Raw genomic sequence first — 204,106 nt, forward strand, 5'->3', positions numbered from 1 at the left:
ATTGACGCTGGTTTGGCTTCACAACGCTGTTATGAAAGTTTCTCTGGTATAACATGGGTGATGTTAGCATAGCAACCGAAGCTAAACTGACTACTTGCTATTGCTATCCTATTGTGGCATAAACCGTTTTCTACAGGCACATTTTACCGGCGTATTTTTATTATGATTCTACTTGTGATAGTCGGACACGACAACCTGTGCAGCCCATGTATTGATTCCATCCGATAGCTGCTATAATACAAAACAACACGTCTGCCTCTCTCCACAATGATCAATAACAGTGAACGGATGGTCAAAGTAAGGTACAAATTAACAGAATCACACGAAGCCTGGTTAGTGTGGCCTGACTTTATAAAGTGTGTTTATAAGCACTACTGCTTGTAGGCAGGCATGACAGTCGACCCATGTTCAGGGGAGGAGGGTTTAGTTTCCTGCACGCCTCGACGTAAGAGAGACGTAAGCGACGCCACCTCTTAGCTCCGAAGCTCTTGCCTCTAGACCGACAATCTTTGGAGCTGGAAGTGAACCCGATTCCGGAGCTAAGAGCCGGCGCCGCTGCGGTGTGAACAGGAAAAACCGGCGCTTTTCAGGCTCCAGCTCCGAGCCGGAGCTGAAAAAGCGCTGGTGTGAAAGGGGCACCAGAGAGGGTTATTTGGTTATTATTTATTTCATAAATAGTGTTATTTATTTCATTAATAGTGTTATTATTTATTTTCTGACTTTTTTTTCTGTGAAGATCCCGGAAAGGGTTATTAATATTTGGTTATGTGTGGCTTTCTAGAAAACAATAAATGTTTACGTTTAGACACCCATGCGATCGTCACACTTTTTCTGTTACAAACTGACCCGGCCCCCATCAGAGAAGGGAAAAGTTATGTGGCCCTCACAGGAAAAAGTTTGGGGACCCCTGGTTTAAAGCCAACTACAGAGATACACCGCTGCTTTAAAGTAGTCCATGCAAACGCTACATGTCCTTCAAAGTCCTCATGTTTAGCTTCAAACAGGAATACCAACAGCCTGAGGAGTAGGGTTTACTTTACCCAAGACGAAAGAGTCGGACACTTTAGGAGCGGCAGGTTGGCCAATGAGAGACACCGCGTTTACCAACCCTACACCTTTCTTCTAATTCCACCTGTGGCAGCCTAAGGAGCTGTCTCTCCCCTAGCTGATAGATCTCCATCAAAAAGGCTTCTGGCCTCTCCAATGAAGCAGCCATTTTGTCCTCTCTTCTCAAGGTAACATCTGCGCTGAATGCCATGAATTCCAGAATACACAAGAGGAAATGTATTTCAAAAATAAAACTGTAAATACTAAACACAAAAAGTAAGATCATGACATGCTGGGCTAGTTTATTCATGAGTCATAGCTTTTTCATTGTCTATATACTTTCTGAAGGTATGATGAACTCTAGATAGTACATTCCCCTCAGAGCCACAGTGCTTAGGGGGAACGGCTCATTGTGGCTGTTCCCAGTCCTACACATGACAGTCACACGATGTAGTATATTCCCTAGTAGTTAGTGGCTAATTAGGGTCCTAGCACCAAGTGTTTTCCTGCAGATCATTATTATTTCGACCAGCTACCAGTTCCGATACAAAAAACCCTCAAGAACCCGTAAGGTCTGCCTACTTAGATGTTTTGCAAATTAGCATAATGCGAAAACATTAAAATATTTACCTACATTCCCATTTTGAGTCCATCAACACCAAAATTGTTATCCAGCATCGGCGGAGGGTCATACACATTATCAGAGGATATGAGCATGATCAGTCGAAAAATATGGCCGCCATTAATCAAAACGTCTTGGCCAAAAACACCACACATTTATAACTAAAGAACGGATGGACAGAATTTTACGAAAATTGATACACATACTCTGGGGGTGAGTATACATTGAGAATTAAAGTGTTGCAATGACTGACGAATGTGGGCGTGGTTTCTAACTTTTTTTTTTATTGCGATGAGCTACTAACGCAGAACTTGAGACACATGTCACAGCCCAGGACCTTTTTGAGAATGTAAAATAGCTCAGTAGCGCCCCCTATTTTGTGGTAGTCGCATATAGTATTTATTGGCTTCCAGTAGCCCCGCCCCCCCCAGAAGTCGGTCATTTTGAACAATTTGCATTTTTCATTTATTTTAAGCACACTTTTACTAACTCGGAAATGATCGGAAAAATTCAAATTCAGGAGAAGTTAAGCGCATATCCAATTTGATGCTAAATTGCAACAAAAAAAGGAATGGTTGATCATTCGGGAAGGTTGTAAGCTAACGTAGAATGTTTCATTTTTGATGATTTTTATGTGACAAGTTAAACACATTTAACTTGTCACATAAATTACTCCACACTACTCAATGTATGTGTATGTATAGTATGTTGGATATTCACGAAATGCTGTATACACATTGCTCTTATGATTGCGAACATATTTCAAATATGCTTTGATTTGCCCCGCCCACCCGGAAGTTGGAAATATTGAGACATTTTCATTTTTCACTGTGGCTGGTCCCAGGCCCACACATAGCAGTCTCACTGTATTGTATTTTCCACTCAAAGACAACATTTCAATCGACCGCATGTTTATTTATTTTTTGCTGAATTTGTGTTTAAACAATGAAATAATGATAAACTGTAGTTAACGGAAATAATATATATTGTTGATTGATTATCAACAAAGACTTTTACACTTCTATACGTGCCCTATGTTATTTTAAATGCATTTGTTACATTTACAAAATGAGGGGTTAGAGTTTGTTCAGATGAAAAATGAAATACAATCCTATCCACCATAATTAACCAATTAATTAGCAGATCATTATTATTTCGACCAGCTACCACTTCCGATACAAAAAAGCCTCAAGAAAGAAGATGTTTTGCAAATTAGCATAATGTGAAATATTTACCTACATTTCAATTTTGAGTCCATCAACACCGAAATTGGTATACAGCATTGGCGGAAGGTCATACACATTATCATAGGAAATCATTATGATCAGTCAAAGAATATGGCCGCCATTAATCAAAACATTTTCGCCAAAAACACCACACATTTATAACTCAAGAACGGATGGACAGAATTTTACGAAAATGGCAGGTTGATGGCATTAAAAGAAAACATACAAGATCACAGAAGCACAGAAAAACCCACAACAGTTTCACTATATAGTACATTCCCTTCAAAGCCACAGTTCTTCGGGGAATGGCTCACTGTGGCTGGTCCCAGGCCGACACATAGCGGTCTCGTGTATTGTATTTTCCCCTCAAAGACACCATTTCAATTGATCGTAATGTTTTTTGCTGCATTTGTGTTTAACCTGTCGAGCCCTGAGCCTGTTTTTCAGGTCTCAGGCTCGAAAATGACTTTCCCAGAACAAATGACCATATCTTCTAAAAGGTTTAAATTAATAATCTGTTTTCTCAAAGTAATGATAAACCTGTGAGTTGGATGTAGAAGAGTCAGAATCAATATAGATGTTTCTTATTTTAAAGAAAATTCAGATTGAACATAGTAAAAAACTGTAAATTATAGTGTCCGTCCAAAAATTATTTTTTACTTATAGTGAAAACTACCCTTGGTAAGACTAAAAGCTTTAGGAATCCAAAGTACAACATATAATAAGTACCCTGTATCAAGATTGATGCAAAACAAGTGACATTTGACCTTTTTAGAGAGATTTAGCAAAAAAGAAAATACTTTTGGGGTCATTGGGGTGGATTTTCCATATCTCTGGCTCCCCTTTGTCGATTTTGACGAATGGAATCTCTTTCTGACCGTTAGAGCCAATAGAATCGAAGGGGGGTTTCCCCACACACAGACATGGTAAAACAAAAAGGTGGGGGCTTTGTGCTTGCAGTTTTGCTCCAGAGTGAAGCTATCTCTAGCTCTGACATCTGGAAACCGAAAAGCAGGTTTATTGCTCATGGATTATCAGAAATCATTTCAAAGGGACACAGGCACATTGGATTAACCTATCGATTAACTTCAGCAGCGTTTTTATCGTTTTAATGCCATTGAAGACCACTTTTTACCAGACTACGACACAGGTAAGCCATGTTAGCGTTTTTACCTACCTAGCACCACATGTTTTGATGTCTGTTTTTGTTTATAAAGGAGCGAGTTCGTATCATTGAGTGATAATGTCTGTACCCATCAATTCTGTGTCATCTCACGATCAGACCGATGGGTTGGATGGGCAGAATAGATAAGTAATAAGGTTTTATGAGTGAGTTTCGGTGCAGTAAATCTGTTAGCATTTTTAGCTCGTTGCTAATTCAGAGGCTAAGCGTTAGCATTGTGGTTTAAAAAAAAAAAATACAAATAAATGATCAGTTAGATGAGTTTCTTCCCGTTACATGGATATAAAACATTCATAGTTTATTAAATGAACATGCCCTCAGACTGCAAGATGTTGCGGGAGGGCCCCGGTACCGGGGTCTCTCGGGCTTAACAGGTTAAACAATGAAACAATGATAAACTGTAGTATACGGTAATAATATATATTGTTGAATGATTATCAACAAAGAGTTTTACACTTATATGCACTATGTTATTTTAAAAGCATTTATTACATTTACAAAATGAGTGGTCAGAATTTGCTCAGGAAATCTGCAACATCATACATGTATAAGGACTGTTTAAAATGAAATATATAAAATATCATTCACCATAATTAACCGTGCATAAACCCCCCAAATTAAACACAAAATCAGATTCATCCGTTTCTTCTTGTGGTTGAGAATTTTTCAACCTTGTTCCATCCATCCATCCATCTTCTCCCGCTTATCCGTGGTCGGGTCTCGGGGGTCTCGTTCCAGCAGAGAGCCCCACACGTTCCTTTCCCCTCATCAACCAGCTCTGACTGGGGGATCCCAAGGCGCTCCCAGGCCAGCGAAGAGATATAATCCCTCCACCTGGTCCTAGGTCTACCCCTTGGTCTCTTCCCAGCTGGACGTGCCTGGAACACCTCCCTAGGGAGGCGCCCAGGTGGCATCCTAACTAGGTGCCCGAACCTCAACTGGCTCCTTTCGACGCGAAGGAGGAGCGGCTCAACTCCGAGTCCCTCCCTGATGCTTCTCACCTTATCCCTAAGGGAGACACCAGCCACCCTGCGGAGAAAACCCATCTCGACCGCTTGTATCCGCGATCTCGTTCAACCTTGTTTTTGTCTTAAATTCCCCCGAATGCAGGAATTGCACCACAGGAGTGCATCACTGTTTTTATTTAGTGTTGTCCTTGTTTTCTTGTGTAGCATTAATGGACTACACCTTCATGTTGTGCAACCCTGTAATGAAGGATTACAATAAATGATCCTTTATTATTTATGGAACCATTTGGTGATGTATTGTAATTGGTTGGCTTGGTTAAAGTCATCTCTTATTTTGATTGAATTCAGCTGGGATATTGTCCAGCCCAGTTTACTGTTTGACATTTTTTTATGTTTGTACTTTGGTTTCACTTCCTCCCAACATCCTAAACTCTTCCCTCAGCCTCCTCCTCTATTACAGTGAACTCACCAGGGTGGTCCTAACTAACATCAGCTGTGATCCTGTACAGACTGAACTCTCTGGGCAGCAGGGAGGAAGTTTCTGGAACAGGAGGAGACTCTTCCTCCTACAGAGGAACCAGAGACACTGAGGAACCAGAGCTGAACCAGAACCCAAACCCAGCATAGAGAGGTTCAGTGAATGTGGTTCTGAAGGTGTGGAGGTGGGTCAGTGAGTCAGAGGAGACTCTGTAGAAGGAGAGAGAGCCATCAGGATGATCCAGATATACTGCTACTCTACCAGAGGAGGAGGAAGAGGAGGAGGAGGAGGAGGAGGAGGAGGATGAGGAGGAGGAGGAGGTGTGCGTTACTGCCTTATTGTGACAGACAGAGTAACGACCATCAGAGCAGATCAGACTCCAGGACTGATCATTCCCTCCAAACAAACAGTCTTTACTCTTTCCTTTCCTGCTGATTCCTCTGTAAGTCACCGATATATGAACTTCTCCTCTCCTCTCGACCTCCCAGTAACAGCGACCAGTCAGAGCTTCTCTGCACATCAGCTGAGGATAGTAATCAAACCTCTCTGGATGATCAGGATATGGCTGCTTCTCCTCCACACGTGTCACCTTCCTGTTGTCCTCAGACAGTTTGAGGTTCCTGTGAGCTGTGTTTGTGTCGAGTGAGAGTTCAGAGGAATCTGAGGAGAGGAACAGCAGCAGTTATTCATCTATCAGCTGTTCATTTATTGACACTTTGATGATGAAGGTTACATTTGAAGATGGTGGCTGCTTTGTTTTCATGAATCAAATTAAACCACACTCACACTTCCTCAGACCGGGTCTCAGCCATCGGACTCCAGCAGGCTCCATCCTGAAAGAGGGGGGGGGGGGGGGGGGGGGGGGTGTGACATCTCTCATTCACAGAATTCACATCTGATAGTTCATCATTGTTTTTAACACCCATTTAGCGCTTAATAAAATAGGAGAAGTACTTCAGAACCAATTCAGATACAGGAGTGAGTGTAGATCACGTCCAACAGGAGTGGGATGATCTCTGCTGTAGGTTTATGTTGTAGGATGGACCTTGATCTTTTAACCTGTTAAACCCTGAGCCTGTTTTTCGGGTCTCATGGTCGAAAATGACTTTCCCAGAACAAATGACCATATCTTCTAAAAGGGTTAAATTAATAATCTTTTTCTCAAAGTAATGATAAACCTGTGAGCTGGATGTAGAAAAGTCAGATTCAATATAGATGTTTTTTATTTGAAAGACAATTCAGATTGAACATGGTAAAAAACTGTAAATTGTTACGATCACGTGGAAAAGGTAGGACCCAAAAGCAGACTACAAAAAGGTAAAAGGTCTATAAACAAAAAGTGAGCTTTATTTAAAAAAAAACGATCAGCAAAAAAACATGGCAAGGATAGTACACAGGTAACACGAGGAAGATAACATACCCAAAAACGATCGTGACCAACATGAAGGGAGACAGGAAAAACAAACAATGAACCGACAGGGAAAGACAAGACTAAATACAGAGAGGGGTAATCACGGGACAAGAAACAGCTTGGTAAAGGAGGGAGAAACACAAGGGCAACAGGTGAACACAATGAGACAATCAGACACACCAGGGAAACTAACGACAGGAAGGCAAACACAGCAAAATAAAACCAAAACTTAACACACAAAACTCAAATCCTGACAGTAAATGATTGTGTCCGTCCAAAAATTATTCTTTACTTATAGTGAAAACTAACCTTGGATGAGGGTAAGGTAGACTAAAAGCTTTAGCAATCCAAAGTACAACATATAATAAGAACCCTGTATCAAGATTGATGCAAAACAAGTGACATTTGACCTTTTTAGAGAGATTTAGCAAAACAAACTCCACCTCTGGGGTCATTTGGGTGGAAATGGCCGTTTTTACCATTTCTCTGGAACCCATTGGTCGATTTTGGTGATTGACATCTCTTTCTGACCGTTAGTGCCAATAGAATCGAAGGGGAATTTCCCCATACGCACACATGGTAAAAAAAAAGCAGGGGCTTTGCGCATCCAGGTTTGCACCAGAGTCAACCTATCTCTAGCTCTGACATCTGGAAACGGAAAAGCAGGTTTATTGCTTATGGATTATCAGAAATCATTCAAAGGGACACAGACACATTGGATTAACCTATGGATTAACTTCAGCATCGTTTTTATTGTTGTAATGCCATTGAAGACAACTTTTGACCGGACTACGACACAAGGTAGGCCATGTTAGTGTTTTTAGCTACCTAGCGTCACATGTTTTGATGTCTGTTCTTGTTAATAGCTTTGCGAGTTCTTATCATGGAGTGATGATGTCTGTACCGATCGATTCTGTGTCATCTCACGATACAAATCGATGGGTTGGACGTGCAGCTACGATAAGTAATAAGGGTGTTATGAGTGAGTTTCTGTGCAACACCCCGTTAGCATTTTTCGCTCGTGGCTAATTCATAGGCACAGCACTAGCTTTGTGGTTTAAAAAAAAAAAAGATCAGTTAGCTGAGTTTCTTCCCGTTACATGGATATACAACATTCATAGTTTATTGAATATTAAGAAGCCCTCAGATGCTGTTTCCTGCAGATGACGTTTTCCCCCCGGTGTCGGGGGTGCGGTGTAGAAGAGGTTAAGCAACCATTCAACCACAACATCAAGATGTTGAGCATCCTGCTGGCCAAGTAGCTCCCCTGAATATATTGTAACATTTGGTCACAAAATTAAAATGAGCATTGAAATCGAGGTCAGAATCTAAAATGATAAAGATTTCTTCCTTGTTGTCGTGTCTTTCTGCAAACACAGATCTGCTGCCTGTGTCCTCAGTACCCTTCAGTTGTATTGTCTTGTCCCATTTGATCAAGTTTGGGTCTTTGTGACTATTTTGAAAACTATAATTTACATAAATACATATATACGTTTTTAATCATTAGGGCGGCTGTGGCGCAGTGATCCTCAGATCACCAGTTTGAAACCCGCCTCGACCAACACTGCAGTTGACAGGCCGTTGTGTCCTTGGGCAAGACACTTCATCCTAATTTGCTCCTGTGAGTATTTTCCACAGTATTCACGGTTACATGTCTGATATGTGTAATATGTAATGTAAAGCGCTTTGAGCATTCGTAAAAGTGCTCTAATAAATGTAATGAATTATTATAATACCTGAGAGTGTCCAGTCTCCAGAGAGGATCCTCCAGTCCAGCAGACAGCAGCTTCTCTCCGGAGTCTCCTGGATGATTGTATCTCAGGTCCAGCTCTCTCAGATGGGAGGGGTTGGATCTCAAAGCTGAAGCCAGAGAAACACAGCCTTCCTCTGAGACCAGACAGCCTGACAGCCTGAACACAAACAAAACAACATACATCACATAATCTGAGGTTACTGTGAGCACTGGAGGGTTAGTTCAGAAGTGGGGTAACATTAACATGATAACTACTTTCCTAGTCACAACCAAATACCCACTAATCTCTTTCAACAATCTGACAATATTACTAGTAGCTTTTAGATTTCTTTGATATTTAAAGATCCCACAATGGTGAACAAAAAAAATAACATATGTTCATGGAATGAATTGGCAACAACATTAACTTGACAGGTTGGATAGCAGATAAGAAAATACAATATTGTGCAGTATGTGTATCAAATTGTGTAAATCCCAATCTAAGTAGCCTTGTTGATGAATCCTGACCTGAGAGTCTCCAGAGTACAGTGTGGACTCTCCAGTCCAGCAGACAGCAGCTTCACTCCTGAATCCTGCAGGTCGTTGTTACTCAGGTCCAGATCTCTCAGACTAGAGGACTGGGAGCTGAGGACTGAGGACAGAGCTGCACAGCTTCTCTCTGACAGCTTACAGACACTCAGTCTGAAGGGACAATGAAATATACATAAAACTCTGCATTTATCCTTTCCTTATAATGTATTTAAAAATCAAACATAATGGTCAGAAAACCACATATAGGAGAAACAAAGTGTGACCTTTGGGCTGTCGTATTTATTACGTAACCCCCTAAACACCATTATTTCTACTGATCGAGATCATTTTGATTAGTTGGATTTAAAGCAAATTTTATAATACAATTGTAAAAATGTAAAGTGAATAAGATGTTGAGATAAAGTGTTTTCTTGGGCAAAACAGATGAAAAGCTAAATAAAATTATATTAGGAAAAGGAAAGAGCAAGAAAACAACTTCACTTTACGTAGCCATGATGACAATTATGTCTTACCTTTGCTGTTTTGTGAGCAAAAGTTCTGTTCAAGGGCATAAAAACGGTTAATCCAATATCTCTGTGTAACTTTAAAATGATTACTGATAATCCATCATTACAATTATGAATAATAAACACAAGAAACGGATTTTGATGGTTAGCTGACCGGAGCTTCCGGTTTAGAAGGTGCGCACGCAGCGTCTCGTTTTAACTGAATAATGGTCATGTTTACATGGATTTATGAACTGCCCTAATTACCGCCCCCTTCCAGAGACACACTCATACCTGCTTGGTATGACATACAAAAAGTTACATTAAACAATAAATACAAATAAATTACAATAAAATGACTGTTGTTTAATCTTCACATCATGTCTATAATTTTGAGCGCCAAATTATTGAAAAGTATCGATAAGAGTATCGAAAAATACCGGTATCGATAAGCAGTATCGGTGTCGATAAAATCCTAACGATACCCATCCCTAGTAACGTGTAATTGTAAAGCGCTTTGAGCACCTGGAAAAGCGCTATAATAAAAATGTAATTAATTATTGTACTTGCCTACTTCCCCCATGGGCTACATCAGCCCAACATATACATATTTATTCAATACGTAACTTAATATGTTGATCAATCCTGACCTGAGAGTCTCCAGAGTACAGTGTGGACTCTCCAGTCCAGTAGACAGCAGCTTCACTCCTGAATCCTGCAGGTCGTTGTTACTCAGGTCCAGCTCTCTCAGACTAGAGGACTGGGAGCTGAGGACTGAGGACAGAGCTTCACAGCTTCTCTCTGACAGCTTACAGCCACTCAGTCTGATAAAGGAAAACAATCAGCAAGAACAAATCTGCATTTATCGTCACAAAGCTATAAATATGGGACAGAACAGAATAATCCAAGGTCCATCGCCATTATAAGATACTTGTCTGATCCGATTTTTCTAACTAACCACAATCATTTTTGCACAGTTCTTGGATTTAAAGTCACATTTTAGAAAATGTGGCAAAACTTAAAGGTGAAAACTTAAATGTGAAAGTTAAGTCTTTTCATCAAAGGCAGAACAATATTAGTCTAAAATATGTCAATCTCAGGATCTAAAAGGTGACAAAACATAACTAGTTAAATATATTTGGGTAGAGAAGAATCCTGACCTGAGAGTCTCCAGAGTACAGTGTGGACTCTCCAGTCCAGCAGACAGCAGCTTCACTCCTGAATCCTGCAGGTCGTTGTTACTCAGGTCCAGATCTCTCAGACTAGAGGACTGGGAGCTGAGGACTGAGGACAGAGCTTCACAGCTTCTCTCTGACAGCTTACAGCCACTCAGTCTGATAAAGGAGGACCAAGCAATATGTTAAAATTGATGAGCAGAACATGTAAATTACATTGCATTACATTGCATTTAGCTGACGCTTTTATCCAAAGCGACTTACAATAAGTTCGACCAACAAAAATACAAATTTGAAGAAAACAGATCATGATATGAACGTTCCTGTACTTACAGAGTCTTCCTGGAGGCTTTGACCACTGGCAGCAGCCTCAGAAGAGCCTCCTCTGAAGCACAGTATTTCTTCAGGTCAAACACGTCCAGATCTTCTCCTGATGACAGTAAGATGAAGACCAGAGCTGACCACTGAGCAGGAGACAGATTATCTGTGGAGAGACTTCCTGAACTCAGGGACTGTTGGATCTGCTCCACTAGAGAACGATCATTCAGTTCATTCAGACAGTGGAACAGGTTGATGCTTCTCTCTGGAGAGGGAGCCTCATTAAACTTCTTCTTGATGTACCGGACTGATTTCTTGTTGGTCTCCGAACCAATTCCTGTTTCTGTCAGCAGGCCTCGTAGGAGTTTCTGATTGGTCTGCAGTGAAAGACCCAGGAGGAACCGGAGGAACAAGTCCAGGTGCCCGTTTGGACTCTGTAAGGCCTGGTCCACAGCACTCTGGTAGAGATGTGAGAGTTTAGGTTTGTCTCTGAAGGCTTTAGGCAGCCTGGAGGTTGTTGGTTCTTCTGACAGCAGGTTGACTCCAGAGGTGATGAAGGTCAGATGGACATGAAGAGCAGCCAGAAACTCCTGAACGCTCAGATGGACGAAGCAGAACACCTTGTCCTGGTACAGTCCTCTCTCCTCTCTAAAGACCTGTGTGAACACTCCTGAGTACACTGAGGCTGCTCTGATATCGATGCCACAGTCTGTCAGGTCGGACTCATAGAAGATCAGGTTGCCTTTCTGCAGCTGCTCAAAAGCCAGTTTCCCCAGAGACTCCATCATCTTCCTGCTCTCTGGACTCCAGTGTGGATCTGTCTCAGCTCCTCCATCATACTTGATGTTCTTCACTTTGGACTGAACCACCAGGAAGTGGATGTACATCTCAGTCAGGGTCTTGGGCAGCTCTCCTCCCTCTCTGGTTTTCAACACCTCCTCCAGAACTGTAGCAGAGATCCAGCAGAAGACTGGGATGTGGCACATGATGTGGAGGCTTCGTGAGCTCTTGATGTGGGAGATGATGGTGCCGGCCTGCTCCTGATCTCTGAATCTCTTCCTGAAGTACTCCTCCTTCTGTGGGTCATTGAACCCTCGGACCTCTGTCACCATGTCCACACACTCAGGAGGGATCTGATTGGCTGCTGCAGGTCGTGTGGTTATCCAGAGGCGAGCAGAGGGAAGCAGCTTCCCCCTGATGAGGTTTGTCAGCAGCACATTCACTGAGGTGGATTCTGTGACATCAGTCAGGATCTCAGTGTTGAGGAAGTCCAGAGGAAGTCGACACTCATCCAGACCGTCAAAGATGAACACGACCGGGAACTGATCGAACCTGCAGATTCCTGCGTCTCTGGTTTCAGAGAAGAAGTGATGAACAAGTTCCACCAAGCTGTACTTGTTCTCTCTCACCACATTCAGTTCTCTGAAGGTGAATGGAAATGTGAACAGGATGTCCTGGTTGGCTTTGCCTTCAGCCCAGTCCAGAGTGAACTTCTGTGTTAAGACTGTTTTCCCAATGCCAGCCACTCCCTTTGTCAGCACTGCTCTGATTGGTGCATCTCTTCCAGGTGAGGCTTTAAAGAGGTCTTCTTGTCTGATGGTTGTTTCTGGTCTGTCTGCTTTCCTGGATGCTGATTCAATCTGTCTGACCTCATGTTCAGCATTGACCTCTGCAGACCCCCCCTCTGTGATGTAGAGCTCTGTGTAGATCTGATTCAGAAGGGTTGGGTTTCCTGCTTTAGCAATGCCCTCAAACACACACTGGAACCTCTTCTTCAGGTTAGACTTCAGTTTACGCTGACACACTCCAGAACGACTTCCTGAATGAACACACAACAAAGCAGATCAATAAGTCAAAGGAATCCTTAAAGAATGAAGATCTGAATATACTTTGTTCCATCTCTTGAGACTTTAGTCAACATTTATCCAGCTTGTTAAATCTCTATAGAAACCCTCTTACTGCTCTGCAGACGGTCAGCCAGCTCCTCCTGCTTCATGCTCCTCAGGAAGTGCAGAGAGATGTTCAGAAATGCCTCTCTGCTGCTCCTCCTCTGCTCTTCATCATCACCATCCAACACCTCCTCATCCTCCCTCTGGCTCTCTAAGCATTCTGGGTAATCTGAACTCAGAGCCTTCTGGATCTTCTTCAGCTCGTTCTTCACAAAAGTGACGATGTTGTCCTCCAGCAGCTGGAACAGAATACATGAACAACACAATCAAACTACCTTGCTACCCTTTTCCCTCAACCTATCCTAAGGGAGTGCATGTATGTAGACACGTTAGTTTAGCTGCTATAGGCTTGGACTGTTGGGGGGGGCACCTTACTCCGTCTTTCTGGCTGTTTGTACCTGTGTACTCTCATGTTCCGAATAACCCAGCTTCCCCCAAATCTCTTTTTTGTTTCCATATATACGCCGGGATCCTGAGTCGAGGCTGATCCTGTTGCTGCGATCCTGCCAGACTCTCACCATACTACTTCCCTGATGGCTCCCACAAGATTGTTGAAATCCTCGTGGATTCATCTTCCTATTATACACACATGCATTTCCAAACATTTGGACTACCTATGTTGTAAATGTATTATCTTTTCAATTTACACACGGCATCTATTGCACGTCTGTCCGTCCTGGGAGAGGGATCCCTCCTCTGTTGCTCTCCCTGAGGTTTCTCCCATGTTCCCTTTAAACTGTGGGTTTTCTCCGGAAGTCTTTCCTTGTACGATGTGAGGGTCTAAGGACAGAGGGTCTAAGGACAGAGGGTCTAAGGACAGAGGGTCTAAGGACAGAGGGTGTCGTATTGTCATACTGATATTCTGTACAAACTGTGAAGTCCACTGAGACAAATGTAACATTTGTGATATTGGGCTATAAATAAATATATAACATAATAAATATATGACATTGATTGATTGAACTAAAATAAATGAACATCAGATCCATGTTGGACGCACTGACAATTGACGGAGGATGAAACAGAATCTGATTACGTTATTCGAATGCACCTGAAACAGAAATGTTTTCTACCCACGGTTTCTCTTTGTTACATGGTGGGGAAGGGGAGCCATGATTGGCAGAAATAGCTCAGTCCCTTTGGACTTGGTTTGGGAATCAAAGTCGCAGTTCAAGCCACCAAATAAGGAGTGCAGAATGTACACAGAGACGTGCCAGTTTGTCTCTTGGGCACTGCCAAGATACCCTTGAGCAAAGCACCACACCCCAACACTTCTAAACCAAATAGAAAAAAGAACAATATATTGGACGTCTTGGCCACTGACAGCTCAGTGGTTGCCGGTGGTTCAAGTATGCTGGTTCAACTCCAGAGGCCGCTAAAAATTCAAGGTCATCCTCTCTGTCTTGATCTAAAAAGTGCACCATAGAAATGATTGGACAGAACAGATGTGAAGTAGCTGTAGTTCATGTACAGACCATAAATGTGGAGTCCAGCTGAGTCTGATGCTGCTGGGCAGACTGACCTCTGGGAACCTCTGAGCTCTGCTGGTCCTCTCTGTGAGGAATCATGAAGAGATAACTCACATTATGTTTCAACATAGACTTTTCATACAGAGACACACAGAGCAGATAGTAATATATGTCAGGATACATCATCATCAAAACCAGATGCTAACAACACTGATTAAAGACCAATTCTGTATCTGACTGACAATCAATCAGCAAGCTCTCCAGTTTCTATTAATAGTTTTAAATACTTACACCGGGTCATAAGAACGGCTTCCATCTTTGAAGTCAATCATACGAGCTTTAGACCGATCACTCTTCAGGGACACACAGCTGGGTCCAGGAGACTCTGCTCTCTGCTGCTTGGAGCTAATAGAAAGACAATAATGTACAGAAGCAACAAGATGATATCTCTGCTTTCAGTGTTTTCGGACAGTTAAAGACCCTTGATCTCACAACTAGTCCCGAGATCTCTGCAACTAAACCCTAGACCACTGCAGCTACCTCCCAGAGATCAGCAGTAGTGCCTGAAACTCTCCAACTAATACCTAAATCCCTGCAGCAATTACGAACACCTCTCTGCAAACATTGGCTCCTTTAAAAAAAAACGTTGACTATAAAAACACCTTGTCATTGAGTTAATATTAACAGAGTAGAAATAATCCTCCTCTCTATCAGAGCACTTTGACCAACAGAGGCCTCAATACATATGAAATATGAGCCTTCGTAAGATGAGAGAAGTATCAACGTTGTGAGTCAATGTTCAGGAGAAAAAGTAGGACAACAAGTCTACCTGCAATGGTATAGAAGGCTTCTTTTATCGAGCCTGTCTGACACGTTAAACTCTGGCTTCAGAGTGAACCCACCTCGGTAGACCCTCCCTCAGCTTCAATAAGAAGTCTCTGTTCTTCAGTAACAACATGTTTTCTACTGCTGCTGATATAATGAAGTCACATGACGTCCACTTACTCTGTCTGTGAAGGTCGGCCTTTAAAACATATTGGGTCAGCTATAGACCGGTTACTCTTCATGGACACACAGCTGGGTCCAGGTCCAGGTCCAGGTCCATGCTGCTGCTCTGGGCTTCAACACACACACACACACACAGAGTTTTGAGTGTGAATAATGCCTGCTGAGCTCTGGAGAAGAGGACAGTCAGAGGTCTTCATCTCACCTCTGAGCTTTGGTGAGGCGTTCAGGGTCCCCACTCAGAGCGGGTTCAGTGTCCTCACAGGGATTCATAGCAGAGCTCACACCTTCACACACACAACCACCTGCTGGAGAACCACACATTATCTCATCAGGACACAGAGAGTTCTCACACAGAAACACATTTCAAACAGTCAACACAGGAAACCTAGTGTTTCGAATGTAAAGCAGAAGTTTGTTAGGATAAAAATAATTAAAGCTGCACGCAGCGATCATCGGGCCCTCGCACATCCACGCTGGTTGGGATACTTCCAGAATCCCTGTCCACTCAGCAGCGCCATGACAGCTGGAGACCGGCCGCAAGGATGAACATTACGTATTGCATGGAGGTGACGTTTTGTCTTGCACAACCTCCGGTGTCCTCTATGTGGCGCTAAAGAAGAAGTGCTTAACAAACAGTATATTTCTCTTTCTCACGTGTAGACCACACATCGTAATCTTCATGTAAATCTGATGATGTTCGTAATATGAGGCTGACTTCATCTAGCCAGTAGGTGGCGCTATGACTCATCTGTAAAAGTCTTAGGTTGCGTTCGGATAGTTTAAAAATTAGCTCCTAAGTTTTAACCCTATCTCCTATTCCTTGACCTCTGAGTGAAAGGTCACAGGGTTAAGGGGTAGTGGATAGGAGAATTCAAAAGGACTTAGGAGAAGAGACTGCGGTACTTTAATCATGACACTGCACACACTTAAGCAGTTATCAAATTATAAACAAAAATGTTATTAACTTACAAATGATATATAAACAATTGATCTACGTAATTACACATCCGAAAAGGGGTTGGAAGAAGTCTACACTTATGTAATCCCACCCCTTCTCCCAGATTCAAATGATTCACTTATTTTCAGTGTGATAAGGTGAACGTGTTTTGCAAAGTGTTCATGGGACCAAACTGTGTCGGGTTATACAGTGGGAAGGGAGTGAAGAATCGGTTTGAAAATAGTTCGGACTGGTTCGTCGAGATGTAATTATGTTCACTTTGTTGGATGTTTGAAATGTGCAGACAGCATTTAGAAGTAGAGAGCGGTCATGTGTTGATGATGTGTGTTTTTCTATTATTATTTAACAAATATAAATCAGTGTCTGTTTAGTGTTGTGTATTTCTTCTGGGTTTTACCGTGAGTTTAAAGAGTTTGTGATGCATTTTAGTGAGCGATCGTTCTGTGCCTCCTTTCTCCGGATGGTCTTTGTCTCTGCAGCTGATTGGACGACACCTGTTTTCAATTCAGCTGATAAGCCATGATTAGTAAAGGCTCACCTGCCTGGGTGAAGCCTCGCGGTTTGTATCAGAGGCATGACACAACGGTTGCGTTCGGATAGTTTAAAAATCAGCTCCTAAGTTCTAACCCTATCTCCTATTCCTTGACCTCTGAGTGAAAGGTCACGGGGTTAAGGGATAGTGGATAGGAGAATTCAAAAGGACTTAGGAGAAGAGACTGCGGTACTTTAGAGAATCGACTGCACTTTCACTATCCGACGTGTTTCTGATGCGCCAGCGGACGTCCTGAATGAGCGTCTGCTGCTGTGGGGAAACTATGGAAACTACAGTTCTCTATACAGCGGACTACAACATGGATGTTCAATAAGAACGAGGGACTCCTGTGAACTCATCTAGAGACTCTGTGCTCTGACGCTGTTGCTTTATGCTTTATGAACGGGGACAACAGAGAAACAGATTCTTCAGGACCAAAGCTGGAATTGAAATAAAAAAGGAAAGTGAAGCTTCTGCTCGTCCCCCTCTCCCTCCGGTCCACATGAATACAAATGATCCCAATACGTATGATTGATGAAAAGATCTTAAATCAATACAGATGTATTTATTATAAACGTTAGTCCTTAACATCTATCACTGTGTATATCACCATTCAAACATCTTTTAAAAGTGGAACAAACCACACAGCTCAGTGAAGACTGTGAGATGTTGACTTTATTTGATCATTTCAGTAAAAACTAACGTTCATATTTCTCTCTTTGATTATAATACTGATGAACGTTCAGAACAAAGCACTTTGGCAACTTACCACATACGTTTTAAAAAAGCTTAATAAGCACCGTAACTTTCATGATATCATTTCTCCGTCATAATCGGTTGTTTCCGTGAACGGCCGACTGTTGTGTGACGTCAAATGCTGCGGCTGCAATGCATTGTGGGCCAGCATTTTCTCCTCTCCTTTCGGTTAGGGAGGTCCAGTGGTTCCTAAGCTAAAGGAGGTTATCAAGGAAGTTTGAAACCTCCTTTCCTTTCATTTGGAGAATTGGAACGGCACTTATCATGGCTGCCACTGAGGGACTTCCGGGTCATTTCACTCCGTTAGGAAGGTTCCTAAGCTAAATGTTACGATTATTGTGTTATGTCACGTTTTCTATGTCTTATTTTGGGTGTTTTGTAGTGATGTTACGTATTGCGCCGAGGCTTCGGAGCGTGTGTCGAGTAATCCCCGAAGTTTTTTGTGAAGCATGTATCGAGGCTTGTATCGTTTTGGGCCAGTGACGTCATCGATGACAAACGAAGCCTCGCTGCCTGTCGATACCACGTGACTGCTTCACGAAGTGATTCAGATCGGTTGAACCGTTGAACCACAACGCTCATAATACCCATGGATGTATAATAAGAACGATATTACCCCTCCTGTACCCGGGCCCGCTGGTGACACGATGGAATTAAAAGAGCTCAAAACCTCACCTATATAGAGGTCGGAACATGTCATAAGTATAAATAGATACAAGCATAAATAAATGTAGGAAAAAAAACATGAATGAATAAATACAGGAATAAATATGTTACAGTGTTTTCAGGGAGATTCAGCTTGTGTGCTGCGGCTCAGCTGGAAAGCAGTTGACTCACGATCACAGGGTTCCTGGTTCAATGACTCGTCAATACGTCTTTTTTGTTGTTTATAAAAGCTACAGCTAAATTAGATAATGTAGTTAATAAATGTATTCTTTGATATGGTTTAGCCTTTCTCAGGCTACAACATGGTTATGTTTATTAATATTAGTAAGGAATACAAATCCCTCTTTGCAATGTTTACCAGCCTCCTTAGGCTTTTCAATCACAATCATTCAACTGGAATAAATACACTATTGTTAACATGAAGATATGATTTAATGTTCGTTGTTTAGAGTTATTCTAAGGCTTTACTCATTGGGAACTTGGTATGAGATGGAGCACACTGTTGAGATGTCCAATCTGCCTGTTTTACACACTTTGACCAACAGGGGGTTTGTGTTCAAATGAAGCCCATGATGAAGCCTCATGAGATGAACCCTTTTGCGAACCAATTGGCTGGAAAGCTTCAAAGCTTCATAAGGCTTCATCTCGCCATCACTAGTGTTTTGCTGTTCTCCCTGTCGTGTTTTCCTCCGTGTTTATTGTCTGGTCCTTTTCCCTGTGTTTTTCCTCCTGTCGTTAGTTTCCCTGGTGTGTCTAGTTGTCTGATTGTGTTCACCTGTGGCCCTTGTGTTTCTCCTCCCCTGCCCGGCTGTTTCTCGTCTTGTGATTACCCCTCCCTGTATTTAGTCTGTTCTCTTCCTGTGTTCAGTGTCGGTTTGTCTTGTGGTTTGGCTTGTCCTCGGTGAGTGGTGTGTTCTGTCTTTGTTAGTATAGCCTTGAAATAAAGGAATTTTCACGTTAATCTGCATTTGGGTCCTACCTGCTTCACACATCGTAACACTAAATGGACTATTCGACTGCAGCCTTAGTCTGGGACTCTGATCGACCAGAAGGAATTGGGAGCAGGTTGGTGACTTTACTCTCAAGTTATAACCACGTATAACAAGCTTTTAATCACTTTTGAAGTGTGTGGTCATAAGAAGGTGCTGACCAAATTTGAAGTCGCTCGGATTATATCTCTAGGAGGAGTTTGTTAAAGTATGGGGCCTGACAAATTGCCAAAATAGACACTTAAAATCACTAAATTCAAAATGCCCAACTTATGGTTGGTCTAAGACAATAGCAACGGTAGACTTCTTCTTCTCACTCCCAACCCGTCACATGTTGACGGTCGGTCAGGGCCCCTCCCCGTCACTCTATTACGGACAGGGTACCCCTTGTGAGTCAGTTTTCAATGGGCAGGGCCAGAGCCATATAATAGAAGAGTTACGACATCTCCGTTCACTCCAATGGACCATTTTTTTTACAGCAATGGCGGATCGTGGAGATCTTAGGCTAGCAGCGCAGCAGAGTTGCAGCATAATAGACCGTTCGTGATGGACTTTTAAAGGTAAGAAGACGTTTAAAGATTTATATTGCGGATATTATCAGAACATCTGAATCAAATTAACTACACGTGTATTAAAGGATGTAAGGAAAATGTCTGTCTTATGGACAGAGTTAACATGGGACTTTTCCTTCAAATGTACTGAGGTCCGCACAATGGAAATGTGATGTCAACTACCAATGCAAAATCCCTGCCACCGGCTAGACACATTTTATATGTCTGAGGGTAAAATAATCATCATTCTGTATATAAATATGTTTGTCAATATCATGGACATCTCCTGCTAAATTGAGGTCCACGAAGCTGACACAAGATACCCGCAGATAAGCACTCATCTCGGACTAAAATCCTCAATGCATAGCAGTTTTAATGGCATGCCCCCATATTTTTTTGTTATTCAGTGTTATCAGGGGCACGAACTTCTGACCGGTGTTCCCTCTTGGTTTAGTCCGTGGGGGAGTGCTTAAGTGTGGGTACACAGGTTTGCCTGGTGCACAAGGTTATGGATGTGGGGGTCTTGCTGGTGCTCAAGTGCCCATATACATCACCCCATATTCACATAACTTTTACCCGCCTTAAGAGACACTATTTTGGGATACAATTTATCTATTTTCACCCGTTCACCTGGTTCTTCCTACAGTTAAGTTAGCCTTTTTCTGACTCTGGATGAATGGAATGTGATGTTAACTTCCAATGCAAAGTGCCTGCCACGGACATGACATCACCCCATATTCACATAACTTTTACCTGCCTTAAGAGACACTATTTTGGGATACAATTTATCCATTTTCACCCTTTTCTGTGCTGGAAGGAGCTCTCTGGGTCACATCCTGCCGCTGCTGCTGCTGCTGCTGCGGCTGCTCTCTCTCCCTCCCTGTATTCACAGTACTTTTACCCAGCTTTCACACACTCATTCCGGGGTAAGAAAGCCATGTGCATCACCCTGGATCTCTGCCTGTGAGTGTGGGACCCTGCTTACAGCAGTGAACCTGTTGCCACATTTGGTCGTGTCCATTTCATGTACATTTGGTCATGTCCATTTCATGTACATTTAATGGGTAGTCAAATGTGGATGAAATGGACACAATTCCCGGAGGTTCCTAGCCGAATTTGGGGGCTCATATGTGGCCTGCCATGCGCCCCCACCCGTGGAAAGCAAAAAAAAGTAAATAAAACGGTCAATTATATCTTAAAATAATCAAAAAATTATCGAAAAAATGGCTAAGTGCCAACGGAGGAGGGGCTGCAAAAAGCTCAAGTCTTCGGCGCTTCCGGCGGAAGCCCCGGAGACATTTGTACTACCCCGTTGCCTTTTTCAACGGAGAGGGGAATACTGACCTCCCTTCCTCCGTCGAAAAAATTAATTCATCTTTTCCAAGCTACCATCTGCACGAAATCGGAAACCCGGTTTTTGAGAGCACTTAGAAAAAAACGGCCTATTTCTCATGATGGGGAAATCATGGAGGAATGCATCCGCTGCATGAGCACTTTGGATCGGATACAATTGTTGCCTGGAGGACCTCCAATCATGGTTCTTACCAAACTTTAAGTTTTTGAACTGGCCTCTGGAGGAATTCAAGGGGAGTTGCCACGGAATAATGAGGCACTATTTTCGGATACATTTGATCAATTTTCACCCTTTTCCATGGTTCTTCCAAAAGTTAACTTGTACTTTTTCTGACTCTGGAGGAATGTAAGGAGAGTTGTCAGGGGACTCTACCCACCTTATGGAACACTATTTTGGGGTACTTTTTTTTTTCCATTTTCACCCCTTTTCTCTGGTTCTCCAAAAAGTAAAGTCAGACTTTTTTCCTGATATCTCACTGATCGAATGGCAAACGCGACCCGCCATCGGAGGGCCTCCGCTGGCCCGGCCTCGTGCCGGTGCTCTGGCGGTCGGTTCCTCCGAACTGCGGGTTTGACTCTGATGGCCGGGAGGGTGTGCTGCGTGGGGGTAACCCTGCGTGTCTCTTCCCTCCCGGGCTGCCCGATATGAAGCGTGACCGAGACGAACCGTCAGACTCAGGGGTCCCACCACGGGTCCCGCGGCGGGATGGCGGTTCCGGGCTGGAACCTACGCCGCGGTGCGCCCGGCAAACACTGTAGTTTCTCGAACCCTCCACTGTTGCTTAGCGGCCTTTGTCGGCTGCAGCATTCAGTAATCAGCCTCGCTCCGGGCACCGGTTCCCCCGGGGACCAACGTTCGGTGGCTTCACATGATATAGGGTCGACCCTACTTCATCACAGGCTACCTGTATGATCCTGCGTAACAACCATATATGCTTGTCTGACCTGCCATCGGAGGGCCTCCGCCGGCCCGGCCTCGTGCCGGTGCTCTGGCGGTCGGTTCCTCCGAACTGCGGGGTCTACTCTGATGGCCGGGAGGGTGTGCTGCATGGGGGTAACCCTGCGTGTCTCTTCCCTCCCGGGCCGCCCGATATGAAGCGTGACCGAGACGAACCCTCTGACTCAGGGGTCCCACCACGGGTCCCGTGGCGGGATGCTTGTCACATATGCTTGTCTGAAAAGAGTGAACTGCCTGGTCCTGCCCTGGTGTTCCTCTAGTGTCCATCCGTCAGCTGTGCTATCAGCAAATTTGACCCGCCATCGGAGGGCCTCCGCCGGCCCGGCCTCGTGCCGGTGCTCTGGCGGTCGGTTCCTCCGAACTGCGGGTTCTACTCTGATGGCCCGGAGGGTGTGCTGCGTGGGGGTAACCCTGCGTGTCTCTTCCTTCCCGGGCCGCCCGATATGAAGCGTGACCGAGACGAACCCTCTGACTCAGGGGGTCCCACCACGGGTGGTGCCTTGAAGAAGGCCGACTATGGATGCCGATGGGCGGACTATAAAGCACCGCAAAATACACCTTTAACTATTACCAGGGCCATGAGAACGTCCTCCACAGGAGGGTGGGTGGTGCTGCTGTGAATAAGCCCGACTATGGATGCCGATGGGCGGACTATAAAGCACCGCAAAATACACCACCTTTAAGGTTCCCAGGGGCACGAGTTTCTTGAGGGTGTGATCATCTGGGTTTAGTCCGTGGGGGAGTGCTTAAGTCCGGGGGCCCGGGGTCTCACGGTGCGAGGTTATGGAGGTTATTCGAAATTCTCGAAAAAACGGCTAAGTGCCAACGGAGGAGGGGCTGCAAAAAGCTCAAGTCTTCGCCGCTTCCGGCGGAAGCCCCGGAGACATTTGCACTACCCCGTTGCATTTTTCAACGGAGAGGGGAATACTGACCTCCCTTCCTCCGTCGAAAAAATGCATTCATCTTTTCCAAGCTACCATCTGCACGAAATTGGAAACCCGGTTTTTGAGAGCACTTAGAAAAAAACGGCCTATTTCACATGATGGGGAAATCATGGAGGAATGCATCCGCTGCATGAGCACTTTGGATCGGATACAATTGTTGCCTGGAGGACCCCCAATCATGGTTCTTACAAAACTTTAAGTTTTTGAACTGGTCTCTGGAGGAATTCAAGGGGAGTTGTCACGGAATAATGAGACACTATTTTCGGATACATTTTTTCCATTTTCACCCCTTTCCTCTGGTTCTCCCAAAATATAACAGAGTATTTCCTGCCTCTGGAGGAATGTAAGGATAGTTGTCAGGGGACTCTACCCGCATTATGATGCACTATTTTTGGATACTTTTTTCACTTTCATGCATCTTTCCATGGATGACTTATTGTATTTATTTTAACCTTTTGGTCAATTTCACCCAGTTTTGGCTCCCGCCTTGCCTGGAGGATAGGACCGAGAGATGACAGGGATCTCTGCCCGCCTAACGAGTGCCTAAATGGGACACCTTTCGCACGATGATGCAAATGGAAAACACAATGTTTTGAAAATAAACTGGAGAGATTTGACATGGGGTCTTTCTAGTTCGCTGAGTGCAACTTTCTTCTTTTCACCTTTCCTTCTTTTGTCGCCCCCGGTTCTATACATTCTACTGGTGACACTTCCTGGTACCGAAATGCTCATGCATACAAATAGGATGGCGATCGGTTGTCCTATCTGTAAGAGTTCCTACCGCGCCCTGAGCAAGCACCTGCAGAGGAACCATAGTGTGCGTAATTTAGTTGAAAGAAAAATTCTGCTGTTGTTGGCGAAAGGACAGACAAACATTAGGCTCCATCCCTGCACCATTGCAGGATGCGAGTGCGTCGGGACAAGGCTGGACCGCCACTTGGACAGAGACCATGTTGAGCTGTCCCGGGAGGAAATATATGTGGTTGTAACTAAACTAAAAATGACAGTGGCAACGAAGGAGCTTCATGAACTCAGATTGACAAACCCCACAGTAGCAATGATTACCTCTTGGGATGTGGACACTGTGGGTGATGAGGTCCTGTCACAACCTCCACCCTTGTCCCCAGTGATTGAATGTGACAACCCGGACTGTAAGGAATGGAGGATGGAGTCAAACACAATGAGGGCTCAGAGGGACAGATATGCTGCTGAGGTGAAATCCCTGCGCTGCATGCTGCAGCAGAGGATAAAACGTAAGCAACAGAGGAGGAACCAGAGGGCCGAGGACATGCTTGGGTTCGATGAAGAGGATGGGGAGGAACAAGAGCGGGTGTTTCTAAGGAAACGACCCCGAACAGAATCAACACCAAAGAGGCTGTCCAAGTCCAAAGGTCCCTCCTGCAGGAAGTCCCCCATTGCTTCTCACACACCTGTATCCAGCTCCTCAGAACCTGCATCCATAGATACCGAGGCCTGGTCATCCTCCCCTCCCATACATTCCCCCTGGTTCAGCGGCAGGGGCCGGGGGAATATAATGCGGGACATAACATTCCCACGCATCATGGAGAAGTATCTGCAAGGCTACCGGGACCATTATGAGGGCATCGACCCAACAGTGAGGCTCCAAGAAAACGCAGTCTCCAAAATAAGCAGAGTGAAATCATTCCTAAGCTTCATGGCACACGGTTTCAATCGCCTGTCTGACTGGCTCTTTCTGAGGGATCTGAAGAGGATACGTGGGTGGTCCCGGAGCCTGATAAAGTCAAGCCTACAGGTCACGACCTCTGACTTCTATATCAAAAATATATCACACTTTCTCAAGTACATGGAGGAAACACCATGCAAGGGGAGCAGGCTCAACCACAACGACATGATTTTAATCACACGGGAAGTTGCTGCCATCCTGAAGTCCCTGAGAAAGAAGGTGGTTATCCACCAGATGCAGGTGAAGCGGGACAAGATGGAAGGTCTGCCAAGCCATAAAGACATCATGGCATGTTTGACTGCGGCCAAAACTCGCATTCCCTCAGCTCCTGGACGTGATGACCAGCAATCCGACTACCGCAACCCGGATACTGCTGTATGGGTACATGACCCTCAATTGGAGCTGCATTTATGGGCACCGTCCGGGGGTCTACTCCAACATGACCAACGCCGAGGTCCGAAAGGCGGAGACAACTGGCACTGCCTTTGGCTACCTCATCCACGTGAGTGAGCTATTAAAAAATGTGTTTATTCTGGCAGTGATAAACATGTTGTGCATGATTGATACTTGTATTGACGCTCTCTAACTCTGTCATAACAGGTAAGCAACCACAAGACGGCCAACGCGTTCGGGGAAGCGCAGCTGTACCTCACCATAGAAGAATTTGGATGGATGAAGAGGTGGCTGGAAATCAAGGGGACGCTGACCGGCACCAACAACCGCTACTTCCTCTGCACAGCGGGGAAGAACCCCTCGAGGAACCTTGCCTCCTTCCTGAGGTTGGCATGGGCTGATGTGGGACTAAAAGGTCCCATTAACTTCACCGACCTCCGCACAGTCCACGCAGATAATGCGAAGATGTTTCAGAACATAGGCAACCGCCAAAGAGTGAGTGATTTCATGTGTCACAACACTGCAACTGCAGACAAATGTTATGCCAAGAATCCTTCTTTGAAGGAGGCTGCGGACATACGGCTGCTCTTCACAGAGTCACTGCAAGCAGCGGCGGCAGCAGCAGCATCAGGGGGGAGTGAAGACAATTTGGGGGACATTGACATCGACAGTGACAGTGACAGCTCTGGAGAGGAGCATAGCCCCACTCCCTACCAAGACTCCCCTGATACCGAGACGTCAGATGAAGACTTCAACGCTTGGAGAGCGGCGAAGAGGGAACAGTCAATGGCCGAACACAGTCCCTCAGACACGGGTGAAGAGAGGGTGCCAGACTCTGCACCAACTTCACCCGATACAGACAATGTTGCCAGTGACCAACTTGTAAATATGCAATGTTTTGTTGTACTCAGTCCCCTTGTGCTGGATGAGTGAATAATGTTATAAAGTGTCAATGTATATATATTTCTGTAAATAAAGTTTGTTAAAATTACTTTTGTCCTCTTTTTTAAAACCCACTATGGGTGTTTCCCCTTTAAGATCCCCAGGAGCACTGAGGTTCTGGTGGTGTGCATGAAGGGGTTTAGTCCGAGTGAGGAGTGCTCAAGTGTTGGAGGATGTGTAAGGCAGAGGAGGGTAAAAAAAAGTTAAAGTGTGAACCTCCAGCAAGGCAGGTGGTGCTGTGAAGAAGGCCGAATATGGATGCCGATGGGCGGACGATAAAGCACCGCAAACTCCACCACCTTTAAGTGTTTACGAGAGGGCCATGAGAACATCCTCCACAGGAGGGTGGGTGGTGCTGCTGTGAATAAGGCCGACTATGGATGCCGATGTGCGGACGGTAAAACACCGCAAAATACACCACCTCAGGATGCCCAGGGCCATGAGAACATCCTGCACAGGAGGGTGGGGGATGCTGTGAATAAGGCCGACTATGGATGCCGATGGGCGGACGATAAAGCACCGCAAACTCCACCCCCCTTTTAGGTTACCAGGGGCACGAGGTTCTTGAGGGTGTTATCATCTGGGTTTAGGCCGTGAGGTGGTTTTCCCGGTGTATTTAATGGCAGTCTGACATATCCTGTGTCCTCATGTCAGGGAGAGATGCTGGAGGTGCTTAGTCCGTCATTTGGGGCTCTTGGAGCGGCCACAGAGAGGTGCTTTTCCCGGTGTATTTCATGGAAGTCTGACATAGACTATTTTCTCATCTCAGGGAGCAATGCTGGAGGTCTGTAGTCCGTCATTTGGGGCTCTTGGAACGGCCACAGAGAGGTGCTTTTCCCGGTGTATTTCATGGAAGTCTGACATATCCTGTGTCCTGTGAAATAGCCTGTTTGCCCATGTCAAATCTAGCTATTAATTGATCACTTTTAATATGAATCTCTGTTTGACATATGTTCAGAGTGTGCTATTAATTCAGAAATAGCACATTCTGAATGACCCAGTGTACATATCGTTGTGTACCTCTGTGTCACAGCCCGCTGCTGCTCTCCCTCCCTGTATTCACAGCACTTTTACCCAGCATTCACACACTCATTCCTGGGTAAGAAAGCCATGTGCATCACCCTGGATCTCTGCCTGTGACTATGGGACCCTGCTTACAGCAGTGACTCTGTTGTACATTTCATGAGTAGTCAAATGTAGATGAAATGGACAGGTTTCAAGCTTCTTTCCTGGGTTACATAGTGCTGTGAAGCAGCCTGTCCTCATGCCCGAATTTGGGTGCTGAAAGGCGGACTGCCAAACCTCCATGTCGACCCCCAGCAGCTGTGGGTTCTGCAGGGGTCCCTGTCAGGCTGTCTCCCCCTCTCCAGCACCTGCGAGCTCTCCGGGGCTGGAGGTCCGAGTTTGGGTGCTGAAAGTCGGACTGCCAAACCTCCATGTCGACCCGGGCTCCTGGAGAGGCCTCAGGGCCGAGTTTGGGTGCTGAAAAACCGATTTTTAGCACTCTTTTCCCCACAGAAATTAGTTTAAATCACCGTTAAACACTTATTTGCAATGTCTATTTCATGGACACCACTATGTATTAATGTCCGTGATATGGACATATTATTGTGTACACGCCACGGCCAATGATGTCCGCTCAGTGGACATTACGCCCTCTGGTGCGGGGAAAGCTCGTCCGTCTACGGTTCTTTTTCCACGTGGAAGGTCTCTGCACTGGCTATCCATGTAGCACCCCAGATTATTTTTATTTTGCTCCGGGGCGGAACTGCATGTCTGTACATTTGGCGTACCGCGACCGGTAGTTAATGTCCATACGGGGTACGCATATATCCCTAAGGTATGTTAGTGGATTATCCCTTAAATCAGTATATTTAACGTTTACAGATAACAGATTAGGCTAGGATACCGGATAAAGTTAGCAACACACGTTAACCCACGAACAGCCTATTAATCCGTTCTCCTAATTGTTATTTCCTCCAACGTTGTGGAATTAGAGAAAAGGGGCTTCTTAACGTGCTTTTATCCGGGGGTGGAGGGTGTTACATATGAGTTGAATATAACATTGGGGCGTGTGATTGTAGTGGGTGGAGGTGGTGAAATGAGGATATCCATCTTGGAGTTCAAGCTAGTGTAATATAGTTAACGTTACACAATAATAAGGAAGAGAGCTATTTTTGTGATACATCGCTAGTGATATGGATTTAGAGTGGATATTTGAGACTTCCAAACAGTAAACAAAAACATAACTTATGGGTGAGTGTTTTTAGCAGAGCCATATCATGTCCTTGTGATTCTGTTGATTATTACCTGTCTGTATTATGTTGCAGCTCAGCTGATTTTGGATTGATGGCAAAGGGAGAGCGACTTAAGTGAGAGTGAAAACACATGGTACGTTTCAAATAGGTCAACAATTTCCCATCCTATAGGTTGCTAGATGTATCTAACCCTTTCTCCTGTCTCCCTCTCTCAGCACAAGAACGCCAGGGGGATTCAATGGAGCCTGAAGACCTGCAACGAGACCCTCACCCTGAGCCTGAGTCTCAACTCCCAGAGCTTTGCAAGCCTCTCCCTGTTCCTTATTTTGATTCAACAGACATTAAGCTTCCCAATGGTGTGATCTTCGTTTTGTGAAAAATATGATTAGGCCTACCTCACATATGTTGTTGCTGTTGTTGTCTTTTGTGATAGTTAAATTGCTCCTGCTGACTTGAGCCAGACATTCTTTCCTCCTCTCTGTGTCAGTGGGGAGGCCTACATTCATACTCCTTTCTCTGAGAGATTGGAGCATCCCCAGGCAGCACAGCAAACCATGGGGGACACTATATGCCAGGACAACACGGAGGAAAAGGCACAGACAAACTGCATGATATGCTATTCAATGTTTATTGAATTCCATTTATTTACTGTCAGTTGACAATCATTGATAGACACCTGTGGGTCTCCTGTCCTTTCTGAAAGTCATAAAGATGACATTACTCATTTAGATTACTTATGTCCTCAATTACCAGGGGATTACTGAAACCACCATGAATTAAAGAAATGGTAGAAATTAATCTTATCTGAATTTTGAAGCCTTCCTTCCCTCCCTCTAAATATATCAAACATTAGGAAGTAATGCTCCTGACTACCATTCAAGTTTAAGAAGATAATATTTGTTTGAAACAATTCAAAGCAATAAACAACAGCAACAGGCTCTTTAACCAAGGCAACGTTAGCCTAACATGTATATGTTAACAGGTAAGATAGTGTCACGATTCTTGTGTTGTGTCAGGTTTTTAGTTTTGTGTGTCTGGTAATGGGTGTTTTGCTGTTCTCCTTGTCATGTTTTCCTCCCTGTCATGTTTTCCTCCCTGTGTATTGTCTGGTCGTTTTTCCCTGTGTTGTCCTGTCTGTCGTTAGTTTCCCTTGTGTGTCTAATTTCCTGATTGTTTTCACCTGTCACCCCTTCTGTGTCTCCTGTGCCAATCAGCGTCAGTCCCACCCCTGATTATTCCTTCCTGTGTCTTGTTACCCTATGTTTAAATTCCCCTGTCTCCCAGTGTTCAGTGTCAGTTCGTTTTTGTCTATGGTCAGGTCTATGCTCCTTGTCTTTTGCCTTGGTCAGGTTTATGCTGTTTTTTAAATCGTGAAAAGTTTTGTTCCTCACCACCGTGAGCGATTTTCTTTTGTTCTCATTTTGTCATCTCATCCTGAGATTAGTTAGTGACCATTTTTTGCTGTATTTTGGAAAATAAAGTATCCTACCAATACTTTACCTCTGTCTCCAGGGTCGTGCAATTGGGTCCTACCTCCTAAGTGCCTGAGTTTCTAACAGAACGAACTGACCATTATGGACCCAGCCGACCCAAGAACACTTCACTCCGCTCTGTCAGCACACGGCGTGAAAGTGTTTCACCACGAGGAACAGCTGGGTATGGCCACCCAGAGAATACAAGAGCTGAGAGGACGCCAGGCAGAGATTCAGGAAGACATCTCTACACAGCTACAACAGCTGGCTGAAAAGATGAATCGTTTGATCCCTCACCTGCGGACTGCTCCAGTGCCGGCCCCAGCAGCTATGGTTCCGGCTTCACTACCGGCCCCAGTAGCCATGGTCCCGACTCCAGTTTCGGCTCCAGTACTGGCTCTTTGGCCGATGCCAGCTTCCTGTGCCCTGTCGGCTTACCGACCGTCTCAAGTCTCCTCTCGAGTCCCCTGTCAAGTTCCTTCTCAATTCCCCTCTCGAGTTCCCTGTCAAGGTCTTTTTCAAATTCCCTCTCCAGTCATCTCTCGAGTTCCCTTTCAAGTCATCTCTCAAGTCTCCACTCAAGTCACCTCTCAAGTCTCCTCTTAAGTCACCTCTCAAGTCTCCTCTCAAGTCACCTCTCAAGTTCCCTCTCGAGTCCCCTGTCAAGTTCCCTCTCGAGTCCCCTGTCAAGTTCCCTCTCCAGTCCCCTCTCGAGTTCCCTTTCAAGTCACCTCTCGAGTTCCCTCTCAAGTGACCTCTCAAGTCTCCTCTCGAGTTCCCTCTCAAGTCACCTCTCAAGTCTCCTCTCGAGTTCCCTCTCAAGTCACCTCTCAAGTCTCCTCTCGAGTTCTCTCTCAAGTCCCTACCCTATGTCCTGTGCCGTTGGAGGCCCGACGACTACTGTTCTGCCGGGGGTCCTGCCAACCCTATGCCCTGCGCCGTTGGAGGCCCCGCCGACTACTCTTCTGCCGGGGGTCCTGTCAATCCTATGTTCTGTGCCGTTCGAGACCCCGCCGACTACTCTTCTGCCGGGGGTCCTGCCAATCCTATGTTCTGTGCCGTTGGAGACCCCGGCGACTACTCCTCTGCCGGGGGTCCTGCCAACCCTATGCCCTGCGCCGTTGGAGGCCCCGCCGACTACTCTTCTGCCGGGGGTCCTGCCAATCCTATGTTCTGTGCCGTTGGAGACCCCGCCGACTACTCTTCTGCCGGGGGTCCTGCCAATCCTATGTTCTGTACCGTTGGAGATCCCGCCGACTACTCTTCTGCCGGGGGTCCTGCCAGCTCCATGTCCTGTTCCGTTGGGGGTCCCGCCGAGACCTGCTGCGCCGAGTTTCTTGCCTGTTTCCTGTTTCGGGTCCGATCGACACCAGCCCTTGCTCCGTCGTGGGTCCCACTGACACCAGCTCCTGCCCGTCCTTGTGCCCGGCCTCCTGAGTTCCCAGCGGCTTTCGCCCTTGAGCCCGGTCTCCTGAGTTCCCTAGCCGAGGACTTCACCATGAACTCTGCCTTGCCCCCGGGCCGTCCGCTCGAGAACTCCATCATGGTCTCTGCCTTGCCCCTGGGCCGGCCGCCCGAGGACTCCATTATGGACTCTGCCTTGCCCCCGGGCCGTCCGCCCGAGAGATCCATTATGGACTCTGCCTTGCCCCCGGGCCGTCCGCCCGAGAAATCCATCATGGACTCTGCCTTGCCCCTGGGTCGTCCGCCCGAGACACCCATCATGGACTCGGCCTTGCCCCTGGTTCGTCCGCCCGAGACACCCATCATGGACTCTGCCTTGCCCCTGGGTCGTCCGCCCGAGACACCCATCATGGACTGTGCTTTGCCTCTGGGTTGTCGTCCCGGACCCGTCCTCCGGACCCGTCCTCCGGACCCCCTCCACCCACCCTATTTTGGATTTTTTTTGTACATCTGGAAGCCGTCCCTTGAGGGGGGGGGTTCTGTCACGATTCTTGTGTTGTGTCACGTTTTTAGTTTTGTGTGTCTGATAGTGGGTGTTTTGCTGTTCTCCTTGTCATGTCCCTGTGTATTGTCTGGTCATTTTTCCCTGTGTTTTCCTGTCTGTCGTTAGTTTCCCTGGTGTGTCTAATTTCCTGATTGTTTTCACCTGTCATCCCTTCTGTGTCTCCTGTGCTAATCAGCGTCAGTCCCGCCCCTGATTATTCCCACCTGTGTCTAGTTACCCTGTGTTTAAATTCCCCTGTCTCCCAGTGTTCAGTGTCAGTTCGTTTTTGTCTATGGTCATGGTCAGGTCTATGCTCCTTGTCTTTTGCTTTGGTCAGGTTTATGCTCTTTTGTAAAACATGAAAAGTGTTGTTCCTCACCACGTGAGCGATTTTCTTTTTGTTCTCATTTTGTCATCTCATCCTGAGATTAGTTAGTGACCCTTTTTTGCTGTATTTTGGAAAATAAAGTATCCTACCAATACTTTACCTCTGTCTCCCAGGTCGTGCAATTGGGTCCTACCTCCTAAGTGCCTGAGTTTCTAACAGATAGCTGTTCACACTATGTATATTTTCTGCTATTTTATTTCTATTTGAGATGTTTACATTTTCGTTTGTTTAATTCTAGTCTTTTAACTGTCTTATGCCTTGTCTTTTGCTGCTGCAAAGCAAACATTTCCCAAATTGGTATCAATAAAGTACTTATTTTATCTTAATCCTCAAATATTAGCAAATTTAACTTTTTCAAATATTGATGTAACTCCATACACATCGATATGTTGTATAAATATTGCAAATAAAAACCTTTATTCACTACTTATTACCAAAAGTCGTAGTTCTATCTCCGGTAATCATGCATTCAAATGTCCCACCACGAACTTACGGGGAAGTATTGACTTCGTTTTGTCGTAACTCTTCTCTCTATATGGTGCTGGGCAGGGCGTCCCATTGACTTGCATATAGAGCTCCCTGAACGTTGGTAATAGAGGAGTTGGGATCGCGGCGAAATGCTCTCCGCAGATCCATTCTCACAGCGTTTATCAACCTTTTTCTTACTCAATATCAAGCCACACTTATTGTTTTGTACTTCTTTATTTTAATTGAATAATGTAGGACTTTTGTTGCCATCAGTTATGGGGAGAGTAGGGGCTCAGAATACTGAAATCTGTATGGTTTCATTGTTTTTTCCTTCTAATTTTGTATTATTTTCTAAACCACACTGTTATTTACTCAATAACACATACTTATCCTTGTGTTTATTTGTTTGATTAATAAACACAAGTTGGAGTCCGTTAGGACCGAGGGTCGGAGCAGCTCATAGTAGTTGCTTTAGAGAATTTTACACCCGGAAGTAAGTATTCTCTCCGCTTTGCTTGACAAACCCCGTGATAGTATTATTATTATTTTTTTTAAATGTTTTCGGATTTCACATCAACAGGAAGTCTGGTTAACTAAAATGTCCGTGCGGAACAATACCCCAACCCATAGATCCGTGGGTGAATAAGTCATAATTCATTCATAACATTATGTCAGTGTGCATCTAGACCGGGTGACGACATTACCTATTGACGCAGCAACCACTGTAAGTTATATTCTTGTTTAATTAGACATCTCTGTTTCATTTATTCTACTCTGTATAATTGTTCTGTAGTTATTGTAGCTAAAACGGCGCTTTTGAGAGATTTTAAATCTCAGATCTGCTCAAGTGAACCTGTTACACAGGTCTCAGTGGGGCACTCAACCCTGCATTACAATATAGGCAAGGCCACTCTGCTGTCGCCCATCAGCTGTAGAGAGTTAACTAATTAGAGGGGCGAGGCCCCACAGCTGTGAGAACTCAGCAATCAGGCGTCCATTTTAGGTAGCTCTTTCCTGGAGCGTCAGCTTCAGCGTCAGACAGGCAAAGACTGACAAAGACATTGGAGTCCTGCGGGAGTAAGACTGACAAAGACATTGGAGTCCTGCGGGAGTCACGAGGGTGGCAAAGAGGAGGCAAATCCTCCTCTGATTAAGCTAATTACCGCTGGTGTTTTTTAAAATTTTATTTGGTTGTTTAGCCCCTCATGCTATAATCATGTGTATTTTCTCCATTCCTGTTCATGTGTCTTCTCGCAATTATCACTGGCCCTGTGTATCTCCTAATCGCTATAACCGGCCTGATCTCATATTCTCAAGGAACTGCACTACTTCTAACCTCTCTGTAAACCCACTCCACACATCCGATCACTTCTTCATTTCATTCTCTCTACCCCTTTCCAAACAAAACAAACTAATCTCTTCTCATCCTGCACCTGTCCGCCGTAACCTTCGTTCCCTCTCCCCCTCTACCTTTGCCTCATCGGTGCTCTCAGCCCTCCCTTCCTCTGACTCGTTCCAACTCCTGCCTCAAACTCTGCTGCAGAAACTCTCCTCTCTACTCTCTCATCCTCTCTGGACTCTCTCTGTCCTCTCACATCTCGGCAGGCTCGTCAGTCCCCTCCTGCTCCCTGGCTAAATGATGCACTGCGTGCTAATAGAACCACCCTTAGGACAGCAGAGCGGAAACGGTGGAAATCCAAACACCGTGACGACCTCCTAACCTATCAGGCTCTCCTCTCCTCTTTCTCTGCTTCGATCTCTCAGGCAAAAAGCACTTTCTTTCAAGATAAGATCCAATCTTCCTATTCCAGTCCCAAAAAACTATTTTCCATCTTCTCCTCCCTCTTGGACCCCCCAAAGCCCCTTCCCCCTCCTCCCTCCTGGACCCCCCCAAAGCCCCTCCCTCCTCCTCACTTCTGTCAAGCGACTTTGTTAACCACTTTGAAAAAAAGGTTGATGATATTCGCTCTTCTTTTTCTGACTCACCTTTACTCACCGCTGGGTCACCAGACCTTCCTTCCACCAACACACTAACCTCCTTTTCCCCTCTCTCTCCAAGTGAGGTTCTTACCCTCATTACCTCTGCCCGCCCTACCACCTGTCCTCTGGACCCCATCCCTTCAAACCTCCTTCAGACTATCGCTCCTGATATTCTACCGTTTCTCACCCATTTCATCAACACTTCTCTAACTTCTGGTCACTTTCCAAACAGTCTCAAGGAGGCAAGAGTAAACCCTCTCCTAAAGAAACCCACTCTCAACCCGTCTGATGTTATAAACTACAGGCCTGTCTCTCTCCTCCCGTTCCTGTCTAAATCACTTGAACGCGCTGTCTTTAAACAACTCTCCTGTTATCTCAATCAGAACAACCTTCTGGATCCGCACCAGTCTGGTTTCAAGGCAGGTCACTCCACAGAAACTGCTCTCATTGCTGTCACTGAGGAACTGCACACTGCCAAAACTGCATCCCTCTCCTCTGTCATCATCCTGTTGGACCTGTCTGCTGCATTCGACACGGTGAATCATCAGATCCTCCTTCGCACTCTCCAAAAACTTGGAGTTTCAGGCTCTGCACTTTCCCTCCTCACCTCATACCTCAAAGACCGTACCTACAGGGTAACTTGGAGAGGGTCCGAGTCCGACCCTTGTCAATTAACTACAGGGGTCCCTCAGGAATCTGTTCTTGGTCACACCCAATTAATTCTGTCCTTTCCCCGCTCAGAGACCCAGGTCGTCGCACGCATCTCTGCTTGTCTAGCTGACATCTCTCAGTGGATGTCTGCTCATCACCTCATGCTCAAACCTTGACAAGACTGAACTGCTTCTCCTTCCAGGAAAAGATTGTCCCACTCTTGACCTGACAATCAACATCGGCACCTCTGTTGTTTCCCCGACTCAGACTGCAAGGAATCTGGGTGTGATCCTATATAACAAACTGTCCTTCACTGCAAACATTGCTGCTACAACCCGTTGCTGCAGATACACGCTTTACAACATCAGGAGGATACGTCCCCAGCTGACCCAGAAAGCCACGCAGGTTCTGGTCCAGGCTCTCGTCACCTCACGCTTAGACTACTGCAACTCCCTCCTGGCTGGTCTACCTGCATGTGCCATCCGACCTCTGCAGCTCATCCAGAATGCAGCGGCTCGTCTGGTCTTCAACCTTCCCACATTTTCCCACACCACTCCGCTCCTCCACTCCCTTCACTGGCTTCCGGTAACTGCTAGAATCCACTTCACGACACTGGTACTTGCATACCATGCTGCGAATGGATCTGGCCCTTCCTACATCCAGGACATGGTTAAACTGTACACCCCAGCGCGTGCACTACGCTCTGCATCGGCCAAACGACTTGCTGCACCCTCGCTGCGAGGGGGACCCAAGTTCCCATCAGCAGAAACACGTGAGTTTGCTATCCTGGCTCCAAGATGGTGGAATGAGCTCCCCATTGACATCAGGACAGCAGATAGCTTACACACCTTCCAGACTGAAAACTCATCTCTTTCGACTCCACTTCGAGCGATATAACTATTAACAAAGCACTTATATACTAATAAAGGACTGGCTTATCTAAAGCCAGTTGAGTAGCACTTGAAATGTTTGGCTCTATGAAACCTGATGTACTTATATGATTCTGTTTTCTTCAAGGTTGTGTCTTCCTGGTCGAATGTACTTATTGTAAGTCGCTTTGGATAAAAGCGTCAGCTAAATGCAATGTAATGTAATGTTTATGGTGCACTATTGAAATAACCGTAGATTGCTCAATTTTAAACCAATTTTCAAACGGTTTGGTTCGTTATAAACATCGAAGATGTAGTTATGATACTGCATACTAGGGCTGCACGATATTGAAAAAAACTGACATTGCGGTTTTTTTGTTCCCCTGCGATATATATTGCGTTTTTTTTAACCTGTTAAACCCCAAGGTCCCGGCAGGTACTTTACTTTTTTTTTCACGACACTGTGTCTCAGGGGATCTTAATATTTAAGAACCTATTAATGTGTTGTACCAGATTAACGGGAAGAATCTCAGCTAACTGACGATACAAACCATTTTTACCAAAAGAAAACACGAGTCTCATAAGAAGCATCTAAATGACCCGAGCAAAAAATGCTAACGGACTTTGGCACAGAACTCAAGATAAAAGTACCCTTATTACTTATCGTAGCTGCACATACAAGATATCCGATTAAAGCTGAGGTTCCACAGATTATTTAGGTATATAGTATCATCACTGAGTGATCCGAACTCGCGACAGGGGAAGCAAACACAGACATCACAACACGTACCTTTACGGAGCTTCTAGGGGAGATCGTCTCACAGTAGCTGTCAATCTGATCAAAAGACGTGTTCAATGGCATTAAAACGAGAAAAAACGCGGCTGAATCGGTTAATCCATAGGTTTTTAACGTCTCTGTATAAAACAATTATTTCATTTATGATCCATAATTTCATTTTTATGTAAAAATCGCGGAGCAAATGTTAGCTACTAATGGTAGCTACCAGAGTGGCTGCTGCTTCCGGTCTTGGCTATGCAGCAGTCTCACTCACACGCAGGTTACCAAATAAGGAGTGAGAGTGACGCGTAGCCAAAACCGGAAGCTGCATACACTCTGGTAGCTACCATTAGCAGCTAACTTTTGTGCTCCGATTTTTACATACAAATGGAATTATGGATTATAAACAATTGCTTCAAAGCCACAGATACATTATCAACCTATGGATCAACCGATTCAGCCGCGTTGTTTCTCGTTTTAATGCCATTGAACACGTCTTTTGATCAGATTGACAGCTACGGTGCAGGGGCGGTTCTAGGGGGGTTGGGTGGGGGGCCAGTGCCCCCTAACACTGACCTGTGGCCCCCCTGTGGCCCCCCTAACAATGACATTTTTTTTTTTTTTTTTTTTAAATGTATATTTTCTGGTACTCAGTTTGCCAAAAACCGCAGGATTTTGTTGCTGTAATGTGAGATTGTGCAGACACCCTTATGTAAAGTAGAGATGTAACTGTTAATTGCCTTTATTTTTATATAAATATGGTGTTAGTGCAAACATTGCACTATAACTTAAGCTGAAGCTAACAGTAATAACTATAAGATCTATCTGAAATAAATAAGTGTACTGAAACAAATACCAATAACTGTATTGCATTGTTTTCTTATGCTTATTACTACATACTGTCTAGTTCTAGTTTTTTTTTCAACATGTCTTGTTGTCTCCTGTATCACAGCCATGATAATAACGTTTATAATAAACCCAACCGTTTGTAAATCAGTCAAGATTTCAGCGAGTTAAGAGTATTTTTGTGCAGATCACTCACCTCACAACAGCTGTAGCAGTAGTTGTTGACTGTGGCAAGATGGCCGCCGGTGAGCTACGCTGGCGACTCCCCCTTCAGCCGTCTAGTGGTTATATTAGGGCTGTCAAACGATTACACATTTTAATCAGATTAATCACAGCTTACAAATTAATTAATTATGATTAATCACCATTCGAACTATGTCCAAAATATGTCATTTCTTTATGTATATTGTTGTGGTAATGGAAAGATAAATGAAAGAAGGCGGATATATCCATTTAACATGTTTATTGTAACATTTTTCTGTGTGTCAAAATGAAAGAGAGATCCTATCAATCATTAGAGACATTATCAAAGATGTTCTATTGAGAAGACGATCAGTGTGACAAAAGTTTTCAAAACCGTTTCTGGTCTTCGGTATTTCCAGACAAGTGGCTACTGAAATCAATCTGACTAACTACTGTCTGTGCAATTTACTCCGCGCGAGTTGGCAGACTTTATTTTTGCTTACTTTAACATCATTTTTCATGGTGGGGCTAAGCCATTTATTGGTATGGGTGTAGCCTATGGTGGGATGTATGGGGGGGGGGGCATTCTGCACATGCGTTAAATGCGTTAAATATTTTTAATGCAATTAATTCAAAAAATTCATTACCGTCGTTAACGCGATAATTTTGACAGCATTAGTTTATATATATCTATGATTTTGTGCGTCTGCTGCTGTGGGGAAACTATGGAAACTACAGTTCTCTATACAGCGGACTACAACATGGATGTTCAATAAGAACGAGGGACTACTGTAAACTCATCTAGAGACTCTGTGCTCTGATGCTGCTGCTTTATGCTTTATGAACGTGGACAACAGAGAAACAGATTCTTCAGGACCAAAGCTGGAATTGAAATAAAAAAGGAAAGTTAAACTTATGCTCGTCACCCTCTCCCTCCGGTCCACATTAATACAAATGATCCCAATACGTATGATTGATGAAAAGATCTTAAATCAATACAGATGTATTTATTATAAACGTTAGTCCTTAACATCTATCACTGTGTATATCACCATTCAAACATCTTTTAAAAGTTGAACAAACCCCACACAGCTCAGTAGAGACAGTGAAATGTTAATAATAATAATAATAATAATAGCTTCGATTTCTATAGCGCCTTTCAGGGGACCCAAGGTCGCTTCACAAGTAATAGTGCAAAGACAAACATAACAAAACAAAAGACAGACAAACAGAACAACAGATCGATTTAGGGGCCGAAAGCCTTGGCAAACAGATGGGACTTGAGGGCCCTTTTGAAGGCTTCAAGTGTGGGGATGTTGCGTATCTCCGCAGGGAGAGCGTTCCAGAGGGTGGGGGCTGCCACACTGAAGGCTCTGTCCCCGTAGGTTCGCAGTTTGGTGCGGGGGGTGGTAAGCAGGCCAGAGTCTGAGGACCGTTGACTTTATTTGATAATTTCAGTAAAAACTAACGTTCATATTTCTCTTTTTGATTATAATACTGATGAAGGTTCAGAACAAAGCACTTTGGCAACTTACCACATACGTTTTAAAATGCTTAATAAGCACCGTAACTTTCATGATATCATTTCTCCGTCATAATCGGTTGTGTCCGTGAACGGCCGACTGTTGTGTGACGTCAAATGCTGCGGCTGCAAGGCATTGTGGGGCAGCATTTTCTCCTCTCCTTTCGGTTAGGGAGGTCCAGTGGTTCCTAAGCTAAAGGAGGTTGTAAAGGAAGTTTGAAACCTCCTTTCCTTTCATTTGGAGAATGGGAACGGCACTTATCATGGCTGCCACTGAGGTACTTCCGGGTCATTTCACTCGGTTAGGAAGGTTCCTAAGCTAAATGGACTATTCGACTTCAGCCCAGGTATACTCGACATTGAGAAATGGCCAGAGTCTCTCAGGTGTTTAAATCGCAGCAGGTTCAGGGTCAGCTTCTTCCCCAGGGCTGTTACCCTGCTGAACTCTGCCCGCTGATAGACTCAAGCCCATACCCACCACCCACCTGTTTATATATTTTACTGTCAATGCCGTTTACACTGTATATATTCATCTGTTTATAGCCTATTTATAATTATTCTATTAATATAAAATTCCATGTATAATTATTCTCATTATGTAGACTCCTGCACTGCTATTTTGCACTTCTGGTCAGATGCCTAAACTTACATTTCGTCACTAGTACATGTACTATGTAATGACAATAAAGTTGAATCTGAATCTGAATCTAAATGCGATTATTCATTGACTTTGAAAACATCCATTTATTGGAGAGAAAACTATTTGAACAGTATGTTTTTAACAGTTGAAACCCTTAACTTTAAGTATAATTCAACTGAAAAAATCCCAAAAAAAAAGAAAAGTAATAATAATCATAAAAAAATAATCGTTTTATTTCGATTACGTTGTTTTCGTAATCGTTGCAAGCCATAATCATAATCACGATTAAAATTCGATTACAATACGATTAATTGAGCAGCCCGAATGGATACATCTCAACACCCATATGAAACAGAACTGTAAACAGATTTACTATTTCTTTATGGATATTTTACAAATCACTCCCCTTTCAAGACCGAAATGTCTACATGCAGAAGATGGCATATTTTTACATGAATATTCCAGCCAATCTCTGTTTTGAAACCATGAGCTGCAAAATGAGCCCCCACTGTACAGGCGAGTTGGGTACTTTTTTAAATATACCTGGGCAGGCTCTGTTTTGCCGAGGTCCTCTGGCACTTGCGGGCCGCTGAGGGGTGGCGGTGTTTGGGGCAACGAAGACGGCTGCTCCGCCTCCGTGGGCGAGGCGGGCAAAAGCCGGCGAGTCGGGAGGGAGGGAGGACGTTAGTGTCCACGACAGATGCCGCGGGTAACGTAATGTCCCCATGATCTGAACTGTTATTACCTGCAGTAGATGCAGTGTTACTGCTGGCAATAAGGGCTGGTTGTTTTAACCATTTTCTGATGTCCATCATTGACTGCTGTGTAAGCACCTTGCAGATGACGAACGCGCAGCGGCACAGGTCACACGCACCTGACATAATAACGTTACTTACCGTTTAAAAAATCGACCAAATAAATGCAGCAGACAATGTTATTACCACAATTACATATTTATTTTATTTCAACTATATTCTTCTTTTTAATATTATTATTATTACTATTATTATTATTATTATTGTTATTATATATGTAATATATATATTTTTTCACTTTTCATTTTTCAAATGAGGGTGCATAACGACTCAACTGAGGGTCCAATGCACCCTTATGCACCCCCGTAGAACCGGGCCTGGCCTGATGCCTCCCCTCCACATCAGTAGCCCTCCTGACAGACTGACCCCCATCAGCCTGAACTCCTCTTCCTCCTCACAGGGAACTCTTTAAACTAACCTGCTCTCTCTCTGCTCTCACAGCTAGGAGGCCATCTTGTTTCCCAGCTTTAAACAATCACACGTTCATCAACTCAAGCGTTTCTGAGAACACAACAATCAACAACGTCAACCAATCACAGGTCTACTTACTGAACTGTTAGCCGTGAGATTTATCCATGGCGTTGTCTGCTGCATATGCTGACATTTTGTTCACATCTAGTCCAGACATCTCCAGTTTAGATAGCAGCTGATTTGTTATAGCTTCTGACTTCTCGTTGCTATCACTGTAACAATCCAACAGTGCATGTTGCACGCCCTCCTCAAAGTGAACATCTCAGTACAATGGGGAAACACCTGATCGTACCTTTGTTTCACCTTGACTCAGGTGTTGTACTTCAGTACAGCTTTTAGGTACTTTAGTTCACTTCATTACCTGCTACTTTATACTTCTACCATTCTACATCAAGTATTATACTTTTTTCTGCAGTACATTTAAGAAAATGTTACGTAAACGTTTCAGATCTAGATTAATAACAATAAATATAATCACCAAATGATCATGCAATAACTATATATTAAAATATGATTCCTTGGTGAAATTCACGAGGTACTATGTACTGTATACACCATTTATTTAATAAAGAAAAGCTCCTCCTTTACCAGCTGTAATACTAAAGTGAGCAGACAGTCATTAATGAACATTATTAAATAATGTGACATATATTATTATGAACATGTGCAGAATGAGTAGACTACTTTACGTTTTTTTCCAATGTTTAAACTTGTACTTTAGTGAAGTGTTGAAAAGAGGACCTGAAACAGATTATTATCACACTGTGGTTTCACTAATGTTTCAGAAACTAAAGATCTGAGTCCTTCGTCCTCCTCTGAGAGAAACCAGAAACCAGCTGCAGTTCCTCAGAGTGACCACTGGAGGTCCTCCTCCTCCTCCTCCTCCTCCTCCTCCTCCTCCTCCTCCTCCTCCTCCTCCTCCTCCTCCTCCACTTTATCAGATCTGTAAACTAGTTTTCCTTCTTTCCTCTTCTGACTGAAATGAACACAGTTTTTATTTTTTTTATTTTTTACATGTTTGGACTTGAGTTTTTGTCTTGACAGTGAAGACTAAGAAACTAAATGTCTTATCTCAGCTGGTGTTTAACACAGAACGCCTGAAGGGAAGACTACAATGGAGAATTAAAGAGTCTCACACAGTTTCATCAGAAACTACAACCTCACAGTTCCTGTTAAATTTGAGTTTATAGAATATATTCTAATGCCATCAGATACAGATATTTGCTGTAAGTACATTTTGTAACTTTACAGTCTAGTACAAGTACACTTCTTCATTATCAGGACACATGTAACAAGGTGAGAAAACTGCATTAAGACATTTGAACTTCACTGTTTAGACTTTAGATGAGAGTTCCTGAGGGGGGGTCAGGAGGGCGTGTTGATCGACCAATGAAGCGCAGCAGAGTCTCTCAGGTGTTTCAGGAGCAAAGGCCCAGGTGAGCTCTCTGATGGCTGCTGGGTCCTAGTGCCTGCCACCTGCCTCTCCCTCCACATCAGTAGCCCTCCTGACAGACTGACCCCCATCAGCCTGAACTCCTCTTCCTCCTCACAGGGAACTCTTTAAACTAACCTGCTCTCTCTCTGCTCTCACAGCTAGGAGGCCATCTTGTCTCCCAGCTTTAAACAATCACACGTTCATCAACTCAAGCGTTTCTGCGACCACAACAATCAACAACGTCAACCAATCACAGCTCTACTTACTGAACTGTTAGCCGTGAGATTCATCAGTAGCAGCCTCGTCTGACCTTCATCAACTTCAGCGTCTATCAGACGAAGTGAGGAGAAGGCGCTTCCTATCCTGAGTCTGTGTGTGTGTGTGTGTGTGTGTGTGTGTGTTTGTGTGTGTGTATGTATGTGTGTGTGTCCTCACCTCACTATGACAGTTAGCAGTCCGACTTGTTGGACTGAGTCTCAGTCTGTGCTGCGTTCACAGGATCAAATGTGTTTGTGAACAGAATTGTTGGGAAGGGGATTCTTGAGATGATTCCATTCTTGACAGTGACACGCTATCAGGAAACTCTCTGAATCATGCAGCCAATGAGTCCAATCCAACACACTGGATCACTCTGCAACATTTCAAAAAAGTAGTGACTTCCTATGTTTTGATTAAATGCACTGCAGGCTAGAGGAGGAGGTTCCTCTGTTATAGATCTGTCTTGTTTACGTACAGATAACGTGACACTGTCAAGGTTGATATAATCTCGAGATTCCCTGAATGGTCTTGGTCCGAGCTGCTTGACACTACAGTTGCACTAAGTTCTGATAACAGTTGAATATTATTTTAATTATAACATATATTTTAATTTTGATTAACTGCAGACTGTTCATTCATAATCTGATTATCTTTGTAGTACAAAGTGATGAATTTAGAAAACACATTCAAATAATTTTGTATTTATTTCCACAGCCCTCTAACGCACCTCTTTCATAAATAACACACTTGCTCTTCAATAATGTCATATGTTTTATGTTTGTCATTTCTGTTAGGAAAGGACACACCTGAAGGACACAACTGCCACACCGTTTTCTCCGAGGGGCAAGAAGAAAATGAAAAGCTGATATGAGATTAAAGACCAATACAGGACATTCACTAAGAAACTACTCTTTTATTGTGAACACAAAGATCTGCACACTGAATAGTGTGTAGTCAAACAGGACCATCATTTATTTGTGACAGCTGTGCCCAGTATGGGCTCACAGATGCAGTTTGGTGGTTCCTCCATCCGGCCTGGTCCTCCTCCATCAGGCCTGGTCCTCCTCCATCAGGCCTGGTCCTCCTCCCAGGGAAAGACCGCTCCACCTCAGTCCTCTCCAGCCAAACCAACAGACAGGACATCCGTCACGATGAGGTTTCTCCCAAAGTCTCTGCAGCTCCCTGGACACCACACTGTCTCAGTTGATCCACACTGTGAATATGAGAGGGGAACATCTGTGAAATAAATGCTTTAGACCCGGGCTTTTCAAAGTGTGGGAAGGTGGGCCTCCCCTCAGAGAACATAAGAAAAGCCGCGCCCCCCCTCCCAATTATTATTGCTATTTTTATTATTATTAGGGCCCGAGCACGGAGTGCTAGGACCCAACGGTGTCCTAGCACGAAGTGCGAGGAAACCTATTGTTATTCGTGGTATTATTATTATTCCATATTGCAATGCTTATTTTCAGGCCTTTAGGACGCTGAAAAAGTTGTATAATTTTGCACGGGCGCCAGGACCGGTGAAAAATTTGATATTCTGGAGTTAATGGGTTAAATATTCCAACCTGCTCACTCTCCTATGTTGCAAATGTATTATCTTTTCAATTTACACACGGCATCTATTGCACGTCTGTCCGTCCTGGGAGAGGGATCCCTCCTCTGTTGCTCTCCCTGAGGTTTCTCCCATTTTTCCCTTTAAACTGTGGGTTTTCTTCGGAAGTTTTTCCTTATACGATGTGAGGGTCTAAGGACAGAGGGTGTCGTATTGTCATACTGATATTTTGTACAAACTGTAAAGTCCACTGAGACAAATGTAACATTTGTGATATTGGGCTATATAAATAAACATTGATTGATTGATTGATAGCGCCACCTATAAAAATCCCATTTTGCAAAAAAATTCACAAAGTCGCACCGTAACTCCGAATGACCTGAAATTTTGCAAACATATCCGGGTGGACCTGCTCTACAAATAATCCAATTGGAACCCTAAGCTCCGCCTACTTTATGTTTTTAAATTAGCATAATTTTAAAAACAGTTAAATATTCACTTAAATTTCAAATGTTGGTTTTTCAACACCAAACTCAGTATACAGTATCGCCGGAGGGTCAGACACATTCCCCTAGGAGATGAGCATGTTCAAACGATAAATATTTCCGCCATGAATTAAAACGTACTCGCAAAAAGGCAGGGCTTAGAAAGAAATGCTCATAATTCATCAACAATGTATCCAAACATCACAGATTTTGATGGAAACGTTCAGTCTGTCTTGGGAAATAGGCACACCAAAATATTTTCATTTTGGACTATAGGGGGTGCCAAAAACACCACCAATTTATAACTCAAGAGCGGATGGACTAATCTTTTTTTTTTTTTACACATACTCTCGGGGCAACTACGAACTTAGATTCAAAGTGTCGCAACAAATGCAGAATGTGGGCGTGGCCTATACATTTTTTGAAAATTGCGATAGCATAAAATGAGCTTCGGACGCAAAACTTGGGACACACGTCAGAGCCCACGACCTTTTCGAGAATGTAAAAAAAAAAACGTACATTTTCAAAAAAACTGCTCACTAGCGCCCCCTATTGTGTGGTAGTCGCATATAGTTTCTCAGAACTTCACGAATTTTGGCACAGACATTCTTCATGGAATTGCGGACATATTTGTATATACATTCCATTATCCCCGCCCCCCAAAAAGTCGGCCATTTTGAAAAATGTGCATTTTTTATGCATTTTAAGCACATTCGTGCAAACTCCTCCTAGGGGAATGATCGGAAAAATTCCAATCCAGGACACGTTCAGCCCCTATCCAATATGATACTTAATTGAGAACAACATTTTTGATAGCTCAATCGTGGAGGTCGTAAGCTAACAGCGAATACACAATTTTTCACGATTTACATGTCGCAAATTACTCCAAACTACTCGGATATAGTTAATCCGATATTCACGAAACGCTGTATACATATTGCTATTATGATTGCACACATATTTCAAATTGCCTTCCATTAGCCCCGCCCCCCAGAAACTCGGCCATTTTGAAAAATGTGCGGTTTTCAGCCATTTTACGCACGTTTTTGCGAACTCCTCCTAGGGGAATGATCGAAAAAAAATCCAATCCAGGACAAGTTCATTCCATTTCTAATGTGATGCTAAATTGCGAAGGAATAGTTGATCGCTCAAACGAGGACTTCGTAAGCGAACGGAGAACTTTCCATTTTTGACGATTTACATGTCACGAATTACTCCAAATTACTCCAAACTACTCGCGTATACTTTTTCCAATATTCACGAAACGCTGTATACATATTGCTATTATGATTGCACACATATTTAAAATTGCCTTCCATTAGCCCCGCCCCCCAGGAAGTCGGCCATTTAGAAAAATGTGCGTTTTTCATTTATTTTAAGCACATTCTTGCAAACTGCTCCTAGGGGAATGATCGGAAAAATTCAAATCCAGCACAAGTTCAGCCCCTATCCAATATGATGCTAAATTGAGAAGAACATTTTTTATAGCTCAATCGTGGAGGTCGTAAGCTAACAGCGAATACACCATTTATTACGATTTACATGTCACAAATTACTCTAAATGACTCCAAACTACTCGCGTATACTTTTTCCAATATTCACGAAACGCTGTATACATATTGCTATTATGATTGCACACATATTTCAAATTGCCTTCCATTAGCCCCGCCCACCAGAAAGTCGGCCATTTTGAAAAATGGCCGTTTTTCATGCATTTTAAGGACATTTCTGCAAACTCCTCCTAGGGGAATGATCGGAACAATTCCAATCCAGGACAACTTCAGCGCATATCCAATGTCATGCTACATTGAGAAGGAATAGTCCTTCGCTCAAACGGGGAGCTCGTAGGCTAACGGAGAATGTACCATTTTTGACCAATTATATGTCAGATAAGCTACTGAGGCCTGCCTGTTTGCCTGGCACATCAACTCTCACACACACACACACACACACCACACACACACACACACACACACACACACACACACACACACACACACACACACACACACACACACACACACACACACACACACACACACACACACACACACACACACACACACACACACACACACACACACACACACACACACCTACTGTTAGTCCAACAACGCCCTTTGCTGGCAGCATATTCATTACAACAGACACCTATACACTCGCTAACCCTAACCCTAACCCTAATGTTTATTTGTAGATATCTCCTAAAGCCTACAAATAAAGTGTGAAATGTAGGCCTGTTACATTTGTTATTGAACGATATATATTATACACACTGTTCTGCTTTCTGCACTGACCTCAGCAGCTGTTCTCACTGTAACATCACCTAACATCCAGGGGACATGTGATTAGTGAGTAAACAAACGGTAAAGGGCAGAAAGTCTGATGCACATTTGATCATCTCAAATAACTTATAATCACAACGGGAACAGTTTGCAGAGCTGTGCTTCGTTGACAGAAGTCCAGTCATGCGTCACGCCTCTTTTAAACATCACTGTTGGCTGAAATCGTCTCAGGAGAATACTTCAGTGTACCCTCGGTTATAGCTCCTCCAGAGACACTCCTCTCTCCTCTAAATCAGTGTATCCTCGGTTACGGCTCCTACAGACAGCCTACTTGATAATCGATCCTCGACGAGCCTTTAGAGAAATTTGTTTTCCTTCGAGACGGCGCGCCGAAATCCGTTTCCGGGTCGCTGCCGGAGGACCTGGGAGTCTGGGACGCGAAAATTATAGAAATGAGAAACGGCTCATTTCCCAGGACTCGCACGCGTCTGCTTGACGCCGGGACGACCTGCCGCCCTCCCCGACAGGCGCACAGACGCGAGGGCCCGCTCATCACTGCGCGCACAAGTGCGACCGCAGTTTTAATTATTATTATTATTGTTGTTGTTGTTGTTGTTGTTATAATGCAGGGGTATTATGATCCAGTGGAAAGCCTTTACCTGCTGGCCTAGTTAAACCAAAGTGGTTACTTTCTGTTGGCTGGGCAGTGCAGTTTTACACACCGTCTGATTTGACTTTCTTAGGACCCCAAACTGTTTTTTGGGGGCAGACCCCCTCAAAGAAAAATATATATTCACACACGTAAGGTCATCATCTTAACAGTTTGTTGTGCTCATCGAGTCATCCGTGAGCAGAGCATCAAGTTGCCTATAACAGCTGAATGCAGCGATTAGCATGTTGTTCAGCTGAACGCCTCACAGACTGATTCAGATCAAAACTTTAGTGCGTTGTGATTCGATGCTGAGTGCAGCCGCACTGCAGGCTCTGCTCTGTCACTGCAGACCGCACCTCATTCCTTCCGTCTGCTTGGGTCCGAATGCGCCGTCTCGTTCAAATGAAATCGCCGCCCATCACATTTCCTCGTCACGCCCGGGCCGGGGGAGGGGTACAAGGCTCGCGTCTTGTGCTGCGTTCACTTGCACTCGGACATTAGAGACTTTCTCTCATAAATGTCCGATGAGCCACAACTTTTCTTTCAAAACAAAGCTGCCAACTGGGGTGGCAGCTGGGGTGGCAAGGCTATTTTTAGGGTGGCAGTTGCCACCCCATGCCACCCCGGTAGATCCGCCCCTGCTTGACCGGTACTTGCCTTTGATCAAAGTCAATGCGGAAAACCCGCACTCACACAGGTAGGCGGAGGTGAAGGAAATGAGCACTTTTACAGCCTTTAATTTAAAAGAAGAAGAGGCACCTAAAATGAAGATTGTTATTTCAATACATTTAGTTGATTTTGTCTTTTTAATTGACGCTATAGAGACGCTATAGAGACGCTATAGAGACGCTATAGAGACGCTATAGAGACGCTTTAGAGACGCTATAGAGACGCTATAGAGACGCTATAGAGACGCTATAGAGACGCTTTAGAGACGCTATAGAGACGCTATAGAGACGCTATAGAGACGCTTTAGAGACGCTATAGAGACGCTATAGAGACGCTATAGAGATCCTATAGAGACGCTTTAGACGCTATAGAGACGCTTTAGAGACGCTTTAGAGACGCTATAGAGACGCTATAGAGACGCTATAGAGACGCTATAGAGACGCTTTAGAGACGCTATAGAGACGCTTTAGAGACGCTTTAGAGACGCTATAGAGACGCTATAGAGACGCTATAGAGACGCTTTAGAGACGCTTTAGAGACGCTATAGAGACGCTATAGAGACGCTTTAGAGACGCTATAGAGACGCTTTAGAGACGCTATAGAGACGCTATAGAGACGCTATAGAGACGCTATATAGACGCTATATAGACGCTATAGAGACGCTTTAGAGACGCTATAGAGACGCTATAGAGACGCTTTAGAGACGCTATAGAGACGCTATAGAGACGCTATAGAGACACTATAGAGACACTATAGAGACACTATAGAGACATCTCACTATAGAGACACTATAGAGACACTATAGAGACGCTATAGAGACGCTATAGAGATGCTTTAGAGACGCTTTAGAGACGCTATAGAGACGCTTTAGAGACGCAGCCGTAACACGGCGCAGACGGACCCGGTGGATTCTAGGGGTTACACGTGTACGGTTTGTTAGTTCATTCATTTTAAAATTCACAGAAATCTTGCAAACATTAGATTTGAGTGTGGACATGCAGAATGCCCTCCTGTATTCAAAGTGAAAATATGTAATACGTATAGGAATTGCAGCTGTTGGTCAGTTAAGCACAGTTTATAAGACATGGAAGATAATTGTACATGGGATATGCAATGGAAGACTATGGTAGCTATGGTATGCTCACCCATTTAGCACAAGAAAATGAATGTTCTTGATACCGTTCAACAATTAAGAATACATTGTTAAAATGTATTGTTTGCTGTCTCCCTGCAGTTATTGGTGAGCTTTAAAATGTGTCAAAAATGTCTGGTAATCTGTAAATTACCAGCATGACATGAAGTATACTATAATAAATAATTAGTTTTACAGTTACGATACTGATACTGTAACTTAAAATGATAGCATTACAGTTTCTATTTTACAGTTGAAACACTATTACCGTAAACAAAAAAACAGTACTTTTTAAATGGCAGTGTTTTATTTTATAGTTAGAAATACTATTAACTTCAACACAAATACAGCACTTGGAAGTTACTGTGGTTCATTTTACACTGTTACTGTAAATGTAGTTACTTACTGTAATACCAACCCACTCTCTTCAGTCTGCGTACAAATGACACGACTTTACACATTGGAAATGCGTGCAATAGATACGCAGAAGTCCGATTTTGCGTGCATATGATACGCTAACCATTCCCATTGAGATCTGATGCCGAGTTTTGCGTGCATATGATACGCCACGTTTTGTCCGGCGAACACGTGAACACTCCTCTGAGTTAGTTTCTGTTCTGCTTGAAAGCAAGTCCCTGCCTCCTGCAAAGTGTTCAAACAAACGCTTCAACTCGTACCATTTAGAATCTGTGTGTTTGAATCTGGATCTGAAGTTGGCGTGACGTTGAAGTCGTGCTGCTGGACTCGCTGTAGTTCATTTATAGCATCACGTTAGCATTTAGCTTCTGGACGTTAGATTTATGATTAGAAAATGATAAAAGTAGGGTAGACATGTGGAGATGATCCGGCTGAACAAAACGTGCATTTATCAAACAGGTTCATTTTCCACAGACCTTATTTCAAACTATTTTCCTAAATCCTATGGAGAAATCCCGTTGCATTTTTGTCGAGGGATATAGAATTTGTTTTCCCATACAAATATCAATATTAAATAGATGAAGTACTATAATCCAATATAAAGAGCTGTTTCCATTGTGTACAGACACAACATATTCAATTCAGAAAGTGATTTTGAGTGATTAGGTCACATGACCTGGAAGTTATTGAAGCAATATGCTAATATTACCATACACATAATACTAATAAAACATATTTAAAGTATTCAAATGTAATAAAGAGAGGTGTGTTCAACAAATGTATGCTCTATAGTGGATTTGTTTCACATTCACACGATCGGGAAGCTGTCGATTTATTAAAATGAACATCGTTCTTGTGTAATTGAAAAGTCATTTGTTGATGGTCCCTAAGTGAAAGCCTCGTTTTGCGGATAAGATCTCGCCGTCGTAATACAGCCAACTGCAACAGCAGGGGAAACTGACGCAAACCAAGTTAACAGTCACATCTTATCTGGATAAGTGCTGCAAAGTTATAAGGGATACATGTGTGTGTAGTCTTTAATATTAAAAATGATCGCTGGTAGATAGCCACAGAAGTCGGATCACAGTTTACCTGAGAGGATCAGCTCCACAGCTGAAGACTTCTCCACGCTGCTGTCAAACTGTGAGTAGTGTGCTTCACTTGGAGGCTGTCTGAAGGTGTACACAGGTCTCAGATGGACTTGGTATCACATTAAGAACGATGTACAGTAATAAGTCTGGCAAAAATAACTGGTTTAAATGATTTATTCTAGTTTGCAATGTTTTGAACACACATCCCCATCACCTCAAGTGTCTTTTTGTAGTCCTCGCTGTGCGCGTCCGGATATCGGCATCGCAACCACAACCTCACACACTGGTCGTGAATGTGCATCAAAGTGTTCCTATGGAGCCACATATACCAACAGATGTAAAGGTTCATCTTATCTTATATTATCTTATGAATGTAAACGACAGAAGAAACGATCAAAATGTGTATTTCCTGGTTAGTCGACAGGGCGTTTCCTGGACCTGGAAACATTCGGGGCTTAGTTTACAGTGGCGGGCCAGAGATGTTCTTTTGGGGGTGCTGTTGACGTTTCATAGAGGGTGCTCAAACATGTGGGGCTTCCCATTTGGTACCGGGCGCTACAGTGGAATTGTACTGCGGTCAACTCAGCCGTCTCTCAAATGTGCTTGGTCAAATGAGCAGTTCTTCATTTTTGAGTGCGCGATTAATAGCGCCTTTACGGTAATCGCTGAGAAGCGGCACTAACGCAAGAGTAAAACAATGCGTGTTTTTTCTGCTTCATGCGATACAAATTATTTTGAACACGTGAACACTCCTCTGAGTTAGTTTCTGTTCTGCTTGAAAGCAAGTCCCTGCCTCCTGCAAAGTGTTCAAACAAACGCTTCAACTCGTACCATTTAGAATCTGTGTGTTTGAATCTGGATCTGAAGTTGGCGTGACGTTGAAGTCGTGCTGCTGGACTCGCTGTAGTTCATTTATAGCATCACGTTAGCATTTAGCTTCTGGACGTTAGATTTATGATTAGAAAATGATAAAAGTAGGGTAGACATGTGGAGATGATCCGGCTGAACAAAACGTGCATTTATCAAACAGGTTCATTTTCCACAGACCTTATTTCAAACTATTTTCCTAAATCCTATGGAGAAATCCCGTTGCATTTTTGTCGAGGGATATAGAATTTTTTTCCCCATACAAATATCAATATTATCAAATGTGCTTGGTCAAATGAGCAGTTCTTCATTTTTGAGTGCGCGATTAATAGCGCCTTTACGGTAATCGCTGAGAAGCGGCACTAACGCAAGAGTAAAACAATGCGTGTTTTTTCTGCTTCATGCGATACAAATTATTTTGACCATAAATTCTTAAAAAAAACTAACACTGTTTGACTCAGTCCTAGTTTGACTGCTACCAACAATAACATGAAGTACTTGTACTGTCTTTTTTCTGGGTAATACTCTCAAATTCCCCTCCTGAGAACAAAATCATGCCACTTCTGCTATATTTGATGAGATAAAATGATTTTTAGCCATACATTCTTATTAAAAGTGATACTGTTGGACTCAGTACTTGTTAGACTACTACCAAAAGTACAATCAAGTACTTTTACCATGTACTTTTTGAGAAATACCCTGTCAAACTCCCCTCCAGAGTACAATAATGTATGTTTTCTGCCATCTTTGATGAGAGATAAAAGGATTTTTTTGCCTGAAGTTCTCAGTGAGAGTGGTACTGCTGGACAGAGTACTACATGGACTACTGCCACAAGTACAATCAAGTACAATAATGTATGTTTGTATGTATGTAACATACATAATTCGTGACCAAACCGTTTGAGACCCGCTGAGATAACTTAGACTAAAGTGAACTATCTAAACCAGGGGTGGGGAACCTTTTTCCTCTCAAGGGCCATTTCAATGTTTTCAACATCCTCCGAGGGCCGTACAAATGATTGACCTCTGCTTAAAAATACTAAAATCACAGCCCATTCATTTCACCTTTCTTTCATGCTGTGCAAAGAAAAAGCAACCTTTTAATCCAGATATTTTACCATGACTCGCACATGCATTCACGTGCACGGTTGTGGCATGACCACCAAAACAGAAAGATATGGACACAAGATGTGTGCAAATGTATTTAGTTTCCAAAGATTTTTGCACTTTGAGAGCAACATGAAGAGATCTATGGATATATCTCTCAACACCCAGATGAAACAGAACTGTAAGCAGATTTCTTTTTCTTTATGGATATTTTACAAATCACTCTCCTTTCAAACTGTATTCTTGTTTATTAATAACAACTTTTTGTTACCGTCATATAGTATTTTATACCTGTTTACTTTATTCTCTTATGTTTTATAACTATAATGATCATATAAAGATGTGCCTTCACCTCACTGGTTGTAGAAAAAGCTTCTTATATTTGTTAGCATAGCTAGCTAACCAGATGCTAATAACAACAAAGTTATTGACGGTATGATCAGTGTGACAGATGAACAGATCGCCACTGGGCTTTCAACTAAAGACACAGCCACGCAAAAACTGCGGCATGTGTACGGCTCCTTATGGGTACTGCAGTTTTTGGAAGTGCAGGAGCGGAGCGGCGTTCTGGTGCTCTCCGTCAGAACTGCACCCCTGTCAAACGAGACATATACCACGTGATGACACGTTAGGCTTGTGTTGTGTTCAAGGATCCCGACTTTGGCCAGGAAAAACAGGCACTCGCTTGTTTAATTTTTTTGCGGTCTAGATTTCTTTAATTTTTTTCTTTTTTGGGTGTGTTTATAAATGACCTCGAGGGCCGTACCAAATTGTCTCGCGGGCCGTATACGGCCCGGGGGCCACAGGTTCCCCACCCCTGATCTAAACACTCAGAGAGTCCTTTAGCTCACCTGAGCCTCTCAGTCCAACACAGTCTCACTCCCTAACCGTCCAGGAGTGACGCTTGGTCAGGGACCCGTGGCGTGCAGTTGGGACGCGCCGAGGCTCCTTCAGCTTCATAAACGGACGCAAAGAGCTTTCAACTGATTGCAATATATTCCCATCAACGGCGGTATTTGACGCTCATGGAATTCACCGCACCCGTTTATGTTGGCGGCTCTTAAAGGCAATGTGAGCGTCCATTCCCATTGGATAACGGAGAATTGTACAGCCGGAAGTAAGTATTCTCCTTACTGTCGATTGATCTGACCGTGATATCTGCACTACTCATCAACTCAAAAACACCAGGTTATCCTTGTTAATTAAACGACATTGATTGGTTTAAATTGTGTGCAATGCTTTTGTGTTTTTCCCCTTCAATTCTGAGAAACAACTTGTTTTCTCTGAAATGTGGAGCGCCAAAGAGACTACACTACCCACAATCCCCAGCCAGGGGGGGGGCAAGGGGGGGCAGCTGGCCCCCCACTGTAGAGCCTTGCCCCCCCAGCTTCCCCCCTAACTTTTATTTCCCTAAAACTGTACTAAAACAAACCTACACTATTTCCACAAGCTTCTCAAGCAACGAAACAAGCATTACATTAGTTAAAATTGAATCATTTTAAATATCATTTTAGGCCCGTTAAAAACGCAGCTACGGCCCTGCATTAAACTGCGGAGCAGCGTTCACACAGACCGCGGCTCACACCGCTGCAGAGAGGGAGCGAGCTGTCCCAGCACCTATGGATCAGCTTCTCCTGGGAGCATTTCCCTTTCCACTAGTTTTGTTTTACTAAGGACGAGAGCTTGAAACTAAATATTAATAAAACGCTGCCGTTTGAATCGATAGCGTTTAACAGACGGGCGCTGTTTGGGGCGTTACGTTGCAAAATACTACGCAGACAGCGTTAGCTGGGAGATCGATCACTTTGCTAAACTACGCGGTAGCCTACTATTAAATCCACGTAAACTACACATCACAGCCATGAGGCCAGATCAATGAAACCAGGATACATCCTTTACCGTAAAAACTGGATCCAAACTTGATCAATACTTTCTGATGTTATATTTATGATATGCTACATATTAGCTAGGCTACATGGCCCTAACGTGTAAAGTTATACAAGCATTTGTACCAGTGCTTTTCACAAGTAGACTCTTGCAGGCCAGAGTATAGGAGTGATTCAACAACAACACAAAGACATATGTGAGAAGTGAGAGACCAGGAGGGTCAGAGCAGGAGGAAGAGGAGGAGATGAAGAGACCAGGAGGGTCAGAGCAGGAGGAAGAGGAGGAGATGAAGAGACCAGGAGGGTCAGAGCAGGAGGAAGAGGAGGAGATGAAGACATTAGTGAAGAAGAAGAAATATATGTGAGGAATAAAGATGAAGTATCAGAAAGAGGGCCAGAGTCAGGGATCAGGAGGCAGATGAGACTCCAGCTGGACCACATGGTATGTTCTTATTCTCCTTACATATTCCATCACAGCAGCTCAATCTAGCAGCTCTTAGTATTGACTAATATTGATTGAAATGTGTTGCTGCACAGGTCACCTGTAGCTCTCTGAAGAGATGGGTGATGTCATTTGTGTACTTAATTATAATTAAGTACTTACAGTATGCAGAATTCTGAGTATTCTCTGAATCGGGTGCCTTTTGGGTCTTTATATCTTTGAAAAATGAAACCAAAATGTTTGGTCATAACATCTGGTAGTGGACTACTTACATTTTCCCACCTCAGGCACAAAATATAAATAATTACTAGGAATTTCCTTGAAAAAATGTAACAGGGTTGAAGTTTTTGACAAAAAGTAGGCATGAGACCTTGTTTAGCTAAGATATGGCAACACATGGAAGTCAAGGACATTACAACATTGTAATATTTTGCAAAACTATTGTTTATTTTTGTAATAAACAATTATTTACTATTATTAATTCATATAACAGAGTTGAAATGTTGAGCTTGTCAATCTTAATCTGAAAATACAAAAACTGAAATATAGGTAAGAGAAGAAACTGACACTTTTGTGATGTAATTCCCTCAATGCAGATCACACATGGACTGATCCACACATGGACTGATCACACATGGTCTGATCCACACATGGACTGATCACACATGGTCTGATCCACACATGGACTGATCACACATGGTCTGATCCACACATGGACTGATCCACACACGGATTGATCCACACACGGTCTGATCCACACATGGACTGATCACACATGGACTGATCCACACATGGTCTGATCCACACATGGACTGATCCACACATGGACTGATCCACACATGGACTGATCCACACATGGACTGATCCAAACATGGACTGATCCACACATGGTCTGATCCACACATGGACTGATCCACACATGGTCTGATCCACACATGGACTGATCACACATGGACTGATCCACACATGGACTGATCCACACATGGTCTGATCCACACATGGACTGATCCACACACGGACTGATTCATTATTTTAATAGGAGGGTAAATGGTATGGCGTGACGGGGTTGAAACAAACTGAGGGACAATATTGCAATTTCATAGATAATTCAAGTATTTTTTCAGAATTGATTTTTAATCAGTTAAAGTTCACAAGCATATGATTATATTAGCAGCAACATTTTGGGATAATTGGCCATTTTGATTTGTTTAATATTAAATTAATATGTAATAATGCTTAGTGAGGACATGCAAATATGTCTGTCTAAGACAACCAATTTTTTTTAAGACAAAATATATATTTAATTTTACATTGTAATGCAAAACAACCTGTTCCATTAATTCATTGCTTTAAAATACATTTTGTAGTTTCCTTTCATTTAAAATGGTTGAGGTAAGCTTGGGGGACTCAAAGGGCACCCGATTGTTTGTCACCCACGTACTGTCCGCCCTCCTATGCCACCCTGGCATGACCTCTTGCCTCCCCTTTGCCCCCCCATGTAAAATGTGCTAGAACCGCCACTGTCCCCAGCTATTGTTGGCACCCCCTGCCCGCCGCTAGGGGGTGCTGCAGCGCCCTCAGCACCCCCCTTCCCACGCCCATGAGTAAATGTAACACCCTTTTCACCCCGGTTACACTTCTCATTTGCCCTGTGCGATGGGCGCTGTAAGGGATGAAAGCTCACAGCCAAAGTGGGTGTGGGATCGAGCAAGAGAGATAAATGCAATTTATGTAAACAAATATTTCCAAGGCACTCCTTTATAATTATTGGGATAAACAGGTTTGAAATCATTTCAATGTATTGTTTAGAGTTTTGGTGGTCCTGATAATTTATTCCGGTAAATTATTCTGACCTACTAATTGACCTTTCCGAAGTTATTGAGTCTATGTAAGGTTGCTGCTTGGCTCAGATCCACCAACGTCAGCAAGATCTCACCTCTACTAACTTCCCGAAGAACCAAGGTTTCAATTAACTGCTGTTTCAATTCAGACAACTCTTTTTTAATCTGTTTAAGCGATCCCGAAGGATTTTGATATCAGTAAATGGAGTGTGCTCCTACCTAAGTGTGTGTGGCAGGGTGCAATCTCACCTTGGAAGCAGGAGAGGAGGGCACAGGTGTCTTTTAAATTATCCCAGTCCAAAAGGTGGGATCAGTTTATTTGAAGAAAAATAGGTCCAAACTAATACAGGGTTTTTACCTTCTCTCTTACAACATTATAATCATACTAAAAAAAAACCGTGCTGTGATCATGTTCAAATATGAAACTTTAATTCACAGTCTTACATTTATTACCAAAATGTTTTAATTTCAACTGCCCATTTCAGTTGTGACATTTTAAAATTCTCCCGATAGAATTTAGAGGTATTTCCTCGTAAAAAGACCGGTGACAATAAAAAGCGCATTCAACTTTTTCATTTCACCAACTCAATTCACATCAGTTTCATACCGTTTTTTCCGACACAGACGGCGGGTATAACATTTAAAAACCCATACCTATCTGCAATTTCGGAGGGGAGATTTTCCTCACAGATGGCAGTATTTATAATATTCATACACTTTTTCCGACACAGACGGCGGGTATAACATTTAAAAACCCATACCTATCTGCAATTTCGGAGGGGAGATTTTCCTCACAGATGGCAGTATTTATAATATTCATACACACATCTCTCATCAAATCATTCCACTCAGCCAACAACCAATAAATTCGAGAGATATTTACCCCGTCTGGCAGGACCTTACCGAGAGCTATTAACCCAGCTCTCAAGCACACAGCCTACCCGGAGAGAGTCTACCAGGGGTTACCCCCCCTCTCTCTGCTCTCTCAAAAAACCAGTCTCTTTATGCTAAAAAAACTGGATCCTAAACCCAAAAAAACAAACTCCTCCTCTTCACCCAATTCAGTTGAAAACTGCGCATGCGCACTAATGTACAAGGCTAAACATGTCCCGACATGTTCCACAGCTGTTATGGGATAAGAAACCCTTTCATATGAGGTAAAAAGGACATGAACTCTCTTTGGCCTCTAATGTTTCTCCAGTGTGAAGCCCCCCCTCCCTGTGGACTGCTGCCAGAGGAGAGGAAGAAAACTCAACCTAAACAAACCACTTTGTTTTTTTATACTGTAACTATAGAAAAACCTAAAATATGAAGCATTTTCATTGTGGGTTATACAAGAATATAATTGATTATATTTGATTATAACTAACTTTCGTTTTTAAGTATTAAACATACTATGAAAACTCACAACACCCTCTTTTCAAAACGCAAAGTTCTCAAATAGCAACAGAACAAATTGTAAGCATAGATACATATTCAAAAACCGTCAAGAAGCATTCTCATTATGGGTTTATACAAGAATATGATTGATCATGTATGATTTATAATTAACTTTCGTTTTTAAGTATTCACTTCATACCATGATCTCAATTAACTTTCGTTTTAAGTATTCACTTCATATGAAGATCTCAACACCCTCTTTTCAAACGCAAAGTTATCAAATATCAACAGATAAAATCGTAAAAACATACATATTACATCCGTAAAACTCCAAGCATCAATATCATGAAAAGTTCTTCAGTATGTGTAATCAGGACGACCCTTTGATGAACCTGGTGTGAAAAAACACCGAAAACATAGTACCGTACAGGAATGTCCTTGGGCGAGGGGCCCATCTGTTGTAGATTCCTAAATCCATGTTGCTATCTGATGTATATCCTTGACCCTGACCATGGAGGGGTTGCAGTTTTTCGCTGGACGACATCTCCAAACGAAAACCAGATAACTCGGTCGACAGTTGTTATGGATTTTTTAGACCTCGTCAATAATCGCTCATGACTTTGTGACAAGGTCAATGAGTCCCCACACAATGATAGCACAAACGAGGAACCAGAGGCATATGAAACAGCTTAGCTGGCACTCGCTCATGACATCCTGTGTGTGCAGTGTGAGATTAGGTGTATGTGGTGCCAGTGTGGTGCTGGTGGTACTTGTTGTCGTCTTTCGTTGGTGACTAGGACACATCACTTGTTGTCGTCTGTTTCTACCGTCTCTCCTGGCCTGTGACTACGACCTTGCAGTGGCTGGCGTGGACCCACGTGGCTCTCTCGGTGACCTTGACCGCTGTCTGGGTGATGAGAAGCACCTGGTAGGGACCTTGCCAACGGTTGGATTTCCAGCTCTTTCTCCGGAAGTCCTTGACCAGCACGAAGTCACCGGGTTGGAGATGGTGAAGTGGACCAGTGGCAGGGGGTAGGTAGGGTTGCTGCTACCTGGCGTCTGATATCTGACCATGCAGTTATCAGGTAGTCGTCATCCTTTTCTGGGAAATCCACTGCGATCTGAGTGGCTCAGCGGGTAGAGATGCAGCCTGTCCCACAGAGCTGGAAGAATCGTCCTCCTCCTCTGGCGGGGTCATAGGTGACTCAGCCGCTGATCCATTCTGCACCGGTTTTCTGGTTTCAGGAATTGGCTTTACTGGAAACCCTGTGCCTGAAGTAGTTTCGCTGATTCTGTTCAATTCCTCTTGGTAGATTCCAGAGGTACTAATATCATCCATATAGTTATGATCATACACGTATGCGACCTCTGATCCATTAATAATTGTTTCATTTGAAACAATTTCCCCCAGGAATCATTCCAAGGGGTCTGGTACTCTATGTTCCTCTAGAATTTCTATTGACAGCAAGGACATCTTTTTGGCTTGGGCACCCGGGGAGACCTCTGAATCAGATCGCACTTTTCTCTTACGAGTCTCCTCCTTTTCACCGCTTGCCCCTTCCGGTCCTTCTGCACAGGTTTCCTGGGTCCAGGAGTCTACTTGGCCTCACTTGAGGCACTGTGACTGAAGTTTCCCTGCTAGGCAGGTTCAAATCCTCTTGGTAGATTGCTGAGGTATTAATCTCAACAATATAGCTAAAATCAAGTTGAAATCATTTCTCTGATTCATAAAAAGTTGTTTCAGTTAAAATAAAAACTTCCCCAAGGGTTTTCTCAAGAGAGTCGTGTATTCCATATTGCTCTGTAATTTCTATACACAGCAATGTGATTGTTTCTCCTCTTACTCAGTTGGCCTCTAAATGGCAGAAAGCACTGGGCCATAATTTACTCTTATCAGTTTAACGACCTGACAGCCCTACACCTCCATGCTGTGTGAGAACCAGCAAAAAAGAAGGAGAGATGTGCTCAAAAAAATCTAATTTAAATGAATACTCTTTTTAGGGTGTAAGCGTATAACAATTAAAAATAACTGAAAAGAAAACTAATAGTGTAAAGTTAAAAAACAAAAACACAATGAGAAAAATAATATAAAGGTTATTTTCCATTTCCTCTTTGATACTGAGGTATTCTCCATTCAAGCTCTAATGATCCATATACTAATAGACAAAGTTTCGTCTTGCCATCTTTCTTTGCATAATTCACTATAGATTCTAACAGTTCTACTGCTAAATCCTTTGCATTGGAGCTATTGCTTGTTACTCAGATTTAAATTCCCTCTTTTGCTCTATAAAATATCCCTTGGTACAGAATTTTACCAAGACAAATTCTAACTTATTGCGGGAAGATCCCACAAAAAGCCATCCTCTCCTGTGGAAGAAAACACATTAACTGCCACGTGTGTGTTCAAAACATGTCATGTGATGTGAGACTGATAGCATCAATAGTGGATGGGTAGGCCGCAGTCATATTCCTATCTGGATTCGAAACTCAGTTGGCTCGGGTGAACCGGTCCCCTCCTCTGGAGTGAAACTACTTTCCCAGAAATTTGACTTCACTGTATCCAAACCTTCTGATTTAGTTTTAAGCTAACCCTTCTCTGGACTTTGCCCCTTTCTGGTCACCCATACACGATTTCTGAATTTAAACGGAAAAAGTGTGATAGTTAGATATGACCTGACCTTTGCCCTAGGTAGCTTTTCCATACTTATAGGAATATATTCAGCTTTGTCAAATTGATTGGAATGTCCCAATTTGTTTTACAGTTTTTTATACTCCACTCTTTGGCTGCTCTAATGCCTGATACTTCTATGGCAGTGCTTCTCAAAGTGTGGTCCGCGGACCACTGGTGGTCCGTGAGCGCCCCCTAGTGGTCCGTGAGTATATTGGTAACATTTCACATTTGAAATAAATAAATCAATTTAAGTTTTCCGCACTCTCGCGGGAATATCTCCGCAATGGAGTGAGCTTAAGTTTCACTTTCGATTGCATGATATAGCCCAGATAAACACCTTCATCACACATGTTGCCACTTGTTTGTACCATTTTCAGGCGATTTGTAAAAAACGATGTGTTTTTGGATATTTGTGGAGTTAGGTGGTCCGCGAGTGTTTTTTTATTGGTTAAGTGGTCCTTGGTATGAAAAAGTTTGAGAAACACTGTTCTATGGTAAAGACCAGATAGGTGTGATTCCCTTTGTCCTGCAAGGGGGACAACACTTTCTCATTATTAAAGTGAGTGACATTATCCATTCCTATTTTCTCAGTTTTTAGGAAAAATACTTATATGTTCCGCCATTTTAGCAGACACTGTGTTCCAGTTGCTCTGGTCAGATGATAAACATGTTTATGACTCCCTCCATTTATCAAAGGTCACAAGGAAATACTTATTCCCACTGGGAGTGCGGGTCAGAAAAGGACCTGCTATGTCAGCACTAAAAATGGTTAGTGGTTCTTCCTCTATTATTTTAAGATGCTCAGGATGAACTTTCTTAAACCCATCTACCTCTACACATTGAAGACATGTTGACCATGTGTGTTGTAGGTGCAATCGCAGTTTTGGTAAGAGGATTTTATTGTGGAGACAATATTTTCTCATCTGAAATAGGCCCACATGGCCTAAACTGCTGTGTAACTCACGCACAACCTAAGGAGCTTCTTCAGGTGGTACGTGAATGCTTCCACCCTTTTTCCATATTCTAGGGAATATGGCAGTCAGGTGGTTAACTCGTCCCGTGCATTAAGCAAGGTCAAACTTCTCTATTACCCTGATAGTCAAATTATATCTTATATGTATGGCTACGGACATGATTCCATTCTACATGCCTGCCTTTAACTCTGCAATAAGACCCTCAATAGATGGGCATGTGTCAGCGTTTCACCTTTCACATTTTTGAACTGCCTTTGTTCCCAATTATTAAGCTCTTCTTTACCCGCTTTTTAATAATAATCACTATCAGTAATAATACGGATGTGTGCTATTTTTCCTTTTTTAGCAAAAGGAAGTCCCTCAACAAATGGCCTTTTCCTCAGCAGGCTGTACCTGGTATTGCACCCTTTTGCTTGCAAAGTACTTCACCTGAATTAGTTTTCTTTATAAAGGCCCAAGTGGCTGCTTGGTCACCTTTTCGCAAACTCCCCTCTGTAAACAGTGTTATCTGTGGAGTAGCGGTTTTCTGTAAGGGTTTCAATGTTTCCCTTTGTGGCTTACTTCCTGTGGTCCTCTGCACCCCACATCTGGATCAGACATTATCATCTTCCATTTTCTTCATCTACTCATCATTGTTTTTGCTCCCTGAACAGTTTGTTTAGTAGCTTCAGATATTGAAAAATAAAGAGTGTATATGCACATTTTGGTACCTTGAGACATTTCCCTCAGGGCTGGATACATTTTTAATGCAAGTGCAAGATGCTTCTCTTCAGGTGATAATTCTTCCTCTGTTCCTGATCAAGTCATGGACATGAATAACACAGATTTTCTATCACCCTGGTTCCTTATCTCCACATTGTTAGTTTCTGAGAATGGGTTTCAACATACTATTTTGGTTTTTGATATTTGATATTATTGTTCTGGTGTTAAGATAATTTTTTGAATCTCCCTCTTTTCTTAACAACTGGAGCTATGTCTATTTTAGATCCGACTTGGTTAAGAGTTGATTTATTCATTGGTGAGAGGAACACTATTTCCCTTGTGCTGGGGTGGGGGATGGGTAGCTTGCTTTGGGAGAGTTCCTTAAAATCTCCAGATCTTCCTCTGTGCTGAGGCCATAAAACTTTTAATGGTCTTTCGTGGTCTGCTCAAATTTTCTTCCCCTCCAGAGGTCACGCCTGTCTTTGACCCCGTGTGCTGCGTGTTTCTGCAGCACCTCGGGAGCAGAGAAAAGAGGAGACCTTTTTTTCCAAAAGTGCAAGCTCCATTCATGAGCAAAATAGCACCACATTTAACTCTCATTGACTTGTCTTTAAAGCGTTCTTTAAGGCTTAAATTGAGTTTTCTGTTGTGTAACAGAAAATCCCATTCCCAAACAGGGGTCAAAAGTAAATACTTTAGTTGATTTTGGTAAAGTATTTGAGCTTTAGCTTCGCAAAAACTTTCTCATATTAGTTTTGAAGATATTTTTGGGGCTTGATATCTGCTGATAGTTCCCACATAGGTTTTTTCTTAAAAGTACATTCAAAACAACCGGTATTTGTGGGTCATCTGATCACCACATCGCCTTCTGACAGTTTAATAGTCTTTATCATATTATCACACTGTGCTTGCATGCTAGGACCTATTCTCTTTTTCAGAGCTGCTGCTATTTCTCCTGCATGTTTTAGCTTCCTATTAGCAGGGTTTATTAACATGGTTTGTTGATCCAGTTTTAGGATTTTCAATATTTGACATTATTTATTTCCAACATTCCTTTTTCCTGAATATCATGTCTAACAATGTGTTTTTTCTTCTAGGAGTAGTAGATGGGATACTCCTAAATGGCATTTTTTGAGCTTTTATCCCTGTATGGTGGAGATAGGGTCTCAAACATTATACCACCTGCTTGTTGCTCTCTGTCAAACGGTAGTCTGACAGGAAAGTATTTTGGTCGCGGTACGCCCGTGGGTCTGGGCTAAGCTGACCAGGGCGGGCAGAAGCTCCGGATTTTGCTTCTGTGTATCCCCCCTGTGTGGTTGGCTCCGAGTCATTAAAAACTGCGTTCTAACCTCGTCTGCCATTTATTTTTGTTTGTTTGTTTAAAAAAACAACACAAAAATGTATTAAAGGGTTCAAGTTCACTCTTTTATACACATGCAAGTTCCTAGGCTTTACTCTCAACGGGTGATCAGTCCGACTATACCGTCACTTGGTTCTAAGTTCTCTTTCTGGATTCAGTTAGTACATGCGGGTACCTCAGCTAAGAGTTGTATGTACCGAGCTTCGAATTTTTTCAACAGCATAAGGTACCTTTAGACCTATGTTTATCTTTATTAAATCTCCCATTAACTCTTCCCCACGTTATGTTTTAACGCAAAAGTTCAAACCGCAACTCTTTGTCAAGTCCTACCTATAAGTTTCAAAGTAATTGGACAAGTACTGAGCAGTGCTCCTACGGCTGACTTCACTTTAGCCACCTAAACCTGTGTTAAAGGGACCACAGGCTTCTCAATTTGACTAGGGGAAAATGAACCTTCTTTAGCTTCTTTAATCAGACAGCTATATCCGATATAATATAACCCTCAGTCCGGTGCAATAGTATTAACTTAAATTACTACACTTTCAGGTTTAATTATATATATTCTAGGATTTGGGGTAGGTATTTTAACAAGACTTTCAGCCTGTATTTCGCTGATTTGTATTCCTCGACTTTTTTCACTAGGTCGTTTTGGTTCTTGTATTTTGACTCTGTAAAAATATTACTTTTCACAGAGCCCCACGTTGGGCGCCATGTTTAGAGTCGGAGAGGTCCTGATAATTTATTCCGGTAAATTACTCTGACCTACTAATTGACCTTTCCGAAGTTATTGAGTCTATGTAAGTTTGCTGCTTGGCTCAGATCCACCAACGTCAGCAAGATCTCACCTCTACTAACTTCCCGAAGAACCAAGGTTTCAATTAACTGCTGTTTCAATTCAGACAACTCTTTTTTAATCTGTTTAAGCGATCCCGAAGGATTTTGATATCAGTAAATGGAGTGTGCTCCTACCTAAGTGTGTGTGGCAGGGTGCAATCTTACCTTGGAAGCAGGAGAGGAGGGCACAGGTGTCTTTTAAATTATCCCAGTCCAAAAGGTGGGATCAGTTTATTTGAAGAAAAATAGGTCCAAACTAATACAGGGTTTTTACCTTCTCTCTCACAACATTATAATCATACTAACAAAAAACCGTGCTGTGATCATGTTCAAATGAAACTTTAATTCACAGTCTTACATTTATTACCAAAATGTTTTAATTTCAACTGCCCATTTCAGTTGTGACATTTTAAAATTCTCCCGATAGAATTTAGAGGTATTTCCTCGTAAAAAGACCGGTGACAATAAAAAGCGCATTCAACTTTTTGATTTCACCAACTCAATTCACATCAGTTTCATACCGTTTTTTCCGACACAGACGGCGGGTATAACATTTAAAAACCCATACCTATCTGCAATTTCGGAGGGGAGATTTTCCTCACAGATGGCAGTATTTATAATATTCATACACACATCTCTCATCAAATCATTCCACTCAGCCAACAACCAATACATTCGAGAGATATTTACCCCGTCTGGCAGGACCTTACCGAGAGCTATTAACCCAGCTCTCAAGCACACAGCCTACCCGGAGAGAGTCTACCAGGGGTCACCCCCCCTCTCTCTGCTCTCTCAAAAAACCAGTCTCTTTATGCTAAAAAAACTGGATCCTAAACCCAAAAAAACAAACTCCTCCTCTTCACCCAATTCAGTTGAAAACTGCGCATGCGCACTAATGTACAAGGCTAAACATGTCCCGACATGTTCCACAGCTGTTATGGGATAAGACACCCTTTCATATGAGGTAAAAAGGACATGAACTCTCTTTGGCCTCTAATGTTTCTCCAGTGTGAAGCCCCCCCCCCCTCCCTGTGGACTGCTGCCAGAGGAGAGGAAGAAAACTCAACCTAAACAAACCACTTTGTTTTGTTTATACTGTAACTATAGAAAAACCTAAAATATGAAGCATTTTCATTGTGGGTTATACAAGAATATAATTGATTATATTTGATTATAACTAACTTTCGTTTTTAAGTATTAAACATACTATGAAAACTCACAACAGTATACTATAGGACAGTAAACCAAAAATATCGTTTAAAACTTGAGAGATACAAAAATATGTATAAATATCTCGCCGAGGGCAGCAAATTGGTTAGAACGGGCCCTGATGGTGTAGGAAACGGGCTCCGTGTTACAAGACGGGTCGGGGGTTTGGCGGTACAGCTGCAGACTCTCTGCACACACACACACACACACACACACACACACACACACACACACACACACACACACACACACACACACACACACGCCTGCTATTTTAAGGTAAAGTCAACACATATCGACCCTAAATAAAGTCTATATTAAGAACGAGAGATGTTTTAACATATGGCTTAAACAAAAGACAAATGAGCGAGGGTGATGACGTCAGAGCCCCGGACAGCCCCGGCCCAATTTAACCCCTGCGCACAAGTATATCACAAGTTCATCCAAAAACCAGTTAAACTTGCACACCGGCGGAGGCAATGGGGCTCAAGAGGTTAAGCACTTCTTCTTTAGCGCCACATAGAGGACACTGGAGGTTGTTCAATCAGAATCGGAATCGGAATCAGAATTCAATTCAATTCAAAACCTTTATTTATCAGGTAAAATCCCATTGAGATCAATGATCTCTTTTTCAAGGGAGACCTGCAGCAGTAGGTTCCACAAGAAGACATAACAACATAAACAACAGAACAACAAAAGGACATCATACAGCAAAATGTACAGGATTACAATTTACATATTTAACCACAAGTACAGGTACCAACAGCCTCTGATTTTGTAGCATCCAACCGAGCTTTAAAAACATGTAGTGGTACTAGCTTGGTAATTTTCCATTCTTTTTGCAGACTGTTCCAAGTTAGTGGAGCTGCACATCTAAAAGCTCTCTTCCCTAAGACAGTCCTAGCACTTTATTAGTCCCACGGAGGGGACATTTGCGTAGTTACAGCAGGAAAAAAGACAGCGTAATATTACATATGTTAAATATGTGACATGCATTAAAAAAAAAGTACTAAGTTATGATATAATAAAAAGTTACATAATTAAAAATAATACACACCCTGTAACAGTTCTTAGGATTTAGCAGCCAGGTATATATTATACCTGGCCTGATGAGATAATGTGTGGTTCTCCAGCAGGTGGTTGTGTGTGTGAAGGTGTGAGCTCTGCTATGAATCCCTGTGAGGACACTGAACCCGCTCTGAGTGGGGACCCTGAACGCCTCACCAAAGCTCAGAGGTGAGATGAAGACCTCTGACTGTCCTCTTCTCCAGAGCTCAGCAGGCATTATTCACACTCAAAGCTGTGTGTGTGTGTGTGTGTGTGTGTGTGTGTGTGTGTGTGTGTGTGTGTGTGTGTGTGTGTGTGTGTGTGTGGTGTGTGTGTGTGTGTGTGTGTGTGTGTGTGTGTGTGTGTGTGTGTGTGTGTGTGTGTGTGTGTGTGTGTGTGTGTGTGTGTGTGTGTGTGTGTGTGTGTGTGTGTGTGTGTGTGTGTGTGTGTGTGTGTGTGTGTGTGTGTGTGTGTGTGTGTGTGTGTGTGTGTGTGTGTGTGTGTGTGTGTGTGTGTGTGTGTGTGTGTGTGTGTGTGTGTGTGTGTGTGTGTGTGTGTGTGTGTGTTGTGTGTGTGTGTGAAGCCCAGAGCAGCAGCCTGGACCTGGACCCAGCTGTGTGTCCATGAAGAGTGACCGGTCGAGGCGTGAACCAATCTATTTTAAAGGCCGCCCTTCAGAGACAGAGTAAGTGGACTTCATGTGACTTCATTATATCAGCAGCAGTAGAAAACATGTTGTTACTGAAGAACAGAGACTTCTTGTTGAAGCTGAGGGAGGGTCTACCGAGGTGTGTTCAGCCTGAAGTCAGAGTTTAACGTGTCAGAGAGGCTCGATAAAAGAAGCCTTCTATACCATTGCAGGTAGCACATATCAACACCTAATACAGCTCAATCTGTCCATCATTATGGTTCAGTTTCAGACCTTAATGTTCTTGAGTATATTGTTACTGTTAGTGCAATTTATGGCTCACCTACTTTAAATGTTAACACAGAGAGAGATCAGTAAAACACAAACACAGATATGGTTGTGATTCATTATTATTCAGTTGCGCAACAACAATAATAGTGGCCTTTTATTGTGGCCAGCCTAAGGCACACCTGTGCAATAATCATGCTGTCTAATCAGCATCTCGATATGCCACACCTGTGAGGTGGGATGGATTATCTCGGCAAAGGAGAAGTGCTCACTATCACAGATTCTTTCAGATTTGTGAACAATATTTGAGAGAAATGGTTATTTTGTGTTTATAGAAAATGTTTTAGATCTTTGAGTTCATCTCATGAGAAATGGGAGCAAAAATAAAAGTGTTGCGTTTATATTTTTGTTCAGTGTCGAACATTCCAGATGTCGAAAGGTCATTATCTCATGACATCTTTAGGAGTAATTAACTAACAAAGACTTAACTGTCACCTCAGGCCCTCTCTGTACTTCCTCTGACCTTGGCATCAGCTCACTTAAACTTGTATACATCTACTGATAATTAGCAACGAGACCCTAGGCCTCTCTAAATCTGTGTGACCTAACTCAATAACAGACTTGTTATAGCTTACCATGTGACCTTAATGAATAAGCGAGAAATACGCTGTCATGTAAGGAATCTGCCATAACATTACATTTGATGCATTGAAGCTGTAGAGTGAGCAGGTTCCGTTAGGAGGCAATAAGAGAGCATTTAAACACATGATAATAGGAATAGTATTTCAGACCATTGTGACGGTCCAGATTCATAACTGTTTGTTACTCATGTTTCAGGAGGAGGCTGGAGGAACCTGAGCCCAGCTGTGTGTCCATGAAGAGTGACTGGTCTATGGGGGAACCTATTCGCTTCAAAGATGGACGACACTCTGCTGGTCAAAGGTGAGGATTGAAAGTTGATAACCCCTTCATGGTACCTGCTGCTCTGGTTTCAGTTTATATCGACCCAGCTAAGAAAGTGTGGCTCTGTTGAATGTTCTTGGTGAGACACTTCTCTGGTTCCTTTATAATAAAAGCAGCTTTGAGCATTTACAGATGGAGCGCTCCATTTCAGACGCCTCCCCGTGCGGGTCCGTGATCGGCACGGGGTGGGCCCCTGCTGAAAAGGAAAACCCCCCCGCAGGATTTGAAACGCCCCCTTGATAAATACATTTAATTTTAATGAAACCAGCTGCAATGGATCATGGATCCACCAGGGGGAGCCGTGATTAAAAAGCTGCCACACTGGAACCCATGTGAAATAAACAGCTGATCTACAGGTATCTGATATAGCGGATATTTGTTAAGATCCATATGTCACGGATAGGATCATATTCTGTGCTAAATAAGAGACATGTAATCATTTACTAAACATCCCCATGTTTTTATTTAACAAAATCATGTTTAATTCACGTTGGTGTAAGTACAAAAGCATCGCTATGTTTTTAGATCAGGAAATGCATCCAGGCTCAAACAAACGATTTTCAATCATCATCCTCACTATCATTTAATGTATCATATGTTCGCGAGTTGAAATGAATGCACTAAATTTAATCCACGTGAGTTTACAACAACAAAAATAATCGCTTTGTTTTTATATCACATCCGACCGGAGGAAAATGCAGCACGGGTCTCACTACCGATCATCCTAATCCCACGGGCAAACAATAATATGTACAGTGTTAATAGTTTACCGTATTATTAGTATTATTAGTGTCTAATATTACTGGGGATTTCGGAATGGTAGCCTACTGGATTTTGATTTATTGTATCGGCTTCATATCGCAATATATTCCCGAAGTCTGAAATGCAAAAATGTCCCACATTAGGGCAATTCACCCTACATTTAATCATTCATACAAAATCATATTTCGTTTCTGTTTAACGAAATAAATGTGGTTTAATCCACATAATTTACTGTGTTAATTGTTTACTGTAGTATTGTGCACATTACTTTTCACTTTATTGCTTGTTGCACCTGGTTAGAAGCTAAACTGCATTTCGTTGTCTCAGTACCTGCAATATGTGCAATAACAATAAAGTTGAATCTAATCTTGAGCAGGAACAAATGTATTTAGGCTACTTAGTACATATCTGACATAAACGATTAAACACATTTGTGCATTCTTTAAACCGAGTCAAGCCGAGTCCGGAGGTGGCGGCACATTAAAGTGTGCACCTGATTGTTTAACTTGAAGGTGCCTGATGTGAACATTTCCAGAAGAACTCTAGCTTGAATGGCCTTTGTATGTATACAGTAGGCCTACACATAGGCGGCGCGTGAGGCTCAGGTTTGGGAAGGCTAAATAACTTTGTTTTCCATCTTACGCTGCCCGCCTCCGGCGTCTATAGAGAAGAGATCAACTCAGTGAAAGCACCGCCTGCTGACCGATCAGAGCTCAGTGTGCGGAGTTTAAATCTATCAAGTCATATTACAGGAAAAAGGAAATGCAGTTTAAACTGCCGTATGCAGAGAAGACGCCGACGTGTCGCACTTATCATTCATATTACACTGACATCACATCATCAATCAGATCATCGATCTCACATCGATATCACAATATTTCCTTATCTGAGTCAGCTTCTCGAGCCGTATCTGGCCGTGCAACACTTAGTTACATTGTCACATATACTGTATGCAGACGTATTATTTTAAGCAACACATTAAGTTGACGAAACACTCAACTCAAATGTAATAAAGTCAGATCCCCTCGTGTTTTAGATGGGGCAGTATCATAAAACTGTTGTACGCTTTCAAACACTCGGTAGTTTATTTTTTAACGAGTTGTTCTGTATTCTCCTTGCAGGTGCAACTATGTGGCTTGTATCCTGGATTATATGTTTAAGTCATCATGGATGTTTAAAGTTCATATTTGTCTAATATTAGTTTACTTTTCATTAATGAAGTATGACGCTGCGCTGTCAGTACACTTGTCCCTGTTTGTGATTGGTCAAATGTAGCTAACCCCGCCCCTTTCACGTGAACGCGTTCTCAGCTGGAGAGAGAAACCCTGGCTTGATTTACCGAGTTGATAACTAGCGCCGTAGGACCGCTAAGCGAGATCTCGTTTGTTAGGGTTAGTTAAGATAACTCAAGCATATCCAGGGTCTGTTGAACTGGCTTCGTGGTACAGGGCACAGGTGGCTGCATAGCAGCGCTAATGTCAAAGACATTATATTTTTATTTTACCAGGATGCAGTTACACAAATATTTGGGAAGGCTTAGCCTTCATAGCCTCCAGCACTCCAGCCTCCAGCCCCTGGGCCTACAGTATAGCCCAACCATGTACACCTTCCTTTTTTCCCGTCCAAAGTTTGAATTGGATAAAGGTAATGGTTATCGATGGTGCTTTTATAGCCTATTGTATAATAACTGTGTGATTTATATTGCTTTTCAAATGCATATGGCCACCCATTTACACTGCTCTTCCCGTCAAGAATATGAATAGAACTTAGTTAGATCACTTTACATTTCTGCAAATTAATTTTTAATCACACACGTCTCCCCGTCCCGAAAATTATACATAAAATAAAAAGAGGAAACCATTTTCAAGTTCAGTTTTCAACGTTTTATTTAAAATAACTGACATAACACAGACACCATACTGTAGGCCTATCTGCTGCGGAAACCAGGACGAGCTATTTCGGGATCTGTTTTTCGGGGGCTCCTCAGTCTCTCATTTACCCGGCTCCTGATTAGGACACATCCTGGGGATTGTGTTTACAAACATTGACCAGACCGTTCACCAGCCCCCACCCCCCATGTTGCCCATGCTGTCCTGTGTTGCGAACTCTTTGTTTAAAACGAATTGGCCATCGGAATGTGTGGAGGAATTCTCCCAAGGGTCACATTCCACAGCTCTCCCCCCACTCCTGTGATCTCCCATCCCCCAGTCTGTAGGTTTGTGTTTGCATATTGCTATCCCGTAATTCATACTGGTCCTCTGACGCACATACATTCTCCTTACAGTATACATACATAGGCTATATGAGTCCGTGTATCTACGGACCATTGGTTTTTCTTTATTAAACAAGTTAACGGAAGAGCGTCTGAGAGGCGTTTCTGCCCTTTTGCTTGTTACCTTACTAAATGGTCTAATGGTCAGTGGAGCGAGGGGGGGAGGCCCGCGAAACTCGCGGAAGTGATTTCAAAACAAAAAGCACTCGTTTGCTTGGAACAAAGAAAACGGCCAAGACACACATTGAGTCCAGAAAATGAATGTTATTAAGGGCTGTAAATATAATAAGCCTGTGTCTAAAATTGACAACAGGCTTATTATATTTACAGCCCTTAAGATACACGTTTGTGTTTAACAGCTGACCACTACCATGACATACTTTGTTTTAGTAGATTTCGCATGAGAGCAAAATGTATAAATATGAGCATTACATTATATGAATATGAGAACAACATGCATGAATGTGTGAGTGACAATATATGAATGTGTGCATTGAAATATGATAATATGAGAGCAAAATGTATAAATATGTGAGTGTATATATACGTGTGTGAGAGTGAAAATGTATGTATGTAAAAGGAGAATATATGTGTGTGAGAGTGAAAATATGCTGCATTTTGAATGTCCGATAGTCCACAATTTCCACCGGAAATATCAAACATTTAATAAAAGTGAAAAACAATGAACAAGACTTAACGTATTCATCATAATTAATTCTATTTATTTCGTTTGGATGTAGGATTTTTGACTTTGTTTAGAGCAGTGATCTTCTACTATATGAACATTTTGGACCCAAAATCACAACAACAAAAAAACGTAAAAACAGATTGAAAGTTTGATTGAGGTAGCATGGGATTTCATTCTGATAAGGCAAAAGTGTTATTTTAAATATAATACAAATATATATATACACATTATGTACAAAAATCTGTTTTTTCTGTCTTTATCTGTGCCACGCTTCAAAGCGGTTTCTGTCAATACGACACAGAGGGCAACATCACAGGTTCCTCCTCCTCCATGTCAAAAAACAAGCTTAAAGCTTGACTCACGTTCAGAGTTCTCTTCATCATAGTTGAATCTTCAAAACTCTAAATCTATCTAACTATATCTAAATTCTCAATGTTTGTCCGTCACTTTGCTTTAATCGCAGTGTCCCGCCGTCTCTCTTCGTCTCCCGCCGCCTGTCTTCGTATATCTTCGTCTCTCTCATTTCCCGCCGTCCCTCTTCGTCCCTCTTCGTGTCGTTTCGTATCACTCCGTTTACCTGATTACCTCACCCCCTCCCTGGTAAATACATCCCGTTGAGCAGAATCTACAGTTTCCAGTATTTTCCGTTTCGTAAAATGATAAAATACGGCGAAGATATTAAAATATGTGCTTCCATTATTCATACTTCTGAAATATATCTGTATTAACTTTATATCATCGTATGTCCGTGTTTATTGGGTCTTTTTGCATGAAACAAAGACTGGCATATAGTTTCAAGCCAGTACTTTCGACAGAAATACACATATACATCCTGTTGAGCAGGATCTACAGTTTCCAGTATTTTCCGTTTCGTAAAATGATAAAATACGGCGAAGATATTCAAATATGTGCTTCCATTTTTCATACTTTTGAAATGTATTAACTTTATATCATCGTCTCTCCGTGTTTACTGGGTCTCTTTGCATGAAACAAAGACTGGGATATAGTTTCAAGCCAGTACTTTCGACAGAAACACACGGCAATGTTGTCCGGACTGTTGTTATTATGCGGCACAGGTCATGTGATCTGATCACGCCGGCGTGACGGTCGACTCCAAAGGGTTAATATTAAATACATATAAGTATTTTTACAACTTGTATTTAGAAATACTCTGTTGTAATTATTGATGCATAAATGTGTTCATCCATTCAATGTGGCATCTGCTATTGTTGAACTGTTGTGAACGATTCATCTCTTGAATGCTCTTATGCTGACGTCATATCTGTCAATCTGTCAATCACACAGCTGGTTCTAATAAAGGGATCATTGCTGGCTCACTCGGGGAACTCAGTCAGTGTCATGTGAACTACAATGCAAGTGTGTGGCGTCTTTTATTTCTCCGTAGTATTAGTCCAAGGCTATCTAGACCTTTGCTGGTAATGGCTGCTGCGCCAACAGGTTATGGGCCCAGAAAGGATTTTGGAAACCGATGGAATCGTTTGTGCTTTGACGGAGATGAGAAAAACTATGAGTTGTGGGAATCAAAGTTTCTTGGCCACCTGCGTCTACAAGGGCTGAAAAGCACCATATTGAAAGAGCCTGACAGTGGCGGAGGCGAAGAGGACGCAGAAGAAGCCGCGGTAAGAGCTGCAGAAGATGCTGATAAAAATGAAGAAGTCTACGCTGAACTTATTCAATTGTTGGACGATACAAGTTTGTCTCTGGTCATGAGAGATGCAGCGGACGATGGGAGAAAGGCGTTGAAGATTCTGAGGGATCACTACGCAGGTACAGGAAAACCGCGTGTGATCAGCTTGTATACAGAGCTTACGTCTCTCCAGAAATATGCTAATGAAAGCATCACAGACTATATTATACGAGCAGAGACTGCTATCACAGCACTGAGGAATGCAGAAGAGATTTTGAGTGACGGTTTATTGATAGCTATGATTCTGAAGGGGCTGCCAGCGTCATTTAAGCCGTTTTCTATCCACACTACACAAAGTGATGAGAAGATCACCTTCGCCGAGTTCAAGACCAAGTTGAGGAGCTACGAGAGCACTGAGAAGTTCAGTGGGAGCTCAGTTGATGACAGCGTGATGAAAGTAAGAGGCAAAGACTTTGATGTGAAGCTGCTGACCTGTTATACTTGCGGCCAGAAGGGTCACAGGGCCCGCGAGTGCAAGGCTGCTGGTCACGGGGAACAACAGAGACAGTGGTGCCGTTTTTGCAGGAGTTCCACGCACAGAGATGCAAACTGCAGGCGGAGAGGACGACGAGACAACGTAAAACAGGCCATGGACGAAGAGGACCACGACCACCACCACACATTCGCCTTCAAGGCCCGCGAACGACAGGTGGACAGCGACCCGGGCGATGGACTGAAGCAAAGAGGGCTTATGGTCGACACCGGTGCTACATCGCACATAATGACTGACATGAACAAATTCAAAGACTTTGACGAGAGTTTCGAGCCACGAAAACATGTCCTGGAGTTGGCTGATGGAGTGAGGGCCTCTGGCATAGCGCTGAAGAAAGGTGCAGCCAAAGTTAGGCTGAAAGACAATACGGGTCGAGAGGTGGAGACGATGCTGACGGGGGCGCTGTACGTCCCATCCTTTCCCCAAGACATTTTCTCGGTCAAAGCAACGACGACCAATGGAGCCACGGTCGTATTCAAAGAAGGACAGAACAAGCTCATTCACTAGAACGGTACGACATTTGATATTAAGGTGTATGATAGATTGTTTTATTTAAACACAGTTAATGATGAAGATGTTGATGAATGTCATGGGTGTTATGATATCAAAACATGGCACGAAATTCTAGGTCACTGTAACTACGAAGATGTGTTGAAATTGCAAAAAGTCACAGAGGGTATGACAATTAAAGGCAAAACTGATACATCTAATTTGACATGTGAAGTGTGCACAAAAGGGAAATTTGCTCAGAGCAGGAGCAGAGAGCCAGATGAAAGGGCAAAGGCTGCACTGCAGCTTGTACACATAGATTTGTCTGGACCTATAGATCCTACAGCTAAAGATGGGTTCAGATACACATTAGCATTTACTGATGACTATTCAGGAGCAGTTTTTGTTTATTTTTTGAAATCTAAGAGTGACACAGTCAAGGCTACTGAGAAGTACATTGCTGACGTTTCACCTATGGAAAAATCAAATGTATTAGTCCAAGGCTATCTAGACTGGTAATGGCTGCTGCGCCAACAGGTTCTGGGCCCATAACCTGTTGGCGCAGCAGCCATTACCAGCAAAGGTCTAGATAGCCTTGGACTAATACTACGGAGAAATAAAAGACGCCACACACTTGCATTGTAGTTCACATGACACTGACTGAGTTCTCCGAGTGAGCCAGCAATGATCCCTTTATTAGAACCAGCTGTGTGATTGACAGATTGACAGATATGACGTCAGCATAAGAGCATTCAAGAGATGAATCGTTCACAACAGTTCAACACCCCCACTTGATCTTATTCTGACAACCTTTGACATACATTTACACTTTCTTTTCATTTTAACCTTCAACACCAAAAATGAAATACACAAACTTTTCAATCATGCCCTTTGTTACAGGCTTGGTTAAAATATCAGCTACCATTTCTGTAAAAAGCAGCTTTGAGCATTTATAAGGCGTATCAGGTTTTAAAGCTTTAAGCACCATAAACACCAACTTGGCAATAAACCTGTTTCTGAATCTGATGAAGGTTTCTTTAAATAAAGGAATAAGGGTCTCGTTTACCTTCAGTGTTTCTCATCTGAGTTATATTTATTTTAGGGCTGTCAAACGATTACAATTTTTAATCAGATTAATCACAGCTTAAAAATGAATTAATCATGATTAATTAGCATTCGAACTATGTCCAAAATATGCCATTTATGTATATTGTTGGGAATGGAAAGATAAATGAAAGAAGGCGGATATATCCATTTAACACAGTATCTATGTTTATTATAACATTTTTCTGTGTGTCAAAATGAAAGACAACCCACACACCTATCAATCATCAAACCGTGAGGTCTTAATTAATTACGTGTTGATTTCTATCAACGGGGGAGTACTTCAGGAAAGTCGACCCAGGGGGGGGGGCGCTAGTGGAGTATTCGTGACCACAGAGTGTGAACGTTGTGATCAGCTGTTTTAGTGCAGTTCTCCAGTGAAGGGGGGGGGTCTCCCTCCGCAGCCGGTTGGCGTAGTTTTGGCACAGTTCCGTTGTACAGATCGACGTTAACAGCAGCCCTGTCTGTGCACACGGAGACCGACTCTGTCGTCCGGTGATCTAACCGCCTTCTGGAAAAGCTTCACAACTACATCGGTACGCAAATGCGCTTTGTGACACAAGTGACGGTACGCATTTCAGATTACGCACATAACCTGCGTACCAGTTATGTGCACCCCTGTACTACAGCAAAAGTATTCTCCGTCGGGACTTCCTGCAACAACACCACGCCGTTATCAAAGATGTTCTATTGAGAAGACGATCACTACGTGACAAAAGGTTTCAAAACCGTGGCTACTGAAATCAATCTGACTAACTGCTGTCTGTGCAATTTACTCCGCGAGTTGGCAGACTTTATTTTGCTTCCTTTAACATCATTTTTCATGGTGGGGCTAAGCCATTTCTTGGAATGGGTGTAGCCTACCCCAGCCATACCCTGGCGCTGCCACTGGTGGCACGTATGGGACGGGCCATTCTGCACATGCGTTAAATGCATTAAATATTTTAACGCAATTAATTAAAAAAATTAAGTACCGCCGTTAACGCGATAATTTTGACAGCACTAATTTATTCCCTTCCTTATGAACAGTAGTAAAGCTGGAGTTCTGTAATCCTGCAGCTTGCGTCCAAAGGGAGGGAAACTCAACTGTGTGGACGTCTACTCCAGGAGGGTCTACTACGAAGCAGGATGTTCTCTTAGCGGCTAACTTCAGGTTAACTCTGGGTTTCCGGTCCTACGAAGCTGGTTCTCTTCTTAGCGGGCTAGATCTCCATGGTAACTGATGCTGAGCGGCTAACCTGCTCCGGAGCAGGTTAGGTTGCAGGCTAAGAGATCAACTCAGTGAAAGCACCGCCTGCTGACCAATCAGAGCTCAGTGTGAGGAGTTTAAAGCGATCAAGTCATATTACAGGAGAAAGGAAATACAGAAAAGCTGCCGTTGCAGGAAAGACGGCCGGCAACAATCACCGACTGTCTGAACGTGAACATGAATAGAATATCACCTCCATCTTCAGAGCAATCTGACTATTATAACATTAGCGTTAAGAAAGCTTACTGAAATATCTGCCACAACATAAGTAACCGGATCAGAGTCACATTAAGTACAGTCCGCGGCATATCACTTCATAATGTATCATCTCCTGATCTGAGTCAGCTGAGCCGTATCTGGCCGTGCAACACTCACAGTGTCACAGACTGGATGCAGAAGCATTATTTTAAGCAACACATTAAGTTGAGGAAACACTGGAGACAAATGTAATGAAAGTCAGATGGTGTCTTAGATGGGCAGTGATATCATAAAGCTGTTAATGTACGCATTCAAACACTTGTTCTGTTCCCAGCTGTGTTCACCTTGCAGGTGCAGCTCTGTGGCTTTGATCCTGGATCAAGTGTTTAAGTCATGGATGTTTAAAGTTTAACTTCTTCATTTGTCTAATATTATAGTTCACTTTTCATTCAGGAAGTATGACGCTGCGCTGTCAGTGCGCTTCTCCATGTCTGTGATTGGTCGAATGCTCCAGATACCACCCCTCTCATGTGAACATGCACCTAACTAGATAGGACACGGCTGGCTTGAGCGAACGAGTTGATAACCAGCGTCGTAGTACAGTTTAGCGAGAGCGCGTATGTTTTGGATTAGGCCAACCGGCTAACTCAAACATATCCAGGTTAGGTTGAACCGGCTTCGTAGTACAGGCCTCAGCTTATTATCAGCTCTGTGTGAATACATACCTGTGTGTTTGCCATTGCTCCTCGTCAGTTGGAGGTCAATGTTTCCCTGTATTTGCAGCAGTTTTTGATTCTCATTTCTAAAATGTGTAAATGCTTTGTAGTGTTTTGCTCTTCACCTGATGCTCTATTGAACAATTAAACGGCTCATTGATCAAATTAAATTAAATGTAATTGTTAAACCTTAAACAAAGATTACAGTCACTGATTATTTTCATTTTGGTGCGTGGCACTTCGAAGTGATTAGTGTTGCTGATAGTCAAGGATGAGTGATATCACTGCCCTTTAACCTTTGTACCAAATCATGTGTCTTTAAAGCTTTATTTTGAGATTTTAGTTTCAAATGAAAGTTTAGCAAAAAGATCAAACAAATAATATAGAGTAGAGAGTAGATCAATTCTTATTTTATTTTTTACATCTGTGATTTTAGAGTATTCTACAGTACTGTAATACTACATGGTACAGGTGTTTGTCCACCTCTTTAAAATCTAAACTGCTCCACCAGTCTTTCAGAGAATCTGCTCAAAGGTTGTAGGTCAACATTTGAGAGCCTCTCTGAATCAGCCTACCATCACAACCTTTAGAGGCGGGCCAACCACATTATCTCTGACCCCAACCATGATTATGTAATGAGTGAAATCCCAGGTCAGATGAACATGGTGTCTTCAGTGACTGTGTTGTTGTGGTAAATATCTGCTTCTTGTTTCTTGTCTTGATGTTTGTCCTCGTTGACGTTGCTAATGGAGCTGCTGTGATGCCAGAAGCATGTCAGACTTGATCTGATAATAAAGTAGTATCATGTTGTTATATGGTGCTCTGAGCTCTGATCTGACTGTATAAGTGTTAGTGTGATGGAGACTAGGAGAGGTTTTAAGTGTTTGAGGATCATTATGTGCGTATGTTACGGGTCCCAAAAGATATCTGTAGAAAACAGAAATGTGCAGCAGCAAGGATTAGACACAGGATCCGGTTGATCGTCTGGATTGCTTCTGAGGAGGGGGCGGAAGTGTCCCCCCTAAGATAACCCAGGTGTCACCGCTCACCTGCCAAAGGTTCCACCTTGGCGCTACTTATTCTTACTGTTTCTCAAACAGTACAGATAAACCATAAAATGATATGAATGTCATCAAAAATAAATACAGATAAGGTTGAGCTTTTCAAAACAATAAATTCACTGTTTAGCAAAAATAAATAAAAGTAAATACACAAATAATTGTACCATTTTTGGGGTGTACCACACACTCCCCCACAAACAAAAGTGGCTCCTGACACTACTTATTTAAACAGTTGTCATATAAACTCTCAACAATATACAAAACATTTAACCTTGTGGGATACTCCAAAATCTGAATACTAGAACCTTAGGTACCCATGTGTGAGTGTCTATTAACCATTCAATAACAGTAAATAGGATATGTGTATGGTAGGTATGTGGGAGGAATGATGGGTGCGTGTTGAAATGAGTGAAAATATGGCTGTGGATACTGGTGAGTGTAGTCTGTGTCCCTATGGTATCATGACACGTGGCTGGTAGGTCGGTTGACCTAGGGATGTGTATGTGAACATCTGGCCAGGGCGTCGGTCTCTGGTAGGTCTTCTTAGTGCAGGCTGAGTCTCTTGGACATCTCTTTCTTGGTCATCGGACTGACACAGATCTTCTTCATTGTAAGGCTGAGGCTCCCCAGCGCTTGGCACTTGTTCATCTGGTCTCTCTTGTTCTTCCTCAGTAACACTTTCAGATTCAGGCTCAACAGGAGCTGTTTCCTCAACACAAACTTCTATCTGCTCAGGCGGGGTTTGTGTCCCACAGTTAACCCTTAGATGAGGCCTGGCTTGTTCATTTCTTGGCATGCATAGCCTGTCGTGGCCCATTCTTGTGGGATATCTAAAAACTGTGCCTCGTCAACAGGGATCCGCTTCTTGACTCACATGTTAAAAACCATCCAAATAAAGCTCTGTAGGCGCTGATTTCTTTGCCTTCCTCGGCCGATTTATTTGCTTCCATATATTTAAACAAACAAAATGATCAGTGTAACGTGAGGACTGTTGCGATTCCCCGTTCATTGCTGGAGACAATTTCCTCCTCACGCTCAGTCCCACCCCTTCACACAGGTGTGGCTCGCAGTAAATCAAGGTTTTTCTCCAAATATTTAATTCGGTACTAATACATAAATGGAAATATATTAAGATCTAAATTAATAAGAAAATAATACACTCATTGTCAACACAGAATATGGCTCTAACATAGCCAATACCATGGAGCTTCATCTTCATCTGATTCACTTGTGTCATCATCATGTCTTTGTTCAATCGTGTTTGATGGTCTTGTTGTCTTGACGTTTCTCTTTTGTGGTTTGGCTGGTGCGTTTGTGACAACTGGCTCTACAGGTAAGTCATTTACTTGGAGAAACAAGTTTCTGTGGAGAGTGCGGATGCGACCTCCCCCTGTCTCTGGGCTCACCTTATTGACGTGGTTATCACCAAGCTGTTCTCTGATGCCTCTCTGAAGAACCAGCACCTTACCGTGGTAGAGAGGTTTGTGTGCCCTGATGAACCTGGGGGCTGTGTTGTCTGGAACCTTGTGTTCCTGGTAGGATTTCCCATGGCAAATTGGTCTCAGGCAAGGGGCCAGACTAAGATTGGTTCAAAAGACCTCATGAAAGACGACACAAGAAGTGAGGATACCCGGCCCGGAGGAAGCCCGGGGTCCCCTTCTGGAGCCAGGCCCAGAAGGAGGACTCGTCTGCGAGCGTCTGGTGGCCGGGCTTGCCACGGAGCCCGGCCGGGCCCAGCCCGAAAAGGCAACGTGGGCAACACCTCCGCTTCTCCGTCCCGCGGGCCCACCACCTACGGGAAACATCGATGGGGCCGGGTGCGCTGCCAGAAGGGTGGCAGTGAAAGCGGAGGGTCTCGACGGACCAGACCCGGGCGACAGAAGCTGGCTTTGGGGACGTGGAACGTCACCTCTCTGGGGGGGAAGGAGCCGGAGCTTGTGCGGGAGGTGGAGCGTTACCAGTTGGATCTGGTTGGGCTCACCGCTACGCACAGCGTCGGCTCTGGAACCTTACTTCTGGATAGGGGTTGGACTCTATTCTTCTCCGGAGTTGCTCAAGGTGTGAGGCGCCGGGCGGGTGTGGGGATACTCACAAGTCCCCGGTTAGGTGCTTTGTTGTTGGAGTTTACCCCAGTGGACGAGAGGGTCGCCTCCCTACGCCTGCGGGTTATGGGGGGGGAAAACTCTGACTGTTGTGTGTGCTTATGCACCCAACAGCAGTTCAGAGTATACGGCCTTCTTGGAGACCCTGGAAAGAGTCCTGTATGGGGCTCCTGAAGGGGACTCTTTAATCTTGCTGGGAGACTTCAACGCACATGTGGGCGATGATGGAGACACTTGAAGGGGCGTGATTGGGAGGAACGATCCCCCTGATCTGAACCGGAGTGGTGGTTTGTTACTGGACTTCTGTGCTAGTCATGGATTGGCCATAACAAACACCATGTTCGAACATAAGGATGCTCATAAGTGTACGTGGTACCAGAGCACCCTAGGCAGAAGGTCCATAATCGATTTCGTTATCGTATCATCGGACCTGAGGCCGTATGTTTTGGACACTCGGGTAAAGAGAGGGGCGGAGTTGTCAACTGATCACCATCTGGTGGTGAGTTGGGTCGAGTGGCGGGGGAAGCCTCTGGATCAGAGTCCTGCATCGGGTCGGGTACCCGACGGGTGACCCGCAAAAAAGGTGATTCGCGGGTGGTATTTTTTCAAACACTTTTTTCCGGGTTCGGTTCTGGGTAAAACAAAGATGATGCGGGTCGGGTCGCGGGTGTTGCATAATAAATATATTAAAATAATGATAATTTAGTTTAATGTTTAAATCCTCAGACCTCTCCCCCGCGGGACCGCGCATAATCATAACCTCTGCAGCGCATCAATCTGCCGCTGTGCGCGCCACATTCAAAATGGCTGAGCTGAAGCTCTCTAGCGGAGAATACAGCATTTTAAATAACACATCCTCAAGAGCGACATCCAACGTCTGGAGGCTTCTGGTTCCTAGATGGAGAAAATAACCAACATCCCACGCTTTTTGAGACAAATATGCAACTGCATGTGTTAATAATTGCACGTTTTCACTGCTCATATAGGCTATGCGGGTTCGGGTTGGGTTGCGGAACTAATTGGCAATATGTGCGGGTAGCGGGGCGGGTTCGGTATTGCACGTCGCAGGTGCGGGTCTTGAAAATCAGACCTGTGCAGGACTCTGCTCTGGATAGACCTGGTAAGCCCAAACGTGTAGTTCGGGTGAACTGGGAACGTCTGGAGGAGGCCCAAGTTCAGGAGGCCTTCAACTCACACCGCCGGCGGAGCTTTTCGGGCATTCCTGTGGAGGTTGGGGACATTGAACCAGAGTGGTCGGTGTTCAAAGCCTCTATTGTCGAAGCCGCGGCGGGGAGCTGTGGTCTCAAGGTCCTAGGTGCCTCAAGGGGCGGTAACCCTCGAACCTCCTGGTGGACACCGGTGGTCAGGGAAGCCGTCCGACTGAAGAAGGAGGCCTTCAGGGATTTGTTATCCCGGGGGACTCCCGAGGCAGTTGCAAGGTACCGACAGGCCCGAAGGGCAGCAGCCTTATCCGTGGCCGAGGCAAAGCAGCGTGTGTGGGAGAAGTTCGGAGAAGACATGGAGAAGGACTTTCGGGCGGCACCAAAGTTGTTCTGGAAAACTGTCCGACACCTCAGGAGGGGGAAGCAGGGAACCATCCAAGCTGTGTACAGTAAGGATGGGACGTTGTTGACCTCAACTGATGGAGTGTTAGGGCGTTGGAAGGAACACTTTGAGGAACTCCTGAACCCGACAACTCCGCCCTCTATGTTAGAGGCAGAGCTGGAGTATGACGGGGGATCAACACCAATCTACCGGGGGGAGGTCACTGAGGTCGTCAAACAACTCCACAGTGGCAAAGCCCCGGGGTGGATGAGATCCGCCCGGAAATGCTGAAGGCTCTGTGTGTTGAGGGACTGTCATGGTTGACACGTCTCATCAACGTTGCGTGGAAGTCGGAAACAGTACCGAAGGAGTGGCAGACCGGGGTGGTGGTTCCCCTTTTTAAAAAGGGGGATCAGAGGGTGTGTGCCAATTACAGAGGCATCACACTACTCAGCCTCCCCGGGAAAGTTTACTCTAAGGTACTCGAAAGGAGGGTCAGGCCGATTGTCGAACCTCAGATTGAGGAGGAACAATGCGGATTCCGTCCTGGTCGTGGAACGACGGATCAGCTTTTTACTCTCGCAAGGATCCTGGAGGGGGCCTGGGAGTACGCTTATCCGGTCTACATGTGTTTTGTAGACTTGGAGAAGGCGTATGACCGAGTTCCCAGGGAGTTACTGTGGGAGGTGCTGCGGGAGTATGGGGTGAGGGGGTCTCTACTCAGGGCCATCCAATCTCTGTACTCCCAAAGCGAGAGCTGTGTCCGGGTCCTCGGCAGTAAGTCGGACCCATTTCCGGTGAGGGTTGGCCTCCGCCAGGGCTGCGCTTTGTCACCAATCCTGTTTGTAATATACATGGATCGGATTTCGAGGTGTAGTCATGGGGGAGGGGGTCTGCAGTTCGGTGGACTAAGGATTGCACCACTGCTTTTTGCAGATGATGTGGTTCTTATGGCTTCATCGGTCTGCGACCTTCAGCACTCACTGGATCGGTTCGCAACCGAGTGTGAAGCGGCTGGGATGAGGATCAGCACCTCCAAATCTGAGGCCATGGTTCTCAGCAGGAAACCGATGGACTGTCCACTTCAAGTAGGGAATGAGTCCTTACCCCAAGTGAAGGAGTTCAAGTATCTCGGGGTCTTGTTCTCGAGTGAGGGAACAATGGAGCGTGAGATGGGCCGGAGAATCGGAGCAGCGGGAGCGGTACTGCAGTCGCTTTACCGCACCGTTGTGACGAAAAGGGAGCTGAGCCAGAAGGCAAAGCTCTCTGTCTACCGGGCCATTTTCGTTCCTACCCTCACCTATAGTCATGAAGGATGGGTCATGACTGAAAGAACGAGATCGCGGATACAAGCGGCCGAGATGGGTTTTCTCCGCAGGGTGGCTGGTGTCTCCCTTAGGGATAAGGTGAGAAGTTCGGTCATCAGGGAGGGACTCGGAGTTGAGCCGCTCCTCCTTCGCGTCGAAAGGAGCCAGTTGAGGTGGTTCGGGCACCTAGTTAGGATGCCACCTGGGCGCCTCCCTAGGGAGGTGTTCCAGGCACGTCCAGCTGGGAAGAGACCAAGGGGTAGACCTAGGACCAGGTGGAGGGATTATATCTCTTCGCTGGCCTGGGAGCGCCTTGGGATCCCCCAGTCAGAGCTGGTTGATGTCGCCAGGGAAAAGAAAGTTTGGGGCTCTCTGCTGGAACTGCTACCCCGCGACCCGACCACGGATAAGTGGGAGAAGATGGATGGATGGATGGATGGATGTTCTCTGATGACGTAGATTGTCTTTTCCCAATAAGGCTTTAACTTGCAGGGACCTCCTCGTTCAGCGAGATTACGGACAAGGACCCTGGCTGAAGAGTCACACCTCTGTTTTTTCTGTCATAATGTTTGCCTTTAGCACTCGACTTCTGGCTGTTGGTGCTAGCTATCTTATATGCTTCGATCATTTTCTCTGCCCATTTTTCTGCGTAACTTCTGGCTGTGCTTTGTTCGTCTTCTGATACCAACCCGAAAAGTAGGTCAACAGGAAGTCGTGGGTGACAACCATACAACAGATAATGTGGGGAGTAACCCGTCGACTCCTGCTTGGTACAGTTGTATGCATGAATGACATGATGCAGGTGATCTTTCCAGCTCTCTCTCTCTTTCTCGCCCAGTGTTCGGAGCATTTGCAACAGGGTTCGATTAAACCTCTCAGCAGGATTTCCTTGCGGGTGGTGTGGGGAGGTCCTGGAATGGCTCACACCGGAAAACTGAGGGCTCTGAAAAGCTCATTTTCAAACTCCCTTCCCTGATCATGGTGGAGTTTAGCTGGATATCCAAACCGAGGGACAAAGTCATTGAATATTTTGTCAGCAGCCGTCTTGCCTGCCTTGTTTCTTGTGGGGTATGCTTGGGCAAACCTGGTGAAGTGGTCGACAACCACCATAATGTACTCGTACCCTCCACGGCTGGTCTCAAGGTGGAGAAAGTCAATACAGACAAGTTTAAGAGGTGAGCTTGATGTTAGACCCCCCATGGGCGCTCTGTCATGTAAAGCTGGCTTCTTCTGCTTTATACAATGACATTTCCTGGTTATGTATTCTTCAATATCCCTTTTCATAAAAGGCCAATAAAATATTTCTCTTGCAAGGCTCAAGACTCTCTATACCAACATGCTCCATATTGTCGTGCAGGTGAGTGAGGGCTGTCTGCCTATAGGTAGTTGGGAAGACTAGCTTTTTGCGACCAAGCGTCTTCCAATACAGGAGGCCATTTTCCAAGTACAGCCTGCTCCACTCTCTTGAGATTTTCCTGGTCGATTTGTCCAAAGACCCACGTATTTCTTCAGTCATTTCTGTGTTGTTCTCTTTTAACTGCAATATTTTCCCAATGGCAGGATCTTTCCGTTGCTCGCTTACCAGTTCATTGTGGTCGATTACTGGAAAAGGTTCTGTGTGTGTTTGTTGTTGAGATGAGATGTTCAGTGCTGCCACCCATGCAACTTCTCCTCTCAACATGTTCTTCAAAAGACTTAGAGAAGCAGAGGACATCGTCTAGATAAGGGATGCAACACTCATCCCTGAGCTCCTCGAGCATTTCCTCCATGCTTCTTTGAAAGGCTGCTGGTGCGTTTGACAAGCCAAAGGGCATTCTGACCCAATCATATAGACCTCACAGGGTCATGGGCGCCGTAAGGGGGTGAAAAGTTAGGACGATTCTAAGGGCCCGTGACTGACAGGGGCCCCAAATATTTTTAGAATATTAAGAAACATTTTTAAATTAACCTTTCATCAATCATCAATAATTAACATTAATATAACGTCATATTGATGATGTACTCACTAAACTTACGATTCATTTAACTTATTTTCTTCCAAAAGTTAATTATCCAAAGCATCGAACACCCCCCTCTATTTACATGTAATGGTTTGGTCCTGCCTCCAAACGCTGTGCGGCACCGGCACTTTCTAGCAGAGTGAGAGCATGTGAGGAGGGATGCTAGTACTTCCGTGTGAACGATGTCTCAACGACTAACAAAGTCAGGCTTTCAAAAAGAAAAGAAAGGAGAGAAAGACAAGAGAGAGGGACTGCTGCGTTTGACACTGTTGACCACAGCATATTACTAGACCGACTGGAGAACTGGGTGGGACTTTCGGAAACAGTTCTGAATTGGTTTGAATCCTACTTAAAGGACAGAAACAACTTTGTTTCTATAGGTAAATACACATCTAAGTTGACAAATATGACATGTGGGGTTCCTCAAGGCTCCATCTTGGGGCCTCTTCTCTTTAACATCTACATGCTACCACTGGCTCAGATAATGAAGAACAACAAAATAAGTTACCATAGCTATGCAGATGACACACAAATTTACGTAACAATTTCACCAGGAGACTATGCTCCAATTCAAACACTGAGTAAGTGCATTGAACAAATCAATGACTGGATGTGTCAGAACTTTCTCCAATTAAACAAAGATAAAACTGAGGTAATGGTTTTTGGAGCCAAGGCAGAACGTATAAAAGTTAGCGCTGAGCTTCAGTGTGCAATGTTCAAAACAACAGATAAAGCCAGAAATCTAGGTGTAGTCATGGACTCTGACCTGAGTTTCAACAGTCACATTAAAACTGTTACTAAATCAGCCTACTATCACCTAAAGAATATATCTAGGATTAAAAGACTAATGTCACAGCAGGATTTGGAAAAACTTGTCCATGCTTTTATCTTCAGTAGACTCGACTACTGCAATGGTGTCTTCACAGGTCTCACTAAAAAATCTATTAGGAAGCTGCAGCTAATTCAGAACGCTGCTGTTCGAGTCCTCACTAACACTAAGAAAGTGGATCACATCACTCCAGTTCTGAAGTCTTTACACTGGCTTCCTGTGTGTCAAAGAATAGATTTCAAAATACTGCTGCTGGTTTATAAAGCACTGAATGGTTTAGGCCCAAAATACATTTCTGACCTCCTGCTAAATTATGAACCATCCAGATCTCTCAGGTCTTCAGGGACTGGTCAGCTTTCTGTCCCCAGAGTCAGAACTAAACATGGTAAAGCAGCGTTCAGTTATTATGCTCCAAATATCTGGAACAAACTCCCAGAAACCTGCAGGTCCGCTGCAACTCTGACTACTTTTAAATCCAGGCTGAAGACTTTTCTTTTTGTCGCTGCTTTTAATTGAACTATTCATATCTTAGACTGCACTGTAACTTTTATCCATGTACTTTTTCTTTTAATGTTTAATTGCACTGTAACTTTTATCCATGTATTTTTTCTTTTAATGTTTATTTTATTAGCTTTTCTTTTTAATGACTGATTTTAAATGCCATTTTCTTAATCTCTTTCATTTTTTGTAAAGCACTTTGAATTGCCTTGTGTTGGAAAGTGCTATATAAATAAACTTGCCTTGCCTAAAGGGCGACAGTATGTCACCCAGTGTTTCAAAATAAAAGGTGGGTGTGGTCTATGAGTGGTGGAAATTAGTCTGTTAGCTAAGCGTAGTCCATTGTAAATAATAATTGTAATGTTTTGCTGATATTAAGTACTGTTAATATCTTCACAGAAAATGCAGAGGTTTTTCATTTCACTCCTCTTTTAGCTGACATTTAACAAACGCAGGTACATTTTTAGCAGCTATTCATACTCAATCAGTTGTCCCTCCCCCTGGTGCCAGGACCAACAGATCCATCTTTAGGCTCTGCAGCCCTGTCCCCCATAATGCTTTGCAGTCTTGCCATGCTGTCCATTGAAAGCCAGTTGGCTAGAAAGCTGGAGTTCAAGGACTTGATCAGTGACTTTGCCTGTAAGAAGGCTAGACGCTGGGCTCTTGGTGAGTAAGGCTGAGCCAGGGCTCGTAATAACTGTTAAAGGGCAAGGCTATGGTAACGATATTGGATCACTACACACCAGATGCATGATGAGAAAAAGACTGAGGACAGGTGATAGGCTCTGATTTAGCACCATCATCAGGCCTTTTCACTTCCATTTCCGTTTTGTTGTCCGTTTACACTTTAATACCCGCTTATTTTGTAGTTGGTATATTTAATTAAAAAATCTGCTGCTTATGTTATTTTTTTTGTTATAGCATTTTATAAATGATAATATTGGTGTTAATGTTCACTTTATTTTAATTTAAGAGGTCATGTATATTTAAGTTATATTTATTTAGATTTTTGAATGTTCCATTCAAAAATGTTATTAAAAAGGCATGAACTCCATAAAGATGACTATTGAGGTCTATTGTCAGGAATGTTAGTGTTATATCAAATAGTGAATTCTACTGCAGTAGAATTTGCAGTCTGCACAGTGTTATATGTTCACAGCTCAGTGTCAGTAAATATTGTGCAGTTAGTATTGGACTACAAGATAGATGCAAGCCTGTACAGGTAGTTATTTAAAGCATCAATGAGTGGGTTGGGTTCTGGAGGTGTGGTTACAGCATTGTGCTTGATTGGCGTGGCCTGGGCCTGGTGGTGGGGCCCAATGTGATATATTTTCATGGGGCCCAAAATCCCTGGCGGCGCCACTGCTCAGGGTCGTGAAGGCAGTCAGGTGCCTTGAACCCTCGGCAATAAAGCCCTGGTGATATGCCTTGCCCTGGTCTAGAATGGTAAACCAGCTGTAGCCTCCATGCGAGTCAATCAGGTCCTGAATGCGGGGAACCGGATGTTTGTCTGGCACAGTTTTCTTGTTAAGCAGTCGGTAGTCAATGCACAGGCGCAATGACCCATCTTTCTTTCTCACACACACAACAGGTGCAGCATATGGAGACTTAGACTTTACAACCCATCCTTTCACTATCAAATCTTGTATGTACTCTTTTACTTCCTTGTACAGCGGCTTTGGAATTTAAACATACGCCTTCTGAACTGGAATGTCATCTTTGGTCCTTATTGGCATCTGAAGAGAGGGAATACATCCAATGTCACTGCTGTCACGTGCGAAAGCTGCAGACTCCTCATACAGCATATCTTCAACCATCCGTTGCTGTTCCTCAGTGAGGTGACTGCGGTCAACAGATGGTCGCCATGGCGCAGTTGTGGTTGTTGTAGGAGTGGTGACATTGTTTACTTCAGCTTTCACTGTTGTCATCTGTGGTATTTCAACCTCTGGTGTCTCTGTCTTTCCCAACTCAATGACTTTGGCTACGTGTTGAATGGAGCCCAATGTGGTTCTTTTTTGGGAGAACGATTTCATGCTTTGTATGATTGGAAATTCGCACTGCGATAAGTGGCCATTTGCTTTTCCTGATCTCTAAGAGGCCTTCTCCAACACTCAGCTGTTCTAGAGTTGTGTTCTCTTCTGAAGGTTCATATAGGACAACTGGGTCAGATGTGTCAAAGCTAGGCGGTACTCTGCACCTTACATGCATTGTCTTTCCTGCTGGAATACATATGTCATCTCTACCTACTCTGATTGTGGCCATGCTGTGGCTTGGTGTCTCTTGGACCTGAATATAATCAACCATAGCCATTGCCTGTTCTTCTTCCACGCCGAGTGCTCTGCGTAAGAGGCTGATAACCATGTCAAGCTCATTAGTAGAGGACACCTGTCCATTTATGATCTCTCTGAGAACATTTGAGCCTAGTAGAGGTTGAGGGAGGGGAAGTTGACTGATTAGGAAGGGGACCTGTATTGTGAGGTTCGGATTTTCATTTCCTGCGAGGTTGACGGTCATCCCCACCCAGCCATCATATGGGATTTCTTGTCCATTTGCAGCAAACAGATCAAGGGTTTCATCTGGTTCAAGGAGTTCGGCCAGTGGTCGTACTGGTTGATCTGGGATGAATGTCTTCTTCCAGGACCTATCAATGAGGCTTACTTGTAATTCACAGTCAAATAACACTGTTACTGCATAGCCACTGATTAATAATAATAATAATAATAATTCATTTATTTTAAATAGGCGCCTTTCAAGGCTCTCAAGGTTGCCGTACAAACACATAAAAAACAAGATACACAATAGATAACACCAGCATAAGAAACATAAACAAGACAATGCAGTTTATAAATCAATCAAATAACCAAATAAATAAAAACAGAGGATGTGTGATGGATAATGATCAGGGTGGATATGCGAGTGTGAAGAGATATGTTTTGAGGCGTGATTTGAAAATGGGGAGAGAGTCAGTGTTGCGGATGTCAGGTGGGAGGTGTAAGGGAAACTTCTGCAGCAATGGAGAGTCAGGACTCAGAGAGACACGAGGAGAGTTGGAGCTTTGATGTCAAACACTGGTAGTTTATTACAAGGATACGGCCGGAGAATTCATATCACAAGTCACAGCAGCAAAAGGTTCTGACTGCACGGGTGGGTTGTCATGTCAATTCTGATCAGCCTCGCATCTTGGTAGACCTTTTAACTAGTTTACAGAGAGTCAAATCCACATATTGGGGATGGGCGTAAACATCTGGAGAAACAGGAGATGTCTCTCACATCTGTGGAGCTTAGAAAGCCAGTGTTCCCACAGTCGTAAACTCCCCTATCAGGCCATAAAACTTGACACTAAGTGCTGGAGCACATTCCTTAAAGCTGGCGTCACGAACAGGATTTGTTATTAACGTCAACAGGCAATAAGGTTAAATATCTTCGGAGTGAGGAATAATTATTCTTTGACACTTAGGAATAAGGAAGAAATATTCTCTAACAGGAGGGAGTTCCAGAGGCGGGGTGCAGAGCAGCTGAAGGCTCTAGACCCCATGGTGGTTAAACGGAAGGGGGGTTCAGTGAGGTTGAGAGAAGCAGAAGATCTGAGAGTGCGGATGGGTGTGTTGATGTGCAGGAGGTCGGAGAGGTACAGAGGAGTGAGGTTATGGATGGCCTTAAAGGCGAGGAGCAGAATCTTAAAAACTATATGGGATTTGACGGGGAGCCAGTGAAGCTGCTGAAGAACAGGAGTGATGTGGTTAATGGAGGGGGTTCTGGTGATGATGCGGGCGGCAGAGTTCTGAACCAGTTGAAGTCTGTGGATGGATTTGAGAGGGAGACTAAAGAGAAGGGAGTTGCAGTAGTCGATGCGGGTAGTTATTATATGTACAGCACTTTGGCTCGACCAAAAATCGTTTATAAATGTGCTATATAAATAAAACTTGATTTGATTGAAGTGACCAGGGTGTGAACAAGAATGTCGGTGGTCTTAGGGTTAAGGGACGGGCGGAGGCGGTTGATGTTGCGTAGATGGAAATAGGCAGACCGAGTGATATTACTGATGTGAGATTTGAATGAAAATGTGCCATTGAGGATGACACCCATACTCTTAACCTGAGGGGAGGGGGAGACTGAAGAGTTGTCTATTGTAATGGAGAAACTGTCAGGTTTGGTGAGGGAATGCTCCGGTTTTGGGACTAAATTAACATGGGATCACTCCGGTCATTGTACGTACTTCGTCTCACTGGAATATTAACAGTCAGATTGAATACAACATCGACCCAATTTATCCTGTCAATGACGGGAGAGTTTTGAAAGTGACAAAACACTGTTTCACACATTTAAAAACACTTAAACAATGTTTACCCAGGATTCAGGCACCTTCCCTGGCTTGTAAAATGTGGTGATGCGCCCTGGAGGTATCAGACTATTTAATCCAATCCAATCCAATCCAACTTTATTTATATAGCACTTTAAAACCTTCAGACCAAAGTGCTGTACAGAGAGATAAGCTCACACAACATAATATAAATACATTTAAAATACAAGATACAAACACAAAACAAACCAGAATAAACGTAATAATTAAAAAATCAATAACAGCCATATAATAAAAACAATAGACCACTGAAAGCAAATAAAAGCAACAATCTACTTGTTTCTGAATGCCAAGGAGAAGAGGTGGGTTTTAAGACGAGATTTAAAAGCAGTCAGTGTGGGAGCCTGTCTGATGAGCAAGGGCAGGTCGTTCCACAGTTTAGGGGCGGCAGCAGAGAAAGCACGGTCCCCTCTGTGCTTAGACTTTGTTTTTGGCACCCTCATAAGCAACTGATCAGCTGACCTGAGAGTGCGAGTGGGCGTGTAGCTGTGTAACAGCTCAAAGAGGTAGGGCGGGCCAGGCCATTGAGGGCTTTAAAAGTAAATCCTCGAATGAATGGGCAGCCAGTGGAGTGAAGATAAAATGGGGGAAATGTGCTTGTATTTGCGTGTGCCAGTTAGTAGCCGTGCAGCTGCATTTTGCACCATCTGCAGGTGAGCAAGGGAGGATGCACTTATCCCCATATATAGTGCATTACAATAATCCAAGCGGGAGGTGACGAAGGCATGGATTACCGTTTCAAAGAGGTCACTATTTAAAAAAGGCTTTATTTTGGCTAGCTGCCTGAGGTGGAAGAAGCTGTTTTTAACAACTGCCTTGATCTGTCTGTCAATCTTGAGTTCAGGGTCCATCTTTATCCCAAGATTTGTGATGTTTTAAAACATGTATACCCAGGATTCAATCACTTTTCCTGGCTTGTAAAATGTGGTGATGCGCTCTGGAGGTATCAGACTATTTAAAACATGTATACCCAGGATTCAATCACTTTTCCTGGCTTGTAAAGTGCTGTGAAGCAGCCTGTTCTCTGGGTGCAGTCTGGGTGCAAGAGCCATAGGCTGCAAGGAGATCTGTGGGTGCGCTCTGTGGCTCTCACAGCCCGCTTCTCTCTGGCTGCTCTCTCCCTGTATTCACAGCACTTTTCCCCAGCTATCAAACACCTATTGCTGGGTATGAAAGCCTTGTGCATCACCCTTGAGCTCTGCCTAGGTGCCTTTGAGTGTGAGACCCTGCTAACAGCAGTGAACCTGCTGCCAGCATTACAAACATATTAATCAGGGGTTTTAACACTTGTTTCCATGAAAATGATTTGTATTCACTATCATGGGGCTATATAAATCAAATTCCGGGTAATTAGGAGCACAATTGTACCTTTTACTATTTAAAAAAAAAAAAAATTTCAAACTTTATTTTTTTATTGAGTTAAGTTTGTACAAAAAGGAGAGACAAAACAGAAAAATCACATTGTACTTATGGCTTTCTTGGCTTATAACAATGTTGGTAACGATACGTACAAAATCGTAAATAAAATACAAAGAAATAATAAAAAAATAAAAACTGAAATTCAACAGTCATGGTCACAATTGATACACAATATATGAAGTAGTCCCCTAAAAAGCATATGCATATGTCCTAGCCTTTTTCCACAGTGTCATAAACGATCCATTTCTTCCATTTACTCTCAAAGTGATTTACTCTCATTCTAAGTTGGTAAGTCATTTTTTCCATTATATATACCTCTCTCATCCACTGGTCTTTTGTAGGTGGCTCAGCCTTACACCAATTTCTGGTTATTGCTTTCTTGCTTGTTGTTAACAGTATCTTCGTTATATATCTGTCAGTACTAATCACGCATTCATTTATGTTTCCAAGGTATAAAATGGCGCATTCCTTTGGGTATTGAATAACCCAGAATGTCTACAACAGTTGCATGAATATTTTCCCAAAAGGTATTTAGTTTATGGCATTCCCAAAAAACGTGTGTGTGATTTGCCTCTCTACTACCACATAACCGCCAGCATGTTTGTTGTGTACCGGTTTGTTTACTCTTAATTTTAGGAGTTATGAAGAATCTAGTGAGGTTTTTCCATCCAAACTCTCTCCAAGTCCTTGAGCTTGTGGTGGTTTGTAGCGATTGGCACATGTTGAGCCATTCCTCTGTTGTAATTTCAATGCTAAGTTCCTTTTCCCATTTGTCCTTGATGTAAACAGTAGAAGTAGCCCTGCTATCTCTTATGTTTTTGTGTAGAGCTGAAGTTGCGTTGAGTCTGGTCTGATTGTATGTCCGTATCAATATATCAATCACTCCGTTTGAGGATTTTGTTTGTATTTCCTTTATAAAATAGTCTCTCAATTGTAAATATCTAAAAAAGTCACTATTTTCCAATCCGTATTTCTCTTTCAAATCCACAAAACTCATCATACTTCCGTTCTTTGTTACTGTACACATCGCTGTGATCCCTTTTGTCTCCCACTTTTTAAAGTTTTGATCACCTAGGTTTGGTTTAAACCTATTGTCATAGGCAAACCAGCTCAATATTTTTACTTCCCTTTCTAGTTTGTCCTGTTTAATGAAGTCAAACCAAGTATTCAGAGTATGGAGACTTATTGGATCAATTGAGTCCTGTTGTAGTGCCTTAAATGTTTCGACATTACCAATTAGAGACTGGATTGGGATGCCGGAAACCTTCATCTCAATGTCTTTCCACTTTGCACTATAGTCCTTATCACACCACTTAATTACTGAACCTAGTTGTGCTGCATAATAGTAGTCTTTCAGATTTGGTAGTGCCATACCCCCCTTTTCCTTGGCCAATTGTAATGTACAAAATGTAATTTGCGGTTTCTTACCATTCCATATAAATCTAGAGATCATCTTATCCCAAATTTGAAACTTTTCTTTGGGAATTTTAATTGGAAGTGAGTTGAAGAAATATAGCAGTCTAGGGAATATGTTCATTTTAATTACTTCAATTCTTGAGCTTAGGTCTAGTGTCAAGGTTGTCCATCTCTTAATGTCTTTTCCAATCTGTGAGTGGATCTTGTCATAATTTATTTTGTAGAGATGAGTCAGTTGTTTTGTTAGCGTCACCCCAAGATAATTTATAGATTTCGAGTCCCATTTTAATTGGAAGTTGCTCTTAATTTCTTGAGTGGGGGTATAGTTAAAGGCCAAAATCTGTGTTTTATTAATATTCACCTTGTATCCTGAATGGTCACCATATATTTGAATAAGGTTCATCAGTTGGATAAAGCTGCTATTGGGATTTTCGAGATATATTATAGTATCATCCGCAAATAGACTCACTATGTGTTCCTGTCGTTTAATCCTAATTCCCTGCAGCTCTTCACTTTGCCATATAGCCTGTGCTAGAGGTTCAATGTATAGAGCGAAGAGGAGTGGGGACAAACAACATCCCTGACAGGTGCCTCTTTTTAATACTATTCCTTCTGTTAGACTACCATTAATTTTTATTCTAGCTGTGGGATTTTGATAGATAGTTTCAATGCATTTAATTGAGGCCTTATTTAATCCAAAGCGCTCTAGTACTAGATAGAGAAAGTTCCAGTTCACGCTATCAAAAGCCTTTTCAGCATCTAGACTTACCAAAAGAGCACTTGTTTTTTTTGTTTGTATTGAGTTCATAATTTGCAGAGTCCTCCTAATGTTGTCTTGTGTTTGACGGCCCACAATAAAACCAGTTTGATCTTCATCTATTAAATCAGTCATAGATGTCTCATATCTCTTCGCTATAATAGATGTATAAATCTTGTAGTCCACATTGAGAACAGATATGGGTCTGAAGTTGCTACAGTATTCTGTGTCTTTCCTCTCTTTGGGAATACCAGAGATCATGGCCTCCTTCCACGAGGGTGGCAACCGCCCCTCTCTAAGAGTCCAGTTAAAAGACGACGTGATAACGGGAATGAGTTCTTCTTTAAAGGATCGGTACCACTCTGACGGGAAACCATCGCTTCCAGGGGATTTATTAGCCTTAAGTCTGGATATGGCTTTGGCTACTTCTTCTGGTGTTATAGGGGCTGTGAGATTGTTGTTTTGAATCTCTCCAATAGTTGGTAAATCAAGAGAGTTAAGAAATTGTTTCTTTGCTTCGTCATTAGATGAGGGAGGTTGAGCATATAGATTTTCATAGTAATCTTTGAATATGTTTTCTATTTCCATAGCATCAAGCCTCAGTAGTCCTGAGCAAGGATCTGTGATTTTGTGTATTGTATTGATAGTCTGTTGTTTCCTAAGTCGCCTTGCCAGTAGCCTAGTAGCCTTTGGGCCCGCCTCGTAGTAGTCCTGCTTTACAAATCTGAGTTTTTTCTCTACTTCTCCTCTCAGGATTGTGTCTATTTCCCCTTTAATGTTCTTTATTTCCTGAAGCAGTAGAGTCTTGTGAGAAGTTTGATATTTTATTTCAAGGTTTTTTAATTTTTCAACCAAATTAAGACAAGCGGTTCTTTTGAGTTTATTTTGTTGTGCGGTGATAGATATTAATTTTCCACGTATTACGGCCTTTACGGTGTCCCATAGAATGGTCGGGCAAATGTCTTCAGTATGATTTTCCTCTATGCATCTTTTAATTTCCATTCTTATCTGTTCGGTTATTGATTTGTTGTTCATTATGCCTACATTTAATCTCCAGGTAGTGTTTCTCTGTTTGCTATTCAAGTGTACATTCAGGTGAATTGCATTTTGATCTGAAATATCAGCCACCCCAATTTTACAGTCTTTAACCTTATGTAGATCCCAGTTATTAATTAATACATAATCAATTCTAGAGTGAGTTTTGTGTGTGCTGGAGTAGTGTGTATAATCTTTTTCCATCGGATGCAGTTCTCTCCATACATCAAGCATCCCCTGTTCCTTCAAAAATGTGTTAATGAATTTAGCTATATGATTCTTATTTCTTTTTGTGCTTGTTGTGTCTATTTTATGGTCCAGTATCACATTAAAATCACCTGCACATATTACAGTGCCTTCTGATTCTGAAGCTATAGTTGAGAATAGGGATTCATAGAAATGTTTGGTACTCTCTGGAGGAGCGTATACATTGATTAACGTGACCATTTCATTTTCTAACTTTCTTTGCACAATAATGTAACGTCCCTCTTTGTCTTTAATTTCCTTCAAGCATTCAAAATTAGTTCAGTTTTGTATTAATATCGCTACTCCTCTCTTGCTCTTGTCTGTATGTACTATGGAATGTGTTCCTATAGCCACATTTCTTTAGTTTCTCGTGTTCTTCCAGAGATAGGTGTGTTTCCTGTAAAAAGATAATTTGGGCCATTACTTTCCTCATTTTCAGAATGACCTTGTTTCTTTTAATTGGGTAGTTCAGCACATTTACATTCATTGACACCAGTGAGATATTATTACTCATAATATTTGTGTGGGGTAGTATACTCTCTTGTATGACATATCGTAACCATGACTACTAGTAGCTGCTCTGAGAACACTGTGCAGCTCAACAAAAACAACAAAAAACAACAGAATAGTCGAGTAAGAGCCTCTTTTACATCCATGTCCAAATCTTCTATCTCGCTAACTCTCTGTTCGGCTAGCTCAATCCTCGTGGCTTGTGATGCTAGCTCCTTCGTTGTTTCAGTTAGCTTTTGGTTAATGCCTTTTTTAAAGTCTTCAAGTTCTTCCTTCATTTCTTTTTTTAATGTCTTCTTTAAAGGACACAAACTGTGATTTCAGCTCAGTTTTAAAGTTCTGAATTTCCTTTGCAATATCTTTTAGACCTGTACGCAGTACACCCATTGCCTCAGTCTCCATGTGCTCGACATCTACGCAACCCTCTGTGTCCGTCATGTCTTCTCCGTCTGTATTTTCAGGTTGAATTGCTGAGTTTCTTACACTTTTTGGTCTCCGTTGTCTTCCTCCCCTTTTCATTTCTGTTTAACTGGTGTTTATTTCTTTCTAATCTTCGTATTTTGGGGTTTTCATCGAGTGTTGATCGGGAGCTGGTCGTTTATGCTGCCATCTTGGGTTCGGTCCCCACCGGAAGTCGTACCTTTTACTATTTAAATGTATTTGTATTATATATTTTTGGGCTATTAAAGTGACAGGTTCCAGGCCGAATTTGGGAGCTCATAGGCGGCCTGCCATGCGACCCCACCCGTGGAAAGCCGAAAAAAGTAAAGAAAACGGTCAATTATATCTTAAAATAATCAAAAATGAAGTTTAAAAGAGATTCTCGAAAAAACGACAGAGTGCCAACGGAGGAGCGGCTCCAAAAAGCTCAAGTCTTCGGCGCTTCGGGCGGAAGCCCCGGACACTTTTCCACTCCCCGTTGCATTTTACAACGGAGAGGGGAATCGAGACCTCCCCTCCTCCGTCAAAAAAATGTATTCATGTTTTCAAGCTAACCATCCGCAACGAAATCGGAAACCCAGTTTTGAGATGACTCAGAAAAAAAACGGCTGTTTCACATCATGGAGGAATGTGTCCGCTACATGAGTGCTTTGGCTCGGATACAATTGTTGCCTGGAGACCCCCAATCATGGTTCTTAACAAACTTTAAGTTTTTGAACTGGTTTGAATTGGACTCTACCTGCATCTCAGGGGGTGACGAGACCGCGTACATGGAAGAGGTGGAGAAACTGCTAGCGTTGTGCAAAGTAAACAACGTGCAGCTGAACAAGCTGAAAACCCAGGAAATGATCATTGACTTTAGGAGGAAGAAGACCGTCATGCAGCCCCTGTACATTGATGGAGGCTATGTGGAGAGAGTCTCAGTGATCAAATTCCTGGGCGTTCACCTGGCGGAGGACCATCACCACGGCAACCGTCAAGAAGGCACAGCAGAGACTCTACTTCCTGAGAATACTCAGGAATTACCACCTCAGACAGGATCTGCTTGTGTCCTCACCTACTGCATCTGCGTGTGGTTCCTCAGCTGCACAGCCGCAGAGAGGGGTGCGCTCCAAAGAGTCATCAAGTCGGCCCAGAAGATCATCGGTTGCCCCCTCCCCTCCCTGGAGATACTGTACAGATCTCGTTGCCTTAAGAAGGCAGTCAAAATCCTCAAGGACCCACACCACCCGGGTAACGAGCACTTTGTACGGCTGCGCTCAGGCAGGCGCTTCCGTCTTCCCGGACAAACGGACTCAAGTAAAGTTTTTTTTCCCAGGGCCATATGTGCACTAAACGCTGCTAATATTTAAATTATATAAGCCTTCCGTGCAATACGAGGGGAATTGTGCAATTTAATTAATTAATTATTTATTTAAACCATGCGCCCCCACCCGTGGAAAGCCGAAAAAAGTAAAGAAAACGATAAATTATATCTTAAGGCGAGACACGGCAGGCAAAAACATCGTTTTTCAAGTACTGGTCAATTTTGAGATTTTGTGCTATTTTGATTCTATAACATGTTTTCTTTCAGGCTTTTGGAAGGAAAACGTACAAAATACACATTTAAGTGTTTATTTTACTATAGTTTGTCTATTTGCGTCTGTAGATTTCTCCTAAATTCACCAAAAGTTAGCATTCTAACGTAACATAAAGTACCGCGACCGCTGTGTGCACCATGTCAACAGAGATATCGCTGGAAAGCTGTGTCTCTCCTGCTCAATCTCATCAGATCCAAATATGGTCATTTCCTTTGTATCAGCAACCAATTGTGAAAGCACAAAGGGGTCTTAAACCAAGAAACAAAACCTCATTGGCTGGTGTCAATTTCTGACAACGTGATTCGTTCAGATGTGTCACGTGGTGTGCTGAAACACTTCCTGGTTAGCTTTCAGCTAGAAATTGAAATCTCAAAATTGCAAAAGAACTGCGAAAAAAACGTTCACAGAGAAGACGACAACAATTGTCACTTGCACGAAGCAAGGTTATACAAAGAACAAATAACCCCGAACATGAAATACCTTCACGGAGTGCGTCGATGCGCAAGCTGTCATCCAAAGAACAGGAGGGTTTAGCTAGCGCCTCACTGCAATCTTTAAAGGTCGTTTTCTCAAAATGAGTTTTTTCTCCTACTGTGAAGTCAACTTGGAAAATCCTCACAGGAGATCAAGGGGTTAAAAAGTCGGGCTGATTGACAGAGTGGCAGCTGTCTGAAATCAGTCTCTAATTGCTAGTCAGCGTCGCTGCACCTTTAAAAGCAACGCACCTGAAAGAAGGGAGTAATCAAAGCTCGAAAGGGACAAACTAAAGAGCGTGCGTCCAGCAGCAGCAACGAACCAGCAGAATAAACGTCGAAGAAGCAGCACTGGTGCAGCCATAACAAGCTGGAGAAGCGGCCGATGAGAGACGAACTGTGTGTTTAGTTAAGAGTCATACAACTTACCGTTCATGGCGCATGTTAGAACGTGCGTTCTAGTTCAGTGTCATTTGTTTGTTTGATGTCCTCAAGCTAAAGCAACATGATTGTTGATTTAAAAACGAGTGTGTTTTGTTTATTGAGATATGTAGATTGGTAAAAACGGTTTGCATGCTGCGAAGAATTCAGTATTATATTTGCATTTTTAATGAGACTGCATAAGTTAGAAACTGTTTAAAACATAATTCATAAAAATACATTAAGAAAGTAAGAACAATATTCACAAGTGTTAAAAAGTATATGTAAAGCATGTATTTTTTCATTTATTATTTGATGTGAATTGTATTTACAGTAATTATTTTTTATTTTTCATTTACGGTTTTTTACCTTACAACTTACAACCTTACAACTTACAACCTTACAACTTACAACCTAAGCTGTACTGCAACAACAAATACCAAAGTAAAGAAGAACTCAAAAGAAACAAAGTTGTGGTCATTGTACGAGTGAAACCCAGTGAAAACCTCCTATGGACTGTACCATCCCTTTCAAGCGGGGAAAACTGCAAATATACCCAAGTGCTTGACACCTACTCTGAGTTCGAAATTTCAACTTCAGTAGCACTTACATACACCAAACCTTCCAGTTATACTCCTATCAATATTATGAAGGCTTTTACAGAAAGGTTTGTTCATATATCATTCATAGCCTGAATTATACAACATTGTATACCTAAAAACATGGCGAAAATGGATATTTTAGGGCTGTTGACAGTTTTTTCTGATTTATGGAGTGATAAAAAGAGATATCCAATATCCCTTCTGTAAAAGCCTTAGATACTAATATGACTACAAAATTAAACAAGAATTTTGAACCTGGCTTTATCCAAAGTTCAGATTTCGATTCCTGAAATGTGTTAAAATATGTGCATATTTAATGAGATAATGGCAAATTTGCATATTTAAACATTCTATTTCAGAAAACTTGTAATACAAAAAACAATTGGCTTATTGTAAGTAATTAACTGGAGAAATTTCTAGCTGATACCTTTTTAAGTTGAAAAAAATTACCCTATTCACCTGGGGTGTCTCGCCTTAAAATAATCAAAAATGAAGTTTTAAAAAATTCTTGAAAAAACGACAGTGCCAACGGAGGAGGGGCTCCAAAAAGCTCAAGTCTTCGGCGCTTCAGGCGGAAGCCCCGGACACTTTTCCACTCCCCCCGTTGCCTTTACAACGGAGAGGGGAATCGAGACCTCCCCTCCTCCGTCAAAAAAATGTATTCATGTTTTCAAGCTACCATCCGCACGAAATCGGAAACCCAGTTTTTGAGATGACTCAGAAAAAAAAACGGCTGTTTCACATCATGGAGGAATGTGTCCGCTACATGAGTGCTTTGGCTCGGATACAATTGTTGCCTGGAGACCCCCAATCATGGTTCTTACCAAACTTTAAGTTTTTGAACTGGTCTCTGGAGGAATGTAAGGGGAGTTTGATTGGACTCTACCTGCATCTCAGGGGTGACGAGACCGCGTACATGGAAGAGGTGGAGAAACTGCTAGCGTTGTGCAAAGTAAACAACGTGCAGCTGAACAAGCTGAAAACCCAGGAAATGATCATTGACTTTAGGAGGAAGAAGACCGTCATGCAGCCCCTGTACATTGATGGAGGCTATGTGGAGAGAGTCTCAGTGATCAGATTCCTGGGCGTTCACCTGGCGGAGGACCTGTCCTGGAGGACCATCACCACGGCAACCGTCAAGAAGGCACAGCAGAGACTCTACTTCCTGAGAATACTCAGGAATTACCACCTCAGACAGGATCTGCTTGTGTCCTCACCTACTGCATCTGCGTGTGGTTCCTCAGCTGCACAGCCGCAGAGAGGGGTGCGCTCCAAAGAGTCATCATGTCGGCCCAGAAGATCATCGGTTGCCCCCTCCTCTCCCTGGAGATACTGTACAGCTCTCGTTGCCTTAAGAAGGCAGTCAAAATCCTGTAGGACCCACACCACCCGGGTAACGAGCACTTTGTACGACTGCGCTCAGGCAGGCGCTTCCGTCTTCCCGGACAAACAGACTCAAGTTCAGTTTTTTTCCCAGGGCCATATGTGCACTAAACGCTGCTAATATTTAAATTATATAAGCCTTCCGTGCAATACGAGGGGAATCGTGCAATTTAATTATGTATTTAAACCATGCGCGGCCCCCCGTGGAAAGCCGAAAAAAGTAAAGAAAACGATAAATTATATCTTAAGGCGAGACACGGCAGGCAAAAACATCGTTTTTCAAGTACTGGTCAATTTTGAGATTTTGTGCTATTTTGATTCTATAACATGTTTTCTTTCAGGCTTTTGGAAGGAAAACGTACAAAATACACATTTAAGTGTTTATTTTACTATAGTTTGTCTATTTGCGTCTGTAGATTTCTCCTAAATTCACCAAAAGTTATCATTCTAACGTAACATAAAGTACCGCGACCGCTGTGTGCACCATGTCAACAGAGATATCGCTGGAAAGCTGTGTCTCTCCTGCTCAATCTCATCATATCCAAATATGGTCATTTCCTTTGTATCAGCAACCAATTGTGAAAGCACAAAGGGGTCTTAAACCAAGAAACGAAATCTCATTGGCTGGTGTCAATTTCTGACAACGTGATTAGTTCAGTTGCGTCACGTGGTGTGCTGAAACACTTCCTGGTTAGCTTTCAGCTAGAAATTGAAATCTCAAAATTGCAAAAGAACTGCGAAAAAAACGTTCACAGAGAAGACGACAACAATTGTCACTTGCACGAAGCAAGGTTAGACAAAACACAAATGACCCCGAACATGAAATACCTTCACGGAGTGCGTCGATGCGCAAGCTGTCATCCAAAGAACAGGAGGGTTTAGCCAGCGCCTCACTGCAATCTTTAAAGGTCCTTTTCTCAAAATGAGTTTTTTCTCCTACTGTGAAGTCAACTTGGAAAATCCTCACAGGAGATCAAGGGGTTAAAAAGTCGGGCTGATTGACAGAGTGGCAGCTGTCTGAAATCAGTCTCTAATTGCTAGTCAGCGTCGCTGCACCTTTAAAAGCAACGCACCTGAAAGAAGGGAGTAATCAAAGCTCGAAAGGGACAAACTAAAGAGCGTGCGTCCAGCAGCAGCAACGAACCAGCAGAATAAACGTCGAAGAAGCAGCACTGGTGCAGCCATAACAAGCTGGAGAAGCGGCCGGTGAGAGACGAACTGTGTGTTTAGTTAAGTCATACAACTTACCGTTCATGGCGCATGTTAGAACGTGCGTTCTAGTTCAGTGTCATTTGTTTGTTTGATGTCCTCAAGCTAAAGCAACATGATTGTTGATTTAAAAACGATTGTGTTTTGTTTATTGAGATATGTAGATTGGTAAAAACGGTTTGCATGCTGCGAAGAATTCAGTATTATATTTGCATTTTTAATGAGACTGCATAAGTTAGAAACTGTTTAAAACATAATTCATAAAAATACATTAAGAAAGTAAGAACAATATTCACAAGTGTTAAAAAGTATATGTAAAGCATGTATTTGTTCATTTATTATTTGATGTGAATTGTATTTACAGTTATTATTTTTCATTTAAGGTTTTTTACCTTACAACTAACAACCTTACAACTTACAACCTAAGCTGTACTGCAACAACAAATACCAAAGTAAAGAAGAACTCAAAAGAAACAAAGTTGTGGTCATTGTACGAGTGAAACCCAGTGAAAACCTCCTATGGACTGTACCATCCCTTTCAAGCGGGGAAAACTGCAAATATACCCAAGGGCTTGACACCTACTCTGAGTTCGAAATTTCAACTTCAGTAGCACTTACATACACCAAACCTTCCAGTTATATTCCTATCAATATTATGAAGGCTTTTACAGAAAGGTTTGTTCATATATCATTCATAGCCTGAATTATACAACATTGTATACCTAAAAACATGGCGAAAATGGATATTTTAGGGCTGTTGACAGTATTTTCTGATTTATGGAGTGATAAAAAGAGATATCCAAAATCCCTTCTGTAAAAGCCTTAGATACTAATATGACTACAAAATGAAACAAGAGTTTTGAACCTGGCTTTATCCAAAGTTCAGATTTCGATTCCTGAAATGTGTTAAAATATGTGCATATTTAATGAGATAATGGCAAATTTGCATATTTAAACATTCTATTTCAGAAAACTTGTAATACAAAAAACAATTGCCTTATTGTAAGTAATTAACTGGAGAAATTTCTAGCTGATACCTTTAAGTTGATTAAAATTAACCTATTCACCTGGGGTGTCTCGCCTTAAAATAATCAAAAATGAAGTTTTAAAAAATTCTTGAAAAAACGACAGTGCCAACGGAGGAGGGGCTCCAAAAAGCTCAAGTCTTCGGCGCTTCGAGCGGAAGCCCCGGACACTTTTCCACTCCCCCGTTGCCTTTTACAACGGAGAGGGGAATCGAGACCTCCCCTCCTCCGTCAAAAAAATGTATTCATGTTTTCAAGCTACCATCCGCACGAAATCGGAAACCCAGTTTTTGAGAGGACTCAGAAAAAAAACGGCTGTTTCACATCATGGAGGAATGTGTCCGCTACATGAGTGCTTTGGCTCGGATACAATTGTTGCCTGGAGACCCCCAATCATGGTTCTTACCAAACTTTAAGTTTTTGAACTGGTCTCTGGAGGAATGTAAGGGGAGTTTGATTGGACTCTCCCTGCATCTCAGGGGGTGACGAGACCGCGTACATGGAAGAGGTGGAGAAACTGCTAGCGTTGTGCAAAGTAAACAACGTGCAGCTGAACAAGCTGAAAACCCAGGAAATGATCATTGACTTTAGGAGGAAGAAGACCGTCATGCAGCCCCTGTACATTGATGGAGGCTATGTGGAGAGAGTCTCAGTGATCAGATTCCTGGGCGTTCACCTGGCGGAGGACCTGTCCTGGAGGACCATCACCACGGCAACCGTCAAGAAGGCACAGCAGAGACTCTACTTCCTGAGAATACTCAGGAATTACCACCTCAGACAGGATCTGCTTGTGTCCTCACCTACTGCATCTGCGTGTGGTTCCTCAGCTGCACAGCCGCAGAGACGGGTGCGCTCCAAAGAGTCATCAAGTCGGCCCAGAAGATCATCGGTTGCCCCCTCCTCTCCCTGGAGATACTGTACAGCTCTCGTTGCCTTAAGAAGGCAGTCAAAATCCTGTAGGACCCACACCACCCGGGTAACGAGCACTTTGTACGACTGCGCTCAGGCAGGTGCTTCTGTCTTCCAGGACAAACAGACTCAAGTTCAGTTTTTTTCCCAGGGCCATATGTGCACTAAACGCTGCTAATATTTAAATTATATAAGCCTTCCGTGCAATACGAGGGGAATCGTGCAATTTAATTATGTATTTAAACCATGCGCGGCCCCCCGTGGAAAGCCGAAAAAAGTAAAGAAAACGATAAATTATATCTTAAGGCGAGACACGGCAGGCAAAAACATCGTTTTTCAAGTACTGGTCAATTTTGAGATTTTGTGCTATTTTGATTCTATAACATGTTTTCTTTCAGGCTTTTGGAAGGAAAACGTACAAAATACACATTTAAGTGTTTATTTTACTATAGTTTGTCTATTTGCGTCTGTAGATTTCTCCTAAATTCACCAAAAGTTAGCATTCTAACGTAACATAAAGTACCGCGACCGCTGTGTGCACCATGTCAACAGAGATATCGCTGGAAAGCTGTGTCTCTCCTGCTCAATCTCATCAGATCCAAATATGGTCATTTCCTTTGTATCAGCAACCAATTGTGAAAGCACAAAGGGGTCTTAAACCAAGAAACGAAATCTCATTGGCTGGTGTCAATTTCTGACAACGTGATTCGTTCAGTTGCGTCACGTGGTGTGCTGAAACACTTCCTGGTTAGCTTTCAGCTAGAAATTGAAATCTCAAAATTGCAAAAGAACTGCAAAAAAAACGTTCACAGAGAAGACGACAACAATTGTCACTTGCACGAAGCAAGGTTATACAAAAAACAAATAACCCCGAACATGAAATACCTTCACGGAGTGCGTCGATGAGCAAGCTGTCATCCAAAGAACAGGAGGGTTTAGCCAGCAATCTTTAAAGGTCGTTTTCTCAAAATGAGTTTTTTCTCCTACTCTGAGTTCGACATTTTTACTTCAGTAGCACTTATATACACCAAACCTTCCAGTTATATTCCTATCAATATTATGAAGGCTTTTACAGAAAGGTTTGTTCATATATCATTCATAGCCTGAATTATACAACATTGTATACCTAAAAACATGGCGAAAATGGATATTTTAGGGCTGTTGACAGTTTTTTTCTGATTTATGGAGTGATAAAAAGAGATATCCAAAATCCCTTCTGTAAAAGCCTTAGATACTAATATGACTACAAAATGAAACAAGAGTTTTGAACCTGGCTTTATCCAAAGTTCAGATTTCGATTCCTGAAATGTGTTAAAATATGTGCATATTTAATGAGATGATGGCATATTTAAACATTCTATTTCAGAAAACTTGTAATACAAAAAACAATTGCCTTATTGTAAGTAATTAACTGGAGAAATTTCTAGCTGATACCTTTTTAAGTTGAAAAAAATTACCCTATTCACCTGGGGTGTCTCGCCTTAAAATAATCAAAAATGAAGTTTTAAAAAATTCTTGAAAAAACGACAGTGCCAACGGAGGAGGGGCTCCAAAAAGCTCAAGTCTTCGGCGCTTCGGGCGGAAGCCCCGGACACTTTTCCACTCCCCCGTTGCCTTTTACAACGGAGAGGGGAATCGAGACCTCCCCTCCTCCGTCAAAAAAATGTATTCATGTTTTCAAGCTACCATCCGCACGAAATCGGAAACCCAGTTTTTGAGAGGACTCAGAAAAAAAACGGCTGTTTCACATCATGGAGGAATGTGTCCGCTACATGAGTGCTTTGGCTCGGATACAATTGTTGCCTGGAGACCCCCAATCATGGTTCTTACCAAACTTTAAGTTTTTGAACTGGTCTCTGGAGGAATGTAAGGGGAGTTTGATTGGACTCTACCTGCATCTCAGGGGGTTACGAGACCGCGTACATGGAAGAGGTGGAGAAACTGCTAGCGTTGTGCAAAGTAAACAACGTGCAGCTGAACAAGCTGAAAACCCAGGCCATATGTGCACTAAACGCTGCTAATATTTAAATTATATAAGCCTTCCGTGCAATACGAGGGGAATCGTGCAATTTAATTAATTTATTATTTATGTAGATATTCCCTATCATGTCTTTTTTAAGTCCCATTTATTGTTTTTATTGTTTTTATAGTGTCTTGTTGTTTTTATATTGTCTTGTTGTTTTTATATTGTCTTGTTGTTATGTGTTGGCACCTTGAGTCTATTGTAATTTCGTTGTACCTGTACAATGACAAATAAAGGTCTATCTATCTATCTATCTATCTATGCACTATTTTCGGATACATTTGACCACTTTTGGCCCGTTTTCATGGTTCTCCAAAAAGTTAACTCAGACTTTTTCTGACTCTGGAGGAATGTGAGGGGAGTTGTCAGGGGACTCTACCCGTCTTAAGAGACACTATTTTGGGATACAATGTCTCCATTTTCACAGAGCAGCGATACCTCTTCTTCAGGGCCGGTTGATACTCCTGATGTGGGGGTAGGGGCCGTGGACTCAACCTTTTTTCCCCGGTGCACCGTACAAGTTAGACGGCTAATATGGTCCCCGGGCCCCCGCTAATCATGTTTTTATTATGTTTATTATGTATATTGTGTATACTGTTTTTGTTTTTAAATCGTGTGATAATTAAATAAATAAAAAAACATTTATATAACCTTGTAGATTCCCAGGGGTTGATACAGTGCCAGGTATCAGACTATTTAAACAAAGTTTTACCCAGGATTCAGACAGCTTCCCTGGCTTGTAAAATGTGGTGATGCGCCCTGGAGGTATCAGACTATTTTAAACAACTTTTCCCCGCCTTTCAAACACTTATTCCTGGGTTTTAGCCTGTCATTTTGCACGATATGATTTAACATTGAACCAGGTTAAATCATATCGTGCAAAATGACAGGCTAAAACTCTCTTCCAGACATTTAAAAACACTTGCAGTGATGAGCCCTGGTAGTATCAGACTATTTAAAGGGTTACCAGGAGCATGAGAATATCCTCCACAGAAGGGGGGGTGGTGGTGCCGTGAAGAAGGCCGAATATGGATGCTGATGGGCTGACAGAAAAGCACCACAAAATCCACCACCTTTAAGTGTTACCAGGGGCATGAGGTTCTGTAGGGTGTGATCATCTGGGTTTAGTCCGTGGGGGAGTGCTTAAGTCCGGGGGCCCGGGGACTCACAGTGTGCAAGGTTATGGAGGTGTCCATGTCAGGGACACATGCTGGAGGTCATTAGTCCGTCCTTTGGGGCTCTTTGAGGGGCCACAGAGAGGTGCAATTACTGGTCACTCTCCTGGAGGTGTGAAATAACCTAAGTGCCCAAGTAATGGAGTTATGCTGGAGATCGTTAGTCTGTCTTTTGGGGGTCTTGGAAGGGCCACAGAGAGGTGATTTCCCCAGTCTCTGTCTTGGATGTGTGAAATAACCTGAGTCCCCATTTCAGGGACACATGCTGGAGGTCTCTCTCCCGAGAGTGGACGTCCATTGCCTCTAAATAGTGGTAAAATTAGGTCTGTCACTTTGGGTAACCGCACCACTGTCAGACGTCTCCCGAGAGTGGACGTCCATTGTCTCTAAATTGGGTTACGGTGGATTTTGTGCCAATGAGGACAACCTCTGCTTTATTATCGTTAAGTTTGAGAAAGTTAGAGGAAAACCAGGATTTGATGTCCTTTAAGCAGTCAGACAGGGAGGATGGAGGGAGGATGGTGGTTGGTTTGGAGGACAAGTGGAGCTGGGTGTCATCCGCGTAGCAATGAAAGTGGATGTTGTGTTTACGGAAGATATTGCCAAGAGGAAGTAAATAGATGACAAAAAGAAGAGGCCCCAGGACAGAGCCCTGGGGAACACCGGTCGTGACTGGAAGTGGCTGTGATTTGAAGGTTTTGAATTGGATGAACTGAGTGCGGCCAGAGAGGTATGATTTAAACCAGAGGAGGGGTGTGTCAGTGATCCCGATGGAGGTCAGTCTGTCAATGAGGATGCTGTGGGAAATGGTGTCAAAAGCTGCACTAAGATCAAGGAGGATGAGGATAGTTAATAGTCCGGAGTCAGCTGCCATGAGGAGGTCGTTAGTGATTTTCACCAGTGGTGTTTCTGTGCTGTGATGGGGGCGGAAACCAGATTGAAATTGTTCTTACAGGTTATTGTCAGACAAGTGGGTATGGATCTGGGATGCAACAGTTTTTTCCAGGATTTTTTAGAGAAATTGTAGATAGATTGTTGGGGTCTGCACCAGGTTTCTTCAGTATGGGCGTGATGGTGGCTGATTTGAAAAGTGAGGGAACAAGACCAGAGGTGAGGGAGGATTGTATGATGACAGTTATAAGGGAGGACAATGAAGGTAGACAGGCTTTTACCAGGGGGGTAGGAAGAGGGTCTAACTGACAGGTAGATGGCTTGGATTTACTGATGAGGTCAGATATTACAACAGCAGAGGGAAGTGTGAAACTTGAAAGAGAATGAGAGAGAGGGTCGGTGGAAACAAGGAGAGATATACTGCAGATGGTGTTAGGAGTTAGTTGCTGGTGAATGTTTTCTATTTTGTCATTAAAAAATGACATGAGGGAGTTACAGTAGGCAGTTGAATACTGATGAGGTGCAAGAGAGTCCGGTGGTCATAGAATGTTCTTCACTGTAGAGAACAGGACCCTTGTGTTCCCTTCACCAGAGCTGATGAGAACTGCGTAATATGAGGATCTGGCTGTAGAGAGAGTGTCCTTGTAGTGGAGAATGTGGTTATTGTACATTTCTTTGTGAACGACAAGTCCAGTTTTTTTGCAGAGGCGTTCCAATCGACGGCCTTTTGTTTTGAGTTGGCGTAGTTCAGTAGTTTGTAAACCATGGAGCAGAATGAGTAAAGGAAACGGATCAGGTTTTTAAAGGAGCCAGGGTATTGAGCAGTTTATGAAGTTGTTATTGTAATGAGAAACCAGTTCATCAGGCGGGGATGAACAATTTATGCTGGGGAGGTTGTTAATGCCACTGGAGAGTGTAGTTAAATGAATATCCTTTATGTTGCGGAAGGAAATAACACATGACAGATTTGGTTTGGACAGTGTTAAGGTGACAGTAAAGGATATTAATGAGTGATCAGAAATGGGAAGATCAGTTGCAGTACATTTAAGAAGAGTGACACCAGAACAGCAGATCAAGTCCAGAATATGTCCTTTGGAATGAGTCGGAAAATCAATATTTTGCTGTAATCCAAAACTGTCCAGGCAAGATGTGAAGTCCTTTGTGAGAGCATTGTTGACAGTAATCCCTCCCTGAGCTCCTTGAGCATTTCCTCCATGCTTCTTTGAAAGGCTGCTGGTGCGTTTGACAAGCCAAAGGGCATTCTGACCCATTTATATAGACCCCACAGGGTCGTGAAAGCAGTCAGGTGCCTTGAACCCTCGGCAATAAAGCCCTGGTGATATGCCTTGCCCTGGTCTAGAATGGTCATATGTATATTAAAATCTCCCAGCACCATTATGTTAGATGAGAGTGAGCAGAGATGTGTGATGAAAGCAGCACATTTGTGTATGAATTTATTATTAAGCTTAGGTGGACGGTAGACGCTTGCAACTATGGTAGGGATAGGCCCATTGAGTTGTAAGGCAATTGATTCAAATGAGCCGTGAACAGGCACAGATACAGACAAGACTTTCAAACTCTCGCGGTAAATCATCGCGAGACCTCCGGTGGCACAGGGTTGACAGATGTAAACAAACCCAGGAGGAGTAGATTCATTCAGCTGTGAAAAGTCATTAGGTTGTTGCCACGTTTTTGTCAAACTGAGAAAATCAAACTTACGATCAGTCAGGACATCTTGGAGAAAAGGACCCTTGGTCGTAAGAGAACGGATGTTGAATAGTCCAAAGTTGACATCAGTGTGGTCGTGTTTATGTTTAGCGCTAACGTTAGCCGACCTGGCTAAGCTGGCTAAGACAGTGTGATCAACTTTCCGTGCAGAGTTTCTTGGGTGTTGTCGAGTTGAAGACCAGATGGTTTGTATGGGTTTGGAGTCATCGATGTAAAATCTTCGCCGGGAACCACGGTGGATATATTTCCAACGGGGATGACGAGCGATGTCCAGAAAGAGGTGCAATGCCGATGATGTGTCGGGCAGGTGGAATCGTAGTCGGAGGAGCTCAGCAGCTGTGTATTGGAGTGCCGCTGTCGCTAGGTTGAACGACAGGGCATTCCAGATGACCACAGACCACACAAACAGCTCGTTGATCCACAGAGTTGTCGGTGATGTTTGGCTAGAGGATGGGCCTCACGCCGCGGAAGCAGCCAGGTGAGGGGTGGTTGCCCCGACACACAGCAGGTAGGGTTGATGTTAGTCCAAAATACACACACTGCATATACGTACACCGGTTAATTCGATCGTTGGGCAGATACATCCAGATCATATTATAATGGCCAAAGTCATCAAAGTGAGCGATAACCGTTGCATTACATAAAACTAAAAGTAGCTGGAGAGCAGTGGCAGCTAAGTGCACCAGCGTTCGCTCTGTTTGTTGGGATCATAATCCCCCTTTTCACTAAGAAAGCATTTGAGCTGACTTTTGTTACCAATTAGCGGTGCAGTGCGGGTGATATTTTCCGGTGTTACAAGTGTCTCTCTGGAGCAGTTGTCGCTGGATTTCTTGTAATGTTGTTTTTGTTGTGAGTGTTGTTGCTTACATTTGGAGCTTACTGAGTGGGACTGGAGCTGTGAAACGGTCTCTGGGTGTCCCTCAACAGATACCGACTCTCGTTTCCTGGCTGCCTTGTTCTTTTTTGAACAGCCAACTGCACGATGTCCAAGCTCTCCACACACAAAACAATGGTTACAGGCCTCTAAGCCTCGTTGTAAACAGTTAACACAGAGGGGGATTTTACCTTTCCTTGTGAGAGGAAGCTGACCTGATGTGGGAGGAGGTAAAACCCTTGAGTGGGTCGCTTGTATCACTGCTTTTTGCTGGTCCATCAAAGCTGCCATCATCTTTGTTAAGTTCTCCACTTGAGCGCTGAGCTGTTGTATTGTTTGAAGTTCCTTCTTGTTGCTGATCTGCTCTTCACCATCAACCTGAACACTATGTGTATGTGTTGCCTTTGGTCTGGAAGCATTACCTAACCTGCGGTGGTGTTCGTTTTTGTCACTGATTATCTTCATTACTTGACTGACAATTTCCTCATCAGTAACTTGGCTATTTGAGAGAAGGGATTTCAGTTGCTGTCTCATGTCTGTATGTTTGGATCCTAGACCCTGGTAAATAGTATGAAGGAAAACCTCCTGAATGGTTTTTGGGTCGTAGCAAATGTCCGCATTAGCTTGTCTTGACTGGAAGATGATTTTCTGTTTGAGTCCAGTCATGCGATACAGGAACTGCTGGGGTGGTTCTTGGTCATGTTGTTTTGCACACATAAGTTCCTGGAACAGTTCTGTACTGGCCTTATCACCAAGGTGAGACCTGAGGAATCCCCTGAGTTCACTGATTGTTATCTCTTCTTTATTGGTGAGCATGTCTTTGAAAGCACCTGGCTTAATGTCTTTTGAAGCGTCTTTGGGTTCAAGAAAAGCGCTATAGAAATATAATTTATTATTAACAATCCTCAGCACACCTCGGATAACCTCTGTCTCTGTGAAGCCATCTTTGATTCCCTCATCTGTTTGGAGATGTTGCTATATGTTACTTCAGAGTTTTGATCTCCAATCTGTCCGCTATGTACCTTGAATTCTCTACGCTGGAGATAAGGCAAGTCCTTTAAGGAAACCATCTTCTCAGTGTCAGCCTTCTGTGATTTGATGTGATGTGTTGTTGGCTCACCTATGCTCTGGTACTTACTGCGTGCTGTGCTTGCCATATCTTTGTGGTGTTGTAGCTTCTTGCCTAGCTCTTCGTACATTAGCTGGAGCTGCTCTACACTTTAGGTAGTTATGTCTGTGTTAATGTCAGTGGGTGGTTGTGTAAAATTGACTGTGTGTGCAGTACTATGTCTGGCAGTTAACGTGTCACTGTTAGCATGTGAAGATGTAGTGGCATTACTTTCCCTGACAGGTGAAGCTGTGAATGTGTTCTGTTTGTGTGTTACCCCATTTGTGACAAAATCTGCATCAACATTATGGAAGATATTAAACACAAGGTCATATAACATTAGCAATTGACTCATACCTTCATCTTCAGAACTCAGTAGTTCCTCAGACTGCATATAAGTTAAGATATAGTCCACTCAACCTTCTTCATCAGTAGACGTAGTCGTGTGTACCTGAACTGTCTTTTTGCGATTTCTCGGGCAAGCTGTTAGACCTCGATGCCTGAGAGATTGAACAGTTTATTTTTGATGCTCCAAGCGCGTTCTTTGCGTGCTATGGACATGACGTACGATGGCTCGACACAGTAGCAGTGCGGTTCGCTTGGCAGAATGAAGACCCTCCTGGCTCTGTTCTCCCCTCGTGGACACCGATCAGCTGTCGTCACAGACGCAGCCACGTCACCTCACCTTGGCCTCGTAGTTCTGATATCTCAGGATCTGTTCCCCTTGATTTGTGAAGACAGATCCCGGACGAGACCCCACAATGTATTACGGGTCCCAAAAGCTTGGGTACCACAGCAACAATAAAGATATCTGTAGAAAACAGAAAAGTGCAGCAGCAAGGATTAGACACAGGATCCGGTTGATCGTCTGGATTGCTTCTGAGGAGGGGGCGGAAGTGTCCCCCCTAAGATAACCCAGGTGTCAACGCTCACCTGCCAAAGGTTCCACCTTGGCGCTACTTATTCTTACTGTTTCTCAAACAGTACAGATAAACCATAAAATGATATGAATGTCGCCAAAATAAATACATATAAGGTTGATCTTTTCAAAACAATACATTCACTGTTTAGCAAAAATAAATAAAAGTAAATACACAAATAATTGTACAATTTTTGGGGTGTACCACACGTACCTGTCTAGGGACTATAGATAGAAGTGATCTTAATCTGGCATAAATCATCCCTTCTTTGAGATTCATGTATTTATATGCATGGTCCTTGTTTATTAAACACATAATAATATGAACAGTATTTAGGATCATTGTGACAGTCCAGATTCCTAACTGTTTCTTTTTCATGTTTCAGGAGGAGGCTGGAGGAACCTGAGCCCAGCTGTGTGTCCATGAAGAGTGACTGGTCTATGTGGAAACCTATTCACTTCAAAGATGGACGACACTCTGTTGGTCAAAGGTGAGGATTGAAAGTTGATAACCCCCTTCATGGTACCTGCTGCTCTGGTTTCAGTTTGTATTGACCCAGCTAAGAAAGTGTGGCTTGAATTTTCTTGGTGAGACACTTCTCTGGTTCCTTTATAATAAAAGCAGCTTTGAGCATAAGGCGTATCACGTTTTAAAGCTTTAAGCACCATAAACACCATGACAAGCTCCTCGTCTGTGTGAACCAACTTGGCAATAAACCTGTTTCTGAATTATGGATGCCAGAAACTGAACATGATCAAATTCGAAAATCGGACAGCCCTGGCGAATATTAATCGATTATTGAATTGAATGATATCACTGTCCTTTACCTTTGTACCGATTTGTGTGTGTTTAACGGTATACATGTGCATAGCTAAACATGGATATGTTCATACGTATGTTATTTGGGATTCATTTTTATTTGAACAGATCAGCTTTTTTCAGTGGTTGACAAAGAAAAACAAACTCTTTGGGATTAGCAGGAGGAATAAACATTTACTACTACAGGAAGTTACATCAAGGACCTTTACCATGTGTTTGTCTCTGTTTGGACGGAGATAATATGAGTTATTTCTTCATGATTCCTCACAGAGAGGACCAGCAGAGCTCAGAGGTTCCCAGAGGTCAGTCTGCCCAGCAGCATCAGACACAGCTGGACTCCACATTTATGGTCTGTACATGAACTACAGCTACTCTACATCTTTTCTGATCACAACTAATTCCATGATCCAATTGTGATGTCCAGTTCTCTTAGTTTGATTGTGTTGTTCACATCTTCTGTTCCAGCTGCTGGAGGACAACATCATCACTTTTGTGAAGAACGAGCTGAAGAAAATCCAGAAGGCTCTGAGTTCAGATTACCCAGAATGCTTAGAGAGTCAGAGTGAGGATGAGGAGGTGTTGGACGGTGAGGATGAAGAGCAGAGGAGGAGCAGCAGAGAGGCATTTCTGAACATCTCACTGCACTTCCTGAGGAGCATGAAGCAGGAGGAGCTGGCTGACCGTCTGCAGAGCAGTAAGAGGGTTTCTAGAAAGATTTAACAAGCTGGATAAATGTTGACTAATGTCTCAAGAGAGGGAGCAAAGCATAAGAAAAGTCTTGACTCATTGATCTGCTTTGTTGTGTGTTCATTCAGGAAGTCGTTCTGGAGTGTGTCAGCGTAAACTTAAGTCTAACCTGCAGAAGAGGTTCCAGTGTGTGTTTGAGGGCATTGCTAAAGCAGGAAACCCAACCCTTCTGAACCAGATCTACACAGAGCTCTACATCACAGAGGGGGGGGTCTGCAGAGGTCAATGCTGAACATGAGGTCAGACAGATTGAAACAGCATCCAGGAAACCAGACAGACCAGAAACAACCATCAGACAAGAAGACCTCTTTAAAGCCTCACCTGGAAGAGATGCACCAATCAGAGCAGTGCTGACAAAGGGAGTGGCTGGCATTGGGAAAACAGTCTTAACACAGAAGTTCACTCTGGACTGGGCTGAAGGCAAAGCCAACCAGGACATCCAGTTCATATTTCCATTCACCTTCAGAGAGCTGAATGTGGTGAGAGAGAACAAGTACAGCTTGGTGGAACTTGTTCATCACTTCTTCCCTGAAACCAGAGACGCAGGAATCTGCAGGTTTGATCAGTTCCCGGTCGTGTTCATCTTTGACGGTCTGGATGAGTGTCGACTTCCTCTGGACTTCCTCAACACTGAGATCCTGACTGATGTCACAGAGTCCACCTCAGTGGATGTGCTGCTGACAAACCTCATCAGGGGGAAGCTGCTTCCCTCTGCTCGCCTCTGGATAACCACACGACCTGCAGCAGCCAATCAGATCCCTCCTGAGTGTGTGGACATGGTGACAGAGGTCCGAGGGTTCACTGACCCACAGAAGGAGGAGTACTTCAGGAAGAGATTCAGAGATCAGGAGCAGGCCGGCACCATCATCTCCCACATCAAGACCTCACGAAGCCTCCACATCATGTGCCACATCCCAGTCTTCTGCTGGATCTCTGCTTCAGTTCTGGAGGAGGTGTTGAAAACCAGAGAGGGAGGAGAGCTGCCCAAGACCCTGACTGAGATGTACATCCACTTCCTGGTGGTTCAGTCCAAAGTGAAGAACATCAAGTATGATGGAAGAGCTGATACAGATCCACACTGGAGTCCAGAGAGCAGGAAGATGATGGAGGCTCTGGGGAAACTGGCTTTTGAGCAGCTGCAGAAAGGCAACCTGATCTTCTATGAGTCCGACCTGACAGACTGTGGCATCGATATCAGAGCAGCCTCAGTGTACTCAGGAGTGTTCACACAGGTCTTTAGAGAGGAGAGAGGACTGTACCAGGACAAGGTGTTCTGCTTCGTCCATCTGAGCGTTCAGGAGTTTCTGGCTGCTCTTCATGTCCATCTGACCTTCATCACCTCTGGAGTCAACCTGCTGTCAGAAGAACCAACAACATCCCAGCAGTCTAAAGCCTTCAGACCCAAACCTAAACTAACACATCTCTACCAGAGTGCTGTGGACCAGGCCTTACAGAGTCCAAACGGACACCTGGACTTGTTCCTCCGGTTCCTCCTGGGTCTTTCACTGCAGACCAATCAGAAACTCCTACGTGGTCTGCTGACACAGACAGGAAGTAGCTCAGAGACCAACAAGAAAACAGTCCAGTACATCAAGAAGAAGATGGATGAGGATCTGTCTCCAGAGAGAAGCATCAACCTGTTCCACTGTCTGAATGAACTGAATGATCGTTCTCTAGTGGAGCAGATCCAACAGTCCCTGAGTTCAGGAAGTCTCTCCACAGATAATCTGTCTCCTGCTCAGTGGTCAGCTCTGGTCTTCATCTTACTGTCATCAGAAGAAGATCTGGACGTGTTTGACCTGAAGAAATACTCTGCTTCAGAGGAGGCTCTTCTGAGGCTGCTGCCAGTGGTCAAAGCCTCCAGGAACGCTCTGTAAGTACAGAAACATTCATATATCATGGTTTAGATGTTCAGCTCATCATTTTAACATATTGCTTGGTCCTCCTTCATCAGACTGAGTGGCTGTAAGCTGTCAGAGAGAAGCTGTGAAGCTCTGTCCTCAGTCCTCAGCTCCCAGTCCTCTAGTCTGAGAGAGCTGGACCTGAGTAACAACGACCTGCAGGATTCAGGAGTGAAGCTGCTGTCTGCTGGACTGGAGAGTCCACACTGTACTCTGGAGACTCTCAGGTCAGGATTTTTCAGTCTAATGTTGTTAGGCTTTACTTTCACACTTACGTCTTCACCTTTAAGTTTTGCCACATTTAAAAAAATGTGACTTTAAATCCAAGAAGTGTGCAAAAATGATTGTGGTTAGTTAGAAAAATCGGATCAGACAAGTATCTTATGATTGCGATGGACCTTGGTTCATTCTGTTCTGTCCCATATTTATAGGTTTGTCATGATAAATGCAGATTTGTTCTTGCTGATTGTTTTCCTTTAATAGACTGAGTGGCTGTAACCTGTCAGAGAGAAGCTGTGCAGCTCTGTCCTCAGTCCTCAGCTCCCAGTCCTCTAGTCTGAGAGATCTGGACCTGAGTAACAACGACCTGCAGGATTCAGGAGTGAAGCTGCTGTCTGCTGGACTGGAGAGTCCACACTGTACTCTGGAGACTCTCAGGTCAGGATTAGTCAGTCTTCTAAATGGTCTCTTCCCAAATATATTTAGATAGTTATGTCTAGTCAACTTTTAGATCCTGGGAATGAAGCATTTTAGACACATTTTATTCTGCCTCTGATGAATGGACTTTACTTTCACACTTTAGTTTTCACCTTTAAGTTTTGCCACAATTTAAAAATGTGACTTAAAGGCCCTGACACACCAAGCAGTCACCAGAGAACTCACCGACGCCGACTGTTGCGTCTGCGTGTTCTCCTGCGTCTTGGCCATGTGTCGCACTGGAACACACCGCAAAGACTTCAGCCGAGCACGTACGAACTGCGCATGCGTGAGTGGCAATAACTCTCCGTACCAGCAGGCGGCGGTAGTGTGTATTCGTCATTCAAAAGAGGCAACAACCGGAAGACAGAGATGAAGAACAGACTGCGTGATCTAAACAAACAACAAATAGCTTGTGCGTTCCATTTTCACTCCCGTCCATCGAAAACATGTTTCGTGCGGTACTGGAGCTATCAGCCATTGGAGTGTTGCTTGTGGAAGACATTGTCAAGCAACCGTTTTGCTTCTCATGCACTGATTCGCTAGCTGATCAGCCAATCAGAGTGATTTATTTGTCCGACTGCCTGTGGCCGACGCACGGCCGATTCAACATGTTGAATCGGCCATGAAAGGCCAAATAAGGCGTATCACGGCTGACGGTGCGGGACACACCAAATTGAGTTTGGGCGACAGGGCACGCTTCGTCGTCCGACTAACGAAAACGGCCGATTTCGGCCTGGTGTGTCAGGGCCTTTACATGCAGGAATTGTACAAACATTATCGTGGTCAGTTAAAAAAATCGGAACAGACAAGTATCTTATAATTGGGATGGACCTTGGTTCATCCTGTTCTTCCCCATATATATAGCGTTGGGACTGGGATCTTTGGAACGATAAGTACGGATTTCTTCTTGTTGATTATTGTCCCTTCAGACTGAGTGGCTGTGACCTGTCAGAGAGAAGCTGTGAAGCTTTGTCCTCAGTCCCCAGCTCCCAATCCTCTAGTCTGAGAGAGCTGGACCTGAGTAACAACGACCTGCAGGATTCAGGAGTGAAGCTGCTGTCTGCTGGACTGGAGAGTCCACACTGTACTCTGGAGACTCTCAGGTCAGGATTCATCAACATATTAAGTTACCCTCTGAATAAATATGTATATGTTGGGCTGCTGTAGCCCATGGGGGAAGTATGTTTTTCAAAACATGGTATTGAACTGTATGCTAGTCACTTTATTAAAGCTTAAGCTAAAATAACATTCATGATTACTGGATACATTTATATGTTTTCTTTACTCATATATTTGATTTAATAAGCTGTGATTGGCCAATCTTTACAGCCTATAGATTATAATTTACTTTGGCTTTCCATCTGTTTTGCCCAGCAAAACACTTTATCTCAACATCTTATTCACTTTACATTTTTGCAATTTTATTATAACATTTTCTTTAAATCCAACTATTATGCAAAATGATCTCGGTCAGTTGAAATAATGGTGTTTAGGGGATTATGTAATAAATATGACGGACCAAATGTTACACTTTGTTTCTCCTATATGTGGTAAATGCAGAGTTTTTTAAATATATATCTCATTGTCCCTTCAGACTGAGTGTCTGTAACCTGTCAGAGAGAAGCTGTGAAGCTCTGTCCTCAGTCCTCAGCTCCCAGTCCTCTAGTCTGAGAGAGCTGGACCTGAGTAACAACGACCTGCAGGATTCAGGAGTGAAGCTACTGTCTGCTGGACTGGAGAGTCCACACTGTGAACTGAAGACTCTCAGGTCAGAGTTCATCAACATGGCTACTTAAATTGGGATTTACATTAATGGATATACATGTAACCTGCAAAATATTGCATTTTCCTATATGTTATCCAACCTGTCAAGTTTATTTAGTTATGTTATTTTGTGTGTTTGCAGGCTGTCAGGCTGTCTAGTCACAGTGGAAGGCTGTGTTTATCTTGCTCTGAGATCCAACCCCTCCCACCTGAGAGAGCTGGACCTGAGCTACAATCATCCAGGAGACTCAGGAGAGAAGGTGCTGTCTGCTGGACTGGAGGATCCACTCTGGAGACTGGAAACGCTCAGGTATTATAAACTAGTCTGACTCCTCACTCCAGCACTGTATGCTCTGTGTCACCGGTCTGTCCCGTTTCAGTTTCTGCTTGTAAGCAGGCAGCAGCAGCAGTGAGAAGTGGTCTGATTTGCCGAATGGGCGAAGGAGAGTAAGAGCCTTATATCCATGTCGGAAAGTGGAATGAACATGGTCCAGTGTATTTCTGCCGCGCGTCGAGCAGCTGATGTGTTGAAAGTATCTTGGCAGAACTCATATTGGCGGTGTTAAAATCCACTGCAACAATCAAAGCCGCCTCTGGCCACGAAGTCTCTGTCCTGTCAATCACTCCAAACAGCTGAGCGAGTGCTGTGTTGTTGTCAGCGTGAGGCGGAATATACACAGCTGTAATCACAACGGATTCAAATTGTCTTGGCAGAGGAAAAGCCCGGCATGTGATCATGAGGTGCTCTAAATGAGGGGAACAGTCTGAAGAAATAATCCTCACATCTGTGCACCAGTTATTGTTTATCATGATCCACACACCACCTCCCTTACTTTTCCCCGAGTTAACTGTCCGGTCCTGGCGAAATATAGTGAATCCGTCAGGAACAATGGCTGAGTCCGGGATTGAGCCTAGTCTCCGTGAAAATGAACACGTTACAGTTCTTAATGTCCCGTTGAAAAGTAATCCGACTTCTGAGTTCATCTAGTTTGTTTTCAATGGATTGAACATTAGCCAGAAGAATACTCGAAAGACGGGGTTGGTTTTCTCGTTTCCTCAGTCTGACCAGCAGCCCGGGACCCTTGCTTTGTCTTCCTCCTGCGTCTCTCAGGTAGGACAGCAACAGGTAGCCATGGCGAATCTCCATTGTCTGACGGTGGGCTGTTGTCCACAAAGTTTCTGAACTGTAGAAGTTCCTCTCTACTATATTGTATAGCAGAGTTGGTGCGGCGGCTCGCATGCTGCGGACCAGGTTAAAAGCACACGGCAAAAAGTAAATAAACACTGGAAAAATACGAGAAAAAGGCAAAGTTAGAGAGGCGCCAAAGACAATGCAGCCATCTTCACCGGCGCACCTAAAGAGAACTGTAATCATCTTTATTTATCGGCTAACTTAAAACAATATCAGCTGATTAATAACAGGTGCGCTATGTAATATTTTTAGAGAATAACAAAGCTCTGTGTTTGAGATTGATTTCCATGTCTCCATGCTGCTCTAACCCTCCCCCCCTCTTTCAGGATGGAGCCTGCTGGAGTCCGATGGCTGAGACCCGGTCTGAGGAAGTGTGAGTGTGGTTTAATTTGATTCATGAAAACAAAGCAGCCACTATCTTCAAATGTAACCTTCATCATCAAAGTGTCAATAAATGAACAGCTGATAGATTAATAACTGCTGCTGTTCCTCTCCTCAGATTCCTGTGAACTCTCACTCGACACAAACACAGCTCACAGGAACCTCAAACTGTCTGAGGACAACAGGAAGGTGACAGGTGTGGAGGAGAAGCAGCCATATCCTGATCATCCAGAGAGGTTTGATTACTATCCTCAGCTGATGTGCAGAGAAGCTCTGACTGGTCGCTGTTACTGGGAGGTCAAGTGGAGAGGAGAGGTTGATATATCAGTGACTTACAGAGGAATCAGCAGGAAAGGAAACAGACAGGACAGTGTGTTTGGATATAATGATCAGTCCTGGAGTCTGTACTGTTCTGGTGATGGTTACGATGTCATTAACAATAAGACAGTAACACACACCTCCTCCTCTTCTTCCTCCTCCTCCTCCTCTGGTAGAGTAGCAGTGTATCTGGATCATCCTGCTGGCTCTCTCTCCTTCTACAGAGTCTCCTCTGACACACTGATCCACACCTTCAGAACCACATTCACTGAACCTCTCTATGCTGGCTTTGCAGTTTGTTCTGGATCAGTGTCTCTGTGTCCTCTGTAGGAGGAAGAGTCTCCTCCTCTTCCAGAAACTTCCTCCCTGCTGCCCAGATAGTTCAGTCTGTTCAGGATCACAGCTGATGTTAGTTAGTACCACCCTCACTGTAATAGAGGAGGAAGAGGAGGCTGAGGGAAGAGCAAAGGATGCAAAACATATACTGTATCTCTATATTGTGCAGTAAACATATATTTCCCTTCAATACTTTGCTCTACATACAGTAATTACCAAAAATGCAGAATGCACAGCGTCAACCTTTGAAAGCTATATCGAAAAACACGAGTTGAACATTTTAATAAAACATTTTTAAATGTAGACATATTAGAAACAGAATAGAAGCATTTTTATTCACTCTATGATTTTCGAACATCTTCATTATTGTATAACCTGCTGATCCATAACAGTAACACTGAAACCAACTGAGTTTTCTTTTTAATAAATTGTGTTTGTTTGTTAATGAATATAATTCACAAAGCTCCTTCTCCCCATTGAGAACAACGTTTCTCTGCTCTGAGTAAATAGTACCTGAACATCTGCTTTGTTTCTGAGTCTGTAAATCAGTGGATCAAAATGTACAAATCTTTGATGATCATTTAAAAAAAAAGTTTCACTGTTTGTACAAATACAGCAAAAATGTTAAATAAATAAAACTGTAATACAAGATATTAAAATGTAAAGTGATTTTATATTTTTCATTAAAGGTCTGCCTGTACATTTCTGAAGTCTTTCATTATTCACTTTCTTGAATGAAACTTTTATGATACTTACACGTTTAGTGTAAGTATCATAAACAACATCTCAACATATTAACAGCACTTTATGATTTCTGAAGTAAAAATATAACGTTACGCTATAAAGGAACTACAGCACAGGTCACATGACTTCACGTCACCACCGCTAAGCTAAAGGTGGCTATGTTGGGCTATAAGGAACTACAGCACGGTCACATGACTTCACCGTCACCCACCGCTAAGCTAAAGGTGGCTAATGTTGGGCTATAAGGAACTACAGCACGGTCAGATGACTTCACGTCACCCACCAGCTAAGCTAAAGGAGGCTATGTTGGGCTATAAAGGAACTACAGCACGGTCACATGACTTCACGTCACCAGCCGCTAAGCTAAAGGAGGGCTAATGTTGGTCTATAAAGAAACTACAGCACGGCCACATGACTTCACGTCACACACCTGCTAAGCTAAAGGGTGGCTAATGTTGGGCTATAAAGGAACTACAGCACGGTACCATGATGACTTCACGTCACCACCGCTAAGCTAAAGGAGGGCTAATGTTGGGCTATAAGGAACTACAGCACGGCCACATGACTTCACGTCCACCAACCGCTAAGCTAAAGGTGGCTAGTAGTTGGGTCTATAAAGAAACTACAGCAACGGCCACATGACTTCACGTCACCACCGCTAAGCTAAAGGGTGCTAATGTTGATCTATAAAGGAACTACAGCACGGTCACATGACTTCACGTCACCACCGCTAAGCTAAAGGTGGCTAATGTTGGGCTATAAAGGAACTACAGCAGCGGTCCACATGACTTCACGTCACCAACCCGCTAAGCTAAAGGTGGCTAATGTTGGTCTATAAAGAAACTACAGCACGGCACATGACTTCACTCACCACCGCTAAGCTAAAGGTGGCTAATGTTGGGCTATAAGGAACTAAAGCACGGTCACATGACTTCACGTCACCACCGCTAAGCTAAAGGAGGCTAATGTTGGGCTATAAAGGAACTACAGCACGGCCACATGACTTCACGTCACCACCGCTAAGCTAAAGGTGGCTAATGTTGGTCTATAAAGAAACTACAGCACGGCCACATGACTTCACGTCCACCACGCTAAGCTAAAGGTGGGCTAATGTTGGCTATAAAGGAGCTACAGCACGGTCACATGACTTCACGTCACCACCGCTAAGCTAAAGGTGGCTAATGTTGGGCTATAAAGGAACTACAGCACGGTCACATGACTTCACGTCACCACCGCTAAGCTAAAGGTGGCTAATGTTGGGCTATAAAGGAACTACAAGCACGTCACAATCACTTCACGTCACCACCGCTAAGCTAAAGGTGGCTAATGTTGGGCTATAAAGGAACTACAGCACGGTCAGATGACTTCACGTCACCACCGCTAAGCTAAAGGAGGCTAATGTTTGGGCTATAAAGGAACTACAGCACGGTCACATGACTTCACGTCACCACCGCTAAGCTAAAGGAGGCTAATGTTTGGTCTATAAAGAAACTGACAGCACGGCCACATGACTTCACGTCACCACGCGCTAAGCTAAAGGTGGCTAATGTTGGGCTATAAAGGAACTACAGCACGGTCACAATGACTTCACGTCACCACCGCTAAGCTAAAGGTGGCTAATGTTGGGCTATAAAGGAACTACAGCACGGTCACATGACTTCACGTCACCACCGCTAAGCTAAAGGAGGCTAATGTGAGATCAGAACCAGCTGTGCAGAGACTCTCATCTGTACAGTAACCACAGCTGTCAGATAAGTGCAGTAAAAGTACAACATGTACCTCTGGAGATGAGTACAAGTATCAGGTAGCCAACATGGAAGTACTCTTAGTTGAGTAAATGTATGAAGTGTTGGACACTAGTGCTGTAGCGACGCGTCCGACGTGTCCGACTTCAAAAATATCGTCGACGACATATTTCCGCGTCGACGCGTCGCTACACACACGTGGGTCACCCAAAGCAACAAGCGGTTCGCAATCGCACTTCAAACACAATGTAGACTGAAATGGCTACCACCTCCTCCTCACAGGATTGCGCACGAAGACCCCAAACGAAAACATCTCGCCCTAGGTCTTCAAAAGCATGAGAATATTTTAAAGTTAGTCCAAAACGCAAAGATATTTATATTTTATATCTCACTGAGACTGCTGCATAGCCTAGCAGAAGCAGCAGCTAGCTGTGGTGGCTACCATTAGCAGCTAGCATTTGCTCTCCGATTTTTTACATAAAATGGAATTATGGATTATAAATTCAATCATTTTTGTATACATAGACGTTAAAAACCTATGGATTAACCGATTCAGAGCCGCGTTTTTTTCTCATTTTAATGCCATTGAACATGTCTTTTGATCAGATTGACAGCTACGGTGGTGAGACGATCTCCCTAGAAGCTCTGTGAAGGTACGTGTTGTGATGACTGTATTTGCTTCCCCTGTCGCGAGTCCGGATCACTCAGTGATGATACTATATACCTACATAATCTGTGGAGTCTCAGCTTTAATCGGATATATTGTATGTGCAGCTACGATAAGTAATAAGGGTACTTTTATCTTGAGTTCTGTGCCAATGTCCGTTAGCATTTTTTCGCTCAGGGGTCATTTAGATGCTTCTTATGAGACTTGTGTTTTGTTTTGGTAAACATGGTTTGTATCGTCAATTAGCTGAGATTATTTCCGTTAATCTGGTATAACACATTAATAGGTTCTTAAATATTAAGATCCCCTGAGACACAGTATCGTGAAAACATTTTTTTTTACATTACGTTTTTTTTACATTACGTTTTTATGAATTGAACAACAGAAAAATAATCGTTAGATTAGTCGACTAATCGATCAAATAATCGCCCGATTAATCGTTTTCAAAATAATCGTTTCCCCCCCAGCACTATTGGACACGTTGCAGACAGAGACGTTGATGCTGTCAGTGATGAGGATCTGTTCTCAGCTGTGTGCGTAACTCTTTAGTGTCCCCTGGTCTCCCAGCTGTGTGCGTCACTCTTTAGTGTCCCCTGGTCTACCAGCTGTGTGCATCACTCTTTAGTGTCCCCTGGTATCTCAGCTGTGTGCGTCACTCTTTAGTGTCCCCTAGTCTGTTCTCAGCTGTGTGCGTCACTCTTTAGCAGTGGCGAAGCCTGTCTATCGCAACTGGACCTTCTGTAGACACAAACGATTGGCTGATTCTCTGCTCTCATCATGGCCCCTGACATGTAACTCCTGTTTCCCAAGGAAAATCACACAGTGGATCAGACGTTTCAAAATCTCCCGATTTTTGTTCACCTTTTCGTTGTGAATGATCGTTTCTCTACGTCTCTGTTCGTCCAGCTGTAGATCAATCCTTGTGTCTCCAAAAGTCTTCAAGGTGACCGTTGCCTTAAGATGCCCTGCTGTGTTTTGGTGTTTTTGTGCAGCCTTGATTAAACAGCTCAGATTATCGTAGCCTTTCCAATTCCATGCCCCCTTTTCGGTCCCAAAAAGCAAGCACTCCCAGCAGTAGAGCCTTTTGTGACTAACTGAGCCCGTAAGCCACGGGTATCTTTCCCAGTTGCTAGCCTGGAAATGGCGAACATAGCCTTTAGCAACTTGATTCAGCTACAGATTTTCAGGCGTTGGGCGCCCTTTTTTTACAATGTCCGTCTTTTCAGTGAATTGTCGTCTTAAAAAAGGAACCGACAATAATTCCGCAACAACATCTTCTTCACCTGTTGCCATGTCAACGTTAAAACGAATAAAACAGAAAATTAATTGTTACGTCCCATCTATATCCTGTGTCTCGCACCTGTCAGAACTAACGGGCCTTCTAGCATACCCTGCACCGTGGGAAAACTCCGAAAAGAATACGCCCATTGGCTACAAATCATATATGATTGGTTGATCAAACTGTCAGAGTGTTCGCTCTCATTCAGTTCAACGACCAGGGCCTTCTATCAAGGATACAGAATACCCACAGACGCAGAAACAGATCTGATTGGTTGCATTTCTTTTCTAAAATGCGTAGTGCAAGGTCCGAGAAGGACAAACAAATTCACGTAACACTGTTTATTACAGATCAACAACCCAGATAAGATTCTCATTTATTAAATGTATTTACATTTTATTAAATTGTATTTAAATATAATTAAATCGATTCATGTCTTTTTTTTATCTGAGTTATCAGGGTATTCTCTGAATACCTTGAAGGCCCTGACGGTTCGCCACTGCTCTTTAGTGTCCCCTGGTCTCCCAGCTGTGTGCGTCACTCTTTAGTGTCCCCTGGTCTGCTCTCAGCTGTCAGAGTGCAGCAGGGAGCGGCTGGGGTTTGATCTTTAACTACAATATAAAGTCATATAGAGTTGAGCTCTCCTCCACCTAAGACCCTCACTAGAGTTTATACTGTTGCCCAAACCTATATCTGGCAACCGTCAATCGACACGCACATCTTCGTCAGCTGAGACGCACTACACCTTCGGCCAGCCCGGAGAGAAAACTCTGCATGGCTTTGCTAAATGCTAGGTCAATAGCAAACAAGACGTTCCTGTTAAACCGACTTCTTCACCTCTCATGATCTGGATGTAATGTTCCTGACGGAGACCTGGGTCTACACCGGCGAGTATAGTAGCGTTTTCTTGAACTTCTTCCTCCCGACTGTACTTCCTTCAGCTCCCCCCCGTACCACCGGCCGTGGTGGGGGCATAGCTTCAGTGTTTAGAGCTAATCTCCAATGCCGTTTGCTTCACCCAGTAACTAGCTATGCTAGCTTTGAGTTGCAGCTTTTTGAGCTGAACCTGGCCTCACCTATACTCTGCGCAGTCGTGTATCGTCCGCCAAAGTACAATAATGATTTTATAACTGACTTTTCTGACTTTCTGTCCGGGATCATGGTGAAATATGATCGTGTTTTGATCTGCGGAGACTTTAATGTCCATGTGTGCTGCGAGTCCAAACCTCTGGTTAGGGACTTTTTAAACCTCCTCGACTCTTTCGGTCTCATTCAGTCCGTGGCTGGCCCAACACACGATAAAGAACACACCTTAGACTTAGTATTATCGTTTGGATTGTCTGTCTCTGTGGATGAAATCTGTGCAGGAACGCGTATCTCAGACCATTTACCGGTTCTGTTCTTCTTCTTCTTCTTCTCTTCTATGGTGAATCGCTTCCACTTGGAGCATATATCGCCACCTACTGTTGATTTATTAAATGTTCATATTAAATCCTTGTCCTCAAACCAGTGCTTTTGAGGAATTTGAAGATCAGCTTGTTTGCTTCATTTCTTGATTTACTTTCATATGTTGACTTGAAATCCATGTCCTTGACGTTGAGTTGTTCCAGTGCAGTTTTCAGAATGAGTCTTTGCCTTGTATATTCCGGGCAGCTAAAAAATACATGCTGTTGTGGTGACACGTTATTGGACATAATTCACCTTGCTTATTGTGTTGCCACACGGACCCTTTAGTGGGGAACACCTGTAGCTTTAGCTGCCATTCCTGCTAGCTCATCAGGCAGAGCAGTGCATGTGTTAACCTCTCTGAAAGTAATGGATAATAAAGATTGGAACTCCATTCTTAATACACCGCCTCCGACTCTCTTTTCACGGCACTACACTATATTGTCTCTGGTTGTTGGCAACCATCACAATTGCCATTTGGATGTTTCCCAATCAGATGCAGTGATGAGTTTAATCCAGAGTGTCCCAATGTTATCCTGCTGTTAATGCTCTGTTCTCTTCTACTTCTCCCCCAAGTGCTTCCTGTTCCTACTTCCCTTTGTATCTGGTATAAATGTCTTCCTTTGATGTTACTGTCCCATAGTTTTTTGCCATTGTTGCTTGATAACCACTTTTGTAACAGATTTGACTTCTGATCGACTGATGGTACCATAATATCAATCTGCTTTGCTTTCAAACCACATTTTGCCAGTTGATCCACTACCTCATTCCCTCTAATACCCACATGCGCTGGAACCCACACAAAATGAACAACAATTCCCAAATGAACTAACCTAAACATGATGTGTAAAATGTCATGTAAAATATCCTGACGACATTTTGAAGAGAAGTTGTTTATACTCTCCAGAGCTGCACTGGAGTCAGAGCAAATGACCACTCGCATTGGCTGTGTTTCCTCTACCCACTGAAGTGCTAGAGAGATAGCCATCATCTCTACTGTATATACTGCGATGTGATCACTAGTACGCTTTCCCACTTTTACTTTTAATTCAGGAACATAAAATGCACAACTAGTTAGACCATTTTCTGGATTTTTGGATCCATCAGTAAATATCTGTATAAAGTGCCCATATTGTTCATGTAGAACAGTGTTCACGTAAGCCTGCACATTGATTTTGTTTTTCATTGAATGTAACCGTTTCAATAAGGATACAACCATGGTGGAACAGCTGATAACAACACCGTCGGACTAATATTCCATTCTTTAACTTTGAATTCCTTACATATTTCCGAAACACAAACACAAAAACTTTCTTTTTTTATTTTGTTACTTTCCCGACTTGTTTGTACAGTTTGTTTGGTAGGGTGAGTATCTTTATGGCCCTGAAGATTTGCCCAGTAATTAACAATTAACTGTTTTCTCCTCAAATAAATTGGTATTTCTCCGACTTCTACCTGAAGTGCCGACCCTGGTGTAGATCTGACTGCCCCACAGCATGTCCTTAGTGCTTGTGCCTGGACTCTATCTAATTTGTGAAGAGAAGAGTATGCAGCTGAACCAAACACTATGAATCCGTATTCTATGACTGATCTAATTAAGGCTGTGTGTACGTTTCTCAAAGCAGCTTTATCAGCCCCCCACGTAGTGCCTGCCAAGCACCTCATAACATTTAAAACCCTTTTACATTTATCCACTACTTTATCAATGTGCGTACTCCATGTGACTCTCTCGTCCAACCATATTCCCAGAAATGTAAATGTCTTCACTTTCTTTAGTTTTAACCTAACCTCCTTTTCCTCGTAAAAAATAAAGTTTCAGTTTTTTCCACCGACAATCTAAACCCCCATGTCAGAGACCAGCTTTCAATTTCCGTAATGGCTTCCTGAATCTTAGCTACAATATATTTTACATTTCTGCCCCTTTTCCAAATAGATCCATCATCTGCAAAAAGTGACTAACCAATATCAGATCCTACTTGTGTGTATATATCATTTATCATGATAGAAAACAAAAGAGGACTAATTACACTCCCCTGCGGGGTTCCATTTTCAACGTCATGCCTTCGAGAATATGAATTGTCAACTCGGACTCTGATGGCACGGCCAAACAAAAAATCCATAATCCAATTATATACATTACCTCCCAGACCCATAATGTCCAGTTTTATTAATAATCCTTCCTTCCACATCATATCGTAAGCTTTTTCCACATCAAAGAATACAGCTACAACACACTCCTTATTCGCTTGTGCTTTCCTGACTTCAGACTCCAGGCACAGCAGGGGATCTAAAGTACTCCGCCCTCTTCTAAACCCACTCTGATAAGGAGTCATTAGTTCATTTTTCTCAATGTAGTATGTCAGCCTTTCTGTTATCATTCTTTCCATAACTTTACACAAGTGCGATGTCAGAGCTATAGGTCTATAACTGCCTGGACTGGTTGGATCTTTCCCAGGTTTTCTAACAGGAATAATGACAGACTCTTTCCATATTATTGGCAGCTTCCCTTTCTCCCAAATCTTATTGTACATCTCCAGCAGCTTTTCTAATGCAAAATCACTTAATTTGGTCAACATTATATAGCATACATTATCTTTCCCAGGAGCAGTCATTTTACACTTACTTAATGCTCTTCTCACCTCTTGAATAGAAAAAGGTATATTTACAACACTCTGCGACGAATGTCTTTCTTCATATACATTAGGATGTTCATCTAACACTTCCTGCCTCCTGATCTTACCTTCTTCTGTCAAATTTTCCGAAGAATGAACTTTGACAAAATTCTTAGCTAGAATTTCTGCCTTCTCCATCCATAGCACCGGTGGCAGGTTCCCCTCCATTCTCTAACACTGGCAGGTTACTCTGCTGTCTTATTCCCCTCATCTTCTTAACCATTCCCCATACTTTATCTAATGGTGTAGTTCTCCCAATACTTGAACAGAATCCTCTCCAACACTCCCTTTTTGCTCTTTTAACAATGTTCCTTACCTGAGCCTGTGCCTTTTTATATTCTAATAAATTGTGTAATGAAAGTGTCTTTCTTAGCTTTCCAAACAGCCTGATTTTGTTTCGAATTGCATCATTACATTCTTTGTTCCACCACGGTACCATCTTAACACATTTACTAAGTTTACCAGTTTTATTCCCAATAGTTTGATTAGCGCTTTTAATTATATTTGAAGTAAATTGTTCATTTATTTCATCAATACTTCCTGCCATATCAATCTGATCAAATTCTTTATCACACAATTTAGCAAACATCTCCCAATTTGCTTTAGAAAAGGTCCATCTCATGATACCATCTAGCTCAACCACATGACTTATATCAAACTTGATTATAATCGGAAGATGATCACTCCCAATACTGTTATTTGCCAATACTTCCCAACTGCTACCCGAAGCTAATTCACTTGTTACAAGAGTTAGGTCGATCGCAGACTCTGTTCCATCTCTAAAATGGAGTCTTGTACCTTGCCCATTATTTAAACAAACGAATTCCTTTGCCTCCATTAAGTCCTCCACCACCTGTCCGTTGTAATCTGCTGATCTCCCTCCCCACATTGTATTATGTGCATTAAAATCACCATATTATTTCATTTCCTTGGCAAAGACTGTCTAATTCCTCTATTTTGAGTTTATTACATGGATTATAAAAATTCAGGACACTAATTTTCCTTTTATTAATCCAAACTTCTACACCCACTATTTCTAAATCATGACTGTTCTTAAATGTTAGCCTACTATAAGACATTACTTCTCTGATAAAGATTGCACATCCCCCTCCCTGGCCATCATTTCTATCTTGTCTTATAGCAGTATATCCCCCAATTATGAAGTCCAAATGAGTCTTCAGCCATGTTTCTTGAATACAAATAACATCTGGTTTTTCTTTTAACCGATATATATAAGTCTTGAATTCTTGTCCATTTGCAATAAGGCTTCTAGCATTCCACTGCAGAATGAGAAAAACCATTCATCTACTCACTAATCTGTGAATCATCATTATTGGGGGCTAGCATATCATGCATCATTTCAACGGTTATATCCTTTATCCCCAAACATTCACCTGCTGCTTCCACTATTGTTTTCAGTCTTGACCTCTTTTTTGTTTGTTGCAAAGCAACATTCACCACTTTTCCAATAAAGGCCACAAATGTGTACTTATTAACAATCAATGCATCCTCTCCTATCACACATGTATGTGAACACTTTGTGGAGCTTTCCTTTGCCTGTGGGAGTTTGGGAAAATCTTTTGAAGAGAATATACTTGCTGCTACTTTCCTAGCTATGTTTAGTGAAACCTTTTCTGTTGCTTCAGCATATGAGACTTTATTTTGCACTTTGTATCTCTGCACCTCCTTGGCCTTTTTCTGCACTTCGCAGCCCTGATACGCAGCACTATGTTCCCCACCACAGTTACAACATGTCACCTTAGCACCTGCAGCACAACTACCATATTCATGTTCCCCCGCACATGTTGGACACCTGGGCTTAGTTGCTTTGCACTTGTCTGCCACATGCCCAAACCTTTGGCATTTAAAGCACCGCAGAGGTTTAGGGATGAATTCTCTTACTGGAAAGCTCATGCAACCGATCATTATCTTCTGTTGAATTGTTTCTTCAAACTGAAGAAGAACAGACAAACTACCCACTATCTTACCCTGATACCTAGTAGGAAGACGCTTAACTACAGACACTTTCCCCCCTTTAATTTCTTTCTTGAGCTATTCCATGCCGATTTCTATGGGAACTCCACTGATAACTCCAAGTATTTTCCGATTTGCTCCAGGAACATGGCATTTAATTCGAACTTCATTCAGGGTCTTCATTTTCAGTAACTTTTCCTGTTGTTTTGCATTCATCAATTCAATCAACATCCGTCCTTTGCTCAGGAATCTTGCTTGCTTTATCGATCCAATTTCTTTGTGAATTGCTTTAGTCAGGGCCACTGGATGTAGCTTAGCTGCGGCTTGCTCACCAAACTCCACAATCACTTTTCACTCTTCATTCTCAATCTTTTTCTTTACTCTTTCTACTCTCTTCAACTCATTTTGTGAATCAGATTCACTAAGACTGTCACTTGACATGTCTATCTTCTTTCTTGAAGACTTTTTCCTTACTTCATTCCATCCTCCTTCTCCTTCAAATGCACTTTCCATATCCTCCTCTCCAGGACTCAAAGACGCCATTCCACCAGCTGCTCTCAATCTCGTACTCACGTCAACCACACCTGCTCTCCTGGTCTCCTATCCTGGTATATCCTCCCGGTTCTGTTTACAACCTTGATCCTTTTTGTAGGAGTCGAATCACGTGCTCCTGCGCGTTGTCTGCGTTCAATTAACCCCTTGACTGCCTCACAGTTTTCAGATGCTTTTAATACTTATCCGATTTGTAAATTAGAGGTGAACTGTGCTTTTAGTGCGGATGAGCTTATCTCTTTGTTTGATTCGACATGCACACTAATACTGGATTCCGTTGCTCTCTAGACGCTTAGACGCAACAAAGTTCTCTCAGAGCCGTGGCTCAATGATTGTACTCGCGCTTTTAGACGCGCTTGTAGGCGTGCAGAGAGAAAATGGAAAAGGGATAAACTTCATGTCTCCTTAGAAATTCTTCGTGCTTGCCTTTCCGATTATCAGACGGCAGTCAAAGCCAACACAGAGTATATTTCTCTGTTCATCTCCAAAAAAAGCCACAAACCTCAAGTTCTTTTTAATGTCCTCAATTCGATCATTAATCCTTGTGATGTTTCTCCAATTGTGCCATCAACTACTCTCTGCGATACAGTTCTTACATTTTTTATCGAAAAAGTATCTGCTCTTAGGCTAGCCTATACTAGTGCTACCCCAGATCCTGCTCCCTTTCTGTGCCCTGCTGCCCTCGACCACTTTGAGCCTGTATCCCTCTCTTCTCTCTCGAAAATAGTCAAGCACCTGCGGCCGACAAACTGCACCTTAGACAGCATTCCCTCTCGCTTCCTTAGAGATGTTTTTGAATCAGTTGGAGCAAGTGTTTTATTGCTTGTAAACACTTCTCTTAGCTCAGGATGTGTCCCGGCTGCCTTCAAACATGCCGTGGTTAAGCCACTACTTAAAAAGAAAAATCTCGATCCCTCCATTCTCGCAAATTTTAGGCCCATCTCCCAGCTACCTTTTTATCTAAAGCCCTGGAGCGAGTAGTCTACGACCAGCTGCAGTCATTTTTAACCACGGATGGCATCCATGAAATATGTCAGTCTGGGTTTAAACCTATGCATAGCACTGAAACAGCCCTTTGAAGAGTTTTTAATGATCTGCTCTTAGCCGCCGACTCAGGCAGCCCAGCTGTCTTGGTGCTGTTAGATTTAACTGCTGTCTTTGACACTGTGGATCATAGCATCCTGTTGTCACGGCTTGAACAGTCCGCAGGCATCACAGGCTCTGCTCTTGCATGGTTCAGGTCTTATTTGACGGACCGTAGCTTCTCAGTGCAGTTAGGTGCCTTCTCCTCTGCCAAAGCCCCTCTTACCTGTGGGGTTCCCCAAGGCTCGATTCTGGGCCCCATCCTTTTTCTATTGTACATACTGCCCCTAGGTTCAATTCTCACAATACATAATATCCCCTTCCATTGTTACGCTGATGATGTACAGACCTATCTGCCTCTCAATCAAAATGCCAAAAACAATTGAGATGCATTGTGGGACATGTAGTTTATGGGCAACTTGCTTCATTAAATCATCATGTAACCGTATAATAAAAACATATTATATTCTTTGCAAGCTCTTGTGGGGCCACAGAAAATAAAGTCACAGGCCGGATTTGGCCCCCGGGCCTTGAGTTTGACACCCCTGCACTAGATATACACAGCAGCCTGTGAGCAGTATAAACAGTGTGTATTAATACACTAGACACACACAGCAGCCTGAGAGCAGTATAAACAGTGTGTATTAATACACTAGATACACACAGCAGCCTGTGAGCAGTATGAACAGTGTGTATTAATACACTAGATACACACAGCAGCCTGTGAGCAGTATGATCAGTGTGTATTAATTAGGGATGCACGATATTGTTTTTTTGAAACCGATACCGATAACTTCCTGCTTCTCAAGACTGATACCGATAACCGATAATAATATAATATATATATATATATATTAAATGTACCTGTAGTTTTTGCACACCTGGTGGTAAAAAAAAGACTAGTAGTGAGTAAATGACATGAGCATTACTACTATGAACAAAACAAAGCCAAGAACAGTTTTGACTCTTCAAAGTGACCATATTTATTTTCCCAAATAAAGTGCCTTTTCCAAAAGCCTCGTGGATAGGTAAAAGCCCCGGTGCCTTTGCAGCTGGCTTTGGATTCGCCGCTAGTTTAGCAGCGCAGGCGTCTTCGTACGCTTTTAACACACCATCGTAGCGATGGCGATGTTTCAGGTTGGAAGTATTATAGCTCGTTGCCTTTTTCCCTCCTCGTGGAACTTCTGCATTTTTTAATACAAATAGCAAGCGAACTATCTAACTCTGAAACTTTGAAATAGCCCCATACTACCGGCGACATGTTTGTTTACTGTCCTGGCTTCACGGCCGCACACCATTTACGTCACAGCCAGGCACGAGTTAGGGAGCGCTGGATTTGTGAAGAACTCCCCTCTTCCTAAACCACTAATACCACAGTACTGGCAAAACGGGAGGAGCCGAGTGAAAAACAAGCGCCCCTCATCCCAATCGACCCACACCGCAGTATTTGTTCTTTTGTTTTACCCAAAAAATATATTGTATATTATCGGGGCTATTAATACTTGTATCGGGTTTATCGGGATGACGTCATATTTCCTAATATCGGACCGATAATTATCGTGCACCACTAGTATTAATACACTTGATACACACAACAGCCTGTGTGCAGTATGAACAGTGTGTATTAATACACTAGATACACACAGCAGCCTGTGAGCAGTATGAACAGTGTGTATTAATACACTAGATACACACAGCAGCCTGAGAGCAGTATGAACAGTGTGTATTAATACACTAGATACACACAGCAGCCTGTGAGCAGTATGACCAGTGTGTATTAATACACTAGATACACACTGAAGCCTGAGAGCAGTATGAACAGTGTGTATTAATACACTAGATACACACAGCAGCCTGTGAGCAGTATGAACAGTGTGTATTAATACACTAGATACACACAGCAGCCTGTGAGCAGTATGAACAGTGTGTATTAATACACTAGATACACACAGCAGCCTGTGAGCAGTATGAACAGTGTGTATTAATACACTAGATACACACAGCAGCCTGTGAGCAGTATGAACAGTGTGTATTAATACACTAGATACACACAGCAGCCTGTGAGCAGTATGAACAGTGTGTATTAATACACTAGATACACACAGCAGCCTGTGAGCAGTATGAACAGTGTGTATTAATACACTAGATACACACAGCAGCCTGTGAGCAGTATGAACAGTGTGTATTAATACACTAGATACACACAGCAGCCTGAGAGCAGTATGAACAGTGTGTATTAATACACTAGATACACACTGCAGCCTGAGAGCAGTATGAACAGTGTGTATTAATACACTAGATACACACAGCAGCCTGTGAGCAGTATGAACAGTGTGTATTAATACACTAGATACACACAGCAGCCTGTGAGCAGTATGAACAGTGTGTATTAATACACTAGATACACACTGCAGCCTGAGAGCAGTATGAACAGTGTGTATTAATACACTAGATACACACTGCAGCCTGTGAGCAGTATGAACAGTGTGTATTAATACACTAGATACACACTGCAGCCTGAGAGCAGTATGAACAGTGTGTGAGCGATTCTACAATTTAGGGTACATTCCATGTCCATTGATGTCAATTGATGATAATTATAATTATTCTTTCTATTTTCTTCAAAAATATCATATTTTGCCTATTATTGGGAAGCATGTTATAATATCACACAAACATTATCTGCATCCTATGCTTAATTTAGCTTGAAATGTGTCATGATGTTCTTAAATTGACCGTTTTTGCTCTGTCCGTTTTTCAGTTGAGGGTGTCTTGGTTTCAAAATAATGAATAAAAACCATTAAAGTAAATAAAAACTATTATTCATTTATTTCAAAAGTCTAAATACTAAAGATTAATCATATTTTTTAAATTGATTTCCTCCTTTAAATAATTTAAATATCTTAATATATGAATGTCCGCAAAAGTTCTGTCAACTATGTTATAAACAGAACTCCCCCCTTTAACTCAAAAATGGTTTGTCCCAATACCATGTCACCAGCATCACATGATGCCATGTTCCTCTTTGGCAGACATTTTGAACACACTGTGGTGAGTGTCCTCTAATTTTTTACAATATTCTATGTATAATAGCACATTGTCAATGAGTATATTAATTGACCATCAACAATGTTACGTACATTGTTATGGTTTAAAGTTGTTTAATGATTTTAATTCAATAATATGTTCAAATGTGATGTTAACCTGTTCAAGAAAATGACATGTGGTCATCCAGGCAAGGCCTACCATTGAAATGATGGGTCAAAATAGGGAAATTGTCAACTAGGTTACCTGTCAACTGAGTTACTGGGTAACTTAGTTGACAGGTAACCTAGTTGACAATTTGTATGACATGTAGACGTCATTACACAGCATTATCATTCTACATATGTCACAACACACTTTTTGATCCAATTATTTAAAATAGATGTCAGCAGCTGAGAAACAGCGGAGATACAGGGCTCGTCGAGATGCTGATCCTGCAAGAAGGGCAGCATATTTAGAGAAGCAGAGAGAGGCATGGCACAGGTTCAGATCAGAAGGAAAGGTGAAAACAGTGGCAGAGATGAGTGACAGAGATAAAAGAAGCAAGAGGGCCTATTGGAGGAAGGCACAGCAGAGAAGCAGAGAAAGACAGCACAGGCTTGACAACTTAGCTACACCACCAGACAGTCCAGACAGCCAAGTTGAAGTTGTCCATCAACCTCAGGAAACAAGGTAGAAACAGGTTTATGTGTAACAAAGTAGAAGGTTTCCATTCATATGCTGTATGCACATTATCTGTAACGTAATTTATTTTGTTTATTTCAGACAGAAAAAAGCTGGAAGAAAAAAGGCCAGGAGCGAACACTCAAAATTACACAGAGAAATACAAATACTGAAACATTTGCTCGGGAAACAAAAAAAAACAACAGACAAACTACGCAAAAGACTCAAAAGGCGCTGTGCGGTCTCAGAGTCCCCGGCATTAAAAACAAGGCGACTGCTACACGATGTCCCTGTTTCTGGAGAAGTGCGGAGATCATTGCTTGTTCATCATGCCCTCATGGCCAACATCAAGGACGCCTTTGCCACCACCAAAAGGAGAACACACAGGCAGGCAATGTCACAAATTCTAACTGGGAGGATCCTTAAAAAGTATGGATTACAAAAGGAAGTTCGTACAGCACTACACATCTCCAGAAAGAGGAACAAGAATCCTGCTCAAGGCAATATAAAGTACCGAAGCCTATGCTTCCGAATTCAAGACAGCGTCATTGCTTACCTGACGAGGGATGAAAGCAGCCGATTCACAGCAGGCAAGGCACAAACAATCACCAGGCGGAAGATCAAGAAACAGAAGAGGTTTTTAAATGATACCCTGAGAAACCTCCACAGGAAATTTCTCACTGAACATCCTAATTACAATCTCTCTTACTCCTTGTTCTGTCGTATGCGTCCCTTCTGGGTAGTTAACCCAACACTTGCAGACAGACAAACCTGTCTTTGCAAGGTTCATGAGAATCTTTCCTTTCTGGCTGAAAAGCTTCACACTCCCAAGTTAATTAGGAGCGTGGACATGGAAGACCTGACATCATCAATAAGCTGCAATCCAAATTCAAAGGACGGCATGTACAACGAGTGTCCCCACTGCAAAGGACAGGAGTTTGCCATAGCAGCAGAAGTTAACCTTCAGGCAAATGTCGAACTCACTCAGTGGTCAACTGAAACAGTCATCAGAGAAAAGAAAAACAAAGATGGTAAAAAGGACAAGGTCCCCATGAAAATCACTGAGAAGAAGAAAAAGGACATAGTGTCTGCTGGAGATGTTTCAAGGCTAATTGAGACATTTCAAACGGCATACATTTAACATTAAAAGCCAATTCACCCACTACCGTGAATTAAGAAAAAGCATGACCAACCAAGAATGCTTGATTCATGTGGATTTTTCGGAGAATTACTCATGTAAGCTTGCAGCAGAAATCCAGGCAATGCACTTTGCCCCAAACCAGAAGCAAGCAACGCTCCACACAGGAATTCTTCATGTTGGTGGGACAGCAGAGCACATGTGCTTTGGCACAATTTCGGCATCAAAGGAGAAAGGCCCACCTGCCATTTGAGCACATTTGTCCCCCATCCTGGATGAAGTGAAGGCCTCGTATCCTTCTGTCGAGGTGGTGCATTTCTTCAGTGACGGTCCATGCACGCAATACAGACAGAAGGGAAACTTCTTCCTCTTTAGCACAGAGCTGATGAACCGTGGTTTCAAAAGGGGGACATGGAACTTTTTTGAAGCAAGCCATGGGAAGGGTGCTCCAGATGGAGTGGGAGGCCTCCTGAAGCGAACGGCTGACAGGCTTGTTAGTCAAGGTCATGACATCCCTTCAGCAGAACATCTCTACAGTGCTTTGGTCAACAGCGGAACAGTTAGGGTGTTCTACATCGGAGAGAATCTTGTGGATGAAGCCATTAACAAGATGCCAAGTCATCTGCCAGCAGTGCCCTGAACTATGCGTATCCACCAGGTGGTCACAGGGGCACCAGGAGAGATCTTGTATCGAGATGTAAGTTGCCCTTGCACCGCTAGACAAAGTTATGAGTGTCGCTGTGATGACACTCATACTTTTAGTTTTGAGGTTCAGCAAACGACCCCTTCGCTGCCTCAAGCACCTAAAGGCAACAGCAAAGAGAATGAAAGGCTGTGGGGTCCTGATTCAATTGGCCAGTGGTGTGCCCTTAAATATGATGAAGACATTTACCCAGGAGTCATTCAGGAGGTCATGGACACACATGTGCAGGTAAAGTGCATGCACGTATCCGGAGTCAACCGGTTCTTCTGGCCACTGAGAGAGGATGTGCTTTTGTACCCTTTTGAGGACATTTTGAGAGTGATTCCTCCTCCAAAGTCAGTGACCTCACGCCACGTGGAGATTGACAAAGACATCTGGTCTAGTTTCTAAAAAGGTCCAACTGAATGTTGCAATTGAATAGTACTGTTCTGTTGAATATTAATGTTACTGTACTATTCTTTAATATTTCGTTTTTAGGTAAGGCTTCACTTGGACCCCTGTGCTGGTTTGAACCCATTACAAAACCATTACTTTAAAAACTGTTCTTTATTTGTTCCTCTACTGTGGGTTTGATCTTTGTCTGACATACAAGTCACTTTCGATAAAACCGTCAAATTTCTCAATGTAAATGTAAACTATTTAGACTATTCTGTAGGAATTGAATTAGAAATGAATTCTGAATGTCTGAATTAGAAGAACTTGTTCCAACCCTTCACCGGTTACTGATCAGAGGGAATGTTTCATTTGCACCGTGTGATTTTTTGTTTTGCTTGTTAGTACATTTCAAATGTAATGTATTTTGTATGAATTTGGTGTTTCATAATTGAATTAATTGAAAGTTTCAATTGAATTTTGCACTTCTTCCTTGAAATAAACATAGTGCTGATGGTTAATAATGTGTCCAGTCAACTATGTTATTTGCGTCAAATGTGTGACTTTCATTGTCAACTATGTTGCACCTAATTTTTTCATATATAAAATAGTGCTTCTGATATCCATTATAGCATAATGTACATCTACACAGGTTGGAGTTTTACGTGACATCTCTTAAAACTATCAAAATGACCTGTATGGTAGTTTTATAATAGAAAATATCCATATCCTTAATGACAGTGCTGAACATATTACATGTAAAAACAAAACTTTAATACAATTATTTTTGAATCTTTTAAAAATCTTTGGATATATGGTAGAATAGACTCAAGAGCCTTTCAAATTGGATTTTACTTGAAGTGCAGGACTTAATCAAATTATTGTAATGGCATCAAGTTTGTCCGTAACATAGTTGACAAACTGAGTAGTGAAAACATCCTTTCCCTTCAAATAACAAAATAAATAAAAAAGTTTAAGCTTTGCAACTAGTGGATATGTTACACTGAGGAATATACTAACTTGAACCACTGATTGTTCTATTGAGAAAGAACACTTTTTTTTTACAGTTTTGTTGATGTGAAATGTACCCTAAATTATAGAATGACTCGTGTATTAATACACTAGATACACACAGCAGCCTGAGAGCAGTATGAACAGTGTGTATTAATACACTAGATACACACAGCAGCCTGTGAGCAGTATGAACAGTGTGTATTAATACACTAGATACACACAGCAGCCTGAGAGCAGTATGAACAGTGTGTATTAATACACTAGATACACACAGCAGCCTGAGAGCAGTATGAACAGTGTGTATTAATACACTAGATACACACAGCAGCCTGTGAGCAGTATGAACAGTGTGTATTAATACACTAGATACACACAGCAGCCTGAGAGCAGTATAAACAGTGTGTATTAATACACTAGATACACACAGCAGCCTGTGAGCAGTATGAACAGTGTGTATTAATACACTAGATACACACAGCAGCCTGTGAGCAGTATGAACAGTGTGTATTAATACACTAGATATACACAGCAGCCTGTGAGCAGTATGAACAGTGTGTATTAATACACTAGATACACACAGCAGCCTGTGAGCAGTATGAACAGTGTGTATTAATACACTAGATACACACAGCAGCCTGAGAGCAGTATGAACAGTGTGTATTAATACACTAGATACACACAGCAGCCTGAGAGCAGTATGAACAGTGTGTATTAATACACTAGATACACACAGCAGCCTGAGAGCAGTATAAACAGTGTGTATTAATACACTAGATACACACAGCAGCCTGTGAGCAGTATGAACAGTGTGTATTAATACACTAGATACACACAGCAGCCTGTGAGCAGTATGAACAGTGTGTATTAATACACTAGATACACACAGCAGCCTGTGAGCAGTATGAACAGTGTGTATGAATACACTAGAAACACACAGCAGCCTGTGAGCAGTATGAACAGTGTGTATTAATACACTAGATACACACTGCAGCCTGAGAGCAGTATGAACAGTGTGTATTAATACACTAGATACACACAGCAGCCTGTGAGCAGTATGAACAGTGTGTATTAATACACTAGATACACACAGCAGCCTGTGAGCAGTATGAACAGTGTGTATGAATACACTAGAAACACACAGCAGCCTGTGAGCAGTATGAACAGTGTGTATGAATATGCTAAGATATATAAAGTATAAAAACGGTAAGCAGTGCAAGTAGCTATAGTATAAAATATATAGATATTAATCTCATGATGATAAACTTTGTGGAACAATGATGAAAAATGTGAATGAAAGTGGCGACGTAAAAGTGACACAAAACAACAACAAACTTTTGCCGAGCCAATGGGAGAGCTTCATCAGCAGCACGGGGTGAAACCCACCAATGAGCGCTCAGCTCGAGATACCAGCGAGTCCTTTCCCATCAAGCATTTCGCTTCCGCAGCCCGTGGAGAGAAACTGGGGGTGTTTCTCAATGTCGAGGACGCTTCCTTGGTAAGACATGTCTTCCAAGTCAGGTTTATCAGAAGCTAGGCAAGAATCCTTCCTGGCATTCGGAGAACGAAGAATGGAACAGGCTAGCAAGTGTGCAGGTGTGCGTCATATGAGAGGCCCGCCTTAAATTTTCCGCCAAAGATTTTGGAAATTGGTCCGTGCGCAAAGCATTGTGGGGATTTTAAGACCGCGGAGGATACACATGTGCAGCCTCGAAATTTCCCGCAACGAAGGACGCCGGCCTCGGTAGGATTCCAAGCATCCTGGACATTGGAACAGTCCTTCGGCGGGACTCGATGACGTAGCATCCTTGAAATAGTTGCTCTGGAGCAGCCTTCCTCGACATTGAGAAATGTCGAGGAAGGCTGCTGACCAATTGTCAGGGACCAAGCAGTAAGGCAACAGGACACAGGAGTGGTTAAAATAGACTGGGTTTTTTATTTACCCAAAAGTCCACAGAAAACATCATAAATCAATAAGTTCTAATAACTAGGCCTATAAAAGAGGTCAACAGAAAATACCTCAAAGAAACATGGCATCAACTTAACAGGTGTTAACAAACTGACCTGCTACAATGAAAACCAAGGAACCTCCATAGTGGCTCGGCCAAACCAAGTTGAAACCAAGGGATAATTAATAGTAACAGAATACACAAAGGACACTGACAAAACCCAAATCCTCCCCCAATGGACATGGTAACTCAAGAGACAAAGAAAGTAATTCATACAAACAATTTTGTCAGTTAATTTATGTAACCGTAGTCAAAGTTTGACGGTCCGACGTCAGGCCGCTCAGGGAAAATGCAAGTAACTAACTGTACTCGGCTAGCTTATCAAAATGTCTTATTTTGGTCCGACGCGGTTTTGGTCCGACCTCCTCCAGCGTCATAACCCACCGCGTGCGTTTCAGAAGCGGAGCGTCTTGCCTGCCGGCTCGCAGTCTTTGTTGATTTGGGCATATTTCCTGGACAGGCTGCTTTGTGCAGACAAAGTTAATAATAACTGTAATATTCCAGTTATAAACGACATGAATCAAAGAAGTGTTGCTGTATTTTAGTGGTAAAAAAATGCATTCATCATCATAATTGTTCTATATATATAATGTACACAGTGCCTGTAAAGCGGAGGAGAACGCTGGCATTTCTCCTCCTACTTGAAAGACTACGGAGGGATAGGGTCTGCAAAATTATTTTGGGGATGGGCCGGATGCTGTGACCGGTCCACTTCCTGCCCGGCGCTATGCAACACCTCGCGTCCAAAATAGACTTGCATCCTATTTTGAGCGGAGCCCAGCGCCGAGACGCTTCTGGGACGCTTCTAGCCGTAACTCGGCGCGTCTGGTGGAATAGCACCCATTGACTTGAGTGGCCGGGATCGCCGTGATCGCTGTGAACGCTGTAATCGCCGTGATCGCCGTGATCGCCGTGATCGCCGTGATCGCCGTGATCGCCGTGATCGCCGTGATCGCCGTGATCGCCGTGATCGCCGTGATCGCCGTGAACGCCGTGATCGCCGTGATCGCCGTGATCGCCGTGATCGCCGCGGCGCAGCCGTAACACGGCGCAGACGGACCCGGTGGATTCTAGGGGTTACACGTGTACGGTTTGTTAGTTCATTCATTTTAAAATTCACAGAAATCTTGCAAACATTAGATTTGAGTGTGGACATGCAGAATGCCCTCCTGTATTCAAAGTGTTTTCAAATATTGTGTATTATCTAAGAATAGTGATAAAGTATTTGCCAAACAGTTCCTTTTGTTGTGTCTCGTCAAATGTGTTAGTGATGTTTATTATGTGTGTCATTTCATGTTTAGTCAGGTTCTCATGTTATTTCACGTCATGTCAGGTCTGTCTATTCATGTCATTCATCTTTAGTCAAGTCCTGTGTTTCATGTCGTGTCTCGTTTTCCATTTCCTGTTTCAATTTGTACTTACCTCTTGTCTCTCATTTCAGGCCCTGCTACTTCCTCCCTTTGTGTGTTTTCCCGTCATCGTCAGCGTCTGCCCCGCCCCTGATGGTTTCCACCTGTTCCCACTCACCTCGTGTTCAAACAGTCCTGTCTCCTCCTGTCTTGTGTCAGTTCATCTTGTTTGTTTCCATGGATGGTCGTGCCAGGCCTCCGCAAAGAGAGGATCGTTTCCAGTCTTGTTATTTTTGTAGACTTAAGTTTATCTTAAGTTCTCTATTTGCTTAGTTAGGGATTTTCTGTTCATTGACATTAAAAAGAAAATGTTTGTTATATTCAAGACTGTGTCTCTGGGTCGTGCATTTGGGTTCTCCAGGTCGTGACACCTTTTCCACTACAGCACGTCTCTAAAATGGCTTGGCAGAAGAAATGGCTTCATATTTTTTGGGTTGATTCGTTATCGCCACTGTTTTTAAAAATGCAATCTCCATGTTTTTGGATATTAATATCCATTGTTTTATGGATGAAAATATGTAATACGTGTAGGAATTGCAGCTGTTGGTCAGTTAAGCACAGTTTATAAGACATGGAAGATAATTGTACATGGGATATGCAATGGAAGACTATGGTAGCTATGGTATGCTCACCCATTTAGCACAAGAAAATGCATGTTCTTGATACCGTTCAACAATTAAGAATACATTGTTAAAATGTATTGTTTGCTGTCTCCCTGCAGTTATTGGTGAGCTTTAAAATGTGTCAAAAATGTCTGGTAATCTGTAAATTACCAGCATGACATGAAGTATACTATAATAAATAATTAGTTGTACAGTTACGATACTGATACTGTAACTTAAAATGATAGCATTACAGTTTCTATTTTACAGTTGAAACACTATTACCGCAAACAAAAAAACAGTACTTTTTAAATGGCAGTGTTTTATTTTATAGTTAGAAATACTATTAACTTCAACACAAATACAGCACTTGGAAGTTACTGTGGTTCATTTTACACTGTTACTGTAAATGTAGTTACTTACTGTAATACCAACCCACTCTCTTCAGTCTGCGTACAAATGACACGACTTTACACATTGGAAATGCGTGCAATAGATACGCAGAAGTCCGATTTTGCGTGCATATGATACGCTAACCATTCCCATTGAGATCTGATGCCGAGTTTTGCGTGCATATGATACGCCACGTTTTGTCCGGCGAACACGTGAACACTCCTCTGAGTTCGTTTCTGTTCTGCTTGAAAGCAAGTCCCTGCCTCCTGCAAAGTGTTCAAACAAACGCTTCAACTCGTACCATTTAGAATCTGTGTGTTTGAATCTGGATCTGAAGTTGGCGTGACGTTGAAGTCGTGCTGCTGGACTCGGCTGTAGTTCATTTATAGCATCACGTTAGCATTTAGCTTCTGGACGTTAGAGTTATGATTAGAACATTATGAAAGTAGACATGTGGAGATGATCCGGCTGAACAAAACGTGCATTTATAAAACGGGTTCATTTTCCACAGACCTTATTTCAAACTATTTTCCTAAATCCTATGGAGAAATCCCGTTGCATTTTTGTCGAGGGATATATAATTTTTTTTCCCCATACAAATATCAATATTAAATAGATGAAGTACTATAATCCAATATAAAGAGCTGTTTCCATTGTGTACAGACACAACATATTCAATTCAGAAAGTGATTTTGAGTGATTAGGTCACATGACCTGGAAGTTATTGAAGCAATATGCTAATATTACCATACACATAATACTAATAAAACATATTTAAAGTATTCAAATGTAATAAAGAGAGGTGTGTTCAACAAATGTATGCTCTATAGTGGATTTGTTTCACATTCACACGATCGGGAAGCTGTCGATTTATTAAAATGAACATCGTTCTTGTGTAATTGAAAAGTCATGTGTTGATGGTCCCTAAGTGAAAGCCTCGTTTTGCGGATAAGATCTCGCCGTCGTAATACAGCCAACTGCAACAGCAGGGGAAACTGACGCAAACCAAGTTAACAGTCACATCTTATCTGGATAAGTGCTGCAAAGTTATAAGGGATAAATGTGTGTGTAGTCTTTAATATTAAAAATGATCGCTGGTAGATAGCCACAGAAGTCGGATCACAGTTTACCTGAGAGGATCAGCTCCACAGCTGAAGACTTCTCCACGCTGCTGTCAAACTGTGAGTAAACCACGTGTGCTTCACTTGGAGGCTGTCTGAAGGTGTACACAGGTCTCAGATGGACTTGGTATCACATTAAGAACGATGTACAGTAATAAGTCTGGCAAAAATAACTGGTTTAAATGATTTATTCTAGTTTGCAATGTTTTGAACACACATCCCCATCACCTCAAGTGTCTTTTTGTAGTCCTCGCTGTGCGCGTCCGGATATCGGCATCGCAACCACAACCTCACACACTGGTACTGAAAGTGCATCAAAGTGTTCCTATGGAGCCACATATACCAACAGATGTAAAGGTTCATCTTATCTTATATTATCTTATGAATGTAAACGACAGAAGAAACGATCAAAATGTGTATTTCCTGGTTAGTCACAGGGCGTTTCCTGGACCTGGAAACATTCGGGGCTTAGTTTACAGTGGCGGGCCAGAGATGTTCTTTTGGGGGTGCTGTTGACGTTTCATAGAGGGTGCTCAAACATGTGGGGCTTCCCATTTGGTACCGGGCGCTACAGTGGAATTGTACTGCGGTCAACTCAGCCGTCTCTCAAATGTGCTTGGTCAAATGAGCAGTTCTTCATTTTTGAGTGCGCGATTAATAGCGCCTTTACGGTAATCGCTGAGAAGCGGCACTAACGCAAGAGTAAAACAATGCGTGTTTTTTCTGCTTCATGCGATACAAATGATTTTTACCATAAATTCTTTGAAAAACTAACACTGTTTGACTCAGTCCTAGTTGAACTGCTACCAACAATAACATGAAGTACTTGTACTGTCTTTTTTCTGGGTAATACTCTCAAATTCCCCTCCTGAGAACAAAATCATGCCACTTCTGCTATATTTGATGAGATAAAATGATTTTTAAAATTCTTAATAAAAGTGATACTGTTGGACTCAGTACTTGTTAGACTACTACCAAAAGTACAATCAAGTACTAAGCACTTTACAGCCCCGCCCACTTTTAGGGCAACAACGTCATTTACATTAAAAAAAAAAAAAATGTATTTATAGAAGGACCAAGCATTCAAAAACAGTAATCTCAGCAAAGAGAATAGATGCAATATGGATTTGAACGGCGATCAAGCCTGAAGCCACAGAGCTCTTCTGTTACTGTCCTTTGTTCTTAGAGGAAGTTCAGAAACACGTAACTCTGGATTTGTTTTAATGTTTGAGGTGCAATAAACGACACAGCAGCTTTTTTGCATGTTGAAACTATTTTCTGTCTCGCTCATGAGAGGAACAGCTGGATAAATTACAGCCTTGCCTACTGATTTCAAATATGTGCTCTAAAATGATATTTATAAATGACTATTATCATTATTACAAGCAAGACAATAAACGGCAAAGATATGTAGAAAATAAACGTATTTGAGATACGTTCATAAGAAACGTAACGTGGGAGAAAATACGTTTCTAGCTAAGCGTAATTGAGAATGCAGTTTAGTTCTGTGGGAACGTGATTTTTAGGAGACAGGGTTGGACTTTTTTTGTATGAATTTATGTTTCATCCAATCATAGAGCTTGTTGACTTATCATGAGGTTTGTCAAAGCGGATAGGCGTCGTCACAACAATAGCTGGGGATTGTGGGTAGTGTAGTCTCTTTGGCGCCCCACATTTCAGAGAAAACAAGTTGCTTCTCAGAATCGAAGGGGAAAAACACAAAAGCATTAAACACAATTTAAACCTATCAATGTCGTTTAATTATCAAAGGTAATCTGGTGTTTTTGAGTTGATGAGTAGTGCAGATATCACGGTCAGATCAATCGACAGTAAGGAGAATACTTACTTCCGGCTGTACAATTCTCCGTTATCCAATGGGAATGGACGCTCACATTGCCTTTTAAGAGCTGCCGACATCAACGAATGCCGTGCTTCCATGAGCGTCAAATACCGCCGCCGATGGGAATACATTGCAATCAGTTGAAAGCTCTTTGCATCCCTTTATGACGCTGAAGGAGCCTCGGTGTGTCCCAACTGCACGCCACGGGACCCTGACCAAGCGTCGCTCCTGGATGGTTAGGGAGTGAGAGAGTGTTGCTCAGTCTGAAAGGAGAGGACTCTCCTCCAGCTTGTTGTGGAACAAACAGCTCCTTATGTCAGTTAGTGCAGCTAGCTAACCAGATGCTAACAACACGGTTCCTGCCGGTGCGCTCTCTCTCTCTCTGGATGCCTCTGTTGCATTCACTGAACACGGGAAATTACAATGATGAGGTTCACGTAAAGCACGGTTAATGTATTATATTATTGAGGGAGAATTGTCCGGGGCTACAGAATAAACATTCTGGGCTAAATCCCGAATGCGCAGGCCAGGCGACGCCACTGTTAGTCGACAATGGGTCTGCAAAGGCCGCGGCTCCAACACATCTGCCTTAACACACAAGCAGGGGTTAAGTTGGGATCTGATATGTGGGGGGGGGTCTGTGTGGAGGTGCGAGAGGGGGGCAGAGGTCAAGGATCTCATTATTTGACCTTAAGGGATATACACTGTGGCCCTAAAGCAACTGCTCCATTATCTGTATCAAATGCACACATTGATGCCACCAAATGTCACAATAAAATGGAAAGTACTACAAATAAACTGGAATTATTTTACATCTTAAATTATTAATATAAACAAAAAAAGCTTTACAAATATCCAACCTTCAAATTGCTTTTTTAAATCAACACTGCTCTGCACACTTGGTAAAGAACATTTGTGTGGAAATCTCAATTCATTTTTGCTGCGCGAGTATGGCCAAAAGTATGGGAGTACATCTCACTGTGAACTATTTAATCATCACCAAATTCTGTGTTATTATGACCGATCATAACTCAGCTTTATGCAGACATACATTTAGCATGGTGTACAGGGCCGGTTTTTGGCATAGGCGGTCGCCTAGGGCGCCAGATCCGGGAGGGGGGGGGGGGGGATTTGGGGGCGCTGCGCTGGCAGCTCTGGGAGGGAAAAAACATTGTTGACTGTTTGCGCTCATCCTAATTTTCCACCTTGATGTAACAACATTCATAACTAGAGAATGCAATTCCTGGAGAAATTGCTAGTGGGAATGCTTTATGCTGAAATGTAATGTGTCAGAAGAAAGTGAATTGAGATTGAAATGAAACATGAACACTGGGTGCTTGAATGTGAAATGAGAAAATAAAGTGAAAAGGCTTGGAAAAGCAGCAGAATATTTGAACTGCAAACTTTTGAACTAACTTGATGGTGAATGATCTGTCGCCATGGCAACGGCATTTGATGACATCCCATAATACGCTTAGATGCGTTGATGGCTGCATCGTTACCAGACCTGTGAAGTTTTGGGGCGTTTGGAGCAGTTTCACTGAAGTTATGAGAAAACCGTGTTTCATGGTGAGCATTGTGTTGCCATGGCAACAGCATTTGAAGAAATCTTAAAACTGTCAAATAGATGTCTCCACGGCTGGACTGTTAGGACACATGTGAAGTTTGAGCACTTTTTGACCATTTTCATAGGAGTTATAGCGACATCGTGTTTTACAGCGAGGGCTGCGTTGCCATGGCAACAGCTTTTGAGGAAAACTCACTAATGGCACATAGACATGTTGAGGGCTTGACCTTTAACCTCTACCTGAAGTCTGAGCATGTCAGCTGGAGCGATGACATCACGTGTTCCATGACACAGGTGTTTCTAGTTGAGCTAACGAGCTCTGCAGAGATCACAGGGTTCCATTGCTCTGAATGAGAGATGAACCTCTTACATGTGAACGTTTTGTGGAAGAACCGTAACAGATATCTGTGACATTTCAAAACGTGAAGCATGTCAAGGAACTTGAGCATCTGAAGTGTAATGTTTGTGTAGTTTCGGGTTAATAATGTGGCCTTTTTGGCAGTTTAACTAAAGGTGGGCTGCTACCGTGAGGAAATATCTGCCTGAAATTACGTGTGTGTGTGTGTGTGTGTGTGTGTGTGTGTGTGTGTGTGTGTGTGTGTGTGTGTGTGTGTGTGTGTGTGTGTGTGTGTGTGTGTGTGTGTGTGTGTGTGTGTGTGTGTGTGTGTGTGTGTGTGTGTGTGTGTGTGTGTGTGTGTGTGTGTGTGTGTGTGTGTGTGTGTGTGTGTGTGTGTGTGTGTGTGTGTGTGTGTGTGTGTGTGTGTGTGTGTGTGTGTGTGTGTGTGTGTGTGTGTGTGTGTGTGTGTGTGTGTGTGTGTGTTATATAGTCTAACAAAACGTCACCTCCATGCAATACGTAATGTTCATCCTTGCGGCCGGTCTCCAGCTGTCATGGCGCTGCTGAGTGGACAGGGATTCTGGAAGTATCCCAACCAGCGTGGCTGTGCGAGGGCCCGATGATCGCTGCGTGCAGCTTTAATTATTTTTAGGTTTCCTGTGTTGACTGTTTGAAATGTGTTTCTGTGTGAGAACTCTCTGTGTCCTGATGAGATAATGTGTGGTTCTCCAGCAGGTGGTTGTGTGTGTGAAGGTGTGAGCTCTGCTATGAATCCCTGTGAGGACACTGAACCCGCTCTGAGTGGGGACCCTGAACGCCTCACCAAAGCTCAGAGGTGAGATGAAGACCTCTGACTGTCCTCTTCTCCAGAGCTCAGCAGGCATTATTCACACTCAAAACTCTGTGTGTGTGTGTGTGTGTCTGTGTGTGTGTGTTGAAGCCCAGAGCAGCAGCATGGACCTGGACCTGGACCCAGCTGTGTTTCCATGAAGAGTAACCGGTCTATAGCTGACCCAATATGTTTTAAAGGCCGACCTTCAGAGACAGAGTAAGTGGACTTCATGTGACTTCATTATATCAGCAGCAGTAGAAAACATGTTGTTACTGAAGAACAGAGACTTCTTATTGAAGCTGAGGGAGGGTCTACCGAGGTGGGTTCACTCTGAAGCCAGAGTTTAACGTGTCAGACAGGCTCGATAAAAGAAGCCTTCTATACCATTGCAGGTAGACTTGTTGTCCTACTTTTTCTCCTTAACATTGACTCACAACGTTGATACTTCTCTCATCTTACGAAGGCTCATATTTCATATTTATTGAGGCCTCTGTTGGTCAAAGTGCTCTGATAGAGAGGAGGATTATTTCTACTCTGTTAATATTAACTCAATGACAAGGTGTTTTTATAGTCAATGTTTTATTAAAAGGAGCCAATGTTTGCAGAGAGGTGTTCGTAATTGCTGCAGGGATTTAGGTATTAGTTGGAGAGTTTCAGGCACTACTGCTGATCTCTGGGAGGTAGCTGCAGTGGTCTAGGGTTTAGTTGCAGAGATCTCGGGACTAGTTGTGAGATCAAGGGTCTTTAACTGTCCGAAAACACTGAAAGCAGAGATATCATCTTGTTGCTTCTGTACATTATTGTCTTTCTATTAGCTCCAAGCAGCAGAGAGAAGAGTCTCCTGAACCCAGCTGTGTGTCCCTGAAGAGTGATCGGTCCATAGGTCACCTGATTAACTTCAAAGATGGACGTCCTTCCAATCACCCAGTGTAAGTATTTAAAGCCAATGATTTGTTTGCATCTGGTTTTAAATATGATGAATCATGCAGAACACAAATTATGTTGAATCTTTCAAACTTTGAGAACACATTAATCAAATATCAATCTGTCATACCTTTTATTATTTTGTAACAATTTACACACACACACACACACACACAGTATACTGTTACAATGAAGGCTTGATAATCAGCTCACGGCATATAGGTGTAAGCTGTGGTAAAGTGCTATTTTTGGTGGAGAGTTATTTTAGGTGGAGACCTAACATCATATAGGAGGGTCCTCACCTCCTCTAGGACCTCACCTCCTCTAGGTGGGTACGGGGGGCATGCTCCCCCGGGAAGATTTGTTTTTAAATATTGAAGTATTGAAGCATCAATCTGGTGCACTTTGAGAGCAGCATTAAGAGATCTATGGAAACATCTCTCAACACCCATTTTACATTACATTTCATTTAGCTGACGCTTTTATCCAAAGCGACTTACAATGACCAATTACAGGGACATTCTCCCTGGAGTAACTGAGGGCTAAGTACCTTACTCAAGGACACACGAGTGGTGGTGTTCCAGGCGGGATTTGAACTCACAACCTTCCGATCTTCATCCCACCTCACTATCCATTAGACCACCCACTACCCCTATACATTTGAAACAGAACTGTAAACAGATTTACTTTTTCTTTATGGATATTTTACAAATCACTCTCCTTTCAAACTGTATTCTTGTTTTACTGCCATATAGTATTTCATAACTGTTTTCATTTATGCTCTTGTTTTTTTGTAATGATCATATAAACGTGTGCCTCGGAAATACTTATTTACATAAATCGTGACCAAACCGTTTGAGACCCACTGAGATAACTTAGACTAAAGTGAACTATCTAAACACTGAGAGAGTCCTTTACTTCACCTGAGGTTATCTGAGACTCTCAGTCTGACAGGAGAAAGTTCTCCCTCCTTGTTGAAAAAGCTCCTTATATCCGTTAGCTAGCCACCGGTGCGCGCGCTCTCTCTCTCTCGCTCGCGCATGCACACAAAATGGCTCGTGCCACACACACACAGAGAGCAGAGCTTGAATGAAACACAGAGACCCAGAAGTAAGCTACTTGTACTGTAGCATATTACTTTCGAATCAATCATTTTTCAAATTATGAATTTCACACGCATAAAAAAAAAGACATACATTTCTTGGGGGTGCTTAGGGGGTGCTATGGCTATCCTGGGGGGTGCTTCAGCTCCTGGCGCCGCCACTGACACACACACACACACACACACACACACACACACACACACACACACACATCTGTTATCTTTGTAAAACACTGGTCAATATCTGTGAGCTGTTTGGACAGTACAACCAGTTGACTTGGATTTTGGTAAAAACGTTGTTGTGTAACGTTACGGCTAAACATTACTGCCGTTCCTGGAGGATTGGGATCACTCTATCCGCTTGGACTGCGGAGCCTGTGCTCACTTCCCGGAGCTGAAACGCCACCTGTGTTGCGCTTGATTTTGGACTTTGGTGGACTGGGTTCGTGAGCGAAAGCATATGACTGGGCTTGTGTTCCTGTTTACATGATATGTCAAACAACGTCATCTTCGTTCTCGGGAGGACTGAAAGTCCGGACCGGATTCTCACCTCGCTGATCTGGCATTTCTCAACTTCGGCACGACAGAAAAACGCGGACGGGTTTCCTGTGCTGATTTTCAGATTTCTTCAGCAGGCCCTCTCTACCCCCTGACACATGTCGCCCAGCATGTTTCTCCCAACACCTCTTTTTCTCCTATTGACTATTCTCCATCCATATGAGGTGCGTGAAGGGTGTGGAGACCAACATGTGCCTCATCTTGTCTTCCCTAGTGAAGACACAAACTGGGATTCTACTTTGTTTAAGAGCTCCGTAAATTGGAGCATTCTAATCTCCAAGGATCTCATGACTCTACCTTGTCTTTTTAGTCCTTATAACTGTTTTTTTCAATGAACTCATATTCCTATGATGGAAAGAGAGTAATTGTCAAGATCACAGGTACAGATCAGAACCCAAGAGCATGATACAGATACAACCAGTGTTCAGAATGTTCAGTTTAATCGAGTCAGGGACAGGCAGGGTCAAAACTAGGAAATCCAGCAGTCAGGCAAACAAATCCAATTAGGGGGCAGGCAGGAAACTCGAGGTCCGATAACAGGCAGGCAGGGGTCAAAACCGGCAGGACAGGTAAGGCAAAGAATAATGAAACGCTGCAGAATTGGCAAAACACACAAGACAATCTGGCAGAGGACAAGTGAGAGTGAGGTGGTATATATATACTGTGGAGTAAATGAGGGAATGCGTAGCAGGTGAGGGGAAGGGCTGGGGAGACCAGGTGAGGGGAGTGAGCTGATTGCAAGAGCCTGGAGGAAAGCGGGATCTGGAATGACAGGAGAGTTAAGATGTGTCCAACCAAAAAACTATAATAAATGTGTCTAACTTGTGACTGTAATAGGCCTATATAATGAATCTATGCAAACAACAACTTGGGTGAAAAGGAAATGTTTCATTGTTATCCTGCTCCTACTATCAGGAAATGTTCATCCAAACCCTGGACCAGATTTGAATTGTCTACGTACCCCTGATGATTTTAAATTAAGGTCGGGTCTTGTATTATGGTACACATAATGTCAGAAGTCTACTTCCTAAAATGGACCACATGAAAATCTGGGCAAAATCCTCTGATTCTGATGTTCTTGTTTTATCTGAAACTTGGCAAAAAGAAATCTATCACGGACAAAGACATTGCAATTAGGGGTTACGATGTGTTTCGTTGTGACCGTCCCAGAAAAGGTGGTGGTGTTGCAATTTATGTAAAAACAAAATGTCATGCTACCATCCAATCATCTGTGTCTCTCAGCAGACAATTTGAACTACTGGCGCTGAAATTGGAACTTCTTAAGGGTCATTTTATCACTGTTGTAGAGTGCTATAGACCCCCTTCAGCAAGCATTGAGGCTTTATCATCGCTGAGTCATCAGTTATCTTGCTTGGATTTGAATGAGATTTACTTGCTGGAGACTTTAACTGGGACTGGTTGTCCTCTGTCTCCGATAGTTTTGAATCTACCTGTGCTTCTTTTAATCTTACTCAATTTATCAATAGCCCAACTCGTCCTAATCTCAAACACCAAGATGAAACGTCTCTTATCGACTTATTTTTAACAAAATGCGCCTCATGAGTTTTTGGATAATGGTATTTTCGCAAATGATATGAGTGACCATTGCGCTATAGCTACAATCAGGCAAGCTAAGCTTCCAAAAACAAGACCACAAATAGTTTTTAAACGTAATTTTAAACATTTCTGCGAGCAAGCATTTTTTCATGACCTGTGGGATTATGATTGGAACAAGATCTCTCTCATTAGTGATGTTGAACTGGCATGGGATTATTTTCATGAGGCTTTTACTAGAATTATAAACAAACTAGCTCCTTTCTGCAAATTTAGGGTGAAAGGGCTAAAGAATCCCTGGTTGAGACCTCACAGGCAGCTTTCTAAAGGGAAGGGTATTGCCTGGTCAAGGGCCAGAAGATCGAAATCCCAAGTGGATTGGATAGTTTTTAGACTGCTCCGAAATCGTTTCACCTTCCTCGTTAAAAAGGCAAAATCTGAGTACTACACCACTAGTAACTTAAATGATCCAAATAAATTCTGGAAGGTAATACAAAACTAATTTGGAACAGAAACTAAAAATGAATTACCAGCCTGCATTGTTTCAGACTCGCAAACCCTCACTGACAAATCGGCCATTCTCAACGGCTTTCATGAACATTTGATTTCATCTGGTTCTTTGTTTGAGTCCCTACACTCGGGCCCTGGACAGAACGTTGATTCCTCACCACCTCCATCCCATCCCGTGGCTCAGCCATTCAATTTCACTTTGATCAAGGCGATAGAGGTCCATGAAGCATTGCAGAATCTGGATCCACACAAATCGGCAGGTCCGGACAAACTTCCTCCTCATTTTCTTAAATGAGCTGCAGACTTTATGGCTGAGCCGCTGACTTATCTTTTTAATGTATCTCTTTCCAACAATGAGACTCCTAACATATGGAAGTCTGCATGTTCTTCCTTTACTGAAAGGAGGGGATCCCTCACCTGTTAATAATTATAGGCCAATCTCAACATGATGTGTTGTAGCGAAGGTCCTCGAAAAGCTTCTCAGTGAACAACTTAAATTATTCTTGGACACAAATTATATTTTGCCACAGCACCAATCCGGTTTTAGAAAACAACACAGCACAACAACTGCTGCTATTAAAGTGGTGAACAACATAATTGAGGCATTGGACTGCAAACAGTATTGTGAAGCTCTATTTATTGATTTGTCAAAGGCGTCACAGTTGATCATATCATCGGCTTATCTAGGCATACTGTAGGTTGGTTTTTAAATTATTTATCAACGAGAACCCAATGCGTCCAATTCTCTGGGTCCTATTCTTCCTTCCTCCCGAGAGCAAAGGGTGTGCCTCAAGGTTCAATATTAGGAACCATTCTTTTGATCATATATGTAAATAATCTATGTAATAATTTAGCAAATGCTTCTTACCATTTTTATGCAGATGATACCAGGGGCGGACTGGGGGGAAAAGTGGCCCGGGGATTAATTGACAGACAGGCCCACTTAATGCGTGGCATGTATCGGCCGGCCGGCGACGAAAGTATGTTACTTAACAAAAAACCCTGCATTTGATGTTATTTTGGACCATTATTCATATAGTAATCACATTACCTGAGCAGCCCTTGAGTTGCCTAGAGCAAAAATAGTTCCAGCATATATTTAGTGATTTTAATGTTAACAGATCATTGATGCAATAACATTTGGGCCCAATTTGCCTGACTTGACACATGGAATAAAACATGGGCGTAAGAAGCATCCTCAATGTGGGTGAGACAATTTAACAGGGGGTGTGGGCAGGTGGTGGACCTCACCTCCTCTAGGGGGGTCCGGGGGCATGTTCCCAAACGTTGAAGTTAAATGCATCAATCTGGTGCACACACTCCAGGGAGTGGCCGGAACACTTACAAATGTGGGCCGGTAGGATTTAGGCAAAAAATAAAATAAAAAAAACGCACAGCACCGGCCCACCGGGAAAACTCCCGGTATTCCCAATGGCCAGTCCGCCCCTGGATGATACTGTTATTTATTGTTCCTCCCCTTGTATATAGAGCAAAGTCTAGATTTCCTCCAGTCTGCCTTTGATATCATACAAACCCATTTGTATCAACTAAAGTTGGTATTAAATGCAGAAAAATCAAAAGTGAGGATATTTTCGAATGGCAAAAAGTTACCATCTATTCTACCCAAGATGTGTACTGCTCAAGGGACTGACATTGAGAGGGTCACTACTTACAAATATCTGGGATTTCTTATTGACAGTGTTGTGCTAGTTACTGAAAACCAGTAACTAGTTACCATTACTAGTTACTTCATGTTAAAAGTAACTCAGTTACTTTACTAGTTACTCACACCCAAAAGTAATGCGTTACTGTGAAAAGTAACGCTTTCGTTACTTGAAAAAAGGGCTCCCATTAATGCCCTTATAGCCTTCATTTCAGTACTGTTATTGCATTGGAGAATAATACAATCTGTTGATCAACTTGAGATGCATTATATGCAATCTGGATTGCATCGATATTAGCTGGCTTTCCATTTTTGTATATTCTTTCTCCAGGTAGTTGGAAAAAGTTTTCCGTCCCATATGCCGTGTGCCGCCCGGACATGCTATCATGCTAACTAGCTCCCTGAAAGCGGGTGACTCCACTGTAGCAATAGCCTGCATGTGTTCTACAACATACCGTGCAATGGCTTTATCCACTTTTCCCTGGCCAGCAGTCCCTTGGTTAAAATCCAGCCGCTGTTGCTTAGGTGGAGGTGGAGTGGCGTCGGCTGAGTCTCTGTGGTCTTAGCTACTAGCTTCGTCCCAGCATGTTGTTTCTGCAGATGTTTTAAGAGATTTGAATTACTGGTTTGGGCAGTAGAGGATCTTTGACCCGCCAAGACACAACTTACATTTAACTAAAACGTTCTTTTCTTTGTGCTCGACAAAAGTGAAATAGTGAGAATATCTCCAGGTGGAGAAACTAGACTTGAGCTCCGCCGCCTCCATGATAGTCTTGTTAGTAAACAACACAAACATGCCCACAGCCCGTTTCCGCATGTGACACAGGAAGTATCTAAGTACATTTACTCAAGTACTTAAGTACAGTTCTCATCTCTGTTCGCCTATATACAAAAACTAACGGAGTAACTCACCATGTAGTAACGGTAACTGAGTTACTGAATGTAAAAAGTAATGCGTTAGAGTACTACAGTAGTTACTACCAAAAATAACGGCGTTACAGTAACGCGTTACTTGTAACGCGTTAGTCCCAACGCTGCTTATTGAACAGAACTTGTCTTTCAAGTTACACACGGAAAATGTTGTTTCAAAGCAAAAAATAAAATGAGGTTTCTTTTACAGAAATAAATCCTGTTTCTCTTTTCAGACGAGGAAACATTTGATATCTGCAACGTTTTTACCTGTATTAGATTATGGTGACCTGCTAGACATGAACGCCTCTGACCAGTGCCTAAAGAGTCTGGACACTGTGTACCATTGAGCCTTACGATGTATCACTGGATGTGGATATCGAGTACAGCATTGCACTTTATATGCTGCTGCTAATTGGCCATCTTTGTCTGCTCGCAGACTTTCCCATTGGTTGGGTTTTATTTATAAATCTCTGCTTGGGTTGGTTCTCTCCTACATTTGCACATATATGTGTCAAAGAGAAAGTCTGTATGGCCTGCGCTCCCAAGATGTGATTCAGATGCTGGTTCCTACAGTGAGAACAGAACTGGGTGAAACAGCTTTTCAACATGCGGCCCCCACAGCTTGGAACAGAAGGAGCTGAAACTCTCAGATGTAATCACTGTGGGGGAATTCAGGTCCATCCTAAAGGACAGAGGACACAACACCATTGGTAGATGTGAGTGCTCGTATATCCAAAAATTGTTTTACAATTTGCCAGTTTTTTTTATGATTTGTAATAGTTTCTTTTACTTCGCATATTGACTGGCTAATGTGCCGTTTTATTTGTGTTTTACAGCTGTGTTTGTCTGCCTGTCTTGTCTGTGTTTTATCTGTTGTAACTTCGTTCATGCTGCCCTTCATGGCCAGGTCACTCTTGGAAAAGAGATTTTAATCTCAATGAGTCTTTTACCTGGTTAAAAAAAGGATATATATATAATTGAAAACCACCAATCAAACTCAATCTTCTAAATCTGGCACTCTTTTTAGGCTGTGAAATGTTCCATCCCTTCCTCTTCTCAACCAATAGTGCTACTACCCTGCTTTTGCGCCGCTGCAGCTTTTCTGCCCCACTATCACTCCATCATCCACCTGTAGGGTCCGGGGGAAAGTTATTTAATCATCACTCCTCAATGTCCTATGTGAATATATGCAGGGAGCAATGAGGCCGGAGCCTAGGTGCGAAAATCACACTACATGCCTCTGTCAATAAACATTTCAGACATGAGTTTTCTGACTGAAATAAAGTCAACTTTGGCGTTTCTGTCAGTTCCAAGCAGCAGAGAGAAAAGTCTCCTGGACCCAGCTGTGTGTCCCTGAAGAGTGATCGGTCTAAGGGTCATCTGATTGACTTCAAAGATGGAAGCCGTTCTTATGACCTGTTGTAAGTATTTAAAACTATTAATAGAAACTGGAGAGCTTGCTGATTGATTGTCAGTCAGATACAGAATTGGTCTTTAATCAGTGTTGTTAGCATCTGGTTTTGATGATGATGTATCCTGACATATATTACTATCTGCTCTGTGTGTCTCTGTATGAAAAGTCTATGTTGAAACATAATGTGAGTTATCTCTTCATGATTCCTCACAGAGAGGACCAGCAGAGCTCAGAGGTTCCCAGAGGTCAGTCTGCCCAGCAGCAGCAGACTCAGCTGGACTCCACATTTATGGTCAGTACATGAACTACAGCTACTTCACATCTGTTCTGTCCAATCATTTCTATGGTGCACTTTTTAGATCAAGACAGAGAGGATGACCTTGAATTTTTAGCGGCCTCTGGAGTTGAACCAGCATACTTGAGCCACCGGCAACCACTGAGCTGTCGGTGGCCAAGACGTCCAATATATTGTTCTTTTTTCTATTTGGTTTAGAAGTGTTGGGGTGTGGTGCTTTGCTCAAGGGTATCTTGGCAGTGCCCAAGAGACAAACTGGCACGTCTCTGTGTACATTCTGCACTCCTTATTTGGTGGCTTGAACTGCGACTTTGATTCCCAAACCAAGTCCAAAGGGACTGAGCTATTTCTGCCAATCATGGCTCCCCTTCCCCACCATGTAACAAAGAGAAACCGTGGGTAGAAAACATTTCTGTTTCAGGTGCATTCGAATAACGTAATCAGATTCTGTTTCATCCTCCGTCAATTGTCAGTGCGTCCAACATGGATCTGATGTTTGGTGACTTTAGTTTGATTGTGTTGTTCATGTATTCTGTTCCAGCTGCTGGAGGACAACATCATCACTTTTGTGAAGAACGAGCTGAAGAAGATCCAGAAGGCTCTGAGTTCAGATTACCCAGAATGCTTAGAGAGTCAGAGGGAGGATGAGGAGGTGTTGGACGGTGAGGATGAAGAGCAGAGGAGCAGCAGAGAGGCATTTCTGAACATCTCTCTGCACTTCCTAAGGAGCATGAAGCAGGAGGAGCTGGCTGACCGTCTGCAGAGCAGTAAGAGGGTTTCTAGAAAGATTTAACAAGCGGGATAATCAGAAACGTTGCGGTCAGAAACAATGAGACGTGTTCTGGAAGAAATATGGTCTGTGTTTACATTAGCATGCTAACACTCAGAGCTGACCTGTACTGGAGAGAGTGTGTGTGAAGAAGCAGGAAATCAAAAAAGGTACTCAACTTGTAGTAAACCCGCAAGAAGAAAAGTATTTGAGCTCCATACTTTTTCAGAAATAATCCTTGAAGTGGTTTGGAACATGATCTGGAGTTTCATTACGGCAGCATTTAGCTGTATCTGAGCGGAGCAGACAGCTCGTCACAGACCTCACTGTTTGCCTTGCCGTGCTCAAAAGATAGAAAATAAAATAGGGGGCGGGGCCAGCAGCTGCAGTCAAATAATCAGCCATTCTCTAACGGGGCTGAAATAGAGGGATACAGGCTTGGAATTTCGTCATTTTAGGGGCAAGGCCATTTGGCCTTTGGTGTCACACATTTTTTCAGGGCGCAAAGGCCATTGAGGGAAACATTTGGATTTGGAGCTTACAAATAAATAACTTCACTTTCTGATGAGAAAAACACACGAATGACATGGAAAACAAATCACTTTTTTTAATATCAAATCATTCGTGTGTGTGTGTGTGTGTGTGTGTGTGTGTGTGTGTGTGTGTGTGTGTGTGTGTGTGTGTGTGTGTGTGTGTGTGTGTGTGTGTGTGTGTGTGTGTGTGTGTGTGTGTGTGTGTGTGTGGTGTGTGTGTGTGTGTGTGTGTGTGTGTGTGTGGTGTGTGTGTGTGTGTGTGTGTGGTGTGTGTGTGTGTGTGTGTGTGTGTGTGTGTGTGTGTGTGTGTGTGTGTGTGTGTGTGTGTGTGTGTGTGTGTGTGTGTGTGTGTGTGTGTGTGTGTGTGTGTGTGTGTGTGTGTGTGTGTGTGTGTGTGTGTGTGTGATTCGTCTGACGCGTTCTCGCGGTAGCCAATCAGCGGGGAGGATCTCAGCCTGCCGTCAGTGACGTTGAATCAGAAAACCAAAACATTAGCTGTTAGCACTCAGAGCTCACAGCTCCTCATGTCTGTTCAGAAACTAGACAAAAGTTAAACAAGTACAAACCACAGACTGTCTGTGTCATGGAGAGTACAGTCGCTGCTTTATTTCTGTCTTTAGAATATTGTTGTGAGTGAGGATGGAGCAGCTACAGGTTAGTTTACCCTGATCGATCCGATCTCCATTCAGAAAACACGCATTTGAAAAGGTTTTTCACCTGCCGTCTTGTCTGCATCGCACACTTGTCAAAGCATTAATTCATGGTCCGCCATCATCTCCGCCATCATTTTGAAACGTGTATTGCAATTAAATCACGGTAAAATGTGTTAATTTAGTTGTAGTTGGTTTCTACCACAGTATTTACATGGATATAAGCAGGGCTGCACATAACTGGTGCGCAGGTGCGCCTGCGCACCTCCGCCAAAAAAAGAGCACCGGGTCATTTGAAAAAAGGCGCATTTGCGTACCAAAATTGAGAGAGGGAGAAGAGAAAAGAGAGGAGAGAGAAAGATATTTGCGAGTTGCATATGAACTCAGGGTCGGCCCGTAGCACTGGCGTTATAGATGTTCGCCAAGGGCGCCAGATCTGGGGAGTCGCTGCGCTGGCAGCTCTGGGAGGGAAAAAACATTTTTGACCGTTGGGGCTCATCCTAATTTTTGGCCTTGATGTAACAATATTCATAATTAAGTAAATGTAACACCCTTTTCACCCCGGTTACACGTTTCATGTACGATGGGCGCTGTAAGTGATGAAAATGGGGGATGTTGGCTTATCTGGCGCCCGCAGCTCACAGCCAAAGTGCGAGTGAGCGAGGGAAAGAGGGAGGGTGCACCGCCCGGTGTTGTTATTAGAATCTGGTGCTAGCTGCTCTAACGGATATAAGAAGATGTTTCTACAATGATGTGGAGGGAGAGTCCTCTCCAGTCAGACTGAGAGGCTGATAACTACAGCTCAGTGAGGTAAAGGACTCTTGAGTGTTTAGATAGTTCACTTTAGTCTAAGTTCAAACAGTTTGGTCACAATTTATGTAAACACATATTTCCAAGGCACTCCTTTATAATTATTGGGATAAATAGGTTTGAAATAATTCCAATGCATACTATAGGACAGTAACCACACATATCCTTTAAAACTGGAGACATACAAAAAGAAAATGCATTTAAATAAGATATGAATGAACAACACAAATAAAATAAGTTACATTAATTTGTTATTGGCTATGGTAGGTTATTGGTTATGTTCACATACTTATTTGATTACATCCACTTGTCTAAGATGACAACAGAGACTTTCGACCCAAACCCAGCTGTTGACTTGTGGATGCAAGCAGCTAATCACAGACTCAACCAGAGAGAATGAAGTAGGCCTACATCATCAGCGACCATGTCTGACAGAGAGGAAGACAGTGAGGAGAACAGTCAGGAGGGTAGTGATGACAGCTTGCAGGATTACTGGTCGTGCTAATGTTGTCTTGTGTTCACCTCTGCATGTGTGTTCTGTGTTCACCTCTGCATGTGTGTTCTGTGTTCACCTCTGCATGTGTGTTCAGTGCCGTGTGTCTGGCAAATCAAGTCAAGACCCCCTCAAAAGTTACGGTTTATTTCATTTTAAGGATGAGCACCAAGCAACATCTCCAGGTGCTCCTTTGAGAACCAGGGCAAAAAAGTTATGTGCACCCCTGGATATAAGCCACGCCCCCTCCCCAGCACGTCCTGTTATAATGAGAGGAGTAAACACAGCTGACAGCCGCGGTGAAACTCCAGCGATTAGAGCAATGCGAATATTCGCTCTGACGCTTTTAAAGCAACTTTGAGATTTTAACAGTGTGAGGGGCACATTGGCCATGGTGGCCGTAGGACATACAAGTATTTGCGGGGCATCACGGCCAGGCCGAGGGGCAACGACGGCCATGGCCGTCATGGCCGTCGTCAAATTCCTACCCTGGAGGAATATGAGGGATGTTTGTTTGGTATTTTGAGAAAAACACATCATAGACATGTTTGTTTATGTATTTGTATATCTGAGACACATAATATATGCCTAAAAATAGCATCATAGGAGACCTTTAAGGATTCCTTTGACCTACAGATCTGCTTTGTTGTGTGTTCATTCAGGAAGTCGTTCTGGAGTGTGTCAGCGTAAACTTAAGTCTAACCTGAAGGAGAGGTTCCAGTGTGTGTTTGAGGGCATTGCTAAAGCAGGAAACCCAACCCTTCTGAACCAGATCTACACAGAGCTCTACATCACAGAGGGGGGGTCTGCAGAGGTCAATGATGAACATGAGGTCAGACAGATTGAAACAGCATCCAGGAAACCAGACAGACCAGAAACACCCATCAGACAAGAAGACCTCTTTAAAGCCTCACCTGGAAGAGATGCACCAATCAGAGCAGTGCTGACAAAGGGAGTGGCTGGCATTGGGAAAACAGTCTTAACACAGAAGTTCACTCTGGACTGGGCTGAAGGCAAAGCCAACCAGGACATCCAGTTCATATTTCCATTCACCTTCAGAGAGCTGAATGTGGTGAGAGAGAACAAGTACAGCTTGGTGGAACTTGTTCATCACTTCTTCCCTGAAACCAGAGACGCAGGAATCTGCAGGTTCGATCAGTTCTCGGTCGTGTTCATCTTTGACGGTCTGGATGAGTGTCGACTTCCTCTGGACTTCCTCAACACTGAGATCCTGACTGATGTCACAGAGTCCACCTCAGTGAATGTGCTGCTGACAAACCTCATCAGGGGGAAGCTGCTTCCCTCTGCTCGCCTCTGGATAACCACACGACCTGCAGCAGCCAATCAGATCCCTCCTGAGTGTGTGGACATGGTGACAGAGGTCCGAGGGTTCACTGACCCACAGAAGGAGGAGTACTTCAGGAAGAGATTCAGAGATCAGGAGCAGGCCGGCACCATCATCTCCCACATCAAGACCTCACGAAGCCTCCACATCATGTGCCACATCCCAGTCTTCTGCTGGATCTCTGCTACAGTTCTGGAGGAGGTGTTGAAAACCAGAAAGGGAGGAGAGCTGCCCAAGACCCTGACTGAGATGTACATCCACTTCCTGGTGGTTCAGTCCAAAGTGAAGAACATCAAGTATGATGGAGGAGCTGAGACAGATCCACACAGGAGTCCAGAGAGCAGGAAGATGATGGAGGCTCTGGGGAAACTGGCTTTTGAGCAGCTGCTGAAAGGCAACCTGATCTTCTATGAGTCCGACCTGACAGACTGTGGCATCGATATCAGAGCAGCCTCAGTGTACTCAGGAGTGTTCACACAGGTCTTTAGAGAGGAGAGAGGACTGTACCAGGACAAGGTGTTCTGCTTTGTCCATCTGAGCGTTCAGGAGTTTCTGGCTGCTCTTCATGTCCATCTGACCTTCATCACCTCTGGAGTCAACCTGCTGGCAGAAGAACCAACAACATCCCAGCAGTCTAAAGCCTTCAGACCCAAACCTGAACTCACACATCTCTACCAGAGTGCTGTGGACCAGGCCTTACAGAGTCCAAACGGACAGCTGGACTTGTTCCTCCGGTTCCTCCTGGGTCTTTCACTGGAGACCAATCAGAAACTCCTACGAGGTCTGCTGACAGAAACAGGAAGTAGCTCAAAGACCAACAAGAAAACAGTCCAGTACATGAAGAAGAAGATGGATGAGGATCTGTCTCCAGAGAGAAGCATCAACCTGTTCCACTGTCTGAATGAACTGAATGATCGTTCTCTAGTGGAGCAGATCCAACAGTCCCTGAGTTCAGGAAGTCTCTCCACAGATAATCTGTCTCCTGCTCAGTGGTCAGCTCTGGTCTTCATCTTACTGTCATCAGAAGAAGATCTGGACGTGTTTGACCTGAAGAAATACTCTACTTCAGAGGAGGCTCTTCTGAGGCTGCTGCCAGTGGTCAAAGCCTCCAGGAAGGCTCTGTGAGTACAGAAATATTCATACATCATGGTTTAGATGTTCAGCTCATCATTTTAACATATTACGTGTCTTTCCTTCATCAGACTGAGTGACTGTAAGCTGTCAGAGAGAAGCTGTGAAGCTCTGTCCTCAGTCCTCAGCTCCCAGTCCTCTAGTCTGAGAGAGCTGGACCTGAGTAACAACGACCTGCAGGATTCAGGAGTGAAGCTGCTGTCTGCTGGACTGGAGAGTCCACACTGTACTCTGGAGACTCTCAGGTCAGATCAGTTATATTTTCTTAAATTATTTTAAATGTATATCTTTCTCACTCAGTATTCTTCACCACTGCTCTCTCTCTCTCTCTCTCTCTCTCTCTCTCTCTCTCTCTCTCTCTCTCTCTTCGCTCTCTCTCTCTCTCTCTTTCTCTCTCTCTCTCTATCTCTATCTCTCATTCTGCTCGTTTACAACTCCTTCTTTCTCTATCTCTTTTTAATCAGTCAGGTAACCAAAAGCAAAGTCTTCTTTATATTAAACATCAATAAAATACAGTGAGTAAAACACTCATCCTGTTAATCAGACTTTGACTGGAAAAGCAATAATTAATGCCAGTGTGGAGAAGAGACGACAGTATATCATCACATTGGCCCCACAGATGTTAAGCAGTAAACTGTTACTCATTTGCAATAAGGAAAAATGTGCGATAAGGCAGTCATTAATGAAAAAGAACAGCCTGAAGTAATTGTTTTAATGTTTTTCATTATTGTCTCCTCAGACTGAGTGGCTGTGAGCTGTCAGAGAGAAGCTGTGAAGCTCTGTCCTCAGTCCTCAGCTCCCAGTCCTCTAGTCTGAGAGATCTGGACCTGAGTAACAACGACCTGCAGGATTCAGGAGTGAAGCTGCTGTCTGCTGGACTGGAGAGTCCACACTGTACTCTGGAGACTCTCAGGTCAGGATTCATCAACATGTTAAACTTATAGCCAGTTAAATTGCGATGTACATTAATGATGGATTAACTCATGACCTTTTGTTGCATCTGCTTCAATAACATTTGTTATTGTTGTTTTACTCTCTCTTGTTTGAACTTGTGTGTGTTCAGGCTGTCAGGCTGTCTGGTCTCAGAGGAAGGCTGTGTTTCTCTGGCTTCAGCTCTGAGATCCAACCCCTCCCATCTGAGAGAGCTGGACCTGAGCTACAATCATCCAGGAGACTCAGGAGAGAAGCTGCTGTCTGCTGGACTGGAGGATCCTCTCTGGAGACTGGACACGCTCAGGTATTATAAACATATACAGTGGAGGAAATAAGTATTTGACCCCCTGCAGATATTTTAAGTTTGCCCACACAATACATTAACAGTCTATCATTGTAATGGTAGGTTTATATAAACATTGAGAGTAAGAATATCAAAAAGAAACTCCAGAAATTGACATTATATAAAAGATAAAAATGGGATCGGCTACAAGACCATCAGAAAGCAGCTCAGTGAGAAGGAGACAACTGTTGGTGCGATTATTCAGAAGAATAATGTGTGTGTTTCTAAATGGAAGAATCACAAAATGAGCATCAATGGCCCTCGGTCTGGGCTCCACACAGGATCTGGCTCCGTGGGGTTTTGATGATCATGAGAAAGGTGAGGGATCAGCCAAGAACTACACGGAGGAACTTGTTAGTGATCTCAAGGCAGCTGGGACCACAGTCACCAAGACACCTATTGGTAACACACGACACCATAATGGATCAAACCCTGCAGCGCCTGAAGGCCCCCTGCTCAAGAAGAACAGGAACCGTCTGAAGTTTGACAACGAACATCTGAATGATTCAGAGAAGGTTTGGGAGAAGAGGAGGAGGTCAGATGAGACTAACATCAAGATCTTTGGCATCAAGTCGACCCGCTGTGTTTGGACGAAGAGAGATGCTGACTATAACCCCAGAACACCATCCGTCAGCATGGAGGTGGAGACATTCTGCTTTGGGGTGTTTCTCTGCTCAGGGGACAGGAGAACTTCCTGCATCGAGGAGAGGGTGGACATGTCCCCGTGACATCTTGGCCGATAGCCTCCTTCCCTCAGCCAGGAACATGGGTCATGGAGGGTTCTTCCAGCCGGACAATGACCCTGAACATACGGCCAAGGCAACACAGGAGAGGCTAAAGAAGAAGCACATTGAGGTGAGGGAGGGTCCTAGCTAGTCTCCAGACCTTAATCCCATAGAGAATCTGTGGAGGGAGCTGGATCTTCAAGAGGCCAAGCATCAGCCTCAACACCTGCAGCATTTGGATCTTCAGAGAGGAGTAGACCAACATCCTTCCTGAGATGTTCACAGACCTGGAGACCAACAAGAAGCGTCTGACCTCTGTGTGACCTCTGTGTGTCCTCTGTGTGACCTCTGTGTGACCTCTGTGTGTCCTCTGTGTGACCTCTGTGTGTCCTCTGTGTGACCTCTGTGTGTCCTCTGTGTGTCCTCTGTGTGGCCTCTTTGTGACCTCTGTGTGGCCTCTGTGTGACCTCTGTGTGTCCTCTGTGTGTCCTCTGTGTGTCCTCTGTGTGACCTCTGTGTGTCCTCTGTGTGTCCTCTGTGTGACCTCTGTGTGGCCTCTGTGTGGCCTCTGTGTGACCTCTGTGTGTCCTCTGTGTGACCTCTGTGTGACCTCTGTGTGTCCTCTGTGTGACCTCTTTGTGACCTCTGTGTGTCCTCTGTGTGACCTCTGTGTGTCCTCTGTGTGTCCTCTGTGTGGCCTCTTTGTGACCTCTGTGTGACCTCTGTGTGTCCTCTGTGTGGCCTCTGTGTGTCCTCTGTGTGTCCTCTGTGTGACCTCTGTGTGTCCTCTGTGTGTCCTCTGTGTGACCTCTGTGTGGCCTCTGTGTGGCCTCTGTGTGACCTCTGTGTGTCCTCTGTGTGACCTCTTTGTGACCTCTTTGTGACCTCTGTGTGTCCAACAAGGGTTTCTCCACCAAGTCCTAACACATGTTCTGCAAGGGGATCAAATACTTATGTCACTCAGTTTAATGCAAATACATTTTTATCTTTTATATAATGTACATTTCTGGATGTTCTTATTGATATTCTTTCTCTCACTGTTTGTATAAACCTACCATTAAAATGACAGACTGGTCATTTCTTTGTGGGTAAACGTAGAAAGTCTGCAGGGAATCAAACACGTCTCTCCTCCACTGTGTGTATGCCAAGACAAAAACATTGAAGGGAACTGAAGACAGTGGATAAGACTCAGGCAGCAGCTCTGTGTTTGCAGAGAAGACACCACAACAAGAAATACATCTTTATCATTTTAGATTCTGATCTCGATTTCAATGCTCATTTTAATTTGCTGACCAAAACTGCTTTTATCATTTTGGCTTTAGAGTCAAAATCCATCCACCAACCTAAACACAGCAGAGATCATCCACTCCTGATGGACCCGATCTGCACTGGCTCCTGTATCTGAATAGATTCTGAAGTGCTTCTTCTATTTCTAAAGCACTAAATGGCCCCTCCCTCTTTGAGAAACAACGAGGAACTATCAGATGTCCTGTGAATTCATCATGATAATAATAAAGTATGTGTAAAGCAGCTTTCATTGCTCAAAGCAAACCCAAAGTGCGTTGCATGAAAGGTGCTTTTAAATAAAGTGCATGTATTTCCCTCTTCAGGTTCCAGGTAGAGAAACACTCATTGACTGCTGCTAGCAGATGCTGAGGGAACACTAACTGAACACTGATCAACTCTGACATCTTATTCTCTGATCAATAATCATTGAAGTTAATGAGCTTTATTTATCGGCTAATAAGATGTTTGACTGATCTAAAATGATACCGTGAACATGTAGGTTCATCTGTGGAGAATAACAAAGCTCTGAGTGTGAGAGTGATGTAATGTCCATGTCTCCATGCTGCTCTGATCCCCCCCCCCCCCCCTCTTTCAGGATGGAGCCTGCTGGAGTCCGATGGCTGAGACCCGGTCTGAGGAAGTGTGAGTGTGGTTTAATTTGATTCATGAAAACAAAGCAGCCACCATCTTCAAATGTAACCTTCATCATCAAAGTGTCAATAAATGAACAGCTGATAGATTAATAACTGCTGCTGTTCCTCTCCTCAGATTCCTGTGAACTCTCACTCGACTCAAACACAGCTCACAGGAACCTCAAACTGTCTGAGGACAACAGGAAGGTGACATGTGTGGAGGAGAAGCAGCCATATCCTGATCATCCAGAGAGGTTTGACTCCTGGGATCAGCTGATGTGTAGAGAAGCTCTGACTGGTCGCTGTTACTGGGAGGTCGAGAGGAGAGGAGGGGTTTCTATATCAGTGACTTACAGAGGAATCAGCAGGAGAGGAAAGAATGAAGACTGTTTGTTTGGAGGGAATGATCAGTCCTGGAGTCTGTACAGCTCTGGTGGTGGTTACTATGTCAGGCACAATAACACAGTAACACACACCTCCTCCTCCTCCTCCTCCTCTGGTAGAGTAGCAGTGTATCTGGATCATCCTGCTGGCTCTCTCTCCTTCTACAGCGTCTCCTCTGACACACTGACCCACCTCCACACCTTCAGAACCACATCCACTGAACCTCTCTATGCTGGCTTTGGGTTCTGGTTCAGGTCTGGTTCCTCAGCGTCTCTGGTTCCTCTGTAGGAGGAAGAGTCTCCTCCTGTTCCAGAAACTTCCTCCCTGCTGCCCAGAGAGTTCAGTCTGTTCAGGATCACAGCTGATAAATAATTGTAACCGTGGTGTACTTATATACGTATTTGAATATACAGTCTACTCTTTTCACTGTATCTGCACTTTACTTCTTTTGATGTAATAATGTAGATTTCCACTTTTTGGGACGAATAAAGGAATTCTGATTCTGAAAATATGCTTTTGCTTCAGATTCAATATCTTCACTGTGATTCAGGAAAGTGCTACAAACATCACTTCACACACAAATACAGATAGAAATCAAACGCATGTAAATACAGAAAAATAAATAAATAAATAAAACCTCTGAGCTTTCAGTTAGTGTAAACAACAACACGTCTTTCTGTTGTTTTTTGCAGTTATTTTTGGCGAGAGAGATTTAGTTTAACCGTATGACGAATAAATACAATACAAATACATAATGATAATAATAAAGAAATATAAATACTATACAAATAATTGTAATAATAGAAAAATAAATAATAAATTCAAATAAGAAAAGAAAATAATAATACTTGAGAAATAAATAAAGGCCTCTGAGGGACGGTCCCCCACCTCCATACAATGTTTTATTAAATTAATAAATTGACATTTATTTAGTATTTGTTTTAACACAATAAAATAATATACTTGAAACAAAATGTATAAAGAAATAAAAAATGTTTTTATTCAAACGAAATATAAAAAATAAATAAAAGATATTTATAAAAATACAAATTAAATCAATTTAAATGGAAAGACTTTTAGAAACATATTAAAGTGTTTTTTTTCGTTTTGAAGTGTAAAAGACAAACATATAAATATGATAAAACATTACATAAAAACTTTACAAATATTATTAAAAAACTAATCATTATATAAAAAATAAAGATGTGTTGTGTTTTGGCCACTCAGTCGTGTACAAAGCTTTTCTTTCTGCTGCTTTCAGAAAGAGACAGAAACCAGTTTGTGGCTCAGTGGTTAGCGCAGATCAAGATTCAAGGCTTTCATTGTCATGTGTGCATAGCTACCGTTTAGTTATGAAAATGAAGATCTGAGGTCACAGGCTCCTCCAACAGAGCAACACAATAACACAGATACAACAGTACAAGTAAATAAAATAGAATATAGTAGAAATAGTGCAGCCCATAAGCAGTGCCGCTGTGTGAATGAGGGCTCAAACCCTGAACAGGTAGACAAACACATACTGGACTCTGAATTAAAATAAAATCTCTCTACAGAACTACAGAAAAGGAAAGAGGACACGTCTGCTCCCCCTTGAAGTGGAAACTCTGTACAGATCTTGAACTCTGCCTAACGTTGGCTGTAACATAATAAACTTCTAATATACTGAAGACTGGTGTTTACATGGCGTTTGTCCTCGACTCCTCTCCTCGCCTCCTCCACTCGCATCTCCTGTGGGCGGGACTAAGACACGAGGAGAGGAGTCGAGGATAGGAGTCGAGGAGGGGAACATTAGAATTGAGAAAGGGCTATAGGTTTTGACATGTCATTGGGATAACAGGTAGAGGTCGTAGAGACAGGCTTTAATGCCCTCTGAGAGTCTTCATTGATAAGACTAGCGTTACGGGGCGGGATGAGTGTCTTCCTAGTTGGTTAAGTTAGAAAGATATTGACAGATCAATAACTCAAACACGATCGTCGTCTCTGAACAACCACAGTAAGGTAGACAACAAGCTCTAACCCCTCTTTTCTATCAAAACAAGCCAACACACACCGTCCTCCGAGCTGCTCAACTTCTATCTGAATGCAGGGCCCGTCTACAAAGTGCAACACCGAACGATTATGATACAAAGGTATTCAATCATTCCCTTCCCACATTTCTACTGTTTATATTTGAGTTTTTTATTATTATCAATAACCCCTCTGCTGTTCAGTAAAGAGCTTCCAGTTCACGTTCACATGAAAGGTCAAATGATTCAAATGAATCGTTCAAATTCACTGATAAGTTTAAAAATGTCGTGTAATTGAAGCTTTATTTTTCTGTCAATTTATTTAGGATCTGTAAACAGTACCAGCTTCTTCTACAATTCTGTAAAAATGTGTATCGCTTGTTTAAAAAGTAGAATGCTAGTTTGTTTTAACCTTAGTGTACTTACTATTTGTTTTTAGTTATTGTGTTTCTTTCAATATTAATAACGTTTGCCTACTTTGTTATATTGTAATATACAGACTACTCTTCTCACTTCTGCACTAAACCTCTGCTGTTGTTGTAATTCTGTGAATTTCCCCTTTTCTGGACAAATAAAGGAATTCTGATTCTGAAAATATTTTGTATTTATTTTGTTCAATTGAAGTTAATATTGAACTGGAAAAAGATTCAATGCTCTGTAATTCAGGAGAGGGCTACACAAAGTCACTTCACACACGCAGACAGCAGAACTGTGAGCTCATCACTTCTGTCACTATAGATCACATCTGTGTGCCATATCACAAAGTTCAACAAGGTCATTCAAATGTTCATTATTAAATAAATGGTTCATTTCATTTACTGAGGTCTTAAACATTATTCACAACATGAAGTACATAAGCAGTGGAATAATAGGATGTCTCGAGGTCATGAAACCGTCTTACATTCAGTTGAATTATATTAATAAATATAAAACTAGGCAATAGAAAATGCTTAGTTGTATATTTCAGCACAGCAGGGGGTCATGGTGGACCTGGAGGTGCTGACCTGGTGTGAGGGAGATCATCTGGGCTGGTTCAGGGAAAGAAGGAGAAAATAGACTGTTATAAACCACAGCTACATATTAAGATTAGAAAACTCATTTTGTGAAGAATAAATCTGTACAACATGCTTTTGTTGATTCAAACATATTTGTATTATTACAGAAAGATTAAGACTTATTTTAAATATGAAGTAATATGATTAAATGACATCAGCTATATAACCATGATGAACTCTCACTCGACTCAAACACAGCTCACAGGAACCTCAAACTGTCTGAGGACAACAGGAAGGTGACATCTGTGGAGGAGGAGCAACCATATCCTGATCATCCAGAGAGGTGACTCCTGGCCTCAGCTGATGTGCAGAGAAGCTCTGACTGGTCGCTGTTACTGGGAGGTCGAGTGGAGAGGAGTGGTTCTTATATCAGTGACTTACAGAGGAATCAGGAGGAGAGGAGAGAGAGAGGACAGTGTGTTTGGAGAGAATGATCAGTCCTGGAATCTGATCTGCTCTGATGGTCGTTACTATGTCTGTCACAATAAGACAGTAACACACACCTCCTCCTCCTCCTCCTCTTCCTCCTCCTCCTCCTCCTCCTCCTCCTCCTCCTCCTCCTCCTCCTCCTCCTCCTCCTCCTCCTCCTCCTCCTCCTCCTCTTCCTCTTCCTCCTCCTCCTCCTCCTCCTCTTCCTCCTCCTCCTCCTCCTCTTCCTCTTCCTCCTCCTCCTCTTCCTCCTCCTCCTCTGGTAGAGTAGCAGTGTATCTGGATCATCCTGATGGCTCTCTCTCCTTCTACAGAGTCTCCTCTGACAGACTGATCCACCTCCACACCTTCAGAACCACATTCACTGAACCTCTCTATGCTGGGTTCTGGTTCTGGTTCAGCTCTGGTTCCTCAGTGTCTCTGGTTCCTCTGTAGGAGGAAGAGTCTCCTCCTGTTCCAGAGACTTCCTCCCTGCTGCCCAGAGAGTTCAGTCTGTACAGGATCACAGCTGATGTTAGTTAGTACCACCCTGAGTCTGAACTATTGATATGAAGTCTGACCATTTTCAGACACTTAGCTAAACCAATCGACTGTGATCCCCCTCTGTATAAAGTGTGCTTACCTTTAAATGTCTGTTAACATTTTCAATGCAAATAAAACTCATGTTAACTTGGTGTTTGTGTCGGTGCACGCTTCTGTTTTACATTAAGGACGTCAGAAAATATATCACATGACATCCTGGCTCATAATCCCATTCCTCCAGAGATTCTGAATTTCACTTTGAACTCTGGAACATTTCAATGCAAGTACTCAGATCTTGTACTTGAGTAAAAGTAGAAGTACTCAGATCTTGTACTTGAGTAAAAGTAGAAGTACTCAGATCTTGTACTTGAGTAAAAGTAGAAGTACTCAGATCTTGTACTTGAGTAAAAGTAGAAGTACTCAGATCTTGTATTTGAGTAAAAGTAGAAGTACTCAGATCTTGTGCTTGAGTAAAAGTAGAAGTACTCAGATCTTGTATTTGAGTAAAAGTAGAAGTACTCGGATCTTGTACTTGAGTAAAAGTAGAAGTACTCGGATCTTGTACTTGAGTAAAAGTAGAAGTACTCGGATATTGTACTTGAGTAAAAGTAGAAGTACTCAGATCTTGTACTTGAGTAAAAGTAGAAGTACTCAGGTCTTGTTCTTGAGTAAAAGTAGAAGTACTCAGATCTTGTACTTTAGTCAAAGTAGAAGTACTCAGATCTTGTACTTGAGTAAAAGTAGAAGTACCAGAGTGTAGGAATACTCTGTTACAGTAAAAGTCCTGAATTCAATATGTTCCTCAAGTGAAAGTAGAAAAGTATTCTCATCTAAATATAGTGAAAGTAGCGACAGTGAAAGTAGTCGTTGTGCAGATTGGTCCATTTCAGAATAATATATATGATATGTTTTATAATGATTGATCATGAAAGTGTTCTCAAAGCTGGTAAAGGTGCAGCTAGTTTGAAGTACTTTGTATACTGCAGGGTAGCTGGTGGATTTACTCCAGGTGGAACTAAAGTCTGATTCAACACTTGATTAGATTTCACATCATTCATCCACATCTGTGAAGTAACTAAAGGGATTAAATACATGTAGTGGAGGAAAAGTACACCATGTACCTCTGAACTGTAGAGGAGTAATAATAATAATAATAATAATAATAATACATTATAAAACGCTTTTGGTGCTCAAAGCGCTTACAAGCAAGTAAAACAAAATACCAACAAAAGTAGAAAGTGCTAAGCTAGGAGGAATGAGGGCAAGGGGTTAGGGGATTAGGAGTTGAAGGCAAGAGTGAAAAGGTGAGTTTTGAGGGATTGTTTGAATGATGTGAGTGTTAGCGGATCTGACGTGGCTGGGGAGGGGGTTCCAGAGTGTGGGGGGGGCTGCTGCGAAGGCCCTGTCACCCCAGGTCCGGAGCTTTGTCCTGATGGGCTGCAGTAGGTCGTTGATACTATGGCCACTTGTAAATGTCTATAACTATGTAAATGTATCCTGTAAATATAATGTATAATGTCCTTTATTGTTTTATGTTTCATGTGGAACCTATATGCTGCAGGTCTCCCTTGAAAAAGAGATATATGATCTCAATGGGACCAATCTGGTTAAATAAAGGTTTGAAATTAAATGAAATGAGACCTGAGGTGACGGGTGGGGGTGTGTCGTTGGATGAGGTCACAGAGGTAGGGGGGGGGGGGGCAAGGTTGTTGAGGGCTTTGAAAGTGAAAAGTAATATTTGAAAGTCAATGCGGTGTTTGATGGGGAGCCAGTGGAGGTCATGGAGGATAGGGATGATGTGGTCGGAGCATCGGGTGGAGGTCATGGAGGATAGGGGTGATGTGGTCGGAGCATCGGGTGGAGGTCATGGAGGATAGGGGTGATGTGGTCGGAGCGTCGGGTGGAGGTCATGGAGGATAGGGGTGATGTGGTCGGAGCGTCGGGTGGAGGTCATGGAGGATAGGGGTGATGTGGTCGGAGCGTCGGGTGGAGGTCATGGAGGCATGCCCGGCGCCGTGGGAGGGCCAGGCCCTCCCATTTGACATTCCTGCCCTCCCCCAATAAACACAATTTTATTATTTATAAAAATTCAAAAAATATATATTTTTTAAATTATAAATAAACTGTGAACTTTTATGCTACGATGTATGTGATGTCAGATAGTAGGCTACTAAAACAAAAAATCGCAGGCTACGTCAAATAAAGGCATGTGTCTGTTGTGATTTGTGATTCGTCCACATTTAGACCAATCACAGCGTCACACTCTGCCGCCTATTCTGGATTTGTTTATTGTGCATTCTGTAGACTCCCATTTCTGTTTGAATTACAAAATGGACATCAGAAATTGGCTCAAAAGGTCTAAGGATTTATTAAAACGAAATAGCGATGAAAGAACTGCAGCCGATGGTGCTGCTGGCGACCCTGCACCTGCCGTTGCAGCAGCACGCCTTAATGTCACAAGCTTGACCTCGGCAAACCCCGGGGCTGAGTTAGCGAGCCCAAGCCTTGACTCATCAAGGCGGCCGCCACCAACGCTGTCCTCTGAGGCACAGCTCCTTGTTGCCCCTACCATCACCACCTGCGTTGCCACACCCTGCACCACACCCGCCAGCATCCTCCTCCTCCGTGCCGGTGCCTCCACTACAGACGCTAACTCGCAGCACAGCAACAGGTGCTATTGGGTCAGCAACCGCTCAAAGACCAACAGCCCCAGATGATCTTGGGGTTAATAAACCCAACCAGGTGAAACTGGATCGTTATCAGGGAGATTGTTTTCAGGAAAGAAGCACACTTTAGCCGCTGCATGGTACACAACAGACCATGGCTTGAATATTCGTTCAAAGCAGACGCAGCCTTTTGTTTCCCCTGTAGACACTTTAAAGTGAATACGTCTTCATCTGATGCGGCTTTTACTGTCAAAGGTTTTTGCGACTGGAAACACGCATTACAGACTGCTAAGGCATGCCGCATCAAAAGAACACATTTCATGTGAGAGTTTGTGGAGAGAGAGACAGATACGCAAGGAAACAAATAAGGAAATAAGTACTTTGGTGCAGATCAGCTGGCACAGAGCCGTTATTACGTGTCAGCTGTCGTTGATATTATAGCTTTTTTAGCTGTCAACCAACTCCCTCTCAGAGGTGACTCGATTCACTCCACAGCATGTCCGAGTGCAGTGCATAGGAACATAAACCATGCCCAAGGCGGGCTAAACAGTTCATCGTCTCCGTCTCTATTTCTCTCCGAGTGCAGCGATGAGGAAGCTGCCATCCGTAACCAGTGTGCCTTGCTCGTGATTTACCAGTGCCTGTGCTGCCACGCACACAATGTTTCAAAAGTGGTTTCTATGTTGCCCTTTATTTGTGTATGTTTGCGATAAGTGTGCGTCTTTGCGCGATGCTGTTGGCCTTGCTGTTTGATATATATTGTGCCGCAGTCCCGCAGCACGTGACTGTTTTGTGTGCCCTCCCATGAAAATCATATGCCCTCCCTTTAGATTTGTTCTGGCGCCGGGTCTGCATGGAGGATAGGGGTGATGTGGTCGGAGCGTCGGGTGGAGGTGAGCAAGCGGGCAGCTGAGTTTTGGACATATTGTTACGACCCTGGTCGTTCTGTGTATTATGTGTAGAGATGTTTCCCTCCTCCTGTGTGTGTGTGTGTGTGTGTGTGTGTGTGTGTGTGTGTGTGTGTGTGTGGTGTGTGTGTGTGTGTGTGTGTGTGTGTGTGTGTGGTGTGTGTGTGTGTGTGTGTGTGTGTGTGTGTGTGTGTGTGTGTGTGTGTGTGTGTGTGTGTGTGTGTGAGCAAGCAAGCAGGTGGTGCCCGTTAGCTACCTTCAACAGGCTGATTGGTCCACTTGAAGAAGAGGGGAGTATTTAAGCTGCAGCCATGCAGTCTCTCTGACTCAGCTTCTCCCGCTCCGAACTGTTGCGTATTTGTATCTGTCCTTTTGTACTTCTGTCCTTGTATATTTTCTGTAAACTTTGGAAGGATAGACATAACTTTAACCTGTCCTTTTTGGACACGCCTTAAGTCTACGTGAAAGTGTGAAACCCTTTTTCTCTTGGTTGGTTGTCGTTTTCTCCTGTTTTATCGTCAGTGTAGGAAAGAGTCCTGTATGTTTATTTTCTTATTTGTGAGGCAAGATTTTTGTGTTCAGAGATTTGTTTGTTTTGTGGGTTGTTGCACTTATTTGTTAAAAAGAAAACGTTGGTAAATAAATTTACCAAACGCCATTCACTGTCTCATTGTCTATGTTCTTGGGAGTGGGAAAAGAGAGTGCACATTTTATGCTGCGCCTAGGTTCCCCTAGAGATCTGGGCGTAACAATATTGAAGTTGTTTTAGTGTGAATGCAGGTGATCCAAAAAGTATGCTGTTGCAGTAATCCATTCGGGATGTTATGAAGGCATGGATCAGAGTTTCAGCAGCGGTCGATGAGAGGGAGGGTCTGATGCGGGCGATGTTCTTTAAATGGAAGAAAGCGTTTTTTGTGAGCTGGTTGACCTGAGGGAGGAAAGTGAGGGTGGGCTCGAGGATGATGCCAAGGTTACGGATGTGAGTGGAGGGGTTGACAATAGAGCCATCGATGGTAAGAGAACAATCTTGGGTTGAGCGGGTAAGTGAGTTTGGGCCAATGATTATAAGTTCCGATTTGTCACAGTTAAGTTTTAGAAAATTGTTTTGCATCCAAATGTTAATGTCAGTGAGGTGCTGAGCTGGGAGTGTGTGGTTGGAGAAATTGATTTTGTTGAGAGGTAGAACTGCGTGTCATCAGCATAACAGTGGAACTGGAGTTGGTGTTGACGGAGGATTTGTCCAATTGGGAGGATGTAGATGATGAACAGAAGGGGACCAAGTACAGAACCCTGAGGGACGCCATGATTGACGGGGGCTGTGGGGGATTTGGAGTTGTTAATGGAGATTAATTGATGTCTGTCAGAGAGATAGGATTTAAACCAGGAGAGGGCAGTACCGGTTATGCCAATGGAAGAATGGAGGCGGTTGATGAGGATGGAATGGTTGATCGTGTCAAATGCGGCTGATAGGTCAAGGAGAATGAGAATTGAGAGGGAACCAGAGTCAGCAGAGAGGAGAATGTCGTTGGTCACCTTGAGTAGAGCAGATTCTGTGCTGTGGCGAGTACGGGAACCAGTTTGAAAAGGTTCATGAAGGTTATTGCAGTCCAGATGGGATTTTAGTTGGGAGGCAACAGTTCGCTCCAGAATCTTTGACAGGAATGGGAGGTTAGAGATGGGCCGGTAGTTATTGAGGGAATCAGGGTTGAGACTATGGGAGTGACAGCAGCGAGTTTCAGATCAGGGGGGACGAGTCCAGTGGACAGAGAGGAGTTAATGACTGTGGTGATAAGATGAGTGAGTTGGGGGAGGCAGGCCTTGACAAGGGTGGAGGGCATGGGGTCCAGGATGGAAGTTGAGGTATTCATGCCGGTGACTTGGGCAACTATGTTCAGTGAGGTCATTTGTCTGAAGGCTGTAAAAGGGTGCAGAAGGGAGTAGAAGTACACAGTAGCATAACATGGAAATACTAGTCTACCTCAGAATTGTACTTAAGTACAGTACTTTAGTATATGTCGTTACTTTACAGGCTGCTGATCACCCGTTCCCCCCGGTCTGCTGCAGCCTGTAATGTGTGTGAGATCCTGCTTCAGTCACGACTCCCTGAAAGGATGCTGTGACTCACAGGCACCAAACTACACTCAGAAAGATTCACATTTAAAACAAATAGAGTTTTCCTCTATTCTTCTGGCTGGGAGAAGCCCCACTCGAGTTCATGATACATGTTTCCTAAAATACATCTGAAAAAATTAGTGTTGTAACAGATTCAAATGGAAATAAAGGGGGTGGGGCTGTCATTAAATTCCAGCTGTGTTGATGTGCTTAGTGGCCATGTGGTGACGTCACCGGTTTTAGGCGGTCACTCAGATTGCCTGTGCAGAATACCACCAGTGTGTGTGTGTGTGTGTGTGTGTGTGTGTGTTAGTGTGTGTGTGTGTTTGTGTGTGGCTCTCACACACAGTGCTCCAGCCATTGAAGCCCATATTTGGAATGTCCGTAGTGGCCAAACGGTGGTACTGCAGCTTCCGTGACGTCATCTTGGCCCAAACTGATTTTTTTCCCCATTGACTTACATCGTGGAAAGAAACGTCTGTAAATCAGCGGATACATTTTTTTTTACAGAGCTAACACTTTTATAGCCCGTAAAGGAAACATTATATAATTGTTTTTTATTTTGAAAAGTAATTTTACTAGTATGTTATATTTTGTATTTATTTTGCGTATATAAATATATGAATGCATTTGTTATTAATACAGTCTATATCCCATTAAATAAGCTCTTACAATCAGTCATTACATTTGTCTCTATTTATTCATATCTGCTTTAATTGTATTTTCAGAATCAGAAAGTTGGTTTACACATACAGGGGAATTTTCCTCGGTGTATTTGATGAATACAATAAACAGTTACAGAAGATAAAAAGTAAAAAAATAAAATAATAATGAATAAAAACTATTATAGGCCTACGTTAAGGTATAGGAAATGATATACATGAAGTCTAGATGTGCCAAAAAACGACTTGCATTGATGACAAAGTAATAAAATGAAATGTGTGCAGGAGTGTTATGGGAAGTGGAAAGTTGTGTACAAGAGAGGTAGCCTTTGTACAAATATGCAAACATATTTGGAGGGTTGTGCACACCTGACAACACTAATGAAATTGAGATATTGTCTGTATTAAAACAAATATATATAAATACATACGAGTCATTTATGATGGTGGCGAAGTCCAGAATGTAAAATGTCCCCTCTGTGGGACCAGTTCCTTCTTCTTCTTTATACTGGGGATTAGGGTATTTGTTAAAAATGTTCTAGAAATAGCAGCAAGAACTGTACACTTTGAGAAAGGTGAACAATCTGGAGGACTGTTCACACTTTTGGGTGTATTTCTGGTGACCCAAGACACACGTTTGATATAAATAATAATGAATAGAGAATACAGTAGCTTTGCAGCAGTGTTGCATAGTTACTGCACTAACAAGTATTGTTAGCATATGTCTGTATACTGTATGTATACCGTATATATGTATTTTTACTCAACAACTCAACTGCGCATGCTCAGTGGGCCCACATCCGGGTACTTTGTGACTCTACAGCCTCTCTATTCTGTCTTCATGCACCAGTGAGCGAGTCTCATAGGAATGAACGCAGCTTCGCCTCTCTCTCTTTTCTCGTCCATGGTTACAAACACCACTCTCTTCCACACACACAGCGGGTTAGCCTCGGTTAGCTTAGCTTCTCCAAACCGGTTGTGTGATTTGTTTCTCCGATGTGTTGCCGGGATCCTCGTTGAAGTAACGGATTGATCTGCCTCCCCTCCTCGGCCATGGAGTGCCGTGTCCTGTCCATACAGAGCCATGTAGTCCGGGGGTATGTGGGCAACAAGAGCGCCTCTTTCCCATTGCAGGTAAATACAAACCGCATGCACCCATTATCGGACACCTTGCAGCCGCTTCGGACGCGACCTCGTCGGTCACGCTGCTCCAGAGAATCTGATACTAAACCCACTCATGTTAATGCCATTATTGTGAAGTAATATGCAAATGATATGGTACTACAAACGGTAATCCGCCTGAAACCGTGTCTGTCTGAGTTAATATACGTGTTAGTTGTATTAAAAAAAGGCCGTAAATGATTGTTATAATGTGGTTAAACCCCAAATAACAGCTTCAAATGTCCGGCAATACACCTGCCGACAGGAGTTTCCAGACAACACAAAATGGACCATGGCATTACATTATAAACCCACTCGTGTTAATGCCATTTCTGTGAATAAATGTACATCATAATACAAACCAGCCATCCGCCTCACACCGTGTCTGTTTGACGGTGTGCGTTGGTTCTATTCCCCTGACGGTTTTATAGTAAACAGCGGTTGTGAGACTGTGGAAAACCCCCAGATTTCAGCTTCAAATGTCAGGCAGTAAACGTGAGGACAGGTGTTCCCCATCCACATCTGTCCTCCTCTGCCTTTAACCCTTTCAGGACCTCACGTGTACTGCTTGACATTTCTACCTGTTATTTGTTTGTTTTCCCACATTCCCCTTTACATCCAATAGTATTGCTATTTAGATTAACAGTTTCTCTAACAACATGTAGAAGGTCTCAAATTCCCAACAATGCAACCAGAGAATAGGAAAAACTAAATGTATAGAAATCAAATCAATAATAACACTGAGAGCATAAATAACACAGACAGGTATAACAACAATACATACAAAATAAAAGATGGGTTGTATATAAGGTCATCTTAAATATTAGAATAATACAGTCCAATATATAAAAATTCCTCATTTTAAAGAAGCCATATGATATTATTTATGTGTCACACAGTCCAGTTCCTTTCATGCATCCTTTATAATCCTCCTAAACTCGCTTTGTACTATAAACACACAGAGGAATAGAACATTAACTCAAACGAGACGGTTTTAGACGGATGACCCATTTGTGTTTGATCGTACGAACTTTGTACGATGTCATTTGCAAATTTCTTCACCAAAAATGGCATTTAAAATGTAATCCCGTAGTCCTCCGTTGGTCATAGGAGTGTGTGTTCCAGCCACTAACATCACAGAGCCCCCCCGACCATGCTTAACACGTTTAAAGTTACTCCGCTGTGCACGTGAAGGTAATCGCAGTATTCTTCAAAGATGGCCGACTTGCCGTTGATGTCACATTGTGGCACGGTTGTTATGAATCAAATCAAGTTTTATTTATATAGCACATTTATAAACGATGTTTGGTGGAGCCAAAGTGCTGTACATAAAATAAAAACAGCCTACAGTAGAGACACTTTACAGCAAATACAACAGCACAGATTGTTCAGAATATCAGTATGAGAAAAACGACACCCTCTGTCCTTAGAGCCTCTGTCCTTAGACCCTCTGTCCTCAGACCCTCTGTCCTTAGACCCTCTGTCCTTAGACCCTCACATCGTACAAGGAAAAACTTCCAGAGAAAACCCACAGTTTAAAGGGAACATGGGAGAAACCTCAGGGAGAGCAACAGAGGAGGGATCCCTCTCCCAGGACGGACAGACGTGCAATAGATGCCGTGTGTAAATCGAAGAGATAATACATTTTACAGCATATAGACCGAATGTTAGGAAATGCATGTGTCTGTAATAAGAAGATGAATCCACGAGTATGTCAGCTCCAATCCTGTGGAAGCCATCAGGGAAGCAGCATGACGAGACCCAAGGCAGGACCGCAGAGACAGGTTCAGCCACGACCCGAAGTCCACGACTTAATCCAGAACTCAGGATAGAGGATCCAAGACACAGGACTACAGCAAGAGGATCAGCCTCGACTCCGGATCCCGGCGTAGATATAGATACAAAACAAGAAGAAAGATTTGGCTGGGTTAATCAGAACAAGAGAATACACAGACACAGACAGAGAGGGGAAAGGTCATTGGATAAAAGTTATTCTTGATAACCCTCTAGAAAGATCTCATGAACTTCCCCACTCAATCTATCAAGACCCGAGCAGTTCTATTAGATATAGATAAGAAACAGAGATAGGAGCACAACAACCTATCTCTCTGCTGATGTTCAGGTGTATATCAGTATGTAGAGTCTCTACTTTAAAAAGTGCAGCTTCCGTTTCATATCCTCCAAAGATGGCCACCTTGTAGTTAATGACATCACGTTCCCGCTCCCTTTCACCAGCATGATGATGATGACGGTGATGATGATGATGCCGATGGTGTTTGATATACTTTTTATATTTCCACCAGTAGTGATCCTGAGGCTTCAGTACGTGGTCCTCCTGAAGAGCCGAGTCTATTTGTATCCCGCTGCTGGTGTGTTCTGTTATCCTAATGGCTGCTGGGCTTTCATGCACGTCTCTTTCACTTCTCCTGTTCAACTGCAGCTGACAGAGGCAGAAACTGGAGGAAGTTATGTACGACCCACAGACTGTCTGTGACATGGAGAACACGTCACTGCTTTATTTCTGTCTGTATCAAGTTGTTGTGAGTTTGAACGGAGCAGCTACATGTTAGCTTAGCCTAGTCGGTCAGCTCGCCATCCAGAAAACACACATGTAAACCCGTTTCTCCTGCCGTCTTGTCTGCACACACATTAATTATTCACAAACCGGTATCAGTATGTTGTTACTTCAGCATCATTTGGAAACTTGTATTAACAATTAAATCACGGTCAAATATGTTCATTTTGTTGATGTTGTTGGTATCTACCATAGCATCTAAGATTCAAGGCTTTTGTTGTCATGTGTGCAGAGCTACAGTGTAGTTATATCAATGAAAAGCTGAGGTCACAGGCTCCTCCATTACATTACATTTAGCTCATGCTTTTATCCAAAGCGACTTACATTAAGTGCGTTCGACCAACAAGACACAACCTTGAAGAAAACAGAATCATAAAGTACATCAGGTTTCATAGAGCCAAACATTTCAAGTGCTACTCAACTGGCTTTAGATAAGCCAGTCCTTTATTAGTATATAAGTGCTTTGTTAATAGTTCTATCGCTCGAAGTGGAGTCGAAAGAGATGAGTTTTCAGTCTGGAAGGTGTGTAAGCTATCTGCCGTCCTGATGTCAATGGGGAGCTCATTCCACCATCTTGGAGCCAGGATAGCAAGCCGACAGCGTCCTCCAACAGAGCAACACAATAAAACAGATAAAATAGAATAGACATTGAGATAAGCCCCGCCCCCTCGCCAGCACGTCTCGTTTGAATGACGCCAGTAAACACAGCTGACAGCCGCGGTGAAACTCGAGCGATCAGAGCGATGCAAACGCAGCATTAGACTTCAGGTTTTCATTTCCATAACTAAACTGTAGCTGTGCATATGATGATAAAGCCTTTGCATCCTTGAGACTACTACAGGCGAATGCATTTTGCAATCGAACGACAGCAGTGCATCTCTCAGATCACATCCAGCACTGTGCAGAGGCTCTTCCTCAGACACACTGGAGAGGCTGAAGGTCAAAGAGGGTGAATCAGCGTCTCCTCTCTCAAAGCTCATGCTTGTTTTTCCGAACAAAAGACTCTTTCTGTCTTCCCGCTTCAGCACAATGAATGAGGACGCTCAGATAACCATTACCTGCATGAGGCTGGTCCCGTGTCTCTCTCTGTCTCTAATTAAAAAGACAAAGACACGGGAGGAAAGTTGGTTTATAGCTGTTTCAGATCTGACAGGAAGTCGTTCTTATCTCCACTCATATAATCCAACGAGTTTTTCGTCCCTTTTTTTTGTCCAGATTTCTGTTTACATGCTGCAATTATGACTGAAGAGATATGGAAGAAATGTCACGATATACAATATTTGAAAACGTTTTCAATCCGACATGCAAAGTTATAATATTTTAGGGATGGCTGTTGGTGCTTTCAGAAGAGAAACCTCATCTCTGTTTGACTTTTTAGTGTTTCCTTATGCATAACTTTCAACTGATGGCAGATTTAGATTTGTATAGGATGAAAACTTTAGCATTTTTTCTTGTGTGCACAGTTAGATCTCTGAGGCTTTAAAGAGTCCTCTCCTGCTGATGTTCAGGTGTATATCAGTATGTAGTGTCTCTACTTTAAAGAGTCCTCTCCTGCTGATGTTCATGTGTATATCAGTATGTAGTGTCTCTACTTTAAAGAGTCCTCTCCTGCTGATGTTCATGTGTATATCAGTATGTAGTGTCTCTACTTTAAAGAGTCCTCTCCTGCTGATGTTCAGGTGTATATCAGTATGTAGTGTCTCTACTTTAAAGAGTCCTCTCCTGCTGATGTTCAGGTGTATATCAGTATGTAGTGTCTCTACTTTAAAGAGTCCCCTCCTGCTGATGTTTAGGTGTATATCAGTATGTAGTGTCTCTACTTTAAAGAGTCCTCTCCTGCTGATGTTCAGGTGTATATCAGTATGTAGTGTCTCTACTTTAAAGAGTCCTCTCCTGCTGATGTTCAGGTGTATATCAGTATGTAGTGTCTCTACTTTAAAGAGTCCTCTCCTGCTGATGTTCAGGTGTATATCAGTATGTAGTGTCTCTACTTTAAAGAGTCCTCTCCAGCTGATGTTCAGGTGTATATCAGTATGTAGTGTCTCTACTTTAAAGAGTCCTCTCCTGCTGATGTTCAGGTGTATATCATTATGTAGTGTCTCTACTTTAAAGAGTCCTCTCCTGCTGATGTTCAGGTGTATATCAGTATGTAGTGTCTCTACTTTAAAGAGTCCTCTCCAGCTGATGTTCAGGTGTATATCAGTATGTAGTGTCTCTACTTTAAAGAGTCCTATCCTGCTGATGTTCAGGTGTATATCAGTATGTAGTGTCTCTACTTTAAAGAGTCCTATCCTGCTGATGTTCAGGTGTATATCAGTATTTAGTGTCTCTACTTTAAAGAGTCCTCTCCTGCTGATGGTCAGGTGTGTATCAGTATGTAGTGTTTCTACTTTAAAGAGTCCTCTCCTGCTGATGTTCAGGTGTATATCAGTATGTAGTGTCTCTACTTTAAAGAGTCCTCTCCTGCTGATGTTCAGGTGTATATCAGTATGTAGTGTCTCTACTTTAAAGAGTCCTCTCCTGCTGATGTTCAGGTGTATATCAGTATGTAGTGTCTACTTTAAAGAGTCCTCTCCTGCTGATGTTCAGGTGTATATCAGTATGTAGTGTCTCTACTTTAAAGAGTCCTCTCCTGCTGATGTTCAGGTGTATATCAGTATGTAGTGTCTCTACTTTAAAGAGTCCTCTCCTGCTGATGTTCAGGTGTATATCAGTATGTAGTGTCTCTACTTTAAAGAGTCCTCTCCTGCTGATGTTCAGGTGTATATCAGTATGTAGTGTCTCTACTTTAAAGAGTCCTGACACCTTCTTTGTCCCTCTGTCTTCAGGTTTTAGGGTTTGAGGTGGACTCCATCAACTCTGTGCAGTTCTCCAACCATACAGGTGAGAGCGATGAACAAGCGTGCTTCTTTGAGAATGTGTGTGTGTCTGTGCTTTGTTGTAGTTAAGTGAGTGTGTGTGAGTCAGCGCCAGCCCCTGGTGTCGTGACGGGGTTTTAGCGAGACGTTTGTCGAGGCTCACAGCTCAGTGACTCTAGTTTTCGGGAGGCTGGTGACTCAGAAGCTGAACCCAGAATGTGACACCGGCTTTCCGTCTGGTTTTGAAGCAGCAAAGATGCAGTTAGTATTCTGTCTGCATCATGTTCCCCTCGGTGTTCACAACCCGTCATATTTTGATCTGATTTGCAGTCCCTTGAATGAGCAGTGTGTTCCCCCCTGCATGAATCAGCTGAGAACACAAACACATCTGCACAGATGCTGCTTCTCAGTAAATATAACATCATCCTGAGGATCAGTGACAGAGTTTAGAGTAAAAGGTTTCCCAAAAGAAATGAAGACACAACTGGACAACACATGCAGACACTAAAGAGTGACGCACACAGCTGGAGACCAGGGGACACTAAAGAGTGACGCACACAGCCGGGAGACCAGGGGACACTAAAGAGTGACGCAGACAGCTGGGAAACCAGGGGACACTAAAGAGTGACGCACACAGCTGGAGACCAGGGGACACTAAAGAGTGATGCACACAGCTGGAGACCAGGGGACACTAAAGAGTGACGCAGACAGCTGGGAAACCAGGGGACACTAAAGAGTGACGCACACAGCTGGAGACCAGGGGACACTAAAGAGTGATGCACACAGCTGGAGACCAGGGGACACTAAAGAGTGACGCACACAGCTGGAGACCAGGGGACACTAAAGAGTGACGCAGACAGCTGGGAAACCAGGGGACACTAAAGAGTGACGCACACAGCCGGGAGACCAGGGGATACTAAAGAGTGACGCACACAGCCGGGAGACCAGGGGACACTAAAGAGTGACGCACACAGCCGGGAGACCAGGGGACACTAAAGAGTGACGCACACATCTGGGAGACCAGGGGACACTAAAGAGTGACGCAGACAGCTGGGAAACCAGGGGACACTAAAGAGTGAAGCACACAGCTGGGAGACCAGGGGACACTAAAGAGTGACACACACAGCCGGGAGACCAGGGGACACTAAAGAGTGAAGCACACAGCTGGGAGACCAGGGGACACTAAAGAGTGATGCACACAGCTGGAGACCAGGGGACACTAAAGAGTGATGCACACAGCTGGAGACCAGGGGACACTAAAGAGTGATGCACACAGCTGGAGACCAGGGGACACTAAAGAGTGACGCACACAGCCGGGAGACCAGGGGACACTAAAGAGTGACGCACACAGCCGGGAGACCAGACAGCTGGAGACCAGGGGACACTAAAGAGTGACGCACACAGCCGGGAGACCAGGGGACACTAAAGAGTGACACACACAGCCGGGAGACCAGGGGACACTAAAGAGTGAAGCACACAGCTGGGAGACCAGGGGACACTAAAGAGTGACGCACACATCTGGGAGACCAGGGGACACTAAAGAGTCACGCACACATCTGGGAGACCAGGGGACACTAAAGAGTGACACACACATCTGGGAGACCAGGGGACACTAAAGAGTGAAGCACACAGCTGGGAGACCAGGGGACACTAAAGAGTGAAGCACACAGCTGGGAGACCAGGGGACACTAAAGAGTGACGCAGACAGCTGGGAAACCAGGGGACACTAAAGAGTGAAGCACACAGCTGGGAGACCAGGGGACACTAAAGAGTGATGCACACAGCTGGAGACCAGGGGACACTAAAGAGTGATGCACACAGCTGGAGACCAGGGGACACTAAAGAGTGATGCACACAGCTGGAGACCAGGGGACACTAAAGAGTGACGCACACAGCCGGGAGACCAGGGGACACTAAAGAGTGACGCACACAGCCGGGAGACCAGGAGACACTAAAGAGTGACGCACACAGCTGGGAAACCAGGGGACACTAAAGAGTGACGCAGACAGCTGGGAAACCAGGGGACACTAAAGAGTGAAGCACACAGCTGGGAGACCAGGGGACACTAAAGAGTGACGCACACAGCCGGGAGACCAGGGGACACTAAAGAGTGACGCACACAGCCGGGAGACCAGGGGATACTAAAGAGTGACGCACACAGCCGGGAGACCAGGGGACACTAAAGAGGGACGCACACAGCCGGGAGACCAGGGGACACTAAAGAGGGACGCACACAGCCGGGAGACCCGGGGACACTAAAGAGTGATGCACACAGCTGGAGACCAAGGGACACTAAAGAGTGATGCACACAGCTGGAGACCAGGGGACACTAAAGAGTGACGCACACAGCCGGGAGACCAGGGGACACTAAAGAGTGACGCACACAGCCGGGAGACCAGGGGACACTAAAGAGTGAAGCACACAGCCGGGAGACCAGGGGACACTAAAGAGTGACGCACACAGCCGGGAGACCAGGGGACACTAAAGAGTGAAGCACACAGCCGGGAGACCAGGGGACACTAAAGAGTGACGCACACAGCTGGGAGACCAGGGGACACTAAAGAGTGATGCACACAGCCGGGAGACCAGGGGACACTAAAAAGTGACGCACACATCTGGGAGACCAGGGGACACTAAAGAGTGACGCACACAGCTGGGAGACCAGGGGACACTAAAGAGTGACACAAACAGCTGGAGACCAGGGGACACTAAAGAGTGACGCACACAGCTGGAGACCAGGGGAACATTAGCCTCCTTTAGCTTAGCGGTGGTGACGTGAAGTCATGTGACCGTGCTGTAGTTCCTTTATAGCCCAACATTAGCCACCTTTAGCTTAGCGGTGGTGACGTGAAGTCATGTGACCGTGCTGTAGTTCCTTTATAGCCCAACATTAGCCACCTTTAGCTTAGCGGTGGTGACGTGAAGTCATGTGACCGTGCTTTAGTTCCTTTATAGCCCAACATTAGCTTTTTTCTTCAGAAATCATAAAGTGATGTTAAAATTTGGAGATTATCCTGCTGAACTAAATGTGAAAGTATCATACACGTTATTTTCTCCAATAATCCTAATTCACATGGAAACATCCCATTGGACCAGGGAGATGCTGCCTTCAGGGACCCACACAGAAATGTCAGAGAAGATCAGAATAACCTTTGATATCAGGGGTCAGTGTTTGTTGGGCCTCTGGTACAGAATAGCTGCAGCTAAATCTCTGGAGTGAATTGTCTCACTGACCTTACCATGAAAGCATTCCTGAGTCTCTGCCGCTCTAATCAGATCTCGTGTTTTGGATTCTCACATTTGCAATTTCTTCAAGGAGAGTGTGTGTAACTCAGTGTGACGTATCTGAGACGAGAGAGGGAGATATTTTGTATTAAGGAGGGAGTTAAAGAGGAGAGGCAGCAGCAGACGTGGTGAATTGCGACAATGATGACAACAGAAGCAGCTCTTATCTGTACACACACACACACACACACACACACACACACACACACACACACACACACACACACACACACACACACACACACACACACAACACACACACACACACACACACACACACACACACACACACACACACACACACACACACAGCGCTCTGACTACTCATCTCTCTTTCTTAGCCCCTTTGGCTTTTTCCCGGCTTGTTGCTTAGCGACAAGGACCCCCTCTCCCCCCCCCCCTTCGTGACGGGGCTGTGACTCACCTGCAGCAAGCATGTCACACACACACACACACACACACACACACACACATGTTTTTACATTAGCAGTCTCCTCACATTCCTCCAGAGCTTTCGTGCAGCCAGTGGCGTTTTTGGACTGGTCTTAACTTCTCCAGTTAAAGCACGTTTAATGTTGGACTAAAGAGACAACGCTAGCTACTCTTAGTGCTACAAGAATACATAAAATCCTCCCACCAGGGGGACGGGACTGGAGACTCTGACCCAGCACCCAGTGGGTTGTAATGGGGCTACAGCCCACTGCGCCTCTTTGAGCACCTGCTGTAGTTGCAGACAGGTGGAGGTGGGAGTAGAGCGCCAGGAGGAATATGGTTTTTAGCACGGGAAAAAGCAGAAGGAGGCCTGAGGAGAGGCTCGGGCAGTTATATGGGAAACGTATAGGTTCATATTGGTGAATGGAAATACATGCACAAATGGATCATCTGGTGCCTCAGCGGCAGTTTGACTTTCTATCAAATGAGCTGTATATTTATGTACGGCACTTTGAGGGGTTGTAAAGACTGGATAAAGCACTTCATAGTACAGTCCATGTACCATTTAGTTTGCCTGTTGCACGTTTGATTTGTATTAACCATCAGAGTGTGTGAAAGATCAAGATGCGAAGCACCGTCCTACATTCCTGCGCTGATGTCCTAACCTGCAAACAATCAGGAGTAAAAACTATAACCGTGAACCAGGAGCTTTAAAGTGTGTGTCAGCAGCATCTATAGTGGAGGTGTGTGTACATTACATTACATTACATTGCATTTAGCTGACGCTTTTGTCCAAAGCGACTTACAATAAGTACATTCGACCAGGAAGACACAACCTTGAAGAAAACAGAATCATATAAGTATATCAGGTTTCATAGAGCCAAACATTTCAAGTGCTACTCAACTGGCTTTAGGTAATCCAGTCCTTTATTAGTATAAAAGTGCTTCGTTAATCGTTCTAACGCTCGAAGTGGAGTCGAAAGAGATGAGTTTTCAGTTTGCGCCGGAAGATGTGCAAGCTATCTGCCGTCCTGATGTCAATGGGGAGTTCATTCCACCATCTTGGAGCCAGGATAGCAAACCCACGTGTTTTCGCCGATGGAAACTTGGGTCCCCCTCGCAGCGAGGGCGCAACGAGTCGTTTGGCTGATGCAGAGCGTAGTGCACGCGCTGGGGTGTACGGTTTAACCATGTCCTGGATGTAGGAAGGGCCAGATCCATTCGCAGCACGGTAAGCAAGTACCAGTGTCTTGAAGTGGATTCTAGCAGTTACCGGAAGCCAGTGAAGGGAGCGGAGGAGCGGAGTGGTGTGGGAGAATTTAGGAAGGTTGAAAACCAGACGAGCCGCTGCATTCTGGATGAGCTGCAGAGGTCGGATGGCACATGCAGGTAGACCAGCCAGGAGGGAGTTGCAGTAGTCTAGGCGTGAGATGACGAGAGCCTGGACCAGAACCTGAGTCGCTTTCTGAGTCAGCTGGGGACGTATCTTCCTGATGTTGTAAAGCGTGTATCTGCAGCAGCGGGTTGTAGCAGCGATGTTTGCAGTGAAGGACAGGTTGTTATCTAGGGTCACACCCAGATTCCTTGCAGTCTGAGTCGGGGAAACAACTGAGGTGCCGATGTTGATTGTCAGGTCAAGAGTTGGACAATCTTTTCCCGGGAGGAAGAGCAGCTCAGTCTTGTCAAGGTTGAGCTTGAGGTGGTGAGCAGACATCCACTGAGAGATGTCAGCTAGACAAGCAGAGATGCGTGCGACGACCTGGGTCTCTGAGCGGGGTAAGGACAGAATTAATTGGGTGTCGTCAGCGTAGCAGTGGTAAGAAAAACCATGCGGGCTAATGACTGATCCGAGCGAGTTTGTGTACAAGGAGAAGAGGAGGGGACCAAGAACAGAGCCCTGAGGGACCCCCGTAGTTAATTGACAAGGGTCGGACTCAGACCCTCTCCAAGTCACCCTGTAGGTACGGTCTTTCAGGTATGAGGTGAGGAGGAAAAGTGCAGAGCCTGAAACTCCAAGTTTTTGGAGAGTGCGAAGGAGGATCTGATGATTCACCGTGTCGAATGCAGCAGACAGGTCCAACAGGATGATGACAGAGGAGAGGGATGCAGTTTTGGCAGTGTGCAGTTCCTCCGTGACAGCAATGAGAGCAGTTTCTGTGGAGTGACCTGCCTTGAAACCAGACTGGTGCGGATCCAGAAGGTTGTTCTGATTGAGATAACAGGAGAGTTGTTTAAAGACAGCGCGTTCAAGTGATTTAGACAGGAACGGGAGGAGAGAGACAGGCCTGTAGTTTATAACATCAGACGGGTTGAGAGTGGGTTTCTTTAGGAGAGGGTTTACTCTTGCCTCCTTGAGACTGTTTGGAAAGTGACCAGAAGTTAGAGAAGTGTTGATGAAATGGGTGAGAAACGGTAGAATATCAGGAGCGATAGTCTGAAGGAGGTTTGAAGGGATAGGGTCCAGAGGACAGGTGGTAGGGCGGGCAGAGGTAATGAGGGTAAGAACCTCACTTGGAGAGAGAGGGGAAAAGGAGGTTAGTGTGTTGGTGGAAGGAAGGTCTGGTGACCCAGCGGTGAGTAAAGGTGAGTCAGAAAAAGAAGAGCGAATATCATTAACCTTTTTTTCAAAGTGGGGTAACAAAGTCGCTTGACAGAAGTGAGGAGGGGGGAGGAGCTTTTGGAGGGTCCAAGAGGGTGGAGAAGATGGAAAATAGTTTTTTAGGATTGGAATAGGAAGATTGGATCTTATCTTGAAAGAAAGTGCTTTTTGCCTGAGAGATCGAAGCAGAGAAAGAGGAGAGGAGAGCCTGATAGGTTAGGAGGTCGTCACGGTGTTTGGATTTCCACCATTTCCGCTCTGCTGCCCTAAGGACGGTTCTATTAGCACGCAGTGCATCATTTAGCCAGGGAGCCGGAGGGGACTGACGAGCCTGCCGAGATGTCAGAGGACAGAGCGAGTCCAGAGTGGATGAGAGAGTAGAGAGGAGAGTTTCTGCAGCAGAGTTTGGAGGCAGTAGTTGGAACGAATCAGAGGAAGGGAGGGCTGAGAGCACCGACGAGGCAAAGGTAGAGGGAGAGAGGGAGCGAAGGTTACGGCGGACAAGTGTAGGATGGGAAGAGATTAGTTTGTTATATTTGGAAAGGGATAGAGAGAATGAAATGAAGAAGTGATCGGATGTGTGGAGCGGGTTTACAGAGAGGTTAGAAGTAGCGCAGTTCCTTGAGAATATGAGATCAAGGACATTGCCAGCTTTATGAGTCGGTGGGGACGGAGAGAGTGAGAAAGCAAAGGCGGTTAACAGAGATGTTAGTTCGTCTATCTTCCCCATCTGGAGGTTGAAGTCTCCGAGAAGTACAGCGGGAGGGCCAGTTTCAGGGATGTGTGAGAGGAGATGATCTAATTCCTCCAAGAAGTCCCCCAAGGCGCCTGGTGGACGGTAGAGAACAACAATGGTTAACTGTATAGGATGGGTTACTGTGACGGCATGGAACTCAAAGGTGGAAGGAGTAAAGTTAGGTAGCTTGAAGAGGGAAAAGCTCCATTTGGGAGAGAGCAGGAGACCAGTGCCACCTCCTCTGCCAGTGGGTCTGGGTGTATGGGAGAAGGAATATGCAGTGGAGAGAGCTGCTGGGGTGGATGTGTTGGATGGAGTAATCCAGGTCTCAGTGAGAGCAAGGAAATCCAGAGACTGCAGGGAGGTGTAGCCAGAGATGAAGTCAGCCTTAGGAACAGCTGACTGGCAGTTCCACAGGCCACCTGAAACTAGATGTTGGATCTCAGTGGAGCATGTGGGATAGACGAGAGCAGGCCGGTTATATCGATTACGAAATACACGGGGCCAGTGATAATTGCGAGAAGACACATGAACAGGAATGGAGAAAATACACATGATTATAGCATGAGGGGCTAAACAACAAAATTAAAAATTAAAAACACCAACGATACTTAGCTCAATCAAAGTAGGATTGGCCTCCTCTTTGCCTCCCTCGTGACTCCTGTAGGACTCTAATGTCTTTGTCAGTCTTTGACTCCTGTAGGACTCTAATGTCTTTGTCAGTCTTTGACTCCTGTAGGACTCTAATGTCTTTGTCAGTCTTAGCCTGTCTGCCGCTGAAGCTGACGCTCCAGGAAAGAGCTACCCGAAATGGACGCCTGATTGCTCAGTTCTCACAGCTGAAGTTAATTAGTTAACTATCTACAGCTGATGGGCGACAATAGACTGGCCCTGCCTATGTTAATAATGCAGGCTTGAGTGCTGAGAGCTGTAAAGCAGGTTTCGCCTGAGCAGATCTGAGATTTAAAATCTCTCAAAAGCGATTTAGCCGTTTAAGCTACAGTAACAATTATACAGAGTCGAATAAATGAAACCGAGAAGTCTAATTAAACAAGAATATAACTTACAGTGGTTGCTGCGTCAATAGGTAATGTTGTCACCGGGTCCAGATGCACACTGAGTTCATCAGTTTCTAAATGCGGTATTTAAATGCTTTTTGAGCTAAAGGATGACTGAGTCACGCGGTTCTACTTCACGCAATCAATAGACTGGCCCTGCCTATGTTAATAATGCAGGCTTGAGTGCTGAGAGCTGTAAAGCAGGTTTCGCCTGAGCAGATCTGAGATTTAAAATCTCTCAAAAGCGATTTAGCCGTTTAAGCTACAGTAACAATTATACAGAGTCGAATAAATGAAACAGAGAAGTCTAATTAAACAAGAATATAACTTACAGTGGTTGCTGCGTCAATAGGTAATGTTGTCACCGGGTCCAGATGCACACGTACATGTACATGTACAGAGTGTGTGTGGGTGTCTGAAAAGCCTTGTAAAGAGTGTGTGTGTGTGTGTGTGTGTGTGTGTGTGTGTGTGTGTGTGTGTGTGTGTGTGTGTGTGTGTGTGTGTGTGTGTGTGTGTGTGTGTGTGTGTGTGTGTGTGTGTGTGTGTGTGTGTGTGTGTGTGTGTGTGTGTGTGTGTGTGTGTGTGTGTGTGTGTGTGTGTGTGTGTGTGTGTGTGTGTGTGTGTGTGTGTGTGTGTGTGTGTGTGTGTGTGTGTGTTTCCTCTCTGCAGGTTACTCTCACTGGAGGGGTCAGGTTCTGACGGCCGATGAGCTCCACGTTCTGTACGAAGGAATCAAACTGAACAACGTGCACAAGTACGACTACGTGTTAACAGGTGAACACGTCATCCTATACACACACACACACACACACACACACACACACACCACACACACACACACACACACACACACACACACACACACACACACACACACACACTGCAGTCTGATTTAAGGTGATGTTGTTGTGTTGAAGTGTTTTGAATATACCTGCTGCCCCTGTGAACCTGGACGTGTTGAGATGCTAACCTGCATATGCTCGGCTGAGTTGGACAGTTAGGGTTCTGGAGGCTATTGAGGATGCTGGATCCATTTCTCACATTATTATGATCAAACATGGTAGTTTTGAGTTTGCTACAACTTCATCAAAGTCAGCCCCAGGAGAACAAACATGTTTTGATCCATTAGATGAGCTGGCTGTATACTGCTTTGGAAAACTGCAGTCGAGTAGCAGAACTGTTTATTTATACACAGTGCAATGAGCCAATGACTGATACGGTTATGATTTGATAACTGTATTGCTGTGTTTCCAGGGTACACCAGAGACACGTCCTTCCTGGAGATGGTGGTGGATATCGTCCAGGAGCTGAAGAGAGCCAACCCCAACCTGGTGTACGGTGAGAGAGCACACACTGGGATATTCATGAGGTTCAAACCAACGCTGTGTTATTCAGTAAAGCATTTAACAGATCTATTTCCAGCTGGAAGGACAGAGTCTTAAGATCTGCCAGGTTACAACAGAACACACACAGTGAGTTATAACCAATACCATCTGTGTGATGATCTGCCGGAGAACAGTCACAGTGTTCTGAGGGTGGAGAAAGCAGAAGGAAGCCAGTCCGTGTGAAAGGTGTGAAGAAGCCTGGGAGCCGTACTGGGCCGAATGAGACTTCAATTAGAAACCATCACGATCTTTATCAGTCATGTTTCAGATGATGGTTTGTAGTTTCAGACACTTCACTGTTTCAGTTCTCCGTTCCCATTTCCCATTCGAACGGGGCTTGGCGATCTGACAAAAACGTACACATGTACATATTCACACAGTTCTACTCATATTGGCCCCAAGCGCTGGGCCTCCTGTGAGGAGTCAGCTGCAGGAAGTGACTTTCGATCGTCTCTGTTTGTGTTTCCAGTGTGTGACCCTGTCCTCGGGGACCATGGATCTATGGTGAGACCAGCTGTGTGTGTGTGTGTGTGTGTGTGTGTGTGTGTGTGTGTGCGCGCATGTGTGTGTGTGTGCGCGCATGTGTGTGTGTGTGTGTGTGTGTGTGTCCACATGTGTGTGTGTGTGTGTGTGTGTGGGTGTGTGTGTGTGTGTGTGTGTGTGTGTGTGTGTGTGTGTGTGTGTGTGTGTTAATGCTGTTGTCAGATGTATGTTTAACAGGGAGTACTGTGCCTTTAAACTAAGTGTGTGTGGGGGTTTCAGTGGGAGGTCTCATTTCCCACTGACACATGGATTACAGTGATCTGACAGAAATACACAGTGTGTGTCTATGTGTGTCTGTGTGTGTCTGTGTGTCACACAATGTGTAGACGTGCATTTTGGGGGATTAGCATCATATTCTGATCAGTTATAACCAGCTGAGCCCACACACTGCTGTTCTTCCTTCAGCTTCAGGAGGGTTTATTAATCACTGCGGCTGTTCTCCACTGAGGAGCTAGTCCACTAACAACTGTACCATTTAGTCCACTGATTGATTCATTGATTTAATCACAGGATCATTCAAACGGGTTTTCACCACAGTGACTCCTGCAGAGATGTGATCAAAAAGGAGTGTGTACCGCGGCATCATTGCTGTTTACTCGTGTCACTCAAACTACTGGCTTCTCTCCATGTAAATACCAACACCAACAACAACAACAACAACAAAATTCAAATGTTTTAACGTGATTTCATTTCAATACACATATCCAAATGATGCGGCAATATCTACAAACTGATACGGGTTATTAAGAACATGAAGTAATGTCTGCACCGGGGGTTCCCCGTCAAATGTTACAGAGATCAGAAAACAAGATCTCAGGGTCAGGGTTAGGGTTAGGGTTAGCTAACCCTAACCCTAACCCTATCAAACAGAGCGTCAGACGGCAGAGACAGCTTTGTTTTTACAGAGCTCCGACGTCATGTTGTTGTTTACGTCCGGAGACATCTTGTATACGGGTGTCATGTTGTTGTTGATATATCTTATAAACAAGATCAGAGACACAGAACTCGTACTACCCCTGATGATGGGAAGCATCAGGCTAACGTGCAGCTGCTCTGCTCACAGTAACGTCCTGCAGACAGAAAGACTGTGGATGCAGTAGTTCAGCCAATCAGTAATATGATGCTATCCTGGCTCAATGTATGAGTGTACAGGTCTGAGGAGAGGCCACCTTTACAGCATTATCAGTGTGTTCACCAGTGTGTGTGTGTGTGTGTGTGTGTGTGTGTGTGTGTGTGTGTGTGTGTGTGTGTGTGTGGTGTGTGGTGTGTGTGTGTGTGTGGTGTGTGTGTGTGTGTGTGTGTGTGTGTGTGTGTGTGGGTGTGTGTGTGGTGTGTGTGTGTGGTGTGTGTGTGTGTGTGTGGTGTGTGTGTGTGTGTGTGTGTGTGTGTGTGTGTGTGTGTGTGTGGTGTGTGTGTGTGTGTGTGGTGTGTGTGTGTGTGGTGTGTGTGTTGTGTGTGTGTGTGTGTGTGTGTGTGTGTGTGTGTGTGTGTGTCCACAGTACGTCCCTCAGAACCTGTACCCGGTCTACAAGAACAAAGTGGTTCCTGTGGCGGACATCATCACCCCCAACCAGTTTGAGGCTGAGTGAGTACAGCAGCGGCCACTCACCGTCATTTAATAGTTCCTCACTTTCTGTGTAGAACTCTCAGTCCTCTGACAGAATGTGTTCGTCTTCTGTTTCAGATTGTTGACGGGGAAAACCATCACCACGGAGAAAGACGCTGTGGAGGTGAAACTCCTCTCGCTATATAACCCTTCATACCTTCCTATTGAGCGGGACGAAGATCTGGTTTGACCAAAATAAATGAACATTGAACGCAAACAAAACCAATGATAATGATAGACAATACATTAAGTTGGAAACCACATATACGTTATATCAAAGCCAACATATCCAAATCAATAGCCATTCTGAATAAAGCCAAAGACCGAATGAATCAAGCTTCCTTGTTGATGCTGTACTGCTCCTTCGTACTTCCATACATGATGCACTGTGTGGAGGTTTGAGGGAACACATATACAACAAACACACATCCTATCTTCATCCTGCAAAAAAGAGCCATACGAGTTATACATAGAACTATGTACAGAGAACCAACAAATAGACACTAAAAACACTAAAACGACAAGGCCTGAGGCCTGTACCACGAAGCAGGATGTTCTCTTAGCGGGCTAGATCTCCATGATAACTGATGCTGAGCGGCTAACCTGGGGGGTATACTACAAATCTAGTTCAACCTAACCTGGATATGTTTGAGTTAGCCGGTTGGCCTAATCCAAAACATACGCGCTCTCGCTAAACGGTCCTACGACGCTGGTTATCAAGTGGATCGCTCAAGCCAGCCGTGTCCTATCTAGTTAGGTGCACGTTCACATGAAAGGGGTGGTATCTGGAGCATTCGACCAATCACAAACATGGAGAAGCGTACTGACAGCGCAGCGTCATACTTCCTGAATGAAAAGTCAACTATAATATTAGACATATGAAGAAGTTAAACTTTAAACATCCATGACTTAAACACTTGATCCAGGATCAAAGCCACAGCCAACAAAGAAACAACAAAGAGCCGGATGTTCTCTTAGCGGCTAACTTCAGGGTAACTCTGGGTTTCCGGTCCTACGAAGCTGGTTCTCTTCTTAGCGGCTAGATCTCCATGGTAACTGATGCTGAGCGGCTAACCTGCTCCGGAGCAGGTTAGGTTGCAGGCTAAGAGCTCAACTCAGTGAAAGCACTGCCTGCTGACCAATCAGAGCTCAGTGTGCAGAGTTTAAAGCGATCAAGTCATATTACAGGAGAAAGGAAATACAGAAAAGCTGCCGTTGCAGGAAAGACGGCCGGCAACAATCAGCGACTGTGTGAACGCGAACATGAATAGAATATCACCTCCATCTTCAGAGCAATCTGACTACTATAACATTAGCGTTAAGAAAGCTCACTGAAATATCTGCCACAACATAAGTAACCGGATCAGAGTCACATTAAGTACAGTCCGCGGCACTGTGAGTGCAGACATCGATGTGTCCCATTATCATTCATATCACATCATAATGTCGGACAGAGAAACCCTGGCTTGAGTTAACGAGTTGATATCCAGCGCCGTCGGACCGCTTAGCGAGAGCGCGTTTGTTTTGGATTAGGTAAGCCGGGTAACTCAAACATATCCAGGGTCAGTTGAACCGGCCTCTGGTTGACTATAAAACTATCCAAATGATGTTCAAAGCCGCAAATCAATAATGACCTCATAATATCCAGGGACTTTTCACGCGGAGAGAAAGCATACACATGTTGAGAGGAAACACCCATACGAACAAATTCCAAACATTGCATCAAAAGGTGTTCATCTGTGGAATACCTGCAGCGATGAGACACTTTATCTAAAACTCTCATTCAGAAACCAAATCCTGAATGTCATGAGCAGGACCCGTCTGTTTTAGTTTACCTGAAAGATCATTCGTTTTTGTTTGTTTTGTACAAAGGGATGATTTGTTTAAAACAATGAGTCAAATAACGCGGATGACGATGACCTGATTTCCATGAATCATGTTTGCTAAAGGAGGACCAGAACAGTTTTGAAGCTTCTTCTTCTCGCCCCTTTTGAACAGAAACTATTTGAGAATATATTTTTTATTTTCTTTGTTATTATTATTGTTTGTTTTTGTTTTTAACATGTTTAATAGCGTGACAAAAAAATGAACAATCATGAAAACAATGGCTAGCTTACTCCCAGTATCAGCTGCTTCGTGGCGGGGTCATTGCCTCTTCTAGCAGAGTGTTTTGTAATGGTGGTATGTATTGTGCACATAGTGGTGGTGTGGAAGTTCTCCTTACTGAAGGGGGAGGAGTTATAGAGTTTGACCTCAGATTTTAATAGTCATAACTACTGGAGCTATGTACACGTGGCAATAAAACCCTTGAGTCCTGAGTCTTGCTGTCCACTGGGAGAATCAGCTGCTTGATGGCAGGGTTTCTTTATTTCTCGTTTCTCTTGCAGGTGATGGACCTGCTTCACGCCATGGGTCCCGACACGGTGGTCATCACGTCCTCCGACCTCCCCTCCAGACTAGGGGATCGCTTCCTGGTGTCTCTGGGCAGCCAGCGCCACGGTACAGAACCATCACACTATCTCTCTATATATTCCTCTTACTGTCTTTGAATGCACCATCACACTATCTCTCTATTTATTCCTCTAACTGTCTTTGAATGCACCATCACACTATCTCTCTATATATTCCTCTAACTGTCTTTGAACGCACCATCACACTATCTCTCTATATATTCCTCTAACTGTCATTGAATGCACCATCACACCATCTCTCTATTTATTCCTCTAACTGTCTTTGAATGCACCATCACACTATCTCTCTATATATTGCTCCTACTGTCATTGAATGCACCATCACACTATCTCTCTATATATTCCTCTTACTGTCTTTGAATGCACCATCACACTATCTCTCTATATATTCCTCTAACTGTCTTTGAATGCACCATCACACTATCTCTCTATATATTCCTCTTACTGTCTTTGAATGCACCATCACACTATCTCTCTATATATTCCTCTAACTGTCTTTGAATGCACCATCACACTATCTCTCTATATATTCCTCTTACTGTCTTTGAATGCACCATCACACTATCTCTCTATATATTCCTCTAACTGTCTTTGAATGCACCATCACACTATCTCTCTATATATTCCTCTTACTGTCTTTGAATGCACCATCACACTATCTCTCTATATAATCCTCTTACTGTCTTTGAATGCACCATCACACTATCTCTCTATATAATCCTCTTACTGTCTTTGAATGCACCATCACACTATCTCTCTATATAATCCTCTTACTGTCTTTGAACGCACCATCACACTATCTCTCTATATATTCCTCTAACTGTCTTTTGAATGCACCATCACACTATCTCTCTATATAATCCTCTAACTGTCTTTGAATGCACCATCACACTATCTCTCTATATATTCCTCTTACTGTCTTTGAATGCACCATCACACTATCTCTCTATATATTCCTCTTACTGTCTTTGAATGCACCATCACACTATCTCTCTATATATTCCTCTTACTGTCTTGAATGCACCATCACACTATCTCTCTATTTATTCCTCTAACTGGTCTTGAATGCACCATCACACTATCTCTCTATTTAATCCTCTAACTGTCTTTGAATGCACCATCACACTATCTCTCTATTTATTCCTCTAACTGTCTTTGAATGCACCATCACACTATCTCTCTATATATTCCTCTTACTGTCTTTGAACGCACCATCACACTATCTCTCTATATATTCCTCTAACTGTCTTTGAATGCACCATCACACTATCTCTCTATTTATTCCTCTTACTGTCTTTGAATGCACCATCACACTATCTCTCTATATAATCCTCTCTTCTTTGAATGCAC

The 204,106-nt window shown here is 43.3% G+C and overlaps 4 protein-coding genes across 5 annotated transcripts; 3 read left to right on the plus strand and 1 right to left on the minus strand.

Moving 5' to 3' along the window:
- Positions 1-5,034: 5,034 nt before the first annotated feature.
- On the minus strand, positions 5,035-43,468 carry LOC117556735 (NACHT, LRR and PYD domains-containing protein 4E-like). 2 transcript variants are annotated; one of them, XM_034232228.1, is made up of 13 exons: positions 43,361-43,468; positions 15,826-15,928; positions 15,621-15,734; positions 14,907-15,020; positions 14,622-14,700; positions 13,157-13,385; positions 11,213-13,016; positions 10,865-11,038; positions 10,355-10,528; positions 9,196-9,369; positions 8,672-8,845; positions 6,311-6,357; positions 5,035-6,184 (listed from the first exon to the last, which is right to left on the minus strand). In XM_034232228.1, exons 2-13 carry the CDS (start codon positions 15,891-15,893, stop codon positions 5,613-5,615), a joined length of 3,723 nt encoding a protein of 1,240 aa, XP_034088119.1. In that variant the 5' UTR covers positions 15,894-15,928; positions 43,361-43,468; the 3' UTR covers positions 5,035-5,612. The 2 variants fall into 2 exon arrangements, with proteins under 2 accessions (XP_034088119.1, XP_034088121.1); XM_034232230.1 differs by lacking the exon at positions 10,355-10,528.
- Positions 43,469-51,460: 7,992 nt separating this feature from the next.
- LOC117556733 (NLR family CARD domain-containing protein 3-like) lies at positions 51,461-124,216 on the plus strand. Its single transcript, XM_034232226.1, is given in 16 exon segments — positions 51,461-51,687; positions 68,042-68,144; positions 68,539-68,640; positions 69,709-69,813; positions 115,745-115,849; positions 116,449-116,527; positions 116,644-116,872; positions 116,994-117,130; positions 117,132-118,798; positions 118,880-119,053; positions 119,310-119,483; positions 120,455-120,628; positions 121,120-121,293; positions 121,432-121,599; positions 122,808-122,854; positions 122,981-124,216. Coding segments are annotated over 15 exon segments (3,933 nt in total). The 5' UTR covers positions 51,461-51,687; positions 68,042-68,076; the 3' UTR covers positions 123,511-124,216.
- Positions 124,217-147,948: 23,732 nt separating this feature from the next.
- LOC117556734 (NACHT, LRR and PYD domains-containing protein 4E-like) lies at positions 147,949-172,199 on the plus strand. Its single transcript, XM_034232227.1, has 12 exons — positions 147,949-148,204; positions 152,621-152,723; positions 152,829-152,936; positions 153,536-153,649; positions 161,251-161,364; positions 161,571-161,649; positions 162,194-162,419; positions 165,570-167,373; positions 167,455-167,628; positions 168,447-168,620; positions 171,267-171,313; positions 171,440-172,199. Exons 2-12 carry the CDS (start codon positions 152,656-152,658, stop codon positions 171,973-171,975), a joined length of 3,444 nt encoding a protein of 1,147 aa, XP_034088118.1. The 5' UTR covers positions 147,949-148,204; positions 152,621-152,655; the 3' UTR covers positions 171,976-172,199.
- A 10,711-nt stretch (positions 172,200-182,910) lies between these two features.
- Positions 182,911-202,784, plus strand: LOC117556732 (pyridoxal kinase-like; the record flags this gene model as incomplete). The annotated part of the gene is given in 8 exon segments (XM_034232225.1): positions 182,911-183,181; positions 188,612-188,666; positions 197,421-197,525; positions 198,006-198,089; positions 198,606-198,640; positions 200,179-200,264; positions 200,364-200,409; positions 202,673-202,784. Coding segments are annotated over 8 exon segments (604 nt in total), but the record flags the coding sequence as incomplete, so codon positions are not given.
- Between the last annotated feature and the right edge of the window lie 1,322 nt (positions 202,785-204,106).

This window comes from Gymnodraco acuticeps, unplaced genomic scaffold, assembly GCF_902827175.1.
Source record: "Gymnodraco acuticeps unplaced genomic scaffold, fGymAcu1.1, whole genome shotgun sequence".
NCBI classification, from domain to species: domain Eukaryota; kingdom Metazoa; phylum Chordata; class Actinopteri; order Perciformes; family Bathydraconidae; genus Gymnodraco; species Gymnodraco acuticeps.

Excerpts from the sequence above, each read along its gene's own strand:
- LOC117556735 (XM_034232228.1), bottom strand. The coding sequence starts at position 15,893 with ATGAATCCCTGTGAGGACACTGAACCCGCTCTGAGTGGGGACCCTGAA. Across the intron at positions 13,386-14,621 it reads AGCTGGACTCCACATTTATG|CTGCTGGAGGACAACATCGT; the intron begins GTCTGTACATGA and ends ATTCTGTTCCAG. Across the intron at positions 6,185-6,310 it reads GAGACCCGGTCTGAGGAAGT|ATTCCTCTGAACTCTCACTC; the intron begins GTGAGTGTGGTT and ends TCCTCTCCTCAG.
- LOC117556734 (XM_034232227.1), top strand. The coding sequence starts at position 152,656 with ATGAATCCCTGTGAGGACACTGAACCCGCTCTGAGTGGGGACCCTGAA. Across the intron at positions 152,724-152,828 it reads CGCCTCACCAAAGCTCAGAG|CCCAGAGCAGCAGCATGGAC; the intron begins GTGAGATGAAGA and ends TGTGTGTTGAAG. Across the intron at positions 153,650-161,250 it reads CGTCCTTCCAATCACCCAGT|TTCCAAGCAGCAGAGAGAAA; the intron begins GTAAGTATTTAA and ends CGTTTCTGTCAG.